Below are 258,906 nucleotides of genomic sequence, written 5' to 3'. Positions count from 1 at the left end.
AAGAAGAACTAAAGAGCCTCTTGATGAAAGTGAAAGAGGAGAGTGAAAAAGTTGGCTTAAAGCTCAGAAAATGAAGATCATGGCATCTGGTCCCATCACTTCATGGCAAATAGATGGGGAAGCAGTGGAAACTGTGGCTGACTTTATCTTTTTGGGCTCCCCAAATCACTGCAGATGGTGGTTGCAGCCATGAAATTAAAAGACACTTACTCCTTGGAAAGAAAGTTATGACCAAGCTAGATAGCATATTAAAAAGCAGAAACATTACTCTGCCAACAAAAGATCCGTCTAGTCAAAGCTATGGTTTTTCCAGTGGTCATCTATGGATGTAAGAGTTGGACTACAAAGAAAATTGAGCACCCAAGAATTGATGCTTTTGAACTGTGGTGTTGGAGAAGACTTTCGAGAGTCCCTTGGACTGCAAGGAGATCCAACCAGTCCATCCTAAAGGAGATCAGTCCTGGGTGTTCATTGGAAGGACTGATGTTGAAGCTGAAACTCCAATACTCTGGCCACCTGATGTGAAGAGCTGACTCATTAGACAAGACCCTGATGCTAGGAAAAATTGAAGGCAGGAGGAGAAGGGGACGTCAGAGGATGAGATAGTTGGATGGCATCACCGACTCAATGGACATGGGTTTGGGTGAACTCTGGGAGTTGGTGATGGATAGCGAGGCCTGGCATGCTGCGGTTCATGGGATCGCATACAGTCTGACATGACTGAGCAACAGAACTGAACTGAACTCTTATGTATCCATGCACATTCTTGGAAAATGTCTGGTACAAAATACAAGACAAGGTGAGCCCAGAAAACTCTCATCAGCTCATTGCCCACTGTCAACTACAAACTGGCCCTTGCCAAGGGCATCTGCCGTCTGCCTCTGTGGAGACTGAACCCTGTCCTGATGCAACTCTTGACCTTTGACATGCCCTGGAGGGAGTTCAGGATGGAGAGTAAGGTACTCTGTGCTCCAGAGGAACTGGTGGAACAGGTCTTTCTAGATGGGTAGGTATTTTCAGAAAGTCATTTGACCCCAGTCCTTGCATCTCCTCTAGGAAAGCACTAAGTCCTTTCATGGTGACATCAGCTCCTTGTGACTCCACAAAACCTCTTGTAAAATAAATCTTGATTGTGTGAACTCCACCTTCACCAGAATCTCCTATATTGAACTTCCCCCACTGCCTCTGTGAAGCTGTCTCTCAGGCCATCCGAGGTGCCATCTCCCAGGCTGCAGTCCTCATTTTGCTCCAAGTAAAACTTAACTGGCAACTCTCACATTGTGCATCTTTTTAGTCGACATCGCCCTCTGTTTTGGGTTGAGTTTTTTTTTTTTTTCTTTTTATTACCTCTAGCTTAAATGAGATATAACTGACATAAAACACTGCACAAATTTATGAGGTAAAATGGGCTTCCCTGGTGGTTCAGTTGGTAAAGAATCCACCTGCAATGTAGGAGACCTGGGTTCTATCCCTGGCTCAGGAAGATCCCCTGGAGAAGGAAATGGCAACCCACTCCAGGATTCTTGCCTGGGAAATCCTATGGCCAGAGGAGCCTGATGGGCTATTGTCACGGGGTTGCAAGCGTTGGACACTACTTAGTGACTAAACCACCACCAAGGTGTAAAATATGGTGATTTGTTACACTTATATATTATGAAATACTTATCACAATAGAGTTAGTTAATACCTCCACCACTTAGTGTACTTTTTTTGTGTGTGGTAGGAATATTTAAGGTTTACTCTTTGGACAAATTTCAAGTTTATAACACAGTACTGTTAACTATGGCCCAGGGATCCCCAACCTAAAGCCCAGGGGTCCCCAACCTCTGGGATCTGATGCCTGCTGATCTGAGGTGGAGCTGATGCAATAATGATAGAAATAAAGAACACAATAAATGTAATGCACTTGAATCATCTCAAAACCGTCCTCCATACCTCTGACTGTGGAAAAATTGTTTTCCACAGAACTGGTCCCAGCTTCCAAAAAGGTTGGGGACCCCTGCTATGGCCAGGCTGCATGATCACGTGTTTTCATTGCAAAACTTCTCACCATGGCATGATAGCTCCAGTGCGGGATGCCGTTGAAAGCAAGAGAGCGTCTACATTCAGCACAGATGGTCAGAAGGAAGCCTCTAAGTAGGACAATGTGTGTGTACTAAGTCGCTTCAGTCATGTCTGACTCTTTGTGACCCTGTGGGCTATAGCCCTCCAGGCTCCTCTGTGCATGGGATTCTCCAGGCAAGAACACTGGAGTGGGTTGCCATGCCCTTCTCCAAGGATCTTCCCAACCCAAGGATTGAACCCACGTATCTTATGTCTCCTGCATTGGCACTAAACCATCTTTATCACTAAACCATCCAATACACGGTTTAACTTCTGACTTATTTAAATATGAAGAGAAATTTAAGCACTCTTTGAGCGTCAACAATTCCAGCCTCATCAATTAGATACAACTATAGTAAACGCATCTGATAGCATTTAAGCTATCCTTTTTTCTTTTTGCCTAATTGAAAAGCGAGGGGCTAAAATCATTCGCTTTGATTTACGCAATCTCCTACCGTCAAATGCTTGCCTGATGTGATTATGTTAATGTGCTAATTGAGTTTGATGTCCTTCATTGTACATGCTAGTTTCAGCAAAATAAGAAAGTAGTTCTGAAGTATGTTTCCTTTGACAGTGTTCTGGGATATAAATAGAACAAATGCCTTGTGAGAGCAGGAAATGTTATCTTTTGGGTTGAGCTGGCTTAGGTACAATTTAATTTAAATAATTGAACATATTTATCAGGTGCAAGAGGCAAATAAAAAAAGAGCATTTGAGCTGTGTATTGTGCTTTTCCTTCATCGTTTGAGCTGCAATAACAGTGAGCATGCTGCTATGTGGGCCACAATGTTTTAGGGGGGACACAACCCGAGAATATTCTGCTTATTTACCCCTCAAAGCCATCTTTTACTTGAATTTATATTGTGTTCTATTTTTTCCTGACTCAGCTTACACAGACATTTTTGTTAGCTTGCATGCTAATATTACTTCTGATTTTCATTTTGAAATCTCAGAAAAAGACCTGAGGCCCAGGTCTTGTCTGAGACAAGGAATATTTCTTAAAAGAGACTGAAAGAATCCATTGTTTTCATTTGCAAATAGTCTCGGGAGTAGAAAGAACTCAGGAATGCCAGGTCCCTGCTCCCAAGATCATCTCTATGGGCTTGGGGATTTCTGGTGTCGACTTAAAAAAATGTGCAATGTGAGAGTTGTGAGTTAAGCTTTATTCCAGACAAAATGAGGTCGATAGCCCAGGAGAACAGCACCTTAGAAAGCTCTGAGAAACTGGTCCAGAGAGGCAGTGGAGGAAGGTCAGTATAGATGTGATTTGGGTGAAGGGGGAGTACATGCAATCTAACATGTATTTTTTGCAGGAGGTTATTGTTAGTCACAAGGAGCAGTGGTCACCATGAAGGATTTTAGTGCTTTTCTACATGTGAGGAGATACAAGAATTTGAAATTCAGCTCCTGAAAATATATATCTAAAGACTTGTCCTGCCAGTTTTCCCAGAGCACAGAGTGCCTCATTTCTGCTCTCCAGCCTGAACTCCTTTCTGGGGGTGCTGAAGGTCAGCAGCTGCAGTAGCCCCTGATTGAATCCTTGTAGAGGTAGACGGCAAGTGCCAATTTATAGTTGACACTAGTTAACGTGTACTGCCTCAAGACAGAGCCAAACGTCTGTGTGTGAGTATTCTGTATTAGGAGACCTGTAGGGCAAAGCAGGTGGAGACCATAGCATCGAAACCAGAGCTGTGAACAGTGTGGTGCGGACTGCCTAAGAGCTGATATGTGCAGTCAGACCTTGGATCTGTCTCTTACTCGCTTGGTGAGTTACTTAATCACCCTGAGCCTCTACTTACTTATCTGAACAATGGGAACAACACTGTATTTCATTGACACCATCAATTGTAAAATATATTTATTTATTTATTTGTATATTTATAATTGATTTATGTACCACAGCAAAAATTACACACACACAAGAAACACTTGGGTTTTCACCATTTCCATAGGTGTGTGGCCTTGAGATGTTTCTATCAACATTTCAAAAACTACCCCGTGTGATACTGTAATAAGAGATGAATGTTTTTATATATTTGTTAAAACCCATAGAATACATACCACCAAGAGTGAACCATGATGTAAACTATGGACTTGGAGTGATTATGATGTATCAATGTAGGCTCATCAATTGTTTTTGCTTTAAATATTTATTTTTATTTATTTGGCTCTCCTGGGTCTTAGTTGAGGCAACGAATTCTTAGTTGCAGCATGTGGGACCCAGTTCTCTGACTAAGGATCGAACCCCAGCTCCTTGCATTGGAAGTGCAGGGTCTTAGTCACTGGACCACCAGGGCAGTCCCTAGACTCATCAGCTGTGACAAAAGTATCACTTTGGAGTATGATGTTGATAGTGGGGAGGTTGCACTTGTGTGGGCAGGGGGTATATAGGAACTCTTTGTACTTTCTGCTCAATTTTGCTGTGACTCTTAAAACTGTTCCAAAATACATACAGTCTACTAAAGAAAGAAGTGGAAACATTTCTAGATTAGAGGAAATGACAGAGACATGGCAACATGTGATCTTGCACTGGACAGAATTTTTTTTTTCTATAAGGAACACTTTTCGGGTAATTGGGGAAAAATAAGTAGGGTGTGTGGCTTAGATAATTATTTAATCAGAGATAACGTCTCGATTTGAATAATTATAATGTGCTTATATAAGACAGAGTCCTTGTTCTTAGGAAATACACACTGAAGTATTCAGCAGGGCTTCCCAGGTGGCGCTAGTGGTAAAGAACCCACCTGCCAATGCAGAAGACTTAAGAGACGTGGGTTCGATCCTTGGGTCGGGAAGATCCCCTGGAGAAGGCAATGGAAACCCACTCCAGTACTCTTGCCTGGAAAATCCTGTGGACGGAGGAGCCTGGTAGGTTGAAGTCCACGGGGTCACTAAGAATCGGACATGACTGAGTGACTTCACTTTCACTTTTCACTTTCCTGCATTGGAGAAGGAAATGGCAACCCACTCCAGTGTTCTTGCCTGGAGATTCCCAGGGACGGGGGAGCCTGGTGGGCCACAGTCCATGGGGTCACAAAGAATCGGACACGACTAAAGAGACTTAGCATGTATTCAGCAGAAAGGGCTGTCATGTCTCCAGTTATTCTCAAATGGTTCAGAAAGATAATGTGAAGATGTATACAGAGAGAGGAAGTGAGAAAGCAAGCACTGTGAAATGTTAATGATTGGGGTGAATGGCAGGTATCTCAGTGGTAAAGATTATCCACCTGCCAATGCAGGAGACATGGATTTGATCCCTGGGTCAGGAAGATCCCCTGGAGACAGGAATGGCAACCCACTCCAGTATTCTTGCCTGGAGAATTCCACGGACAGAGGAGCCTGTCGGGGCAATAGTCCATGGGGTTGAAAATGAGTCAGACACAGCTTAGTGATTAAACAACAACAACAGATACAACAAGCAGAGAGAACTGGAAAATTTCAAAGGTTCACCTCTAAATCATATACTAGATGGGTTTTCAAGTTCCCCTCTAGAAGTCTGTGACCATGATTAAAACAGGTAGATATTCAAAAGACCAAAAGCTAACCTCTCAATGAGGGAGACTAAGCATTCCCAGGAGAAGGCAATGGCACCCCACTCCACTACTCTTGCCTGGAAAATCCCATGGATGGAGGAGCCTGGTGGGCTGCAGTCCATGGGGTTGCTAAGAGTCTGACACAACTGAGCAACTTCCCTTTCACTTTTCACTTTCATGCATTGGAGAAGGAAACGGCAACCCACTCCAGTGTTCTTGACTGGAGAATCCCAGGGACGGGGGAGCCTGGTGGGCTGCCGTCTATGGGGTTGCACAGAGTCGGACACAACTGAAGAGACTTAGCAGTAAGCATTCCCAAAACAAATGTTCTTGAACAGAAACAGATTTCCCTTGAACACTGTGACCTACAGGAAAGGAAATCATTGTCACCTGCCCTTTATTTGTGGTCATTTGCATGCTAATGGTTGAACAGTCACAGACCAGTTGGCTGGATAATGAGTTTGGTCTAGACGTGTCGTATCAGAGGGACCACTGTGGATGCCAACAGAATTTCGAATATCACCCGGAAAGAGAGATTGATCATTAACTCTGTTAATTCACTGGGCATTTTTAAGCAAAAATTACCTCTGTAAATATGTAACATGTGAGAAGACCCAATGCACACAGTATTATCTGATAAAAACATCCAGAGAATCTGGTTAGGCTGAAAAAGAAAATTGTTGTCGTTTGTGAGGTGGTTTCCAAAATGGATTAACACAAACAGGAAAGTGATTATCTAACAAAATATTATTTTCACATGCTGAATTTCTTCATTTATAAGACCAAATAAAAAATGCCCTAGCTTGTGAAATAGTAGTGTCAGAGTGATGTGAGAGTCAGAAAGTGCTGTACACAGAAGAGGAGTTGTTATAATTCCTACAGGAAATGGAATTATTAAAAATCCTTCTCATGCACTGGGAAAAAAGGAAGACTTACATGGGCTTTCCTGGTGGCTCAGCTGGTAGAGAATCCGCCCACAATGTGGGAGACCTGGGTTGGATCCCTGGGTTGGGGAGATCCCCTAGTGAAGGGAAAGGCTACCCACTCCAGTATTCTGGCCTAGAGAATTCCATGGACTATACAGTCCATGGGGTCACAAAGAGTCGGACGTGACTGACTGACTTTTACTTTCACTTCACTACATGGCATAGAGCATTGAGCTTTGGGTGGAAGACCTTTTTTCATACTCATTCCCCTCTTGTTCTCCAAGAGTAACTGATGTAGCTTTTCATATGGATCAAAACTATAGCAGGAAATTAAAAATAAAAATCCAGCCTAGAGAAGTTAAAAAATAGAGGTTCTCTATCACTGGAAATGCGTGAGATGTTAAGCAACATTTCATTCTGTATATCCTATCAAGGAGGGAATAGTAGGGAGGCATGGTAGATTACAAGCTCACTCATGTCTGATAAGATACTTAACCACTCTTTCCATGAATATTAGAATACTTCATAAAAAAAGAAAAAGAAAAATAGTCACTCAGTCATGTCTGACTCTTGTTGACCCCATGGATTGTAGTCCATCAGGCTCCTCTGTCTGTGCAATTCCCCAGGCAAGAATTCTGGAGTGGGTAGCCATTCCCTTCTCCAGGGTATCTTCCCTACCCAGGGATCGAACCCAGGTCTCCTGCATTGCAGGCAGGTTCTTTACCACTTGAGCCACCAGCAAAGTCCCAGAATGCTTCCTAGGGGTCAGGATATGAACTCGGTATAAAAGGGAATAAAAGATAAAGGCAGTAGCTCACAGCTTAATGAAGCAAAACATAAAAAATCAATCCCAGTGTAGAGAGATATGTGCTGAAGGAAATGAAGGAAATGGAGGGAAATGGAGCCCCTCCACGGGAGAAATCATGAAGTCACTGCTTTTAAGTGAAGAGGCAATAATGGTAAGAAGATCATGGGTTGCTGTTGTTGTTTAGTCACTAAGTCGAGTCTGACTCTTGGCAACCCCATGGACTGTATAGCCTGCCAGACTCCTCTGCCTATGGGGTTTCCCAGGCAAGAATACTGGAGTAGGTTGCCATTTCCTTCTCCAGGGGATCTTCCCGACCTAAGGATCAAACCCATGTCTCCTGCCTTGGCAGGCAGATTCTTTACCACTGAGCCATTAGGAATGGGGGCGGGGAGGGGGGCAAAGGAAGCCTCCTGGTGTGTGTAGGAAATAACTTCACTAGTCCTGAACTTCACTAGAAAGTAATTGTTGATGGGGAATGGAGGTAAAGGTCCTTTCCAAAGGCTCAGCCCTTGGACTAATTGGTAAGTGCTTCTTTTGTCGCCTGCTATATCACTTTCTGCATTTCTCTTGTTAATTTTTTCTCCTCCTTTCATTTTCTCTCACTTTGCAGCAGCCATCTGTGCAAACGTCTTCCTAGCCATTCCATCCTTCTCTTGGAATGGAAGCCCTGTGTTCTTGAGCGCTGCTTCTTCATGGCTCCAGCCACAGGGCTTCATCAGGAGCCTCGGTCTTCTTACATGATCAGGCCTCCTATCCCAAGAAGGGACAGTCAAAGTCACCTGCCTCATGGGCACAGCTGGTGTAGAGGCAGGCATCCGAGCCAGGGCCAGCCCCAGCCTCTCTCTGTTCATGGGGGCCACAGAGAGTTTCAGAGAGTTTGAGAGCATCTCCCAAGAGACGAACATCTCCAGGGAGGAAGATTATGCCTGTCCTATATGGTCCAGTCACTGGCTGCAAACCCACTGAATCACAGCCACCCTGGGGGCCAAGTAATTCTGGCCCAAGCTAAGAGGAAGAGTTTCAGTCAGACTCAGGAGCAGAGTCTTAGGGTCCCAAGTTACAGCCAAGAGTAAATAATAAACTTCAAATCAGCATGTCTTATAGTTGCTTTTGTTGTTATTCTGTAACAACCAGAAAAATCTTAGCTAAAATCTGTACTGCCGCTGTGATTTTTGTCAGTTTCTTCTTGAATTCCATTTCATATGTATTTTTAATTGGAGTACAGTTCCCTTACAATGTTGTGTTAGTTCCTGCTGTACAACAATGTGAATCAGCTATACTTATACATATATCCCTTCCCTCTTGAGCCTCCTTCCCATCCCACCCCTCCAATTTCTTCTTGAATTTCTAGTAGCATCTGTTGTATACATTTTCATGCCATGTGTTTGCATTCCTGGCCTCTTGCCATCTTAAAGTTAAAAGAAGATAACAATTCCTGGGATGTTATGCATCATACAAAGGAAGCCCTGTCTCTCATACCAAAGGGATACAAGCAGAGTCAAGGTGCTTGCTTTCCCCCACCCAGTCTTATCAGCATTGTGTCTGGCAACCCAAGTCATTTCTGGGAATACCATACCCAGAATCACATGCTGTGGGTCCCGTGGGTCTCTGTGTGTGTGTGTGTTTTAATGCAAATCTCAGCTTCCAGACCAAGAGCTTGATTTGGAAAATAAAAGAGTTCTAGGTTGTTTAACGTTTGAGTGGAATTCCTGAGCCTGTTAACTGGTCACAGTCTACTAGCTCTCATAATTAGCAAGAGACACTGTATTATGCAAACACCACTCAGTATTCAACAATGACTAACTGCTCTGTTTCAGACTGTTTACTTAAGAGTGGGGTTTTCATCCACAATCGATGTTTCTGGGTAGTTACTTATTTAACAATGAGAGACGAGAGAGAGGATGAGCACCCAAATCACTCATTCCTCTACTACTTCTCAACAACCTCCTCATTCCACCGCCACTCCCTCGCCCCAAATCCTGGCACTGTGGGTGACTTGGCTCCAAGTCTTATCTGGCTAGAAATACAGATCAATGGAACAGGATAGAAAGTCTAGGGGTAAACCCACGCACCTACGGTCACCTAATCTATGACAAAGGGCTTCTTTGCCTGGTAGCTCAGACAGTAAAGAACCTATAATGCAGGAGACCTGGGTTTAATCCTTGGGCCGGGAAGATCCTCTGGAGGAGGGCATGGAAATTCACTCTAGTATTCTTACCTGGAGAATCCTATGGACAGAGGAGCCTGGCGGGCTACAGGTTGCAAATAGTTGGACATGACTGAAGCAACTTAGGATAGCACACACACAGCACAATCTATGACAAAGGAGGCAAATGCATACAATGGAGAAAAGACAGTCTTTTCAATAAGTGGTGCTGGGAAAATTGGACTGCTGCATGGAAAAGAATGGAATTAGAACACTCCCTAACGCCACACACAAAATTAAACTCAAAACAGATTAAAGACCTAAATGCAAGGCCAGATACTATAAAACTCGTAGAAGAAAATATAGGCAGAACACTCTGACAAAAATCATAGCAAGATCTTTTCGATCCACTGCCTAGAGTGATGGAAAAAAAAAAAAAACATAAATAAACAAATGGGGCCTAATTAAACTTAAAACCTTTTGCAGAGCAAAGAAAACCATGTAGAAAACAAAAAGACAACCCCTATAATGTGCATGGTGACTGCAACCATGAAATTAAAAGACGTTTGCTCCTTGGAGGAAAAGTTATGACAAACCTAGATGGCACATGAAAAAGCAGAGACATCACTTTGCCGACAAAGGTCCGTCTAGTCCAAGCTATGGTTTTTCCAGAAGTCACGTACGAACGTGAGAGGTGGACCATATTGAAGACCGAGTGCTGAAGAACTGATGGTTTTGAACTGTGGTATTGGAAAAGATTCTCCAGGGTCCCTCAGACAGCAAGGAGATCAAACTAGTCAGTCCTAAAGGAAATCAACTCTGAATATTCATTCGAAGGATTGTTGCTGAAGCTGAAGCTCCAACACTTTGGCCACTTGATGCAAAGAGCTGTCTCACTGGAAAAGACCCTGATGTTGGGGAAGATTGAGGGCAGGAGGAGAAGGGCAGGATGACAGAGGATGGAATGGTTGGATGGCATCACTGACTGAATGGACATGAGTTTGAGCAATTTCTGGGGGATAGTGAAGGACAGGGAAGCCTGGCACGCTACATGCAGTCCATGGGGTCTCAGAGAGCCGGATACAACTTTGCGACTGAACAACGACGACAAATTATGGGAGAAAATGTGTGCAAATGAAGCAACTGATAAGGGATTAATCTCCAAAATATACAGTTCCTGCAGCTCAACAGAAAGCAAAACAAAACACCAAATCTTATCTAGCTACTGAGCTGTGTGACCTCGGGAAAGTCAGTTCCCTGCCCTGAGTCTCAGTTCCCTCATCTGCAAACTCTGGGGGCTGAATTGGGTGATGCCAAAAGTCCCTTCCACCTGGAAGGTGTGGGGATTGGGGGAGAAGATGAAATGTCTCCTTCTTTGTTAAAATTCAAATATGTTTATTACTTACTAAAAACCACAGCACCACAGCAGATTATGGGACACAAAGAGTCCCAGTGTCCTGTAGCCGTCTACATTCTATTATTGCCATGGACAAATGCAAGAAGGACTAAAGATATTTGCAAAGTAACATTTTAGAAAAACGGGGAGAAGGCGACAGCACAATTAAGGTTTCCCCAGTGGCTCAGACGGTGAAGAATCCACCTGCAATGTAAGGTGTTCGATCTCTGGGTCGGGAAGATCCCCTGGAGAAGGGAATAGCTACCCATTCCTGAATTCTTGCCTGGAGAATTCCATGGATAGAGGAGACTATTGGGATACAGTTCGTGAGGTCGCAAAGAGTCGGACATGACTGAATGACTAACACTTTCATTTTTCACTTTTCAACAGCACAGTTGAATATATGTGTGTCTGCGAGTAAAACTGGTCATGTTCGCTACAATTTTAGTTTTTTAGGGAGACTATTAAAAATGTGTTTGGAGATAATACCAAAATGAGCCACATGGAGTGGCTGACATGTGAATGCCAAGGAGAGAAACTAGCTTACTTCTAAGGGTTGTGGGAAGTTGGAGAAGGGAAAGAGTTTGGTGGCAGCAAGGGTACAGTGACGCTGGGGGCTATGTGAAAATGCTCTTAGAGAGCAGAGCCTAAAAAAGAATCATCTGGGTAGCAGAAGCATTTAAAATGGATTTTCACCTTGCTTGAGATGGAGTGAAAATCTTCAATCAAGTATCTTTGTTGTTCTTGATTAGTCATTAGTCACGTCTGACTCTTTGTGACCCCGTGGACTGCAGCCCCCCAGACTCCTTTTTCTATGGGATTTTCCAGGCAAGAATACTGGAGTGGGTTGATAATTCCTCCTTCAGGGGATCTTCCCGACCCAGGGATCAAACCTGTGTCTTCTGCGTTGGCAGGTGGATTTTTACCACTGAGCCACCAAGGAGGCCTTGTGTATTTGTTAAGTGCATGGGGGTATTTGAGTGTGCTGCCATTTGGGAGGATGTGGAAGAGAGGCTGAGCTCTCATTTAACTGATGTTGGGAAAATCAGGGGCAGCGACTTGATACAAGGATGGGGTGGTCCCAGCTGATACCCAAACTGTTCTCTCTATATACCTCATTATCTGTCTAGGCCTGGTCCACCTTTTTTTTAAAAATTATTTTTTAATATTTATTAATTTATTTGGCTGCACCTGGTCTTATAGTTGTGGTACGTGGGATCTAGTTCCCTGACTGATCTCAGGTAACCTCGGCCTGCAGTGGTTTGAAGCGGGGCTTCAGTTCCCTACCAGAGATTGAGATGGGGTCTTGGAGATAAGAAGACCTAGCCACTAGGACAGGAGAAGGCAATGGCACCCCACTCCAGTACTCTTGCCTGGAAAATCCTATGGATGGAGGAGCCTGGTGGGCTGCAGTCCATGGGGTCGCTAAGAGTTGGACACGACTGAGCGACTTCACTTTCACTTTTCACTTTCATGCATTGGAGAAGGAAACGGCAACCCACTCCAGTGTTCTTGCCTGGAGAATCCCAGGGACAGCGGAGCCTGGTGGCCTGCCGTCCATGGGGTTGCCCAGAGTCGGACACAATTGAAGTGACTTAGCAGCAGCCACTAGGACAGTGGTTAGTGACAAGGTCCTTCGGCTTTGCAGAAAAGAGTTCCCACAGAGATAGAAAGTCGTGAAACCAGTATTTACTAGAGTACAGTTGGTATGGCTAGACACACAGGTGGGCTCAGCGAGAGAGTCATGCCCTGGTGGTAGTTTAAATCACTTTTAGGGGGTATTTCTTCCTGGTTTCCTCTGGCCAATCATTTAGATTTGCCTGATACTGAGTCTGTACTTGGTACATCTCAGGATCCCTTCAGTGTTCGCGTGGGCATCTTTTAGCTAAGATAGACTCTAGTGAAGAGGCCTATGGGTAGGTTGACACCACTTACTAGGGTGGCTGCTGCTGCTGCTGCTGCTGCTAAGTCGCTTTAGTCGTGTCCGACTCTGTGTGACCCCATAGACGGCAGCTACAAGGCTCAGCCTACGAGGCTCCCCCGTCCCTGGGATTCTCCAGGCAAGGACACTGGAGTGGGTTGCCATTTCCTTCTCCAGTGCAGGAAAGTGAAAAGTGAAGTCGCTCAGTCATGTCCAACTCTTATCGACCCCATGGACTGCAGCCTACCAGGCTCCTCTATCCATGAGATTTTCCAGGCAAGAGTACTGGAGTGGGGTGCCACTGCCTTCTCTGACTAGGGCGGAGCCACCTCCCTTTTTGACCACCATGGAGCCTTTCTGTGCATATATAGTCGGGGAGGCCTCCTTAACTTTGAGAATGAGGACTATGTGGTCTTTTACGTCTTATTCGGGCAGGGCCCAGGGTCCTCCTTGGGCTTCTCAGGTGGTGCTAGTGGTAAAGAATCCGCCTGCCATTGCAGGAGACATAAAAGACTCAGGTTCGATCCCTGCATTGGAAAGATTCCCTAGAGAAGGGCAAGGCAACCCACTCCAGTATTCTTGCCTGGAGAATCCAATGGACAGAGGAGCCTGGAGGGCTAGAGTCCATGGGGTCACAAAGAGCTGGACACGACAGAAGTGACTTAGCAAGCACAGCCTTTTCTGTCATCCTGTTTTTGTGGAATTTCTGCTATTTTTAAAAAAATAATTTTTATTTATTTATTTTTGGCTGGGCTGGGTCTTCCTTGCAGTACGTAGGCTTTCTCTAGTTGCAGTGAGCAGGGGCTACTCTCTAGCTGCAGTGCTCGAGCTTCTCATTGTGGTGGCTTCTCTTGTTGGGGAGCATGGGCTCTAGGGCATGCAAACTTCGGTGGCTAGGGCACGTAGGTTCAGTAGTTGTGGCTTCTCAGCTCTGGAACACAGACTCAATAGTTGTGGCGCTAGGGCTTAGTTGCTCCATGGCATGTGGGATCTTCCTGGATCAGGGATGGAACCCTGGGTCCCCTACATTGGCAGGTGATTCTTTACCACTGAGCCACTAGGTAAGCCCCGGGATTTCTGCTATTATGGAGTTTCTGTCTATAGGGGAGAAACTGTTCAGTGTGGGGCCCATCTATCTCCTGCCTCTTGACCAAGGATGGAACCCAGGGGCACCCTGCATTGGGAGGTCAGAGTCTTAGTCCCTGGACCACCAGGTAAGTCCCACCAGCCTGGCCCACCTTGGTGCTGGGTGCATTCATGCCCTAGTTTTCCCTTGAAGAGTCTTTCTTTCCACCTCTCCATAGTCTGCTCATTTTTTCAGAATAGTGTGAGTGTTCTTGATCACTTTGGCCTCTCTCTGTCCCCATTCATTCATTCACCAGTGACCACACTGAGCCCCAAGCAGCTGTGTGCTTCTGGAGTACAAACACCTTATTCTGCTGCCCTCATGGCCACCCAGACTAGAAGTCCAGGGAGGGCAGAGCCCCAGTGGCTCTCTTTCCATGGTCCACCCAATACATCGCCTTATCCAGGCACACAGCAGACATTCAATTTCATGGAATCGATAAACAAATGAATATCATTAAGCGCCTATTAGTCAAATCAATAGTGACAAATACTCCCCTGGAAGACAATGCTGATTTGAAAATAACATCCCAAGCATTTCTTCTCTACTCGCCCTCTCCCTCTCCACCAAGTGCTTCTTTGTAAGGATTTAAGAGAGTCTGATGTTTTTGCAAACGTGTTCACATTAACAGGCCGTCTTGCCCTTTGTGGGTCTCACCTGGGAGGGGTTCATTCTTCAGTGGAGCCTTCTCAGTGGGTGCCATCTCCTTCCTATGAGCAACCGTGCTGTCTGGCGAAGAAACAGTCCCTCCCAGCTCCCTAGAGCTAACTTCACCAGGATGTGCAAACAAAAGCTCTCAGAGACTCAAATTCTCAGGTGGTTGTGTAAAAGCTCCTGCAACAACTTTGGGTGATAACCAGTCACCGTGCAGAAAGGAAAAGAGCTGACAGCCTTTCTAAGGGCCGAATCCTGCACAGTTTCCCGGGTCTGCTGCTCGCTGGGTGCCCTCGGCAGCTGTCCTTCCGTGCCCGTGGCCTTGGAGGTGCCGGGGGCCTAAGGAGTCTCGGCCCTGGGAGCCGAGCGGCGCGGCGCCGGCATGCTAAGTGGGCAGCACTGGGGCGCCTTTGTTTCTCTCCATCTTCCCTCTGAATCTTAATGGGCGGCCCTCCACCCTCTTGGGCTCGGCCCCCTGGCCCAGGGACAGCACCCCTTCGAGCTGTGTCCGGGACCCCCGGAATGGGGGTGGGCAGGGGGAGACTCGGACCCGGAGAGCGGGGAGGGGGCGCGCCTCCAGCCCGAGCCTGGGCACCTGCGCGGCCCCGAGGGGGCGGCCCCCGACTCGGGGGTCCGGCCGCCCGCCGCCCCAAGTCTCGCGGTGCTGCGGCCCGGCCGGGGGAGCGGCGGCCGGGCGCCCCCCGCGTGTGACAAAGGCTGAGGCCGGAGAAGGAGGCCGGGGAGGGGGCGGAGGCGACAGAGGCGGGGGCGCGGGCGGCCGGGCGGCGGGAGAGCGCGGAGCAGCGCCCGCCCGCGCCGTCCTTTGTGTGGAGGCGGAGGGGCGGCGGAGGGGAGGCGGCGGTGGCGCCTGGGCCTGCGCCGGCCGCGCTTGCCCCGGGGGGCGCCCGGCTCCGCGCCGCCCCCGCTCCGCGCCCCCGCCCGGCGCGCGCCCAGCCTTCCGAGCAAGATGGCAACCCCGGCGGCCGTCAACCCTCCGGGTGAGTAGCGGCCGCGGGCCCCGCCGCAACCCGCGGGCCCTGCCGGGGGACGGAGCGGGCCGGAGGGGCTGGGCGCGCCGAGCGCCCCCGGGGACGCGGAGCAGGGGAGCTCGACACCCCCATCCCCGGGTGGGGTGAGGGGGGGGCGCTGTCATTCTGCGCGGCAGCCTCAGCCTCAGCACCAACTCCAGGATCTCCATCCCAGTCTCTGCCCATCCCGGTCTCGGGGATGCGTCCCCTCCGATCCGCGGGCGGCGCACGCCGGCCTCGCATCCCTGGGAACAAGCAGCGCCTGTCCGGGATCCCCTGAAGTTCCGAAAATACCCACCTTCGCCTTCCCTATCCAGCGCCTTTTTCTCTTCCGGCCCCGGCCCCTGTAGCATCAGGCGTCAGCCGGTCCGGACGGGTAGGAGGGTACAGCGCTGACGAAGGGAAAAGTTCGGAGCCAGGATTCAACAGGGTGGAACTCCGGGATGGTCCCCTCAAGCTCTGGTCCTTTGATCCCCTGGCGGCTAGCTACTGTGTGTCCCCATATTTAATGGACACACATGCACACAGCCTGTAGAAACAGCGTGGAGAAGCCCAGGCCAATTCAACGTCCTCTGCTTTATAAGGCTGACCAGCTCCCAGGGTGCGGTCTATGATAACTCTGCTTACTGGGCAAATTTCAAAAAAATGAGACGAGGTCCTGATCAAGTGGGAATAACGACATGGTTTGGAATAGTAGCAGAGAAATTCTATTGTGTTTGGAGAAATGCTCTACCTTGTGAATAGGACGGCCGGAAAGGTGTCCGAGAATGGAAGGGCGGACAGCTGGGCTTACTGCTACAAAGTTTTGGGTGCTGTGCAGTGACTGCTATGGCCGTGGCGTGGTGTTCGGCCCCTGTGGAGGTTGCGGGGGAGTCAGACAGAGGCCAGCCCTCGGGGAATTCCTGGTAGCCGGAGGTCGTAGGGTGGAGGCGGGGGGCGGGCCCGCGGGTGTCGGGGGCGGCGAACACACGCAGTGTCTAGCAAAGAAAAAAAAAAAGTTAGAAAGGAAGGATCCCTTCCATCTGAAGTGGTAAGACAAAGCTTTTGGAGACTGGGCACTTTAGAACTGGACTTTGAAGAGTTGGAACACAGACCCAGGTGCCAAAGCCACTTGCAGGTGGAAGGGATGGTGTGAGTCACGGCGGACTTACTCTGAGCATGCGCAGATGCAGTGAGTGTTGGGGCCGAGCGGTTTGGCAGTGACCAGATTTTAGAGTAGGAGGAGAAGGGGACAACAGAGGATGTGATGGTTGGATGACATTACCGACTCAATGGACATCAGTCTGAGCAAACTCCAGGAGATAGTGAAGGACAGGAAAGCTGGGCCTGGTGCAATTCATGGGGTCACAAAGAGTTGGACAGGACTGAACAACAACAAGGCTTTAGAGTGGACAGACTGAGGAGTATGGATTCCCTCATTGCACATTAAGAGTATTCTCTATGATATTGCCCAAGGAAGTTACATGATCACAGTGCTTCTGGAAGATTAATTTGTTAGCTCAGGTTTGAGGTAACATAGGAATGAGGGAGCAAGACTGGAAACAGAGAGGCCTGGTTGAGATGAGGCAGGTGCTGGGGAGGAGAGACTTAGTGGTCCTGGCTTGGGACACAGAGAGGAAGGACAGTACTGTTGGGAGGGTGGAGGAGCTCAGACTTGCACCTCTTAGATTAGGGGTAAGCCTAAAGGAGACACAGACACAGAGGTGAGGAGCCTGAGTAGCTCCAAGGACGGAGGTTCCGTTTGCAGAAATAGGGAGTCTAGGAAGAACAGATGAGTCTCCCGTCCAGATGCTGAGTTTGAAAACAGCTTTGCCAGTTTGCTTGTGATTGAAGCCTGCAAGTTCAACCTGTTCAGCTACTTAAAAATCAATGTTAAGTTGATGGATTTAAATGTTATATTAGGAAAAGCAAAGGATGTTAAATGAGGATATTTTAGTCCAATATAGGTTTATAATGGAAGTAGGAATAAAATCAGAGGCAATGTACATTAATATATGTAGGCTATGGGGTTTCCCCAGTGGCAACCCACTCAAGTATTCTTGCCTGGAGAATCCTGTGGACAGAGGAGCCTGGTGGGCCATGGTCCGTGGGATCCCAACGAGTCGGACACGACTGAGCAGCTGAGCATGCATGCGTATACACACACACATGCATGCATACATACATACACAGCATAACATTGCTGTTTAATACATTTTGTGTATCACATTGTTCCGTGAGCCAAATGCAATAAATACAAGGCAACTGCCAGCCTTGGCCGAGCTGAGCACATGACTGCCTGTGCCTTAGACTTTGGAACACTTGAACTGTGCAAGTGCAGGGAGTTGTTTTTATTATTTATAAACAATAGATGGGGAAACAATGGAAACAGTGTCAGACTTTATTTTTTGGGGCTCCAAAATCACTGCAGATGGTGACTTCAGCCATGAAATTAAAAGACGCTTACTCCTTAGAAGAAAAGTTATGACCAACCTAGATAGCATGTTGAAAAGCAGAGACATTACTTTGCCAACAAAGGTCCGTCTAGTCAAGGCTATGGTTTTTCCAGTGGTCATGTATGGATGTGAGAGTTGGACTGTGAAGAAGGCTGAGTGCCGAAGAATTGATGCTTTTGAACTGTGGTGTTGGAGAAGACTCTTGAGAGTCCCTTGGATTGTAAGGAGATCCAACCAGTCCATTCTGAAGGAGATCAGCCCTGGGATTTCTTTGGAAGGAATGATGCTAAAGCTGAAACTCCAGTACTCTGGCCACCTCATGCAAAGAGTTGACTCATTGGAAAAGACTCTGATACGGGGAGGGATTGGGGGCAGGAGGAGAAGGGGACTACAGAGGATGAGATGGCTGGATGGCATCACTGACTCAATGGCCGTGAGTCTGAGTGAACTCCGGGAGTTGGTGATGGACAGGGAGGCCTGGCGTGCTGCGATTCATGGGGTCGCAAAGAGTCGGACACGACTGAGCAACTGAACTGAACTGAACTGAGCTGAATTTGCTTGCTAGAGACAGTGAGTGTCTGTCTTTTCTCTCTTGGCAGTGATACCAGAGATACTGAGCATGATGAGATCTTCCCAAGGGAAAATTTCTTTAGGTGGCTAACTTTTCTCTTACTCACCCATCTTTCCTTTAAAAAAAGAAATTATTTGTTTGGCTGTGCCAGGTCTCAGTTGGGCACTGAGGATCTTAAGTCTTTTTTGCAGCATGCAGGATCTTTAGTGGCGGCATGTGGGATCTAGTTCCCTAACCAGGGGTCGAACCCTCGTCCCCTGCATGGGGAGCACAGAGTCTTAGCCACTGGACCACCAGGGAAGTCCCTCACCTGCCTTTTCTCTGAATGACCCTCCGAGATAACCCTCAGGTCTGTGGAACAAGTTGTTTTCGCAACCCTGTGAATCTTGCACTTCTCTGGGGAAAGGGTGTATTTCCTAAGGGAAACAACTAAAGGTTAGAGCCCAGAGACAGGTTGCAGATTTCTCTGGCAGTTTACAACCAAGAGAGGCAAGGTGCCTGAGCTGGGTACCCAGAGTCCACCTGTCCTAGGCACGAGTCACATGATGCTTCTTTGAATGCCCCCTCCTCCTTCCAGCTCACCTCTCTCTCCAGATGTTGTTGTTTTGCCAAGAATAAGAGCTTAGTAAACACAGACAAGTGGACTGGGAGGCACCCGGTTTTTTTCTAATGTTTATCTCTGTTCAGGGTACCAGGTGACAGGCCATCACTTCCCCACCCCACCCACTTGTTCCTTTTTTTTCCAGTTGAGCCCTGCAGACCAGCAGACCCATTTGCAGTGACACTTGTCTGTGCGTATGGTAGGGGCACTCTGGGGACCAGGTAATATAAAGTTGGAATCGTCCTAGTTTCGTGTATTCAGGAGATCTGAGCCAGGTTCACACTCTAACCATCTGCCCCTTCTAGGTGCCCTGTTTCGGTTTTGGATTCTACCAATTACTCAGAGAGGAGGAGTGGTCTTTGGAGCAGGATGGGTTTGGCCTCCCGGTCTTCTCATGGTATCTGCCACCGTAGTCCGTGGGTTTAGCTCCCATCTCCTGGGGTCCCGACCCCTCCCTGCTGCTGCTGCTTAGTTGCTTGTTTGTCTCTGACTGGTTTTGACCCCATGGACTGTAGCCCACCAGGCTCCTCTGTCCATGGGATTCTCCAGGCAAGAATAATGGAGTGGGTTGCCATGCCCTCATCCAGAGGATCTTCCCAACCCAGGAATCAAACTGTGTCTCCTGCTTTGGCAGGCAAGTGAGCCACTGGGGACCCCTCCCTACTTCTAGGTCATTTGCAGTCCCTGTCTTGGTTGCTGATACTATGGCAGTGGCTGATTTTTTAAAAATTTATTATTATTATTTTATTTTTGGCTGCACTAGGTCTTCATTGCCGGGTGGGGGCTTTCTCTAGTTGTGGCACCTGGGCTTAGTTGCTGCATGGCATGTGGGATCTTAGTTCCCCACCCAGGGATAAAACTCAGGTTCCCTGCACTGGAATTCTTAGATTCTTAACCACTGGACCGCCAGGGAAGTCCCACGTCTAGTGTCTTTACACACTGCATTTCATGGTATTTAGAAGACTGTTGATGGCAAGATCAGTTCAGTTCAATTCAGTCACTCAGTCATGTCTGACTCTTCACGACCCCATGGACTGCAGCACGCCAGGCCTCCCTGTCCATTACCAACTCCCGGAGCTTACTCAAACTCATGTCCATTGAGCCTGTGATGCAATCCAACCATCTCATCCTCTGACATCCCCTTTTCTTCCTGCCTTCAGTCCTTTCCAGCATCAGAGTCTTTTCAAATGAGTCAGCTCTTCACATCAGGTGGCCAAAGTATTGGAGTTTCAGCTTCAACATCAGTCCTTCCAATGAACACCCAGGACCGATCTCCTTTAGGATGGACTGGTTGGATCTCCTTGCAGTCCAAGGGACTCTCAAAAGTCTTCTCCAACACCACAGTTCAAAAGCATCAATTCTTGGGTGCTCAATTTTCTTTGTAGTCCAACTCTTACATCCATAGATGACCACTGGAAAAACCATAGCTTTGACTAGACGGATCTTTTGTTGGCAGAGTAATGTTTCTGCTTTTTAATATGCTATCTAGCTTGGTCATAACTTTCTTTCCAAGGAGTAAGTGTCTTTTAATTTCATGGCTGCAGTCACCATCTGCAGTGATTTTGGAGCCCAAAAAATAAAGTCAGCCACTGTTTCCATTGTTTCCCCATCTATTTGCCATGAAGTGATGGGACCAGATACCATGATCTTAGTGTTCTGAATGTTGAGTTTAAGCCAACTTTTTCACTCTCCTCTTTCACTTTCATCAAGAGGCTCTTTAGTTTTTCTTCACTTTCTGCCATAGGTGTGGTGTCATCTGCATATCTGAGGTTATTGATATTTCTCCCAACAATCTTGATTTCAGCTTGTGTTTCATCCAGCCCAGCGTTTCTCATGATATACTCTGCATATAAGTTAAATAAGCAGGGTGACAGTATACAGCCCTGATGTACTCCTTTCCCAATTTGGAACCAATCTGTTGTTCCATGTCCAGTTCTAACTGTTGCTTCCTGACCTGCATACAGATTTCTCAGGAGGCAGGTGAGGTGGTCTGGGATTCCCATCTCTTTAAGAACTTTCCACAGTTCGTTGTGATCCACATAGTCAAAAGCTTTGGCATAGTCAATAAAGCAGAAGTAAATGTTTTTTTGGAACTCTCTCACTTTTTCAGTGATCCAACGGATGTTAGCAATTTGATCTCTCGTTCCTCTGCCTTTTCTAAATCTACCTTGAACATCTGGAATTTCACGGTTCATGTACTGTTGAAGCCTGGCTTGGAGAATTTTGAGCATTACTTTGCTAGCGTGTGAGATGAGTGCAATTGTGTGGTAGTTTGAGCTTTCTTTGGCATTGCATTTCTTTGGGATGATGGCAAGATACATCATTATTTTATGAGCTGCCAAGAAAGAAAACTAGCTAATTCAGCTCTGACATACTATCAATTGTTAAATGCTCCTCCATTTCAGTGATGTTTTAGACAATTGCATTTAGAACCAGTGAAATACCATGCCTTAATAAAAAGTCAGTTTTGCTTCCTGACCACTTGTAGGCAAAACAAATGGTCTTTTTTTTTTTTCAAATAAAAAATCTATATAAAGTGTACCCTTTCAGCATCTGTCAGGGAGCCTAGTGATGAACCAATACCCTTTTAGCTTCTATCAAAAAACAGGAGTGAAATCTGAAAAAGAGATATAGTTATTTCTCCGTCATGATTTATTGAGCAACTAGTATGTGTCAGTTGCTAGGTGCTGTGCTAGCTTGAAGTTGGGAAGAGCTGGGCTGGTTTGAGGATCCAGAAGAGCCCAGGGTGGCCAGAGGACAGTGGGTGAGCAGGGGTGACGGTGATGTGGGAGGTTGGAGAAGGGGGTAGAAGCCACTCGTGGGAGGCATGGATTGGGATAAGGGGTTGAGATTTGATGCTAAGAGCAATAGAGAGCTTGGGGGGTCTTGAGCAGTGAGGGTACGTGGTACCACCTGCAGTGACTGCTGTATGGAGAGTGGACTGGACGGAGGCAAGAGGAGAAGCCAGCATCCCGTTAGAGCTTGTTGACATGGACAAGGGCGGTGGTGAGCATGGAGGGAAGGGGATGGAGTTGAGATCTATTTGGAAGCCAGACTGCTCTGCTGAGCAGCTGCAGAGACACCAGTTATATCCTTGGCCACATTGCCTGCAGCAGCCCTTCTTTTGGGTTGGCACCATATATGGTGTGGGGTTGGGAGAAAGAACAGTTGAGTTTGACTCCTAACACTTGGGTGGTAGGAGATGATGGGGATATAGTGAGGTGCATGTGGCCGTGGGGTGTCCATGAGGCTCCTGCGCTTAGCACTGGGGTGGAGGTGCCTTGGAGACACTGTGGGGGGAGCGGCTGGGAAGGCCATGGGTTTGAGCAACCAGGGCTGGAGATGTAAGTGAAAAGTGGTGTTTGCCAGCCTCTCAGCAGCTTCTCTAAGCCCTTTCCTTGAGGGATGTGAGCTCCCCGAGAGTGGAACACCTGGGCCACATCCCCTGAGCCCCCCAGTATCACTTCCATAACTGCCTCATCCGCGGCCTGTGCTGAGATCCGTGGGGAAGTCACTTCTGTATCTTTTCCAGAACTACAACTCCAGTGTGAGTGTCAGCTGAGTGCTGGGCTGTCCTTAGGAAAGGAGCATGCAGTAGACTTGCCTGGAGTGACCCACTGCATGGGGAGCCGAGGACGTCCTCATACAGGAGTAGGTAGAGCCGCTGTCATGCAGGTCAAGCTGGTGGACTAGCTGCACACACAGAACTTGTCCAGTGAAGAAAAGCAGGGTCTCCCACTTCTTGTCAAGCCCTCTCCCACTTGAGGGCTTTAGCCTGTGCTGCTGTGTTCTCTTCTGAGGATGAAGAACTGCTCACCTGTCCTTCCTGCTGTCTCCTGCCCACTCCCCACCACCTAACCATTTTCCCCCATGCCACTCCTTTTGTTTCCTTCTGGTCTCAGCTTGAATTCTTACTCCATTGGAAGAGGTTCTCCTGATCCCTTTATCAGTGGCTCAGTGATAAAGAATCCGCCTGCCAGTGCAGGAGGCCGGGGTTCGATCCCTGGGTTGGTAAGATCCCTTGGAGAAGGAAATGGAAAGAAATCCCACTCCAGCATTCTCACCTAGGAAATCCCTTGGACAGAGGAGCCTGGCGGGCTCCAGTCCATGGGGCCACAAAGAGTCAAACATGACTTAGCGACTAAACCACCACCACCACCACCACCACCGCAGAAGAACAGGTCAGACTGGTAGCAGCCTGGGGACCAACTGGTGGTCTCGAAAGACCCGTATCCCCACCAGGTTCCCTGTGGAAATCCCACAAGGTGCTCCCCTTCCCAGCCTTCTGCTCTGGGTATGAAACTGCTGCTGTGTCTTGTGTGACCACCAGCAGTCACAGATAAGGCCCCCTGGGCTGGTTCTCATTCACCTGCCTCCCCCACCCCGCCCACCTAGGGGTTGACATGGGTCTCAGGAAGGCGGCATTGAGGACTACTGGCTCTGCAGTTGGAAGCGAGGCCCTTTGCAGATAAGCAGAGCTTGCATGGTTTTCCAGACTGTGACAATTGGGCCATTTTCCGGAGAAATTCATAGAAAAGCAAAAATGTTCACCAGTAATTTTGGACATCGTGTAGGGCATTTTTTACTCCTCTGGTTATGTTGTGAGGGCCGCTGAGCAGAGCCTGGAGGGGGTCTTCTCCCTGCATCCTTCTGAGGATTTGGCTTCTTTCTTCCCCATAATCACTTTTTCCCTGAATACAACAAGAAAGATAATGCATGGATTATAAGAAATTTGGAAAATACACGAAAGTGTTAAGATAGTTCTCCTACCCACTATTAATATTTTTGCATATGTTGTTACAGACTTTAAAAAACATTAGAAATTAATACAAAATGGAGTTTTAGTGTATATTACATATTATATATTGTAAATTAATTCTATGTTGGAATAAAATACACAGTTTGCCATTTCCTTCTCCAGGGGATTTTCCCAACTCAGGGATGGAACGAATGTCTCCTGCATTGGCAGGTGGATTCTTTACTGCTGAGCCACCAGGGAAGCATTTTATTCCTAGTTATTACCAGGTGCTATTCTCTTTCTTATTTGAAGAGACTCTGACTGAGCCAAGTGGCAGAGCATCTAAGAACCCAGACACGGGGGCCCAGAGATGTGTCCATACAGTGCTTATGAGCTGCGGGGGGGCATTCCTGGTTGTCACAATACCAGGGTGGGTGGGAAGGTGGGGGGGAGGTGGCATCTTGGGAGTGGTGGCCAGGGATGCTGGCAAACATCCTCCAGAGCACAGGGCAGCTCCCATCACAAAGAATGATCCAGCCCTAAGGGTCACCAGTGGGAGGCTGGGAAACCCCGGTCTACAGGGACAGGACTTCTCCTGGGTCTCTGGGCAGTGGCCACTGGGAAAGGAACCTGAGAGTTACAAAGAGGCTGGCCCCCGAGGCCGCCACTTCAGAATAAGAAACCACGATGGCTTTAGAAACAAGACGGTGCTTTTCGGAAAATTATGATATCCACAGTGAAAGTTAATTTAAATGTGAAATAACAGAACTGCATGATTTTTTTATTATTATTTTTAGAACAGCATTGCTCTTTCTATCACATCAGCAAGTTTGAAATGAGGCCTCGTCTGGGTTCATTTGCCATAATTTGATATGCTTGATGGATTCCAAGCCCCCCAAAGAATGAAATGAATGAATGTGATCAAGGATCACAGCTGTGTTCTTTCTCTTTGAAAGCATTTCAGACCAGAAAACTTCTAATTCGGTTCAGCTAGCCTTCCCTGGGCACCCCTCTGCCCCCCTGTACTGGGTTCTGGGCGGGTAGAGAGATTCTGAGTGAAATAGGTTGGCTGCACTGTGTGTACAGCTGGTCTCCTCAACAGGCAGTATTGGGACAGTCTTATGGCAATGACCGGTGGACTTTTACGGACAGCCGAGAATGTGGACCCCCACCAGCTCCTCCTGAAGGTCAGAGAGAGAGAGAGTTACAGGAATGGCTTAGAACAGGGGCCCCCAACCTCTGGGATCTAATGCCTAATGATCTGAGGTGGAGCTGATGTAATAATAATAGAAATAAGTGAGTGAAGTGAAAGTCGCTCATCGTGTCCTACTCTTTGCGACCCCGTGGACTGTAGCCCACCAGGCTCCTCTGTCCATGGGATTCTCCAGGCAAGAATACTGGAGTGGGTTGCCATTCCCTTCTCCAGGGCATCTTCCTGACCCAGGGATTGAACCCAGGTCTCCTGCATTGCAGACGAATTATTTATTATCTGAGCCACCAAATGTAAGGCACTTGAATCATCCCCAAACCATCCCCTCTACCCCTCTCCCTGTCTGTAGAAAAATTGTCTTCCATGAATCCAGTTCCCGGTGCCAAAAAGTGTGGGGACCGCTGGCTTGAGGGTGCACAGCTCATTTTAGCACCAGAGTGTATGCTTTTTCCTAACGTCAGCCTCACAAACCACAGGTCTCTATTTTCTGCTGCCCGCCCAGCATCTCCGTCCACGTGTCCCCCTCATTTTGCAAAGCCAGTACCCCCTCCCCAGGTCCCCTGCAGCAGTGAATGGCATCACTCTCCATTTGCTGGTCCAAGCCTGACATTAATTATTTTAATTGCTTATCCACCTAATTAAGCAAATATTAATTGAATGCCAACTGTGCATGCACAGCAGTGTGCAAAGCCAGGCGTGGTCCCCACGCCCACGGAGATCCCTGCGGGGAGAACTGGTTGTTTATTAAAGAGTCATGAGCAGGAGGGTATTATTAAAGTAAGTATTAGGGGAAAAAGGTGTCTTTGTATCCAGATGCAATAGGAAGCCATTGAAGTGTTGTGAGCAGGAGGCGAATTTTGAAAAGACCTCTCTGGCTGTTGAATCAGGCCTACAGGCTGAGGGCGTCCTTCCCCATGGTCCAGGGAGGGGACTTCAGAGGCCCTCTCTAGGTGGCAGTGGACATGGAGAGAAGCAGGTGAACCCCTGAGATGAAGCCAGCAGAACCAGATCAGAACCAGATGATGCATCAGATGGAGCTGATGAGTGCGGCAGTGGCCAGGTTCCTGGTTCAGTCCCTGGAAAGGCAGGGTGCCATTTCCCAAGACAGAGGTTGTTGATGAAGTCCCATTGTTTGCGGGTATTTTGGTGGAAGGGGCAGGGAGGTGATGGATTCAGTCCTGGACCTGTTGAGTCTAAGGCATCAAGAGTTCAAGGCAGGTAGGTGGGGCTTTGCCAGAAACCCCAGGTTGCTTCATTTCGCTTAGAGCTGAGACTTTCTTTCCACTGCAGGAGCCTCCGTATTAGGGGCTTCCCACATGGTTCAGTGGTAAGGAATCTGCCTGCTAAAGCAGGCAACATGGGTCAGGAAGCTCCCTTGCAGAAGGAAATGACAACCCACTCCAGTATTCTTGCCTGGGAAATGCCATGGATAGAGTAGCCTGGTGGGCTGTAGTCCATGGGGTAGCAGAAGAGTTGGAAACAACTTAGCAATTAAACTACAACAACATCTCTAATATTATTGAATGGATGGATGGTTTGGTCACCCAGTCTCCCACATTTAAAACCAATGCAAAGCAGCGTGACCATGACAAGGTTCGTTTTTTTGTTTTTAGTAACTTTTATGCTGCAATAATCACAGGCTTACAGTAACGTCTTGAGAAGACTACAGAACTCCTGTATTCCCATCATCTAGATTCCTTAAGTGTTAACATTCAGGTTTGTTTCATCAGTTTCTTTAGTTTTTTTTTCCTCTATTTTCTGAACAGTTTAATACCTGGTAGACAAAAATGAAAATGAAAGTGTTAATAGCTCAGTCGAGTCTGACTCTTTTGTGACCCCGTGGACTGTAGCCCACCAGGCTTGTCTGTCCATGGAATTCTCCGGGCAAGAATACTAAAGTGGGTTGCCATTTCCTTCTTCAGGGGATCTTTCCAACCCAGGGATCGAACCTGGGCCTCATTTTAATTCTAAACACTTGAATGTGTGTAAACTGAAAATAAGTACATCCTTCTACAGAACTGCGACTTATGAGCAAGATCAGGAAGTTGGCATTCATATAACAGTATATTCTAAACTGCAGACCTTATTCATATTTTACCAGTTGTTCTTCATAGCCCAAACCATTTTCTTGGCTCTAGGTTTAATCTAGGGTGACAACTTATGATGCCTCTTTAGTCTCCTATATTTAACTGCTCCTTTAATAACTGCTCTGGTTCCCCAACCCTGCCCGCACCACCCCCACCACCCATAACATTTTTACTGAGTACAGGCCAGTCACTTTGTAAAATATCCCACAATCTGGTTTTGTTTGATGTTGCTGCATGATGACCTTGGGATTGTGCTTTTAAACTTGTCTGTTATCAAGGACACAACAAAAGTGATGTTATATCACAAGGCTGTTTTTAGCAGGCATTACTTAAAAAGCAAGTCTCTGGGTTGATAAGTCAAGGTCCTGTGCAGACAAGGCTAAGCAAAGGTGATCAGTGGTTCCGGATGCCCTTTCCTGTGTAGATGCAGAGAGTGTGTTAGCTGCTCAGTCGTGTCTGACTCTTTGTGACCCCATGGACCGTAGCTCGGCAGGCTCCTCTGTCCGTGGAATTCTCCAGGCAAGAATACTGGAGTGGGTAACCATTACTTTCTCCAGGGAATCTTCCTGACCCAGGGATCAAATCTGGATCTCCTGCATTGCAGGCAGGTTCTTTACCATCTGAGCCACCTGGGAAACCCTTCCCTGTGTGCTCGGCAAACTTCTGTGGGTTCTATACACCATATATAGGCAGCTTCAGGTGTTCCTTGTCAAGTACAAGTCCCAGGTTTTTTTTTTTTTTTTTCTATTTTTTAAAGACTGTAAGGGTAACATTTTCCTAAATAAGTATCGACTTCATTTGACAAATAATTATAATCTAACTGTGTAAGGATTATCATATCTCTAATAAAGTCAATAGGGAGTTGAAGGGTTTAATTACCAACTTTCCTGACATACAAATTGGAAAGCTTTTCAGGGAAGTTGCTCATGTGGAATTCCTGAAACGTGTTGCAATTAACAGATCTCCATTCAAACAGTAATTAGTGTATGATTTGACCTGTTCTTTGTGGCTGATGCTTATCTAGGGTTAGAGAGGTATTTGTGTTTATTTTAGGAAGTGAATTTGCTGCTTTTTTTTTTTTTTTTCTGGCTGCACTATGTATGGAATCCTCCACATCTTACACTGAAAGTATGGAGTGTTAACCACTGGACCATGAAGGAAGTCTGCTGCTGCTTCTACGGTCCATTTAAAAACACATTTGCATTTACTGTAACTTCCTAAAGAAAGACCCGGTAAATCAGATTTGGGGGGTGAGTAATTTGCCTGCAGAAACTTGCCGAGTTTTTCCCAAGGTCTGAGAATTCCCCCTCCTCGCTCTCTCCTCTCTGCTCCCTTCCCTCTCCTGTCTCCTTCCTTCTTTCTTCCTCCCTCTATCTCTTTCTCCTCCACCTCTTCCTTTCTTCCATTTGTTCTCCCTCCCTTATCCTTCTCTCCCTCCTCACTCCCACTTCTCTTTCATCAAAGACCGAAAAGAACCAGACAGGGTGGAAATGTTCAGATCATGTTCATGCTGGGTCATCTTGCTGCAGGTATGTAAAAACCCAGACTCTGACTGTGTGAGTGGTGACAATGTAAACACCATCTGCTGGGAGATGGTACAGGTGAGGGCCTCCGTCTTCCCATCTGTAAAATACGCTGAATTCTCCATCCAGCACTGAGTGTACTGTGTGCTCAGAATTCAGAGATGAGGACACTGCCCCCTGGGGTTGAGACAGGCCACAGCCGACCTGGTGTCCGTGGTTTGTGGGCTGGCTGGTTCCCCCCTCGTTTCCACTGCTTCCTTAACTGTATAGTGGGGCTCCTCACTGGGCTTTGATGAGGATTAGATGGTTCTACTTAAGAACTTTGGGGATGAGGCTTGGCACATGGTAAACACTGGCTCAGAAGGGCCTTTGCTCCTTGTCGGGACATGGAACACAGCACAGGGTTCAGGAGTGAAGGACAGCTTTCCAGCTGGGCAGGGAAAACTTGGGGAGCAAATAACCAAATGCGCTTATGAAAGAGATGGGGTTCTTGTGCAGTAGGCAGTCTGGGTTGCTGGGGCTCTTCTATGCACGTGGGGGTCATTAGCTGTCCGTGCTCCAGTACTCCTCCTCCCAGGCTCAGGGCAGAGAAAGCCCTGGGAAGAAGGCCATCAGCCGTGGCGGCAGTCCCCGCCCCAACCCTGCTGGACTCCGGCTTTCCCCTCCTGTTGTGCTGTGGCTGTCCTTCCTGCCATCCCTCCCTGTTTGCTAGACTTCCTGCCTCGGTCATGTCCCTGAGTGCAGACCAGTTCATAATGCCCTGTCACCCTCCTTTCTCCTCCCTCACTGGCATAGTAGGGTGGGGGGAGGGTCCCACCACCCTAAGACGAGTCTCCCTCCTGCCCCCTCCATCCTCTAGACAGACTGTGATGGGCTCCCCACCCAGGAGGGTCCCCCGTTGAATGCCCAGGGCTGCTGCAATTGCAAACATTATACCTGGATGCCTGGAAGTTGCCGCTGCAGGCAGTGGCTTGGCACTCTCTCCCACCCTGTCTCCTTCCACCTCTTAAACCTGGCTTCACTGGGCCTCAGGCTGCATCCTAAGACGTTTCAATTTCACAAACACTTTGTGGACAGAATAGGCATTAGAACGTGTGTCTTTTTAAATTTATTCATTCATCTTCATGGATTCAACCGGTATTCATTAACTCTCTGCCTTTTATTAATCATGGTGCTTAAGTGCTGGGATTATCCTGGTTAGAAAGCACAGCACACTCTGTGCTGTTGAGCATCCACAGTCGGCTCTGTTGAGCATCCACAGTCTCCATCCATAGCCTGCTAGCAGCCGCCCTTCCCTTGATCATTCAGGCTGGGTATTCTGGTCCTTTCCCAGAGCATAGGCGCTGTTGTGCCTATTGACCACTAGGTGGCGCAGCCACACAGGTAGCTCAGTAACTGGAATTAGACCTGCTAGTTAATACCCAGTGCTGGCGAGAACTAGCCTCTAGCCCAGTTCTAGAGGCTCTGCCCATAGGCGGTAGTCAAGTCCGAGGGAGGTTGGCCTGGCATTTGTATTTCTTTATTTTTAAAGAAAATTTAAAATTTATTTATTTATTTATTTATTTGGCTCTGCCAGGTCTTAGTTGCAGTGCTCAGGATCTTTAGTTGCGGTGTGCAAGCTTTTAGTTGCAGAATGTGGGATCTAGTTCCCTGACCAGGGATGGAACTTGGGCTCCTTGTTCCAGTGGCTAAGACATCTGTTAGTAAGATGCAGACCTCCTGGCTTGATTCTCTATCTCTTCTCTCATTCCCCGGCTCCTTGATTGTTTTCTGTGTAGGGGGTATATTTCTTTAGAAAACAAACCTTCAGTCTCATTCCTTGGGAGAAATGTCAGCCCGTTGGCATAAGGGGTTAGAAGTTTGTTATTATCATTAAGGGGGTGGTATTGGGAAGGTAGAGAGGATGAGGCGTATGTCATTGTGCTGCCTTTAATTGGAAAATGGTGGCTTTTCTTTTCTTTTTCTTTTTTGGACTGTGCTGCACTTCATGTGGGATCTGGCAGTTCCCCAGCCAGGGACTGAACCTGCTGCATTGGAAGCTTGGAGTCTTAACCACTGGACCACTAGGGAAGTCCCAGAACATAATGGCTTTTAAAAGAAGCATCTAGGTTCACTTTTTCTTTTAAAAGATTTTCTAATTGGGTAAAACAACAGAAGCCAAACTATACCATTATGTACTACTATTTACAATTGGGAAAAAGTGATTTAAAGGTTTGAAAATAGAAGGACCAGCCTTGGTGTATCAGGCCAGTGCAGACAGACAGAAAGCTGTGGTCACAATGTTAAAATGAAATTATTGTCAAAACATCTAACGGTAAGAAGAAATTATTACCCTGTGATTTGTTGGTTTTGATCTTAATGCACCAAACAACATTTTATAATTGATATGAATTTCTTATCACTTGCAGTGAACACCCATCTTATTGCTTTATTTTTAGCCATCCAATTAAACCTGCCTTATCCCTTCCAGCTGGCTGTTGGAACATCCAGTTTCATGTTTCCTGGGGAATACGAGCCCCATCCTTGGCCATTTGTGACACCTTTGGCCCTTACAGCACTCAGGAGATTTGGAAACAGGCTGTCTATTGTTTAGTTCAGGTGGGCCATCAGGAACTTACAGTGCCAAAAAATAAGCAAAATTAGGAAACTGGTGGATGAATTACTTATTTATTGTTAACGCGTAGTTTGATAGTCTTTGTTTCCTAATCCAGAAAACTGAGTCCCTTTATTGGGACCATTTATATGTACAGACTTATTTCTACCACTTTTTTTCCTTTTTGTCCCACTTTTTCTTTTTCTTCCTCCCTCCTTTATTTTATTGGAGATGAGGGTCATATTTACCATTCTGTTCTTTCTTGCTCTGCTAGTTTGGGGGTCATATATAGTATGCGTGTTAATTACCACTTTGGAAGCATGATTATGCACACTCAACAGACTTTAGTAATACTGAATGGCCTAGCATCACTTCAGATCACCCCATGAAGCACATGCTAGTATTATTTACTTATAGTCAATACATATTTATATTTATTCTGTGTTCATTACTCTCTTTGCTCAGTAAAGCAACGAGAGTCCTCCTTGTGCCCGAGACCTTCCATTTGGGGTTACTTTGGTTTCCTTATCTGTAAAATGGAATAATAACAAATACCTACCTTCAGGAGCAGGTGAGGTGAGCTGTTGAAATGAGACGATGGATGTAAGGTGTTTAGCGGTGTTTAGCAGTGTGCTGGACAGTGTCTGTGCTCAGTATGTGTTAGCTCTGCCTATCATTGGAGTCATTCTGGCTCCGAGGACCATTTCCACAGGGATCTGAGAAATGATTTGTAATGGATCTGAGCAATGGCAGCCTTGAGCAGTAAGCATGGAAGCACACAGCAACTCCTAACACTGGGAACACAAACCTGTCAAAGCAACGAGTCCCATGATCTTTTATGTCACATGTCCTTTTCAGTGTCTACTGAGATAAACTCAGGTTCTTTTTTTTTTTTTTTACTTATTTAAGCTATTAATAGATCTCCTAATGGTGAATTATCTGCATCTTCCTGGAATAAAAGGAACATGGTAACACTGCATGGTTCTTTTAATATTATTATTGTAAGATAATGCTGGATTTGATTTACTGAGATTTTATTTAGGGATTTTCCATCCATATTAACGAGTGAGGTGTTTTTGCAAATACAGAATTTGCAGTGTAGTCGGTGAAGTGTGCTTGTCAAATAATTCATATATACAGATTACAAATATTCATTGCGTCTGTGAGAGAAGAAGGAGAAAGAGGGGAGGGGAAAGGAGAGAAGGAGGAGGGGAAAAAAGAAAGACGGGGAAGATGAAGCAGGGGAGGAGGGGGGGCAGGGAAAAGAGGAGAGTAGGAAGAAGAGGAAGGAGAGGAGATGCAGAGAAAAGGAAGTCACGATATATTTGTCAGGATTATTTCGCTCTCAAAAGACATCCCAGAGACTTCCCCGGTGGTCCAGTGGTTAAGACTTCACCTTTTAGTTCAGGGGCTATGGGTTCGATCTCTGGTCAGGGACCTAAGATCCCACATGCCTGGCAGTCAAAGAACCAAAACTATAAAATAGAAGCAATATTGTAACAGATTCAATAAAGACATTAAAAATGATCCACATCAAAAAAAAAAAATCTAAAAAAAAAAAAAAAAAGACAGCCCAATTCAAACCAAACAGTAATTGTTCCTAAAGTTAAGATAGCCAGGTGGGCATTTGGCTTCAGGTAAAGATCCAGAGGTGCTAGCACTATACCTTTCACCCTGTGTATCTTCACTAGGTCCTGTTACTCTCCCTCCTGGTATTGGTTTTAATCTCAGGCAGAATCCCCCTAGTGCTGGTGATGTTACATCTCATCAGCGAAACTCCAGCAGAAGTCAGATGACATTGCTGAGCCAGGATCTCTTACCAGGGCATGAAGTGCTCTGAACAGACCTGGGCATTTGCCCACCTTTGGGAAGGAGAAAGAAAGACTCTCTGTCCAAAGGGAGTCTCCATCACAGCTTTCGATGTTTTATCTGGCCTCACCTTGTCTTGACTTTAACATATCTGGCTCTGTGTTTACAGGTCTTTTCTATTTTTACTTTTTGGCTGTGCTCCATCTGTATTGCAGCGCGTGGGCTTCACAGTTGTGGCACTTGGGCTCTGTAGTTGAGGTGTATGCATTTGGGTCCCACTTGAGCCACACAGACTATGAATGGAAGGGGGGACATACCTGAGATGTCACTGAATTGAAGAAGGGGACGTCGGGACAGGCAGTACCAGACATTCTGGATTATCCCTAATTGATCAGGTGCTTTTGTATGTCCCAGGTTTCAGTTACTTCATTTGGCTTGCACAAAACTCCCATGAAGTTTTTATAAAATACTGTCTAAACTATTTATTTATTTATTTTAGGCTGTGCTGGGTCTTCTTGCTGTGTGCAGGCTTTCTCTAGTTGCGGTAAGCAGGGGCTACACTTCTTGGCGGTGTGTGGGCTTCTCATTGCGGTGGCTTCTCTTGTTGCGAAGCATGGGCTCTAGGGTGATTGGGCTTCAGTAATTGCCCCACAGCATGTGGGATCTTCCCGGACCAGGGATCAAACCCACGTCCCCTCCGTTGGCAGGCAGATTCTTAACCTCTGGACCAGCAGGGAAGCTCCCATGAAGTTTTATTTGATATCATCTTCCTCCCCGTATTTATGGAGGAGATGCTCAGAAGCGTTCCCATTTCGGCAAGACGACTGAGTGGGACAGTCAGTCCTGAACGAGGACTCCTCTCCCTCAGTGGGGCTGCATCTCCAGTCAGGATGGCCCGTGCCTCCTCTTCCAGAGTATCCTCTCGGCAAGCCACCACTTGGGTCCCTCCTGGCTTTACCACAGCATCGTCTCGTCTGTAACAGTCAGGTGAAGTCTACCTGCAGGCGCAAGACAAAATGCCGGTACCCTTACTGCTTCACTGTCACCTAGAACCTTTCCTTTTCAGTTGTCTGAGTCATAATTTTCCTTTGGTCGATTGATAAAGAAACTTTTACTTTTTTCCTCCCAAACAGCCCTGAAAAAACCAAACAGGCCAACAAAGAATGGATTTGTAGAAGCTCACAAACTCAGGCTTCCAGGCACAACTGAAGCCCAGAATCTCTGCCTCAGAGATGTGAATGTGGAGCTCTCTGTTTATGGTGGCTTCCAGGAACCTGACACGAACTTTGTCAAATTCCTTGTGCAAAGCAAATCTTATTTTGCAGCACAAAGTGCTCAAGTTGGAGAGTCACATAAGACATATAGCAAATGAGTTGTTAAAGTAAAAATGTATCACAAAGGTATTTTCACAAAGTACCTGGGATTATTAATCCATATCTAGTTGCTCTTAACCAAAATTTGACACATTGGGGTTTTTTTGCTTAGTAGTCCATATCGAGTTGCTCTTAACCAAAATTTGACACATTGGGTTTTTTTGCTTAATAGTATATTCTCTAGGGGACCCAGGGATTGAACCTGGGTCTCCTGCATTGCAGGCAGATTCTTTACTGTCTGAGACACCAGGGATGCCCATTCAGGGTCTGCTTAGAGTAGCCTTGCTTCTGTCAAGATTAACATAAATGAGATAAGATGAAGATGAACAGGTACTCAGAACAGGGACTTGAGCCTTTAAATAGCTCAAGACAAACAAGAATGTCCTTCCTGGGAGCCTGAAATGCTGTGTAGTCATTGACTTTTTAAATGGATAGACTTCGTGCTTTTGCACATGTGGCTCTCTGAATGGCTGTTTTAAACTCTGAAGTCCTAATGGGCACGTTTCTTTTCCACTCTTTCCCATGAAGATGGCTAAATCAGTAGTATCTCTACAGGCTGACCCCTGAGGATCCTGATCCTTGTTGTTTATTTGCTCAGTCATGTCTGACTCTTTGTGACCCCATGGACTGTAGCCCGCCAGGCCCCTCTGTCCATGGAATTCGCCAGCCAAGAATACTGGAGTGGGTTGCCATTCTCTTCTCCAGGAAATCTTCCTGACCCAGGGATTGAACCAGGTCAAAGGTCTCCTACATTGTTCTTTACCATCTGAGCCACCAGGTAAGCCCATGATCTCTATTTCAGGTTCCCTAGTCCATCCATGAGGCTCAGTTGAACTAAGTACTTTAGAACTGGAGGTTTATCATTTTATTGGTATATGTATAAAAGAGAAAAGATGAAAATGCGATTAATTGCCTCGCTCCTTCTGTGGCCAGGAAGGTAGATTCTTGAGGTCTGTGCTTCTTCTCAAGATAAATGTTGGTTTTTTACTGGTAGCTTCTAACAGCTCCTAGGTCATGCTGGTTGCCGTATTTCCTTTTTAAAAAAAAAATTTTTTTTTTCTTGTGGACCATTTTTTAAAAGGATTCCCAGGTGGCTCATTGGTAAAGAATATGCCTGCAATATAGGCAGTACAGGAGACTCGGGTTCAATCCTTCGGTCTCAAAGATCCCCTGGAGAAATAAATGGCAACTCACTCCAGTATTCTTGCTGGGAAAATCCCATGGACAGAGGAGCCTGGCAGGCTACAGTCCATGGGATCACAAAGAGTAGAACCTGACTGAGTGACTGAGCAACTGAGCACATTTTTTTTTAAAGTTTTTATTGAATTTGTTACAATATTGTTTCTGTTTTATATTTTGAGGGTCTTTAGCTTTGAGGCATGTGGGATCTTAGCTCTCCGATCAGGGGTCAAACCTGCACCTCCTGCATTGCAAGGTGAAGTCTTAACCCCTGGACTGCCAGGAAAGTCCTCTTGTCCCCATATTTTCTACTTTGAGCATAGCTGGACAAGTAGAGTTGGGTTTTAGGATATCATTTTAGAGAAGACGTAAAACAGCGATCATAGGAGCTCCAGGCTGCCACCAGAATTTAGTTCCTCTCAATTTTCTTTCAATCAGAGCAAAACCCAACTTCTTAATGGCGCCTTTCTCCCGAGGCTACTACATAGGAGGGGCAGGGCCAAGGAAAGAAAAGATTTGGTGAACACAAGGGTGTGGTCATCAGTCGTTGGGTGATTTTCTCTCCTTCTTCACGAAGAGGAACAAAGTTGTCACTTCTCCTAACCTAGTTAAATTATCTTGTTTATTTTTTAAAAGAATATTTGTTTGGCTGTGCTGGGTCTTAGTTGTGGTTTGTGAGATCTTTAGTTGTGGCATGTGGGATCTAGTTTCCCGACCAGGGATTGAACCTGGACCCCCTGCATTGTGAGTGTTAGCCCCTGCAGCACCAGGAAAATCCCTAAATTATCTTGTTAGAACACATTTCACAAATGAAAGGCATTCTTTTTGACACAGTGCTGTTGAACAGCTATCTTCGCTTGGGCTGTGATAATGAAATACTGCAGACTGGGTGGCTTCAAGAGCAGAAATTCATTTTCTCACTATTTGGAGGCTGGGAAGCTCAAGGTCAAGATGCCGGCCTGTTTGGTTCCTGACAACAGCTCACTTCCTGGCTTGCAGATGGCCGCCTTCTTTCTGAGTCCTCACAGGGCTGGGAGCAGAGAGACAGGGAGAGGAAGCCAGCTCTCTCCTATCTCTACTTAAAAAGAAACTAATTCCACCATGAGGGCTTCATCCTTACCACCTTATGACCTCCCAAAGACCCCACCTCCAAGTACTGTTCCATTAGGTTTTAGAGTTTCAACATGACTTCCAAAGGGTCACCCTTCAATCCCTAGCATTAGCACAAAATTATTTTTAGGATATGCATGTGAGCTTCATCAAGTCCGACTCTGCAACCCCCTGGACTGTAGGCCACAAGGCTCCTCTGTCTATGGCATGTTCCAGGCAAGAATACTAGAGTGGGTTGCTATTTCCTCCTCCCGGGGATCTTCCCGACCCAGGGATCCAACCCACGTCTCCTGTGTCTCCTGCACTGGCAGGTGGATTCTTTACCTACTGAGCCATCGAGAAGCTTATTGTAGTGATCCGTGTTTGGGGTGATAAGATCCTAGACTCCGGTGGAAAAAGTGAGAAGAGGACACCTGACCTGCAAGGTGGGGCTCTGTGGCTGTGGTTGTTCTGCTGGGACCTGAGCGTGTGTGCTCTGTGTCCCTGTCCGCCTCTCTTCTGAGACATTTAAGAGTTACTTCTTGGTTCACCACTCAAATTGATTCTGCATTGAACCGTCCCACTCCATTCTCGTTTGCGGCAGTGACTGGTGGTACCTGATAGAAGACGGGTGCTCAGAAAACCCTAGCGGAAGGAAAACAGGGAGTTTTGAGCCTCAAGACTGAAAACAAGTGAGGTTCTGCTGGTGGAAAGACTGGAAATCAGCTTACCAGATGGTCTGGGAAGGAAAAACGGAGTTCCATTTTAGACTGTGGAAGTGTGAATTGAAAGTTGCTCAGTCGTGTCCTACTCTTTCCGATCCCATGGACTATAGCCCGCCAGACTCCTCTGTCTATGGAATTCTCTAGGGAAGAATACTGCTTTGGGTTGCCATGCTCTTCTCCAGGGGACCTTCATGACCCAGGGATCGGACCTGGGTTTCCTGCATTGCAGGCGGATTCTTTGTCATCTGAGGCACTGGGGAAGCCCTTAAAATACGGAGGTTGAGGTTAGCTGTGATACTGCTGCGGTGGTGGTGGTCTAGTTGCTAAGTTGTATCCAACTCTATGAGATCCCATGGACTGTAACCCGCCAGGCTCCTCTGTCCATAGGATTCCCCAGGCAAGACTACTGGAGTGGGTTGCCATTTCCTCATCCAGGGGATTTTCCCAACCCGGGATTGAACCCGCATCTCCTGCATTGCAGGCAGATTCTTTACCACTGAGCCACCTCTATACATTATTGCCAAGTAGGTGAAGATCACATAGTCATACATCTTAGGAAGATAAAAGTCCTTTGTTTTAACCCTGTAGTCATGGCAGGGATTCCCAGGATAAAAGTGTGGCCCCATAGCACCCCAAGCCCTGCTTGGCACTCTCTTGGTGACTTGATCATTTATAAGGCATTTAGACAGTCCCATCCTGTCTCATGGAACGTTCTCTGCTGCTCTTCAATTCCACTACAGTTCCCCCTTATTTGTGAATCTGTCTTCTGAGGGATTGCAGTCTGCATCTATTAATAGCTTGGGTCTTCACTGTTGCTCGCAGGCAGGAGCTACTCTCTAGTTATGGTGCATTGGCTTCTCGTTGGCGGTGGCTTCTCTTGAGCACAGACTCAAGAGCATGGGCTCAATAGTTGTGGGGCTTAGTTGCCACTTGGCATGTAGGGTCTTCCCGCAGCAGGGATCTAACATGTATTCCTTGCATTGGCAAGTGGATTCTTAACCACTGGACCACCAAGGAAGCCCCATATATCTTATATATCGGGAGATTTTCAACCTTAGCTCATCTAGAATGCCTCTGTACGTTTGAAACTGAATATTTGGTGGAGAACAATAAGTTCGTGTGGCATGCCTTGTCTTGGGATTGCTGTTACTATACTATCAATGTAGATATGATGACCCATGTGATCGTAGGGTCATTGATCACCCACAAGTTCAAGGATGCCAGAAATGATCCTGAAATAGATATTTCACTGCTTGACCATTCAAAGGTTGAGCCATTTATTCAGAAGCCAGGGCCAGATGCTAGGGCAAATATTGTAAAGCTGAATTTCATTGGATCCCTGACATCTGTGTCTGCCTCTAAGCTTTTGTATCCTGCCCTACCTACTAATGTACCCTGAGCATTTTCCTGTGGCATTATTCTTTGAAATCGTGATATTTAATGGCTGAGTGATTTTTATCTGTGTGGGTGTTCCATAATTTATTAGCTTTTGACTTTATGTCAGATGTTTTAGTTCATTTGGTTTCTGTTCAACTTCAAACTGTATTTGGACAGTCAGCATGCATCTGAGTCATTCATTTTTCCCTTATCCTTCATATCCTTGGCCACCATGTCAAGGCCTCGGCAATAATCAAGAAGTGGCCTCTTCTGCTTTATACAGGAAGGTGTCTTGCATATTTGAAGACAGTTTCATGTCTCCTTCTGCCTCAAGGACTCTTCTCCAACCTGGGTTTTAAGCGAGGCTCCCTCTAAGACCCTCTCAGCGCAACCTGTCCATTGATTGACCCCGAGCCTGCAACCCAGGTGACCTGCCCTGTATTCTGCCCGACCCATGGGACCCACTTTCCTCTGATGGTCTCCGGCTGTTGATTTGACTCAAGCATGATATGATCCATGGTGGAGGCCCCACTGGGGTTAAAGACATGGGCCTTTGTTTGTCATCTCCCAGAGGGGGCAGATTTGAGTGCTGAGTTCACACTTAACTGTCTTCCTCTAGAGTTGTTACCTTACCAGTGACCTCCTGACCTTTCTTCTGCCGTTATTGGTTACCTGTCTTCTCCCTGGGGCTCTGGGTTTTGCCCTTTTTATAAAGTTCAAGGTGGGCTTGGACAGAACAGCAACACAAGTGCTGACACCCTAGTAGACTTTGGTCAATGTCTGCATTCCAAAGGGCACAGCATGGCCCAGGCGGGCCAGGGAGCAGGGCTCTGCATAAGCAAGCATCATTAGCTGAGATGGGAGGCCATCTCCCAAGGCTGCCTTGGGACTGGTTCCAGTTCCCTAACACCAAACCTGCCTGCCAGCGAGAAGTGACTCAGGCCTGCAGCCATGGCTCTGTGTCCAGGTGGGAGGCATCAGCTGATGGAGCAGGACTGGCCTCTTCTTCTCCTGGGTCCGTTGGCCATCTCTTACCCTGTCCAGCACCTCCTGCCCTGCTGCAGAGAGCACCTTCCCCACTCCCTCCCACCCCCACCCCCCCGCCCCCCGCACTATTGCCTGTTTGTGGATGAAGGCTGCCTTACAGAGGAAGTACAAAAGGTTAAAGTCTAGAAAGGACGGAGTTAGAGTTCCTTGCCTCTCAGTCTGATGGCTTTTCTGTACATTGTTTTTTTTTTTTTTTGTTTTGTGGCCACACCTTGAGGCCTGCAGAATCATCCCGGACCAGGGATCGAACCCATGCCCCCTCCATTGGAAGTGCAGTGTCTTTAACCACTGAACCGCTAGGGAAGTAAGTCCCTTTTCTATGTTGCGCTGTGCTTAGTCACTCAGTCATGTCTGACTCTTTGTGATTCCATGTACTGTAGCCTGCCAAGCTCTTCTGACCATGGGGGTTCTCCAGGCAAGAATATTGGAGTGGGTTGCCACGCCCTCCTCTAGGGGAGCTCCCCAGCTCAGGGATCAAACACAGGTCTCCCACATTGTAGGGAAGTTCTTTACTATCTGAGCCACCAGGGAAGCCCAAGAATACTGGAGTAGATAGCCTATCCCTTCTCCAGGGGATCTTCCCAATCCAGGAATTGAACCTGGGTCTCCTGCATTGCAGGTGGATTCTTTACCAGCTGAGACACCAGGGAAGCACCCCTTTTCTATACATTGTGCTAAAAAAATCCCACCCTCCAGAGGATCTTTGGGAGTTCTGTGCCTTGCCTTCCTTCCAGAAGTGGAAGGGACCCTTTCTCCCTTGCTTGCTAGGAGGACTCCATTTTGATCTCTCGCTGAAATATTTTGATATCAATCTAGAGATTTCAATATAGACTGTGGTTGTACAAGAAATCCAAGTCACCAATTTTTCAGAACCTAAGCAGTTAACATTAGAAATTTTGCTGCAAATAAATTGATCAGTATGCAAGACAGTTGTCACGGCTGAATCATGGTCCACAGTTAAGGTAAACAGATCTGTGATGACATTTTCTGAGCGGAATACAAATGTAACTCATTTCCTCCCAGAGCTTTCTGACATTTCTTCTACACGGATAACAGATTCTCCCAAGAAGGTGTTGGTCACAAGGAAGAAAGATCTTTGTTTAATCCCTCTGTAAAGGTATGGCTGTGATATTTGATATGCTTTCTTTGAAAAAAAAAATTGTTCTAAGAGAGATGAATAGTGGGGAGAGCATTTTTCTTTGGTTAGCTGCCCCTCACTCCCTCCCAATCATGGGGGGAACCCTTTTGGGTTTTTGCTTATTTGAATGGTTATTAAAATATTACATTGTCATATTGTGAAAGTTTGCATGTCATTAATCTTTTTTTTGCAATGTGATAATCAAGGGATATTTTTCCTTATTTAGATTCATATGAAATAGTAGTGAGGGGAGACGAAACAGAATGTTTTTCCATTTTCTCACGTTCTTTTCATCTGTAATGCTCTCAAGTTTCACATTTTCCCCCAGGTTTTCGCTGCCTATACTGTGTTTTAGAAATTCTGTACACTGCCTCTGCATTTGAAATGTGAAATAGTCCTTAGCTAGATGCTGCATCGTAAGCCAGCTCTGTGTTCTGTGTTATGATGAAGCTTTCAAAAGCCTCAGCTTGTGCTGATGCTGAAATGAGCTGAAAACCTGCAACTTTGGGTAAGGGCAGGCAGAGAGTCATTCCACCCCTGTGTGTAACAGGAATCAGAGTTTCCTGGGGTGGGGGGATGGATATTGGCATTTGGGGTGGGGTTGCTCTGGATAGAGCTATGCATGTCTGTTTGTGCGTTTGTCACTGGTTACGACCAGAGATCCTGAGCAAGGAGCTATGCCAGAGGGTTGCATTTGAGGTGGGGCTTTCATTCTAGATCCTGTTGGGAGTTGCATTTGGGAGAAAATACCTGAAAAGATGTGAACAAGAGGGCATGCCCCTCAAAGCAGGGGCGTGAGTGAGTCTGCTCAGAAATTATGGGGCAATAGAAGGAATCCGTTGGGGAAAGGGCATCTCTCACACCGTGCTTCATTCCTTCCTGAAACATTTACAGTCCTTGGCCAGGATAGCGCAGGTGCAGCCTCCTCCAGGAAGCCTTCTTGGATCTCCCTGGCCATTCCCACCACCCAGGGTCCAGTCTTTTGCACAACTCACAGCTCTCAGTGTGAAATTACCCAGCTATGTGTCATCACACTCAGGACTGAACTTGTCAGCGGCAGGATGGGGTCTTTTTGTCTCCAGCTCTCCCACTTGAAGCACAGTTCCTGGCTCAAAATCAGAGCTTAGCAAATGCTGTTTGTAGTGGGTACAGGCCCTGTGTTCTTACAGCAGCTTCTGCATAAAGAAGGGATGTCCTGATTAACCCCATTTCTTAGTTGAAGAATAGATGGGGAAACTGAGTCTCATGGCAATGAAGCCAGAACTGGAAGCAGATGCCTTCTGAGTGCGGAGGAAGGTGTAGACACTCATGTCTCCACTTTTCTCCAGAGTCCCCACATATCAAGTGCATGGAGTGGTTGATGTAAATATGCGACTGAACCAACCACATTTTTCTTCCTCCTCCAGAAATTTTTTGCCCTGTGCAGTCTCAGTGTAGGAGGATCAGGTGACCAAGGCTTTTTAGAGTCTTCCTTTCTGGGCTCTGACGATGACACATCATGTATTCTGAGGCATTGACATCATCTCCTTCCTCCTGAACGCCCTCTTAGTGGCTCCATCATTCAAGCTCTGTCATCTTTCACCTGGACCATCGTGACCTTCATTCATTCACAGGAGAAGTGCAGGTACAAGAAGAATGAATCACCAGGGACCAGACCTAGAATGGGAGGGGCAGGGACTGGCCAAGGACAAGCTTCCTTGGAAAAGTGACATTTGAGCTGAATCTGAATGAGTGTTCGGAGTTAGCTTGGTGAAGAGAGAAGAGAGAACTTTCTGGCCACAGGACACAGCGCATGCAAAGGCCCTGAGGTGGGAGGAAATGTGGTGTGTTCATAAAACTGATGGGGCAGTGCGGCCAGAGCCCAAGAGGTAGGCAGGAGAGGTGGACGGCAGTCTGACCACCCAGGGCCTGGCTGGGAGCTCCACATTTGTGCTGAGAGCAGAGAGAAACTGCTGGGGGGTAGAAAGAAGCAAAGGCTGAACCGGTCAGCTCCAACTCTGCTGTGAATGATGCGGGGGAAGAATAGAAGCAGAAAGGCCAAGGGAGGAGGCTCTGCGACAGGCCAGCAGCAGAACCCAGGGACAGAGGGGCTGCGGGGACGTGGCAGCAGGCCTCGATGGCTGGGTTTGGGAATTGCCATTGAAGAGATGGTATTGATGCCGCTGCCTGCGTGAGCTCACGTAGAGAGAGAGCAGAGCAGAGGGGGCTGTGGAAGTGCCTGGAGGCCTAGAGGAGGGGCAGCTGGCTAGGAGAGGAGGAGGGGCCTGAGAGGCTGCAGGGAGAGGATGCGGCCCCTGGCAACCAGGAGAGTCTGGTGATGGAGTGGGCAGCCGCACCCCGCAGAGAAGGGCCAGGCCGGAGACGAGACCCCCATGAAGATGGCAGCTCGCTAGCAGGGTGACAGAGACACAGACCTGATGGAGGGGGATTGAAAGGGGCCTGGGGGGTGAGGAGATCCTGAGGGGGACGCGACGGGGAGCAGTGACTTTGCCCCGTGTGACAACTCCTACTCTGACGAGTTCTTCATCTGCTTTTAGGGTCGATTTGCATTTTGATATGTGGTGTTTTGGTCAGTAGGATGCATTCATGTTTCTGTGGCACTCAAGCCTCTCCGTTTTAAAATTTATTTATTTATATATTTGACTGCGCCGGGTCTTTGTTGCGGCATGCAGGATCTTTAGTGTTTTCTCCGTGTCCACGAGGAGGAGAGAAGTTTTCACTACTACCCTGGTTGCATTATCTGTTTATTTGGCTGCACCGGGTTTTAGTTGCGGCACTTGGATCTTCAGTTGTGGCGTGGGAACTCTTGGTTGCAGCACATGGGATCTAGTTCCCCAACAAGGGATGGAACCTGGGCCCCTGCGCTGGGAGTCTGGAATCTTAGCCACTACCCTGGACGTCCAGCAGGGGAGTCCCAAGCCTCTGGGTTTTTTGTTTTTTTTTTTTCAAGGTGCTGACCATGACCTCCACACACCCCTCAGTGGAGTTCCTTTGCCGGTGCCCGCTTGGGACACCCAAAGAAAACGAGAGTGGAAAGGATGTAGATGGTTCACCCAGGATTTATGGGCTCCCCTGCTGGGCTGTGTGAGCCCTCTGAAGGCCGAGTAGAGCTGTGTAGGGCCGTGGGGTCCCAGGGCTGTGATAGGGGCATGTGCACCTCTTCAGGTGAGGCTCTCATGGATGAGAGCATGGCGTCACCAGGAGGGAGTCGTGTCCACATTGGTTCAGGGTGGAGGGTACATGTGGGTGAAGTCCTGCAGGGACTTTGGGAGAGTGGAAGTTGGGGGCAGCCAGTGGACGTACTCTCGGGGCCTGTCTGCTGACCCTCCCCTGGAGTATGGGGCAGGCCAGCAAGGTTAAAGGCAGAACTCTGGGTAGGGAGCTGGTGTAAGGTCAGTGAAGGACAAGAATCCCAGCTTAGGCTCCCGGGGCTGTGGCAGCCCCTCTTGGCCTCCCTTTGCACGGGCATCACCCTGGAGACATTTTGTGTGGGGGCTGCAGAGGAGTCAGTCGTATGGCCAACTCCCTTCTGTGGCCACTGTCCCCTTTCCTGCACGCCTGTGAGACATAGCCATAAAAACCAAATTGCAGAAGTGATCTAATTCCTTACAGAAAGAAGTTATACTAAGTTTTGTTAGTGTCTATGTATATGTTACCTGGCTTCCCAAGTGGCACTAGTGATACGGAATCCGCCTGCCAGCAGAGGAGATATGGGTTTGATCCCTGGTCCGGGAAGATCCCCTGGAGAAGAAGGAAGTGGCAGCCCACTCCAGTATTCTTGCCTGGGAAATCCCATGGACAGAGGAGCCTGGTGGGCTACAGTCCATGGGGTTGCAAAGAGTCGGACACAACTGAGTAATTGAGCACGTGCACGTGTGTGTTACTCAGCAAATGCTTAGATGTTCTTTTGTGTTCCAGACATCATGCTAAGCGCTTTACAGATATTAGCTTTTTTAATCGTCATAGCAGTGTCGTGAGGAATTTACTGCTTATTATTACGGCCATTTTCCAGACAGAAGACTGAGGTATAGAGAAGCTAAGTTTTGCTCAAGGGTTCTGGAAAAGTACAGACACGCACACACAACATCTGCTTTAAAAAGCATCCTTGTCTTGGGGGGAAGTAAAAGGAGAAGAGGGATTATACCTTCTGCCAGGTATCTGGCATAAGGGATCTTCCTAATGCGCCACAGTAACTGTGGATAATGTGGGCATTTTCGTTATTTATAGATGAGGAGTCTGTTGCTTAGGGGATGATCCATAACTTGCCTGTGGCCGCAGAGTGACCCCAAAGCATGGACACTTTCTGCACGTCACACAATGTCCACCTGGATCTGTGATTTAGAGGCTGGATGTTACGATGCCTCCTGTTGCCCCCAGCCCCCCCCCCCACCCCCCGCCTACCTGGGAAAGGGTCTGCTGGCTGCCCAGCCTCTGCCTGGGCCCCTTGAGGAGGCGAGGGCCCTGCAGGGGTGGGACTGACCCATGAGAGCTCACTATCCCCCTTCACAGCCCTGTAGCTGGGGCATGGCACTGACTTCTCTCTGCCCCAACTCCCTCGTCTGTAATATGGGCTGATTTATGCCTCTCCTGTAGGCTGGATGTAAAGCTCACGTGAAGAGATTAGAACAGAGGGAGCACCTAATGTAAATCTTTTAGGTAGATCTATACCTATTAGCTATAGGTATACATTTAGCCCCTCCTTTTGGGATTTCCTTCCCATTTTGGTCACCATAGAGCACTGAGAAGTTTCTTGCGCTGTACAGTAGGTTCTCATTAGCTATTGATTTCATACATAGTGAAAGTAAAAGGGAAGTCGCTCAGTCGTGTCCAGTTCTTTGCAACCCCATGGAGTGTAGCCTACCAGGGTCCTCCGTCCATGGGATTTTCCAGGCAAGAGTACTGGAGTGGGTTGCCATTTCCTCCTCCAGGGGATCTTCCCAACCCAGGGACTGAACCCGGCTCTCCTGCATTGCAGGCAGAGGCTTTACCATCTGAGCCACCAGGGAAGCCCTTGTAAGTGTATATATGTTGATGTTTATCATCATCATTAAGCCAACCCATTCCATTGTTGGACACTCTTTTATTAAAGTCATCCTCTTCCTTTGACTCATTCGTTCAGTGCTTTTAGCTCTCCAGCTGTATAATGCTTTCGAATGTGTCTTACAGTGAAACCCTTTAAAAATATTTATTTCTCCATTTGTGGTCATTAAATTAACACATCATTTGATTAATGTTAAATTAGCACAAGTTATTTGGGAAAAAAATCCTAGTATATTCAAAAATAAAAAGAGCTTTTAGGAGAAAATAAAACCCACCTATAATTCCCACAACAAAAATAGCCAAGTTTAACACATTGGTATACTTGTATCTCCCTTCCAGTCTTTTTCTGTACATACAGCAAGTACACACACACACATACACACTGCCCTGGCATCACACACACACACACACACACTGCCCTGGCATCCTCTTGTGTATGCATGCTCAGTTGCTTCAGTCATGTCCGACTCTTTGAGATTCCATGGACTGTAGCCCACCAGGCTCCTCTGTCCGTGGGATTCTCCAGGCAAGCATACAGGAGTGGGTTGCCATGCCCTCCTGCAGGGGATCTTCCGGACCCAGAGATGGGATCCTCATACTCCTGAGGTTCCTGCATTGCAGGGGGGTTCTTTACCTCTGACCCACCAGGGAAGCCCTCGTGAGGCACGGGTAATTTGATGTCTCTTGATCCATACTGCCAAGTCCTCCTACACAGAGGCTGTGTTCATGCAGACCCGAGGGTATGACTGTGGCCAGGTCATCACCTGTTAGGTATCTGATGCTATTTCCTGTCTGCCCAGTGCTATAGTCAAGGTTCCACTTTACTTCCTTTTGAAGTGAAATTCAGAAACCCTGCACATCAATAGTGTACTCACAGGACTACTTTCCATCTAATTGAAAAGCATTTTCTATTCCACTTAAAACCATGCTCTGCCTTGGAGACCCTCACCTCTGACACCAGGTGAGTGAACTTTCTCTGCCCACTTTTCCTGGATAGATGTCCTAGGAGCTTTGCTAACTTATATTCAGATCATATGGAGAAGTTGCCAGGTTTAGGGAGCAGGTAGTCGCTTATCCAAAGAAGGCTAACAGCGGAACATTTGGTAGATATGGATGTAGGTTATAGATGAGAGAGATGTGTTTTTTATATTTTTATTTGAATGTATTGAGTGGTTTTTAAAAGACGTTAGAGAAACGTTTAACCTTTCAAGTGAATTTTGGTCTCATCGATTGCATATTTCACTTGGTTTGTTTGGTATCTAAAACACTATGTTAGTTACCACAATGATATTTGATAAAATGAGACACCCATTCCATGAATCAGTGAAGAAATAGGAACAGCAGCAGATTTCCTTGACGTCATAAAGTGTATTTGTCTTAAACCCGCAATTATATTCAAAGACCAAGCAAGTTTACTTATCATCACCATAATCATGATCATTTTAATCATTGCTGCTTGAGAGTTTTTTCCCTTCCCAGACACTGTTGGAGGCTCTTTATAAACATTATCCTTAATTTTTCAAGTGATCCTTTAAAGTAGATTATTATTAAGAAGTTTTTGGGTTGTAATTTTAAACCAGACATGTTTCACTGCTGAACCCCATGGCCTTTCTATTCCCACTTACAGGTCATTATTATCAAATATCTTGGAAACTCTGGCCAATGAAACAAGACTTGAAAAGAAATCAAACATTTAACTGTTTAAAGTGAGAAAATAGTATTATTTGTAGCCCAAAGGCTTGGTAAAATTAGAATATTCATGACTTAATGACAGATGATTAGAGCAAATGTGAAAATTTGGTGAAATGGCAGGACACACGGCAATGGCCCTAGAAACTCTTTATCCAGGAATTCAGATTTTGAAAGGACAACACATACACAGAACAGTAAGGGAGGGGAGGGCAGCACCTATCTTAGCTGCTGGTCAAATCAGTTGACATCACTTGCGAAGAGTTACTGCAGCACAATTGTCGTCATAGCTGCTAACCAATCAGAAAGTATCTGGGAAAGGTGATCTCATTCACACTAGTAGCAATGATCATAATACACAATACAGTGTCACATCATAGTAACATCATAAAGTAGAAATAAACTGAATGCTGGGACTTCCCTGGTGGGCCAGTGGCTAAGACTTTGCGCTCCCAATGCAGGGGTCCCAGGTTTGATTCCTGGTCAGGGAGCTAGACCCCACATTGCCACAAGTAAGAGTTCGCATGCTGCAACTCTAGATCCCATATGCTGCAACTAAGACCTGAAGCAGCCAAATCAATAAGGAAATAGAATGAAAGTGTTAAAGAAGTTAGTCATTATTTAAAAAAAAAAAAAAAAACCTTATGGGGAAAAGGAAGGACTAGAATAAATGAGGTTAGGACAATTGATCTTTTCTTCTGCTGTGGACTGAGTTGTATCTTCCCAAAGTTCGTTTGTTGAAGCCTTAACACCCCAGTTGACTGTTTTGAAGATAGAGCTTATGGCAGGTAGTTAAGGTTAAATGAGGTTATGAGGTCATGAGTCTAGTGCCCTAGGATTGGTGGTCTTACAAGAAGAGAAAATGTGACGACATGGAGGGAAGGTGGCAGTCTGCAATCCAGCAAGAGGGTCCTTACTGCAACCAGTTTGGCTGGCACCTTCATCTTGGACTTCCCATTCTCCAGACTGTGTGGAAATACATTTCTTTTGTTCAGGCCGCTCAGTGTATGGTATTTTGTTATGGCAACTGGAGCTGACCAATACATTTTAAACTCTACCTCTTAAGGCTTTATCTAGTGTTAAAAAATCTTTCAACCTAAAAAAGCAAGCAACAAATAGGAGAAAGATTGTTAAGTATTTTCAGAAAATTTGGCAAAGCTTCAGTATCTGTCATAAAAAGCATCTTACAACTAGATGAGAAAGAACACCTGAAACTTAGAAGAGAAATGGATATAAGATATACGAATGCAGGGGGATGGGGGGGTCCAAGAGGGAGGGGATATATGTATACCTGTGGCTGATTCACTTCACTGTACAGAAAAACTAATGCAACATTGTGAAGCAGTTATCCTTCCATCTAAAAAAATAAAGATAAAAAAAAAACAAATGCAATTTACAAGAGAAAAGTAGAACTAGAATGAGCCACATTTTCTTAGAAATGTTTCTTGAAAATGAGAAAGAAATCTAAAACAGAGGGGATACGTGTATACATATAAGTGATTCGGTTTGCTCTACAGTAGAAATTTAACAATATTGTAAAGCAACTACATTCCAATAAAAACTAATTAAAAAAGAAATGCTTCTTGAGTTGGGGAGGGGGTAGTTTTGGCCATTGTGGCTGGTGAGCCGACATCCGTCTGTATTGTTTGGGTAGCCCTCTTTGCTGGGGATGCGTTTGTGCCTCTCAGTCTTCAAATTCTGTTAATGTATTTGCTCCCTTGCTCCTCTCCCCCTAAAGCCACCATGCTCTGGCTTTATGACACACTCATGTCACATGTAAAGGTTGCAGCCGGCTCAGCCTGTCAGGTGACCTTCATGAAGCATACGCTTTCTCCCTGGTAGAAACTACTTGTGTCTACCTGCCAACTTACATTTGGCATCTTGCACCACGCTGGGAGGGCACAAGAATATACCCAGTGGGTGTTGATGGAGGCAAGCTGGTTGTGGACCTGTCCTCACTGGCCCTTCTTCGGGGCCGATGAAACTTAATCATGGGAAATGGTCACTCAGAATAAGATGACAGCAAGTCTGGGCCCTCCCCGTGGCCCAGCCCCTGGTCCAGGGGGCGCACCTCGGCAAGTCACTGAAACTCTCTTTCCTTGCATCCCTCATCTCTCTGAGGAGAGGACTGGACTTTCCAAACTCCTCAACCCTTGCCCCATAGACAGGGTTTCTGGGGAGCATTACAGTCCACAACTTTGTTTTCCCCACATAAAATGGGACAAATATCATCTTCTTCCCTAACTGCACATTGTCTTCCGTTTTCCACTCCTTCCTCCTCCTTGCCAACCTCTGAGCCAGAAGGTGACTGCAGGTGGGCCTTTCCGAGTCTGCAGACACAGGTGAAGATCTCTCTCAGCTTGACATATCCTTAGTTCAAAGGCAGGAACGAGGTAGTTGACTTTAAAAAACTAGAGTCACATGAAACATTATTTGTTCAGAAAGTGCATTTTAGGAGTCTCCACATGGACTTCCCTACTGGTCCAGTGGTTAAGAATCTGCCTGCCAGTGCAGGGGATACTGCGTGTGTTCAATCCCTGATTTAGGAAGATCCCACACGCAGCAGACAGAGCAACTGAGCCCGTGCACCAGAACTCCTGAGCCCACCCGCAACAAGAGAAACCTCTGCAGTGAGAGGCCTGCACACCGCAACAGAGTAGCCCCTGCTTGCTACAGCTGGAGGAAGCCTGTGAGCAGCAATGAAGACCTGGTGTAGCCCCCCAAATTAATTAATTAATTAATTGATAAACATTAATTAGAGACCTTTATGGTATCCTGGGATAGTCACAGTTAAATAAATGTCCTCCTATTAGGACTTCTCAGTCTATTTTGGGGGAACTTTGGAATCTTGGAGAAGGGAATAAGAGTGTGGCTTTTCCCTCACCTGTTTGACCACGGAACCCTTTTCTTGGAAAATCTTAAGGGCCTGATGTTCTGTGGGACTTACTTTGGGAAGTGGTGACTTTTGTTTTTGCCTGTGTTTGCACGGCAGTGACTCAGCCTTCAGTTTGAGGCCTTAATGGACTTAACCTGGTTTAGCCTCCATTTCAGGAAAAAATACAAATTTCTTATCAGAAGCAGGCAGATGTCAGATTATGAAGTCGTTGCTGGTCGTACTGCCTAGCTGTCACAAATACAGTACAGTCACTGTCTACAGTGAGAGGATTACATTAGTTGAAAGAAAAACCTGCTAGCTCTCAAATTTTTGTGAATCTAGTGGAGTAGCTAAATTAAGATTATGTCTGTTAGTACTGTGAGATTCTTCTTCAGAAGTTTCGAGGGGACTAGTTCAAGTTGACCTTAGAATATGTTTATTAGTCACAATGTCTTTGGGCATAACTCAGGATCAGATGCCTCTGTGGTTTCTGGGAGGAGGCAGAGCTGTAATTTCTGATCATCACCAGCATTCCTTCACTAACAAGGGTCCAGATTTTCATATTTATCTGAGACTGTCTTTCTGAAATACGTTTTTGTAGACTCTTGCTTCCTTTCTGCCCTGGATAAGAGTCGGGCTGAGAAAATTGAGCCCTGTGCAAGTCATTCACAAGAGCAATAAACAGGATCAGAGAGGCCACTGGAGGATTGCTCTTGCCATTTAATGGTCTGAGGACAGGGCGTCTGAGTTCACAAGCTTGCCACAAAGTGGGAAGGAGAAATTCTTTAACTGTGGTTTCTTTGAAATGTAGAATGCTGATCATTGCCTTAACAAGCTTCCAAAAGTATCTAGCTTGTAAGAAATAATATATCATGGTAATAAAGCACAGGGAAGGCACTCTCATCTAATGACAGACCTACTTATGCTTTAAATTAAGATTTCTGCCTCGGAAGGCATGGCTGTAGAGAGCCGCCATCACTGGCTTACCATGCAGCCTGTTGTTGTTCAGTCTCTAAGCTGTGTCTGACTCTTTGCGACCCCAGGGACTGCAGCACACCAGGGTTCCCTATCCTTCACTATCTCCCGGAGCTTGCTCAAACTCATGTCCATTGAGTCGATGATGCCATCCATCCTCTGTTGCCCACTTCTCCTCCTGCCCTCAGTCTTTCTCAGCATCAGGGTCTTTCTAATGAGTTCACATCAGGTGGCCAAAGTATTGGAGCTTCAGTTTCAGCATCAGTCCTCCCAATGAATATTCAGGGTTGATTCCCTGTAGGACTAATTGGCTTGATCTCCTTGCAGTCCAAGGGACTCTCAAGAGTCTTCTCTGGCACCACAGCTCAAAACCATCAGTTCTTCAGTGCTCAGCCTTCTTTATGGTCCAGTTCTCACATCCATACATCCTTACTGGAAAAACCATCGCTTTGATGATATGGACCTTTGTCAGCAAAGAGATGTCTCTGCTTGTTAATACACTGTCTAGGTTTGTCATAGTTTTCCTTTCTTGTGGCCTGAGGGGGTGTTTTTAAGGCCCTGGGACCTCATGGTCCTCATCATAAATGGAGGGCCAGGAAGGACTCTATAGTGAGGGATTCTGAGTCCAAATTTAAGCGGGGAGCAGAGTTTCTGCTTGAACACAGATGCCCAGGGTGAGGTCGGAGCATCTGTGATGCTGCTGCAGGAGACTGGCTCTCTAGGTTTGCCCCAGTGGGCTACCAGTATTCGGGACCAGCAGTGGTTCTTTCCCTGTAAGCTTTTGCCCTGTGCCTGAACTTCTGAACATCTTACCTGCCTCCAGGTGACAGGAAACAAGAGTTCTTTATGAAGGCTGTTAGCTGTGAGAACTTTTTTTTTTTTTTAACCACCGAAACTAAATACAGGCATGCTGCCTGGCATGTTGTTTTCCAGAGGAGAAAGGCAGAGCCCGGACTAGGGAAGGGCTCAGTCAGGTCACATGACTAAGGAAGGGCCTGTACCCAGGTCCCCCGGTTCTCCCAGGTGGTGCTTTTGGTCAGCCGGACAATTTTTCTGCTCATTCCTGGACTTCTCTGTCATTAACAAAACTTCTCCTCTTTGCCGAATTACAGAAATGGCTTCAGACATCCCTGGCTCAGTGACGTTGCCCGTCGCCCCCATGGCGGCCACTGGACAGGTGAGGATGGCGGGGGCCATGCCCGCCCGAGGAGGAAAGCGGCGATCCGGGTAAGCCCCCTCGGCATTTCTGGGAACCGCGTTGGATATGCGTTGCACAACATTCTTGACCTGTTAGGAAAATATTGTCTCTCCCTGTCCCGGAGAGTAAGAGCTCAGCAGTTTGCATCCTGTTTATTAGATTCCGCGGGATTCCTAACCAGGCATGTGATCGCCTCTAAGTGTTTTTGGGCCTCGGCACCCAGCTGGGGACTTCTGTTTGCTTGTCCTTGCTGTGAGAACAGCTCTGTAGTCCTGCTGGGCCTTGCTCCAGCCATCTCTCTCAGGGAGGGGGCTCACCCATTCGTCCACCTGAGCCCACCAGCCAGAGGCAGCCCTGAGGGTCAAGCTTCAGCTCCTGTGGGCAGCAAGGATCCCTCTGGTGCTTTCTGTTCTTTGCTCTGGCTACCAGTCTTTGCCAGGTGCTGTGCAGGAATTCCTCTCAAAAAAAAAAAAAAAGAAAGAAAGAAAGAAAAAAAACCTGGCTCTAGTCCAGCATCTAAAGGCTGGGCAGCTTCCACTGTAACCTACTCTGCCCGTAATGTTGGTAAGAGTGATGAGTTCTGGTGGGACCAGAAAGACCACCACTCTTGAGCCGATGGAACCCAAAACAGCGTCTACTCATGATGTACGACATCTGTAACTGAGTTACAGCCATCACAGATCCCTGCAAGAAGAGCACAGTCTACACTGTCAGACTCTTGTTTATCAGCCAACTCCTTTTCTTCATTGAATCAACTTCATTTTCAATGAAATATTTGATATACAGAGTTTCTCACGTAGAGTCAGTTTGTCCTGTGAATGCATTTTCCCACAACACAGGTTCTCCCCAGGAAGACAAGGCTCCTAATTTGTAAAACGGTTCAGCATTTTAAACCCTAGAGTTTCCTCTTAACCACTGTAATTCTTAAAGGTGCCTGGGCTGTCCCCAGCAGGGGTGGAGGTGGGGGGCAGGTGTGTTTTGAGGATCTAGAATGGAATAGGGTAGGATGAAAAAGCGCCTTCAGTGTTATCATTTCAGATGGTGAAAAGACTGCTGCTTGTGTGCTGGTCTTCAAAAGAGGGGCTAAGATTTTGGTGATTATGGAGGGGGTTATGGAGCCTGGTTCCCCACTTTCCCTTGGTTCAGCTCCCTCCCACCCCTAAATGCAGCCAGAGTTCCATATTTATGGTGGGACTCACTGAGCTGTTGTGATCAGTGGGGTGCTTGGGGCCACACTCCTCAGATCAGCCTTTTTCTGGGGCTTACAGCAAACCCAGATATCCTCCTTTAACCAGCTCTTCTTTCTAACTAGGTGCTAAGCTCAGTGGAGTCTGGGTTGTTAAAAGAATGCACTTGCTGTCAACATATCAGCTTACTGCATGTTTTTTTTTTTTAAAGAATCCAGGTCTTTAAAAAATTATTTTAAATGCCTTTGCTCTCTCACGTCCATTCCCTGGGGACAGAGCCTCAGTGCGGGCCCAGTCCTTTTTAAGAAGCCGGCACAGGACTCCCTGATGCAGGAAGGTAGGGCTGGGCCAGGCACCAGGCAGAGGTTGGAGCCCAGTATTGCGGGGAGGGAAGTGGTCTCTGAGAGACTCTGCCAGGAGTCTGTGCCACTCCCCGCCCCCACCCCTGCAGGGTGTGTGCTAGGCTTCAGTGAACTGAGGCTACTCCCCTCCTCTGCCCCCGAGTTCCTGGCCCCACCCTGACGTCTGGACCCTGACTTCTGCTGGCTCCCTGAGCTGATGATCGGACAGTGGACTCAGGCTTCTTTGTGAAGGAGTCCTCCCAGCTGCCCCTTTCCTTCCCAGATCACGTATACTCAGTGTGACTCTGGAGGTGGAGGAGGACCTTGGTGGGGTGAGACTGAGACATAGCCTAGAGCAAGGGTCCCCAGCCTGCTGGGTCCCTCACAGTACTGGTCCATGACCCGTTAGGAACTGGGTTGCGTAGCAGGAGGCGAGCAGCAGTGAGCAATGGAGTGAAGCTTCGTCTATACTTGTAGCTGCTCCGCGTCACTCGCATCACCACCTCAACTCCACCTTCTGTTGGATCGGCGGCGGCATTAGATTATCATGGGAGCTCAAACCCTACAGTGAACTGCACATGCAAGGCTTCTGGGTTGCCTCACTCCTTATGAGAATCATCCCGAAACCTTCCCCTGGCCCCATCGGCAGAAAAATTGTCTTCCATGAAACCAATCCCCAGAAAGGTGCCAAAAAGGTTGGGGACTGCTGGCCTAGAGTTCTGCTCCACTTAGAACCAAGGAAGCCCAACGCCAACCAGAAATACCAGAGGTTCAGGGGGATGAGCAGCAATTGCTGACACACCCTCCCAAGCAGGAGGAGGAGGACACACATCCCCAGAGGCAGATCAGGGAACCAGCCGCCTCCCGGAGGCCTGTCCTTCATTTTCTTCATTCTTGGAGCCCTACAGCTGCCTCCATTTCCCGCTTCAGAGGGAGCAGCCAGAAAACCGTGCTTCCTTCTGCTAAGCCCCTGGGACTCAAGGGGGAAGCTCTGTGTCTCAGCAAAGAAACCTCCCTTTTCACAGGGAGGTTTCCAGAGTAATTCTTACCTCTGATATTGTTACACGTTTTGCTGAAATTCTGTGATGGAGGCCATCACTGTTGTAGAGTAGCCACAGCAGTGATAAGACTCTTCTGCTCTCAGCCCCCGTGCTTGTACAAAGGAGACCCCGATGGAAGTCACGTTCCTCAAATAGTGGGTCACCCCACTCGGGGTCCCCACCCGCGAACTGTGGCACATTTACACATGCCTTTCCATCTTTGCCATCTTGCCCCCCATCCTCCTTCTCTCCTAGAGTGTTTGGCACAGTTGGAGACACAGGGAGGGGGAGAAGGAGAGAGGAGAGGTGGGCTGTGTTGTTGTTCAGTCGCTCAGTCGTGTCCAACTCCTTGTGACCCCAGGGACCGCGGCATGCCAGGCTTCTCTGTCCTTCACTCTCTCCTGGAGTTGCCCAAACATGTCCAGTATTCTTGCCTGAAAAATCCCATGGACAGAGGAGCCAGGTGGGCTACCATCCATGGGGTTGCAGAAAGTTGGACATGACTGATGTGACTTAGCATATTAGCACACATGTCCATTGCGTTGGTGATGTCATCCAACCATCTCATCCTCTGTTGCCCCCTTCTCCTTTTGCCTTCAATCTTTCCCAGAATCAGGGTCTTTTCCAATAAGTTGGCTCCTCGCATCAGGTGGCCAAAGTCTTGGAGCTTCAGCTTCAGCATCAGTCCTTCCAGTGCATATTTAGGGTTGATTTCCTTTAGGACTGACTGGTTTGATCTCCTTGCTGTCCAAGAGGTGGGCTGTGGCGGGTGGAAAGGTCCTTCCTCCCACTCCTCTTCCCTACCCAGGTCTCCCCACTCTGACATGGTTATTCTGGTGGAGGAACTTGTCCCGATTCCCAGGATAACTACCCAGCCCTGGGGTTCCAGAGCCAAGTAGAACTGACCCCTAGTGGGTTTGGCTCCCCTGGCCACATGCCTGGCCGGGTGCCGAGGATCCTCTGGCCCGAATGTTCCCTCCACTTCCCTGACAGCCTCCCCAGTACACGTCTTAGCAAGCTCCGTGCTCTGCGGGCAGTGGGGACACGAGGTGAAGGTTCAGAAGTTTCAGATTCTTTGCAAAGTGATTCCACATGTGTGGGAGAAGGAAGCAGAAGCCGGTCACCTGGGCTGCATTTTTGTAGAGAACTCCCTGATCCTGGTGAGGGGGTGGGATGGGGCTGGGGGGCACCCACAGGGCACACTGGATTCTTTTCAAAAGACAGGGGAGTGGGCTGTCATCAGGTTGTGCCCGCTCCAGAGTCAGCCCCTGTTGGGAAGGGGAGGTAAGGGTGGTGGGGACCAGGAGTCCTAGCCCCTTCCTGCTGCCTTGGAGTCAGATGCTGGGCTTCTAAAGCATCATCACTGAGGAGAACGATTTCCAAATCGAGTGCAGCCAGTACACCGGCGTCTCCCTGCAGTGTAAGCCCTTGGCTGCTGGAATGTGGTGAAATAAAAGACATATTACATAAGTACATGTTTCGCTTGGTTCGGATTTATGCAGTAGTGATGCTGTCATCTGGCATTTGCTGGCACCCATGTCCCTTCTTCACCTTTTGTCAATAGCAGCTGGCCCAGGGTTGCTCCTTTGCTGAGCTCTACAACCAGCCTAGCGGGCACGGCCTGTCATCTTTTCTCATAAGAGCAAAAGTGGATTCTTTGATGACTCATAGTGGATGATGCATTATTATTATTACACAGTCGCTGTGAGGCAGATTCACATTGCTCACTCTGAACCAGATGCAAGCTCAAAAGTGCCTTTCATGACTTTTTATTGAGGGTAGAAATCATGCTCAGAACAGGAGAGTGAGGCAAAAGGCATTTTCAGCCCACCTTTGGAGGACTCTTACTTCATCCACTGATGGTACCAAATTCTTCAAAGTGAACACAATAGGACTTAAAAGTCATATTTTGATTTCTCTCCTTTATTATCCAGATGCTGTGGTATAATAGAGATACATAAAAGATATAAAACAAGGATGATTTACTTGGAGTTTTTATAGCAGGAAAAAGAAACAGAGCTATTGGAGTCCTATTTAAAGTGGAGCATTTGAATTGGTGACAGACGACCCAGAGGCAGGGTCTTGGCAAGGAGTCCTCCAAAAGATCCTTCTGTCCTCAGAAGTTGCGAGTTTTCTGTGTGGCTGATGAGCAGTGAGTCGTTTTGGGGTCACATGAGTTACCCTGAGGGTCTGAACAGTCGTTTGTGTCCTGTTTTCTCTCCTGAGTTCACCCCTACACAATACGTTTCACAATTCCTACATGTGATTGCAGCTCATATGTGATCACACACCTGCATGGGTAGAAAGGTACAGATTTGTGGTCCCTGAATTTTCATAGAGAAGTCCTGCTTCCTCAGTTTTCAGCAGGCTTCAGAAAACTGCCTCCAGAGCCTGGCACTCCGTCTCTTACACTCTGCTTAATTGGGTTGATGTGGTCCAGACTGGGACCATTTACCATAAGGCTCTCCTCTCTACCCATCTACCACTTGAGGATGGGGTAAGGAACTGAGCTGTCCTTAGTGACGAATAGTTCTGGTTGGCCTGGGGCTTCTCTGGTTTCAGCACTGAAGTCCTGTACCCCCACAGATCCCCTCCTTCTGGAAAAATCAGGATGATGGGTCACCCTCAATACCCCAAAGATCCTGCAGGCTGAGGAGGGACGGCTGACTAAAAAATTGCATCTTGCAGGAGCCAGATGATCACACTCCTATCAACTGGAGCTGAAAGGCATTTTAAAGATAACTGATCATCTCACACCCACTTGAGGTTTTTCTAAACGCTTGCATAAATCCATCGGAATTCTGAAAATGCGATTTCTTTTTCTTAACCACTGAGCTGTTTTTGACAGCCCAGGGGTGTTAAGTAACCTTTCTGTCTGCAGCAAAGTCGCTCTTACCCATGATGAACACTAGGTGACAGTGTGGTTCTGCAGCGCTGCAGAAGCCCAGAGACAGGCTTTTTGGCGCTTTCTTCTCCCAGATGTTGGAGAAGGCAGTGGCACCCCATTCCAGTACTCTTGCCTGGAAAATCCCATGGACGGAGGAGCCTGGAAGGCTGCAGTCCATCTGGTCGCTGAGGGTCGGACATGACTGAGCGACTTCACTTTCACTTTCATGCATTGGAAAAGGAAATGGCAACCCACTCCACTGTTCTTGCCTGGGGAATCCCAGGGACGAGGGAGTCTGGTGGGCTGCCATCTATGGGGTCTCCCAGATGTAATTTTCAGGAAAGGTGAGGCGAAGCCTTACTAGCTAAGCAGCGTATTGGTGACTTTCCTTCATTTAGAAAGTTGTGCATTCAGCCTTCATTTTCCCACAACGTAGACAACTCTGCTGCTGCTGTCTGGTACCCCGTTACACACTCTGCATTGTGGGGGGTCCTTGTCTCTCTCTCCCAGGGATGTTTTTATTCTATTTTTCCTTTCTTATAGTTTTTCTTCCCTGCCTCCCCTCCTCTAATTGTGCACAAGTATTTTTGTTATCGTTACCGTCATCTCTTCAGTTATATCACTCCTTTTGTTCCTTTATTCTGAATGCAAGCCCTCATGTCTGGAAATTGGGGGTTCTAAACGGGCATAAAACCCATCAGGTCATCTCAGATCAGAACTCTGGTCACACTGCTCATAAAACAAGATAAAAATAAACAAATGACTGTAAAAAAAAGACAGTGTTCCTTTGCCCTGTGTCATGCTAGTCCTTTGGTTCCCCAAGTAAACCCAAAGCCTCGAGAGTTTACCTCTTTAGGGGCCTCTCCCATGTGCTTGTGGAGTGAAAGCTCTTCCCTTGAAAGTTGGCCTGGGAGCCCCGAGTGCTCCCTACATCACCACTACCCCCTGTGCCCCAGCCTGAGAGCTGTGGGTGGGGTCATATCCCCCATGAGGCCAGCAGCCGTGGCACCTGTAGTGTGGTTCTGGAGCATACCCGCCATTCTTGTGGCAAGCTCCTGGCCACCAGGCAGGCTGGTCTCCCTTCTGCCTGGAGTCCACGGGAACTGTGTCCCACTCAATCCATCAGGCCCCCTAAGAACAAGATGGGGAGTGCAGAATGCCTGAGACGTTCTTCCCCAAGGAAGCCCACTCCCCGTGAATATCCGGGAGAGTAAAAACATCTGTACTGTTTCTATTTTGTTCCCGAAGACTCTGGATACACCTCGTACTAATTAACTGTTCTGCCCTAACATCTTTAAGGAGTAAAATTAATTGACATTAGAGAGGGCTGCTTTGTTGTTATTCTTTTTTTTGAGAAGGAGAGTTTGGGATATCAGCTAAACAAATATCAGTCAAAACTTTTCTGTTTGTTTGGAGAGACCCAGTAAAGCGGGAATCCGAGTATGTCTTGGGTGAGTTTCAGTAAGCAGACGGCCATTCTGACTAGCTCAGGCACTGAACAAGTGTATCTCCTCCCACGTCCATTTACTTGGACCCAGAGCTTATAGGGTAATGGCCTTAAATGCCTTTTTCACTTAGACTCATCGAGGCCAGCCAAGTCATCACATAGTACAACCAGCAGTGTGTCTTCTTTGCCTCTAAAGCTTCTTGTTTCCAAGCTCCCTGGAGCTTTCTCCATCTGTTAATATACCACTAGATAGTCAAAGGAGGAAGTCCAGTGTTGATACACGACGTGGAGGGGAGCAGGTGTCCCCAGAGATGGTGAGGGATACGGGGTGCTGACTTTTCCAGCACGGCAGCCTGTAAAGGGTTCTTGAAGGGTCGAGTCAGTATTTCAGCACTGTGCACAAGCCCTCAACCATGTGATTAATGACGCTGGTACCGTAGACCTTTCATTTTGCCTTTTCTTGTCCCAAACCTATTTGAGGACTATGTGGAGATACTGTTTATTGCACTCTCAAGGGCTGGGATTGTTGGAGAGCACTCTGACCAAATCAACCCCACTCTGAGCCAACAGCTCATGTGTCCAGTTAAATGTTCTACTTCTAATGAACGCTCACTTGTGAACTTGACTTTTCCAGAATGGACTTTGATGATGAAGATGGCGAAGGTCCCAGCAAGTTTTCAAGGTGAGTTTCCTTTATGTTCCCTAGATTTAAAGAAGCCCAAACAGCCAGTTATCACCTTATTGGAATGTACAGGGGTTTGAATGTCTTTTGTCATTGAAAAAAACCGTTGGCTGTCACATGGCATGGGAGGGGAGTTTGGGGGGAGAATGGATATGTGTATATGTATGGCTGAGTCCCTTCTCTGTGCACCTAAAACTCACAGCATTGTTAAACGGCTGTACTCCAATGCAAAATAGTTTTAAAGCCTTTAAAAAAAATAAGAAAAAAAGCCATTGCCTGTAGCTTGACGGCCCTGTCCTTCATTCTGTGCTTGGCTCAGGGACAGGTAACTCTTAGCAAAAGCTGCCTAGATTTTCAAGAGTTAAGTATTAACAAGTGATTGACTCTGTTGGCTTTTTAAATGAAACAGACTGCCAGTTTTAATGGATCCCTTTTTAAAAGACAGGCCTAGAGTTCAAGTTTAGAAAAACAATCAAGATAAAGCCTCTTTTTCTACCATGGGAAATAAAGAGAAATATGAGAAACCTGGGTGGCCCTGTTCTGGATGCAGAAAACTGGACCTTAAGTTCCTAGGAGCTACGTCACTCACTGGCCACGTGACAGCATCTCTAACTAGGCTCTGCAGGGCTGTCTGGAGTGCAGACTGCCTTCCAGAAGGATGCTAGCCCGTGGGTGCTGTGACGGTAGGTGCATCACTTACATGAAGGGTGAGGTGTGCCCTGTCCCATGGCTCTTTATTATTATTATTATTATCTTGTTTTAAGTTATGGGAGAAAGTTTGGCAATGTTGAGAAAAAGAGCAAAGATCATTCCATCAATCTTAGCAAACTTCCCATCTACATCTGTTTACTTATGAAAGGACCTGCCTTGACATTCCTCCCCCCGCCCCCCCCCACCCCCACCACTGCCCAAGAATTCCTAATTCTTGGTTGCTGATGAAACTGAAAACCTACCCCTGGTGATGGGTACCTTTCTCTAGTATGCACAGCCCACAGTTTGGACTGACAGCCTCAGTTATTTTATAAAAGTTTTTGAGGACTTCCCTGGTGGTCCAGAGGCTAAAACTTCACCTTCCAATGCAGGGGTGTGGGTTCGATCCCTGTTCAGGGAGCTAAGATGCCGCATGCCTCATGGTCAAAAAACCAAAACATAAAACAGAAGCAGGATTAGCAGTATTGTAACAAATTCAATAAAGGCTTTAAAAATGGCCCACATTAAAAAAAATTAAAAAAATTGTTTAGAAGAATGATGTTTGTATTGAACTCTGTACCCATGGCCTCCCCGTTTGCTCATTCTCATGGAAGTCACTTTTGGTCGGGTTCCTTTTACCCGTATTATAGGTGTGAATTGAGCATCCTTTCCCCAAACCCAAGAGGAACAAGGCACCTGGTTCCTATTCCTGGGCTTCTCCGGACTCTCCAGGTCCATTGAAAGTCTGGACCTTGATTCACTTTCCTCCCTGAAAACTGAGTTCCATCCTCCACTCAGTTCCGGTGAGACAGGAGCGAGGAAGTGGAACCCTCTTTGATCTCTGATGACCCTTCTAATCAAATCAAGACACAGGTTTCAACAACAAGAGAATGTATTATTTTCCCCTGGGTGCAGACAGAACCCAAGCTTGGAAGACCACCTCTTTCGTAGGATACATATGAATAGCAGGGAGCACTGTGTTCCTGAAAGGAAGCTGGCCTGGGATGTAAGGGCACATGTCACCCCAGCTTGGTTTGTGCCAGCCTTACACAGCCTCCCTTTGTGAGGAAACAAAGCCTTGTGATTCCTCTGGATCAGTATTCCCTTGGAGATAACGTTCCATAGCGTGTTGACCTCAGGAAGCGACGGTTCCTGGGTCTTAGAACAGAAGGAGGAAAAGAGAGATGAGGAGTGACATTTGCTTGACATGGAAGATCAGTGTCAGTGATGAAATAACAGTGCAGGGACACAGAGAACTCATTGTCCGGGGTCCCACCAGGAAGAAACAGAAATCCTAGACTCTGCTGTAAGCCTGCCCTTGAGTCAGGCTGTACATAAGTCAGGGTTCAAACCTGGACTTCTGTGAACCACATCCTTCCCCCTCCCCACTCATGAAAAATAAGAGGGAAAGATGAGGTGAGCTTACAACATATGCTGGTGCCAGTGGGAGCCCGGGGCTCCTTCAGTCTGACAGCAGAAGGGTTGATGGACCCGTCAGCTGCTGGGGACATCTGAGCTGCTCCCAGCTGGGGAGACCACTGAGTCCACCCCTGCCTTCGCTTTGCCAGCTGCACTGGCCACCATCCAGAGGCAGGCCAGAGAGACTGCTGCAGGCTGTCTCCCTCGGGGGCAGGCATGGCATGCCTTGGGGCAGCTTCTGTTTCCTCCTCCTGTGTTCATAGTTAGCCGAGGGAGCCCTCAGGCCAGGTGTCGGAAGAGAGAGGGGCTGAGAGGCAGGGGTCTCGCCAGCAGAGTTTGCTGTCTCAGAACCCAGGCAGCACGCTAGGCCATGGTTTGTGTCACCCTGAGCTACCCTGGTGGCTCAGACGGTAAAGATACCCCCTGCAGTGCACAAGACATAGGAGATATGGGTTTGATCCCTGGGTCCAGAAGATCCCCTATAGGAGGACATAGTAACCCACTCTAGTGTTCTTGCCTGGAGAATCCCCTGGACAGAGGGGCCTGGTGGGCTACAGTCCATGGGATCACAAAGAGCCGGACATGACTGTGCAACTAACACTTTCACTTAAATGGCAACCCAGAACAGTATTCTTGCCTGGAGAATCCCACGGACAGAGGAGCCTGGTGGGCTACAGTCCGCGGGGTCACAAAGAGCAGGACACGACTGAGTGAAGCAGTAGCAGTAGATGTGTGTGCAGCCAGCTTTCCCAGCTTCTCTTGAGGGTGGTCCCAAATTCAAATGTCCCACCTGCTATCAGAGGTCGTGTCTCAATTTCGGATTTGGGGAATTTGGTCACGGTCACATAGGAGGTACATTGTAGCCAATTAGGTTTGCTTCCTATGTTCTCACAGCAGGTCTCAAATGTTAAGCTGCTTACAGATCACACAGAGGTACACACACGCATTTTTAAATAGATAAAAGAGGATTTATTTATATATATGTGTGTGTGCTAAGTCTCTTCAGTCATGTCTGACTCTTCGACCCCACGGCTATAGCCCTTAAGGTATGGGATTCTCCAGGCAAGAATACTGGAGTGGGTTGCCATTTCCTCCCCCATGGGATCTTCGCAACCCGGGGACTGAACCCATGTCTCTTGTCTCTTGCGTTGGTAGGTAGGTTCTTTACCACTAGCGCCACCTGAGAAGTCTATATATGTGTGTATATATATATATATATATCTATATCCCCTGCCTTGATCCAAAAAATACTGATGGTGGCTTAAAAAGGGATTGCAAAATGTTTTTTAAAAGCTTTATTTATTTTATTTGGCTGTGATGGGTTTCACTGCTGTGGGCAGGCTTTTCTAGTTGCAGCCAGCAGGGACTACTCTGTAGTCGTGATGCGTGGGCTTCTCATTGTGGTGGTTTCTCTTGTTGCCACCACCACGAGAGAAGCGCTTGTGGGCTCTAGTCATGCAGGCTTCAGTAGTTGTGGTGCATGGGTTTAGTTGCTCCGAGGCATGTGGGATCTCCCCAGACCAGGGATTGAACTGGTGTCCCCTGTGTTGGCAGGCAGATTCTTAACCACTAGGGCAACCCCAAGTAAGTTTTTGAAAAATGTTCAAAGTCTTAAAAAAATTACTCTTCCCCTAGAGCTAGCTGCTTCCAAACTTAATATTTTGCATGTTTTCTCTCTATTGCTTGGTGACTATATTTGCTTCTCCTTTCTGCAGTTGTCGTCTTATAGCTGATCTTTGCTGATTTGTCAACAGATGTTTTACTTTCGGTTTCACCAGTTCTGAAGGAACTGTGTAGGGGTACTCAGCTGCTGGGCACATGTACACACCTGTGCACACGCAAGGGTGCACACACAATGCCAGGGCCAGAAATGCCCCGAGACTCGCTTCATCGTCCCTGTCTCAGACTTCCCTCCCACATGCAGTTGATGCTGCTCTGGGGGCTGTGACATGCAGGACAGGGCTCTGCTGACCAAGGTGCTCCCCTCCCCACACACAAAGTTAGGGGGACCCTGGGGGGCAGAAGCCAGTCTGCCGGGGCCAAGGAGTAGACTGGGGATGAGGAACCGAAGACCAAGGGGGACAGTTTATTGAGCAGTGTGTTGTTCAGTCACTGAGTGGCGTCCGATTCTTTATGACCCCATGCACTATAGCCTGCCAGGCTCCTCTGTCCGTAGGATTTCCCAGGCAAGTATACTAGAGTGGGTTGGCATTTCCTCCTCCAGGGGATCTTCCCGACACAGGGATCGAACCTGGGTTTCCTGTGGCTCCTGCATCAGCAACCAGATTGTTTACTGCCGAGCCACACGTATTGTGTAGTGGTCATTAAAACAGAAGAGTGGACACATGAAATAGAGACATTCTCAAATGTTGGGTTTACTTTTTCTTTAATCTTTGGCCGTGCTGGGTCTTCCTTGTGGTACTCAGGCTTCTCTAGTTGTGTCACATGGGCTTTAGTTGCCCCCATGGCATGAGGGATCTTAGTTCCCCGACCAGGGCTCAAACCCCAGGCCCCTGCATTGGAAGGCGGATTCTCAACCACTGCACCACCAGGGAAGTCTCTAAATTTGGAGTTTATATCTTAGGAACACCCAAGTGCTCACTCCCAAACCTTTCATTTTTGTTGCTATGTGCTATCACCCTGATTTTTTGCTGAGTTCTCACTCATTCTTCATCCTTTCTCAGAAGACTCAGAAGGTCTTGGAAGGAGTTCTCATACCTGTTGCTCTGAATTCAGCTCTAGTACATGGGGCCGTCTACAAACCTGGAATCAAAAGACCTGGATGGGTTTTATTAGCCTCTCTTCCACCCCTTCCTTCACTCTTCACCTTTTGAGGACCGTCTCTGACCTTCCCGGGGTTCCACCTTTATTTAATCTGTGTGACCTTCAACTGTTCCCTTGGACATGGTCGAACCCAGCTGCATTAATCCATAAGGGGTCGTGATATTTTGCAGGGTTTCGCCAGTGAACTGCTAACATTATCTAAAAGTAAAGCTATCCACGGTAGGAAGGTTTCCACAGGATTTTTTCCTTTTTTATCACACCCATTTTGACATTTTACTCTTGGTTTTATGCAGTATTTATGCTTGTGGACATTTTTTTTTCCTGTCTCTCTGGGTTATGATGGTATTTTCATCTTTCCCCCTGAATTTATCACCCTGTTTTACAATTTAGAGCGTTGACCATCAAAACCCCATTGATAAGGGGGAAACATGCAATGTGGGTGTGTCCTTCATTTCCTTCCTGGCAGAAAAAAGAACAAGATGGTCATTTCACAGAATTCTCAGTGTGCGTCTTAGCTTAGAGAGCCAGGCATTTTGTTTCAAGGTGGAGGGTGTTCAGAGTACTTCTGATGCAGAGAGGATGGCCAGGAGGGAGCAAGGATCACCCTCATTTCATCAGTCGCCTTGTGGGGGACATCCTGACTTGACCATGTGGATTCTGTTTAGAGTAAGGAGAATTTCAGCTGAGCCTTCTGACATTGCCGAATGAGCACGCTCAGCCTTTCCAGACACTCTCCCTGCCTCGGCAGCCTTTGTTCCCTTTTTTTAAACTGTGATTTTTTTCTTTCCTTTTTTAAATTGGAATATAGTTGCTGCACAATGTTGTGTTAGTTTCCGCTATACAGCAAAGTGACTCACTATACGTCTATCCCTTCTCTTTTGGATTTCCTTCCCATTTCAGTCACCACAGAGCACTGAATAGAGGTCCCTGAGCTATGCAGTAGGTTCTCACTGCTGCTGCTGCTAAGTCACTTCAGTAGTGTCTGACTCTATGTTTTATACACAGTATCAATAGTGTATATGTGTCAATCCCAATTTCCCAGTTCATCCCGCTCCCCTCCTCCCTTGGTAATTAACAAACTTGGTAAGTTTGTTCTCTGCATCTGTGACTTGAATTCTGCTTTGCAAGTAAGTCCATCGCTACCATTTTTCTAGATTTCACTTGTAAGCGGTATTAGAGAGCCTGCCTGTCAGTGCAGGAGATGTAGATGTGGGTTTGATCTCCGGGTTGGGACAGTCCCCTGGAGGAGGGCACAGCAGCCCACTCCAGCATTCTTGCCTGGAGAATCCCCATGGACAGAGGAGCCTGGCTGGCTGCAGTCCGTAGGGTCACAGAGAATTGAACATGACTGAGCGACTTTGCAAGCACATACAACGTTTGTTTTTCTCTTTCTGACTGTCTTCACTCCGTAGGACAATCTCTAGGCCCATCCATGTCTCTGCAAAGAGTACAGTTCTGTTCCTTTTTATGGCTGAGTAGTATTCCACTGTATGTATGTACCACATCTTTATCCGTTCCTCTGTTGATGGACATTTAGGTTGCTTCCATGTCCTGGCTATTGTAAATAGTGTTGCAATGAACATCAGGGTGCATATGTCCTTTAGAATTATGGTTTTCTCCAGGTATATGTCCAGGAGTGGTACTGCTGGGTCATATATAGCTCTGTTGTTAGTTTTTTAAGGAACCTCCCCAGTGTTCTCCATAGTGGCTTTGTCAGCCTTAGTTCCTATGAACCAGAGAAGTCTGGCAGAGAACCTGGGTGTTCTCTGAGGAACAGTGTAGCCTGTGAGGAACCAAATTACCAGGGGAGATAGCTTGAGACAGTCTTGTCGTTTCGGTGGGTTGGAGCTGAGATTAGGGCTGGAAGCTGTGGGATTAATGCTGTGTCGAGTGGAGACAGTCCTCTGCCATCAGGCCTGTCTGAATCAGTGACCTCTTCATAGCTGTTTGACTCTCATGTCGTCAGCTTCAATTCTGATGTCCTTCTCTCCTTGTTCAGTGACCCCAGTTCCTTCTGTTCTCCTGCAGAGGTTAACCTTGATGTGAAGTGACCCGCATCTCCTGCACTGCAGGCGGATTCTTTACCCGCTGAGCCATTGGGGATGCCAGCAGTCCTGGATAACCTCAGGCTTTGTGGGGAAGAGGGGATCGTTTCTGGAGGCATAAGTAGCCCCAAGCTGTGTCTGTAGAAGCTACCAGGCTTATCTTCCCCGTCGAGCCTTAGGTGTCTCTGCCTGTCTGTCTCCCCAGTGTTCCAGCTCTGACTCTGGGACCAGACAACGCTCTGCTGGGGAGCTGAGTTCAAGTCCTGGTAAACCAGTCCCTCTCTGAGCCCCAGGGTCATCCTCCACAAAGGACATTCCTGAAGACAGTGTGGGATGGACTTGGATCCCGCTCTCTGGTTTCCCTTTGCAGACCTGCAGGCGCTGAGTTGGCAGAGAAGCCCGAGGCAGCGTGCAGCTGCAGCTCCTCCTCCTTGCCCTTGGCTCCCGCAGCTGTGTTCCCGGGCCAGGCGGTGGGCCCTCTGGTCCCAGCGGAGGGGGCACGGCTGATGCTGTGCTGTGTTCCCAGCAGTCACTGCTGCAGGGCCCCCGCCCTGGCGCCCACGTGCAGAGGGGCTCATTGCTTTATTGATGCTGCATGTGGGGCCCGTGGAATTCAAATGCTAAGTTCACAGGCTGCCCCTGCAGCTCCTCCAAGCAGACCCCCATCGCTCTGCACCCTGTGGAGGAGGTGGCTTTGGTCCTGGAGACACTTCCTTCTCTTTTCACAAGATGGCATTGTTCCTGTTTCTTGCCTCCATGACCCTTCAAAATGGAACTATATGTATATACATATTTCATTCAAAATGAAACCATATATATACATATTTTACATATATTTTAATAGATTCAATAGCTATACTCACTTGTTTATCAGATCCTGTTGCTAGGTAATTTGTAGCTCTTCCTCATTTTGACCTTCTGTTGGTAACTCTTTCAGTCTCATTTCATGAAGTAGAGCATTTTCTGCACTAGCCAGTCAATACTGTTTTAAACAGTTGTCCTCGTGTCTCCCTCAAGCACCTGTTCTCGTGAGTTGGGTTGAATCAGCATGGTGATGAAATTGCTTTAGATCCATTTTAAGAACGTCACAAAGACTCTTCTCAGATGTTTTACAAAACAAGTTGGTCTGTGGGTCTTTTGCAAATGGGATCAGAAGTAGGCATGCCCTAGTCCTGCCTTGGGGTGGTCGCCGTGGTAACTAGCAGGAAGCGGGGAGGGAGGGGGCTTGGACTCTACCCTGTATATTTGGGGCATGCCTGAAGGAATGGAGAGGAAGGTCTGGGTCTGCATTTTTAGGAATATCCGCAGGATCACAGCACACAGACTGAACTGAGGGCCTGTCTGCTCCTGCCTGAAGGCTTCACCCCAGTTCCAGCCGTTTCTTTGATCCCACTGATGCTCTTCCCATAGTGCACCCCCTTTACCTACTGCCAGGTCAGGGCCAACTGCCTCTCAGCTCCTCCTCCACCCTCTCAGCCCCTGTCGCCCCCAGGACCGCTTCCTTCCCTCCTCCCTTACTCTCTCCTGTGGGCTTTACTTTCCATGTGCCTCTCAGAGCATTTGATCACTTCTGCCTTCATTTCCACTCTTCATGTTTTACTGTCCTGACCAAACGCTTCACTCCTATAGGACAGGAGCGGGACATTCCTTGGTTCCTTTGGCCCGTCCTCTCTGGGCACCTGGCTCAGTGCTTTCCGTACAGAGGTACTCACCAGGCCTACCCAGGTCCACTCACTTCAGGCTTTTTTTTTTTTTAACATTTATTTACTTATATTTATTTATTTGGCTGCACAGAGTTTTGGTTGTGGCACACAGGATTTTTAGTTGAGGCATGTGGGCTCTAGTTCCCGGACCAGGGATGGAACCTGGGCCCCCAACATTGGGAATGCCGAGTCTTAGTCACTGGACCACCGGGGAAATTCCCTCACCATAGTCTCACTTCCGCCGTTTTGTCTGTGTGTTCACGTGAGACCTGCCCGCAATCAGGCCCACTTGGCCTCTGCTCCTGGCCTGGAGGGCAGTGTGTGCAAAGTCCCATGAATGCCAGCGGCATGTGAGGCAGTCTTGGTCAGGGCTCTTCCTTCCTTGCTCTCACCGTCACCCTCATGCTATGAGCACCCTTGAAGCCCTAAATCCCGCCGCAGGCAAGTGCTGTGTTTTTAGACAATTCTTTTACCCCACGTGACAGCCTTGTCTCCCTGTCATGGAACTGGGTTGGCTGTTACTCCCTGTCAAGCCTAGAGGTGATCATTTTGAGACAGAAACACTTTCCTATCCTTTCTGTTCGTTTTTCATCTTAAACACGCCCCTGAGTGTCTCTTTCAGAATTCCTGGCAGTGCTGGGAGTTTTTAGTTGACTCCGTTGTTGGAGAGCAGGTCCACATACTCTGTTACTAGGCTGTAGAAAATGCGCTGCTAAGCAGGGGCTTGTTCACAACGTGATGGGATGTGGGTCTGTGGCATGGCTGTCTGCTTAGGGATGCCAGGAATGGCGAGGAGGCTAGATGTGTTTCTCATTGTGGGTCAAAGTAAACCATTTGTTCAAGTCGGTGGTAACTATTAGGTTCAATGTGTGTGTGGATATTTGTGCAAGCCTAGCATTCGTGGGTGCACTTGGAAAGTGTGTTTGGTTCACTTTGGACACCTGAAGGGTCATGTCTTCATTCTTTATGCTTATTAAAAAGTATTAATACCTAGGTACATGGGAACAGTGAAAGCTTTGAGAACTTATTTAGAGATGAGACTGAGCTATCTGTGGAAGTCTGTTCCCACCCCATGCCCTGAGACAGAAGCTTGCTAAAGTATCCAGAAGCTGCTCTAAGATGTCTTCAAAGCATGAAGATTTCTTTAAAAAAAGTAAAAATAGAACTGCCATATGACCCAGCAATCCCACTACTGGACATATACCCAGAGAAAACCATAATTCAAAAATCCGTACACTCCCCAGTGTTCGTTGCAGCACTATTTACAATAGCCAGGAGGTGGAAACAAGCTAGATGTCCGTTCACAGAGGAATGGATAAAGAAGATTGGTACATATATACAGTGGAATATTACTTAGTCATAAAAAGGAACGAAATTGGGTCATTTATAGAGATGTGGATGGATCTAGCCTGTATACAGAGTGAAGTCAGAAAAACAAATATGTATGTATGGAATATATATTAACACATGTATGTGGAATCTAGAAAAATGGTACAGATGAGCCTATTTGCAGGGAAGGAATAGAGATGCAAACACAGAGAATGGACATGTGGGGCGGTGGGACGAACTGAGAGAGTAGGATTGACATATATACGTTACATGTGTGAAACAAATAGCTAGTGGGAAGCTGCTGTATAGCACAGGGAGCTCAACTTGGTGCTCTGTGATGACCTAGAGGGGTGAGATGGGGGATGGGTTGGGAGGGAGGTCCAAGAAGGAGGGACATATGTATACATATGGCTGATTCACATGGTTGTACAGCAGAAACTTGTAAAGCAACTATATACCCCACCGACACACACAGATAAGGCATTGAATGAGCCATCACGAGTTCGTCTTTTGGCGACTTTGTGTTAGGGATGTGCTGTTTTACCCCATTTGACAGTAAGCCCTGGTCTGATCCATCTCTCTTCCCCCACCCTGATCTCGTGCTTTCGGGAAGAGAGAACCACAGTGAGATCGAGAGGCGGCGGCGGAACAAGATGACTCAGTACATCACCGAGCTCTCGGACATGGTCCCCACGTGCAGCGCGCTGGCCCGGAAGCCTGACAAGCTCACCATCCTGCGCATGGCCGTCTCTCACATGAAGTCCATGCGGGGCACCGGGAACAAGTCCACGGACGGCGCCTACAAGCCTTCGTTCCTGACGGAACAGGTACCCATTCACTCCTCGTCTGTGGTCCTTGCTCCCCTGGTAACCACATTGCTCGGAGGGCAGAGAGTGGTGGGAATGACAGTGTCACCAAGATGAGATAAACTACGTGGGGTGAAAGGCTGAGGTGGGGACGAAAGCAGGAAATTTTATTCCTATGCTTCTCTAGGAAACTCTCTTCTGGGGACTTTCTGATTTTGCATCCTCTGCTTTTTTTTCCCCACCATGTACCTTAATAAGACAGGCTTCCCTGATGGCTCAGTGGTAAAGAACCTGCCTGCTAGTGCAGGAGATGCAGGTTTGATCCCTCAGTTGGGAAGATCCCCTGGAGGAGAAAATGGCTACCCACTCCAGTATCCTTACCTGAAGAATCCCATGGTCAGTGGAGCCTGGCTGGCTACAGTCCATGGTATCACAAAAGAGTCAGACACAACTGAGTGACTGAACAACCACCTTGATAAGACATCACTCAAAACAAAGCAAAAAGAGATATTGTGCTTAGCACATGCTAACCCAGGAAAAAGCCAGCAAACCCAGTTCTTCTGTGCTAGACTAGCAGTGACGGTCGTCATCATGATGAAGGTTTTGGTAGATGTCACAGCAATCATAGTGACAAGGACTTAACAGGCAGCACGTAGCCGGCCTCTGCCCTGAGCCCAGTTGAAGTCATGTCCTTTCTGTGCAGGATTTCACTGAGTCCTTATTCTGGCTCAAGCAGGAAGCTGCTGTTATTCATCCCTGCTTTAGAGATGAAGAAGTGGAGGCTTCGAAAGTGTCTACTGCTCAGTGCAGACCAGGAGTTGACACAGGGTGGTCAGACCCCAGAACCATGTATTTTAACAGCTATCCTGGTCTTTGCAGAGTTGGGAACAGTGAACCCGAGAGGTGGCCTGTGGGAAGTATTGATATATTGTAATTTGACCATTCCACGCCCTGGAAGGCCTGTGTTCTGTGTCCTTGTTCTTCCCCATGCTGGTCAGACATTGTCAGCTTGTGTTCACTCATCTGTAGACAAACAGGAGCTTTCTGCCCTCCTGACCCTGAGGGCTTCTGCAGGATAAAGGGGACAATGGACTTGGTGCCGGCAGGGGGACGGGGAAGTGTTGTTGTGTCGTCAGGGACACAGGCAGGAAGAAGTGTTCAGGCTCGTCAGCGGCTGCCCGGGACAGAGTCAGCGCTGGCCTGCTGGAAGGGGGCCCCACATATGCACAGAAAGAGAGCAGAGGAAGGGGTTCCACATGGGGAGACTTGGGAAACCAGTAAGAACAGAGCCTTGGAAGAAGGGGTGAGAAGGTGTGTCCAAAGACAGAATCGTGTGTTTTGCTGGAGTGAGGAATCTAAGCATTAGGTTTAGAAAAAGAGCAAGGAAAGAGGAGCTCACATGAATTCCTGTGTGGCAGTCTTTTTAGCAAGGGACTTTTGTCATCCCAGTGCCCATGTGCTCTTCACCTCAAGATGTGAAGAGGTGTGGCAGTGGGGTGACCCTCTCTGGGAGCCATGGAACACGGTAGTCCAGGGCAGAATGCCCAATCCATTTCCACCTCTGTAAAAGGGTTAAGGATAACACAGTGATGGCTGCCACCTGGCAGGGTTGTGGAGACAGGTAAGGGAGGAAGCAGAGTAGAGTGTTTAACACGGGGCTGAAGTGGAATGAAGGATGACTAGCTGGTGGATAGTGTGCAAGTAGTGTTAATCGTTTAGTCACGTCGGACTCTCTGTGACCCCATGGACTATAGCCTACCAGACTCCTCTGTCCATGGAATTCTCCAGGAAAGAATGCTGGAGTGGGTTGCCATGCTCTCCTCTAGGGGATCTTCTCGACCCAGGGATTGAACCCATGGTCTCCTGCATTGGCAGGCGGGTTCTTTACCATCTGAACCACCAGGGGAGCCTAGCTGGCAGGTAAGCAGACAGAAATGCATTACGCAAGTCCTGACCACTAGGGTTAGTAAAAGGCTTTTCCTCTACATTTCTTTAATCCTTATAACAAACCCTGTTGGGGTCCATATTTGACATTAATCTCTTTAAGTGACTAGGGATTAAAAACGTGGAGGGACTTTCCTGGTGGTCCAGTGGCTAAAGACTCTGTGCCCCCAATGCAGGGGGCCCAGATTTGATCCCTGGTCAGGGAACTAGATCCCACATGCCCTAAAAGAGTTTGTGTGCTATAACTGAAGATCCCACATGCCACAACTAAGACCTGGTGCAGCCAAATTAATAAATATATTTTTTAAATGCTTTTTCAAAAAGAAAATGGAGAGAAGAGAGAAGGCAGTTATGCAGGTCACATGCATCCTCTCCCCCCATTCATCTCTCGGTTCCTTGGTAGGCTGTTGATAATGACAACAGCCACATATGGTAAGTACCTACTGTTCGCCAAGCCCTTACTGAGTCCTTCACATTCAAGATCTCATTTAACCTCACAAAATCCGCCCCCCACCCACCCCAAGAAAAAGGCGTGAAAAAAAGCAGAAGCCAAAGATATTACATCTGGAGCCCAGACTTGTGCAGTGAAGTGGAAGAGCTGGAGTTGGTGGTCTCCTTTGACTCCACCATCTGTGCTTTTAGACCTTCCTGTTGGCTTAACTGGTGGATAGGGGCAAGGTTGCTTCTGGATTCAGGGCACAAGACCTTGGTCATGAGTGGGGTGCTCCCAGAAGATGAAAACCAGAGGGGAGGGTGTAGAAAGAGGGGCTCGTGAGGAGGGTGAGCTCTGGCCCATAAGCCCTTCCCACAGTCCCTAAAAAGGGCTGAAACTGTGAAAACATAAATGGAGTCAACTTGTCCACTTCCTCTCCTTCGGAGACACAGAATTCTCTACTTTCCCAGATAACCTGTTTTATGTGTTACTGTCCTTCCTGTTGGGAAGACCATCTCAACACTGAAAATAAAACTGCTGACCCAGTCTTCTGAACTAAGTCATCATCAAGAGGGATGGCACAGCGGAAGTGCGAAGCAAGACAAAGGGGGAAAATAAACGTTTCTTTAAAAAATGATTGTATAGACCGCTTCCGCACCCAATTCCCAGGCAAAGGATGTTAGAGTTCTGACTCAGCCGAGGGCTCGGAGACCTCCCTGGGTTCTGCTCACCAGCTGACTCACGTTTCCTAGTCTTTGAGCTTTTGGGCGCCCTCAGGTCGGGCACCAAGGGCGGGGCCGGATGCTCCAGGCTCCACACAGGTGGCCCGTACTCTGTTACAGCAGGGCTCCCACCTGCAATTTTTGTTGTTGCTGTTTAGTCACCCAGTCGTTTCCAACTCTTTGTGACCCTATGGACTCCTCTGTGTCTGCCAGTCTCCTCTGTCCTTGGGGATTCTCCAGGCAAGAATACTAGAGCGGGTTGCCATTTCCTACTCCAGGGGATCTTCCCAACTCAGGGATCGAACCCGAGTCTCCTGCTTTGGCAGATGAATTCTTTACCACTTGAGCCACCAGGGAAGCCCACCTGCAGTTACACGGAAGCAAGGAATTTGGGGCTTCCCAGGTGGCTCAGTGGTGAAGAATCCGCCTGCCAATGCAGGAGATGCAAGAGCTGTGGATTCAGTCTGTGGACAGTCCATGGACAGAGGAGGCTGGCGGGCTACAATCCACGGGGTCACAAAAGAGTAGGACACAATTTAGCAACTAAACAACAAAACAGCAAAGAATTCCCAGCAAGAATTGTTTGCCAACCGCTGACCAGAAGAATCCGATTTTTCTTTGGGGCCTGAGCAGTGTGTGAGGTGGATGAGAGCTGGCTCTGGACTCCGGCACACGTGGAAGAGTTGGTCCCCAAGTCCTGCAAGGACGGAGCCCCTTGCATTCAGCAGGAAAGGGGCCCTGAGCCTGACATGAGACTGACGGGGGAGATAGCTACGCCTAGGCTGCCTGCAGGCACTGCAAAGAAAAGGCATCTCATTTGGACAAAGTTGACCCTGCCCACTCTGCATCCCTCTCGGGATGTTGAGGGCTTCCTGCCGCCCATTCATCCTTCCTGCCGGCACCAACAGTCATGAGCTCTGTGAGTCAGTGTGACTCCAGGGCTGGCACAGCTAAATACTCTTCTCCCTGCCAAGGGACACGGACAATGTTGGTATTCCTGCCACCTCCTGGGATTACCCTGGGATTCTGTTGAGATGTCGGCTGTCACAGAGTTCTGGGAGTTTGGCAGACAATGTAAAGTGGTGCCCTCATATCCACTGCCAGCATTCAGCTCAGACAGGAAGAGAAGAGGAGTGAGAGCGCTGGCAGCATGGCAGGGGATGGCTGGGGAGACGCCTGGTGCCTTTCCTTCTCTCTCCCCACTTTGCCGTGGGCCTCCCCTCCCTTCCCGGACGATCTTGTGCTCCAGTGACATGACTGCAGTTTGAAAATGTAGGAGAGGCCATTCGCACCTCTGTGACCCAATACCTTCTGATTCCATTGGGCTGGGAATTTCCTCTTTCCTTAAGAGAGAGCAAGTTAAGGGACTTCCTTGGTGGTCCAGTGATAAAGACTTCGCCTTCTAATGCAGGGGGTGAGAGTTTGATCCCTGGGCAGGGAGCTAAGATGCCACATGCCTCATGGCCAAATAAAAGCATATTTTAAGAAATTCAGTGAAGACTTTAAAAATGATCCACATTTTTTTTTTTTTTTGAGAATCCCATTTTTTAAAAGTCATAAAGAAGAGGACTAGTTAAAGACAGTTAACTGTGTTTGGAGCAGCTGTATCTTAGGGCTTAGTATGAGCTTTCTGAACTTCTTTTAAAAAAATAACTTATTCATTTTTTTTTAGCTACACTGGGTCTTCGTTGCTGAGTGGACTTTCTCTAGTTGTGAACAGCAGGGAGTACTCTTCCTTGTGGTGTGGGGGCTTCTCACTGCAGTGGCTTCTCTTGTTAATGGAGCACGGGCTCTAGGTGCATGGACTTCAGAGTTATGGCACACAAGCTTAGTCGCTCCTTGGCATGTGAAACCTTCCTGGGCCAGGGATTGAACCCGTGTCCCCTGCATTGGCAGGCAGATTCTTATCCTCTGTACCACCAGGGAAGTCTGCTTTGTGCACTTTTAAAGCTCATTTTCCGGAAAAAAAAGAGTTCCCCAAAGCACTTGTGTATCAGAATGAGCTTCTGAATGAAAGTTGAAGGTTGCTAACAAGACTGTGTACCTGGTTTGTCCATGTCGGGTCCTCATCGTGATCCTCTCTTCCCAGGAACTGAAGCATCTCATCCTTGAAGCGGCTGATGGGTTTCTGTTTGTAGTGGCAGCAGAGACTGGCAGAGTGATTTACGTGTCCGACTCTGTCACCCCTGTGCTGAATCAACCCCAGTCAGAGTGGTTCGGGAGCACCCTCTATGAGCAGGTGCATCCTGACGACGTGGAGAAGCTGAGAGAGCAGCTGTGCACCTCAGAAAACTCAATGACAGGTCAGTGTCGCTCTCTCCGTGGAGCTTTCTCCCTAGAGAAAACCTTCTTTCCTTAAACATACCAAGGAATAACACTGGAACAGATATATTACCATATGTGAAATAGATAGCCTGTGGGAGTTTGATGATGACGAAGGGCACCCGAAGCTGGTGCTCTGTGACAGCCTGGAGGAATGGGGTGGGGAGGGAGGTGGGGGGGTGTACAGAATAGAGGGGACGCAGGTATGCCTACGGCCGATTCACCCTGATGTATGGCAGAAACTATCACAATATTGTAAAGTAATTATCCTCCAGTTAAAATAAGTAAATTTTAAAAGTACTGGGAAGTTTGAGGTCAGAAAAAGTTGCCTACAGGTGAAGGATATTTTGACTTAGCTTGTTTAATTTATCCTGTAACATGTTAAAATTTCATTTTTAATGCATGATTTTTTCCTATATTTTACCTCCAATTATGGGATGTTGCCACTAGGAGGCATTGTTGACACGTTAGCCACAACCCACTCAAGTGTGTGATTATTTGTGAACCTAATCATAGGTGTTGATTTTCCAGGCCTTACTTATGGGAAGTGAAATTTCCTATTGAGACATTTAAATACAGTTAGCTTTGCTATACCACAAAATAATGTGTCATAAAAATCACTGTAAGAAACAAAATCATGAAATAAAAACCACAGGGCTTGGGAGGGGAAAGTGGGCTAGCCATGACACTAAAAATTTGTCAGGGACAAAATGTTTAGATAAGAACAAAACTAGGAGCCTAATAAAAATGAGAGCATTGCTTGACACATTAAGTGGTTAAGAAATTTATGGCACTTGACCTTGAAACCCGACTTGGAGTTGACTTGTGTAGTAAGTGAGCATCAGAAGTTGGGTGTTGGGGTGAAAATGGTCCAAGGACCATCGTATAAAATCAGGCAGAAATCAAGAACTGTAACATAATATGTGGATAGTTGTGGCTCATAACACATGTGGTAAATCAAGGCAGCTTCTGTGTGTCAGAGTGTGTATATTTTGTGAATTCCTGTGTGGCTCTATTCAGCTGGGTGCAGTTTCTGTGTTCATGTAGTACTTCTTACAGATAAAATCAAGCATAAGCAAACACAAAATTCGCATTCTGATCAAACTGTCACCCAATGTATCAGTGGCACTGGAGCAGAATTGCATTTTTAATTATTTTGTTTATTTATTGGGCTGTGTTGTGTCTTAGTTGCAGCGTGCAGGTTCTTTGCTGTGTCATGCGGAATCTTCTGTTGCAGTGCACAGACTCTCTAGTTGTGGCTTGAAGGCTCAATAGTTGCAGCCCATGGGCTTAGTTGCTCTTTGGCCTGTGGGGTTTCAACTCCCCGACTAGGGAATGAACTTGTGTCCCCCTGCATTGCAAGGCGGACTCTTCACTGCTGGACCACCTGGGAAGTCCCAAGATTTGCTTTTTCAAAAAAGCATTATAGTAGAGCTGAGTATACCATGATAGGGCTTCCCTGGTGGCTCAGACAGTAAAGAATCTGCCTGCAATGCAGAAGACCCAGGTTTGATCCCTGGGTCTGGAAGATACTCTGGAGAAGAGAATGGCTACCCACTCCAGGGTTCTTGCCTGGAGAATTCCATGGACAGCGGAGCCTGGGGGGCTCTAGTCCATGAGGTTGCAAAGAGTTGGACGTGATTGAGCAACTAACACTTCATACCATGATCCCTCCATTCCGCTTTATGGCAGATCTGTTTGGGCAGCGTGTTCTTCTTACCACACCGAGAGCCACTGGAGTCTCATTTTCTTCTGTGTCTGCCTAAAGTACCTCCTTCAATGCTCAGCACACAGTAGGTGTTCAGCAGAAGCCTGGTGAACAGTGAGGCAGTGCTTTTGTACTGTAGTAATCTGCTAGGGTTGACATAACGAAACACCACAGACTGGGTGGCTTAAACCACTGTCATTTATTTTCTCACAGTTTTGGAGGCTGGAAGTCCAAGATCAAGGTGTTGACAGGTTTGGTTTCTGGTAAGAGCTCTCTCCTGGGCTGCAGACAGCCACTGTCTCACTCTGTGTTAGGGTTAGTTTCTCAGTTGCGTCTGACTCTCTGCAGCCCCATGGCCTAGAGCCCACCAGGCTCCTCTGTCTATGAGATTCTCCAGTGAGACAGTGGGTTGCCATTCCCTTCTCCAAGGGATCTTCCCGACCCAAGGATCAAACCTGGGTCTCCTACCTTGCAGGTGGGTTTTTTACCGTTAGAGCCACCGGGGAAGCCTCTCCCTCCAAAGGGCCCAAATCTCTGGATAAGAGTCCCATGTCCAATCTTCTCACCACTCAGGATGATCTGGGTCTACACTATACTCCAATAAACCAAACTATACCCCAATAAAATTAATTTTTAAAATGTTTTTAAAAAGTGGCAGGAGTACTGCTGTTCCTGAACAATAATAGTAATTTTCTCAGTGTTGGTTATCAGTGACACACACAAAGGAGGAAGATAATGAAGGATTAAGGTATGTGGACAGTCTACGATGTACGGGGATGAGCTCTCCGTATGCGTAAAACAACGGTGCTGAAACAGACTCAGAGAAAGACATGGTCTGCCATCGCACAGCTGGGACTGAATAAGAGAACGCCCTACAGACATCGTAGGGGACATGCCTTGGGGAGTTAACGATCTTGGAAGGGATGCGAAAGGGAGAATACATCAGCCAGGAAGTGTTGGTTTGACAGCTGAAATCACCTTCCCTGAAAAGAGCTGCCTTTTTCTTCCCCGACTCCAGTATGTGAACACAGGATGTGGCTTTATGAAAGCAGTCAGGAGACCCAGCTGGGGCAGTCAGTGGGTGGGGGAAGTGATGGTCAAAGGCAGGTCAGTTTCCGGATCAAGGGTTTAACAAACCAGCTCGCCAGAGTTGGGTGGAAACTTCTGTCTGTGGGAAGTCTTAATGTGTGTGGCAGTGTTGAAAGGGGCAGCATGAACCACATTTGGAAAGAAAGGTCCCTGGAGTGGACATTGGATGGTGGCCTTGGCAGCCAGAGCTGGTGTAGTGGAGTGAGTCCTCTAAGACGCCAGAGAAGAGCCAGTGAACCCTGAGTGGCTGGGCTCCATGAGGTCGGGTGGAGAAGGGTGGTGAAGAGGACTGGGTCTCTTCTGGAACCAGAGAGCGTGCAATGCGAATCTCCCAGGACACACAACGTAAAAGCGTATTGATCCAGTGCAGGAAGCTTGGGATAGCTCACTGCAGCCAGGCTGCCGCTGGCCTCAGGGTTTTGCAGGACCAAGGACTGGGAGGGAGCTGGGCTTCATAGCCAACCAAAGTGCAGATGTAATGAAAACTAGTAATAAAAAGCCACAGGGACGATATGATGCCTTCAGTGATTGGACTAGGGTTTCTCAACCCTCCTGTCCTTAGGCATGGTGGGTTTCAGGCCCGGAGAGAGATGACATGGCCCATTGGATGGGGCATCAGGGTGGGAGGCAGGGTGTGGGGGCAGGGAGCCAGGCAAGGACTGCTGGGGTGGGGCTGGTTTAATCAGGGCAGCCTGGCACACTTGACCCAATGAAGTTTCCCTTCTCTGAGCCTCCCAGTCAGTAAAGAGTCCCTGTTCCATGCATAGGTTTTGCAGGGTGGCCTGGACTGAGCATGTGGGGCCTTGCATGTGCGTGGTGACAGGGGGACAAGACACCGAATGACAGTGAGGCCTGCAGACACCCATGCTGATTTGAGGATCCCAGAAAAACAATGCTTGCACAGAATTGCAGTCCTGGGGGTGGTGGAGATGAGGGAGTTCTTCTTTGTGGAATTAAAATTTTCCCCCTGGCTGGAGGAGTGGTGACAAAGAGTGGGAGGAAGATTCACAGAGTCTCCTTAGAATGGAAACCAGGCGTCATGGAATTGTTCAGTTGCTAAGTGGTGTCAGACTCTTTTGTGATCCCATGGACTGTAGCACGCCAGCCTTCCCTGTCCTCCAGTATCTCGGAGTTTGCTCAGATTCATGTCCATTGAATTGGTGATGCCATCCAACCATCTCATGGAGTGGTATGGACCAATGCAATGATGTGACTTGTCTGTGAATAAAAGCTGGGGTTTATCAATGTGAGGAGGGGCTGGGGGAACCCTCACCTAGCAGCAGCAACACTGCTCATAGAGAAAGTGCTGGGAGGGCCTTGGGAGCCCCTTGCTGGTTTGCACTCTGCGATCTTGGCTAGTTCCTTTCTTCTCTGCCTCTTGTTCTCCTTATCTCAGCCTAGGACATTGCTAGGCCCCTTCTAGCTCTATTCTACCCTCTTGCCCAAGGCCCCGGTATAGAATCTAATCCACTGATTGGAGAAATGGTAGGAGGTTGGAGAAGAGGAACTAAAAGCTGCCACCAGGTTCCTGGCCCAGGGCCACACCCACAGGCCCCTCTGGGCCCCATTCCCATGAATGCCTCCTTGTGGGCTGTCACAGCCTGGTGGGCAGGGTGGCAGCATTGGCCCTGGAAACCCAAGAGCTATGCAGAACCCAGGACCTCAAAAGTAAGTGGGGAAGTGTTTTCAGATATCAAAGAAAAGTTAATTGAATCTTAGCTTTCCATGAAAATTAAAATTATACTTTAAGTATTATTTTTAAATATTGTTTTAAAAATGCTACACAGAGGCATGCATCGTGTAATAAGGGTGGATTTTCTGTCTCTGAACAGTTATATAAGTGGGTTTTGAGTAGAAGGAAAAGAGGTCAAGAAATGACTGAAACTGTGTGCATGCCGAGTCTCTCAGTCATGTGTGACTCTTTCTGACCCTGTGGACTGCAGCCTGCCAGGTTCCTCTTTCCATGGGATTCTCCAGGAGAGGGTTGCCATGACTTCCTCCAAGGGATCTTCCCGAGTCAGGGATTGAACCCACATCTGTTATGTCTCCTGCATTGGCGGGTGGGTTCTTTACCACTAGCGCCGCCTGGGAAGCCTGACTGAAACTATAAAGGAATTCTCAATGGCCAGATTCCAATCAATTGAACTTGGATAGCCAGTGACCAGGAGATTTGGCACATCCAGCTTCTTAGGTTCGAATCAATAAAGTGCCCAAAGGGAAGAAGAAGAGCCATAGAGAAAGCATATTCATTCTCCAGGACTCGGATTGGCCGTAGCTTGAGGGGGATCCTGCTGAGGAGTGTTTACTCACAAGAAGAACCCAGCTCCTTGTGAGAACTTGCCTTGGTAGGAGGGTCAAAGGGATCTGTCATCTCATGCTGAGTGACTCTGGATGTAAACCTGGGAAATCTCTTGGCAAACAATGCCTGGGGGCTGGGGGTGGGCAGTGCTGAACTTTCCCTTTGCAGGGGTCATGGGGATGTTGAGGGTTCTAAGGCTAAAGAGAGGGAACCAGTGCCTTTCTCCCAGAGACCTGCATGCCAATAGGAAAGAGCAGCCATGAAACCGGCCTGGTTCAAGTGACAGAAGATCAGCTCCAGGGGATTGAGTGAAGAAGGAAATTCATTGGCTCGTGGAACTGAAGGGGATGTATTAGCTTCAGGCTCAGAAGGATCCAGGTGATTTGAACCCTGCTAGCGAAAGCACAGTCAGTCACTGTTATTCTCACATTCGGTGTTGATGAATTTGAGAGTAGCAAAATTTACTTGTAACCCCAACATCAGTACCCACGAAGTGTTAGAGGTCATTTGAGGACTGGCACAGAGGCCAGGGTCACACGGGATGACATCCTGCCTTCTGGTCTCAGCCCTCATAACTAGAAACAGGTGCTCTTCTCGTGTTTTGTGCTGTGATGTTTGGTCTCTTTATGCTTTCTGTCAGTAATTTTGCTGTTTAACGTGACCCTCTAGAGCAGTGCTGAAGTCTCTCTAGTGTCCTTAAGCACAGGGCTGTAATGTGCCCTCCGGAGAGAAGACGTGTTGGATAAACCTTGTTCAGGCATGAGTCATAAGTGCTGTTGACTGTGAGTTCAGTGTTATGAATCAAAATACGTTAAAGAAAGTGTCTTTAAATAGCAACACAGAAAATAAGACTCTGTGTCCATTGATTAATAAGAGTGTTGTGACCAGAGGCTGGCGGGAACATAACCCTCAACTTCCCTTAGGAGCAATGGTTCAGTGTTTGCTCATTTACTATTTGCAGTGACTTCACAGAACTACTGTGAATGATGAGAATCAGCTGTGTGTCTTTTCTCCTAGCTTTGTTTCTTTTTAAAGCTTTATTGAGGTGCAATTGATATACCAAAGATTGCACATATTAAATGTATACAATTTGGTGAGTTTGGACTTAGGCCCACACCCATGATACCATTACCAGCTTCAAGGTATTAAACATACCCTTCACCTCCAAAACTGGAGAAGAGAATGGCTACCCACTCCAGTATTCTTGCCTGAAAAATCACATGGACAGAGTAGCCTAAAAGGCGACAGTCCACAGGGTCGCAAAGTCAGTCAGACACAACTTAGTAACTGAACAACAAAGCTTTATAACACCAGCAGAAATAGGTTGCCTTTTCAATACTTCCAGCAGAAATCCTAGGACTGGCTCTCCTGGATCAGCTTGGGCCACCTGCCTTGCCCAGTTTCAGTGGCCAGGGAGGCTGAGCTGGCCTATGAGGCCAGCATCTCCACCCAAGAGTAGGGGACCCAAGAGTAGGGGAGATGTGATTCCCTGGAGGAAGTTAGTGCAGTCTCTCAAAGGAAGAGGGGAATGCCGAGCAGGCAGACCGCAAGTTGGTGCTGGCTGGGAGAGCCAGGCTCAGGCTGACGCTCCTGGGGAGGAGTGCGTTCTCCCAGAGAACGGGGAGCACCTCCTCCTACTGGGAATGCTGGGGACATGGGGGTGACAGGATTCTGAGCTGAAGACGCAGCCAGTGTCAGGTATGAAGGAGGGCATACTTGGTCAGGTAGACGTCTGATGGAGGGAGGGCCCTCATCAGTGTGGAGGGGCCCTCAGTGTGTGGAGGGAGAGCAACCAAGGAGAGGTCCCAGTGGTACCAGAGTCTGTGACTGTAACAGGATGTGCCCGAGGCGGGGGCTCAGAGGGCCAGCAGTGCAGCCAGCTGCCCAGGAGAGCACAGAGGGGGCAAGCCCTTCTCTGTGTCTTACACGATGTAGCCCAAGACCCCTCCCATCCCCCAACCCTGTCCCTGTGGGTACTGAATTCTGGACAGCCCTGGTCCTGGCTAGCAGACACTGGAGACTCCTGTTCAGTGACCTCGAGCACTGCGCTGTGGAGGAAGTGCCTGGATCCATGGACTTGTCAGACTAGGTTTATCGGTCCCTTTCCCCACTTTGACTTTCTGTGGCTCTGTTTCTGCTTGGCTCTTCCTTCATTCAGAGAACTGGGTCAGCCTTTTGGTTCAATATAATAAAAAACTTTGCAGTTGTTAAAAGTGTCCAAAGGCAGAGAGTATAAGCAAGGCTGGATTATCTTTCTTCTGCCCTCCTTCCTTCTCTCTTTTTCTGCCCTCCCTTCTTTCCTTCCTCCTCTCCCTCCCTTCTTCCCTTTCTGTCTCTCTTCCTCCTCCTTCCCTTCCTTTCCTTCCCTTGTCTTCCTTCCTTCTGTCCTCTCTCCCTCTCTTTCTTTATCCAGTCATTACTTTTTTTTTTTTTTTTTTACTTTACAATTCTGTATTGGTTTTGCCATACATTGACATGAATCCACCACGGGTGTGCATGCGTTCCCGAACATGAACCCCCCTCCCACCCCCCTCCCCACAACATCTCTCTGGGTCATCCCCGCGTACCAGCCCCAAGCGTGCCATATCCTGCATCGGACATAGACTGGCAATTCGATTCTTACATGATATTATACATGTTTCAATGCCATTCTCCCCAGTCATTACTTTTTAAAAGTCATGTATGTGGGACTTCCCTGGTGGTCCAGTGGTTAAGACTTCGCCTTCCAATGCAGGGAGTGCAGGTTCGGTCCCTGGTCAGGGAGCCAAGATCCCACATGCCTTGTGGTCAAAAAATCAAAACATAAAACAGAAACAGTATTGTAACAAATTCAGTAAAGGCTTTAAAATTTAAATCAAGTATTCATTCATTCATTCATTCAACAAATACTTGTTCTGCACGGCCGTAGAAAGCTCATCTGGGACACAGCCTCTCCTCGTCACCGACAGGGTTTCCAGCTGTTGTTGGATGAATGGACCCCCATTTCCTAACTGTTCCAAATGATTTGTGATAATCTGGGGTGAGCCCCCGCAGGGTTGCTCCCCAAAGGCGTTAGCCGGAAAGCTCCCGTGTGTGATTCACATGTCCCAATCAGCTGTGATTAAGCTTCCCTATCCTCCTGAGAGCTTTGCCGAAGTCCAGAGATGCTTTCAGTCTTGGATCACCAGGTTTGGCTGGGCCGCGGTCGGGCCACAGGGAGCAGCTCCCCGGGAAGCCTGCTTAGCCAGCTCAGCTTGAGGACCTGTCATCACATCGCTCCTGGGAGGGGTTAGGATGCTAAGGTTCTGCAGTCTCCCTGCTCGTCTGCGAGAGGGGCCGACGCCTGCGGGACTCAGTGCTTGTTTCACTTTTCTTTTCTCACCCAACCCCAACAGTGAACTATTCATGCTGCTGCTGCTGCTAAGTCGCTTTAGTCGTGGCCGACTCTGTGCGACCCCATAGACGGCAGCTCACCAGGCTCCCCCGTCCCTGGGATTCTTCAGGCAAGAACACTGGAATGGGTTGCCATTTCCTTCTCCAATGCATGAAAGTGAAAGTGAAGTTGCTATAGCAAACTCTTTTACCTTTTTAAATTAATTAATTAGCTAATTGATGTATTGTTTTTGGTTGTGCTGGGTCTTCGTTTCTAAGCACGGGGTTTTCTCTAGTTGAGACGATTGGGGGATACTCCCTAGTTGTGGTGGCTTCTCTTTGTGGAGCACGGGCTCTAGAGCACGCAGTCTCTAGAATGTTGCGGCACACAGGCTTAGTTGCTTCAGGGTGTGTGGAATCTTCCCGGACCAGAAGTCAAACGTGTCCCTGCATTGGCAGGCGGGTTCCTAACCACTGGACCACCGGGAAAGCCCCTGTCTTACATTCATATAGCACGTTTCTACCCTATGTTAGTAGAAACGCACTGCAGATTAGACCCAATCATGTGAGGAGAGGTGACCAATACACCTGCCCAGCACTGGGGGAAGGTGTTGGCACTGGTACTTTATAAAAGCTTTCTGGTGACTCTGATGCACAGGTGGGCTTCAGAACCCTCACTCCTCTGGGCCTGAGTGCAGTTCTGTTCATGGAGCGAGGGCAGGGGGTCGTGGTGTTGAACTTATTTCACAGGTGAGGAGCATGGTGCTTGATGTCACTGGGAGCTTCCCAGGACCACACAGCTGAGGCCCAGCAGCTCCTACAGATGGAGCTCGTCCTCAGTGTAGACAAAGCGTCTGTTTCTTCGGAGGCATTGAGATACAAAGAGGCCTGGAAAGCCTTGGCCTGGCCTGATGTAGCACATGCAGAGCAGTCCAACCCTGGACTCTGGGGGCCCTGCTCAGAGGGAAGACAGGGCAGCAGTCCAGTTCAGGGTCACATGAGTTATAGACGGTGTCAGAGCTTTGAGACCACAATCAGATTCCCCAGAGGTCTCCACGGTCCCCTGGTCTAGCATGGTGGTTCTCAAAGTGTGGTCGCTGGTCCAACTGTGTGAGCATCACTTGTGAACTTGTTAGAGATGTCAATTGTGGGCTGAACCCCAGACCTACTGAATCAGAGGCTCCAGGGGCCCAATAATCTGTATTTTTTCCCACCTTCCACATCATTCTGATGCACGCTGAAATCTGAGAATCACTGGTTTCCGGAAACCATCCTGGAACTTGAGTTCAAATCACCCGGATTGAGTCCACCTCTATTTTGACCTTGTCAAGCTCTTTGATGTCTTGAGTTTAGCATTCCTCCTCAGAAAGATGGGGATACATGGTTTTATAAAGTGTCTTATGAACAACGAAGCTGAAGGCACATGTGTATTTGACCTTGGAAGGTAGACCCTAGTAAGATGTAGTAAGTGTGCTCTGTGAACCAGCAGCACCTTTGTCTCCTGGGAGTTTCTTAGAAATGCAGTCCTAGGCCCCACCCTGAGCCTGCCGACTCAGAGTCTGTTGGGTTGGTCAAAAAGTTCATCTGGGTTTTTCTGTATGATGTTATGGAAAAACACGAACAAACCTTTTGGCCAACCTACATTTTAATGAAATGTCCAGGGGATTTATGTGCCCAGTCTAGACTGAGAAGCCCTGAACTAAAGAATTCACCAAGTTGTGGTTGGGGGCTTGCAGCAGCTGGAGTCAGGGGCATCCTCTGACTGCTAGGCATGGCTGGGTGCTGGCAGGAAGTGGTGGAATTGGCCCCAGCAACTTTTTTTTTTTTTAAGGCTTTTTTGATGTGGACCATTTTTAAAGTCTTTATTGAATTTGTTACAGCATTGTTTCTGTTTTATGTTTCGGTTTTTTGGTCCTGAGGCATGTGGGATCTTAGCTCCCTGAGCAGGGATTGAACTCACACCCCCTGCATTGGAATGCAGAGTCTTAACCATTGAACCACCAGGGAAGTCCTGGCCCCAGCAATTTCTGCTGACCAGCTTGGATTTGCCCAGCTCTTGGGTCCAAGGCCAAGCCTTCAGGGAGAGCAGTTGGAGGAGCAGCCTTTGGAGGTTTGCAGCCCTGGGGCCTCACTCAGTAATCCACACATGGCAGACTCTCCATCAGAGTGGGGAGGAGGTTTGCAGGGTCGGTGGTTAGCATCCTTCACTGGGGAAGAGGAGGGGAACAAGGAGATGAGAATGGCCTGTGAGGACCCGGGCTAGAGCAGAAGCAAACCCAGTTATGAATGACGCCACAGATGACAGCAGGCACGCCTGGGAAAAGAGCCAATGGTTGTCAGCATTGAGCCTCACCCACCGAGCCAGCTGGGCCTCCTTCATGACACTTTGCACAGGAGGGCGAGGACAAAATTGTGTCAGACTCAGCCACACAGTTGGGTCCTTCAGGGAAGGATGTCAGGCTGATAATTGGTCCCACAGGGGTCCCTGAACTAGGAAGTCCACCCTGGTGGTATCAGTTCTGGAGAAAGATGGTCTGTTTCCAAATGCCAATCATAAAGGTAACTTCATGAAAACCAGACTTGAAAATCTATAGCTTATTTTCCTTGGAATACCCAAACTTCATCTTTGGACTGATGCCAGACCCTGAAATCCTAAACATCTTCAGCAGTCTATCTGTTTGTTGCCATATTAGGTAACGTCAATACATGTGCCCCCTGCCAAGAAAAAAAAATCCCCACTTTATCCAAGTCAACTATGAGCACTGTTACAGCATTTCGGTTGTTTGAAATCAAAATAAAGTGTGTTAGTGGCAAGGAAATCATGTTTATTTGATTCCGGCTCCTTAGGAATTGCCCAATTGTGTAATAAACACTTAGGCCACTGGAAAAAGCATTCCGAGTTGAGTCGCCAGAGGTGCTTGGTGAGTGCACGTGAGAGTGAAATCTGAACCTCACGGGCTGGCTGTTTTCAGGTCTTTCTAGTGCCTTTCCCACTGGAAACCACAGCCTGCTTAGATGTGTCACCCCAGATGTCTCTCTGGCGCCTGTTCAGTTCTTTCTCATTGTTAATATTTATACAGCCTGCCTTGTTTTGCTTTCCTGTGTCCATAGCGTGCTGATGCTCCTCAAACATTGGTGTTTTTCTCTCCTGTTTATGGTGAAAGTTATTTCATGAATCTGGACAGGTTTCCAACTGGGGCTGCTGGGTTCATTATCACTGTGGTGTCACAGCAGATAAAGGGCTCGGGCAGTGTTTGCACATACATCCACATATTGTGGCTGGAGAGTCAACTTCTCCGCCAGCAGGGAGAGCAGAGAGAGCTCCCCCAGCCCGCGTGTGTGTGCTCACCAGGGTGGCTGAAGGATGACGGGGGTGGGCATGGGGATGAGGCGAGGCCACTGGGGCTCATGGAAGGCTCCCTGCATGTGGAGTTGGATGCACCTGGAGACAGTCATGGTTCACGAGCCTTTATTTTTGGTGAGTAACTTAACCCTCCTGGGCTCAGTTCCTCACCTGTAGATACAGACCTAAAGGACTGTGGTGAGGTTTGCACGACATGACACACGCATGCGTGCTAAGTCACTTCAGTCATGTCTGACTGTGACACTATGGACTGTAGCCCGCCAGGCTCCTCTGTATGTGGGATTCTCCAGGCAAGAATATTGGAGTGGGCTGTCATTCCCTTCTCCAGGGAATCTTCCTGACCCAGGGATCGAACCCACATCTCTTATATTGCCTCCATGAACAGGTCGGTTCTTGACTACTGGAACCACCTGGGAAGCCTGACATGACACGTGGGATAGCATTAATGATTGCATTTGAGAACTGGGGAGATTTCGTTCACTTTTTACAAATTATTTATTTATTTATTTTTGGCTGTGCTGGGTCTTTGCTGCTGCAGGTGGGCTTTTTCTGGTTGTGGCACGCAGGGGCTGTTCTCTGGTTGCGGTGCTCTGGCTTCTCATTACAGTGGCTACTCTTGCTGCAGAGTAACAACTCTAGAGCACAGGCTCAGTAGTCGTGGCACAGGGATTTAATTGCCCTGAGCCATGTGGAATCTTCCCAGACCAGGGATTGAACCCACGTCCCCTGCATTGGCAAGTGGGTTCTTAACCACTGGACCACCGTGGAAGTCCTCATTCACTTTTAAATAATTGAAAATTCGATTCAAACGTCTATCTGAATCCGTGGTTTTCCAGACTGTCTTGCTTGCTTTATTCCTCTTCTTGCCCCAATAAAGTGTCACTTAGGATTTTGGCACTGTTGACAAGGGAAGGCAGGGAGACTGACCTTTCTGAGTTTTGTCCAGCTGTGAAAGGATGGCTTCCTCCCCGCACCCGGTGCTCGAGATCATCTATTGCGCGTTCAGGAGGAGGGGGTGTGAAGATGTGCATGCTCTCTTTCTCTCTTTGTTCTGCTGATTAATTTGTTCATCCAGCACGTATTTATTGAGTACCTACTCACTTTGTGCAAGACGCTGTGCTGAGTGTTGGGGATACATGTGTGATCTGTTGCTTCAGTCGTGTCCCACTCCTTGCGACCCCAAGGTCTGTAGCCCACCAGGCTCCTCTGTCCATGGGATTCTCTGGGCAAGTATACTGGAATGGGTTGCCATGCTTTCCTCCAGGGAATCTTCCCAACCCAGGGATTGAGCTCGTGTCTCTTACATCTCCTTCAGTGGCAGGCGGGTTCTTTACCAATAGCACCATCTGGGAAGCCCCACGAAACTGATGCAGTCTGTACCAGACTGATGCTCTCATGGGGGTTACAGTTCAGTGGGGAAGAGAAACAGCAAAGAAATGATCACTCGCAACACACTGTGACAAGTGTTAAGAAGGCAGAGGCCGGGGGTCAGGGAGAATGAATAATACAGGATCTGGATCATCGGGGCAGGCTGGAGTGGGCTTCTGTGAGCGTGTGAGGCTTTGGGAGACCTGGCAAGGAAGCTGAAGGCTACCCACGGAGAGGGTGGTGGAGGATGAGGAGCGTGGGTACTTATTCCCAGAGCAGTACATACCCAGGTCACGGTAGGTCTTTAACCAGAAGAGTCCTGGCTTCCATATTGCTTCTGAGAAGCTCATTGCAGCTACAGAGTGGAGAACATGTAGGGAAGCCAGCCTGGGGTGTGGGAGGAGTCACGGTAACGAGGGTGTTGGAATTGTCCAGGGGAGGTGATGGAGGCAGGGGTTAGGATGGTGTCCTTGAGCTGCAGTCACAAATCACCACAAACTGAGCAGCTTAAAAAACAGAAATTTACTGTCTCCCAGTTCTGGAGGTCAGGAGTCCAGAATCAGGATGTCAACAGGGCTGAGTCCTTCTGTAAGCTATGAGGAGACTGTACCAGGCCTCTCTGCTGCTTCTGGTGGTGGCCAGCAATCCTGACATTCCTTGACTTGCAGACACGTCACTCCCATCTCTGCCTCCACCATCAAATGCTTGTATGTCTCCACGTCCACATTTCTTCTTCCTATAAGGATGCCGATTGTATTGAATTAGGAGTCTCCATGATAAGAGGAGGACCTCATTTTAACTTGGTTATAGCTTGATTGGGCTTCCCCAGTGGCTCAGGCAGTAAAGAATCTGCCTGCGATGCAGGAGACCTGGGTTCGATCCCTGGGTCTGGAAGATCCCCTGGAGAAGGAAGTGGCAACCTACTCCAGTCTTCTTGCCTGGAGAATTCCATGGCAGAGGAGCCTGGTGGGCTACAGTCCATGGAGTCACAAAGAGTTGGACACGACTGAGCAACTAAACAACAACAACACAACAATACGTTTTCCGTCCCATTATAAAAGCATGTGAATTAGACTTGAGAACTCTGAATCTTGCTTCAAATTCACTCTGAGATTTCACCACATAAAAGAACCACTGGTGCATTTCTTTGAAACTAAGATCACCTCCTAAAGATCTGTTTTCTACAGGCCCATTTTTGTATCCTGGCTTTTCTTGAACCGAGGAACATCCAAGAAGTACTTGAAACACAACCACTTGGTAAATACGTTTTTAAAATTCCCAGCTCCTGAAACAGTGGTTCTCAAATCTCCATGCACATCAGAATTTCACTGGATATTTCAACAATTGTGATATCAGGTCTTCACCCCATTTCTCTGGATTCCACTGTGTCAAGCCCCGCATCTGTTTGTAAAAGCAATCCTGGTGATTTCAGCATGAACTAGATGCTGCACCCTGGGGCATCTCCTGCCGGATAAAACCCTGTCCAATCAAATAATACAGCCTCATCTGCTTTACACCAGGAGAGAGAGTTCAGCAAGATCAAACCCACAAGGAAACAAAATATTAAAAATGTAAGCAGTTAGCAATACCATTGAAAAATGAGCAACTTCAGCATTTTTGAACCTCTTTGCAAGAGTCTTGATTTCCTTTTATTTTTTAATGATTTTTTTTTTTTTTTTTGGCTGCGCTAGGTCTTCATTGCTGAGCTCGGGCTGTATCTCACTGTGGCAAGCAGGGTCTGCTCTGTGTTTGTGGTATGTGGGCTTCTCAGTGCAGTGGCGTCTCTTCTCATGGAGCACAGACTCTAGGGGAGCAGGCTTCAGTAGTTGCAGCACACGGGCTCAGTAGTTGTGGCACGTGGACTTAGTTGCTCCAAGGCATGTGGGATCTTCCCAGACCAGGGATGGAACCTGGGTCCCCTGCATTGGCAGGTGGATTCATATCCACTGGACCACCACAGAAGTATTTCTTAATGAAGTATTTTTGTCCTAACTTTGTGTCTTTTTTCTTAAATGTATTTATTTGGCTGTAGGAGGTGTTAGTTGCATCATGCAGGATCTTTAGCTTTGGCATGTGAACTCTGAGTTGCCGCATGTGGGACCTAGTTCCCTGACCAGGGATTGAAACCAGGCCCCCAGCACTGGGAGAATGGAGTCCTAACCACTGGACCATCTGGGGAGTCCCTTTTGTCCTAACTTTGATGCTCAAGAAATACAGACAAGGACCCTTTTCCCCCTCCATTGTATCAGTATAAGAGGTAAATATATAAAAAATAACCCAGAGTAGCATTGTTTTTGGACAGATGAAATTATCTGGACTCATCGCTTCCTGCTGGTATGATTTCAGTTTCAGTAATATTCTCACGTGATGGTCATATTTTGTAATGCTTTGGTTAAAAATAACTCAATTGCAAAAACCCCAGTGTGATCAAGAAAATTAAAATAGTTTCCTTTCACTTCAGTAAAAAAAAGAGACACATTCCCCTCTGAAAGGTTGTGACTCACGCCTAACGGTTAAAGAAAAATGCACATTTAGCACTGATCTTTCCTGTTTATTGCTTGCTCAGGAGATGTTAATTGAGGAAAACATCTGCATACGGTTTTCCCGTTATTTTTGTAGATTCTTTTCTTATCCTCCAGTTTTCTCAGGCAGCCATCCGGGTTTCAGTTCTCTGCTCTCTGGTGATGACATGAATTACTCTCCAGTGAGTAGCTGACAGTGTCATTCTTTAACCTTGAGTTGAAGGCTTGTATGCTGGGGACCTAGAGTCACCAGAGCAGTGTGCTGTGTGGACCCCAGAAGTCACAAGGCTGACATTTCTCTGGGTCACACTGCGCCTTCCAGAACACCCCTGACTCTTTGAGGAACGTCCACAGGGGCAGAGCTGATGGCCTCGGCAGTCAGTCCCATCTGCTTTGGAATAATATTCTTGTGCTCAGTCAGTTTGGTCACCCCTGTGGTGGTGGTTTAGTTGCTACATCGTGTCTGACTCTTTGTGACCCCACGGACAATAGCCTGCCAGGTTCCTCTATCCATGGGATTCTCCAGGCAAGCATACTGGAGTGAGTAGCCATTTCCTTCTCCAGGGGATTTTTCCCAACCCAGGGATTGAACCTACGTCTCCTGTGTTGACAGGTGGGTTCTTTGCCACTGAGTCATCTGGGAAGCCCTAGGCCTGGAGTGGCAAGCATTTCCCCAGCCATAGGACTGACATGTGCAAAGGCCCTGTGGCACGAAGGCTGCTGTAGGGTTTGGGGAGGTGAATAAGGCCATGCAGTGTGATGAGGGAAAGACCAGGCCACGGTAGCCCTGGAGGACAGTTATGCACTAGAATTCAAACCATGTGCAAGAAATGGTCCCTGAAAGCACATTCACATAATCTGCTCTTCATTTTTGTGCCTTTTTTGCTCCAGGGAAGGAAATGGTTTCATTTGGAATCCAAGAATGAAGGGAACTAATATGTAGAGAGATGCTCTGTGAAGTAACTTCACAAATATTTCTCATTTAATCCTCATGACAAGATGTGGGTTTTGGAGTTTTGTTTTCTTTTTTTTTTGCATATGGATATCCAGCTGTACTTTGGTCACCCGATGTGAAGAGCTGACTCATTGGAAAAGACCTTGATGCTGGGAAAGATTAAAGGCATGAGGAGAAGAGGGTAACAGAGGATGAGATGGTTGGATGGCATCAGCAGCTCAATGGATATGAGTTTGAGCAAACTCCAAAAGATAGAGGAGGACGGGGAAGCCTGGCGTGCTATAGCCCACAGGGTCGCAAGATTGGGCTTGACAGTGACTGAACAACAGCAATCCATTTGTTCTAGCCCCTTTGTTGAGAAGACTGTCCCTTTTCTACTGAATTTTCATATAGTTGTTTTTTTTAATGTGGGCCATTTTTAGTCTTTATTTAACTTGTCACTGTCTTGTTTCTATTCTGTGTTGGTCTTCTCTGTCAGCTCTCTTTTGCAGTTCCTGTGATGATCTCCTGATGATTCCCGCAGAATGTTAGATGTTTGCTTGTCACACTCACCTCCTTTTTCTTGTTTTCCTATAACTTCTGGGAAAACTTCTCAGTGGGTCCTTCTAATTCATCAGTTGAGCTTTCAGCAAGGTCACTTTGTACTGCCTCCACTTGAGTTTTCAATGCCGAAATCGTGTTTTTCATCTAAAACTAATCTTTTCTGGTCTCAGGTTGTTCCCTTTTTTATTTACAGAAGATCTCCTCAAATATCACTGAGATTTGGTATTCTGAAATATTGTTTTCTTTCTCAGAATTGTTTCTTGGAATGGCATGGTATCCTTCTAACTTTTCAGATCAACTTCCTTCCTTTTGGAGTAGAATTTTTTCATCTTTTAATGATTTTCGTCTATTAAGCTAACCTTGCCCACTCCCTCACCTTTTTATTCCTGGGTTCCTAATATTTATTAAGACTTGAAATGATTCAAGTCACTGTATATTTCTTTGAAACTTTATTTGTTTAGTTTGAGGGCCTGGCTGTCTGGGAAGGGCTGAGGTTTTGCAGGCAGCGGCAGCTATGTGCACTGGGCAGCCGCAAGCTGGCAAGAGCGTCGCCCACTGCTCTAAACAAAATGCTGCCCCTTGGAAGTAGCCTCTCCTCTTTATGGGGCAGGTGGCTGCTGTAAGTCAAGGTAGTGTGAGAGCTCTGCCCCTGGCCTTTCTGGGTCCAGACCCTGGGTGACCTCTCTCTGCTTTCTGACTCCCTGTCCCTTTCCTGCTTGCAGAATTTGTTGTTGGTCAGTCACTAAGTCATGTCTGACTCTTTGCAACCCCATGGACTGCAGCACGCCAGGCTTCCCTGTCCTTCACTATCTCCCACAGTATGCTCAAACTCATGTCCATTGAATTGGTGATGTCATCCAACCATCTCATCCTGTCACCCCCTTCTCTTTCTGCCCTCAATCTTTCCAAGCATCAGGGTCTTTTCCATAGAGGCTTCTTTTAGGGAACTCTTTCACATCCTTCTCAGGCAGCCCATTCCTTTGCAATTGTTGGGCTACAAGACTGCTCATATCCATTCCCATCACATCCTTAGATGTACAGTTTCTTGCAGAAATCTCTCCATGTTTCTGATCCCTCCATGTTTCAAGGCCTCTTCCACTGTTTTTCTACATAGGTGCAATTTTCCCCTGCTACTTTTTTTTTTTTTTTTAGTTTTTTTTTTTTTTAATTTTTGTTGGTGTATAATTGCTTTACAATGTTATTTTGGTTTCTGCTGTACAGCAAAGTGAATCGGTTATATGTATACATATACATTCATGCATGCATGCTCAGTTGCCTCAGTTGTGTCCGACTCTTTTGAGACCCCATAGACGGTAGCCCACCAGGCTTCTTTGTTTTGGGGATTCTCCAGGCAAGAATACTGGAGTGGCTTGCCATTTCCTCCTCCAGGGGATTTTCCGGACCCAGGAATCGAACCCAGCATCTGATGTATTGCAGGCAGATTCTTTATTACTGAAGCCCATACATATACACATATGCCCTCTCTTTAGATTTCCTTCTTAAGTCACCACAGATCGCTGAGTAGACTTCCCTGTGCTGTACAGTAAGTTCTCTTCAGTTATCTATTTTATACATAGTGATGCATATATGTCAATCCCAATCTCCCAATTCCTCCCACCACCACCCCCTTCCCCCTTGGTGTCCATACCTTTGTACCCTGCATCTGTGTCTCTATTTCTGCTTTGCAAATAAGATCATCTGTACTAGATTTCTAGATTCCACATAAAAGTGACAGTTGTTTTTTTCTGACTTACTTCAATATGTATGACAGCCTCTGGGTCCGTCCATGCTCCTTTTGTACTTCTCTCATCATTTCAGGAGCAAGTTTCAGGGCAGGCGATGCATGACCTGCATTTGCCTTCTTGAACTGCGTGTCAGCCTGGGCTCTGTTCACACCCCAGGCAGCCCTTCTCCAGCCGAGGACAGAGAGTAGGGTTAATCATTCCCCCTTGGGCTTGCATTTCTGGCATTTTTGTAGCATGATACCCTGAGAGGAATGTATTTCTTTAAATCACACTCCAGCATATTCCAAACAGGATGAGGAATTTGTACTTTGTCTGCAGATTAAATAGCAGAAGAGGTTCTGGCTGCAGGGGGGCTGAGGGGTGACGATTTTATAATGAATAGCAGAGCCTGGGCTGAGCACGAGGCACTCATGTGATTCATGTTTGGAATGCAAGCGCTGGAGAAAGTGGTCAGGCTCTTGGTCTTTTCAGGGACTTCTGAGAACTGTTATTCGGGTGATTGAGGTTGATGTGGCTAGTCACCGGTGTGGAGCTCTGTGCTTTGGATTTACCCCAGATGTTCTGGTCTTGGGCTTGTTGTTGTTGTTGTTCAGTAGCTAAGTCGTGTCCAACTCTTTGAGACCCCATGGACTGCAGCATGCCAGGCTTCCCTGTCCTTCACTATCTCCGGGAGCTTGCTCAAACTCTTGTCCATTGAGTCAATGATGCCATCCAACCATCTTATCTGCTGTTGCTTCCTTTTCTTCCTGCCTTCGTTTTTTCCCAGCATCAGGGTCTTTTCCTATGAGTCAGCTCTTCACATCAGGTAGCCAAAATATTGGAGCTTCAGCTTCAGCATCAATCCTTCCAATGAGTATTCAGGGTTGATTTCCTTTAGGATTGACTGGTTTGATCTTCTTGTTGTCCAAAGGATTCTCAAGAGTCATCTCCAGCTCCACAGTTCAAAGGCATCAATTCTTCAGCACTCAGCCTTCTTTATGATCCAACTCTCACATCTGTACATGACTACGGGAAAAACCATAGCTTTGACTATGTGGACCTTTGTTGGAAAAATGATGTCTCTGCTTTTTAATATGCTGTCTAGGTTTTTCATAGCTTTTCTTCCAAGGAGTCTTAATTTCATGGCTGCAGTCACCATCTGCAGTGATTTTGGAGCCCAAGAAAATAAAGTCTGTCACTGTTTCCATTGTTTCCCCATCTATTTGCCATGAAGTGATGGGACCAGATGCCGTGATCTTAGTTTTTTGAATGTTCAATTTTAAGCCAGCTTTTTTACTTTCCTCATTGCACACAGTGATTATCCCTTTGATGCCCTCCTTTTGCAGAGATGTCACCTACTCCCGCCTAGTTAGTGGCTCATTAGCACCTTCCCCAGATGGTGGGGTTGGGGGAAACAGAAAGACTGACATGAAAACCAGACTGCCTGGCAGGGAGGCTCCTTCTCAGTGTCTGCTCGGAGCCTCTTAGTTACTGTGCTCAGTCCTTTTTGCCAGCTCTAGTCAAGGGTTCCCATGAGCCCTTTTTTTAATCTTCCTGTTTCATAGCTACAGGCTAGAGTTATAACCCAAACTCAGTCACTAGTTCCCTCAGTCCAGAAAAGCTAGAGGGCTCAGAGGATCGATGTTACCCCTCAAAACTATCTCTGCTCCTGAAAGCAGTCCACTCTGGGCCTGCCCAGGAGATGGTTCTGCTCGGTGGACATTGTTCCTGTTGCCAGTTCTTCTCAATGTTGATTTAGGGGGAAAAAAAAAGCACAACTTAAAGGTGAGAGTTATGTTTTATCCAAGGACCTTACTGAGGACTATGGCCTGGGAATCAGCCACTCAGATTGCTCTGAGGAACTCCTCCAAAGATGTAAGGGGAGAGGCAAGATACACAGGTGCTCCTGTGCTCAGGCACTAACTTGTGTCTGACTCTCTGTAACCCCATGGGCTGTAGCTCGCCAGGCTCCTCTGTCCGTGGGATTCTCCAAGCAAGAATACTGGAGTGGGTAGCCATTTCCTTCTCCAGGGGATCTTCTCAACCCAGGGATAGAACTTGCATCTCCTGCGTTGGTAGATGGATTCTTTACCACTGAGCCACCAGGGAAGCCCCAGATATATAGGAGTTTTTGCTAAAAACAAAAACAAATGCAGCCAGATAGTTGAACACGCAAACATTTTCATTAATCACAAAAAATAGACATCTCAAAGATGTTAGTCCTTTCTTTGTATGGGAAGATGCAAGAGTCTTGGCTTAATGAAATCATTACCTCTGATCACATCTCCACTATCTGGGGCCAGTATCCTGTTTTTCTCCATCCTGAATCCCCTCAGGGCACACCATCAGGCAGCTGCAGATGCTGACGGCTTGATGGCAGGCAACATTTGCTGTTTATCTGAAAGACAGGCGACAATTTTCTGTCTACACCAGCCAGCTTTTTCACTGCAGACTGAATGCTGTCTGTGGAGAGCTGGGGCCATGAATCCCCAAGTCTGGCAACTCTTTCCCTGAGTGGCAGAGGTGGGCAACATTAGAGAGTCATGCTCGCCTTACAAGTTTTTTGCTTCTGAAATCGAAATGATTGTTATTCTTGCACTTAAAGTACAAATCATATGAGTTTCCCCCAGCAGTTCTGGGGCAGTTAGAAGGTTTGCTTTTTCAAATGATGTGTCCTTTGCAAAGCATGTTCAGTATCTGTTGCCAGCAACATCAGAGCATGGGTGGGTCTGTACGAAGCACATTTCCTAAAATCTGGCAACTCTGGCTCCTCTGCCTCTGTGTGAGAGATGGCGGAACAGCCCTGAAGGCTGGGCTTCTCTGTTCGCTCCTGTTCATGCCTTCCTGGCCCCTATGGCTGGGCCTCAGCCTCTCACATTGAGGTCCATCCGGACAGGACTGCAACCCTTTTGCAGCCCCTCAGTCCACTATCCCTGGGCTTGGGGCATCCCGCCTCTCCAGCTCCACCTCTCTGGACCTCCAGGGCTCCTCTTCACACCGCCTCTTCCAGGAAGCTTCCCTTGATACCCCTTGGTGCTCTCTAACATGGAGCACTCTCTGCTCTGTGCTGCCCTTGCATTGTCTGTCTGTGCCTTGTCTGGACTGCTCCTCCTCAGTTGAGTTGGTTGAGTAGCTGGATGAGAATGGTGTCTTGTCTCCCCTCTAACTGTGAGCCTGCTGAAACCTGCACTTGGAAGTTTCCATCAAGTGGAGCCGATTCATAGATTCCTGCTCGCTGTGAGCTTCAAGGTGTTCATGCACTTCCATGCACCTTCTGTTGACAATATTATTTTGACAAAAAACTACTGTGTGGTTTATTTCCACTTTGGGGTAATTGAGCTGCATTTTGTAGTCCATTCCTGTCTCAAACTCATCGGATGGCTACCGCCCTCCTCTCCTCTCCTTCTGTGAGTTGTGAACACTGGATGTGATGTGGGAGAGCCTGCCCAGCACATGGTCTCGATGGGCAGCGTGTAACTCTAGCTGGGTAGAATGGCCTCCCTTGGTTGCTGCCATTAAACCACGTGTCCTTTCTCATAAAACACCTTCCAGAGTCAAGTGGCAGTGTTCCCAGCAGATAAATAGCTCTGAATGGGCTAGTGTGACACTCATAGCTTGCTGTTTACTGGAGAAGCAGGTTTGAAGGAGATACAGCTTTGATCCCTGGGTCAGGAAGATTCCCTGTAGGAGGAAATGGCAACCTATTCCAGTATTCTTGCCTGGGAAATGTGGACTTCCCTGGTGGTTCAAAAGGTAAAGAATCTACCTGCAGTGCAGGAGATGCAAGAGACAGGGCTCTATCCCTGTGTTGGGAAAATCCCCTGGAGAAGGAAATGGCAACCCACTCCAGTATTCTTACCTGGAGAATGCTACAGACAGAGGAGCCTGGTGGGCTACAGTCCATGGGGTCTCAAAGAGTCAGATATGACTGAGCACCCACACATACAAAGCTTTGTTCTCAAAGCATTCCCTGAGCTGTAGGGAATTCCTAGAGGAATAAGACAGTGTCCCTTGTGACTTCCCTGGTGGTCCAGTGGTTAGGACTTCTCCTGCCAAAGCAGGGGGTGATCCCTGTTCTGGGAGCTGAGTCGGACATGACTGAGCACACATACACACGGAAGCTAAGATTCTCCACATGCCTTGCAGTCAAAAAACCAAAACATAAAACAGAAGCTATATTGGAGCAAATTCAATAAAGACTTTAAAAATGATCCACATTAAAAAAAAAAGTCCCTGTCCTGAGAAGCCTGAAGGCTGTCATCACTAGTAAATGATTGCATGTGGATTTGAAAGAGTAGAGCAGTGTCACAGACGAGATAATTATGAATGTACTCTTGATGAGAAAAAAAAAATGTGGAAAAGAAAAGTCTTCTTTCCAGAGCAAGAATTTGAGAGATGAGGAGAAAGGGAAGCACTTTCTGATACATTTCATCTCGTAGCTTCAGTTTCACGTTCATCTCCAAGCATCTGCAACATCAGACCCCCGAGTGTGACTCGGGCATGCTTCTGGGTGGCGTTAACCTGGCACAGCTCGGAGCAGAGCAGCAGGAACCCAGTCAGCCACTCCTCCCAGGCCCCCAGAGGCTCCTCTAAAGAGAGCTTTCTCACTCTCTTTCCCAAACCCGAATGAGCTTTTGCTCTTTGTGAACGTGTCCCACTGAACCGTGAACTGCATGCTAGCCCACCCTATTCTCTGAGAGGCTCTTGGAGAACTGCCCTCTGTCCCTAAAGACAAATGGAAACCTAGTTTTTAAAGGAATCTCCACATTGTTCTCCATAGTGGCCATTTACATTCTCACCAACAGTGCAGGAGGGTTCCCTTTTCTCCATATCCTCTCCAGCATTTATTGTTTGTAGACTTTTGGATGATGGCTATTCTAGCTGGTGTGAAGTGATACCTCATTGTAGTTTTGATTTGCATTTCTCTAAAAATGGGCAAGTTGAGCATCTTTTCATGTGTTTATTGACCATCTCTACCATATGACCCAGCAATCCCACTGTTGGGCATATACCCTGAGATCACAATTCTAAAAGACACATGTACCCCAATGTTCACTGCAGCACTATTTATAATAGCCAGGACATGGAAGCAACTAGATGTCCATTGGCAGATGAATGGATAAAGAAGCTGTAGTGCATATATACAGTGGATTATTACTCAGCCATAAAAAGAAACAAATTTGAATCAGTTTAGTGAGGTAGATGAACCTAGAGCCTTATAAGAGGCAAAGTAGTCAGAAAGAAAAAAACAAATATCATATATTAAAGCATGTATATGGAATCTGGAAAAATGGTACTGATAAACCTAGTAGAGAAGAGACTTGTGGATACAGTGGGGAAGGTAAGGGCAGGACAAACTGAGAGAGTAGCATTGACATATACACTATCATGTGTGAAACAGATAGCTAGTGGGAAGTTTCTAAATAATAGAGGGAGCCCAGCCCAGTGCTCTGTGATGACCTAAGGGGTATGGTGAGGGGAGGAGAGGGAGGCTCAGGAGGGAAGGGATATATGGATATATATATATATATATAATATGACTGATTCATGTTGCTGTCAGGAAGAAACCAACACAAAATGGTAAAGCAATTTTCCACCAATAAAAAAAAAAGGGAAACCTGTCCAGGAGCAGAGGAGCTAGAGCGTGGGACCGGAGGGCTAGGTAGCCTCAAATGTAGCCAAGTTTCTCCATCTTCCTAGGTAGGGTAGGATCCATCTCTCACCCTGATTTCTTCTGAGGTCACCTGTAAAGAGAGACCATATGTAGAGTCTGTCATCCAAACATGGACACTTTGAGAGTGAAAAGAGACCCCACTAATAACCATGCTGAGTCATTAGGCAAAAGCTGGTATGTGCAGGTATGGTCATTCTAACCACACCTGCCCTGCAGGGTGCTGCCCCTTCCAGAACTCCATCCAAATACAGATGTAAATCTATTCCAGTGGTGTCCTTGGGATGACTGAGATGGGCTAGCATGATCTACAGGTCTCTAAAACCAGAAGGAAGAACTGAAAAGCAGTAAACACATGATAAGAATTACAAGGGGGAAAAAAACCTGGCATTTTCCCAGTCTACGTTTCTGATCCTGAAACAGCTACTGGCTGGCTACCACCCCCTGCAGGTGCCTGACCTCCTGTCCCCTCACTGCCCATCTGCTTCTGCTTGGTGGGTGCTATCTTGTTTTCTGCTGAGGGAAGTATGCTGTGAAGAGCACAGACTTTAGATCAGATCCTGACTCCCTACTCCCCTGTGATGAGGCCCATCTTGGCTGGGTTTTTCAGTATCTTTGGGCTTCAGTTTCCCCATGGAAACGATGCAGTCCACCCAGGGGCTAGCAAGAAGAGGATGTTGTTGTGGGTCTCTGCCCAGGGTGCCAGGAATAAAGGGCTGCATTGTTTATAGAGAATTACAAAACACGTGTAGAGAATGGACTTGTGGACTCAAGGCAGGAAGGAGAGGGTGGGATGAATTGAGAGAGTAGCATTGACATATATACACCGCCAGGTATAAAATAGCTAGCTAGTGGCAAGCTGTGCTGTAACACAGGGAGCTCAGCTCGGTGCTCTGTGATGACCTGGAGGAATGGGATGGCATGGCTCAAGAGGAAGGGGATACATGTATGCATATAGCTGATTCATGTTGTTTCATAGCAGAAACTATAGCAACATTGTAAAGAAATTTTATTGGGGGGGGCAATAAAGCCTTAGTAAAAGTTAATGGCTGTTTGTGATCACCCTGTACCAGCAGTTCTTGACAATATCAGTGATAAAATATTTCTCCACTCCAAGGCTGATGGCTCCCAACACCCTTCTCCCCAGTCTAACTTGGTACACCACTATGACCTAATTCTTCAGGTTGTGATGTAGATCAAACAGATAATGCACAGAAAATGCTTAATAATATTTTATGATGATAACTGGCCCTTAGTAAAATCCTCTAAAAGTTAATCCTTTGTCCTTCCTTTTCTGTCCAAAGTCAGAGATTGTTGTATTGATCTGGACTATTTGGTTGCACGCTTTAGTTGTGTCCGACTTTTTGCGACTCTATGGACTGTAGCCCTCCAGGCTACTCTGTCCATGGGATTCTCCAGGCCAGTGACAGAAATTAAAATTGAACTAGTTTAAGCATTAAAAGAGGGAACTTTCTGGCACCAATGATTTAAACACTGAGAGGGTACTCTTTCACTGGTTTATGTTTTCATCACTTTCTTAGAATCAGCTTCATTGTCTTAGATCCAATTCTCCATGAAGTTGGACTCATTACTGCTGAAAAAACCATAATCAGATTCCTAAAGAAAAAGAGAGGAGTGGTAGAAGTGGTCATATTTTGCCTTTGGAGGATTCTGATTGACGTGGCTGGATCATGTCCTAGTCTTCCGGCCAATCACTAAGGAAGGAGAAGTGAGGTATGGTGATTGGTCCAGCTTGTGTCAGGTTGCCCCACCCTCACCCAATCACTATGGGCATAAGGTAGATGAGGTGCTAGGATTGGCCTAGCTTGTGTCATTTGCTCAGTCCTCAGCCAGTCACCATGGACATAGGGTGGATGAGGTACTATGATTGGTTCAACTTGTGTTAGGTACCCAACACTCAACCCAATCACTGTAGCCTGGGAGATGGGATCTTATAAGATGACCACTTCTTGTTTGACTTTCATAATAATGGAATATAATACTTGTTAGTTGCTCAGTCATGTCCAACTCTTTGCAATGCCATAGACAGTAGCCCGCCAGGCTCCTCTGTCCATGGAATTCTCCAGGCAAGAATACTGGAGTGGGTTGTCTTTCCCTTCTCCAGGAGATCTTTCCAACCTAGGGATTGAACCCAGGTCTCTCGCACTGCAGGCCGATTCTTAACCATCTGAGCTACCAGGGAAGCCGATAATGGAACAGCACAAGGTAACCAACAAGGACCTACTGTAGAGCATAGGGAACTCGACCCAATATTCTGTGGTAAAACCTATATGAGGCAAGAGTGTTAAGAAGAATGAATATATGTGTATGTGTATGTATAACTGATGGACTTCCCAGGGGGTGCTAGTGGTAAAGAACACACCTGCCAGTACAGGAGATGTAAGAGGCCTGGGTTTGATCCCTGAGACAGAAAGACCCCCTGGAGAAGGAAATGGCAACCCACTCCAGTATTCTTGCCTGGAAAATCCCATGGACAGAGGAGCCTAGCGGGCTGTATATAGTCCATGGGGTCACAAAGAATTGGATACAACTGAGGAGACCGCACATGTATGACTGAATCTCTTTGCTGTACACCTGAAACGAACACAACGTTGTAAATCAACTACAATAAAATAAAACTTTTTTTTTTAAAGAGAATAGTACAAAAACATTGTGGTGGAGGAGGTTCTGGGTAGGCGGAGAAACAGATGTCCCTAGTAACTCTGCTGCCCAGAGACCCCCCTCTTCTAGTTAAGAGGAAAATAGTTTGGCTACAACTTGAGTACTGAAGAAGAATCTTGAGGGTTCCTTGGAAAACAAGGAGATCAAACCAGTCAATCCTAAAGGAAATCAATCTTGACTATTCATTGGAAAGACCTGAAGCTGAAGTACCAATACTTTGGCCACCTAATGTGAAGAGCTGACTCATTGGAAAAGATCCTGATGCTGGGAAAGATTGAAGGCAGGTGGAGAAGGGGGTGGCAGAGGATGAATGGGGGTTGGATGGCATCACCGATTCAATGCACATAAGTTTGAGCAAACTCCAGGAGATGGTGAAGGACAGCGAAGCCTGGTGTGCTGCAGTCCAAGGGGCCGCAAAGAGTCGGACGTGATATGACTGAATGACTGAACAACAATAGCAACAAGTTGAGAATTGGTATATTTGTACCCTTTAGCTGTGTCAATACCTGGTAGAGATAGTGAACTATGAAGAAGATGTATCCACCTCAGTGGCATAAGGGCGGCTCTCTCCCAGGCTCCAGAGATGCAGTTCATGGTCTGGAGCAGGCCTCGGTGCACACTGCTTAGATTCCTGTGTTGTGGAGGTGGGGTGGGGGGTGGTGTTTGTTCCTGTGTGCACAGCTGCTCTCGTGGCTGGGCTCAGCCTCTTGAGAATGAGGACACATTGTCACTGGAACAGTAACCAAAGTCTCTTCCAGCCCCTGGGCTCCCCTTTCAGGGGCCACAGATTTTTGGAACAACATCAAATGTTGTCCATCATGGAGCCATCACTGTGCTTTGGTTGCTAATCATTTTCTCTTGTTTTCCTCCCTTTTAAACCAAGATAAGATGTTTCCAGTTTTCTTAAGGATTCTTTTGATGAAATAATTCTAATTTATATTTGTATTTCTGTGATAGCCTGGGGAGCTGTTTTATGAGCACAAAGCCTTCTTTTGTGATCTTATCCAAGACAAACTTAGGATCCTTCTTTGTTTCAAAAAGTTACTACCGACCAAAATAGTACTTAAAAAATCAGCTTACTGAAAACAATTATAGAAGGGCCCTCTGCCCATAGAAAAGGCTACTTACTCTCTTGTTGGAATTGTTATAATCATTGCTCTTCTAATGTAGGAGTCAGCAAATGTTTTTTTGTAAAGGGTCAGATAGGAAATATTTTTGGCTTTGTGAGCCATGTATTTATTCTCTTTCACAATTAATTACTCAATTCTGCCTTCATAACGTGGAAGCAACCATAGGCAGTAAATAAGTGAATGGCCAGGGCTGTGTTCCAATAAATATTTAAAAACCAGAGACTGAGCCAGCAGTGGGTCATAGGTCAGAGTTTGCCAACTCTTGTTTTAAAGCATCTTTTCTTTTTAACAGTCTTTGAAAAATTGTAGTTAAAATCTGAGATGCGTCATAATTCTTTCCATTCCATGGAATGGAAACACTGAGTATTGGTCGATGTGTTCACCACAGGGTCCACTAGGAGCTGGTATTAAGAGCCTTAAAATTTTTTTCATTTGATGCAGTAATTCCATTTTCAGGAACCTGTCCTAGATGATATGGCTGTTTTTTCCTATATAGTTATTTACCACTGCATATTTGCTGTGGAAAACCTAGGAATGACTTAATGTCCAATAATAAATTCTCTACTCAAAATAATACCACAGAGCCTTTCAAATAACATTGATTATTAAATCCGTATGAGTTTATATTGTAATATAAAGTGGAAAAATATACACCATGAAACCTCATTTAGTTAAAAGAAATGAGCAGACACGCATAGAAAAAAGATTGACAGAAAATATGCCTAAGTGTTGATATTGGATTGGTCAAAAACGTGCTTCGGGTTTTCCTGTACAATGTGATGGAAAAATCTGAACGAACTTTCTTGTAACTCAATAGTTTATAGAGAGGAAGATTATCTGGGCTTTTACTGTATGTATGGTTGCTTGATTTTTTTTTTTTTTTTTAAAGATCACTTTAGTTTTAGAGGCTTTCCTGGTAGCTCAGACAGTAAAGCATATGCCTGCAATGCAGGAGACTCAGGTTCAATCCCTGGGTCAGGAAGACCCCCTGGAGAAGGGAAAGGCAACCCACTCCAGTATTCTTGCCTGAAGAATTCCATGGACAGAGGAGCCTGATAGGCTACAGTTCAAGGGGTCGCAAAGAGTGACTAACACTTTAGTTTTATAATTTAAAACAATTTAATTTTAAGGAAAAAAGTAAGGAGTTCTTCAACCTTTTAGCCTGAGACAGTGTTGTGTGCATTATTCTAGAACCTTCCTTAGAGAAGCCAAGAGGCAGGGGCTGGGCCAGCTCTAAGAGAGCTTCTCAGACCTTTGCTCTGTATTTCAACACAGTTATCTTAAAGCTCACAAAGTGGCTGCCTGGAGCCTGCCAGTCACTTATATTCTAATTCTCAAAGGAGGTTATTGAGCTCCTCTGTTTAGGTCTTTGAATCCCCACAGAACCATCAAAGCAGGCAAATCTGATGCTATTTCCAGTGAAGAAGACCAAACACAGAGAAAGGAGGTGACCTGCTCCTCTCCCACACTTGCACACACAGGAGCTGTGACTCCTGTCATTGCTGCCCTGTTCACTTTGAAGCACCAAACCCAGACAGTGTGTTAAAAAGCAAAGACATCGCTTTGCTGACAAAGGTTCATATAGTCAAGTCTATAGTCTTTCCAGTAGTCATGCATGGATGTGATAACTGGGCCGTAAAGAAGGCTGAGTGCTGAAGAATTGGTGCTTTTGAACTGTGGGGCTGGAGAAGACTCTTGAGAGTCCCTTGGACAGCAAGGAGATCAAACTAGTCAATCTTAAGTGAAATAAACCCTGACTACTCATTGGATGGACTAATGCTAAAGCTGAAACTCCAGTATTTTGGCTACCTGATGTGAAGAGCTGACTCATAGGAAAAGATCCTGATGCTGGGAAAGATTGAAGGCAGAAAGAGAAGAGGGCAACAGAGGACGAGATGGTTGGATGGCATCACCAACTCAACTGACGTGAGTTTGAGCAAGTTCCAGGAGATGATGAGGGACAGGGAAGCCTGGTGTGCTGCAGTCCATGGAATCGCAAAGAATTGGACATGACTGAGTGACTGAACAACAACTTCAGATTTGGGCTCTGTCATCAAATCTCTCCCAGATTTGGGCTGTATCATCAACAGTTCTCCTTCGTACATTGAATTCAGACAAAATACCTGCTTCCATAGCTGCCTGTTATGTGGAACATTTCTGGGCTTCTTTGGCAAAGGGGCCATTGTGTAATGTGAGCCCTCTACCCTCGTGACCAGCTTAGAGAAAAGCTTGTGGCTTTTGTCCTAAAAGAAGGAAGCTGATTGGGTGGGAGGCTTTGGGCACTGGACTGACTGCGTTCAAAGAACGATGAAGCCAGAGGGCCAGAGTGAAGAGGCTACTGGATGTGGGAGCTGTGGTCCAGAAGGGGATATCTGAGTGTAAAGCCTCAGAGGGAGCAGCTGTGGATGCCTGTGAGTTCCACAGAGTGGTGGTGGGTGTACTGTCTGCCATGGAGTGGGGGGAGCATGCTCAGAGTTGAGGAGGGCAAGGGCAGAGGCAGGGAGGTTGGGTGGATCCTTCACATGAATGCTGAGCCCATCCATGGTGGTAGCAGGTCTTGGGGGCAAACAGAAAGAGTATGAGTGGTGTGCTGATGTCTAAAATGAAAGAAGAGAGTGACCCTGAGGTTGGAAGACTACAGAGACCACGAGGGCTTGTGGGTGGATAAGGCTGACCTGGTGCATCTGGGAGGAGCCAGGGTTATGTGAGAGGAGTGCTGACTTGGAAGGGCTCTGGATGCCCAGGAAGATGGCAGACCTGCCTCTGAGCCTGTAACACACAGGATATGGGAGAACAGGTTTCTTCTGAGTAGTGATGCCACCAAGGAAGGAGAAGGTCAGGCTTTCTGAAAGGAGTTGAGGATGTAACAGTTGTTTATTTCATAGTGGACGTTCCAGAGGGCACTCTGGAGGAGATTAGGGAGGAGAGGAGCAGGGGGCTGGGATGGTGGGAATGAGGACAGAGAGGAGAAGTGACCGGAGTGGCCGGGAGCCTAGGCACTGGCTGCAGGAAAGCAGGATGAGATTCATGGTGGGATCAGCCAGTGATGGCATTGACAAGGAGGGAGTCCTCCTGACCCAGTGGATGAGGTTGGGGGTGGGAAGAGATTCTGGAAGGGGTGGCCTGGTTGATGGTGCTTCTGGGGACCTGCCCTAGAAATCCAGACCCCTGGTTCAAGGCAGAACCGAGGTTCCTGTGGGTCAGGAAAGAAGTAAAAGCAGTGTGTGTGTGTGTGTGTGTGTGTGTGTGTGTGCATGTGTGCGTGCACACATGTGTGTGCTCAGTCATATCTCTTTGTGATCTCATGGACAGTAGCCCACCAGGCTTCTCTGTCCATGGGATTCTCCAGGCAAAAATACTGGAGTGGGTTGCCATTTCCTACTCCAGGAATCTTTCCAACCCAGGGATCAAACCTGTGTCTCTTGTGTCTCCTGCCTTGGCAGCTGGGTTCTTTACCACTTGTGCCACCTGGGAAGAGCAGTATAAATACTAGCTATGTCTCCATATTCTGGGGAACCCTATCATAAGTAAACCCAATTCCCAGGTGTCCATGGGATAGGGAGTGATTCTCAGTCTATCATGCTGGGACTCACTGCCCAGGGCCAGGGGTTGGTCTCATACCTCCATACATCTTCCCTGCTATTAAATCTGTCAAAAATCTAGTTTCCATAAGCCCTTCAGGAACACACCTAGTGCAGAAAGTAGGCATGCTTTCCATTCCTAAGGAGCCTGGAAAGGGGGTTCATTGTGCCAGAGGAAATTGTAGAAGCTCACAGAGAAATAAACTCCGAAGGAGTCATCCCTCAGGGTCACAACAGCAGACCGTGGAAGTGTGTGTTCTCATTTCCTCATGTTCCAGGGCTCATATGCTTCACAGCTGTGATTTATTTTCAGAGCACACTTTGGAATTTGACAGACTCTCAAGCTGACCTTCTTCTCAGCTGAAGCCGTTTGCCATTTGGTAGATGACAAGGCCAGTGACAATTTCCACTAAAACAGCCATGAAAAGAAGACATCTGATAGACAGGTGTCAAACCTGGGATGCAGATAGCACTGAATCGCTGACAGACACCGAGGGTCTCCACTGCATGGGAAGTGCCAGAGTCTCTCCCACCCCCGACCAGCAGACTGAGAGCTGGGCCCCTGATGGGCTTGAATTTTGGGGTACATATCCTGCTTAAAGATGTGTGGCTTTGTAGTGGGCATGATATAGTGGGCTGGTGTTTAGAGAGCTGAGTGCCCCACACCCTACAGAGCCCTGGTCCACATGGGGTCTGAAGGCTGTAGGATCCCAGCTGCTGCAGCAGAAGGTAATGGGGATAGAGAGCTGATCCCGCCATTCAAAGCCCCTGCTGCCTCTTCTCTGCTTGGGACAGTGCGAGCCATTTTGGCTAGGGGGTGCCTTCTTCAAGGACCTTTTGATTTCAAGTGATAGAAACCCATTCAGGGACTTCCCTGGCGGTCCAATGGCTGGGACTTTGACTTCCACTGAGGTAGAGGGTGGTGTGGGGTGGTATGGGTTTGATCCCTGGTTGGGGAGCTGGGATTTCACATGTCTCATGGCCAAAGGACCAAAAAGCTTGGAGCAGAAGGGTTATCATGGTAGATTCAATGAAAGAAAAAAATGTTAGTTGCTTGGTCGTGTGCGACTCTGTGTGACCCCATGCACTGTAGCCCACCAGGCTCCTCTGTCCATGGGATTCTCTAGGCAGGAACGCTGGAGTGGGTAGCCGTTCCTCCTCCAGGGGATCTTCCCGACCCAGGGGTTGAACCCTCGTCTGCTGCAGTTCCTGCATTGTCAGGTGGATTCTTTACCACTGAACTGTCTGGGAAGGCCCCACGCTAGCATGTTACTTAATGCCAGTTGTGTTAAACAGTCCTTTTGTGGATCGGTAAAAATGACTCAGTCCAATCAGCGTATATAGTCCTGCCTCAGAGCCCATGCAGGACCTGACACAGAAAGCAAAATCCACAGAGGCTCAAATCTCTTCTATGAAATGGGGTACTGTCTCTTACATAAAATCGTATAGCATTTGTACATATCCTTGGCTGCGCCTCACATCACATAGGGTCTTAGCTCCCCAATCAGAGATCAAACCTTTGCACCCTGCACTGGAAGCTTAGAGTCTTACCCACTGGATCGCTAGAGAAGTCCCCCTCCTGTACACTTTAATTCATTTCTTGATTACTTGTAACGGCTATATGTAATAACAGTGTAAATGTACGTGCGTGTGTACTGGGTCACTTCAGTCGTCCAACTCCTTGGGAGGAAGGAAGGAAGAAAGGGAGTGAGGAAAGAAGGGAAGAAGGAAGAAACAGATATGAAGCTCTGCATGAAGAACCTAGAAAAGATTTCCCAGAGGCTGTGCCGTCTGAGGTGGGTCCTGAAGGATGAGTTCACCAGGACAACAGCTTGTGTGGAACAGGGAGAGAATTTCTGGCAGGAAGGACCACATCTGCAAATGTGAGAGGGCACAGGGCACTTACAGAAACACCTGCCTGCTAAGGGCTCTGATGAGGCCATGGTCCACAGAGCTGTTCCCTGTATCGTGTGGAAGTCTCTAACCACATCTGGTTACTGAGCACCCAAAACGGGGCTAGTCAGAATTGAAATGTGCTGCTCTTGTAAAATACACACCAGTTTCAAAGTTATAGTATGAGAAAAGGCGACATAGCCCATTAATAATTTTTGCATGAATTACGTGTTGAAAGGATAATATTTGGGGTATATTTTTAGAAGTAATTTTACCCATTTCTTTTAACTTTTAAAAAACTGCTTCTGCTAGAACATTTAAAATGACATAGGTGGCTTTTGGACAGGATACTCGGAAGTGTAGGGGAAATGAGGTTGAGTGGCAGACAGGGACCAAAGACTCTCTAAGGAGCTCCTGTAAGCAATGCAGTCTTTAAATTTTTTATTTTATATTGGAGTACAGTTGTTTTTCAGTGTTGTCTTAGTTTCAGATGTACAGCAACGTGATTTAGTTACACATGTATCTGGGCTTCTCTGGTGGTGCAACAGCAAAGACTCACCTGTCAATGCAGGAGACATAGCAGATACAGGTTCTATTCCTGGGTCGGGAAGACCCTGTAGAGGAGGAAATGGCAACCCACTCCAGTATTCTTGCCTGGAAAACTCCATGGACAGAAGAGCCTGGCGGGCTACAGTCCACGGAGTTGCAGAGTTGGTTATGAGTGAGCAGCCGAACAACAAATATGTATATCTATTCTTTTTCAGATTCTTTTCTCTATAGGTTATTACAGAGTATTGAGTAGAGCTCCCTGTGCTTTACAGTAGGGATACATGAAGAGGTCGGGATATATATACCACTATATGGACCTTCTCTGATGGCTCAGATGGTAAAGAATCGCATACAATGCAAGAGACCCGGGTTCGATCCCTGGGTTGGGAAGATCCCCTGGAGAAGGGAGTGACAGCTCACCCCAGTATTCTTGCCTGGAGAACCCTATGGACAGAGGAGCCTGGTGGGCTACAGTCCATGGGGTCTCAAAGAGTTGGACATGATGGAGTGGCTAATACACACACACACCATATAAAATAAATAATCAACAGGGACCTTCATCTAACAATGCAGTCTTAAGCCAAGAGGTACACAGTCGGATATGTATTGTCTAGACAGCCATCAGCCATGTGAAAGGTGAATCAAGGAGAAAGGATGCTGAGGGCTGGAAGTGAGACTCCCTTGAGGAATAAATGATGAGCCAAACAAGATGGCGAGACTGAGTGTGCAGGAGGTGAGGTGAAATGACATTTAGAATTCTGACTTCGATTGTTGTTGGCTGGAAATGCTTTAGCTGGTGTCTGGGTGGGGTTGATGCTGCCTTTGAGGTGTGCAGTCATCCACTGGTGGTTTAGATCTTGGTGCTGGAGGTGTAGATGTAGGTTCGTTAGGGTAGAGGTGATCCTCAAAACGGAGTGGCTAAAATCACATAGGACAGTGGTCTCCAACCTTTTTGGCAACAGGGGCCAATTTCATGGAAGACAGTTTTTCCGCAGACAGTAGGGTGGAAGGATGGTTTCGGGATGATTTAAATACATTACATTTCTTGTGCACTTTATTTCTGACCTGATGCTGCCGCTGATCTGACTGGAGGGACCAGTCCATGGCCCAGAGGTTGGGGACTCCTGGCAAAAGGGAAACATAGAACAAGAAGAGAAGATGGCTGAGGTTGGAGCCTCTGGGAGAGGGAGGAGCCTCTGGGGGAGGCGAGTGGAGAGTATTGTCAGAAGCCAAGGGGAGGGAGGATTTTCAAGAATCATTGTGCCTCAGCAAAAGCAGTCAGATAAGTCAAAGGGAAAGCATGTTTTGGATTTAGCAATAAGAATGTTGTTGGTGACCTTGGTGAACGCCGTTTCCATGAAGCCGTGGAAGACAAAGCTGAACTGGGGGGACTTGTGATGGAATTGGACAAAGCAGAGACGGCGGGTATGGACCACTCTTTGAGAAAACAAAGCGTTAGGATTGTGTGGATTTCATTGCTTTAAGAATGTTGGGAATTCCAAGAAACAATTTGCATGGCTCCATGTGTTTTCACTTGGAGAGCTCTCCCCTCACCTGCACCCCACAATCAAAGACAGAGGTTCATGCAAATGTCTTTCCTCTCTCTCTGTCTCTGTCTCAGGCCGGATCTTGGACCTGAAGACTGGGACAGTCAAGAAAGAAGGGCAGCAGTCATCCATGAGGATGTGCATGGGTTCCCGGAGGTCCTTCATCTGCAGGATGAGGTCTGTTTGGGGCAGCAATGGGCTGGGGCTCTGGTGGGGCTACTCCCTTCCCCCTGCTGCTGAGCATCCTGAGGGGCCCTTAGATCACACCTTCACCCTGGTGATGTCACCTCCTGACTGCAGCCCCATGTCACCTCCTTCTTGGTCTGTCTCACCTATAAATGGAGAAGAGGAGTCGGCAGTTGGACATAGAATTCTGGAATTCATGGGAGAGCCTGGGGCTGAAGATAGAGAGTTGAGGGTTGACAGCAGTGAGATTGGAAAAGACCCTGATGCTGAGGGCAGGAGGAGAAGGGGGCAACAAAGGATGAGATGGTTGGATGACATCACGGACTCCTTGGATGCGAGTTTGAGCAAACTCCAGGAGATGGTGAAGGACAGGGAAGCCTGGTGTGCTGCACTCCATGGGGTTACAAAGAATCAGACACAACTGAGCAACCTAACAACTGCACAGACTGTCTTCCCTCTGTTCAGCCGGCAGGGACAAGCTGAGTGGCTCAGACTCACATGCATTAGTGTCCACCTAGGGACAAAATGCATCAGTTAGTGCAGTCCAGCACAGCAAGGGCTTTCCTCAGTGCTTTGGCCAGTAGAGTAAATGCCCATCCTAGCTAGATGGACATTCAGTGTAGCACAGCAAGGTGAATTCTTCATTGTGCCATCTAAGAAGTTGCCTTGTGCATAAATTTATTGGAATCTTCAAGTATTCCATTCCTAAGTAGCCTCCAGTGCCCTTATTTAATTAATTTATTTGTCTGTGCTGGGTCTTAGTTATAGCATGCAGGATATTTGATCTTCATTGTAGCATGTGGAATCTTTAGTTGTAGCATGCAAACTATTAATTGAGGCATGTGGGATTTAGTTCCCTGACTAGGGATTGACCCCAGGCCCCCTGCATTGGAAGCACAGAGTCTTAGCCACTGGACCACCAGGGAAGTCTCTCTAATACCATTACTGTGCTGTGCTTAGTTCCTTAGTCGTCTCCAACTCTTTACAACCCCATGGACTAGAGCCTGAATTTTCCAGGCAGGAATACTGGAGTGGGTTGCCATTTCCTCCTCCATGAGATCTTCCCGACCCAGGGATCAAACCCAGGTCTCCTGCATTGGCAGGCAGATTCTTTATCACTGTGCCACCTGGGAAGCCCTCCAATACCATTATCACTGACCTATCGACCAGAACCAGGCGGTCCCACCCCTGCCCTGGTACCTCTGGGTTGCTTTTCCCAGTGCCACACCCACACTACCTGGATTTACCTGTGAGGCAAGGAGCACTGCCATCTGCTGAGAGCATGGCCTTGCCCTCCAAATAAAGCAGCTTAATTTCAGGAAGACACTGGGCACAGCCTGCCAGAGGGCAGAGGGCTGTGCCAGCATCCCTAGGCAGCTACCTCTTGGATGGATCCTGCTGTGAAAACATGCCCATTCTGGCAGCTGCCCCAGGCCTCAGAGTATAATTGGACTCTTGTCTTTGCTGCACTGAATCCCGAGGCATTGAGGACATCATCTACTGTGAAGTTGGGAAATGGAAGTGCGAACTGAGAACACAGGTCAGAGGTTGGCCAGAGTGCAGGCTGTGGATGCTTGGAGCCTGGGATGCAGAGACAGTTATGGAGAAGGGAGGCAGAAAAGATGCTGCTTGAAAGGGCAATGGGACACCTCACACCCCCTGCCTCCCAGAGAAGGACCCATAGAAAGATCCGATTCCAGACTCGTTCTCCTCCTGTCCCCAGTTTGTTGCCATCCGCAGGCTCACAGTGGTCTGCTCATTCCTAGTTCCAGAACATTGCCGGGGAGGAGGGACTTTCTACACTGTGAATCTGAAGCCTGAGAAGATGATTCTGTTTGTCAACTGGCAACATCTGTTTTGAGTTGATGCCTCTGCTCGGGCCTGAAGAGACACTAGCTGTCATCACCACCCTTCCCTTGTTCCCTGAAAGCCCCCAAATTACACTGAAATGATCTGCAGGGTGGAGCATGGCCAAGATGCTCTGAGTGTCTGTCCATAGGTCTCTGGCTTCTGGGCTGGACTGGAGACCATCTACCTGTGCACTGAAGAATGGGTCCCCTCCCTTGCCTTCAGTGATGATAGGAATTCATAGACATGCAGCCCTGCTTCTGCACTTTGGAAAGAAAGTAGCTATACGGCTCACCTGTGTAAGTGTGGTCACATTAGATAAGGTCCATATACTTGCCTTGAGAGTTGCTTGGATTGCAAGGAGGTCAAACCAGTCAGTCCTAAAGGAAATCAACCCTGAATATTTGTTGGAAGGACTGATGCTAAAGCTGAAGCTTTAGTACTTTGGTCACCTGATGCGGAGAGACAACTCATTGGGACCTGATGCTGGGAAAGACTGAGGGCAAGAGGAGAAGGGGCCAGCAGAGGATGAGGTGGTTGGATGACATCACTGACTCAATGGACATGAGTTTGATCAAACTTCAGGAGATAGTGAAGGACAGGGAGGCCTGGTGTGCTGCAGTCCAAAGAGGGTCGCAAAGAATCAGACATGACTGAGTGACCGAACAACAAATATACTTGCCTGCAGCGCTGTGGGCTTTATATGCTTGGCTGGCTCTTCACTCGTTCTAATGTGTTTCTCACATCTTAGGTGTGGAAATGCTCCTTTGGACCATCTTCCTCTAAACAGACTAACCACCATGAGGAAGAGGTTCAGGTCAGTAGGCCTTTCAGTTTTTATCTTTATTTTTAAAAATATTTATTTATTCGGCTGTGCTGGGTCTTAGATGTGGCACATGGGATCTTTAGTTGCAACATGTGGGATCTAGTTTCCTGACCAAGGATCGAATCCAGGCCCCCTGCATTAGGAGCACAGAGTACTAGTCACTGGACCACCAGGAAAGTCCCAGTAGGCATGATGGATGTTTTGGGGCTATGCCAGTAGATAGCTTCAATGCAGTAAGCTAAGGAATAGCTGAATTTAAAGACAAGCTTAGCCATAGAAAGCACCAAGAGACTCACACATCAGAGTTACTGTGGCTCAGCTGAGAAAGGTGTTGGGTGGATTTATTTTGGACATGAATACTATGAGGGAGGAGGGGAAGGGGGATGGTGGGAAGTGAAGATGCAGAAACACAAGGTCAACAGGTGGACCCAGAAGCTTAGGTACTAAAGGAGTCATGGGCATCCTTGCCTCACCCCCAGGTGCTGAAAGCCAGCTCATGATGTTCTTTCTCTAGGAATGGCCTTGGCCCTGTGAAGGAAGGAGAAGCCCAGTATGCTGTGGTCCACTGCACAGGCTACATCAAGGCTTGGCCGCCAGCAGGTAAGGAGAACCTGCATCTTCATTCCCAGGGGATTGAATGCTGGTTCATGTCACCATGGTATCCTGTTAGAAATGCATTCTTATAGAAAGAGACTGGAAAATACTCTTATTTTCCATTGCAGTTAGAATGTAATGGTCTTTGTAATGGAAAAAAGTCTTGCTACTTGAAACAAAGGTTTGTAAAAGAGCAATCCTGCAAAAGTGATTGGCGCCTCACAAATCCTTTCTGTGATCTGTCACTGAGAGCACTCTGGAAAGTCAGAGGGACATTTGAGATGATAATTGTATTCAAGTCACTAGAGAAATGCAAATCAAAACACAATGATGAAATACCTCTCACACTCACTAGTGTGGTTAAAATAGACAATAATGCATGTTGATAAGGGTTTGGAGCAACTGGAACCCTCATCCGTTGCTGGTGGGGGTGTAAAATGAAGCAGCTGCTTTGGAAAACAGTCTGGAAGCTCCTCAAAATGTTGAGCCTAGACTTGCCATATGACTCAGCAGTTTCACTCCAAGGTATATACTCAAGAGAACTGAAAGCATATGTTCACAAAGAAAATTGTACCTGAATGTTCATAGCAACATTATTCATGGTGGCCAAAATGTGGAATCAAATTACATATGTACATTTATGGATAAATAAAAAGTGGTATACCCATATGATAGCTTCAGTGCACTAAGCTAAGCTAATAATAATTCAGCAATAAAAAGCAGTGAAGGAAAAGGAAAGGGTGGAACAAATTGAGAGAGTAGCATTGATATATACATTAATACAATACCATGTGTAAAATAGCTAGCTAGTAGAAAGCTGCTATATAGCACAAGGAGCTCAATTCAGTATTCTGTGATGACCTAGAAGGGTGTGATGGTGGGAGTGGGAGGGAGGCTCAAGAGGGAGGGGGGTTATATGTAAACTTAGATCTGATTCACATTGTTTACAGAAGAAACTTACACAACACTGTAAAGAAATTGACTGGCAGATGCCAGGGGTGGAGGGGGGGGGGAAAGCAATGAAGTATAGATTCATGCTATAATATGGGTGAACCTTGAAAACATCATGCTAAGTAAAAGAAAGTTAGACACAAAAGGCCACATTACAGTTCCATGTATGTGAAACATCCAGAATAGGCAAATCCATTGAAACAAAAAGTAGATTTGTGGTCTCCAGGTTCTGGGGGGAAAGGAAAATTGGGAATGACTGCTAATGGTTTGTTTTTGTTGTTGTTCAGTTGCTAAGTCGTGTCCTACTCTGTAACCCCATGAATTGCAGTATGCCAAGCCCCTCTGTCCTCTACTATCTCCCGGAGTTTGCTCAAATTCCTGTCCATTGAGTCAGTGATGCCATCCAGTCATCTCATCCTCTGCCGCCCCCTTCTCTTTTGCCTTCAATCTTTCCCAGCACAGGGTCTTTTCCAGTGAGTAGGCTCTTCTCGTCAGGTGGCCGAAGAATTGGATCTTCAGCTTCAGCATCAGTTCTTTCAGTGAATATTCAGTGTTGTGTTTCCTTCTGAGGTGACAAAAATGTTCTAAATTTAGATAGTAGTAACAGCTGCACAACTGTGCAAATCTACTAAAACCCACTGAATTGTAATCTTTAAGATGGCAAATTTTATAGTATGTGAATATTTTATTTTGCCTTAATTATATTCCTTTTCTGATGCTCTTCCTTCCTTTGTGGAGATCTGAGTTTCTGATCTATATCATTTCCTTCTTCATGAAGATCTTGCTTTTAACATTCCTTGCAGGACAACTCTGCTGGTGATGAATTCTCACCATTTTTGTTTTTCATAGAAAGTTATTATTTCTCCTTCACACTTGGAGGACAGTTTCACTGGATATAGAATTTTAGGTTGGTGGTTATTTTCTTTCCACATTTTAAATATTCACTTCACTTTCTTGTTTGCATGGTTTCTGATGAGAAGTCTACATGATTCTTATCCTCATTTTTCTATATGTAGTGTGGGACTTTTTTTCTGGCTTCTTTCAAGATTTTTCTTTGTTTTTGCATTTTTGAAGTTTGAATATGATAGTATAATTTGTTTAGTTTTTATGGGATTTTTTGGTTATTATTGTTGTTGTTGTTTTTCTAGTCCCTGAGTTGTGTCCAACTCTTTGCGACCCCATGGACTGTAGCCCACTAGGCTCCCCTGTCCATGGGGTTCTCTAGGCAAGACTATTAGAGTGGGTTGCCATCTCCTTCTCCAGGGGATCACTCCAACTTGGGGACTGAACCCACATCACCTTCTTGGCAGATGGATTCTTTACCACTGAGCCACCAGGGAAGCCCCATTGATTATTTGTACTGGTTGGTATTTTTTCTGAGCTTGGGTCTGTGGTTTGGTGTCCGTCATTAATTTTGGAAAATTCTTGGACATTATTTCTTCAAATATTTCTTTTGTTTCATTCTCTTCTTTTGGTATTCCAATTACATGTATATCTTTTGAAACTGGACTACAGTTTGGGGGTATTCTGTTCTGGGCTTTTTATTCTTTTTTGTCTTTGCATTTCAGTTTTGGAAATGTCAGTTGCTATATCTGCAAGCTCACTGATTCTTTTCTTGACTATGTCCAGTCTACTGATGAGACTGTCAAAGGCACTGTTTTCTGTTACAGTGTTTTTTTGTTTTTCTACCATTTCCTTTTTATTCTTTCTTAGAGTTTCCATCTCTCTGTTTACATTACCCATATGTTCTTTATTTTATCTACTTCTTCCACTAGTGCTTTGAACATATTAATCATAGTTATTTTAAATTCCCAGCCTAGTCATTTCAAAATCCATGTCATATCTGAGTCTGGTTCTGATATTTAATTGTCTCTTTGAGCTATGTTTGTTCCTGCCTTTTAGCATATCTTGTAAATCTTTGTTGAAATCCAAGTGTGATATATCAGATAATAAGAACTGAGGTAAATAGGTCTGTACTGTGAGGTTTTATATTAATCTTGCAATAACTTGGCAATGTTTAATGTTTGAGATAAAGATAGACAGATATCAATATATCAGTTTTATGGTATATCTTATTTGTATATGTTTTTCTACTTAGACCATGCTCATGCCTATGCTCAGTTGCTCAGTCCTATCCTACTCTTTTCGACCCTATGGATGGTAGCCCACCAAGCCCCTCTGTCAATGGAGTTTTCCATGCAAGAGTACTAGAATGGGTTGCCATTCCCTTCTCCAGGAGATCTTCCCAGCCCAGTGATAGAATCTGCATCTCTTGTGTATCCTGTATTGGCAGGCAGATTCTTTACTACTGCACCACCTAGGAAGCCCATACTTATATCATAATGCATAAAATCATCAAAGTGTTGCTTGCCTTAAGGTTGGGCTCCAGGACAGAAACTCAGAAGGCAGTGATTCATTTACAGTGTCCAGAGCCTGGACCTTAGCTTTGTGGATCCATAGTCTTGACCATGCTGCACAACTCTTCAGACCCAGGGTTCTTAGAGAGAGTCCTCCAAAGCTGTCGTGTTAATCAGGTACAACTCTGTGATGCCCTGGGGCTTCCTCTTCACTGGCGTGGATGCCCATGGCTACTATCCTGGAAATCTATGAGGTTTGAAAGTACTTGAGGCAACAGATTTATGCTGGAAGGTTGTTTGATGAGAAGCAAAGAAGAGCAAAGGGCTGTGGGCAGCCTGGTGAAAGACTTCTAGCCATGGCTCACTGGGACACGTGATGGCCTCATCCATGCCATCTGCTGAGCAAGGCTCTGGGGCACTAGACAGAGGCCCAGCCCTTGGGGAATGCAAAGATGCGTTGGTGGGGGACAAGCAGGTACACTGATGACTCCAGGAGAGTGTGGGCAGGAAGTCAGCCCTGTGGATGGAGGCGGGGTCCTTCACCTGCCCCAGGGTCAGGAGAGGCTCCCCAAATGAGACTCTGTAGAAAGCTACCCCAGTCCTGCCAAATTCAGCCTCTGGACCAGCAGATCATCTCCTTCTTGATGCTTTCGTCATTTGAATTCATCGTCCTTATTATACCAGGCAAACTTCTCTTCCAGTTTCTGGCCTCAAAGTGCTCTTTTTCTACCATTTTATTTGACTGCCATGCCTGCCTATCACAAGAAAGGAGGCTGAGGACCAAGGTGCAGGCAGGTGACTGCATCCAGAGAGTCTGCTAGGAGGATTCACTGCAAGACTTCCCTGGTGGTCCAGTGGTTAAGATTCCACTCTTCCAATGCAGGGGACGTGGGTTCGATTCCTGGTTGGGGAGCTAAGATTCCACTTGTCATGTGGCCAAAAAGAAAAATTCTAAAAAAGTGATTCAGAGCCGGCTTTTCTGGAGTCCTTTGGAGTTCTATACATGAGAGAGCTGAAGGGTACAGGCTAATAGGGCGGAAGGAGTTGTGAGGCATTAAATCTCCAACAACTGCCCTTGAAACTTTGCCACATGAGAAACAGTTGAAGGAGCCGGGAGTGTTTATCTTGGAGAAAGCAAGACATGATTTTTGTCTTCAAGTATTTGAGGGGGTGTCATATGAAGGAGGAATTAAACTTACTTAGGATAGTTCCAGAGGGCACAATTTGGACCAAAAGGCGGATTTTCACTGAATAGGAAGAAATGAGCAAAAGCTCTGAACAGGGCGTTACATACATTTACAAATATGAATACACACACATGCTAAGCATCTGGAAGGAATTCGGCCTCCTGTTCATCAGAACTACAATAATGTTAAAATAATTTTATACCATCTTCTCTTACCTATCAAGTAGCAAAAAATTTATGACAAAATACACAGTATTGGGAAGGTTCAGGAAAATGGACACTTGTGTTCTGCTGTGCCTGTGTGCTCAGTCGATTCAGTCATGTCTGACTGTTTGCAACCTTATGGGCTGTAGCCCGCCAGGCTTCTGTGTCCATGGAATTCCCAGGCAAGAATACTGGAGTGGGTTGCCACACCCTCCCCAGGGGATCTTCCTGACCCAGGGATTGAACCTGTGTCTCATTAACTTTCCTGCATGGCAGGCAGATTCTGTACCCACCTGGAAACGTCAGTGTTCTGCTGATGGGAATTTAAATCAGTACAAACCTTCTGTAGAATAACTTGAGAGTATATATTAAATGCCTTAAAATGTGCAATCAATATATAGGAATTAATCAGAGATGTGTGTATTGTATGGTTAAACATTGTTGTGAAAACCTTGAATTGTTTTAAATTTCAAAGTCTAAATATTGTAAATATCTAAATTTCAATGATTAAGAATTGGCTAAAACTAGCATATAATGTCTATATGATAGGATACTGTGCTGTGTGCTATGCTTAGATGCTTTAGTCGTGACTAACATCCAAGTCTATGCCCCAACCAGTAACGCTGAAGAAGCTGAAGTTGAACAGTTCTATGAAGACCTACAAGACCTTTTAGAACTAACACCCAAAAAAGCTGTCCTTTTCATTATAGGGGACTGCAATGCAAAAGTAGGAGGTCAAGAAACACCTGGAGTAACAGGCAAATTTGGCCTTGGAATGCGGAATGAAGCAGGGCAAAGACTAATAGAGTTTTGCCAAGAAAATGCACTGGTCATAGCAAACATCCTCTTCCAACAACACAAGAGAAGACTCTACACATGGACATCACCAAATGGCCAACACCGAAATCAGATTGATTATATTCTTCACAGCCAAAGATGGAGAAGCTCTATACAGTCATCAGAAATAAGACCAGGAGCTGACTGTGGCTCAGATCATGAACTCCTTATTACCACATTCAGACTCAAATTGAAGAAAGTAGGGAAATCTGCTAGACCATTCAGGTATGACCTAAATCAAATACCTTATGATTATATAGTGGAAGTGAGAAATAGATTTAAGGGCCTAGATCTGATAGATAGAGTGCCTGATGAACTATGGAATGAGGTTCGTGACATTGTACAGGAGACAGGGATCAAGACCATCCCCATGGAAAAGAAATGCAAAAAAGCAAAATGGCTGTCTGGGGAGGCCTTACAAATAGCTGTGAAAAGAAGAGAGGTGAAAAGCAAAGGAGAAAAGGAAAGATATACACATCTGAATGCAGAGTTCCAGAGAATAGCAAGGAGAGATAAGAAAGCCTTCTTCAGCAATCAGTGCAAAGAAGTAGAGGAAAAGAACAGAATGGGAAAGACTAGAGATCTCTTCATGAAAATTAGAGATACCAAGGGGACATTTCATGCAAAGATGGGCTCGATAAATGACAGAAATTGTATGGACCTAACAGAAGCAGAAGATATTAAGAAGAGGTGGCAAGAATACACAGAAGAACTGTACAAAAAAGATCTTCACGGCCCAGATAATCATGATGGTGTGATCACTCATCTAGAGCCAGACATCCTGGAATGTGAAGTCAAGTGGGCCTTGGAAAGCATCGCTAGGAACAAAGCTAGTGGAGGTGATGGAATTCCAGTTGAGCTGTTTCAAATCCTGAAAGATGATGCTGTGAAAGTGCTGCACTCAATATGCCAGCAAATTTGGAAAACTCAGCAGTGGCCACAGGACTGGAAAAGGTCAGTTTTCATTCCAATCCCAAAGAAAGTCAATGCCAAAGAATGCTCAAACTACCGCACAATTGCACTCATCTCACATGCTAGTAAAGTAATGCTCAAAATTCTCCAAGCCAGGCTTCAGCAATATGTGAACCGTGAACTTCTGATGTTCAAGCTGGTTTTAGAAAAGGCAGAGGAACCAGAGATCAAATTGCCAACATCCACTGGATCATGGAAAAAGCAAGAGAGTTCCAGAAAAACATCTATTTCTGCTTTATTGACTATGCCAAAGCCTTTGAATATGTGGATCACAATAAACTGTGGAAAATTCTGAAAGAGATGGGAATACCAGACCACCTGACCTGCCTCTTGAGAAATCTGTATTCAGGTCAGGAAGCAACAGTTAGAACTGGACATGGAACAACAGACTGGTTCCAAATAGGAAAAGGAGTACGTCAAGGCTGTATATTGTCACCCTGCTTATTTAACGTATATGCAGAGTACATCATGAGAAACACTCGGCTGGAAGAAACACAAACTGGAATCAAGATTGCTGGGAGAAATATCAATAACCTCAGATATGCAGATGACACCACCCTTATGGCAGAAAGTGAAGAGGAACTAAAAAGCCTCTTGCTGAAAGTGAAAGAGGAGAGTGAAAAAGTTGGCTTAAAGCTCAACATTCAGAAAACAAAGATCATGGCATCTGGTCCCATTACTTCATGGGGAAACAGTGGAAACAGTGTCAGACTTTATTTTGGGGGGCTCCAAAATCACTGCAGATGGTGATTGCAGCCATGAAATTAAAAGACGCTTACTCCTTGGAAGAAAAGTTATGACCAACCTAGATAATATATTCAAAAGCAGAGATATTACTTTGCCGACTAAGGTCTGTCTAGTCAAGGCTATGGTTTTTCCAGTGGTCATGGATGGATGTGAGAGTTGGACTGTGAAGAAAGCTGAGCGCTGACGAATTGATGCTTTTGAACTGTGGTGTTGGAGAAGACTCTTGAGAATCCCTTGGACTGCAAGGAGATCCAACCAGTCCATTCTGAAGGAGATCAGCCCTGGGATTTCTTTGGAAGGAATGATGCTGAAGCTGAAATTCCAGTACTTTGGCCACTTCATGGGAAGAGTTGACTCATTGGAAAAGACTCTGATGCTGGGAGGGATTGGGGGCAGGAGGAGAAGGGGATGACAGAGGATGAGATGGCTGGATGGCATCATGGACTCGATGGCCGTGAGTCTGAGTGAACTCTGGGAGTTGGTGATGGACAGGGAGGCCTGGCGTGCTGCGATTCATGGGGTTGCAAAGAGTCGGACACGACTGAGAGACTGAACTGAACTGAACTGAACTGATCTGAACTCTTTGTGACTCTATGAACCGTAGCCCACCAGGCTCCTCTGTCTTGGGGATTCTCCAGGCAAGAATACTGGAGTGGGTTGCCATGCCTTGCTCCATCAGATCTTCCCAACCCAGGGATGGAACCCAGGTCTTCTGCATCTCAGGTGGGTTCTTTGCCATCTGAGCCACCAGGGAAGCCGTGATGGGATGCTAGACCACCATTGAACAGGCGTGCTTTCAGAAGGCACTTGAGAATGGAGCATGAGACTCCCCTCGTGGTCTAGAGACTAAGATCCTGCTCCCAGTGCAGGGGGCTAGGTTCCACATGATACAACTAGGAATTCACGTGCTGCAGTTAAAAGATTCTCTATGCCAAAATGATAAAGATCAAAGATCCCACATGCCATAGCCAAATAAACAAAAGTGCTAAGAAGTATTAAAAACAATGACTGACAGATTATGTAATCATGATCCCAATTTTATTTTTAGATTGAGTGAATGGTGTATCTATGTGTTGAAAATTTGTACATAGAATAGTAATCGTATTTCTGTGTAGTTGATTGTTGGTTACTTTTTTCTTCTGTCTTCGGTCTTGCATTTTCCAAATTTTTACATGACTTTCATCATCAGAGAAAATGGCATTTTTAGACAGTCAAGCAGAATTTTCTAAACAGCTTTTCATACCACTGGATTGAGTGGTTTGCTATGAATTCAGAAATTGTGTCTTTTTTTTTTTTTTTTTGGTTTGATTGTTGTATTTAGTGGCTGTGTTTCTATAAAGATGGAAGTTCTGGAAAATTTTTTTAAATTTATTTATTTTTTATTTTACCTTACAATTCTGTATTGGTTTTGCCATACATTGACATGAATCCACCACGGGTGTACATGCGTTCCCAAACATGAACCCCCCTCCCACCCCCCTCCCCACAACATCTCTCTGGGTCATCCCTGCGTACCAGCCCCAAGCGTGCCATATCCTGCATCAGACATAGACTGGCAATTCAATTCTTACATGATATTATACATGTTTCAATACCATTCTCCCAAGTCATCTCACCCTCTCCCTCTCCCACTGAGTCCAAAAGTCCGTTATACACATCTGTCTTTTTTGCTGTCCTGCATACAGGGTCATCATTGCCATCTTTCTAAATTCCATATATATGTGTTAGTATACTGTATTGGTGTTTTTCTTTCTGGCTTACTTCACTCTGTATAATTGGCTCCAGTTTCATCCATCTCATCAGAACTGATTCAAATGTAATCTTTTTAACGGCTGAGTAATACTCCATTGTGTATATGTACCACAGCTTTCTTATCCATTCATCTGCTGATGGACATCTAGGTTGTTTCCATGCCCTGGCTATTATAAACAATGCTGCGATGAACATTGGGGTACATGTGTCTCTTTCAATTCTGGTTTCCTCAGTGTGTATGCCCAGCAGTGGGATTGCTGGGTCATAAGGTAGTTCTATTTGCAATTTTTTAAGGAATCTCCACACTGTTCTCCATAGTGGCTGTACTAGTTTGCATTCCCACCAACAGTGTAGGAGGGTTCCCTTCTCTCCACACCCTCTCCAGCATTTATTGCTTGCAGATTTTTGGATCGTAGCCATTCTGACTGGTGTGAAGTGGTACCTCATTGTGGTTTTGATTTGCATTTCTCTAATAATGAGTGATGTTGAGCATCTTTTCATGTGTTTGTTAGCCATCCGTATGTCTTCTTTGGAGAAATGTCTATTTAGTTCTTTGGCCCATTTTTTGATTGGGTCGTTTATTTTTCTGGGATTGAGCTGCAGGAGTTGCTTGTATATTTTTGAGATTAGTTGTTTGTCAGTTGCTTCATTTGCTATTATTTTCTCCCATTCGGAAGGCTGTCTTTTCACTTTGCTTATATTTTTCTTTGTTGTGCAGAAGCTTTTAATTTTAATTAGGTCCCATTTGTTTATTTTTGCTTTTATTTCCAGAATTCTGGGAGGTGGATCATAGAGGATCCTACTGTGGTTTATGTTGGAGAGTGTTTTGCCTATGTTCTCCTCTAGGAGTTTTATAGTTTCTGGTCTTACATTTAGATCTTTAATCCATTTTGAGTTTATCTCCACAAGAGCGGTGTTAGAAAGTGATCTAGTTTCATTCTTTTACAAGTGGTTGACCAGTTTTCCAGCACCACTTGTTAAAGAGATTGTCTTTACTCCATTGTATATTCTTGCCTCCTTTGTCAAAGATAAGGTGTCCATATGTGTGTGGATTTATCTCTGGACTTTCTATTTTGTTCCATTGATCTATATTTCTGTCTTTGTGCCAATACCATACTGTCTTGATGACTGTGGCTTTGTAGTAGAACCTGAAGTCAGGCAGGTTGATTCCTCCAGTTCCATTCTTCTTTCTCAAGGTTGCTTTGGCTATTCATGGTTTTTTGTATTTCCATACAAATCTTGAAATTATTTGTTCTAGTTCTGTGAAAAATATCGCTGGAAGCTTGATAGGGATTGCATTGAATTTGTAAATTGCTTTGGGTAGTATACTCATTTTCACTATATTGATTCTTCCGATCCATGAGCATGGTATATTTCTCCATCTATTAGTGTCCTCTTTGATTTCTTTCATCCGTGTTTTATAGTTTTCTATATATAGGTCTTTAGTTTCTTTAGGTAGATATATTCCTAAGTATTTTATTCTTTTTGTTGCAATGGTGAATGGAATTGTTTCCTTAATTTCTTTTTCTACTTTCTCATTATTAGTGTATAGGACTGCAAGGGATTTCTGTGTGTTGATTTTATATCCTGCAACTTTACTATATTCATTAATTAGCTCTAGTAATTTTCTGGTAGAGTCTTTAGGGTTTTCTATGTAGAGGATCATGTCATCTGCAACCGCAAACATTATCCTCAATGGTGAAAAGTTGAAAGCATTTCCCCTAAAGTCAGGAACAAGACAAGCGTGCCCACTTTCACCACTACTATTCAACATAGTTCTGGAAGTTTTAGCCACAGCAATCAGAGCAGAAAAAGAAATAAAAGGAATCCAGATTGGAAAAGAAGAAGGAAGTTCTGGAAATTAAGCTTATATGCACACATGATGATTCAGTCATGCCTCCAGCATCCTGAATTGATATTTATGTTGTTCCATGGCTGTTAATACTGTTTCTTGATTAATAACTCCATTCTTTTTTCTATTTAAACTTTTTTTTAATATATTGGAGTATAGCCAATTAACAATGTTGCGATAGTTTCAGGTACATAGCAGAGTAACTCAGCTGTTTTTATACTTGTACCCATTCTCCCCCAATCTCCTCTCCCATCCAGGCTGCCACATAACATTTTACAGAATTCTCTGTGCTATACTACTCTAGGTCCTTGTTGGTTATCCATTTTAGACATAGCGTGGATTATATTTACTTGATTCATAACTCCATTCATTACATGTATCACACACTATTTTGCACTTACATTTCGAGCTCTCAAGACCAAATGCATGCTTCATTTTCTCAACCCCGTGGTGAGCTCAGACCTGGCACGTAAAATATATTACACTTCACACAGTCTCCAGGAGGTTGTGATGGACAGGGAAGCCTGGTGTCCTGCAGTCCATGGGGTCGCAAAGAGTCGGACATGACTGTGTAACTGAACAACAACAGACCAGATGGGTGTATGGATGTGTGAAAGGAAAGAAGAAAAGAGTCTGCCTCAGTTAAAAAAAAATAGTTGTTAACCTAAGGGGAATGGGTTTTGAAAGAATTCTTTGCCAGAATTTCCAAAGATGTTTATAGAATCCACTTTCCCAGAAATCTTCTGAGAGGGCACAGACAGTCATCTGACATAGATGAGGTGGCTGGAATGAAGTCATTGGCACACTTACTCTATAATAAGGTCATGGTACCGGAGCACTGGAACAGCCACTCATTTGATGCTTGAATGATGCCTTGTAAATGTCCACGAGGAATGCTGTCCCTACTTGCTCACGGGCTCAAACTCCTTAATTATAAACAGTGACTTGGTCAGGAGGTATGAAGGTGCCTAAGCACCAAAGTTGCTCAGAATACCTACAGGCGACCTTAGCAGTCTCTAAAGGTAAGTAGAAGCAGTAGAGTTGGTGAGGCAAGCAAGGACCTTGTGAATAATTCTTTGATAGCCCGCTGGCAACACTTGTGCTTATTTCTGCACCAACAAATTGTGCAGGCAAACTTTTACCTGGTACCTGTTGACTCCCATCGAAAACACAAACGTCCCCCAAAATTCTGCTGTATTCCAGAAACCCTTTCTATTACACAGTGACTTTCCCAATTAGCCTCACAGCATTGCATACCCTGTGCAAGTGAAATGTTTGTTGCTCAGACATGTCCGACTCTTTTCAACCCCATGGACTATAGCCCACCAGGCTCCTCTGTCCATGGAATTCTCCAGGCAAGAATTCTGGAGTGGGTTGTCATTGCCTTCTCCAGGGGATCTTCTGACTCAGGGATTGAACCCGGGTGTCCCACACTTCAGGCAGATTCTTTACCATCTGAACCACCAAGTATACTGTATAAGCTTCATTTAAAATATTTGAGCTAGGGACTTCCCTGGTGGTCCAGTGGTTAAGAATCTGTGCTTCCACTGCAGGGGGCACAGGTTCTATCCCTAGTTGGGGAACTAAGATTCTGGCATGCTACATGGTGCAGCTAAAAAAAAAAAAAAAAGTCTAGTGTATGACTAAAGAAAAAACAGAGTTCTACAGCTGCTCTGTCTAATCCTTCCTTCTAAAGAAGTCGGTATTCTGTGTTCAACATAGCAAAGGAGACATCACCCTCGGTGCAGAAGAGATCACCCACGGCAGGTTGCGTTTTCCAGTTTGTGAGGTATGCTCAGAGTCCAGGGGTAGCTTTGAAATTCTGAAGATGGGAATTGCCTCCACCCCATGGTCACTGCCCCAGCGCCTTGAATTTTTCAGACTGGCATTCTGCTTGAGCCAAACTCCATGTCTATCGCAGGGACCTCTTCTCTACTCATCATCATCTGATGTGCTTGTTCATCACCACAGAATAATCCGTGGAAAATGTCTGATTAACTGGCTGTGTGTCTGCACAGGAGAGCCAGGATCTGCCCTGGTGGAGGGGTTGTGCTTGACAGAGATCAGGTTACCTCCCTCTGGGACCATCCTGATCAGGAAGAGGCTTGGTTCTTGGCAGCCTCTGTTGCTTTCTCAACGGCGAGGCTGATGCTTTCCTTCACGATGCTGCTGGACTTTCAGTAAGCCTCGGCCACAGCATGCCAGAGGCCTGAGGTTATTTCGGGGTTTTGGCTAGAATCTGCAGTGGTCAGACCAGTCTTGCCACTTCGCCAGACAGCTCAGCCCCACCATGAGCTCATCCACAACAGCCCCACGCTTCTCACAGTTTGCCGGTTGAACACTGTGTGGTTTTTTTCCCTTCATTTGAAAGTCTCCAAAGGCTGCTCTTCTGCGTGGAAGCCATGCACTCACAAGGCTGGATTCCCTCTTCTCACCAACGCTCAGCCATTCTGTCCTGCCCAAGCTGGACATATTGATGTTTGATATTCTGGTTGGACATCAGAGCCATGACCTTACATTGTGAGATGGATCACTGGCCACCTCTTCTGTCCTCCTCATTCTCAGGCAGGGCAAAGCCACTCTTCCATTTCTTTTAGTGGATACTTTCTGAGCACCAGCCATGGGCCAGTTACTTTCCTAGTTCCTGGGGACCCTAGGGGGAGTCTGATATAGCACCTGTCCTTTAGGAGCTCACAGTGTGGACTTCCCTTGTGGTCCATTGCTTAAGAATCCGCCTGCCAATGCAAGGGACACTGGTTCGATCCCTGGTCTGGGAAGGTCCCACATGTCTTGGGGTAATTAGGCCTGTGCACCACAACTACTGAAGCCTGTGCTCTACAACAAGAGAAACCACTGCAATGAGAAGCCTATGCTCCACAAGAGCGTGACCCCACCTCACAGCTATTCTAGAAAGCCTGCACACAGCAATGAAGACCCAGCACAGCCAAAATAAGTAAACAAGTTAATATTTAATTAAACTAAAAGAAGTCACAGCACAGTGGAGGAGACAGTTAGGCATGTAGGTCATTGCAAAGCCCTAGATCAAGGGTCACACAGAGGATTCATGCGAGAAGCACATGGACAAGAGATCCCATCTACTGGGAGTGTCAAGGTTGTCTGCTCTCTCCTACGCTCTGTGGCCAAGCCTCGCTGAAAGCCTAATAGGTGGAGAGTAACGTTTGAGCTGAAACATGAACATAAAGGAGTTTTCTAGGTGGAAAAGTTGCTTTCTAGGCATACAGAGTTGAGTTGGTGAGTGTAGAGGAGGTATGTAATGATCACAGTCTTCAGAGTGCTCACAATGTGCGAATCACTGTGCCAAGGACTCTGTGCATTGTGCTTCAGTGTTTGTGAAAGTGTTTGGTCGCTCAGTTGCGTCTGACTCTTTGCGACCCAACGGACTATAACCTGCTTCTGTAGGCTCCTCTGGCCGTGGGATTTTCCAGGAAAGAATACTGAAGTGGGTTGCCTTGCCCTTCTCCAGGGCATCTTGCCAAACTGGGGATTGAACCCAGGTCTCCTGCATTGCAGGCAGATTCTTTAACATCTGAGCCACCAGGGAAGCCCACTTCAGTGTTCACAACAACTCTCATGAGGTCCAGGCATTGTAATTACCTCCATCCTGCAGGTGACATGCTGGAGGGTCAGCATAGCAACTTAATCAGCCCAGTTCACACCGTTAGTAAGCAGCCAAGTCTGGGAATGAATCTAGGCCTTACTGATGCTCTGATGTCGGGGAGAAGAGAGGTTGCTGCCTTGGGAATCGTGTGTGATTGACTGTGGCTGGAGGGAGTGTGGCCGGACAGGTGGGTAGAATCAGATCCTGGAGGTGAGGCCTTGTATGCTAAGCCTGGGGGTTTGGACCCTCCTCTGCTCTCTATGGAGTGTTACTAAAAGCCACTGAAAGTTCTTAAAGAACATTCTAGAAGTTGGATTGAAGTGAGAGGAGGGGCAAAGATAGGCTTGACGGTGGGGGGCCCAGAGAGGACTGACTCAGGAGAAACTGTGAGGCCTGAACAAAGGCAGTGGCCGTGCAGATGGAGAGGTGCATGTTGAGTGTACAGACAGTGGGGAGATGTGAGCTGATGGGAGAAAACAGGTAAGGGCTGGGCCATGCTGGGTACACAGCTGGTGGGTAAGGAGGCTGGAGTTCAACCCCTTGGAGGCCGTACTGCAGAGTCCATGTGTTTTAAGAATTATGAGAGATGGCCTACCCCACCCCTGCCAATTAATGTGTAAATAACATGGGACTTTGGATCTGCAATTTAGATTTTAGATATGTTGTTGTTGTTGTTCATGTCTGACTCTTTGTACCCCATGGACCGCAGCATGTGGTCATTATTTTATATTATTCATCTGTCTTTCAAGAAACAGGTTTGCCATTTGCAGTCAAATCCAGGACTCTTACTGACAATTTTTCCATCTTCCTGGTTTACTTGCTCACCTCTGCTGGCTTCTGGACTATGTTTCCTCCATATCTGATATCACGTCTCAGTGCCAGGTGGGCCCTTTCAGTTTGCAGACTTAAACCCTTCCTGTGTGCATGCTCAGTTGCTGAGTGCATCTGATTCTTTGCAAACCCTTGGACTATAGCCTGCCAGGTTCCTCTGTCCATGGGATTCTCCAGGCAAGAATACTCGAGTGGGTTGCCATTTCCTCCTCCAGGGGATTTTCGTGACCCAGGGATCAAACCCACGTCTCCTGCATTGGCAGGCAGATTCTTTACCACTGAGCACCTGGAAGGGTCGTTCCCTCAAGACTTGTCCCTGTTCTTGCCACTGTCAAGCCAAAGCAGTTCTGAGCTTGTAGTTTGGTCTTGCTGGGGACCCTTTCACAGCCTCCCTTTTCCTTCATGTGTAGCTTCCTCAGCACTTCCCTTCACCCCATCTTGCCCAAACAATCCCCCCTGGTTTCTGGTATTGAGACGTTTGTCTCTCATCTCAGACTCTGGGAGTTTCCACAGTAACTTGGGAGGGACAGGTAGTTACTCATGTGGTCTCAGGTTGCTCTTTCGACCTCAAAGCACCTGTTGTACTTCTAAGCTCTCCTTTGTAAAGTGGGAGAGCCAGGTCTTTAAGGTCACCAGCAGGAACCCTGAAATGCAAAACACCTATTGAGTCAGCATTTCCTAAAGTGTGTCCTGAGATCTCAGTCTCAGAGATACTCCATAAAGAAAGGAGTCCCTGGTCAATAATTAGGGTACCTTTCTCTCTCTTAGAGACTCATACTCCGAAGTTCTATGTTTCCTGAGCATGCCTACAATGATGACACTTTTTTGTCTTTGTTTAAACGATGTTTCCCAAATGTATTTGGCCAGAGAATCATTCTTTTCCCCTAAAACTTTTTACTGTCTCCCAGAGAATACTTTGGAAACATGCTATGAACAAGTGGCTGTTTTTTTCCCCTGTGTTTGGTGGAATGCAAAAAAAAAATTCTTAATTTTCATGTGAAGATGTGAGTCCCAGAATAGACTCCACCCAGCATTATTGAAAAACAACCCAACTTTCCATGAGTCTTTGCACAGGGTTAATGCAACCCTTTAGTTAAACATGAAGAAGCCTTTCTGGCCAACAACTCTAAGCTTCATCTGAGACAGCAGTCTCCAGTTACATTTCACTTGTGTGTTGTTTGTATGACTTAGGGGTTTATTTAGACCTGGCGTTAGTGGAGCGTGTTTCCAAAGAAAAGGTAATTGAATGTGGGACAAAATGGGCTTGTGAAACCAATTAGGAAATCATTGAGATCTGTTTAAATGGCTGGAATTATTCCGTTCCTATTAAAAACCACTTTGAGAAATGCTGAGGTTCCTGCCAGGAAGCATTCCCTCCTGACACCGTCCCTGCCAGCCCTGGCATCCAGCCTTGGCCACCCGCCCTTCCTCAAAGCAGCCTGTTCTTTTCTCTGTTGTAACACTAACCACCTGGCGTTGTAATGCTCTGGTTCTCTGCTTCCCCCACCTGCTGGCAACTCCTTGAGAGCAGGAGCTGGTGGCATGCATGCTGAATCCCTTACTGTCAGGCACTTAACAGGTGATCAACAGGTATGTCAAACTGATCCCATGGCCAAACTCTGAGCTGGTGTCGGGCCAAGAAAGTCAGAGTCAAAAAGAACCTTCAGCGTTACCCCAGGCCAGCCCCTCCTCTCCATAGAGGGGGAATCTAAAATCCTGTAAGACTCCACATCTCAGCTGACCCCAGGACTTCTCCCCTCCCCTTGACTACAGCCTAGACCCTGCAGGGGAAACCTGCAGCCAGGCAGAGTTCAGATGCCAAGAGGCCAGCTCAGGAATGGGATGATTCTGTGTCTATTGACTAGTGCCGGGGAAGCCATCACCAGCATCATAACAAAAACTAGAGCTGGACATACTGAGCCCCATCTGCCAGGTGTTATTGTTCAGTTGCTAAGTCATGTCTGACTCTGCGACCCCACCGGCCCTGAAATTGGTGACCAGTGGGGAGCCTTTGAGGTTTTTTGGAAAAGGAGCTTGAAATATGGTCAAGGCTGTGCTTTGGCAAAATGAAAAGTAGCAATAGCATAGGGAGAGGTGGGGCCAAGGAGGGAAGATGGTTGGAGTACATGCTAGAAGAGGAGATTTTTGAGCACCTGTAACAGGAGGGTCAGGCTTACCTGGTGGTTCAGGAAGAATCCGCCTGTACAGGAGTGCAGGAGATGCTGGTTCAATCCCTGGGTTGGAAAGATCCCCTGAAGGCAGGCATGGCAACTCATTCCAGTATTCTTGCCTAGAGAATGCCACGGACAGAGGAGCCTGGCAGGCTACAGTGCATAGTGTCACAAAGAGTCGGACACGACTGAAGCAACTGAGTGTGCACGCAACAGGAGGGTTGTGTGAAGGCAGTGTCTGGAAGGGTCCAGTGTCTGTGACAGGGGGCTGTTGGAGAAAGGAACATCCTCTCCTGGGGAGGGAGCCACAGTCAGGGAGATGGAAGCACCCAGATCGCAGAGCCCATGAGATGCAGACAGCCAAGGATGCCGGTCTTCGACTACAAAGGATGAAGTTCCCAAGGATCACGTAGAAGGAGGTTATTTGGGAGCTGGTTACTTTGAGACAAGTTACTTTGAGCAAGGCCAGGTGGAGGCTGGTCTTCATTGGAAAGGAATGTGGAGCAGAAAGCAGCAAGACACTAATGGTGGTGAGAAATGACAGCAAAACCAGGATGTGAGTATTACTGGGGGACTGGCTACAATGAGTGGTGAGTTGTCATCATGGCAGAACTCTTGGTGCTAGCCAGTGCCCAGCCTGCCCAAGACAGAAGTATTGTGACCAGAAGCTGGAGAGACAGTGTAGCCCCAGAGCAGGGATGGGTGACAGGTGGGCTGTTGGACACAGCCCTACCTTTTAGATGCAAGTTCTGCACCAGTGAGGATTTATAGCTTCCAGGAGCTAGAAATGGGGGAGAAGTCAATCAGTGAAGCATGTCATTTATTTCTGAACTTTGTATGTGCCTGCATGCGAAGTCCCTTCAGTCATGTCTGACTCTGTGTGATGCCATGGAGTGTAGCCCACCAGGCAACTCTGTTTGTGGGGATTCTCCAGGCAAGAATACTGCAGTGGGTTGCCATGCCCTTCTCCAGGGCATCTTTCTGACCCAGGGATTGAATCTGAGTCTCCTACTTTGTCAGGCAGATTCTTTACCGCCTGAGCCTGAACTTCCTATAACTGAAAGCTAAAGATAGCAGGGAAGAGCCACAGCTAAGCCACCAAGAGAATGAGAGGGTCAGTCTTCTGAGCTTCCTTTGGAAAACAGTCCACTGCTTTCCAATGACATCCCTCTTCTGTCAGGGGGAGATAACAGGGACTCAAGAGTCTCAAGGTGGGCAGGAAAACTAGGGGAGCCTTGTGGCCCATTCCTCTCTATACCCCTGGTGGGACTCAGGCTTGGAAAGGGCAGGCCTTGTGCCCCCTAATTCCTTTTTTCCTGACATCCTGCTGGACCCCAGTGTGGCTTTATTGTTACAGGCCCTTAGCCCTTTGTTTATAGATGACGCCTTTCTGGAAATGAAGGTCTATCTTCTGAGTCCAAGTTTATACAAGAAATACTCATTTACAGCCTTCCCTTTAGGCACAAGAAGATGGCGTGTTAATTTTCATGATTCAATGGCAGTTAATTTGGAAATAAATGTTGCATCTCTGCCAAATATTTGACAATTAAACATCCAACATCATCATGTGCATTTTCCCTCAATTTGGTAATCAGGAGCAGGATTCTAAAGGCTGGATTTAAGTACAACATGTTCATGTTTCTGACATGGTTGGAGAATGAGGTGTGAACTGGGAAAATTCGCCAGGTGTATGAAGCCCACCTTTTTAAATACAAACATCACAGGCCAGCCTTTTTCCTTAATCATTTTTTATTATTATTACTATGAAACAGCCCATCTTATTAAATTTAGAAGTCTATAAAACCTTAAAAAATAAAATTCACCTAAAACCCATTTTTTAACAGATTTTTTTGATGCAGACCTTTTTTAAAGTCTTTATTGAATTTGTTACAATATTGCTTCTGTTTTTATGTTTTGGATTTTTGGCCATGAGGCATATGGGATCTTAGTTTTCCAACCAGGGAATCAAAGCCACACCCCCTTGAATTGGAAATCAAAGTCTTAACCACTGGACTGCTGGGGAAGTCCACTGAAAACCCATTTGAAAAAAATTTTAATGTATTCTGAAGTAAAAAAGAAGTCTCCCTTTCCACCCTGGTTCTATTCTGCTGCTGCTGCTGCTGAGTCGCTTCAGTCGTGTCCAACTCTGTGCGACCGCATAGACAGGGGCCCACTGTCTCTGGGATTCTCCAGGCAAGAACACTGGAGTGGGTTCTATTCTAGACATTTTAAATTTTTCATGGGCATCATAAATGTTTCCAAGTTAGTACTTAAATGGCGCAATCCCTGGTAGCTCAGACGGTAAAGCGTCTGCCTACAATGCCGAAGACCCAGGTTTGATCCCTGGATCAGGAAGATCCCCTGGAGAAGGAAATGACAACCCACTCCAGTGTTCTTGCCTGGAAAATCCCATAGACTGAGGAGCCTGGTAGGCTACAGTCTATGGGGTCGCAAAGAGTCAGACACGACTGAGTGACTTTATTTTCACCTACTTAATTCTTTTAAGTGACTGCATAGTATTCCATCAGCTGCTCCCCAGATTGGAATGTTAAGATGGTTTTCAGGGACTTCTCTGACAGTCCAATTGTTGAGACCACCTTCTAATGCAAGGGGCACAGCTTCAATCCCTAGTCAGGGAACTAAGATCCTACATACTGAAAGGTATGGCCAAAAATTAAAAATAAATCAAAAAAATTTTTTGAAGATTGTTTTCAGTTTGGGGCTCTTGCAAAGAGTACCATAGTGGATGTCCTTGCACATGATTCTTTTCCCATGAGCACTTCCGTTTCTGCAGGATGGTCTCAGAAGTGGAATGAGATGATGTAAGTACATTTTAATAGATGTTATCAAATTACCTTACAAGGCAGATTGCAGATGGGTCCATTTTCCCCCTCTCCTCCCAACTCTGAATGTTTTCATTCTTTTGTAAGTTTTGCCAATCTGATAAGTATTTTGGGGGGGTAAGGGGAGATGATGTATTTTAAACTGGATTGTCTTCATTAGTGAAATTGAGCATCTTTTCTGGATACATCAACTATCTGTACTTTACTGTGAGTTGCTTGTCCATGGTATATATGCACATTTTCCTGTGGAGTGATTTGTGCTTTCCTTATTTACTTGTCCAGATGTTAGTTGCTCAGTCATAACCGACTCTCTGTGACCCCATGGGCTGTAGTCCTCCAGACTCCCCTGTCCTTGGGATTCTGCAGGCAAGAATACTGCAGTGGGTTACCATTACTTGTAGGATGCCTTTATAATATTATGAATATTATACCTTTGTCTACTGTATGTTGCAAATCTTTTCTTCCAGGCTGTTGTTTCTCTTCTCGTTTTGTTTGTATTATCTTTCATCACAGAATTTCTCATCTGCTTACATAAGGGGCCCAGAACATGCTCTTGTCTTTTCCCCTAATAATTCAGAGTTGGCTTGACGAAAGTCTAGAGCTGGATGGGAATTGAAAAGATAATTCAAAGGTGTCCTCAAGGTTTTTCAGCTCACTGCTGTCTCCCCTGTGGCTATTGTTTTGTGTGTGGGGGTTGTTGTTTGTTCCTTTTTATGCTCCGTAAGGATTCCCTGTCTTCAAATTCACCTGCTGGTAAATAACTTCATTCTTTCCAGGTGTCTCTTTTTATGCTGTGCTGTCCAATCACAGATTTCTGGTTCTCATCCTTTCTGTTCTAAACCAGGGGTCTCCACCCTCTGGGATCTAAAGCCTGATCTGAGGTGGAGCTGATTGATGTCCCAGGTGGCGTAGTGGTGAAGAATCCACCTGCAAACACAGGAGATGCAGGTTCAATCCCTGGGTTGGGAAGATCCTTGGAGGAAGAAATGACAACCCACTCCAGTATTCTTGCCTGGGAAATCCCATGGACAGAGGAGCCTGGCGGGCCACAGTCCATGGGATCACAAACAGTTGGACATAACTGAGCACGCATGCCACGCCATCCTTCATGGTATAGACCAGGGGTCCCTAACCTCTGGAATCTAATGCTTGATGATCTGAGGTATAGCTGATGTAATACTAATAGACATAAAGTGCACAATGGGCTTGAATCGTCCTGAAACCATCCCCACTGCCTTCCATGAAAAAATTGTCTTCCACAAAACTGATCCCCATTGCCAAAAAGATTGAGGACTACTGGTCTAGACCAGTAGTAACTTGTTGGTACCATGGGCAGAAGGAATGAAATAGACTGTGAGTGGGGCTGACAGCCTTTCCTGAGAGCGAAGTGCCCAGACTGTAGTGAATGACCTTTGAGATCTCTGTTAGGGCTAGTAGAGACCTTGTTCTGGTTTGCTGAGACTGATAAATATAAATTTGTTGATGGAGGAGGTGGTTTTTGTAGGCTTTTTTCTTAGTTATTTGGTGCCTTGGCCTTGACTGCATGGGACTCAGAACTGTGATGCTGTAAAGGAACTGTGCTAGACTTGTTAAGACACCTCCTTCCCCTGACACATCCCCAGAGACATCTTACTCTGGCCAACGCTGGTCCCACCAGACACAGAGACACACCCGACTCTGATGAACCCTTGTCTATAAAGCCTTCAGGAGTATTCTGCCAACAACTTCCCAGCCAAGAGGTGTGTCACATGGTACTTCTTGTTATAGATATTTTGCATCTGTTTGTCTCCGCTGCTTATGACAGGACCAGATCATATGCATTGCTGTATTATTTAAGCTACTGAGCACAGGGCTTAGATCATAGAGGGGCGCCAGTGAGTGTTTGGTGACTGAGTTTCTCTTTCATCTCCTGCTCATGCACCCTGCAGAACCTACCTAGAAGGAACCCAGGTTTACTAATACCACTATTTAACACTGTTATTTGCTATGGAAAGAATTTGTGAACGTTTATAATAAAACACTAAGCTAAGAAAACAGAAGCAGCAAACAGGTTTTATTTTATGGCCTGCTTTGATGAACTGTTTTGTGTCTGCTTCAGTAACTGGTGGGAGGGACGTCCCTGGTGGTTCAGTGGTACAAGATCCACCTTGCAAATCAGAGGGCAAGGGTTTGATCCCTGGTCAGGGAACTAAGATCCCACATGTCTCAGAGCAACTAAGCCCACACACAGCAAGTACTGAGCTACCTGCTCTGGAGCCCACTTGCCACAACTAGAGAGGTTGTGCATCACATCAAAAGATCCCACATGTGACTAAGACCTGATGCAGCCAAATGAATGAATGAATGGATGGATAAAATAACTTGGAGGGGGGAAATATGGCATTATATATTAGTGATTAGTGATGCTTGTCTTGGGCACAGAAAGGGGGTGTCTCAGTTCACATGTTAGATCTGTGTCATGGCTAACCTATATGTTAAAAAATGAACACGTAGAACATTCACAGAGGTGTTATGGGTTGGAATGAGCTCCCTACAGAATTCATGGGTTGAAGCCCAGTATTTCAGAATGTGACCTTATTTGGCAGTAGAGCCCTTGCAGATGTAATTAAGTTAAGATGAGATCATACTGGTGTTGTGTGGGCCCCTAATCCAGTACGACTTGTGTCCTTATGAAAGGGTAAACCAGCTACTACCTTTGTGCAAAGAAACCTATCTTTGAAGGGTGGAAATCAAAATTAAACTCTCATTACAGACTATTTTGTAATTAACAACTATGGCCCCATTCCATATCAAGACTTCATGGATGTGACCAAAATACTGCTTATAGGAAAGCTGTGGTTTGAAGTGCTTTTCTTATTAAATGTGGGAAAACTAGGATTTGCCTTATGAATTAGGAATTTAACTTATGAAAATAGAATTTATTTAACTTACAAACATAGAATAACAAAATAACATGAGCAAACTAAAAGGATAGAATTAATGAAAAATATAAATGAAAAATATTAAATTAGAAACCAAAATTATTATCCTGTTGATAATAGTTTTTCATCAAGATTGGTAAAAGAAAACCTATAGGGATGGGATGGGATGGAGAAGATGGGAAGGAGGCTCAGGAGGGAGGGGATATATGTGTACATATATGGCTGATGCATGCTGTTATACAGCAGAAACTAACACAACATTGTAAAGTAATTATACTTCAACTGTAAATAAATCAGTTCAGTTCAGTTCAGTTCAGTTGCTCACTCAACTCTGACTCTTTGCACCTCATGGACTGGAGCACGCCTGTCCATCACCAACTCCTGGAGTTTACTCAAACTCACGTCTATCAAGTCGGTGATGCCATCCAACCATCTCATCCTCTGTCATCCCCTTCTCCTCTTGCCCTCAATCTTTCCCAGCATCAGGGTCTTTTCAAATGAGTCAGCTCTTTGCATCAGGTGGCCAAAGTATTGGAGTTTCAGCATCAGTCCTTCCAATGAACACCCAGGACTGATCTCCTTTAGGATGGACTGGTTGGATCTCCTTGCAGTCCAAGGGACTCTCAAGAGTCTTCTCCAACACCACAGTTCAAAAGCATCAATTCTTCAGCACTCAGCTTTCTTTATAGTCCAACTCATATCCATACATGACTACTGGAAAAAACATAGCTTTGACTAGACGGATCTTTGTTGGCAAAGTCATGTCTCTGCTTTTTAATATGCTGTCTAGGTTGATCATAACTTTCCTCCCAAGTAGTAAGCATCTTTTAATTTCATGGCTGCAATCACCATCTGCAGTGATTTTGGAGCCCCCCAAAATAAAGTCAGCCATTGTTTCCACTGTTTCCCCATCTATTTGCCATGAAGTGATGGGACCGGATGCCATGATCTTAGTTTTCTGAATAGTTGAGCTTTAAGCCAACTTTTCACTCTCCTCTTTCACTTTCATCAAAAGGCTCTTTAGTTCTTCTTCACGTTCTGCCAGAAGAGTGGTGTCATCTTGTTAAAGAGATTCTCTTTTCTCCACTGTATATTCTCGCCTCCTTTGACAAAGATAAGGTGTCCACAGGGGTGTGGATTTATATCTGGGCTTTTTATTTTGATCCACTGATCTATATTTCTGTCTTTGTGCCAGCACCATACTGTCTTGATGACTGTTTCTTTGTAGTATAGTCTGAAGTCAGGCAGGTTGATTCCTCCAGTTCCATTCTTCTTTCTTAAGATTGCTTTGGTTATTCGAGGTGTTTTGTATTTCCATACAAACTGTGAAATAATTTGTTCTAGTTCTGTGAAAAATACCGTTGGTAGCTTGATAGGGATTGCATTGAATCTATAGATTGCTTTGAGTAGTATACTCATTTTCACTATATTGATTCTTCCGATCCATGAACATGATATATTTCTCCTTCTATTATGTCATCTTTGATTTCTTTCATCAGTGTTTTATAGTTTTTTGTATATAAAGTATTGCTATTTTTATAGATGAGTATTCTTTTCACATTTTATTTTCCAATGTGTTACTGATTTTATTAGTATTTTATAAATGGCTTTGTACCCAATTCTCTAAAATATTTTTAGTAGATTTGATTTATATTTTAGGTAATCATATTATCTGCAAGTAATGTTAATTCTATAATTTTCTTTCTTTTCTCCCTTTCAAGTAATTATGCTTTATTTCCTTTTCTTATTTTAGTGCCTGGAGTAAAAATTCCAACACAAATGCTGATTAATAGAGGTAGTAGTGAACATCCCTCTTATATTCTTCATTTTGATAAAAACCCTTCTAATATTTTACCAGTCTGTAAGATATTGATTGTTGTTTCAGATATTTGTATTGTGTGCACTAAGAAAACATATTTCTATTATTGGTTTATAAATCCTTATTTAAAAACATTAATAGATAAAATTAATTCACTCCCCTCCATTAATTATATTAAAAGATCTCTTAATATTAAACCATCCAAGTAGTCTTGTAATTAATAAATATATAATTTGATATGCTAATGTTGTATTTAGCACCTGTGTGTTCATAAATGAAGTTGGGTTCATTGTTTTCCTTTTTGAAGTGCCCTTGTCAGGTTTTGTATTAAAGTTTTGGGAACTTTAAGAAACAAAGCCAAACACTTGCTGTCTTCCTATGCTTTGTAAGTGTTTAAATAATTTGCTCATAAAATCTTGAGGCCTGGCACTACTGGGAGAGCTGTTCTTTGTTCTTGAAAAAATAGCTTTTTCAAGTTATTGCCTAGTTTTGATTTCCTCTCATTAAAAAAAAAGACCTTTCTTTGATTCAATTTTCCCAGAAATTAACTTTCTTCCCAAAGATTTTAACAAGTATAAATTTAAATTATGCACACTGTGTTTATAAGATTTTAAACTTTCTTTGATAAATCTCTTTACCATTAACATGTATTTATTTTCTTTTTTAAAAAATAAGGATTAGACTTATTAGAAGTTTTCTCTTTTACCAGTCTTTATTTATTTACTCATCTCACACACTAGCAAAGTAATGCTCAAAATTCTCCAAGCCAGGCTTCAACAGTAGGTGAACCGTGAAATTCCAGATGTTTAAGCTGGATTTAGAAAAGGCAGAGGAACCAGAGATCAAATTGCCAACATCCGCTGGATCATCAGAAAAGCAAGAGAGTTCAAGAAAAACATCTACTTCTGCTTTACTGACTATGCCAAAGTCTTTGACTGTGTGGACCATAACAAACTATGGAAAATTCTTAAAGAAGTGGGAACACAAGACCACTTGACCTGCCTCCTGGGAAATCTGTATACAGGTCAAAAAGCAATAGTTATAGCTGGACAAGGAACAGCAGACTAATTCAGAATCGGGAAAGGAGTACATCAAGTTTGTATATGGTAACCTTGCTTATTTAACTTACATGCAGAGTACATCATGAGAAATGCTGAACTGGATGAAGCATAAGCTAGAATCAAGATTGCCGGGAGAAATATCAATAACCTCAGATATGCAGATGACACTACCCTTATGGCAGAAAGCAAAGAAGAACCAAAGAGCCTTTTGATGAAAGTGAAAGAGGAGAGTGAAAAAGTTGGCTTAAAACTCAACATTCAGAAAACTAAGACCATGGCATCTGGTCCCATCACTTCATGGCAAATAGATGGGGAAACAGTGAAAGACTATTTTTGGGGGCTCCAAAATCACTGCAGATGGTGATTGCAGCCATGAAATTTAAAAGACGCTTGCTCCTTGGAAGCAAAGTTATGATCAACCTAGACAGCATATTAAAAAGCAGAGACATGACTTTGCCAACAAAGATCCGTCTAGTCAAAGCTATGTTTTTTCCAGTAGTCATGTATGGATATGAGTTGGACTATAAAGAAAGCTGAGTGCTGAAGAATTGATGCTTTTGAACTGTGGTGTTGGAGAAGACTCTTGAGAGTCCCTTGGACTGCAAGGAGATCCAACCAGTCCATCCTAAAGGAGATCAGTCCTGGGTGTTCATTGGAAGGACTGATGCTGAAACTCCAATACTTTGGCCACCTGATGCAAAGAGCTGACTCATTTGAAAAGACCCTGATGCTGGGAAAGATTGAGGGCAAGAGGAGAAGGGGATGACAGAGGATGAGATGGTTGGATGGCATCACCGACTTGATAGACGTGAGTTTGAGTAAACTCCGGGAGTTGGTGATGGACAGGGAGGCCTGTTGTGCTGCAGTTCATGGGGTCATAAAGAGTCAGACATGACTGAGTGACTGAGCTGAACTGAACTGAATTTAACAGGTGATGCTGGGAAAACTGGTCAAACACTTGTCAAAGAATGAAACTAGAACACTTTTTAACACCACACACAAAAAATAAACTCAAATGGATTAAAAATATAAATGTAAGACCAGAAAATATAAAACTCCTAGAGGAAAACATAGGCAAAACACTCTCTGACATAAATCATAGCAGGATCCTCTATGACCCATCTCCCAGAGTAATGGAAATAAAAGCAAAATTAAACAAATGGGACCTAATTAAACTTAAAAGCTTTTGCACAATGAAGAAAACTATAAGCAAGGTGAAAAGACAGCCTTCAGAATGGGAGAAGATGAAGGCAAACAAAGCAACTGACAGAATTAATCTCAAAATTATACAAGCAGCTCATGCAGCTCAATTCCAGAAAAATAAGCAACCCAATCAAAAAATGAGCCAAAGAACTAAACAGACATTTCTCCAAAGAAGACATACAGATGGCTAACAAACACATGAAAAGATGCTCAACACCACTCATTATCAGAGAAACGCAAATCAAAACCACAATGAGGTACCATCTCACGCCGGTCAGAATCGCTGCTAACCAAAAGTCTACACAATAAATGCTGGAGGAAGGGAACCCTCTTACACTGTTGGTGGGAATGCAAACTAGTACAGCCACTATGGAGAACAGTGTGGAGATTCCTTAAAAAACTGTAAATAGAACTGCCATATGACCCAGCAATCCCATTGCTGGGCATACACACCGAGGAAACCAGAATTGAAAGAGACACATGTACCCCAATGTTCATCACAGCACTGTTTACAATAGCCAGGATGTAGAAGCAACCTAGATATCCATCGGCAGATGAATGAATAAGAAAGCTGTGGTATATACACACAATGGAATATTACTCAGCTATTAAAAACAATGCATTTGAGTCAGTTCTAATGAGATGGGTGAAACTGGCCTATTATACAGAGTGAAGTAAGTCAGGAAGAAAAACACCAATACAGTATATTAACGCATATATATGGAATTTAGAAAGATGGTAATGATGACCCTATATGTGAGACAGCAGAAGAGACACAGAGATAAAGCATAGTCTTTTGGACTCTGTGAGAGAAGGCGAGGGTGGGATGATTTGAGAGAACAGCACTGAAACACGTATATTACCATATGTGAAATAGATCACCAGTCCAGGTTCAATGCGTGAGACAGGGCTCTCAGGGCCAGGGCACTGGGATGACCCTGAGGGATGGGATTGGGAGGGAGGTGGGAGGGGGGTTCAGGATGGGGGACACATGTACACTCATGGCTGATTCATGTCAATGTATGGCAAAAACCACTACAGTATTGTAAAGTAACTAGCCTCCAATTAAAATAAATAAATAAAATTTTAAAATAGCAACACTTTAAAATGCATGTTAGTAACCTTAACAGGAAATGCAAAATGTTTCTTAAACTACAAAATAACATTGAGGGATATGAATGTAACTAATATGTGAATTATGTATGAATATAGCTAAGTGGAGAGACATGTATTCTTTGATATAAGGACTTAGTATTACACAGATTTCAGCTTTTTCTAAACCAATCTATATGTTTAATACAATTTTAATAACTGCCCCAGTGGAATTTCTTTTAAAAGAAAGTTAATTCTGAAATTTGTATAGTCCACTAAATATAAAAGTGGCTAATAAAATTTTCATTAACAGTACTTGGGAGTAATTGCCTTATGATATGTGAAAATATCTTTTAAAGCCTAAATAATTAAGATGTGATCAATGAACTTTCTAAATCCAATTATTGAACAAACATAAAAGACCTAAAACAGACCCAAGTATCTTTAGAAATGTGATGTTTGCCAGTCAGAATGGCTGCGATCCAAAAGTCTTCAAGCAATAAATACTGGAGAAGGTGTGGAGAAAAGGGAACCCTCTTACACTGTTGGTGGGAATGCAAACTAGTACAGCCACTACGGAGAACAGTGTGGAGATTCCTTAAAAAACTGGAAGTAGAACTGCCTTATGACCCAGCAATCCCACTGTTGGGCATACATACTGAGGAAACCAGAATTGAAAGAGAAACGTGTACCCCAGTGTTCATTGCAGCACTGTTTATAATAGCTAGGACATGGAAGCAACCTAGATGTCCATCAGCAGACGAATGGATAAGAAAGCTGTGGTACATATACACAATGGAGTATTACTCAGCCATTAAAAAGAATACATTTGAATCAGTTCTAATGAGGTGGATGAAACTGGAGCCTATTATACAGAGTGAAGTAAGCCAGAAAGAAAAACACCAATACAGTATACTAACACATATATATGGAATTTAGAAAGATGGTAATGATAACCCTCTATGCGAGACAGCAAAAGAGACACAGATGTATAGAACGGACTTTTGGACTCTGTGGGAGAGGGAGAGGGTGGGATGATTTGGGAGAATGGCATTGAAACATGTATACTATCATGTAAGAAACGAATCGCCAGTCTAGGTTTGATACAGGATACAGGATGTTTGGGGCTGGTGCACGGGGAAGATCCAGAGAGATGATATGGGGTGGGAGGTGGGAGGGGGGTTCAGGATTGGGAACTCATGTACACCCGTGGCGGATTCATGTCAATGTATGGCAAAACCAATACAGTATTGTAAAGCAAAATAAAGTAAAAATAAAAATTAAAAAAAAAAGAAATGTGGTGTTTGATGAGGGAAGCATTTTCAAAAGGAAAAAGTAGTGCACAGTTTGAGGACAACTGACTGATCATTTGTAAAACTATGAGATACAGTATATCAAAAATTTCAGATTTATTAAAGGTAAATGTGAAACTATAAAGTGCTATATGAAAATATGAGTGAATATTTTACATGATCTTGGGGTAGAGATTGTACTTTTCAAAGAATGACCCCCAAAGGCAAAAACTAGAGTAAAAACTGACAGTTCTGATCTATACTTTAATAATACTGTAGAAATAAATGAAGACAACACTTTAAAGGAAAGAAAAACATAAAAAATAACTTAAATGAGACCCACATATATTCTTTAAAAAAAAAAAAACTATTTTGTATTGAGTATAGCCAGTTAACAGTGTATTGATAGTTTCAGATGGACTGCAGAGGGACTCAGCCATACATATACATGTATTCATTGTCCCCCAAACTTTCCTCCCATCCAGACTGCCATATACCACTGAGCAGAGTTCCCTGTGCTGTACACAGTTCCCTGTGCTGTACACAGTAGTTCTTGTTGGTTATCCATTTTAAATATGGCAGTGTGCACATGTCCATTCCAAACTCCCTGTCTCTTCCCCCATCCTTCCCCCTGCCCCAGCCACCATAAGCTCATTCTTTAAGTCTGTGAGAGACCCACCTATATTCTTAATACATCACAAAGCTTTTTAAATAAATGAGGAAAAAAACCACAAACAGAACTTTTGTATGGCAAAATTGTGTGCAGGCTGTTCATAAAAGACCAAATGGAAAACAAATATAGGTTCAAAGAAAAGCAAATATAACTAATAATAAAATACCATGTATACTCTCTGAGATGGGAGTTTCATTCCAAGGATTTATATGCTAAAGAAATCATTGATATGCTCTAAGATTCTGTATAGAAGGATGCATGGGATTGTATTTCTTGTGCGTGTGAAAAACTGGGGAAAAATAAAATGCACTAGTATCAGAGAGATGGGGTTACAGAAATCACAGCACAGCCATACAGAGGAAAGATGAAAACACGTAAATGTTTCTCAATAAGCTGAAAAGTTTCCAAAGCAGGTTATAAAACAATATAAGAAAAAAAAAGATATTTTATTACACACATATACACACAGTAAAGGACATAAGGATTATACTGTAATCAAGGTTAATTTTAATGTTTATCTTTTTATTTATCTATAGTTTTCTAGGGTCTTTCCTGAGATCCAGTGGTTTAGACTCTATGTGTCCACTGCAGGGGACATGGGTTCTGTCCCTTGTCAGGGAACTAAGATGCTTCATGGTGTAGCCAAAATAAAAAATGGTATCATATAGTCTTCTAAATTTGCTTCAAAAGACTGGCCAGAAATATACCAAGACATCATTTTTTTTTTATCCTTTTGGTAGGTAGCTTTTTACTCCCCTTATTTATACCCACCTTTTTTTCCCCAAAATATTGTTTATATACCAGCTGCATTGAAATATAATTCATGTATCATAAAGTGTACAAATTAAAATGTACCATTCAGTGGTTTGGAGTGTATTCACATAGTTTTACAACTATATCATTGCAGTTAGTTTTAAAATATATTCGTTATCCCAGAAAGAAATTGCACACCTATTAGCAGTTAGCAGTTAGCAGTTACTCCTGTTTCCCCCCAAATCCTAGACAACCACTAATCTACTTGTTTGATTTTATGGAATCACCTGTTCTGGACATTTCACATAAAATAGACTCATGTAATATGTGACTTTCTGTGATGGACTTCTTTCACTTAGCATGATATTGTCAAGATTTATCCATATTGTAACAGGTGTCAGTATTTTCTTTTTTATTGCCCAATAATATACTAGTATCTGGATCTGCCACCTTTTGTTTATCCATTCATCCCTTAACAGATATCATGTTTGTTTCCACTTTGGGGCTGTTGTTGCTGTGAACATCTATGTACACATGGACATATGTTAGTGGACATATGTTTTCATTTCTCTCGGGTGCACATCTAGGGGTGGAATTTCCGGGGTATATGGTAGCTCAATGTTTAGCCCTTTGAGGAACTGCCAGATTGTTTTCCAAACCGACTGCTCCATTTTACATTCCCACCAGCAGTATATGATGGTTCGTTTCTCCACATCTTCACCAGCACTGTTATTGCAATAACTGTTGTTATTGCATTTTTTAAAAATTGTAGCCCATCCTAATGGATATGAAGTACTCTCATTATGGTAGTGACTTGCATTTCCCTGATGACTAACGATGTTGAGTATCTTTCCATATGCTTACTAACCATTTGTATACTTCCTTTGGAGTAATGTTCACATCCTTTGCCCTTTTGTTAATTGGGGCTATATTTGTCTTTTTATTGATGAGTACTAACCGTCAAAACCATTTTAAAAGATCATCTGTTACTTGAGAGTATTCCCCAAACGTTTGGAAAATAGAGAACATCCAGATATCTGGATGATAATCTGGAGATTACACATCACTTCCCTGTCAGAGGCTTTTGGTCAGAAAAGCATGTGAGAGCTTGATCCTGAATCCTTTCCGCCAGCTGGTGCCAGAGCCCACCCCTGCCTTCCTGTGGTCACCCACAGCCTCCTCTGGACCCTGGTAGTCTGAGCAGTGATGATCACAGCTTCCTTGGCCCCGGGGTCCCTACAGCTGCTCGTGGGCCTGTGTCAGAGCCGCCTATGCAAATATTCAGCCCCAGTGTTTCAGGTGCCAGCCCTTCCATGGGAACACTGAGCCCAGCATCCTGAGGAGAACCTTGAGACAGGCACATAAATAAATTTCTTTAAGGAAGTTTGGGTTTACTGAAGAATTTTCTGGATATTTCACAAACACTTACTTGGCTCTCATTCACAACTAAAGATTACCTGCCCACATTAAGACCAAAACTATTTATTTAATAAGTTACAACTTTCCACTTCATTTCTGCAAAGCCAAATTCAGTTCAGTTCAGTTCAGTCACTCAGTCGTGTCCCGACTATTTGCAACCCCATGAATCACAGCACACCAGGCCTCCCTGTCCATCACCAACTCCCAGAGTTCACTCAGACTCACGTCCATCGAGTCAGTGATGCCATTCAGCCGTCTCATCCTCTGTCATCCCCTTCTTCTCCTGCCCCCAGTCCCTCTTGTAACATAATTTTAGCTGGTGTATTAAAATGCATTCTTACAAAGGAGCCAATTTATACACTTCAGTTCAGTTCAGTCACTCAGTCATGTCCAACTCTTTGTGACGCCATGGACTGTAGCACTTCAGGCTTCCCTGTCCATCACCAACTCCCAGAGCTTGCTCAAACTCACGTCCATCGAATTGGTGATGCCATCCAACCATCTCATCCTTTGTCATCCCCTTCTCCTCCTGCCTTCAATCTTTCCCACCATCAGAGTCTTTTCCAATGAGTCAGTTCTTCCCATCAGGTGGCCCAAGTATTGGAGCTTCAGCTTCAGAATCAGTTCTTCCAATGAATATTCAGGACTGATTTCCTTTAGGATTGACTGGTTTGATCTCCTTGCAGTCCAAGGGATTAAGGGTCTTCTCCAACACCACAGTTCAAAAGCATGAATTCTTCTGCACTAAGCCTTCTTTATAGTCCAACTCTCACATCCATACATGACTACTTGGAAAAACCATAGCTTTGACTAGATAGACCTTTGTCAACAAAGTAATGTCTCTACTTTCTAGGTTGGTCTAGATGCTGTCTAGGTCGGTCATAGTTTTTCTTCCAAGGAGCAAGCGTCTTCTCATTTCATGGCTCTGGTCACCAAATGCAGTGATTTTGGAGCCCAAGAAAATAAAGTCTGTCACTGTTTTTATTGTTTCCCCATCTATTTGCCATGAAGAGATGGGACTGGATGCCATGAACTTTGATTTTTGAATGTTAAGTTTTAAGTCAGCTTTTTCACTTTCCTCTTTCACTTTTATCAAGAGGCTATTTAGTTCCTCTTTGCTTTCTACCATAAGGGTGGTGTCATCTGCATATCTGAGGTTATTGATATTTCTCCCAGCAATCTTGATTTCAGCTTGTCCAGCCCAGCATTTAGCATAATGTATTCTCTATACACTTTATAATATAATATATATTATACATATATATATATATGATGTACTTTTTATACACTTAAAGGACTTGTATCTTTGGCTCCCGTTAAGTCTTCTCCTCTGCACATCTAGGCTGATGCACCTTCTTTCTTTTTTAATTTTTAAAATAATTACATTTATTTATTTATCAACTGCACCACGTAGCCTGTGGGATCTTGGTTCCTCGACCAGAGACTGAACACAAGCTCCCTGCACTGGAAGGCAGAGTCTTAACTGGACCACTGGAGAATTCCTGATGCAGCTTCTAATTGAGACATTTTATTTTAATGATAAAACAGGGCTTCCCAGGTGGCACTAGTGGTAAAGAACCTGCCTGCTAATGCAGGAGATGTAAGAGATGCAGATTAGATCTCTGGATTGGGGAGATGCTCTGAAGGAGGGCATGGCAACCCACTCCAGTATTCTTGCCTGGAGAATCCCATGGACAGAGGAGTCTGGTGGCCTACAGTTCATGGGGTCACAAAGAGTCGGACATGACTGAAGCGACTTAGCACACACTCATGCATTTTGTTGATAAAACCACCACCATTTTATTATACTCAGATTCTGTGGGCTAGGGGTGGAGACAGGGTGCAATATGGATGACCTGCCTCTGCTCCACAACGTCTGGGGCTCATTGTCTAGAAGCGAATAGCATCACTTCCACTTATTTCATTGATCAAAGTAGTCTCAAGGATATCTAACTTCAAGTCTTGATAGAAGGTACATAAAGAGCATTTGTGACTACTTTTTAAAATATACAAAAGCTCTCACTCAACACTGGTGGGGTGAAGAATGAATCGGCAAATGAACTGTGGTGTCTCTAGGCAGATGGTCTCAGGGATCAGCCAGTGACAGCCTCGCCCTGCAGAATCCCTCCTTCCACAGGGTAGAACAGAAAAACATGATTTTTTTCATCCTGACTGGATTCAAGGATTCTTCCCACCACTCACTGTCTCCTCTGCTTCCTGCTCTGGACTGTAGCATAGCACCCTAATCCTTAGTGTGGCAAAGGTGTATCTGAACCCACTGTTCTCTTTGTTCACAAATACACTGTGCATGCGTGCTCAGTCGCCTAATTCATGTCCAAATCTTTGCGACCCCGTGGACTGTGGCCCACCAGGCTCCTCTGTCCATGGGGTTTCCCAAGCAAGAATACTGGAGTGGGTTGCCGTGCTCTCCTCCAGGGCATTTTCCCAACTCAGGGGATCGAACCTGTGTCTCCTGCATCTCCTGAATTGGCAGGTGGATTCTTTACCACTGAGCCACTGGGGAAGCCCACAAATATACCTGCTACCAGCAGTTGGGGAGTAAAGTCGGGGAAGTGAAAAAGAAGCTGACATTTGGGTCTTGGGCTGAGGGAGGTTCCCCACCATCCTCTCATTCAAGCCTCACAGCATGCGATGGACTATATCATACCCTTTTGGACCTCAGTTTTAATGCAGGCTGAGATGGAGCTTGGCTCAGTGGTGAAGAATCTGCCTGCCAATGCAGGAGATCCAAGAGACGCAGGTTTGATCGCTAGGTCAGGAAGATCCCCTGAAGAAAAAAATGGCAACCCACTCCATAATTTGAAGTGTCCGTATATACTTCTTACCAAACTTTCCCTTATAACCAAGTGTTTTAGCCAGGTTTTGTAAATTTATACATGAATAATGTGTTTCATCTTCCTTCAGTTTTCAGCATCTTCCATAGATGCTGATGATAATGTGCCATGAAATTATCAAAAGAGGGACTTCTCTGGTGGTTCAATGGTTAAGACTTCAGCTTCCAGTGCAGAAGGTGCAGGTTCAATCTCTGGTCAGGGAGCTAGGATCGGACAGGCTCCAACGAGCAGTTCGAATGCTTCAACTAAAAAAGATCCCACGTGAAGGATCCTGCGTGCCTCAGGGCCAAAACATAAAATAAAAGCAATAATGCAACAGATTCAATAAAGACTTTAAAATGGTCCACACCAAAAAAAAAAAATCTTAGAAAAACAAATTATCAAAAGACATCAAGCAGAGAGCTGAGCAGGAAATGAGCAAGTGAAAGTGAAGTCGCTCAGTTGTGTCCAACTGTTTGTGACCCCATGGACACCAGGCTCCTCCGTCCATGGTACTTTCTAGGTAAGAGTACTGGAGTGGGTTGCCATTTCCTTCTCCAGGAAATGAGCAAAGGACTGGTTAATTCATTGACTGACTTCCTAGACCCTGCAGGGTCCACAGTGGATCTACATTTTTGATCATGTAAGTAAAATGGACACCTGTACATCTTTTCAGGTCGCCCTGGACATGTTGCTGACTCTGGCATCTTTCATTTCAGGAATGACTATACCTGAAGAAGATGCCGATGTGGGACAAGGCAGTAAATATTGCCTGGTGGCAATTGGACGACTCCAGGTAAGAAGGAGGTCACTGCCTTTTTAATCTCCAAGGAGGGCTTGCTATTGCAGCGAGCAAGAGTCTGTGGTCTGGATGACTTTTTCCATCTCCCGTGTGCTCAGCATTGTTGGGTTCTGTGTCTTACCTTATGGGAAAAGATGAGGCTGAATCTGGGAGAAGAATGGGGGGACTGTGACCTGTGAGCAGCAGAGTTCTCACTTCAATGAGAGTCTGTGTCAGCCCATCCTGATATGCACCAGTTATTGCAAAGTTGAGCTCTGCTCACATCACACCCATTTTTTTTTAATTGAAGTATAGTGAATTAACAATTTCATGTTTGTTTCTGCTATACAGCAAAGCAAATCAGCTCTATGTATAGAAATATCCCCTCTTCTTTAGGTTTCCTTCCCGTCACCACAGAGTATTGAGTAGACTTCCTTTCGCTGGACAGTAGGTTCTCATTAGTTATCTATTTTATACATAGTACTGGGCTTCCCAGGTGGTGCTAGTGGTCAAGAACCCACCTGCCAATGAGGGAGACGCAACAGATGTGGGTTTGATCCCTGGGTGGAGAAGATGATCTGGAGGAGGGCATGGCAACCCACTCCAGTATTCTTGCCTGGAGAATCTCATGGTCAGAGGAGCCTGGTGGGCTATAGTCCATAGGGTCATAAAGAGTCAGACACGACTGAAGTGATTTAGCACATCAGTAATATATATATGTCAATCCCAATTTCCCAATGCATTCCACCCCACTTGGTGTCCATAAGTTTGTTGTCTACTTCTGTCTCTATTTCTGTTTTGCAAATAAGTTCATTTGTACCCCTTTTCTGGATTCTACATATTTGTTTTTGTTTAGTCACTGAGTCGTGTCCAATTCTTTGTGATTCCATGGACTGCAGCGCACCAGGCTCCTCTGCCCTTCATTATCTCTCAGAGTTTGTTCAAATTCATATCCATTGAGTTGGTGATGTTATCCAGCCATCTCAACCTCTGTTGTCACCTTCTCCTCCTGCCCCCAATCCCTCCCAGCATCAGGGTCTTTCCAATGAGTTGACTCTTTGCATCAGGTGGCCAAAGTATTGGAGCTTCAGCATCAGTCCTTCCAATTGATATTCAGGGTTGATTTCCTTTAGGATTGACTGCTTGGATCTCCTTGCTGTCCTAGAGATTCTCAAGAGTCTTTGCCCAGCACCACAGTTTGAAAGCATCCACATATAAGTGATATTGTATATATATTTTTCTAATTCTTTTCCATTGTAGGTTATTACAGATATTGAATATAGTTCCCTGTACTATATATACCATCAGTCCTTGCTGTTTCACACCCATGTCTAGTCACTGTGAGCGTTTCCCTGTGGTCTGCAGGATAAAGCACCCACTCACCTTATAACCGCGTCTCCTCCCTCCCCTCTCTCATGCCCTATGCCCAAACCACATCATCCCCTTTCCACAAGCCTGCCATGCACATACCCACCATTGTGGACATCCACAGGCTGTTACTTCTGCCTGTTGTTAAAGGAGGCTCCTTAAACAGGAGAACTCCTTCTCCTCTTGTTTACTTCTGTTTCCTCATCTTTCAAGATCCAGTGAAACGACTCCCTTATCTGCTTAGTCAAAATGAATCACTCGCCTCCCTACTCACCCAGCATCGAGTTTACATGTCAGTTAAGTTTCTTCCCTATCTGTTTTCATATAGTTAGTTAGAAGGGTAAGGCCCTTCCTTGCAGACTCCTCAAGAACAGGAAATATGTCTTTTTCATCTTGAGAATTAGATATTCTGAATAATGTATTAATGCATAAATCCCACTGGCTTGATGTCTGGTGCACCCAGTAGCCACTAAGTCTTTCTTCCTTTGGCATTGAGGGCCTTCCAGGTTCTGATGGTGAGGCCATAGTAGATGTAGTTCAGAGAACACTGATACTGCATGTCTGTGGCTTCCTGGATCTCACCGTTTTCAGACAGATGAATAAGCTGTTTCATTAACACATGATAAGCATTGTTTATTCATTGCAAACAGGGGAAGAAAGAATACTTGAGTGAATTCAGTTCACAAATGTAGAATTTCCAAACAGTGTAATCAGTTCCTTAGACTTGTTTGGACTTCCTTGGTGGCTCAGTGGTAAGGAATCCGCCTGCCAATGCAGGAGAAGTGGGTTCAATCCCTGGTCCCTGAAGATCCCATGGAGAAGGAAATGGCTACCCGCTCCAGTATTCTTGCCTGGGAAATCCCATGGACAGAGGAGCATGGTGGACTCCAGTCCATGGGGTTGCAAAAGAACCTCAGAAGTGTAGAGAAAGTGGTCCACTGTTCCAGTTAGTCCATGGTATGACCAGGGCAGTTTCAAACAGTTTATTTATTTTTAAAATTAATTTTAAGTCCCTTGGACTGCAAGGAGATCCAACCAGTCCATCCTAAAGATCATCAGTCCTGGGTGTTCATTGGAAGGACTGATGCTAAAGCTGAAACTCCAATACTTTGGCCACCTCATGCGAAGAGTTGACTCATTGGAAAAGACCCTGATGCTTGGAGGGACTGGGGGCAGGAGGAGAAGGGGACGACAGAGGATGAGATGGCTGGATGGCATCACCAACTCGATGGACATGAGTTTGAGTGAACTCTGGGAGTTGATGATGGCCAGGGAGGCCTGGCGTGCTGCAATTCATGGGGTCACAAAGAGTCGGACATGACTGAGCGACTGGACTGAACTGAACTGATAGTTGCTTTCAGGTAATGTTGTGTTAGTTTTGCTGTACAGCAAAGTGAATCAGCTACATATATACATATATTCCCTCCTTTTTAGATTTCCTTACTGTTTAGGTCATCACAGAGCAGTGAGTATCGTTTCCTGTGCTATACAATTCTCATTAGTTATCTATTTTATACATAGTATGAATAGTGTATAAGTGTCAGTCCCAATCTCCCAGTCCATCCCACTCTCCGTTCCCCACCTTGATGTCTGTATGTTTGTTCTCTACATCTGTTTCTCTATTTCTGTTTTGCTAGAAAGCATATCCGTACCATTTTTCTAGATTCCACAGATAAGCAATATGATATAGTATTTGTTCTTTTCTTTCTGACTTACTTCACTCTGTATAACAGTCTCTAGGTCCATCCACCTCCCTAAATGGCACAATTTCATTCCTTTTTACGGCTGAGTAATATTTTGTTGTATACATGTACCATATCTTCTTTATTCATTCCTCTGTTAATGGACATTTAGCTTCCATGTCCCAGTTATCATAAATAGTGCTGCAGTGGACAGTGGGATGCATGTATCTTTTTTAAAAATTTATTTTAATTGAAGGCTGATTACTTTACAGTATTGTGGTGGTTTTTGCTATACATTCACATGAATCAGCCATGGGTGTACATGTGTTCCCCATCCTGACCCTCCCTCCCCATACCATCCCTCAGGGTCACCGCAGTGCACCAGCCCTGAGCACCCTGTCTCATGCATCAAACCTGGACTGGTTATCTATTTCACATATGATAATATACATGTTTCAGTGCTATTCTCTCAAATCATCCCACCCTTGCCTTCTCCCACAGAGTCCAAAAGTCTGTTCTTTACATCTGTGTCTCTTTGGTCTCTCGCATATAGGGTCATCATTACACCATCTTTCTAAATTCCATATATATGTGTTAGTATACTGTATTGGTGTTTTTCTTTCTGACTTACTTCACTCTGTATAATAGGCTCCAGTTTCATCCACCTCATTAGAACTGATTCAAATGCATTCTTTTTAATAGCTGAGTAATATGCCATTGTCTATATGTACCACAGCTTTCTTAGACATTCATCTGCCAGTGGATATCTAGGTTGCTTCCATGTCCTGGCTATTGTAAACAGTGCTGTGATGAACATTGGGGTACATGTGTCTCTTTCAATTCTGGTTTCCTCCGTGTGTATGCCCAGCAGTAGGATTGCTGGGTCATAAGGCAATTCTATTTGCAGTTTTTTAAGGAATCTCCACACTGTTCTCCATAGTGGCTGTACTAGTTTGCATTCCCACCAACAGCGTAAGAGGGTTCCCTTTTCTCCACACTCTCTCCAGCATTTATTGTGTGTAGACTTTTGGATAGCAGCCATTCTGACTGGCGTGAGATGGTACCTCATTGTGGTTTTGATTTGCGTTTCTCTGATAATGAGTGATGTTGAGCATCTTTTCATGTGTTTGTTAGCCATCTGTATGTCTTCTTTGGAGAAATGTCTGTTTAGTTCTTTGGCTCATTTTTTGATTGGGTCATTTATTTTTCTGGAATTGAGCTGCAGGAGTTGCTTGTATGTTTTTGATAATAATTCTTTATCAGTTGCTTCATTTGCTATTATTTTCTCCCATTCTGAAGGCTGTCTTTTCACCTTGCTTATAGTTTCCTTTGTTGTGCAGAAGCTTTTAAGTTTAATTATGTCCCATTTGTTTAATTTTGCTTTTATTTCCATTAGTCTGGGAGGTGGGTCATAGAGAATCCTGCTATGATTTATGTCAGAGAGTGTTTTGCCTATGTTTTCCTCTAGGAGTTTTATAGTTTCTGGTCTTACATTTAGTTCTGTAATCCATTTTGAGTTTATTTTTGTGTATGGTGTTAGAAAGTGTTCTAGTTTCATTCTTTGACAAGTGGTTGACCAGTTTTCCCAGCACCACTTGTTAAGAGATTGTCTTTTCTCCATTGTATATTCTTGCCTCCTTTGTCAAAGATAAACTTTCCATAGGTGCGTGGATTTACCTCTGGGCTTTCTGTCTTTGTGCCAGCACCATACTGTCTTGATGACTGTTTCTTTGTAGTATAGTCTGAAGTCAGGCAGGTTGATTCCTCCAGTTCCATTCTTCTTTCTCAAGATTGCTTTGGCTATTTGAGGTATTTTGTATTTCCATACAAACTGTGGAATTATTTGTTCTAGTTCTCTGAAAAATACTGTTGGTATCTTGATAAGTATTGCATTAAATCTATAGATCGCTATGAGTAGTATACTCATTTTCACTATATTGATTCTTCCAGTCTCTGATATTTCTTCATCTATTTGTGTCATCTTTGATATCTTTCATCAGTGTTTTATAGTTTTCTGTATATAGGTCTTTTGTTTCTTTAGGTAGATTTATTCCTAAGTATTTTACTCTTTTCGTTGCAATGGTGAATGGAATTGTTTCCTTAATTTCTCTTTCTGTTTTCTCATTGTTAGCATATAGGAATGCAAGGGGTTTCTGTGTGTTAATTTTATATCCTGAGACTTTACTGTATTCATTGATTATCTCTAGGAATTTTCTGGTGGAGTCTTTAGGGTTTTCTGTGTAGAGGATCCTGTCATCCCCAAACAGTGAGAGTTTTACTTCTTCTTTTCCAATCTGGATTCCTTTTATTTCTTTTTCTTCTCTGATTGCTGTGGCTAAAACTTCCAAAACTATGTTGAATAGTAGTGGTGAAAGTGGGCACCCTTGTCTTGTTCCTGACTTTACAGGAAATGCTTTCAGTTTTTCACCATTGAGGATAGTGTTTGCTGTGGGTTTATCACATATGGCTTTTATTATGTTGAGGTATGTTCCTTCTATGCCTGCTTTCTGGAGGATTTTTATCATAAATGGATGTTGAATTTTGTCAGAGGGTTTCTCTGCATCTGTTGAGATAATCATATGGTTTTTAATCTTTCAAATTGTGAATGCAGTATATCACATTGGTTGATTTGTGAATTTTGAAGAATCCTTGCATCCCTGGGATAAAGCCCACTTGGTCATGATGTATAATCTTTTTAATATGTTATTGGATTCTGTTTGCTAGAATTTTGTTAAGGATTTTTGCATCTGTGTTCATCAATGATATCGGCCTGTAGTTTTCTTTTTTTGTGGCATCTTTGTCTGGTTTTGATATTAGGTGATTGTGGCCTCATAGACTGAGTCTGGAAGTTTACCTTCCTCTGCAATTTTCTGCAAGAGTTTGAGTAGGATAGGTGTTAGCTCTTCTCTAAAGTTTTGGTAGAATTCATCTGTGAAGCCATCAGGTCCTGGGCTTTTGTTTGTTGGAAGATTTCTGATTTTAGTTTCGATTTCTGTGCTTGTGATGAGTCTGTTAAGATTTTCTATTTCTTCCTGGTTCAGTTTTGGAAAGTTATACTTTTCTAAGAATTTGTCCATTTCTTCCAAGTTGTCCATTTTATTGGCATATCATTGCTGATAGTAGTCTCTTATAATCCTTTGTATTTCTGCGTTGTCTGTTGTGATTTCTCCATTTTCATTTCTAATTTTGTTGATTGGATTCTTCTCCCTTTTTTTCTTGATGAGTCTGGCTAATGGTTTGTCTATTTTATTTATCTTCTCAAAGAACCAGCTTTTAGCTTTGTTGATTTTGGCTATGATCTCCGTTGTTTCTTTTGGATTTATTTCTGCCCTAATTTTTATTATTTCTTTCCTTCTACTGACCCTGGGGTGCTTCATTTCTTCCTTTTCTAGTTGCTTTACGTATAGAGTTAGGTTATTTATTTGATTTCTCTCCTGTTTCTTGAGGTAGGCTTGTATTGCTATGAACCTTCCCCTTAGCACTGCTTTTACTGAATCCCATAGGTTTGGGGTTGTTGTGTTTTCATTTTCATTAGTTTCTATGCATATTTTGATTTCTCTTTTGATTTCTTCTGTGATTTGTTGGTTATTCAGAAGTGTGTTGTTTAGCCTCCTTATGTTTGTATTTTTAATAGTTTTTTTCCTTTTCAGTTCAGTTCAGTTGCTCAGTTGTGTCCGACCCTTTGTGACCCCATGAATTGCAGCATGCCAGGCCTCCCTGGCCATCATCAACTCCCAGAGTTCACTCAAACTCATGTCCATCGAGTTGGTGATGCCATCCAGCCATCTCATCCTCTGTCGTCCCCTTCTCCTGCCCCCAATCCCTCCCAGCAACAGGGTCTTTTCCAGTGAGTCAACTCTTCGCATGAGGTGGCCAAAGTATTGGAGTTTCAGCTTTAACATCAGTCCTTCCAATGAACACCCACCCAGAACTGATGATCTTTAGGATGGACTGGTTGGATCTCCTTGCAGTCCAAGGGACTCTCAAGAGTCTTCTCCAACACCACAGTTCAAAAGCGTCAATTCTTCGGCGCTCAGCCTTCTTCACAGCCCAACTCTCACATCCATACGTGACAACTGGAAAAACCATAGCCTTGACTAGATAGACCTTTGTTGGCAAAGTAATGTCTCTGCTTTTAAATATGCTCTCTAAGTTGGTCATAACTTTTCTTCCAAGGAGTAAGTATCTTTTAATTTCATGGCTGCAATCACCATCTGCAGTGATTTTGGAGCCCCCCAAAATAAAGTCTGACACTCTTTCCACTGTTTCCCCATCTATTTGCCGTGAAGTGATGGGACCAGATGCCATGATCTTCGTTTTCTGAATGTTGAGCTTTAAGCCAACTTTTTCACTTTCCTCTTTCACTTTCAACAAGAGGTTTTTTAGTTCCTCTTCACTTTCTGCCATAAGAGTGGTGTCATCTGCATATCTGAGGTTATTGATATTTCTCCCGGCAATCTTGATTCTAGCTTGTTCTTCTTCCAGCTCAGCATTTCCTGTAGTTGACATCTAATCTTACTTCATTGTGATCAGGAAAGATTCTTGAGATGGTTTCAATTTTTCTGAATTTACCAAGGCTAGATTTATGGCCCAGGATGTGATCTATCCTGGAGAAGGTTCCGTGTGCACTTGAGAAAAAGGTGAAATTCATTGTTTTAGGGTGAAATGTCCTATAGATATCAATTAGGTCTAACTGGTCCATTGTATCATTTAAAGTTTGTGTTTCCTTGCTAATTTTCTGTTTAGTTAATCTATCCATAGGTGTGAATGGGGTATTAAAGTCTCCCACTATTATTGTGTTACTGTTAATTTCCCCTTTCATACTTGTTAGCATTTGCCTTACATATTGTGGTGCTCCTATGTTGGGTGCATATATATTTATAATTGTTATGTCTTCTTCTTGGATTTATCCTTTGATCATTATGTAGTGTCCTTCTTTGTCTCTTTTCACAGCCTTTGTTTCAAAGTCTATTTTATCTGATATGAGTATTGCTACTCCTGCTTTCTTTTGGTCTCCATTTGCATGAAATATCTTTTTCCAGCCCTTCACTTTCAGTCTATATGTGCCCCTTGGTTTGAAGTGGGTCTCTTGTAGACAGCATATATAGGGGTCTTGCTTTTGTATCCATTCAGCCAGTCTTTGTCTTTTGGTTGGGGCATTCAACCCATTTACATTAAAGGTAATTATTGATAAATATGATCCTGTTGCCATTTGCTTTGTTGTTTTGGGTTTGAGTTTATAAACCTTTCCTGGGTTTCCTGTCTAGAGAAGATCCTTTAGTATTTGTTGACAAGCTGGTTTGGTGGTGCTGAATTCTCTCAGCTTTTACTTGTCTGTAAAGCTTTTGATTTCTCCTTCACATTTGAATGAGATCCTTGCTGGGTACAGTAATCAGGGTTGTAGGTTTTCCTCTTTCATTACTTTAAGTATATCTTCCCATTCTTCTGGCCTGAAGAGTTTCTATAGAAAGATCAGCTGTTATCCTTATGGGGATCCCCTTTTGAGTTATTTGTTGTTTTCCCCTTGCTGCTTTTAATATTTTTTTCTTTGTGTTTGATCTTTGTTAATTTGATTAATATGTGTCTTGGGGTGTTTCGTCTTGGGTTTATCCTGTTTGGGACTCTCTGGGTTTCTTGGACTTGGGTGGCTATTTCCTTCCGCATTTTAGGGAAGTTTTCAACTATTATCTCCTCAAGTATATTCTCATGGACTTTCTTTTTATCTTCTTCTGGGTCTCCTATGATTCGATTGTTGGGGTGTTTAACATTGTCCCAGAGGTTTCTGAGGTTGTCCTCATTTCTTTTAATTCTTTTTTCTTTTATCCTCTCTGCTTCATTTATTTCCACCATTCTATCTTCCACCTCACTTATCCTATCTTCTGCCTCTGTTTTCTACTGTTGATTCCCTTCAGAGTGCTTTTGATCTCAGTTATTGTATTATTCATTATTGATTGACTTTTATATTTCTTCTAGGTCCTTGTTAAACTTTTTTTGCATCTTCTCAATCCTTGTCTCCAGACTATTTATCTATAACTCCATTTTGTTTTCAAGATTTGGATCATTTTTACTATCATTATTCTCAATTCTTTTTCAGGTAGACTCCCTATCTCCTCCTCTTCTGTTTGGTTTGGTGGGCTTTTATCATGTCCCTTTACCTGCTGAATATTTCTCTGCCTTTTCATCTTGTTTAGGTTGCTGTGTTTGGGGTGGCCTTTCTGTATGCTGGAAGTTTGTGGTTCCTCTTTATTGTGGAGTTTCCTCCCTGTGGGTGGGGTTGGAGGAGTGGCTTGTCAAGGCTTTCTGGTTAGGGAAGCTTGCGTTGGTGTTCTGGTGGGTGGAGCTGGATCTCTTCTCTCTGGAGTGCAGTGAAGTGTCCAGTAGTGAGTTTTGAGGTATCTATGGGTTTTGTGTGACTTTTGGCCGTCCGTATTTTTGTGCTCAGGGTTATGTTCCTGCATTGTTGGAGAGTTAGCTTGATATGTCTTGCTCTGAAATTTGTTGGCTCTTGGGTGGAACTTGGTTTCAGCGTAGGTATGGAGGCTTTTGGATGAGCTCTTGTCAATTAATGTTCCCTGGAGTCAGGAGTTTTCTGGTGTTCTCAAGTTTTGGATTTAAGCCTCCTGCCTCTGGCTTTCAGTCTTATTCTTACAGTAGCCTCAAGACTTCTCCATCCATATAGCACCAATGATAGAACATCTAGTTTAATGGTGAAAAGATTCTCCACAGTGAGGGACACCCAGAGAGGTTCACAGAGTTACATAGAGAAGAGAAGAGGGAGGAGGGAGATAGAGGTGACCAGGAGGAGAAGAGGGGGAATCAAAAGGGGAGAGAGCAATCTAGCCAGTAATCAACTCCCTATTTCCTCTCCACTGCATGTATCTTTTGAATTATGGTTTTCTCAGAGTATATGCCCAGGAGTGGGATTCCTGGGTCATACGGTAGTTTTAGTTTTTTTAAGGATCCCCCTACTGTTCTCCATATTGTTTGCACCAATTTACATTCCCACCAACAATGTAGGAGGGTTCCCTTTTCTCCACACCCTCTCCTGCATTTATTGTCAAACATTTTGAACCCATTGTACTCATGACCTGGAAGGATCTGTGAAACTAAATCCATGTGGATTGTTCTCTAACTCAGTCTCCATCACTGCCTCCCTGTGGATTTCTCCATTCCAGGTGACCAGCTCTCCTGTGTGCATGGACATGAGTGGGATGTCAGTGCCCACAGAATTCTTATCACGGCATAACTCTGATGGGATCATCACATTTGTGGACCCAAGGTGCATCAGTGTGATTGGCTACCAGCCTCAGGTAGGTGGTTTTGAGCTCATGGAGTCGGCTGGAGATTTAGTTTTATTTAAAATGTACCTGGGCTTCCCTGGTGGCTCAGATGGTAAAGAATCTGCCTGCACTGCAGGACACCTGGGTTCAATCCCTGGGTTAAGAAGATCCCCTGGAGAAGGGCATGGCAACCCAATCCAGTATTCCTCCTTGAAGAATCCCATGGAGAAGACCCTGGCAGGCTACAGATGATGGGGTCACAAAGAGTCGGACATGACTGATCGATTAACACTTTCACTTTCAAAATTCACCTACCTCATTTGTTCAAGATATAATGCAGTGATGATACAGGGAAAAACAGCATAAAAATCCATCTCCTTGCCTGGGTAATAGCCTTCCAAAGCAAAAAAGGTTATTGTATGCAACTGCACTGCTTAAAATTAACTCAATTTTTTGTGCTAACCATTTTGTTTAATCTAGCTCTAGATTTTTCTCAAACTAGAATTAAGATGTTCTATGAAAAAGAGACTCTCTTATCAATTAATTTTGATGAATACCAAATAGGAAATCTCCTTAGAAACTTTAAAAGTATATTCATGTGAAAGACCCTGAAATATCTTAAAGATGTTCCCTGAATTTTGTCTCACCATTTGTTTCTCAAATGTATATGGATCCTCTTTTTACAGGAGACACATTTTCAAGGTCTTTTTTTTTTTAAAAAAGTGAAAAACACAAAAATCACAAAAAATATCAAAAGTCAGGAGTTCAGTTCAGTTCAGTTCAGTCACTCAGTTGTGTCCGACTCTTTGCGACCCCATGAATCACAGCACACCAGGCCTCCCTGTCCATCACCAACTCCCGGAGTTCATTCAGACTCACGTCCATCGAGTCAGTGATGCCATCCAGCCATCTCATCCTCTGTCCTCCCCTTCTCCTGCCCCCAATCCCTCCCAGCATCGGAGTCTTTTCCAGTGAGTCAACTCTTCGCATGAGGTGGCCAAAGTACTGGAGTTTCAGCTTTAGCATCATTCCTTCCAAAGAAATCCCAGGGTTGATCTTCAGAATGAACTGGTTGGATCTCCTTGCAGTCCAAGGGATTCTCAAGAGTCTTCTCCAACACCACAGTTCAAACGCATCAATTCTTCGGCGCTCAGCCTTCTTCACAGTCCAGCTCTCACATCCATACATGACAACTGGAAAAACCATAGCCTTGACTAGACGGACCTTAGTCGGCAACGTAATATCTCTACTTTTGAATATGCTATCTAGGTTGGTCATAACTTTTCTTCCAAGGAGTAAGCGTCTTTTAATTTCATGGCTGCAGTCACCATCTGCAGTGATTTTGGAGCCCAGAAAAATAAAGTCTGATACTGTTTCCACTGTTTCCCCATCTATTTCCCATGAAGTGATGGGACCAGATGCCATGATCTTCATTTTCTGAATGTTGATCTTTAAGCCAACTTTTTCACTCTCCTCTTTCACTTTCATCAAGAGGCTTTTTAGCTCCTCTTCACTTTCTGCCATAAGGGTGGTGTCATCTGCATATCTGAGGTTATTGATATTTCTCCCAGCAATCTTGATTCCAGCTTGTGCTTCTTCCAGTCCAGCATTTCTCATGATGTACTTTACCTATAAGTTAAATAAGCAGGGTGACAATATACAGCCTTGACGTACTCCTTTTCCTATTTGGAACCAGTCTGTTGTTCCATGTCCAGTTCTAACTGTTGCTTCCTGACCTGCATACAGATTTCTCAAGAGGCAGGTCAGGTGGTCTGGTATTCCCATCTCTTTCAGAATTTTCCACAGTTTATTGTGATCCACACAGTCAAAGGCTTTGGCCTAGTCAAGAAAGCAGAAATAGATGTTTTTCTGGAACTCTCTTGCTTTTTCCATGATTCAGTGGATGTTGGCAATTTGATCTCTGGTTCCTCTGCCTTTTCTAAAACCAGCTTGAACATTAGGAAGTTCACGGTTCACGTATTGCTGAAGCCTGGCTTGGAGAGATTGTTCCAAATTAAGATAAACCAAAGAGATAAAATAACAGTATGCAATGTAAAAGCCTTCCTTGGGTCCTCAGCCTGAAGATGTATAGCTATAAAGGACAACGGGGAGACAAGTGAGGAAATGTTAATAGGTGATTTTATCTAATATTTATTGATTTTTTAAGGTATAATATGATACATTATGGATTTGTAAGAAAATGTCATTTATATGGGGCTTCTCTCCTAGCACAGATGCTAAAAATTCTGTCTGCAATGAAGGAGACCCTGGTTCAATTCCCTGGGTCAGGAAGATCCCCTGGAGAAGGGAATAGCAATCTACTCCACTGTTCTTGCCTAGAAAATTCCATGGACAGACCATGGGGTCGCAAAGAGACACATATTTGATATATGAGGAGCGTCGTGATTCCTGCTAATTGTTTTCAAATGATTCAACAAAAAATTAAATATATAAACATATTTTAAATGTAATTTAAAATAAGATATATATAAATATATTTTAGATATATTTGTGCATAGGTATGATATTTCATTTGTATTTACTTTTTATGTTTCTTATATATTTATAGTTGCATATATATGAAAGAAAGAGAAAAATGCAAATGTGGCAAAATACTGACAGTTGATGAGTCCAGTTAAAATGACCCACGGGTGTGAATTACACTACCCTTTCAACTTTTCTGTAGATTTAAATTTCTTCCAATATAAAAAGCATTTGAACAAACAAGAAAGAAGAAAAAGAATCTTTGTTCTGAGAAACAGAGTTTGGGTGACATTGATGGGGGGTTTTTTAATTACATGTCTATTTTATAACTAGAAACAGACTAAATTGAAATATGGGAACCATTCATTGAATTCTTCATCTCTAGACTGATGTAAACCTCAGAATTCTGGGATGGAATGAAGAGGAAAATTAATCTCTTTCCAAATTCACTGTGACCTCTGATGACTTCTCTTTCCAGCCAGATTCATTTATCTGCCGGCCACCTTCCACGGGCATCTGGATCTAGGTGTTTCTTGGCACAGATAAGAGTCCTTTCCCCTGTCAGCGTCAGCACCCACTGAGGCCATTTGCTGATTTGGGTTCTGATCGATGACTTTGTTGAAACTCTTTGCTGCTGAAGATATTTCCAACTGGACCAGTTTCCTATAACCCATTTGCTTTTGGATGGTTTCTCTCATTCCAGTTGGTTTCATTGCAAAACACTTTTGTTTGGGGTTAATGCTGGGTCCTTTGAATAAAACATAGATGAACGAAGGTAGGTAGTCAACAGACTTAACAAGTTCAGTTATTTTATGATAACTGCTTTTCTCCAGGCACAAGAGAGCTGCAGTTCCCCCCATTTAAACAATTCCAGGTTTCATAGGCTACACATCCATCTTCATGCTACCACTTATGTTCTTTTTATGATTATTAAAATGTTTATTAGAGCTCGACTGTACCGTCTGCCTTTCCAAGGCAAACAGAAATAAAATTGCATTCTGAAGCTGCTGCTCTAGTTCCTTAGCAAAATTAGAAGTCAGTACTGAACATGCCAGAGGCACTGAGGATGGGGCACCAGATGCCAGCCCCTTAATCATGCAAGGAAAACATTTCTATCCACTTTTTTCCCCCTTATGATGGTGTGCGCTAAAGGAGATGAGTTGAAGGAGATGTATGTGAACACTCTTGTCTAACAGTGATCTATAAACAATGAAACGTGGGGTTGGGGGGTATTAAAGCTTGTCTCTCTCTCTTTAGGATCTTCTAGGAAAGGACATTTTGGAGTTCTGCCACTCCGAGGATCAGAGCCATCTTCGGGAGAGTTTCCAGCAGGTACCATGAATGTTCATTTCCAGCTGATGTAGAAACTGGGTACACATGGATGTGGTCCTTCCATGTGCCAGGCAAGCAGCACGGACCCCGTCTCCAAGGCATCAGAGGGCCCCTGGAATGAAGGAGCTCGCAGTCCAGTGGGGAGGGCAGACCATCAGTAAGGAATTTCGGTGTCTTGAGAGAAGAGCAGAGGAGGACAAGGTTGACAGGGTGAGGAACAGTCTCTGAGGGGAGGCAACAATCAGGATGGGGCTTAACAGATGAGCAGAGAAGAAATGACAGAAGTTTCTAGACAAGGGGCCAGCACCAGAGATGCAAAGAAGAGCATAGCCTGTTGGGAGAGTTTTAAGTAGTTCCTCATGGCTAGAGCGACACTGGCCGCCTTGTAGGGAGGAGGTGGGCAGTGGTCAAAGAAGAGGTTGATGAGGCCAGATTCTGAAGGGCCTCATATGCCATCACTGGGAACTTAAATTCTCTCCTGAGTCGTTTAAGTGAGGATTCCCTTGAGGATTTGAAGTGGAGCGATGTTTTTGAAAAACCCAGGTATGGCAGCCCAGGTATGTGGAAGAGACAAGGATGCGAAATAAATGGAACAAAAGACAAATCAGAAGGCTGCTTCGCTTGCCCTGGTGATGAGACCAGAACTGGGGCAGGAGCAGCAGAGGAGGTGGTTGCTGGGTAGATGCTGACAGTGTGAATAGAGACAGTGAAGGAGAGGGAAGGACCGAGGGTGACAGTGGGGGTCTGAGAGAAAGGCCACTATGCTCACTGCATCCAGGGCGTCGTTAGAATCAGATGCTGTTTACTGAGCGTGTACTATGTGCCAGGCAGTGTGGAAACCCCTTTTGCACACACTGCTTTCCTGAAACTTCACAACAGTCATAGGAGTGGGTGTTATTATCCTCATGCTACAGGCGAGTCAAGTGAAGCTTCGTGAAGGAATTCCATAAGGTCACGTGGGTAGGGAGTGAGAGAAGCAGGACTGTCACTGCGGACCTGCCCCTTCTTGAGTATGGGTCCACCTGGGAGGAGAGAGAGAGCCAGTTCCTCGAAGGGTTCCAAGGACTCGCTTCAGCCCCTGCAGGGAAAAGGATGGGTGATGTTACAGAAGAAGGGCCTTTGAATTGCTTTTTAAGAGGGAATCATGGTTTGTCATTCATCTGAGAGAATAAGTCCTTGACATTCTGCTTTGCAAGTGGCTCAGAATGAGTGCCTCTGACACTGAGCTCTCCTGTGAAAGGCATGGAGCTGTCTGCATGCACAGACCTAGAGCTCCAATTACACCACACCTGTGTGTGCAGATCACATGACCCGACTTGTGCCCTGCTGCTCTGTTCTTCCCAAATAGCACCAGCTCCTGGTTACCTTTCCACCTGTTAGACTGCTTTGTTGTCCAGCCTTCGTCTCTGCCTGCATCTCCAAGCCGTGATACTCTGGGGCTCTGTTCCTGGTGCCTTCTCTCTTTCTCTCTAGTATCCAGGTGATTTTACCTACTGGATGAGTTCAGTCCATATCATCACCTGTGGATGTGCAGATACCTAGCTCACACCTGCACTTGAGTGCCCACAAACCTTCCAACACGGTGCTCCACTCTCATCTCACAGCCCCCAGTCTCCTTTGTACCACTGGTCTTCTGGATACAAAGGTCAGAAATCAAGAAAAAGTCTTCATTCTTCCCTTGATCTCCCACACCTTGCCCAGTCGGTCCTCCTGACTCCAGCCCCCCTCAAAGGATACCAGTAACCTGCCCTCTTCTCCCTCTCTTGTTCTTGCTGACCTTGCCCAGGCCACCCGTCCAAGTATTTTGAGTTTTGCAACAGCTTCCTTAGGCTTCCCAGGTGGCTCAGTGGCAAAGAATCTGCCTGCCAATGCAGGAGACATGGGTTTGATCCCTGGGTTGGAAAGATCCCCTGGAGAAGGAAATGGAAGTGCACTCCAGTTGTCTTGCCTGGGAAATCCCGTGGACAGAGGAGCCTGACAGGCTGTAGTCCACGGAATCTCACTCAGACACGACGTAGCAACTGAACAACAATGGACCCTTCGTCACACATATTTTATCCTGTATAATCCTCGACCCTTCACAATATCTTATCATTCCTACTTTTTGCAGTGAAAACCAGAACTTAGAGAGGTTCAGTCACTTGCTCCACGTCACACAGCAAGGTGATAACAGAACTGGAATCAGAGCCTGCCTCCTTCCGAGGTGTCCACCTCTGTCCCCAAACTCCCCACACAGACCTCTCCATCTGACAGGACCTCAGAGATTTTAAACTGCTGACACTATCAGAACCTGGTTAGTTTGGAAAAGAAAGAGAAGGAGAAAACATCGATCCCACCCCAGGATTCTGCTTAAGTAACCCTCGCTCTGAGAGCAGCCACCTCATTCCTGGGGCAGGAGGTGAAACCAAAGCAGCCCCACCCGATGGCTGGCGGCCAGGGTGGGTCACCTGGCTCAGCAGGCAGCAACCAGCAGCCACAGGGACGCGCTGCAGAGCCAGGCCAGGGCTCGTTGCCTGTGTTCCTTGGGTTCCAGCCACCAGCGGTCAGGGTGGAGGACAAATGTTGATAAAAGGAAGTGACTTATTTTTGCAAAAAGCACAGAGGAGGCTGTGTGAGTTCAGAGCAAGTCCTTGAACTCTGGATTTAAACAGACGTTTTGAATGACCCAGATATGAGACTTTAGAGTGGGGTCGCGAGTTTGTGAGGAATTTGTGGTTGCTGGCATGACAGCATGCCAGACGGGGCCCCGAGGGGGTGGGAATCCCGAGTCTGCTCTGGACTCTGACGCCCTCCCTGGATCCCAGGTGACCTGGATGTCAGATGAAAGAGTGGGACCCAGGGAGATTAAGGCAGGCTCCTCCTTCTCTCTGCTCAGATGTCTTCCACAGTGATGGTGGTGGTGGTGGTGGTGGTGATGAGTAAAGGTGTTTATAGGAACAGCTGGGCTGGGCTGGTTTTATACCTGGCCTTGGTGGTCTCGGGTACTAGCATCATACCTGAATAAAGCACAGGTGAATGCACCAGCCTGGTCTCCAGGCCTGGACTGTGACACCCCCACTGCCTTACATGTGTGGTCCCACCCACATAGCACCTTAGGTCTCCCCACCCCCAAACGTGTGCTCATCTGCGCTCTCTGCCCCAGGGAAACCCTCTCCAAAGCTTTGTTCTTGTTCAGTCACTCGGTCGTGTCTGACTCTTTGCAACCCCATGGACTGCAGCATGCCAGGGTTCCCTGTCCTTTACCATCTCCCAGTTTGCTCAAACTCATGTCCATGGAGTTGGTGATGCCATCCAACCATCTCATCCTCTGTCACTTACTTCTCCTGCCCTCAATCTTTCCCAGCATCAAGAGTCTTTAATAATGAGTCAGCTCTTCGCATCAGGGGCCCAGACTACTGGAGTTTCAGTTTCAGCCAGAGCTTTACCAGCCAGCGTGTCACCCAAACCCACCTCCCTCCAGGAACCCTTTCTGGATCCTGAGAAAGCCTGTCCTTGACTTCCTGGTAGCCCATGGCACCTGATCGTATGTTTATGTCATTGTGTTTGCTCTCCAAGTTACAGTTACCCACGCGCCCGCCCCTCCTGTGCTGGTGAGAGGCTCTCTGGGGACAACACGATGGTTCTGTCTCAGCTCTAGCGCGTTGGGGAAAGACAGAGGTCAGGTAGACGTGGGGTCCCATCCTGCCTCTGCTTCTCCTCAGTCATGAGGCTTTGGCAGGAGAGTTCCCTATTTTCGTTGTTGTTGTTCAGTTGCTCTGCTGCTGCTACTGCTAAGTCGCTTCAGTCGTGTCCGACTCTGTGTGACTCCATACACGGCAGCCCACTAGGCTCCCCCGTCCCTGGGATTCTCCAGGCAAGAACACTGGAGTGAGCTGCCATTTCCTTCTCCGATGCAGGAAAGTGAAAAGCGAAAGTGAAGTCGCTCAGTCATTTCCAACTCTTCGCGACCCCATGGACTGCAGCCTACCAGGCTCCTCCGTCCATGGGATTTTCCAGGCAAGAGTACTGGAGTGGGGTACCATTGCCTTCTCTGATACATGTCCAACTCCTTGTGACCCCATGAACTACATACAGCACACCAGGCTTCCCCATGCTTCACTATCTCCCTTAGTTTGCTCAGACTCATGTCCATTGAGTCAACGATGCCATTCAAGTGCCCTATGTTATATCTTTTTTAGTTCTCTAATACTTAGGAGATCCTTGGCCAGATGCAATGGAAGCTAATTGCTTCTTGGGACTTTGCTGGCGGTCCAGTGGTTAAGACTCTGAGCTTCCAATGCGTGGGACCCGGGTTTCATCCCTGGTCAGGGAACTAGATCCCACATGCCACAACTAAGACCCAGCACAGTCAAATAAATAAATAAAAAGAAACTAACCTTTCCTTTCATGGTGCCCAATGGGCAGAATCAGATTTCTATCCCATGAGAATGGGATGAATGGGGCTCTTTTCATTTCCAAGTTGAAGACAGCAGGCCTTTAATTTTGAGATTAACCTCCTCTGTCACAAGGCTTTGGCAGGAGAGTTCCCTCCTTTGTGGCTCAGCTTCCAGGTACACCAGGCACTGTTGTGAGGACCACGGGAGGTGACACGCACAAGATATTTGTAGGTCAGCCCCCAGCAGGTGCAAGGCTGGGCTCCCTCCCACCCTTGCTCTTTACCCATGGCTCCAGGGGCCAAGGGGCTTCCTTGGTGGCTCAGATGGTATAAAGAATCTGCCTGCAATGCAGAAGACGCGGGTTCAATCCCTGAGTCAGGAAGATCCCCTAGAGAAGGAAATGGCAACCCACTCCAGTATTCTTGCCTGGAGAATCTCATGGACAGAGGAACCTGGCGGGCTACAGTCCATGGGATCACAAAAAGTCGGACACGACTGAACGACTAACAGCAGGGGCTGAGCTCGCACACAGGCGGTGCCTGAGAGTGTGTGTTCCATGGAGTTAAAAAACTTCACAACATCTCAGGCATCCTGGTTAGAGGAAGCAGGAAAAGGCACCATCCTCAAGCTTCAGAGTAGACATGGTCTCACCACGGGGGCGCTGCCTGCATCCCAGGTGCTTTGTGCAGATTCAGAGAACCCCCTGGAAAACGGCCCTGAAGGGCACATGGCCTTGACCTCTGGCCGGCTTCCTGTTGAGGCTGCAGTTTTGCTAGCGGGCACCCCTGGGCGTCCTGGCCTGGCCTCACCCCGCCACGTTGATGTGTTGAGTCAGCTCAGGAAATGTGCTTGAGGCACTTAACTCTCTGCCAGGTCCTGGGCTGAGGGTCAGGCTCTCGGCGACCATGGGGTCCCTGACCCTGGCTGCTGCTGACATTCAACCAGAATAAAGTACAAGTGCCAAGGGTTAGGGGCAAGGACCCGGGTCCCAGTTCTTATCTCTGGTCACATTGTGATCCGCAGTCAGGAGGCTGGTTGCCTCCCAGCCCCAGGATCTGGGATGCGCAGACCAGGAGGGGGCGCTCCTGTTCCCCTTGCTTTGTCCTGGAGGCATCATCACACCCAGTCCTGGACCCACCAGCCGTCTGTATCCTTTCTCCTTCTTTCCTGATTCAGCTGAGAACTGCCCCTGGTGTCACCTTCTGCACCTACACCCTGCCATCCAGTCTCAGCATCTTGGGGTTTCTGCGTGTGATGGATTGTGTGTGTGCATAAAGCTGGAAAGCTAGCTGTGTGTCCCCTGAAACATACTCGTGGTTTGGAAATCAGATTTCAGTTCCTGTCCCAGCTTTTCTACCCAAGTTGTCTGATCTCGGGCAACTTATTTTATTTCTGTGACGCTCAGCATTATCTTTGTGAATAGTAAAAGCCCACCTCTTCAAGTTCCTGGGAGGGATTACATTGAGAAGTATCTTGGAAACTGTACTGCAACATAAAAGTCATAATAGAGGAGCTTCCCTGGCAGTCCAGTGGTTAAGATTCCCACTGCAGGGGGCATCCCTGGTCAGGGGACTAAAATCTCATATGCCTCATTGAGGGGGCCACAAAAATGTAATAATAGATAATGCATAGAAATTTGTTATTTTATTGTATCTCCTCCCAGAGAGTATATTTAATCCAATCTGCAATGTTAAATGGAGTTTAAGAATTTCTTAATATGAAACATGAAGAAATAAACCCACGAGTACAACATCACTACGTACCTGAGTTAACTGCATCAGGGCATGGGCACCAAGCTCAGAGTGCCCTGGTAGCCAAGGCAAAAAGGGAAACCCTCCAGCTTATAGAGTTTTCGTGATCTGATTTCTAAAAGCTAAAATGTTCTGATATAAAATGGGCTTTGAAGGGGTAGGTGGAACAAATTGGGAGAGTAGCATTGACATATATCCACTATCATGTGTAAAATAGCTAGTTAATGGGAAGGTGCTGTATAGCACAGGGAGCTCAGTGATGGCCTAAATGGGTGGGATGGGGAGTGAGAGGGAGGGAGGCTCAAGAGGGGACAGGATATATGTTTATGTACAGCTGGTTCACGTTGTTGTACAGCAGAAACTAACACAACACTGTAAAGCAATTATACGCCAGTATTTTTAAAAGGGCATTGACTAATTGGTTTCTCACAGGATGGTGGCAGAACGACCCAAGTGCAGGGTCCCGTCTCAAGGGGGAGTGGACCGAGCTTCCTCTGAGGGTGGCCGCCCTCCTGCGTGCCTGTCTGTGGCTGCGATGCCCCTGTTCTGGGCTCCCGCTGGCCCCCACCAAGCCTGCACTGCCTGCTGCCTTCCCGCTCTGTCTGGCACCTTCCTTCCTCCCGCTGACTTCCTTCTCCAAATGTTTGCTCAGGTGGTGAAGCTGAAAGGCCAAGTGCTGTCGGTCATGTATCGGTTCCGCACCAAGAACCGCGAGTGGGTGTTGATCCGCACCAGCAGCTTCACCTTCCAGAACCCATATTCTGACGAGATAGAGTACATCATCTGCACCAACACCAACGTCAAGTATGTACCCGCCCGCCCCTCCCCAGGTCCCAGCCGGCGCTAGTGTTCCGTGACGCTCTCCTCCCTGCGGGCTCTGGCTCTGCCGGCAGCTGCAGATCCCTGCAGGAGACTAAGGAGCAGGATGAGGCAACACTGGCCCCTCTTCACTATCTCCTCCCAGGTCCCCCTTCTCAAGGCCTTCCTGATAGGGAGCCCTCAGTGCTGACTGATGACCCTGGTGGTACTCCCTCTCCATCACACGGTTGGTCGGTTCAAGATGCTCTGGTTTCCATGATCTTCTCCTCCCTGAGTGCAGAGCCCAGCAGAGTGGAGCTGGGGGCTTCCTTGGGGCTCCCTGCTATGCCAGCTGAAGCCGGGAGGTGGAGGAGTGAGGCTGAGCCTCTTGGCAGTTCTGGGGCAGTGGGGGCAGGCGGCACAGGGGTGAGCACCTCAGGGTCACAGGGCTTCTTGGCTGTCCAGTCACTGACGCAGTCCTCTGAGATCCCTGCTGGCTTTGCTGCTGTACCCTACATGTGTTAACACACAGACCTGAGCTCCGGTCATGGCCCCCGATTCCCTGCTGTGTGACTTTGACTGTGTCCCTTCATCTCTCAGCCTTCATTCCTCATTGGTGGAAGGGGAGATAACAACTCTCTCAGGTTTCCCGGAGGGTTTGATGAGCTCGGGCTTCTAGATACAGGCAGGTCATGCCTCCTCTCTGGACTTATTCTTGAGGAAATATCAGCAGTCCAAAGAACCAACATGGACAAAGGCAAAATGATGTCCACATGCGGGGGAGCACGTGGAAGCCATGCCCAGTTTTGGGGGTGGGGGGTGAGCAGTCTACAGGGCATGAGACGAGCTTACATGGTGGGAACTGTGCCCATGAGTCCCCGTGTCTCCGGTCAGCGGCACTGCTGCCCTCCACTTCCCCAGGTTCCACACTAAGCTGTGGAGTCTGTCCCCACCCTGGCCACCTCCCCGTCCTCATCTATGACCGCCCCCCTCCCCAGACACCAGCACCTCCAGGCCATCACTGTGAGTGACCTCCTGGCTTGCCCAGAGCTCTCTATTGCCATCGCCGGCTCCCTGAGTTTGACGGTTCCCTCCCGGGTCCCCGGAAGCAGCCTCCTTTCTAGCACCACCCTGAGTGTCTTGGCTTTGGCCCTGCTGCTGTACCACAAGGCACAGAGCTGGACAGATGGGTCCACACAAGACCCCTCAGAGGACCAGTGACCTGGGCTTCAGTCCCAGCTCCCACCTGGGCAAGTCACCTGCTCTTTTGAAGCCTCAGTTGCTCATCTGTAAAATGGGGAGAATGACAGACCCCACCCACCCACCCACCCTTGGATCCTCAGTGTAGATGGTGCTTTTGCATCTCTCTGGTGGAGCAGCAGCCCTGGGCGGTGGGATGGGGGGTCTCCAGTGGTCATTACTGACTTAATGGAGGCAGCTACATCCCCCTTGCCACGGGGCACAGTTGCATGGCAGTTTCTTGGCTTGTTCTCTACCAGTTCCATCAGATTGGCTAAGAACGTGCTTGCTTCTAACTCTGGGCACATTGTATTGTCTTCCAGCGAACAGGGAAGCTGGGGCCGTCTGCGTGAACCCCTCCTTGTTCATGTGGGTCTGTCTAGTCCCCTCCTCTCCTGCTCTGCTGACTGCCCGCCAGGGCGAGACCACCCCTCCAGGACCAAGCCCTCCACTTTCCTTCTAGCTCCTGGTACATCTGTCTCCCATGGGCAGTACTCACCCAGTCGCGCTGCAGGTCTCCTCCAGAGGCCCTCACCTGGGGACATGCCTCCTGATCTTAGAAAACCCCTCTGTTGCCACCCTGCTTGCTTCCCTCCCTGCCCTGCCACGTGTTTGTATTGGACGCCCTCGCTTGTTCATCTCTCCTTGACCCCCGAGAACCTGGTGTGGTACCAGCTCTGCTAACTTGCTCTCCCAGAAGCCACCAGGGACCCCCATCAATAACCCGTTCTCACTGGTCATTTTTCCCTGTCAGGCCATCTCCTCTCTCTTTACATCTTACCCCTTGACTGACCTGATGCTCTGATTCTTCTTACACCTCCTTCTCCTAGTCAAGACTTTCGGTGGTAAGAACAGCAGGAGTAAATCTAGTTAAGTTGTAGACCCACTAATGCAAAAAGGTAACTTTTTTTTTTGCTGGGCCTGTGCCATGTGGGATCTTATTTCCCTGACCAGGGATTGAACCTGCAGCCCCTTGACCACAGTGGAAGCATAGGGTCTTAACCACTGGACCACCAGGCAAGTCCCATATCTTTATTATTTTTTAATATCTGACTTTGTCTAGTCACTGCTTGGTAAACTCAGTCCAGTGAAGGACTTTTTGCTTCTCCCACTCTTCCCGACGGGCAGGAGAGGGAGCAGAGTGGTGCCTGTTGGTGCTGGGCCTGTGTCCTGCCCTGGCCTTGGAGAAAATGACGAAGCTCGAGAAACAGGAGAAGAGTAAGATACGCAGGGTGTAGAATCTCGAAGCTCCTTCTTTGTTCAGCAGTGGGGGGTGTAGAGGTGAGACACAGGCCAGACCTGCAGGGGCTTTTAGGAGGAAGTAACAGGTGGGCTCATTGACGTGGAGCTGGGGTTGGGCAGCGGGAGCCCCAGGGAATAAGGCTGAATTGAACAAGAGAGTAGGTCTGCTCAGCATCTGTTCAAATTGCAGCTCATCTGCAGGCTCACCTCACTTGTCCCAGCCCCACCAGCTACCTGTGCCCAAAGCTATGGAGATGGGCCAGCCTACCACCATGCCAAGCCACAGGCGGCATCCTAGACCGTCCACTGTTTTGATGCCAGTGTATTAACCAGCTCTTAGTGATAGCTACCTCCTCGTATGATCCTGCCCCTCCTCTTTTCCGTTCACCCTGTCTGCCTTCCTCCCCACACCTGGGCTCTCTCGTGGCCCTCCCTCTGCGTGTGTGATGCCTGGTGTCCATGGCCTGATCCAGGGAACCTCGGAGGGTGTGGTGGAAACAGCCTGCCTGTCACTGAAGCCACTTACATGCAGGCCGCGCTCAGCAGTAGAGAGCAGGGTCTCAGGCTGGGGATCGGCAGAGTCCTCTGGATTTGGGGCGGAAGAACAGACTGAAGCTCCCCTTTTGGGGGGTTTTGGTTGTCTTATATTTATGACGATTCTTTTGTTTGTTTGTTTCACTGCATCTTCGTTGCTCTGCACGGGCTTTCTTTAGTTGTAGTGTGCAGGCTTCTTATTGCAGTGGCTTCTCTTGTTGCAGAGCACGAGCTCCAGAACTCAAGCTTCAGTAGTTGTGGCACACAGGCTTAGGTGCTCCGAGGCATGTGAGATCTTCCCAGACCCATGTCTGGGGATTGAAACCGTGTCCTCTGCATTGGCAGGTGGATTCTTAACCACTGGACCACCAGGGAAGTCCTCACCATGCTTCATTCACTTCCAACATGAATACAAGCTTCAGCACTCACAGTTGCATGCCTTGTTGTGACACAACACAATGGATGGTCACTGAGCACCTGTGCCAGGCATCCAGTACTCTCAGGATGCCTCTGCTCTGGTCCCTGCCACCCTAGGCGTCTCCCATCACATGGAGAGCATGAGAAGTGAGTGGCAGGAGGGAGGGAATGCAGGAGGGAGTAAAAGGCCACACGGAGGGCACAGGAGAGGCAAAGAATCAACAACTTACACCCAGGGCCTCTGAGAACGCATCCCTAGCAGGTAGCGTCACAGAGGGGCCTGGAAGGAAAGGAAAGCTCCCTCCTCCTAAAAGCAGCCACAGGCAGAGGCTCTGACCTATTTTCCTGGAAGTCAGGCATTATGGACAAAACAGAACACTCTGTCCCGGGGGTGTCCTTACATCTCTTCTCAGAACGATCACTACCCGCAGCTCACTGAGACTGGACGGAGTGAGGAGCCTCCCACACACACACGGACTCACAGCAGAGGCTGATTTAAGGGCCTCTGGGTGAGGATGTAGCAAGTGTTGCCTGTGGACAGCAGAGGGCAGTGACAGCCATCGTGTGAACAGTCCGGCTTCCAGTTTGTACCTGACTGTCCTTGCCAGCGATAGGCAGACTTGTTGTGGAAAGGTTCTTTCATGCTCTCTGCCTGTCGGGAATTGCAGTTGCATTCTGTCCAGAGCATCCAAAAGAAACATCCCAGGGAAACAGAGTGTGAATGGTTAACATTGGAAGCTGCTGAAAGGGAGGCCTCTTTGTCCCCCGCTTGCCTGTTTTCCTATCACGTCGAGGCAGGAAAAAGGAAAGTCCAGAAAACACAGGCTCCTGTTTTACATGCTGGAGGCCCAGCTTTGAAAAGTGCCCGTGTTGCTGTCGGGGATGGACACTGTCAGGGAGACACGCTGTGGGCTGCCGCTGAGCAGGAGTCATTCGCACAACCCAGGCGCTGTGCCTTCCTAAGCGCCCCCTCTCCTTAATGGGGGATGGAAAGCATTCCTGTGCATCTGCTGGGGCTGAGCACGCGCCCTCCTGTGCGACCACCCCTTACAGAGTCACTGCAGGTCTACACGACCACAGCTGCACGTTGTGCTGGTGTGTATGTGTGTCCCTGAAACTCCACGGTCCCCATGTCATCCGGGATGGCTTCCTGGTGGGCCCAGCCCACCTGGCCGCTGGTTGGCAGGATGTGCAAGCAGAGAGTAAAAGGAAGCAAAGAAAACCTACAGGGGAGGTGTCGTTCCTGGTCTGTGCAGAGTTTAGAGTCAGGAAGGAGCCAGAACACCCTGTCAAATCACCAAGCCCCGTCTTATCTTGGGTCCACCTCTCGTCCACCTGCAGCAGACAGCTGGCAGAGAGCCGGGGCCCACAGATTCTGTCTGGGGTCCTCTCGGGCCCACTTCCTCCTCCTCTCCCTCTGCCTCCATCAAGGCTTCACCATCTCCCGGGTGACCATCCATCATCCCCGCTGGCCGGTTCTCCCTGCCTTCCATCTGGCTCTGGAAGCATCTCACTAAAACCACACTCAGGCTGCTCCCTGTCCTGGATCATGCCAGTTCCGAACCCTTTCACAGGCACCCAGAGCCCTTCGCAGGGGGCATGCAGACAGTGCTCGATCCATGGGGTGAGGGGACAGGATATTATTATCCTTGCTCTGGTCAGCTGAGCTTGCCCGCCCCCTCGCCACCGCCACCCTGATGGCTGTGAGCTGGATTCCTGTTACTCCCAGGGGTACGATAGCAGGCTGCCCCCGACTGCCCCCTTAATGGCTGGTTGCTCACTTACTCTGCTGAGTAAAAACCTCTGTCCTGGGAGCATCAGAGATAATTGACAGCATCTGCCAGCATGCTGCACCTCCTGATGCAGAGAGGCCACTCCAACAGGAAGCCCATGCTTGATCTGTCTGTTTGCTGATCATTAGCCCTGGGCCCCAACTAATGGGTGGTGGGCGGGGGCGGCAGTCTGTGGAACGGGATCCAGTTCCCTCCCGTGTGCTATCGGTCAGCTTTCAGCCCAGCCACCGTGTTTCTCCCTCTCTGGAATTTGCAAGCACACCAAGGTTTATTATTCCATTGCCATGAAATGTCCAAGAAAGCTTCTCGGATCGCTTCTCAGGATGGGGCAGCCTGCAGGTCAGCACTTCTTCCCCACATGCTCAGCTGCGGAAGCGGAAACCAAAGGCCCAGATCAAGCATGTCATGTCCAGACCACAGGGACAGAGAGGTTGGCATCCTGGATCTTTGCCAGCCAGGCCTGAGACTTTGTTTTCTTTCCACATCCCAGAGAAAGTCGGTCTGTGGTCTCAGAGCCCCCAGAGCTCAACAGAGCAGAGAGCAGACACCCGTTGTAACACCTCTGGCTCTGATCACGTCTGGTCATGCTTCTGTGCTAACTAAAGCCCTCGCCCTCCTCCATGCATCACAGACACACCCCAGGGCGCAGAGCTGGGCAAGTGGAAAGGGCCGGGTTTCTGCCCTGTTCACCCCACGCACCAGGCCCCCCGGCACAGCAGCACAGCTGCCCACTCATCAAGATTCTGTGCTTGGCCTGGACACCAGGGCTGCACCACGAGGTAGGAGTGGTCCTTATTTCCTGAAAAACCTCTTCTGTGTTCAAGGTTGAGCGGCTGAAAGCTTATGAAAGGAAGAAGGGTGTGGTCCATGGATTCCTGCCCTGGAGGGGAGCTCACTGCTACAAAAATTCCACAAAAATCCCAAAGCACAGGGTTTTGTTTTCTCCTACCTGGTGGCTCAGGATGGTGTCTTGGGCTCACAGCCCTTGGAATGGGACATGTGGAAAGTTGGTTCCTGTACACCTTTCGGATGAAGTTCAGGGGCTGATGCCAGACACACTTGGTTTTGAATCCGGGGTTTGCCGTACTGACCAGTGTCACCCTGGGCACGTCACCGAACTCTCTGAGCTTCAGTTTCTTTATCTGTAAAATGGGTCGTTTTTCAGAGATGTGAAAATGTTAATGAGGTTCTGGCTCTGAGTACCACACTTGGATTTTAGAGGGCATGCCAATGAGAGATGAGGGTGCCCACAGGATGTAAATCAAAGTAAAACAGCAAAGCTGTTGAGTCAGAATCAGAAAATACAGAAAGTTGTCATTTTTCAATAGACAATTATATCAATTCTTTAAAATGTTTTTGAAATGTCCACTTTTTGGAAAATTATTTTTAGTGCTCCTGTTTCCTGGTGTTGCTGGGCTTAGGCTGCCTGGTGGGCAGTCACATGGTGCTGGTTTTATTGTTAAGCTTTTCTCCAGGCTCTGATGCCAAGGTTGGGAGACATACTGTGGGCTTCCATGATGGCTCAGCGGTGAAGAATCCACCTGCCAGTGCAGGGGACACTGGTTCCATCCCTGGGTAGGGAAGATCCCCTGGAGAAGGAAATGGGAACCCACTCCAGTATTCTTGCCTGGAGAATCCCATGGACATAGGAGCCTGGCAGGCTACAGTCTGCGGGGTCACAAAGACTCAGACACGACTGAGAGACTAACACTTTCACACTTTTCACTTTCAGATAGAAAGTCCTCCCTTCTTCCTGTGTTGTGATCCCTAACTCAGCATAGCGCCATTGTTTTTGCCAACTTACCTGTCTGCCCCTGGAGGCTGTCAACTCCCCGAGGCCAGAGACCACATAGGTTCTGGGTTATCTTTTCTCTCCAGTGCCTGGCAGACACTTGGCATAGATAGCTCAGCACACTTCACTGAAGACATGGCTCACCTGGGCTTAGTTCTTTTTTTTTTTTTTTCCTGGCTGCACTTGGAGGCATATGGGATCTTACTTCCCTGCTGCTGCTAAGTCGCTTCAGTCGTGTCTGACTCTATGCGACCCCGTAGACGGGAGCCCACCAGGCTCCCCTGTCTCTGCATTGAAAGCTCGGTGTCTTAACCACTAAGCCACCAGGGAAGTCCTGCCAGGCTTAGTTTTAAATAAACTATTCACTGGGTCTTCCAACTGGGTGGGGTCTTCTTTTAAGGTGTCTTCCCTTGTAGGGAACATACACGCTAGGGGCCCCGATTAAAAGGCGTGGCTGGAGGAGTGAACAGTGTTCAGATTGTACACCTCTGAATGCTGAGGAAAAGAGTTGAGAACCACAGTTCAGGTTATTTTGTAATTCTCCAAAGCAGAATTGGAACTCAAACTGGGAGGTGTAGGGAGGTGCGTGCGTGCTAAGTCGCCTCAGTTGTCTCCAACTCTTGCAAACCCATGGATTGTAGCCTGCAAGGCTCCTTGGTCCGTGAGATTTCCCAGGCAAGGATACTGGAGTGAGTAGCCATTCCCTCCTCCAGGGGATTTTCCCAGTCTAGCGCTTGAACCTGGGTCTCCTGCATTGGCAGGCAGATTCTTCAGCATCTAAGCCACCTGGGAGTTTTAAACATAAAGGGCGTTTTAAATATCTCTACCCCAAGGGCTGTGAGCTTACATTGTGAGGCTAACATGGTTCATATGAATGCAGACTCTGAGAAGAAAGGGCAGGGTGAACACCAGCATCTTTGCCCTCCCCAGACCCAATCACACTGCTCCCCCTGGGGAGCCCTCCAGGTCCTCAGATGCTGATTCAGGTTGTGACTGTTCAGCAGCGGCCCCTCTGCAGGGACCTGCTCCCTAACTGAGCTGGTCCACAGCTGCGCGTCCTCTCCAGGGAGGGCCTCACAGGCTCTCCTCCATACAGCTCAGGCCGCAAGTGAAGAGGGCAGGGCATCTGTGAGCCGTTGTCCTGCCTGCCACCTTCCTGTCCAGGGTGTGGCCAGGGATGACAAAGGGACACCCTAGCATCATTCACACTTTCATAGTGAAAATGAACACCGAAAGTCTTTCCAGTTAATGCAGACACTTAAGATATTTTTCTTCCCATGTTCCAAATCTCACTCACCCACACAGGACATAACGTTTGTAGCTGTAATCACAGCATCCGTAACGTTTGGTGCTGAACTTTTCCGCACACTCTTGTCACACCTTGTGATGGTTCCAGTCTTCACTGTGGTCACCGCTGCTGACCGTGTTTGCTCAGCAAATGAGTAGATGTGGTTTACAAAGCCGCTCCCTTGTCACAGCCAGCTGTGCGGGGACAGCTCTTGTTTCCTGCCCCTGATTCATTTCCTTAGCACAGCCCCTGCTGCAGGGCGACCACCTGCAAGGCTGTGACCACAGCCGCCCCTTCTGATGTGGCCACCGTCCTGTTTTCCGAGAAGACTGCGTCCACACAGGCTCCTCTTGCAGGGTGTGGGCTGGACAGTTTCAGGACCATGCCAGCACACTGAGGGTGCTTTTACCGACTTAGTAGGTGACAATTGTACTTGGGATTATTTTAATTTGTGCTTATCTTGCTTATTTTAATGGTGAAAATATTTCCCTAACTACTTGCTCATTATATATGTGTGTATATATATGTATACATATATATTTTATGTATTTTTGTTGATTAGTCATGAAGCCATGTCTGACTCTTTTGCCCATTTCCTTCTCTAGGAGATCTTCCTAACTCAGGGATCAAACCTGTGTCTCTTGCGTGTCATGTGTTAGCAGGCAGGTTCTTTACCAGCTGAGCCCCCAGGGAAACAAAAGCAACTATACTCATTAAAACTGACTTTTTGAAAAAAAAACCACTTATTTCCTAAATATTGGCAACCTAAGCTGGGTTTGATCCCTGGGTCAGGAAGCCCTACCCCACCCCAGAGGAGGAAATGGCAACACTCCAGTATTCTTGCCTGGAGAATCCCATGGACAGAGGTACCTGGCAGGCTACAGTCCACGGGGTCGCAAAGAGTCAGACACCACTGATCAACTAACACTTTCACTTTCCAACTTAAAATATAAGACTTGGAGCCTTGATTTGGAACATGAAGAAATAAAATCAATCAAAAGTGAAAACGATTTAGAGATCCAACAAGTGTTACCTGCTGTGCTACTGGGGAGCAAGGGACATTCAGGCTCTGCCCTGTCACCCCCATGTCTATTTTTCCTGACTCTCTGCTGACCCCTTGTTTCACAGGCAGCTCCAGCAGCAGCAGGCAGAGCTGGAAGTGCACCAGAGAGACGGGCTGTCATCGTACGACTTGTCGCAGGTGAATTTCTGGAAAACTCTTTCCCAGTTAGAACTGTCTCCAACCAAAGGACTGCAGACTAAATCCCCTCAGCCCAGCAGGTGCTGTTGCTCCCTCCACCCACACTGCAGAAAGCATTTTGGCCCCCATAGAGTGTGTGTGTGCAGTGGAGGTCTACTGTGACTCTCCCATGCAGAGCTGAGCCATGCCAAGTGTAGAACAGAAGCCTTGCGAGCTGCGGGCAGCCAGTATAGTAAGTCCCCCCCATACGAAGTTCAGGCTATGAGCCTTCAAAGATGCAAATGTGGCTTTGCATATCCAGTCACAGGAGTGAGTTCTCGTGTCTGGTGTACACTGTCACGTGCGTACAGCCTGTACAAATGGTTGTGCTCGTGTGCATTTTACTGTAGAGGACAGCAGTGCAGTGTCTTTTTCAAGCCCAGGGTGTCGAGAAGCAAGCATGAGAGCAGCGATGATGTAGCTGGTGCTCCTGTACTTTTTAAGGTACTGTACTTTAAGATTAAAAATGTTCTCTTAATCTTTTTGTGTTCATTTTTTTGTGCAGATATGTGTGAAAAGTATTATAAACCTATGAGAGTAAAGTACTATATAGCCGAGTGTGTTAGTTGGGCACCTAGGCTAACTTTGTCAGGCTTACAAACAAATTGGTCTTGTGAACATGCTCTCGAAATGGAACTGGTTCATATGTAAGGGACTTACTGGTACTGAAGTCCAGAGGCTATGTGGGAACTTGGAGACCACCCAGCTCTGAACCTTGTCAGCTCTGCGGCCTCCATGCTGCCCCTCCCACCTTTAATCTGCACACGATGTTCTCAGGGGACCTCTTCCTGGCCATCTCCTCAGGCCCCCCTCCTTCCCTTCTCCTTTCTTCTCTTCTCACTGCTTCTGGCCTTAGAGAAACTGAAGCTTGTGTTGGTACTTGGCATCTCTCTCCAATTAAACTTTATGTTTACTTTCCCTGATATTTAGACTAAGTTGATCATTTTTATTTCTCTCTCTCCAAGTGATCGGTGGAACTCCAGTCAGCCTTCTGTGAGCCCTTGTTCACACCCACACCTGTGTGTTCTATCTAGGCTTTCACATATACAAAAGCTCCCTGCCCTACCCAGCACCCCAGCCTGAGATGCCAGCAGTTCTGAGGGAGAGGGATCTGGTGTGTCTGTTCTGCCCCTCACACCCAGGGATGCTGTTGTGTTTTCATGTGCAAACAGGTGCCTGTCCCCAACCTACCAGCCGGAGTTCATGATGCGGGGAAGTCAGTGGAGAAGGCAGATGCGATCTTTTCCCAGGAAAGAGATCCGCGGTTTGCCGAAATGTTTGCAGGAATCAGTGCATGTAAGTTCCCAAAGAGTGCTGATGTGGTGAGATGGTGGGGTTTATAGTTGCCACCAGCCAGCTGGAGGCAGCCACCCTTGAGGGTGAATTTACAGCGACTACTGCAATGTGTAAAGGAACACCAAATTCAGGGGTCCTAATGAGTCCTCTCTATTCTCAAATTTGCCTCTCATTTACCTGTTACCTGGGGCAACCACCTGACATCTCATGGGCCTCTGACATCTCATCTTCAAAATTTGAGGACTTGGAGTAAATGAGCTCTATTCATCTTGGTACAGTTTAGTATTGTCAAGCCAAACACATGTCCCTATTTAAAAAAGAAAATCTTAATCTCTAATGTAGAGAGGACCATATTTGAAAATAAAAATATACATAAAAAGGAAAATAAAAGTGATCCAGTATCTTACCACCTAGATTTAATCTTTTTTAACTTTTTAAAGCTTTTTGTCTTTCTACACGTTGTTGTTCAGTTGCTAAGTTGTGTCTGGCTCTTTGCAATCTCATGGGCTGCAGCACACCAGACTTCCCTGTCCTTCACTATCTCCCAGAGTTTGCTCAAACTCATGTCCGTTGAGTCAGTGATGCCGTCCAACCATCTCATCCTCCATCTTCTGCTTCTCCTCCTGGCCTCAACCTTTCCCGGCATCAGGGACTTTTCCAATGTGTCGGCTCTTCATATCAGGTGGCCAAAGTATTGGAGCTTCAGTTTCAACATGAGTCCTTCCAATGGATATTCAGGGTTGCTTTTCTTTAGGATTGACTAGCTTGATCTTGATGTTCAAGGACAAACAACTAACATGGAGGGAGCACAGCCCCCCACCCCCAGGAGGAGACAACTGGGTTAAAGATTTACTGAGCATGGCCCTGCCCACTAGAACAAGACATATGAATTCTTTTTATATACAGAATTGAGCTCATACTGTTTGGTAGCTTACTTTTTCACGTGTCTGTTACGAACATCTTTCTAGGTTATTAAATGATCTTCATTGTTATTGCCTGCATAGCGTTCCATTGTATGAGTGTTCAGAAGTCATCCTTTGCGGTGGTCACCAGGGTGTCCACCTGTGTTAGTGTCACTGTTAGAGAAAGCGGTACTATTCATGGGACTTCCCTGATGTCCAGTGGTTAGGGCTCTGTGCTTGCACGACAAAGGTTGCAGGTTCAATCCCTGGTCAGGGAACTAATCCCTACTTGCCGCACGGCACAGCTAAAGAAGTAAATAAATAATAAACAATATAAGAAATTTTATAAAGAAATAAAATGGTGCTGTCCAAAGTTCAGGTGTCACATGGAACCCACTTGTGCAGCCGCCTCATTCACCCACTCAGACTGCCACAGAGATCAACAACATATAAAACTTGGAAATGATGTTGTCAGTTCCAAAATTCAGAAAAACATTCCATTTTCATGTGATCAGCGAAATACAGCACAATTGGGATCAGTTTAGGAAGATACTAGCTGACTCATGCCACAGAATTGTGGGAAATGCAGTAAAGGGACAAGACCCCCAATACCATCCTCCCAGGACCAAGGAACGGGGACAGCGTGGCCTGGGGGAGGACAGAGAGGCCTTAAGCAGATCCTAGTCCTCCTACTGTCAGCTCATGGGGTGGAAGACCCCAGCCCTATTCCCATGCAGCTGGGGACCGGATGCTAGGAAAGCAGGAAGCTACCTGAACTGGTGGCTCAGATGGTAAAGATTCCACCTGCAATACAGGAGACCTGGGTTCGATCCCTGCGTTGAAAAGATCCCCTGGAGGAGGGCATGGCAACCCACTCCAGTATTCTTGCCTGGAGAACCCCATGGACAGAGGCACCTTGGTGGTCTATAGTCCATGGGGTCACAGAGAGTCGGACACGACTGACTGACTAAGCACAGCACAGCCTGAACTGAGGGCAGCAGGTGCCAGCACAGCCCAGTGTCCGGCTCAGAGCAGAGGACAGACCTGTTGGCACGACTCGAGGGCTCCCTGCTGGTGCTCCCCCTCCTTCCCATCGGCGGTCATCCACATGTGCCAGCTGCCCACAACAGGATTTCTTCCACTTTCATAGAGAGATGTGGTTTCATCCAGCAAGAGGAAACAATTCCACATCTCACTGTTTCCTCTTCCTCTCAGATAATCCTGAAATATTTGGCCACACCCACAGCATTTCTGGGAAATCCATTTGAAATTTTAATATTATACAGATATAGACATCTTCCCATAGAGATCAAAAAATAGAAAAAAAAAGTTAACAGAAAAGGAAAAAAAAGGGGAAAGAAAATACATAATCTCAATTTTTATCCACCAACCAAGCTGGTTTCCTATATGAAAAAGCAACAGAAAGTTGGTTCAGTGGTTAAGAACCTGCCTTTCCATGCAGGGGACGTGGGTTTGATCCCTGGTCAGGGAACTAAGATCCCACACACAACAGAGCAGCTAAGCCCACGTACTAGAAATACTGAGCCCTCACACTCCAGAGTCTGTGCTCCACAATAGGAGAAGCCCTAGTCCCTCAACTAGAGAAAAAACCCACACATCACAAGGAAGACCCAGTGCAGCCAAAAAAAGAAAAAAAGGAACAGAAGGACATTCTCAGATATGTGCCATCTACTTACACTTCCTGGAAAAAATCACTTGCAGGAGAAGTCATTGTGAAATCAGTCAAAATACAGTACCCAAGATTGGAAATGATAGGTTGGAAAAGTAGTAGCATTGAAAAAGTGAAACTAGTGACATGTAGAATTAATATAAAAATTGTTAGAAGATACAGAAGATATTTAAAAATAAATAAAAACCCAAGTCAAATCAGTTCAGCAAAAGTACATACTTTGGGTGAGGGTACTAGGAACAGAAATTTCTCATCAGTCTATGCTATTTTTATCTCTGACATTTACAAAGATATATAACTTCAAGTATTAAAAACATAACTACTAATGAATGATTTTTTAAAAAAGGAAAGGAAAGAGATCTCACTTCCAAATCATTTCCAAGAAAAGACAAGGACATTTTTAGCAACTTGCAAAATACTCGGAAGAAAAATAAAGTGAAATAGAAGAAACTATGAATAGCACGAGTAGTGCAGTAAGTTGATGTCCAAGGGCTTCTGATTGCTAATTCTGGAATGGTATGCCCCCAAAATATGATATTACCATAACAAAGTGAAACTGTTTAACCTGAAAGAGCAGATGGTGATGATGCTCCAAAGCCAAGGAGGAAAGCAGAGGTGTTGACCTTGCTGCACAAAGAAAAGTCAGAGCATTCAGTGGGGAAAGAAGCTTATTTTATATAGATAAAAGGTGGAACCTAAAAATGAAGATACATCATGAACATTGAAATGTGAAATCCAAAAATAGTTTGAAACACAAGAGATCCTGATAAAGCCAAATTGCAGTGGAAGATTTCAATATGCCTTTCTTCATCTCTAACAACTCATGTAGCTCAAAGTAGTAAGAAAGATACAGAAGATTTAAAATTACACACACACATATATATATATATATAATTTTATGTGCATGCGTGCTCAGTTGTGTCTGGCTCTTTGCGACCCCATGGACGATAGCCCACTAGACTCCTCTGTCCATGGGATTTCCTAGACAAGAATACTGGAGTGGATTGTCATTTCCTCCTCCAGGGGATCTTCCCCACCCAGGGATTGAACCCACGTCTTCTTGTTGGCAGGCAGATTTTTTACCACTGAGCCACCGGAGAAGCCCTTGTGATTTTATGGACATAAGTAATTTTGTACCCCACAAACATCCTGGAGCATTGAGAAAAATAAATGTTTCTTATTTAACCAACAACCAAAAATCTGAAATACATGAGAAAAAAAGTGGCTTGTTTATAGTCAAGAGAAATTCAGAAGTCTCTCTTACTCCTGCAACTTTTAATTTTATTTATTTTTTGGCAACCCCATGTGGCTTGCAGGATCTCAGTTCCCTGACCAGGGATCAAACCTGTGCCCCCAGCAGTGGGAGCATAGAATTTAACCACTGGACCGCCAGGGAAGTCCCCCTCCTGCAACTTTTAGCCTCGTCTCTTTCTCTCCAAGATCCAAGGCCTTGTGATTAGGTTAGAAATACACACCCAAGAGTCCGATCTCTTTCCATCCTGTAGGGATTTCCCATTGAGCAACACCATCATCACAGAAAAAAGACAATGGAGCAGTAAAACTGCGCAGTGCCTCCGTGTTTTTAAAAACATCATGGAGGTTTGTTGACACGTGTGGGAGATTTAGCCATGGTCCCTTTAGCTCAATCCCTGGGCCCCAAGTCTGGGATCCTGAGTGTCCATCACTGCTCATGGTCACCCAGGGAAGGATCTGCCTGCTCTGCCCACCTCCCCACCAGCAAGCCAGAGACAGGTGCAGATGTGGGGTCTGTCCAGGCACAGAATAGCTGCCATGTAACTCATCTGCATCTCCTTTATTCTGGTATCTTACTGCAAGTGGAGATGTTAGAGATTATAGGAATAAGATGCAAGTGGGGTCTTTGAGCTTCTGGGGAAATGGGAGGGTGCTTCGAGGGAGCCCTGGGACCCTCAATTACAAGAGAGAGTGAGAGAGCTCCCATCCCCACTGCTGTTTCTCAGACTACCACCCTCTTGCTCATGTCAGATCTAAAGGCCCAGCTGGGGTTTGAGCCCATTTCTTTAGCCTCTTTGTGTGGGGGCTCGGGGCTCCCTGCCCTGGAGTCTGTAGGGCGGGAGCTCCTCCAGGGTCACCCTTGCTCTACTTTTCCCAGCGGAGAAGAAGATGATGAGCTCAGCTTCTGCGGCAGGAACACAGCAGATCTACTCCCAAGGAAGCCCGTTCTCTGCTGGACACTCGGGAAAGGCCTTCAGGTACAAGCTGGGAGTGCGGGGCATGGGGCAGGGATGGGCAAGAGGGCAGGAAGAGGCCCCTACTCAGTGAAGCCCTGGGTCTCAGAGTCAGACTCTGTGTACAGCAAATACTGCCAACCTCACTTAGTGCTTACCCATTCAAATGCCTGGGCTTCCCAGATGGCTCAGTGGTAAAGAACCCACCTGCCAGTGCAGGAGATGTGGGTTCAATCCCTGGGTCAGGTAGATCCCCTGGAGAAGGAAGTGGCAACCTGCTCCAGTATTCTTGCCTGGAGAATCCCATGGACAGAGGAGCCTGGCGGGCTACAGTCCATGGGGTCGCACAGAGTCAGAGATGACTGAGCACACACACAGACATTTATATGCCAGGGCCAGGCTGAGGGGTCCGGGAGCTCCAGTTCTGACCTGCAAGCCCTTGATGAGCCACCAGAAGTACAAAGTGTTGGTTACTCTTTCTTGGATGTGAAAGGTGCCAGCCACTGTGTTTGCAGAGGTACCTGCCATGGAGAAGGGAGTGAGGTGGCTCTAGCCACGACAGACCTAGGGACACCTGACAAGGCAGGAGAAAGTACCCTGTCCCTGGGTTTCTAGAGGCCACAGTGAACTCCAAGGGGGAGAGGACCACTCAGCCCATCATGCCTGGGGTCTCAGCCTAAAGGGCTGCTCATGGGAGGCATAAGTCGGATGTTGTGCTTCCGGGGGTTGGTTCTTAGCATCAGAGGTCTCTTGTAAGTCACTGAAGAAGCCAGCAACACCACCAGGGAGGGGGCCTGGCTCCTGGGGCTCCCAGGGCAGCAGGAGCAGGGGCTGGGGAGCTCGGCTAGGGCACAGACACCTTCAGGGAGGGTGGTGGACACTTGTGGGAGCCATCAGATACCCCCAGACCCACTAGGAGAAGCATCTCAGACCCGTGCCTGGTGGGATGGGGCTCCCCAGGCAGCCCAGCCTCTGGCTGACTCGGCCAGAGCTGAATGTCAGGTTGAGAATCAGGCTGGGACCAAGACTGGGCAGGTGGACCAGCCACCCCAGGGAGAGGTCCCAGCCGGGATGGCCCTCACCAAGTGTCAGTGGACCGACCTCAGGGGAGGCAGCAGGTGGTCAGCAGCTGCGCCATGAGACATTGACCCCTGAGGTCATGGAGTAGCTCTGGCAGCCCCGCAGCTGGGCTGTAGTAGATGGTGACTTGTTCTGAGTCTCTGGGGAACTCTGTCCTGGAGCTGCTACTCTCTGGTCTGGGGATGGGAGGACAAGATGGTGGCCCCCTGTGAGCTGCCCCTGAGACATAATCCCTGCTGCTTGCCTGGCTCTGGGGAGCACTGGCCAAGGCTCCAGGCACCCTGCTGCTGGCTACTCACCCACTCAGCACATGGTGACCTGCTGTAGTTCCATGCCAGGCCCGCCTAGGCCTGTGTTCATCGAGTCCTTGTAATACTTGCTGCTTCCCCCTCTCCCTCCCCACCCCTTGCCATCTGGACAGAGGGCAGCCAGGATGGAGCAGAGGCCAGAGGTGAGGAGGGCTAGCCAGGCACAGCTTGGTGGGGGCAGGGGTAGGGGGAGGCCCGGAAGCAAAAAATCAGATGGCCACCTGCTGCAAGGGTAGGTGCACAGGTATCAGGATTGTGCTGAGCGGAGTTCAGGGACAGGAGACACGGGGACTCCTGGAGTCTGGGAGGAAAAGAATGAAATGAATACACGAGTCTTTTCTACTGTGCTCGACTTGGGAGTTTGGACTCATCACTGGGATGACTCATGGTAGAAGAGGGGCTTGAGGAAACGAGGTCCTGGATAAAGTTTGTGATGACAGGGGTGTAAGGGTTGGAGAGGAGGAGAGAGGCTGCAGGCAGGTGCTTAGAACAGATGGTCCAGCCGGAGATGCTGAGTCTGCACCAGCTGTTGTCACTGAAACAGAAGAGGGGGGCCAGTCCCCTTGTGGAGCCTGGCATCGTGGAGGCTCTCACTAGATCACTGGTTTATAGAACGAATGGGTTAATTAGTTAAAAGAGTGCCACGAAGCTGTTAGCTTGTAGGATGGCCAGTTTCCTATACATCTGCAGGGCCTGAGCCAGACTGAGTGGGAAGGGACATGGGATGAGTGGCACTGAGCCCTTGGCAGGATGGCACAGCTGTGGCTGCACGTCCCTAAGTTTGTCCCCCACCCGAGTCCTGCTGTGGTCCCCCAGGCCCTGTGCACCACGGCACCTATCCTGGGGTCCACAGCACTCCTGCCAGCTCTCCTGTCAGTACTGTGAGGGCAGCCAGGGCCAAGGGGTGGAGGAGACCCCCGCCACCCCAATAGAGAACAGTGATCAGAAAAGGCCCCTAGGTCACTTACACACATCAAGAGGGAGACGGGAAAGGAGCCCTGTGTTAAGTGAGGAAGGCATCTCGGGAGTGTAGTTCCTCTTGATCACGGTTAGTGCAGGAATTTTTGTGTGGCTGTGCTGTGTCTTCATTGTGGTGCTCTGGTGTCTCTAGCTGTGGCACACAGGCTTAGTTGCCCCTGGGCACGTGGGATCTTAGTTCCCCGGCCAGGGATGGGAACCTGAGCGCCCTGTGTTGGAAGGTGGAGTCTTACCGCTGGATCACCAGGAAAGTCCCATGGTGCTCTTTCTTCCTTTGCAGCTCTGCCGTGGTGCATGTGCCTGGAGTGAACGACATCCAGTCCTCATCCTCAACAAGTCAGAACATGTCCCAGATCTCCAGGCAGCTCAACCAGAGTCAGGTGGCCTGGACAGGAAGCCGGCCGCCCTTTCCAGGACAGGTATGGGCGTCAGCAAGGGCGTTGCCCCAGGTCCCCAGAGGGCGCAGAGCACCTGAGCTGTGCTCTCTGGGGATCCGGGCTCTGAGAACAGGTCAGTGCATGGAGCTGGAGCTGACCGCTTCAACTACGGCCGGGCTCCTAGGAGCACGAGGCAAAGGGTACTTTGAGAACCAGGTGCCCATCAGTGGTACCAGGTCTGGTTTCACAGCCTTTTCTCCCAGCTGGAGGCAGCTATGGGGAACCCAGGGGAGGGGACAGGCACTCAGAGACCCTCCATCAGGAGCAAGCCCCTCACCACTCAGGACCTCGGTTCCCTTGGCCCAGGAGTACATGAGGACATCAACCTGGGGACGCACCTGGCTCCCTGTCTTCACTGTGGGAACATCTGTGTCCTGGCTGGTAGAGTCCTTGCCAAGGTTCCCTAAGCGGAAGGCAGAGGACTTAGATCACTGAACCCCTGGAGGGCAATTTCAACCAGACCCTGAAGATCCAGGACCTGAGTCCTGTTCCTTGGGCCAGCACATGTTGGCCTGATCCTGGGCATGGCACCCAGGAGGCCACTGGAGTCACTGTCAGCCCAGAGCAGGGCTGCCAGTGCAGACTGGACCTGCGCATGACAGTGACCGACCGGGGCTATGGAGAGTGGGGGAGGGGGCCTGCTGGTGATGCTGGCCCTCTCTTCGCTTTGTCCTGATTGTAGCAAATCCCCTCGCAGTCCAGCAAGACTCAGTCTTCTCCCTTTGGGATCGGAACGAGCCACACATATCCCGCAGACCCCTCGTCCTACAGCCCTCTCTCCAGTCCGGCTACCTCCTCGCCCAGCGGGAACGCCTACTCCAGCCTGGCCAACAGGACTCCAGGCTTCGGTAGGTGGGGATGGAGGGGAAGAATTCCTGGGAGAGCCAGTTAAGATAATTTCTGAACATTCTGGGTTTGGGGGTCTGAGCCCTAGGCTCTCAAAACCCTGGTACCAAGTCTGGAGATTTCCAAATTCTCTTCTCTCTGGCCATCAGGAGGCCAGTGGTGTCCCTAAGAGACTTGCTGCCTAGACCTTGGCTTTGTAGATTGACTTTATCATTGTCAAGGCTCTGGGTCTCCTGTGCATCTGAGTTCTATTTTAACCATTTATGGCCCTTGGCAAGGACTTTTAGATCAACCAAAAAAAACCCTACACAGTAAGTCCCCTACTTATGAATGAATTCTGTTCCAAGAGTGCATTAGTAAGTCCAACAAAGTTAGCCTAGATATCAAACAAACACAACTGGCTATATAGTACTGTACTGCCATAGATTTATAATACTTTTCACACAAATAATACATTAAAAAAAAGCAAGCATTTTTAATCTTACAGTTCCGTACCTTGAAAAGTACAGTAGTGCAGTACAATAGCTGGGCATATTCGCATCTTTGAAAGTTTTTATATAGGGAACTTACTGTGATCTTGTTTCAAAAAGCTGCAGAAGTATGGGTCATCGGGATAATGCATTGCATCAATAAATTGTGTACATGATAAACATCATAAAGTTCTCTCTCTTTTTAATATTACAAGAGAGATCCTATCCCATGGAAGAACACCTTGCTTAGCTTTGTTTGCACAACTTCGGGCCCTAAAGGGTTAACCGTCTGCTCTCTCTGGTGGACTTCCCAGGAGCCCCTGCCACTGCTAAACTTGCGGGTGTTTAAATGACCCACTCCGAGTATCTGCCAGGGTCTGAGTCCCATGTCACAGAGCAGGAACTCAGAAAGGATCCTGGTGCCGGCAAGAAGCCTGAGCTGGTGTTCAGCTGCAAGAAGCTGAACCTTCCTGCAGGGCTGTCTGTGAAGACAGTTATGTTCAGGGGACATTTCCTTTGCAGAATGGATGATTCTCAGGCAAGCGTGAAGGACAGTCCAAACACCTGAGTTTCCATTTGAGCTGCAAGTGTCCTTTTAGGGCTATGTCAGCTTTAGGAGGAAGAAGGCAATGGCACCCCACTCTAGTACTCCTGCCTGGAAAATCCCATGGACGGAGGAGCCTGGTAGGCTGCAATCCATGGGGTCGCTGATGTCAGACACGACTGAGTGACTTCACTTTCACTTTTCACTTTCATGCATTGGAGAAGGAAATGGCAACCCATTCCTGTGTTCTTGCCTGGAGAATCCCAGGGATGGGGGAGCCTGGTGGGCTGCCGTCTATGGGGTCGCACAGAGTTGGACACGACTGAAGTGACTTAGCAGCTTAGCAGCAGCTTTAGGAAGCATGCAGTGCCTTGCCCCTGGCCCACACCTGAGTTGTCAGCTGCCCCTACCCGCTGTCCAACCCCACCACTAATAGCACTTCTGGCCCCGCAGCCCCAGGTCTGGGGGTTGGGCCAGCATCTCCCAACCCTTTAGATTCAGGTATCTGTCTACGTGAATCCCATAGACTTGTAGCAAGCTCTCACACTCAGCCTTTAAATATCCTTGCCAGATGATTCGGTGAGTTTAGAAGCACAGCCCCCTGTTTCAGGAAGGAGAAGCCCTTCCTGAAAGGCAGCTGCTTTCAAGCCAGCCAGGAGCTCAACTTAGACCCACCCTGAGGTTGGAGGTCCCTGGTTCCCGGGAGAGCCCCCTGCTCGCTGCATGTGGAGAGACACCACCCCCACCACCGATCTCAGCATACTCGGCATGCAGGCACCTAGTCCTTCCTGGGAGCACAGGGCCCACGGGCACTGACCTACTCACTGGCCCTCCTGATGCTAGGCCCAGTGCTGAGCCCTGGGAGGAGACTCGGCTCTGACCGGGCAGAAGGTCACAGTGCAGACACCAGGGCAGGGGAGATAGACAGGTACAGGGAGGCGGGCAAGCCAGTGCTGGAGGTGCAGCAGCCAGGTCTGCTGGAAGCAAGTGGGGGAGTCAGAAGAGGCTCCCAGGAGAGTCAGCATTCCCCCTGGTATGGCCTAGAAGCATCTCAAGGCGGCCCTAACGAGAAATGAGGGGATGCCACCCCCTGCTCCAGCGACTAGCGCCTTTAGTTCTGTGCCTCTGTCTGGTCTCCACCTACCGAATGCTGGGCTCTGCAGTGCAAATGGAGGTGGAACAGGAAGGACAGAGCCAGGGGCTGAGGCTGCCACACAACTCGCTGACCAAGAGCAGGACTGCACAAACGGGGCTCCAGGCTGAGCAGCCACTGTTAAGCTGCCATGTAGCTAGCTTACTTCGGATGATGATAATATTGTAATAATTATGATAGCAGCTCACTCATACCACATACTTACTTTGTGCTCAACGCTTTACACACATGAATTTATTTAAAGCTCGTGGAGGGCTTCCCAGGTGGTGCTAGTGGTAAAGAACCCACCCGCCTGCCAATGCAGGAGACATAAGAGAAACAAGTTCGATCCCTGAGTTGGAAAGATCCCCTGGAGTAGGAAATGACAACCCGCTCCAGTTTTCTTGCCTGGGAAGTCCCATGGACAGAGGAGCCTGGCGGGTTACCGTCCACAGGGTCACAAAGAGTGAGGCACGACTTAGTGACTGAGCATGCACACACATACATATGCCTTCTGAGATGGCCCGCGCCCTGTCTGTGAAATGTGTCTCTCTAAAAAGGTCTACTCCTTACCTATCAGAAAAGAAAGAAATGTCTCTAGATGTTGCCAAATGTCCCTTCAGGATGGGGGGTAAGGGCAAAATCACCCATGCCTGAGAACCACTGAGCTAAACCCAACCACTTAGGACCTCTGAATGGGACTTCAGGTAAACCTTGAGTCTTAGTGCACTTTCCAGATCAAATGAATCTCACCAAAATTATTAGCTAGCAAAAGCTGAAAAGAGAACATTGAGTGCCAACAATTTTTTTAAGGAGGTTGTCATCCCCTTTGTCTGCAGTCTAGAAATTGACAAGCCCCCCAAGATTCCGACTCTTGTTGTGAAAGCCCACCCAGTCGGCCCAGATGGTAGCAACCTCCTCGTATATTTTGTTTGGAATCCCTGGGCTGGCAGGTGGCCCAGGCATCCAGCCAGGGGTTGTAGCAGCCTCGGTCTTACGCAGGCAGCCCACAGAACACGAGAAGCACGGCATGGCTGGAACCCACGGTTAAGGTTTGCAGTCACACACGTGGCTTTTGGATCAATGAGGCAACATGAGGATTTTGATTACCAATGGGGCTTTTTCCAGAAAGAGGCTTGTAGGTACATATCCTGGGAGCGGGCCACAAACATGCCGTTTATGGTCTGTGGTACTGGTCAGTCGGGACCAGGGTTTAGTCTGAGACGCCACGGGGCTGTATCATCCTACAGAGGTTATGTTGTAGTTATTACTCATTCTTTAATGAGAGAGGTCACTGATGCAACCTCAGAAAAAAAGGTCAGGAGCAGAGACTGCATGGAGGGCTTTCCCCTTTAACTGTCCCACCACATGACGGGTGAGGTCATCTTCTAGATCGTCGGTGGATATAACTTCCTCCAGGAAGATGCAGATTGAGTTAAGTCTCACAGTCCTGTCCTTCCGATTGCCTGTGCTTCCCTTATAAGCAGTCTTAACAGTTTCATTTGGGCTTCACTGCTGGCTCAGCAATACAGAATCCACCTGCCATGCAGGAGGCCTTGATTCAATCCCTGAGTTGGGAAGATCCCCTGGAGAAGGAAATGGCAGCCCACTCCAGTATTCTTGCCTGGGAAATCCCATGGACAGAGGAGACTGGTAGGCTACAGTCCATGGCGTTGCAGAGTCGGACACGACTGAGCGACTAAACAAACAACAATTCCAGTTGCCTAGTTACTCATTTGTCTTTCTCAATGAATTGGGCCATTGCAACCCACTGTATCCCCAGCCACTGCTCAGGGTCGGGTACATAGCATTCACTATGAAAACTATTTATCAAATGAATGCACATGGGCTTCAGCATCATATAGATCTCGGTTCAAACCCTGGCTCTGGTATTTATAAGCTAAATGAGGTGGGCATGTTTCTTGACATCTTTGAGCCCCAGTCCCTTCATCTGAAAAACGTGGAAGATGGACTCATCTCTTAGAGTGAAGAAAAAATTAAAGAATGTCTAAAAAGTATCCCGAAGGATGCCTAGCACCTAGTCAGTACTCCAAAAATAGCAAGCCCTCTCCCTGCTTCCTTAGCTATAGCTTATGCTGTTTCTAAAGCAAACCAGTTCTTCCCTGGTGGTCCAGTGGTTAAGACTCCACATGCCCAGTGCAGGGAGCATGGGCTTGATCCCTGATTGAGGAGCTAAGATCTCCCGTGCCACGCAGCAGGGTCATAAATAAATAGGCATACCCTATCACAGTGTTAACTGTTTAGTCATCATGTTGTACTTTATATCCCTATAAAAATAAATAAATGAATAAAGCAATCCAGTTCATTAATTTTTTTTTTCTATTGCACGCAGTTAAGAAAAGCACTTCCCTTCCCAGAAGTTTAAGAATTTTTGTTCTGAAATCTTGTCTTGTTCATGAATACAACCACCCCCAGACACAAGTTGGGGAAGCTAGTCTTCCTCTAATCCTTCCCTTCCACCCTCCTCCCCTGGCTCTGGCTGTCACCAAGGAAGACTGATGAGAGGATGGGTATTAGCTTCATTATAAGTTGGTGATATCCAGGAAGCCTCCAATGGGGATAGAAGTGATGTATAGAGTGTTCTTATTTCTTCCTCCTTTGCTCCTCTTTCCTTCCTTCATTCTTGCCTTCAGCAGATACTTTTTTTTTTTTTAATTTGGCTGTGTGGGATCTTAGCTGTGGCATGTGGGATCTAGTTCCCTGACCAGGGGTTGAACCTGGACCCCCTGCATTGGGAATGCAGACTCTCAGCCACTGGACCACCAGGGAAGACCCAGCAGATACTTCTGCTTTATTCCAGGCACTGTACTCAGTGAGGCCTGGAACAGACATTTTAATAGATAAGGTCCCTGGCCTTAAGTTATTCACATCTGGGGATGAGTTATCTTAGTGTGATGGGCACCATTCTGAGAGACAATGCAAGTGCCACAGGCCAACTGAGGAGAGAGCATGGAGTCAGTTGTTCAAGGTCACATTCAATCAGGTCTCGGAGCACGAGTAGAATCCTGCAGGCACAGAGCAGGGGGAGGATGCACACGCCAGAAAGAACACAGATACAGCGGCACCAAGCCAGTCATCCCTGAATACATGAGGACAGCCCTCATGGTCTGCACCAGCCCCACCTTCAGCAGACATGCCTGTGTCCATCTGTCCTCTGTCCCAGCAGCAGATGGCCCAGCTCGTGCTCAACCTCGGGGCCTCCCGGATGGGGTGGGTATCTGACCAGTGGGGCTCCCATCACTGCTCTAGCTGGGGCTGCTGCACATTTCATCTTTTTTAACATTTTATTCATTTATTTATTTATTGCTATGCTGTGTCTGTTGCCGCATGTGGGCTTTCTCTAGTTGGAGCAAGCAGGGGCTACTCTTTAGTTGCAATGCACAGGCTTCTCATTGCAGTGGCTTCTCTCGTTTTGGAGTACAGTCTCTAATGTGCACAGGCTTCAGTGGTTATGGGCCTGTGGCTTGGGGGATCTTCCCGGACCAGGGATCAAAGCCGGTTCCCCTCTACTAGCAGGCAGATTCTTAACCACTGGACACCCAGGGAAGTCCTACGCATTTAATATTGCTACAGTTTTGAACCAGGACTGTTCTAGATTGTTCTATTCACAAATCATGGCAACCCACTCCAGTGTTCTTGCCTGGGAGATCCTATGGACAGAGGAACCTGGCAGGCTACAGTTCATGGGATCACCAGAGTCAGACACAACTTAGCAACTAAACCACCACCATTCCCAAATCAGGCCAGGGGACATGATTCTATGAAAAAGTTGTCCCTGGCCCATGGAATATCATGAGAGAGTATTTGGGAAAGGCATTTCAGCAAAGCCAGATGCATTTGTTTAAACAACAGAATCCTGCATGCACAGTAGATTTAACTCCTTGTGTGCAATAGGGAATTGTATCCTTACCTGAGTTCCTAGATCCCTTTACCAACTGTGGTCACGCACAGCTTGAAAGGTGCCAGGGTGAACCATTCAAGGGAGTATATGTTTTATTAAAGCCCTTCATGTCTCAGGCAGTAGGTGAGATGTGAGAGAGAAAGGGATTGACTCTTCCCTTTGAACACTATCCAACCTTCCACCCGAGATGAACCCAGTGCCCACTCATCAGGCGGAAAGTGGGGTCGCCTATGGTCAGAAAAACTGTTGAAGAACAAGTAGGGCCAAGATGGGACAGTTCTGCTATCCAGAGCTGGACAGCCCATCGCCTCCAAAATGTCATTGAATGGTTTGGAACAAGGAAAAGTGCCTGCAGTTTTTAATATGCCTTAGGGTAAACCAACCCTGGTAGACTTGAAAAATATTCACAACCTGAAAGTTGAGAGTTACGTTTTATTTGATGGGACTGGGCTTCCCTGGTGGTTCAATGATAAAGAATCCTCCTGGCAATGCAGGAGACCAGGGTTGGATCCCTGGGTTGAGAAGATCCCCTAGAGTAGGAAATGGCAACGCACTCCAGTATTCTTGCCTGGAAAATTCCATGGACAGAGGAGCCTAGCAGGCTACAGTCCATGGGGTCGCAAAGAGTCAGACATGACTGAGCATGCACAGGATTTAGGACTTCAAGCCTGTGAGGCAGCATCTCAAGTAACCCTTAGAGAATTGCTCAGAGGAGGCGAGGGGAGAAGCCAGGTGATATAGAAGTTTTGCAACAAACGGCAGGTAGTCTGAACATCAAAAGATTATTGTTAAAGAAGACCAGGTTAAGGAATTTAGCACTTTTCCATGTATGGGAAGATACAAGAGTCTGGGCTCACTGAAATCATTCCTTTTATATACCCCTCACCTATCTGGGGCCAGTATCCTATGTTTTCGCATCCTGAGTTTCCTCAAGGCTCCCAGTAGGGAGTGGCTACAGACTTATGGCTGCTGGATGGCAGGTATTCTTTTCTTCCTCAGTTCCCTCAGGGCTCACCAGCTCCCCATCTGTGGTGTCTGCAATTGCTGATGACTGTGACATCCTTGTTTATTGATATGGCAGGAAATATTCCCTTTTCTTGCCCCCTTGGGTTAATCTTTAAAATGTTTTAGGCAAAATTCTGCTCTTTTTTCTAAGTTTTGTTTTTCCCCCGGGTATTTTTTGTAAATTGTGGACAGAAGCAAGGTCGCTCTTGTTCACAAATTAATCTGGCAATTCCCACAAAGAGACCTATCTCCTTGTCTAAGCTGTACCCAAATGCCTTTCCTCTCAAACTAGTGCTGAGAAACACTCTGCTAAAGAGATGGGCAGAAAGAGCCATGGCTCTTGGCCCCCATGGAAGGACCCTCATGGAATGCCATGTGTGGCTTCAGCTGAGTTACCCAGAAGGCAGTGAGGCTGGTGGAGGTCAAGTTTTGCTGAGAGAGGCTCTTCTACTGGCAGGACAGGGTTCCTTTAAAGAGCAGCCTGTGAGCTGGGGTACCTGGAGTGGCAGAGACTGCATATCCATTCTCTTGCACATCTAGGAGATGGCTTCTCTCGGCCACAGACATGCCTCCAGCAGTGATCATGAGCACTGAGGGCTGTAAGACTTTACCCTGGCAGGTGCGCTTGGGGAGAACCACCCTCACTGCACGGTACCCGCACCATCTGGCAGAGAGCTTCTGTTTCTGTTTCACCCACCCAGCTCTCGGGTGCCAAATCAGCTTCTTATCTGTCAGCCAGCATGAGGCAGAGGGAGACAGCGAGCACTGTGAGCCCGCTCTGGATGGAGTGCGGGGGTCCTCTGGGCTGTAGTCGTTCTTGGGTCTCCTGAAGTCATGGGCTGGCTTTTAAAGAAAGTGTCCTCTACGTCGGATCTTTCAGCTGAGAGCGGACAGAGTAGCGGGCAGTTCCAAGGGCGGCCCTCGGAAGTTTGGTCGCAGTGGCAAAGCCAGCACCACGGACAGCAGAGCGGTGAGCCGCACTCCCACCAGCAGCCCGGTCAGACTGAAGTGTTCCAGGTAAATCAGCGAGCACCGCCTTCTCGTAGGTACCCGCGCCTTCTCTCTGCTTCCTTTCCCCCTCTGTCTCTGCCTCCCTGCTGTAGCACCGACTGCTGATAGAGATTGTGAGTTCCGGCCCCTCCCGGGAAGGTCGTAGCCCCGACTCCTGGGGCTCCAGGAGGAGAAAGAGGCGAGGCTCCCTTCTCGAGCCCCACTCACGTATTGCTGATTGAAGCTGCCTGGGTGCCTTGCAAGTCCTCCGTTGTTTGATCCAGCTGTCCTCAACTGTTTTGGCACCAGGAACCAGTTTTGTGGAAGACGGTTTTTCCACGGATAGTGGGAGGGGATGGTTTCAGAATGATTTAAGTGCATTACATTTATCATGCATTTTATTTCTATTATTACATCAGCTCCACCTCAGATCATCAGGCTTTAGATCCCGGAGATTGGGGACGCCCGGGTTGAGCCATTCCCTAAGTGTGCAGCAGTAACAGATATCGCTGGCATACCACAGGGCAGGACTCAGCCCCCTTGGGTGTCAGAGCCCCACTTTCAGCCAGGAAAGTTCTCACTGGGAAGAGGCTCCAAATGGGAGTGTGTCCCATCCACCCCACCAGATCTTCATGAGGGAGAAACACCCAATAACAAGAGCCCCAAGTGCCTTCTGTCACATTCCAGAGCCTGCCCCGCAAGGCATAGCTGAAGCAAGGCGCACCTAGGACCCACAGGACTATAAAGCTCTCATGGGAGAGCTCTCCATTTACCCCACCCTCACCCCAAGCTGGGGCTTCCCTAGTGGCTCAGTGGAAAAGAATTCGCCTGCCAATGCAAGAGACACGAGTTTGATCCCTGGGTTGGGAAGATCTCTTGGAGGAGGAAATGGCAACCCACTCCAATATTCTTGCCTGGGAAATGCCGTGGACAGAGAGCCTGGCCGGGCCACAGTCCATGGGGTCACAAAGAGCCGGACATGACTTAGTGACTAAACAGCAGCAACACCTCAAGCTCCTTTCCCACCAGTTCAAGCAGCACCTTCACAGGCAAAGTTGTAGAACCCAGGTCCCCAAAGAGACAGAATCCTTTTATACTTGCAGAGAGGTGCCTCACCCAGGCCCTCCCCTGACCACCCGTGACCCGTGATGACTATCCCCCCTTCCTCCATCTGTCATTCTGAGAGCCCTGGCCCATCCTTGTACCTCACAGTCACCATGTAAAGCAGATTTCCCTAACCTGGCTCTTCATGGTCATGATGCTGAAAAGAATTTTTGGTCAAATACATTTGTGAGACGTGAGTAAACAGTTATTCAGTTTCTTTTTAAAAAAATTATGACATAATTGCTTTACAATGTTGTGTTAATTTCTGCTGTACAACAAAGTGAATCGCCATATGTTCACATGTATCTCCTTCTTCTTGAGCCTCGCTCCCAGCCTGCCATCCCACTGCTTTAGGTCATCACAGAGCACTGAGCTGAGCTTCCTGTGCTATGTGGCAGCTTCCCACTAGCTCTCTGTTTTACACGTGGTGGTGTATATAGGTCAACGCTCTCTCAGTTTGTCCCATCTTCTCCTTCCCCTGCTCCGCCCACACATCTGTTCTCTACATCTGCATCTCTATTCCTGCCCTGCAGATAGGCTCGTCTGTATGACTACAGGACTTAACAGAGCCTTTATGTACTAATGATGACTGAGGGTTTACAGAAGGGCAACAAAGTACACCTCGTTTCCCAAACTCATTTGTCCGCAGAATTCTTTTCTCCCAGAGTGTCTCATGGGCCAAGAATTGGACACAGCACACTTTGGGGAAATTGCCATAAAGGATTGAAATATAGCTCTGCCCATTTTCTGGATGGGTAGTCTGAGTCCCAGAGAACTTGATGGACTCGTGAAAGGTGAAGTCTAACCCCACAGGGATTTGGCCTTGTCCTTGATGTACACAGTGAAGACGGACCACTCACCTCTCCTTACACGTAGCCCTCCTGCCCTTCCCTGCACCGCAGTGCTGTTGTATCTTGATTGTCGGTTGTGTGTATAGCTTGCTTGGTACCAAACTGGTACCAGTGGGCCTCTTGTCCACCCTGTGTCCTGGTTAGGCTTTAAATAGACAGAGCTTCCTGCTGCAATGACATCTCCCAGGACAGCAAAGCTACCCACGGTCTCTGACATTGGAGGAACCCAGCAGAGCATCTGTCAGATGGTGGGGGCGGGGTGGGGAGGGTACGTGTTCCCAGGCTGCTCTGTTGGAGAGATGCCGTGAGGGTGGCGGGCAGGCTGGGCTCCTGGGACGTGCCACTGCCCGGGAGAATGAGGGATGAGCCGACTCCCCTGCGCTCTTTTCCTCTCTCCTGCAGGACATGCTGCCCATGCCCGGAGATCCAACCCAGGGGACCGGCAACTATAACATTGAAGATTTTGCCGACCTAGGCATGTTCCCGCCGTTTTCGGAGTAGCTGTGGGCAAAGCCAGGCTTCACAGAGCAGTGTCCCCCCTGCTGTGATGTCAACGCCATCGTGAACGGGGGCCCCCCTTGCCCTGCTTGTCCTGTGGCAGGATACCCCCCAGCAGAAGACACCTCATTCCCCCCTGCCTCCACCTGCCACCGGTGTTCCCCCTGCCACCATCGCATTGCTCAGCTTCTAACCCTCAGCATTGGCTGCTCTGCCACCAAACAGGAGCCTGGTAGACGTCGGGGGTGGGTTTATTTATTGTATTTTACTTGTGTGTGCTTGGGAGGCTGACCCATTGGGTTCCTAAAATCTGGTTGTGAATAATCTCCTATCGGACAGTTTGTGTCTATGAAAAGTTCTCTTACAGCCCAGAAAGCCCAAGCAGCACGCCCAGGCCTGCCCTGGAAGCTGGAATCTGGTTTCTCCTGGCTTTTAACTTCTGTGTCTGTGTGGGGCTCAGGGAGTAGTGGGGAGAGAGGGCACATGGCCTGTGTTCTCAGAGCTGGAGGTGAGCAGCCAGGGACCCCCAGGAGGACACCGGCTCCTCTGTCTCCTGGCTCAGCCGCATCCATCCGTCCATGTTGCCATGAGACGTGTACTTTGTGCCGCGTGATGTGAATCCTTGTCCTGATGGATGTGTCGTGCCTGTGTCTGTCGTGTGTGGCAAGAGCGAGTGTCTAGAATCCAGGGTGAGTGGCGGAGGTGGAGCCTGGCCAAGCTGCGGAGGACACCCTGACCAGAGGGAGCCAGGCCCAGGGCCTGGGCGCCAGGCAGACAGGCTGAACTGAGCAGGTGGGCCCTTGACAGCGACGCCAGGAGTCCCGGCCCAGAGCTGCTTGCTCTGCTAGGTCAGTTCTTCGGTCCAGGCGGGGGACAGTGGCTTCTTACGAGGGGCAGAGGGTGGGTCTTCGAGGGAGAGGACTTGGGTTCCAGTTCTGGTTTTGCCACACACCCCCCACCCCAGGGCCTTGAATCCCTCAGTTTGTCTCAAGACAGAGTGAGAGCTGACTTCTAGAAGCTTGCCTGGCTAACTTCTGAGCCCCTGGTCCCTGGCTTGCTGTCTCAGATCTGAGATGATTCCCCACTTTTACTTACCACCACTCCATCCCGTGCCCTTTACAGTAAGGAAAGAAACTCCTGTGTCCTCTTCTTTTCCCGATGGTCCCCCTCCTGTCGTGCCTCCCCATCCCATCAGCTCACCAACACCCATAGGGAATCACGCTACCTACCCGTGGCCACCTCGCGGCAGACAGAGGAGCTCATGCCCCCTGCAGGCACCTGGCTTGGAACAATCCTTGTACCCCTCCTCCCGGGGTTCTGAGGGGCCCGGCGGAGTGGAGTTGCTTCTAGGCTACCTGAGCCGGGAGTGAGCCCCATCTGCTGGAAGGAGCCATGTGGAGAGAGTTTGCTCTCATCCTCTGAAAACTCCGCATCAACCCCAGCACTGGCCAGCATCCAGAGCGGATGGGCGTTCATTCTGGCTTGGGAAGCTCCAGCTGTTAAAGTCCAGCATTGTTCATGAGCTTACCCTTGGCTGGTAGCCAGCTTTGTGTGATCCCAGGTCATGGGCTCTAAATTAAAACTGACCTGACAGTTTCTAGAGTGGCTTTTAATCTTCGTGTATACAGTGGCGATTGGATTTGGGGTTTAGATGCACAGGATGTCGTTTTTAACCTTTAGAAGCCTTTTGGTTCCTGGGAAAATGGCAGGTGGCTGAACGTCCCCCGACCCTGACAGAACCAAGACCCAGAAAGGGCCTCCCCTGGGTGTGCCCCGCCCCTGGGGTCACCTCTCCCCACCCCACCCCCATCCCCCATAGCCTTGAACTTGTCCCAGACAGTAGACTTAATTATTTCCCGAGAAGAGGCACCAAAATAGCTTTTGGATCAAAGAATGGGTTCTCGGTGAAATGAAAACAGACTTCTTGTGACTTTGAATCTATAAGTTTGAAAGTTTGAGCGGGGAGGTATGTTTGTCTCTTCTGGTTTTGGAGGGAGTTTGGGGGTTTTCTGAGGTCCACACACTGATTGGCATGCTGACTGGGAGCCTGCCAGCCACCCAGGCTTTACTGGGTGCTGAGGGGATGCAGAAGGACAGAGGAGAACAATCTTGCCCCAGGGACCTTTTATCTACTTACACAACATCTAGGATGAGGACTTCTCAGTTCTTAGTCCTAGTAGGCAAGGATTCGTGAGTGAATGAAAGCCAGATGTAATGGGAGAGCATCATAACTAAACAGCCCCAACCTGACTTCCCTGGTGGTCCAGTGGTTAAGACTCTGAGTTTCCACTTCTGGGGCCTGAGTTCGATCCCTGGTCGGGGAACTAAGATCCTACACACAGCACAGTGTGGCCAAAATAATAAATAAGCCCACCTGCCCCTCCAGCTGTGTCCCAGGAGCCCTGGAGGGGCGTGTGGCTGCAGTGTGACTGGCAGTTTGAGTTTTCTGTTTCCTATATTCCCCATTCCATGCTTTGATTGTGAGTGTTAGAAGCCACCATGTGGCTACTCAGAAAACAGGGAGCACCCAGAGGACCACATATCTGAGGGATTCTTCCCCCCCACCCCCAACACACAAGCAATTTTGAGACGAATGAGCATTAAAGTCCTAGAGAGCCTAGTAATGCCAGTTTGTAGAAGCCCCTCCCTCTGGTCCTGCCCAGCCAGGAAGCCAGGATGCCCATGGACCCTGTGTCGGTGTGGCTTTCAGCTCAACTTCCTTTCCTACTGGAGATGGATGAAAAGCTGGATTGGGAAGGGGAACGGCACTAGGACCTTGGCTCCAGGACTCTCTTCCTCATTCACACCTCATCTTGCATCTCCCAGGCCTTCCAGTGGCTTCCTTTGGCTGAGCAAGCAGAAGGCTCTCCCCCAAAAAGAGCCATGTGGTGGCTGCCTGAACTGTTGGTGAGCAGACAGACACAGCCACGCTGAGGCTTGGCCAAGGGTGGGTTAGTGACTGTGATGGTGGCTACAGGAGTTCTAGAACATTCTGCCTCTATACCCCTCCCACTGGCTTCATCTTTAGTTTTGGTTTCAGGGAGCAACAGAGCCATCACAGACACCCGCATTCTTCTCTGCATCCCAGTTGATCAAATTCACCCTTTTGTTATTTCATGAATAGCTGTTGCAATGAGAATACTGATAGTTGATGGGACTGACATTGAAGAGCATGACTCTCCTGAGTCCATAGGAGACTCTGTCCCCCAGACCAGCCACTGTCAGTGCTGTGACCAGGCTCAGTCTAGAGATGAGTCAGGCCCCAGGGAAGTGACCATGTTCCCTTCCCTCTACGTCAGCACCTGGACTAGCTGATGAGCCCTGAATCGCTACCCCCGGCACCCCCCACCAACGTACCTGCTCCCTAACATTTATGACATAAGCAGGACCATGCTGGCCACTTAACAGCCGTAGCCAGTCATGAGTCAGGGTGGAAACGCTCCTTCTTTTACTGGGAAGTACGGGTTTGATCATTAAGTCGCTGTGTCCTGACTTGCCAGAGACAACCCAACTTGTCCATTCAGCCCTCTCTCCTGGCCAGATCCTCATCTTGGGTATGAAGGGATCTGACTGTCCTTTTCCTCGCTGCCCGGGGGCTGGAGCAGCTTGAGAGGCATCATGCTGGAATACCGGCACCTCTTCATGCATAGGTAGGTGTGCCTGGGTCTTGGGGCCAAAGATCGCGGAGCGGCAACCATGGAGGTGGAAAGAGGGAGGTTTTATGGGAGCAAGGCAGCCTGCTTCCGGTTAACAATCTCGTTTTCCTCCAAAAACAAGAGAATTCCCAGATGAGCTTCAGAGGACAGTTTCAGCACTTAATTGTTTCTCTTTTAACCTTTCTTCTTATGAATGTGAACCGTGCTGTGGATAAATCATTTGTATTTCTTGAATGTTCTCTATGACTAACAGTTATTAAGTCAGTTGTGTATATGTGTAACTAATGGAACTGCCTTTTAAAATTTCATTACAATAAAAATGACTTTGCTCTGAACACTGAATAGCCCAGGCCAGCTTTGTCACTGAGCGATTCATAGAACCTGCTCTTGAAGTTGGGTAGATGCTCTCATATTACTCTTCCTAACGGCTGTGTTTTGTTGTCCCCAGGAAAGGGTATAGAAAGCATGTATGCTTAAGAGTGACTCTGTCAGGGGATCTGGCTACATAAAATTTTAAAAGAAGCTAATAATTCTCAGCTTTGTGTGTTAGGCAAGGCTCTCTGGAAGGCTCTTTGCAAATGCTATTTTTGTGACCATTATTAAACTCTGCGATGTGGATATTACTCCTGGTTTATAGATTCAGAAACTGGGACTCAGAGAAGTTAAGTGACTTATCTAAGATAACAAAAGGTTGATCTTAGGTCTCATTACAAAACCTTGTATCTGTTGTACTCTTCAGACACTCCATTTCTTTCTTAAATTCTCCCAGGGACTTTCCTGGAAGTCCAATGGTGGTCCCATGTTTAAGACTTCACCTTACAATGCAAGGGGTGCAGGTTCCATCCCTGGTTGGGGAACTAAGATCCCACATGCCTTGTGGCCAAAAATCAAAATATAAAATAGCAAGTATTGTAGCAAATTCAATAAAAACTTTTTAAAATGGCCTATATTTTTCTTTTAAAAGAAGATGTGGGATTGGCATAAAGAAAACTAGATCAGTAGAACACCGTAAAGAATCTGAAAGTACGCACATGTTCAGAAAGGAGAATATTTGGTATGTGCACCGCTGAAGCAAGCCAAAGCTGTTATTTACAAGAGTCAGCATTACAAATCACAGGACCAGACAGACTTCCAATAAATGGTGCCAGGGAAAAGCACATGGGAAAAGAAGTAACTGTACCCTTATCTTACACAATGTACAAAAGATAAATTCCCCGCAGATGAAAACATCTGAGTGTTGAAAAGCAATATATGTAAAATCATTAGAAAAAAATCTGGGAAAATATATTGATGAAATCAGTTAGGAGGGAGATTTTAAACCAGGCACAAAGACCACAAACCATATAGAAATTTTTAAAAAGTTTTGTTTGAGGTCACTAAAAAATAATCAGCTTAAAGAAATGGACAAGACAGCCAATAAACTGGTAGAAACATTTGCAATGTATGTACCTAACAAAGTAGTATTCACATCATTGAGAGAGACTATTCTGAATATAAGGATTCATTAAAATGAATGAAAAATACAACTCAATAGAGAAGTGACCAGAGGCTTCCCTGGTGGTCCAGTTGTTAAGACGTTGCCTTCCAGTGCAGGGGGTGCAGGTTCAATCCTTGGTCCGGGAGCTCACTTCCCTAGAAACCGAAACATAAAGCAGAAACAAGATTGTAACAAATTCAATAAATACTTTAAAAATGGTCCATGTCAAAAAAACAAAAAGAATTGTTTTTAATAGATAAATGATCAGAGTTTGAATTGCCAGTTCATAGAAACTCAGTGGCATTAGATGTGTGAGAAAAGACTGACCCCCCCGTAGTAACGAAGGGAAAGGCAAAATTAAAGCAAGATAAGGCCTATCACTCAGATGTACCAGGTCTGATAACTCAGTTGTTATGACCATATGGGGAAACAGGACAGACACTCTGGGAAGGCTTACACAATATCCCGACACGTCAAAGATGTACGAACCCTATGACTCAGTGAATCCCAGTGTCTGTCCTAGGAAACCTCCCACATGTGTGCAACAAGGCAGGTAAAAGGACACCTACTGCACTGCCTGTTGTAGTGAAAAACTGGGAACCTATCTAAGCATCCTTTAGTAAAGAAATGACTCAACTGATTGATGTAGGCCCACAAAATGTGTGTGCCGCACTTAAAATGATTTTGTAGAAGTGTGCGCACCTTCTAAAAATATACTATTACATTTTAAAAAATTGTACATATTTTATAACTTAAGGCAATTACATATTGTGTTTCTGCATAAATAGATATGCAGCAAACATTTTTTAAAAAGAATCTCCTGGATGGATAGGTACAACTGTGAATAGAGAGAGGAAGAGTGGACAGAGTGACTTGTGTGGTTGAATTCCTTAAAGCAGATTAAGGCAGAGGAAAGAAAGAGGTGTTGATTGAAATAAAGAGAAATATATGGTATTTGTTTTCCTCTTTTTATGTTTTTCTGTTTTCTCTTACTTCACTCTGCGTGAGAGTCTGTAAGTCCATGCATGTCTCTACAAATGATCCAATTTTGTTCCTTTTAATGGCTGAGTGATACTCCACTGTGTATATGTGCCATATCTTCTTTATCCATTCATCTGGAGAAAAAGTATCTGAAGTAGTTATGGCAAAATGTTAAACAGCTACTTCATCTTGGTGATGAGCATATGGTATACTTTTCTCAAATTTGCTGTATAGTAGAAAGAGTGTTAGTCACTCAGTCATGTCCCACTCTATGCGTCCCCATAAACTGTAGCCTACCAGGCTCCTCTGTTCATTGGATTTCCCAGGCAAGAATACTGGAGTGGGTTGCCATTTCCTTCTCCACAGATCCTCCTGACCCAGGAATGTTCCGTTGCGTTGATATAAAATTCTGTGTGCATTTATATTCATGAAAGATGAAACTCTAGTAACCTATCTGCACATGATAGAACCTCAGGTGCATTTACCTTTTATGTAATTTTAAAATATATATATTTTTTTGCTTACTTGAGTGCACCCCGTCTTAGTTACAATATCTAGTTCCCTGAAAAGGGAATTGAACCTGGGCCCCCTGCATTGGGAGCTCAGAGTCTAAGCCACTGGACCACCAGGGAAGTCCCTGTCCTTGTAATTTTTAATGTTATTTGTTTTACAAAGAATGTATATTACTTACAAAGTCTTGAAAAATAATGAAAAGCAAATCACTTGTCAGAATAAGAAAATAAATGACTTAGCCACACTACCTTGAAATCATTGGATCCCTCGTCGAGGCATTAAGATCCTGCATGCTACATAGCGAGGCCAAATAATTTGTTTGAACCTTGAAACTTTGAACTTAAAAAGGAAAAAAAGAAAGAGCCATAGCTGGACACAGCTCTGTCAGACCAGGCAGTGCAGGAATTGCCAGGTAAGTTCAGAGAAGAAATAGTGAAAAAAGCCCAAACAGTTGCCAGGACATGGCTTCACCTGCATCCTCCCTTTCATTTCTCCCCCAACAATAGACAACTAGATAAAAATACACTCTCATCATAGATAGAGCAATAGTAATTCTTTTCCTGATGTTACTAATGATGTACACTCATTATTTTTAAGAGTGTAGCATATTGAAAAGCATAAAGAATAACAGATTGTATTCTGGTTCAGGTTATTGATGAGGGGCCCAATGAACAGTGAAAGGCGATGGGGATGAAGCACAGGGGTGTGGAAGCGTGAGGCTGCTCAGGCTGGGAGGGGGGATAAAGCAAGAAGAGCATCGGCCGGGTTCTCACGGTGCTCCCTCCACTTCCAAGACCCACCTCCCAGCCTCCCCTCCCAAAGCTCCTTATCTTCCTCTGGGAGGAAAACAAGGTCATCTCCCTGTTAACCATGTTGAAGCCCAACAGTTACGAAGTTAATTCTCCCGCAAACCCTCTCAAGCGTGCTCTTTCCATAAACACTTGTGTGGCACCTGCACTTGCCGCACACAGGGCTGGAGCTACTCAGTGAAGACGCAACCCCACCCCTAGAATATGAGGTTCCTAACTTATGGCTCCCAGGGGAAGGATGGAGGAAGGGATAGTTAGGGAGTTTGGGATGCTATATTTAAACTGAATAACCAACAAGGAGCTACCGTACAGCACAGGGAACTCTGCTCAGTGTTATGCAGCAGCCTGGATGGGAAAGGGGTTTAGGGGAGAATGGATACATGTATATGTATGGCTGAGTCCCATAACTATCACATCTGTGATAATCAGCTATACCCTAGTACAAAATAAAAAGTTCTAAGAAATGCATTAGAAAATTTTTTAAAACCTTGATATGAAATATCTGAAATTATTGTCATATTTGTGATGGGATGTTTTATAATTACTGCTCTAACTTTAACTTTGTCTCATCCAGTGTTGACACGACTGACGCGACTTAGCAGTGGCAGGAGCAGCAGGCACTTGATAGGGCTTCCCAGGTGGCTCAGTGGTAAAGAATCCACCTGCAAATGCAGGGGACATGGGTTTGATCCCTGGGTTGTGACAATCCCTTGGTGAAGGAAATGGCTACCCACTCCAGTATTCTTGCCTGGAAAATCCCATGGACAGAGGAGCCTGGTATGCTACAGTCCATGGGGTCGCAAAGAGTCAGACACCACTTAGCGACTAAACAACAGCAGCAATAAGGTGCTTAATGTGTTTGAATTAACAAATGATATTATTTAGTTGTTATGATTGAATGACATTATTGAATGTCATTAATGAATGACAAATGTCATTTTAAAATGCCCATTTTGATTACTAATATGAAGTAAAAAATTCTATTGTGGTTATATTAATAAAAGGAAATCTTTACATGAAGAAATAAAGCAAAATGGATAACCGACAAGGTCGTACTGTAGAGCCCAGGGAATTCTGCTCAATGTTATGTGGCAGCCTGGATGCGAAAGGAGTTTGGGAGAGAACGGATACATGTATACGTATGGCTGAGTCCCTTTGCTGTGCACCTGAAACTGTCACAACATTGTCAATTGGTTATACTCCAATATAAAATAAAAGTGCTAAGGGTTTAGGTGGAGAGTACCCACCCTGCAGATGGACAAGGGGAGGTTGGTTGGGGGAAGAACTCAGAAGGCTGTGATTCGCATGACTTCGCCAACAGGTCCCAACAGATGGGGCCCATCAGAAGCAGAGCCTCCCCACCGGGCGCCCAGCTTGTTGGCTCAGCTTTTGCAGAAAGTGCTTAATGGGTTCCCGTCTCCAAGCCCAAGACCCTTATAAATCATGAAATAGGTACGCCGCGCCTCAGCAGGACACCGGATTAAAATGCCTGGAATGCAGCTGGCCTCTGGTTCTACAGCCCAGCTCCTAATTCTTCCCACACATTTCACTTAAGACTCAAATAAAAATGCCAAAAACAAAGAAACGTGACCTGGCGCTGATGGGGAAAAGAAAAAACACTTCATCACAGCGGTTTATCAGTGTGTGAACCCTGCCATTCCACCAGGGTCCTTGACAGCAAAAGCCATGCTGGCTCATGTTTCTCGTGGAGTCTCCACATCCCTAGAGGGCTGCCATGTCTTCATCATGGCCATGCTGGGGCGCAAGCTGGACCCACAGAACTGAGCCCCATCGTGATGACATCACACATGGGTGACTGGAAACCTTGGTGATCCGTCAGACTCCCAGCCAGTCTTCTGAGATCTGCCTTTGGAAGCCATGGAAGGTCACCTTGTCACATCAACTCAGCGAACAGCCAGGACCCCGAACACTAATAAGATGCTAGAAACCTTGGAGTTATGTTTTCTTAGGTTCACTTCCCACTGGCAGAATGACGTGTTAATGCGCTTGTTCACACACTTCCTGTGTGGCCTCTTCCAGGGGCCGACTCCCTGGAAGGTGGGACAGAAGAGAGAAATGATCCAGGGTGTGGTCCTGAGGAGGCTTTCAGTGGGGGCTTCTTCAGGCTTTCTGTTCACCAGTCTCCGTGCAATACATCGGACAGTACATGAAACTCAGTGAATGGTCTTTAAATGGTAAGCAATTCCTTTGCTGGACAGCTGAAACTAACACAACATTGTAAATCAACTCAACTCCAATATAAAATAAAAATTAATTTTCTCTGGAAAAACTATAAGAAATTCATTTTGCTCTAAGTCACAAGCATTGGACAGAGGAGGCAGAGGCAGGTTCCTCAATTGTCCAGATCCACAGTGAGTTCATCACGACTGCTGGCAGCTTGAAAGGTTTCTGGATAGGTCTCAGACCCTGAGTCCAAGCCAGGGATGGGTGTACACACTTGTATTGTCATTCCTGTCTGCCTCAGGGAGATGGAACGCATGGAGAGCAGTGGAGAGCTGGGATGAGACACGGTTAGCATTGGGTCATGATGAAAACTGGCTGAGCTCAAGTGAGAGGGATGGGCTGGGGTCGGGGGCAAAGGGAAAGAGGATCAAGATCAGGAGGACTGGGGAAGTAAGAGCTTCAACTCTGGAATCTTCGAGCTTTGCCCCTGACTTTGAGTGGGTCTCCTACAATTTTATGGGTATGTGGTCAGGGAGAAAGTGTGAGGAGGTGCAAAGAGTAGTAAGTGAGGGGTGGCATTTAGCCTTATCTGAACCAGGATCAGCAAGGATTTCTAAAAAACAACATACAGGAAACATTTGAGAACCCAAGGGTGAAGGCACTTCCTGTTGCCTGAGAAGACAGCTTCATGACGCTGGAGCCAGGTGGTAGAGAAATGGCATGTTCCAAACAGGCAGCCTGAAGATAAAGAAGAAAGGGCAGAGGTACTCTCTGGTGGTCCAGTGGCTAAGAATCCACCCTCCAATGCAGGGGGTTTGGGTTCGATCCCTGGTCTGGGAGCTAAGATCCCACATGCCTTGTGGCCAAAAAAATAAAACATTAAAAAAAAAAAAAAACAGAAGCAGTATTGTAACATGTTCAATGAAGACTTTGAAAATGGTCCCCATTAAAAAAAGAAGAAAAAGAAAAAGTTAAAGTAATGGGAGAGAGACAGAAAGTCAAGCTGTGTGGCAAGGGCCAAGATGGGAATGTTGGTTCTCAGTGTGCCCAGGGTCTTCCGATCCTGGAGATGGCCTGACGTCCAATGGAACTGAACCCCAGCATGACTTCAGACCTTCTGAGCAGACTACAGAAATCCCTGGGACTCTGTTATTCTGCTGGGGAGAAAAAAGTGGCTGCCCAGGGACCTCCATCCAGGTTCACACACCCCAGCTCTCAGCTTTCACTTTAAGGCACCAGAATCTGGGTCTCCTTATTGAAGGGCTGTCCTCAGCCTGCTGGATTCTACTTTGCAGAAGCATACAGAGCCCAAGTGCCTCAGATTTTTGCATCTGCCAAGATCAGCCCTTTACCAGTGATCAGTGACAGTTCTATAACAAGTACTACACTGGAGCAAAGAATGGGGACAGTCACACTTCATTTTTCTGTCAGAAAAACAAGCAATTCAAAAATATTTTTAAAGCTATGCCTGCAAAGAATTTCACCTTTCCTTTTCAATAAAAATAAATCTTAACTTATGCAGCTCAATTCCAGAAAAATAAATGACCCAATCAAAAACTGGGCCAAATAACTAAATAGACATTTCTCCAAAGAAGACATACAGATGGCTAACAAACACATGAAAAGATGCTCAACATCACTCATTATCAGAGAAACGCAAATCAAGACCACAATGAGGTACCATTTCACACCAGTCAGAATGGCTGCGATCCAAAAGTCTACAAGCAGTAAATGCTGGAGAAGGTGTGGAGAAAAGGGAACCCTTTACACCGTTGGTGGGAATGCAAACTAGTACAGCCACTATGGAGAACAGTGTGGAGATTCCTTAAAAAACTGCAAATAGAACTGCCTTAAGACCCAGCAATCCCACTGCTGGGCATACACACTGAGGAAACCAGAATTGAAAAAGACACATGTACCCCAATGTTCATCGCAGCACTGTTTATAATAGCCAGGACATGGAAGCAACCTAGATGTCCATCAGCAGACGAATGGAGAAGAAAGCTGTGGTACATATACACAATGGAGTATTACTCAGCCATTAAAAAGAACACATTTGAATCAGTTCTAATGAGGTGGATGAAACTGGAGCCGATTATACAGAGTGAAGTAAGCCAGAAAGAAAAACACCAATACAATATACTAACACATATATATGGAATTTAGAAAGATGGTAATGATAACCCTCTATGCAAGACAGCAAAAGAGACACAGATGTATAGAACAGACTTTTGAACTCTGTGGGAGAGGGAGAGGGTGGGATGATTTGGGAGAATGGCATTGAAACATGTATACTATCATGTAAGAAATGAATTGCCAGTCTAGGTTCGATACAGGATACAGGATGCTTGGGGCTGGTGCACTGGGATGACCCAGAGAGATGATATGGGGAGGGTGGTGGAAGAGGGGTTCAGGATTCAGAACTCATGTACACCCGTGGCAGATTCATGTCAATGTATGGCAAAACCAATACAGCATTGTAAAGTAAAAAATAAATAAATAAAGAGCAAAAAAAAAATCTTAAATTTTAGAAATATTTGATAGTGTAAATGTGGAAAGCACTTGGTCTACAAAGGAACCTGTTTTTCAGAACTTCCCTTTTGGTCTAGTGGTTGAGAATCTGCCTGCCAGTGCAGGGGACACTGGTTTGATCCCTGGTCTGGGAACTAAGATCCACATGCCGTGGCCCAGGTGCCACAACTACTGAAACCCACACACCCTAGAGCCTGTGCTCTGCAACAAGAAGCCATTGCAATGAGAAGCCGGCACACTGCAACCAGAGAGGAGCCCCTGCTCACTGCACACAGCAACAAAGACCCTACCCAGTGCAGTCAAAAATAAATTGATTAATTAATTAAAAAACAAGAATAAGGAAGAAAGTGGTCATCTAAAATAAAATAAAAAAGCCAAAAAAAGATCTATTTTTCCCAGGACTAGGGAAATCTACTCATCCTGGTTGACCTGAGACTTTCCCCTTTTTAGCAGTGAAAGTCCTATGTCCCCAAAATGAAGAAAACCAGGACATCTGGTCACCTACCCAGGACCTCAACATTTCCTGACAAAGATAGAACCCCAGAAGAGGAAGGAAGATGCTGACTGGATTTTATGGAACCACAGAAGTTTAATGCTGGAGGGAATTTCAGTAATAGATGAGGAAAAGGGAATTCCAAAGTTTATTCTGTTTATTCTGTTTCCTAGAAGCTTGGGCAATAGAGGAAACTTATCTCAGCCTGATTCTTCTAGATGAACGAGTCCAAAAATCCTACCCACAAAGAGCCCATGAGAAGCTGGTGACTAGGTGGCGCAGTGGTAAAGAACCCACCTGCCAATGCCGGAGACACGGTTCGATCCCTGGGTGGGGAAGATCCCCTGGAGGAGGGCACAGCAACCCATCCCAGTATTCTTGCCTGGAGAATCCCATGGACAGAGGAGTCTGGCAGGCTACAGTCCATGGGGTCGCAACGAGTGAGGCACAACTGAAGCAAAACATTGTTCTTCTCTCCATCACATTCAACGTGACAGGTGAATGGAGAATGACCCTTCCACTTTGACCTGACAAAGGCTGACCAGGTCATATGTGCACATTCTACCCGAGTCCGCATCATGAACGGAGTAGCTGCTGGACACAAATCTGGCTTGGCAGTTTGGCTCACAGACGAAAACCCTGAGTTTTTTAGTTTTTTTTTAAATTTTAATGTCTTTTATAACTTTTTTTTTAAGGTTCTCATCAGTTATCTATTTTACAGTAGTGTATATATGCACAGTATCAACAGTGTATATATGTCAATCCCCATCTCCCAATTCATCGCACCCAACCCTGAGTTTTTGAGGTTGAATTTCTGAGAAGGGGCTTCCCTGGTGGCTCAGATGGTAAAGAATCTGCCTGCAATGTAGAAGGCTTGGGTTCCATCGCTGGGTCAGGGACATCCCATGGAGAAGGCAATGGCAACCCACTCCTGTATTCTTGCCTGGAGAATCCCCTGGGCAGGGGAGCCTGGCTGGCTATAGTCTATGGGGTCGCGAAGAGTCGGACACGACTAAGAAACAGAGCAGGTAGGCAGGACGATCAACCCATGACATAAGGCAAAGGGTGGGCGGAGAGTTCCACTTGCCTGGTCTTCTACCAGAACACACAGGAATGCAGACTTTCTGTCTCACACATGTGATGGTTCAAACGGAATATCCAGAAGTGCCTGAAGCAACAGGGAACGTCCCTGCTACCAACACGGCAGCCAAGGAAAGCACGTCGGGTCCTGAAGAAGAACTTGGACAAGCAGAGACAACAGCTGCGTGAGCTGGAATGACTGGTGGATCTGATACAGAAACAGCAGGCCCAGGAGTGATGTCAAACAGCTTGGCATCCTCAGTGCCAGATGGTGGTCATCCTGGACCCCCACTGCCAGACAGCACTGACCAAGCGCGAGGGTTCTGCCTCTTCCCTGAGACCCTCTTTCAAGCATATCCATCTGCCACCACTGCCGCACCACAGTTGCACAGATCTAGAAGACGTGTGCTGAAGCTGAAGCTCCAATACTTTGGTCACCTGATCAGAAGAGCCAACTCATTGTGAAAGACCCTGATGCTGGGAAACATTGAAGGCAGGAGGAGAAGGGGACAACTGAGGACGAGATGGTTGGATGGCATCACCAACTCAATGGGCATGAGTTTGAGCACACTCTGGGAGATGGTGAAGGACAGGGAAGCCTGGCGTGCTGCAGTCCCTGAAGTCGGAAAAGAGTTGGACATGACTGAGCAGTTGAACAACAACAACGAAGAAGATGTAGTGCTTACAGAAGCCTCGGGACAGCTGACCCCAATCCCCAGCGCACAGACTCCTCACCCCAGCAGGAGGGAGGGAAGGGAAGGTCTCCAGCAGAGAGGTGGTTCTCAGGATGCTGAGAATTAACTGCACTCTCTCTAGGAATAGAGTGGACTCACTGAGAAATGAAAGGTGGAAGGGGAGACCATTTCTGGAGAGGCAGCTCCCAGCTCTCTAATTTTTTATTTTTATTTTTTTGTAATTTATAAAATAATTTGTTATTTATTATTTTTAAAAGTTACTACTTATTTATTATTTTTCTTCCGGTTGCGCTGGATCTTTGTCAAGCCGATGTACAGCCTTTCTCTAGTTGCGGCATGCAGGCTTCTATTGTTGCAGAGCACAGGCTTAATTGCCTCATAGTACGTGGGATCTTACCTCCCTGATCAGAATTGGAACCTGCATCCCCTGCGCTGGAAGGCAGATTCCCAAACACTGGACCAGCTCTGTAATTTGTTGGGACAAAAGGAAGGCAGAAATTATGGCGAGGTTAAAGAAACAGGGCAGTGGAGACCCCTGACAGGACAGGAGCAAATGGCACAAGCCCCTAAAACCGGGACTGTCTCTTCTTGCCCAGCCATCTCCATCAGAGAAGGTAGTGTGGGAGAAAAAAAATCATGTACCACAGAGAGGAAGACCAGCTGTTCTCAAAAATGTGAACCCACATGTTTTGATTTTCTTTCAAAATAGCACCTCTTTATTTTACTTATTTGTTTTGGCCACTCTATGGAGTATTCAGGATCTTAGTTCCCCAGCCAGGAATTGAACCTGGGCCCCCTGCACTGGGGGCACAGAGTCTTAACCTTTGGATCACCAGAGAAGTCCCTGAATCCACATGGTTTGAGACTAACAAATAGGTTCACTGACAAAGGTTAGGGATTTTTGTTCTTTTTTTCTTTGTTTTGTTTTGCATTAGAAACATTGCATTCTTATCTTTCTGAAATCTTTTTTCCTAGGAGGCCAAGACTATGCTCCAGAAATACCCTAGATTGGATAGAGGCCTAGGATGCAGTACGGGTATACTCATCTCTGTATCTCTACCTTCCAACACAATGTCTGGAAAAGTGATCAAGCATGTTTTTAGATGGATTGAATATGAGGAAATGTATCCAAGGACCATAAATTTGTCCACTGAGGTACCATACCCTCCATCTGTATTCACCTCCTTGGCCTGGAAATAATGGTGACATACTCACAAAAACACAGAGACGACAGGGGGTTGACCTAAACTTGCAATTACAACTCTGACTTTTGGGGGGGTTATCATTCATGCAAAAGGGTGGAACATATCCCAGAGAAATTCCCAGTGGACCCTGGAGATTCCTAGATGATTATGGATCAATGGCAAATGTTGAGTAGGAAGAAGTTCAAAGGAGGGGCTGGATGTCCACATGTTTATCTAATGGACAGTGTCTCATCTCCAGTTCCTTTAGCGCCTGCTGCCTGACCCAGCCTCTTTGAGTCTGATGAGATGCTCAGTCCTGGGATCTTCCAGGAGGGACCCCACACAGGAACGCCTGGGATAGGCAGGGCCTGGACCTGGAAGTGTTGTTCAGAGACTCAGTCTGTGTGTGGATCTGTAAATCACAGACTGTTGCTCCTATTTATTTACATTATGTATATTTTTTGCTTCCATATGGGCCTATCTGATTTGTGTTGGGATCTGAAGACTACAAGAAGAGAGGAGCACAGTTTTGGGAGGAACAGTCAGATGGTGAGTCTGATTGAGCTTAGAAAGAGGGGAATCCACTCAGATTTCAGAGATAAAGTCCTTTGTCCTTTATCTGGGTTTTCCTGGTGGCTCAGACAGTAAAGAATCTGCTGCATTGCAGGAGGCCAGGCTTTGATCCCTGGGTGGGAAAGATCCCCTGGAGAAGGGAATGGCTACCCACTCCAGTATTCCTGACTGGAGAACCCCATGGACAGAGTAGCATGGTAAGCTACAGTCCTTGGTGTCAATGGTCCTTTATCAATAGTAGAGGATATTTGGGGAAAGCTAGGTCACAGCTACCATGCTGAGTCTGAGGCTCAGAGCATCTGTGGAGATGAGATCAGCGTGGTGGGGTAGAGTGTGATGTGCGTGTGGACAGGGTTCAGCTCCGGTTCAGATACACACAATCTCCAGCTGCTATGTTTGCGTTTCTCAGCATCAGTGATGTCTGTGAAGGTGCTTCTATCATGGGGTGAACGAAGGGTGGAAAATGGTATTTCCAACTCAAACAAGATGAAGATGGAGGTATTCTGGAGCAACATAGGAGATATCCATGCTGACATAAGATACCAAGAGGACCCAAGATAGCAAGACCCATACCCATTCCAGGCATGGGTCAAAGGCAAAAGCAACTGTGCAAGAAGCATGGAGCTAGAGAACACTGCCTTTTCTGAATGGGTACACCAGCCAATGCTATCTTACCTCTTTTTCTGTTCATAAAGAAATACAAAAATACAGGAGGGAGTGTGTTTTAGGAGGAGGATTATTCTGGAAAGAGGATGGTGATTACATTTGTTGAAATTCTTCCAGTGACACGTGTTGCATTTTTCAAGTGGAGATAAAATTCACATAGCATGTTCCATTGTCCAATGTGGTGGTTTCAGCCTATAAACAAGGTTGTGCAACCATCGTGACTAAGTCCAGAACATTTCATCACCCCATAAGGAAACCCCATACCCCTCCTCTTCCCCTCCTCCCTTCAACCCCTGCAGCCACTAATCTCCTTTCTGTCTGGATGGATTTGCTTGTTCTGTACATTTCATATAAATGGAATCCTACTGAATGCGGCCTTTCGTGTCTGGCTTCTGTCATTTAGCCATAAGGGTTTCAAAGTTCACCCATGTTGTGGCATGTATCAGTACTTTAATCCCTTTTATTGCCAAATAACATTCCTTTGTATTAACATGCCACTTCATTCTCTTAACAGCCTTTCGAAAAGCAAACTTCTTTAATTTTACCCAAGTCCCAATGATTAATCTTTGTTTTTGTGGACGTGCTTTTGGTGTTCCTAAGCTAAGAAATCTCTCACTCAGGATCACCATGGCTACCTCTATGTTTTTCTACTAGATATTTTATCATGTTTTAAAGATACTTTAAACCAAGATTTACTTTTTAATTTTTAAAATGTATTTATTTCCAGCTGAGCTGGGTCCTCGTTACTGCGGGGGCTACTCTCTATTTTCTGCGTGGGCCTCTCACTGGGGTAGCTTCTCTCGTTGCAGAGCACAGGCTCTAGGGCGTGTGGGCCAGTAGCTGTGGCTCCTGGGCTCTAGAGCACAGGCTCAGGAGTTGTTGGTCCGCAGCGCGTGGGATCTTCCCAGATCAGGGATGGAACACATGTCTCCTGCACTGGCAGGTGAATTCTTTACCACTGAGCCACCTGGGAAGCCCTGATGTTTTATCATTTTAAGTTTTATCTTATTCTTGGGTACTCTCTATTCATATGTGTTGCTTCAAGGGGTTTATTTCATCTTTTTGTTTGTTTCATTTTTCTAATTTTGGAGGATGGCAGTGTCCTCAGCTCCGTGAGACTGGGGATCTCTGTTAGTTCACTGATCTCCCCTACAGCTGGGAACGTTACCTGTCACACAGTGGACACATGATGTTCGATAAATGAATTAATTATTCCTAAATTTCCCTCTCCCGTTTGCTAGAAGCACCTCTGCTTCCTCGTCCTACTGGGTGAGAACTTCTACTTCACATTCTTCTTCCTACACAATGGACTGCATTGTCCTAGGTGTGAGCCACCCTCTCGTTCCTCGAGTTTGTAATGACAGAAAGGCCTACAGAAGGAACATATCCAGGGACCTCCCCAGTGGTCCAGTGATTAAGAACCCGCCTTCCAATGCAGAAGATATGAGTGCAGTCCCTGGTCAGGGAACTAAGATCTCACATGCCACCGGGCTACTGATTCCTTACCCTGTAGAGCCTGTGCTCTGCAACAAGAGAAGCCCATGTGCCACAGCAAGGACCCGGTGTGGCCAAAATTTAAAAAGAAGAAAGAACCTATCCAAATTACTAAGAGAGAAAAGACATCAGAATGCATATCAAAAATGCTTTCCACACTACTTTAGGCATTGTGGTTGTTGCAACAGAAGATTTATTTGATTCAGATTATTTTAGAGTTATAAGGGAAGCCTTTCCTATCAACAACATGAAGCCTTTACATATCGGGGAATTAGCTAAAGTAAAACTACAGTGAGACATCATTGCCATACATCAGAATGGCTGAAATGAAAAACAGTGACAACACCAGACGCTGGCGAGGATGTGGAGAAGACAGATGGCTCAGACATTGCTGGTGAGGATGCAAAAGAGTACAGCCACTCTGAAAAGTAGTTTGGCAACTCCTTTCAAAACTAAAGAAGTGGACTTACCATACAACTTGGTAATGGCCTTCTTGGGGATTTATCTTAGGAAAAGGGAGACTTATTTTTCACTCAGGAAATTGTAAACATTTTAAAAAATTGTCAGTGAATGTTCATAACAGCTTGTAGCACAGGGGGAAAAAGAAGCTAAAGTTAACTTAAAGTTAACCTTCAAAATGCATTTCAATATGCAGTACATGCTAAGTTGCTTTAGTCGTGTCTGATTTTTGTGACCCTGTATGCAGTACATAAGACAAATACTACTTGATTCTACTTATACGAGGTACCTAGAACCGTCAAATTCATAGAGTCAGAAAATACATTGGCAGATGCCAGGGACCAGGGGAAGAGGGGGAGGGGGGAAAAGGGAGTTAGGGCTTAATGGGGACAGAGTTTCAGTTCAGGAAGGTGGAAAATTCAGGAGATGGATGATGGTGAGAGCTGCACAACAGTGGAATGGACTCAGTGCTACTGAACTGTGCAGTTAAATATGGTTAAAATAGTGTGCTTTACATTATGTGACTTTTACCACAATAAAAAGATATTTTAAAAAAATAACAGACTATTGATTCATGTAATAGCTTGGGTGAGCCTTGAGAAAAGCCATTCCCAAAAGGATACAGGCTACTTGATTCCATTAATGTGAAAGTCGTCATGAAATAACATCATTACAGAGACAGAGAGGGGATTAGTGGTTGCCAGGGGTTAAGGAGGGACAGATGGGTGTGGGTAGAGAAGGTAACATGAGAGGGCCTTGTGGAGATGTTACAATATCTGCACTGTGGTGGTGGTTCTGCAAGGCTACACACACACACCACACACACACACCCCCCCACACACACACACCCACACACACACCCACACACACACATACATGTCTTGCATAAAGCTACACACACATGCACACACATACAAGTGAATATAGAACCAGTAACATCTGAATAATCTCTGTGGATAGCACCAATGTCACTTTCATGGGTTTGCAGTCATCTAAGCTATGAAAGGGGCTTCCCTGGTGGCTCAACAGTAAATAATCCACTTGCCAACGCAGGAGACATGGGAGACCTGGGTCCAATCCCTGGGTCAGGAAGATCCTCTGGAAGAGGGCGTGGCAACCCACTCCAGTGTTCTTGCCTGGAGAATCCCATGGACAGAGGAGGCTGATGGGCTACAGTCCATGAAGTCACAAAGAGCTGGACACGACTGAAGTGAAGGAACTGCACATGCAAGCTATGAAAGAGGGAAACACTGGGGTAGAGAAGATAGGAAAAGGATGCCTGGGACTTCCCTGCACATTTCTCCACAGCCTCCTATGAAGCTATCATTATTTCAAAATAATTTTTTAAAATGAGTCTTTCAGTTCAGTTCAGTCGCTCAGTCATGTCCGACTCCTTGCGACCCCATGAATCACAGCACGCCAGGCCTCCCCGTCCATCACCAACTCCCGGAGTTCACCCAAACTCATGTGCATTGAGTCAGTGATGCCATCCAGCCATCTCATCCTTGGTCGTCCCCTTCTCCTCCTGCCCCCAATCTCTCCCAGCATCAGAGTCTTTTCCAATGAGTCAACTCTTTGCATGAGGTGGCCAAAGGACTGGAGTTTCAGCTTAAGCATGAGTCCTTCCAATGAAAACCCAGGCCTGATCTCCTTTAGAATGGACTGGTTGGATCTCCTTGCAGTCCAAGGGACTCTCAAGAGTCTTCCCCAACACCACAGTTCAAAAGCATCAATTCTTCGGCACTCAGCCTTCTTCACAGCCCAACTCTCACCTCCATACATGACCATAGCCTTGACTAGATGGACCTTTCTTGGCAAAGTAATATCTCTACTTTTGAATATGCTATCTAGGTTGGTCATAACTTTTCTTCCAAGGAGTAAGCGTCTTTTAATTTCATGGCTGCAGTTACCATCTGCAGTGATTTTGGAGCCCCAAAAATAAAGTCTGACACTGTTTCCGCTGTTTCCCCATCTATTTGCCATGAAGTGATGGGACCGGATGCCATGATCTTCATTTTCTGAATGTTGAGCTTTAAGCCAACTTTTTCACTCTCCTCGTTCACTTTCATCAAGAGGCTTTTAAGTTCCTCTTCACTTTCTGCCATAAGGGTGGTGTCATCTGCATATCTGAGGTTATTGATATTTCTCCCAGCAATCTTGATTCCAGTTTGTGCTTCTTCCAGCCCAGTGTTTCTCATGATGTACTCTGCATATTTAAATACAGTATATTTCTAAATTACAAAAAGCTATTCCAGTTATGCTGATACGAACTTGTGTCCAACCTTCAAGAAAGCCAAAAGGGAACCCTAATTTTTTTTAACAGACATGTATTAAGGAAGTACCATCAGTAGTGTCAAATGACACAGCTGTCAAGTAATATCCAGCCTGGAAAGTGTTCATTGACCTTGGAGCTTAGGAGTCACTCGGGACCCGGCCAGAGCAAGGCCAGTGGTGTAGCCAAGTCAGGATCCAGGTGCCCTTTCTGTGAAGATAGCCCCCAAGGGCAAAGACTCCAGGGAAAAAGAGGTCCCCAGACCTCAATCACAAGGCAACACCCAGCTTTCAGAAAAACTCAGTGAATGAAACAAGCACCTAGTTGACCTGATGGTTTTGGGCAGAGCTGGCAGGTGAGGTCGTGAGGTCCAGAGGTCCCAGGAACACACAGAGAGCCAGGGGCAGGGAGATTGGAGTCCCTGATGGACACTTTTTATTGTACAAGCACATGTTCAAGGTCATCTAAGGATTGTAATTGGAGTACTCACCCAGGCTGCACTCGTGCCGGCTGTACGTGCCGTTCTTAGACGACAGTCTTAAGAATAAAAGATGGGACCTATGTGCACTGTCCTTCCTCCACTAAGTGGTCATTATTGATCTCAGGGATACAGCGTTGGTCTCATGAGGCTGGAAAAGACAGATGCGAGTTCCTGTCATTCAGTCATAGACCCTCAGCCACACACAGCCATGTGCAGACCTTCTGATCCATTCTCTCAGAAGCTGGGAATTTATTACATCAAATTTACTCAACATAAGGAAAAGTTAAACCCACAGAATTCTTCATTTCAGTTATATTTGTGTAATAAGTAATGATTTAATATTAAACTATGAATATTTCATTCCCTTTGTCCTCTCCTGCTCTTCCCAGCCTCCACTCAGGGAGCAGGAAGAGCCCCTATCTTGGGAACAGAAAGCACCTTTTTAAAAAGTATTTATTTATTTGGCTGTGTTGCATCTTAGCTGCGTCATGCAGAGTCTTCCAGTTGCAGTGTGTGGGCCCAGTAGTTTCAGTGGGTGGGCTTAGATGCTCTGTGGCACATGGGGTCTTCAATCTACAACCTGGGATCTCCTGCTTTGCAAGGTGGATTCTTAATCATTGGAACAACAGGAAACTCCCAGAAAGCACCTTTAAAAAGAGAGATTATATATAGATGCAGAGAACATGCTGAAAAGACTTTGCAAGATTCGGCCTGTACTAAAAGTTTGAAAGCATTTTCTAGGCATCCTAGGATCTAGACACAAAAACGCAAAGCCAAGATTGGAGAGCTGAGGGGAGTTTTTACTTCCCTTTGGGTACAGATGACTCATGATGGCCTAATAATGATCTTTTTGCCTGTAAGGGTTCAGAATATGTCACCTCCAAATATGCCATTTTGGCATAGTGATTATTTTTAATTAAAGATATTTGAGAAACAGCCAGTGCAGGATGCACAATCTGACCCTCTTTTGCCCCCTGAAAGCAGAAGATAAATCTCCCATGAAATTGCCCTCCAATTCCTGTCTGGGAAATCCCCTGGACAGAGGAGCCTGGCGGGCTCCAGTCTATGAGGTCTCGAAAGAGTCGGACATGACTTAGCCACTCAACAACAACAACCAGGAGGGTAGAAGGCAACCTTATCACCAGAGACAGGGAGTTAAGGGCTGAAAAGGCTGTAGAAAAATATCTTGTTACTTTTTTATCATCTTACTATACTGAGCCCCCGTTATTTTTCTGTCAATTCTTCACAAATGGTTTCTGCAATATATCAACATGAATCAGCCATAGGTAAACATGTTTTTTTTTATCTGAAAGGGATAGACCTGTTCTGCTCACTTCTTTGAGTTTCATATTTAGTGGGACTCCTGTTTATACAGCCTTAATCCAACTTGTTTGTCTTATATTAATCTGTCCTTTTACTACAAGTTTGGGAGCCACGTGCTCATTTAAAACAGGAAAGTGAAAGTGCTAGTCACTTCTGTTTTGTCCAACTCTTTGCAACCCCATGGACTGTAGCCCACCAGGCTCCTCTGTCTATGGGATTTCCCAGGCAACAATACTGGAGTGGGTTGCCTTTTCCTCCTCCAGGGGATCTTCCAGACCCAGGGATTGAATCTACATCTCCTAAGGCTCCTGCATTGCAGATGGATTCTTTACCACTGAGCAACCAGAGAAGTCCATCCTGGTCAATATCAGCACCCAGTGTCTAATCCTGAATCAATACAACACACGGTATCTGATCCCGGGTCAATACTAACCCCCAGTGTCCAATCCTGGGTTTGCCCACAACAGAAAGTGGCAAGGTCAGAGGATGTCACCAACAAGAGAAGCAGCCCTTGCTAATGCCTAGGGATCAAGACTTCTCTTAATCCCCTAGAAATTAGACCACCTTCGGGGAGCTGAAAAGTGGAGCAAAAGTGAAAGGAGAGTCCCAGATTTAATTCCAAAGATACTAACTTTTAAAGCAGAGTTGAGTGAAAGAAAAAGTTTCCTACCATCTACAGAACTAACCTGAGTCCAGTCACAGAAAAATAAAGTTGTATTGACACACAAGAGAGGTGTGGCTATACCTTGTTGCCATGCCTCCAGGACAGCAGGGGAAACTTGAACACGAGGGACTGTTTGGCAGCCACAGAAATCATCTCCGTGAAAAGGCTGGAGCAGCCTGACTGAATGTGGGCATAGCCTTGACAGAAGCAAAGAACTTAAAATGTGTCTGTTTGTTTCGGAAGCAGTGCTGTGTGGCTTTGTGTGGATGGGGAATTAACGAATTTGGTGATAAAGAATCCACCTGCTAATGCAGATCTGGGTTCAAGCCCTAGTCCGGGAAGATCCCACATGCATCAGAGCAACTAAGCCTGTGTGCCACAGTTACTGAGCCTGTGCTCTGAAGCCCAGAAGCTGCAGCTACTCAGTCCACATGGAGCACCTACTTAAACCCAGAGCCCTAGAGCCCATGCTCCTCAGCAAGAGAAGCCACTGCAAAGAGAAACTCAAGCACTGCAACTAGAGAACAGCTCCCGCTCACTGCGACTAGGGAAAAGCCCGCAGAGCAACGAAGATCCAGCACAGCCAAAAATAATGAAATTAGAAAAAGAAAAAGGAACACTAGCTTTCTGGGATTTCCTAGAAGGGAGATGCTAAGCTCAAAGTGTGTCTTTAGGGAAAAGAGATGTGCTGTGTTAGTCAGTCATGTCCCACTATTTGCGACCCCATGGACTATAGCTCGACAGGCTCCTCTGTCCATGGGATTCTCCAGGCAAGAATACTGGAGTAGGTTGCCATTCCCTTCTCCAGGGGATCTTCCTGACCCAGGGATCAAACCTGGGTCTCTCGCATTGCAGGCAGACCCTTTACTGTGTGAGCCACCAGGGGAACCCAGGGAAAAGAGGCAGGGTGTCCTAAACCGACTGTGGGAGTGTCTCTCTCTTTCAAGCAGCCCCATTACTGAACAGACTGCTGGATACCCCCTCAGATGCACAGCCTTTGAGGAAATCTGTCTCAGTGTTGGACCACCAAGCCAGAGCGATGCAGGTGTCCCCCAGGAGCCCCCGCAGACCTGTCCCGGGTGTGAGGTCCCATCCGGGAGGTAGGGAAAGCAAGACTGGACTGAGACACCTGCTTATCCCACTGTGTTTCACAACCAGATGAACAGCACAGCATCCTCGGCCAGATGGCTGATGGAAAGGCGTATCCTCCTCCAGGGATGTGTGTGTGTGTGTCTGTGTGTGTGTGTGTGCATGCGGCAAGGGGCTGGAGCTTGTGAAGCAGAGAACCACTGCCTTCCACCCCCCCAACCCCATTTTGTAGACTGCTCCCCTTCTTCTAAAGCCAACCCAGCGATGAGCAGGAGCTTGCTGACCCCTATGGCTCCATTGCTGGAAAGAGAAAAGAGGAGCATTCTTGTCACCGTATTCAGCAAGACCAGACTTGCCTCTCAGCCCATGTTGACTAGATAAATCATACCATCAGAATGGTCACCCCTCCGGGCCGACCTGAGATCCTCTCATCCAACCCCTAACTCATATTCATCACTAGATCAACCTCTGAAAGACTCTGGATTTTCTCTGAAGTCCCAGGGACATATTGTAGCTGCTATGCAGTGTGGCCCTACTTGTTTGGTTTATTATTCTTTGAGAGTCCTGGAGGTCAAAAATCCAAACCTAGTCTCACTATGCTCTAAAACTAAGGTGTCTGCAACTGGCTCTCTTCAGGTGGTTCCGGGAGAAACTCCTTTCCTTTCCTTTTCCAGCTTCCTCGGGCTGCCTGCACTCCTTCACTCAAGACCCCTCCCTCCAATAACTCCAACCTTTTCTTTTCACAGTCAAGCATCTTCAACTACCAATTCCAGTCCTCCCGCCTCCCTTATATAGGGTTCGTGATTCCCTTGGTCCACCCAGATAATCCAGGGTCATCTCCCATCTCAAGATTCTTCATGTCATCAACTCCGTAAGGTCTCTGTTACCATATAAAGTGACATGGTTCCAGGATGCAGGCATAAGCATGTGGACCTCTTTGGTAGGACCTCTTTGGCATTGTTCAGCCTACCACACCTCCCAAGGGTACTAGAGTCTCATTCAATCAGAAGTGCCGTGGTTCTAAAAAAGCAGCCGTGTTGGGACTTCCCTGGTGGTCCAGGGGTTAGGACTTCTCCTTCCAATGCAGGAGGTGCAGATTTAATCCCTGGTCAGGGAGCTAAGATGCCACATGCCTCCTGGTCAAAAAACAGAAACAATATATAGTGAATTCAATAAAGACTATAAAAATGGTCCACACCAAAAAAACTTTAAGAAAAAAGCAGTCATGTTACAATATGGTCTGTTCTCAAGAGTTGCCTCGCAACACACCAAGAGCCCTGGACAGTCAGGAGCCCTGCATTTGAGCCTTTAGGGTGTTGACTACTCCACATTCTCATCCTCTGGTGTTCCTGGGTATTAATATAAAAGGCAGTAACATGGGACTTCCCTAATGGTTCCATGGTGAAGAACCCGTCTGCCAATGCAGGAGACACAAGAGACACGGATTCCATCCTGGAATCAGGAAGATCCCCTGGAGGAGGAAATGGCAACCCACTCCAGCATCTTGCCTGGAGAATTCTATGGACAGAGGAGCCTGGTGGGCTACAGTTCATGGGTCACAAAGGGTTGGACACGACTTACTGACTCAACAACAACAACAACCATCCAAGGCTGCTGTGCAGATGCATGGAGATGACACACGCAGGCAACGCTCCCCGTGCACCTGGAGATCTGCCTCCTGCCATTTGTGTGCCCCTCCCGACTTAACACGTCCTGCTCTCGCGTACCTGTGACACCTACAAATGCTGAATTTGACCATGATGAAGTCGGCTCCGTGACAGGAACCATTTTTCCTCTGCTGGCAGACTTCAGTGAGGGCCTCTGTGATTCAAAATGCAAACGGCTCACATCTGATGGATGTGCAGCATAATTCAAGCATGTCTGGGTTCCCTGTCACTGTCAAGGTCAGTGGAAACTCCCTTTTAACAGATATACACACACACTCACGTACATTCACCACCCAGGACACTAGGGTCTACTGATACAACTTCCTGCTAAGTCAGCAAACATTGAGTGACCCTGGTCCCCACCATGAGGACATGACCCGGGCAGATAGATGGTGGGGACCCAGGAGGAAAGGAGAAGTGGTCACCGCTGTCCCGGCGCCTCTGCAGCCTCAGCACCTCCCAGCCCAGGCTCCCTCCCTCTAGCTGGTCTTCCACACTGTGGCTCACAAAGTATCTGTTTAAAAGTATGAATCTGGGGCTTCCTTGGTAGTCCAGTGGTTAAGAATCCTCCTGCCAACACAGGGGATGCAGGTTCAATGCCTGGTCTGGGAAAATCCCACGTGCCACAGAGCAGCTAATCCCATGTGCCACAACTACTGAGCCTGTGCTCTAGATCCCTAAAGGTGCAACTACTACAGCCCGCACACCCTGGAGCCCATGCTCCACAACAAGAGAAGCCCCCGCTCGTCATATCCTGAGAAAGCCCATGTTCAGCAACGGAGCACCAGCACTGTCAAACAAATAATAAAAATTAATTAATTTAGAAAAGATGAACATCCAAATCTGATTGACGCTTCTCTTCCTAAAACCCTTTATGGTTCCCCCCGGCAGAATCCCTGCTTTGGCACATGGCCTTCAAGCTCTGCCTTAAGGCCCAGCCTACCCGTCACTCCAGCTTCACTGTCTGCTGTCGCTTCCCTCATCCACTGGCCTCCACTTGGCTGTTCCTGCAGCCTGTCTCTGGCCCCCTTGCCTTTGACTTTGCAGCAACTTTGTTTTTGATGCCCAAGTCCTTAACTAACATTCCTTCCAAATTTAGCTCAGGCCTGACCCCTCCAGGAAGCCTTCTCTGGGCCCCTGGCCTGATGAGGCATTCCTACCCGCAGGCTCATATCTGCGGCAGGGGCCACTTTGCATGGAACAGCTGTGGGTATTTCTCAACAGATGGTCCTCTTAAGGACAGTGGCTGCCCTGCTCACTTCTGTATCTCCAAAGCCTCATGCAGTGCCCAGCACCCAGTAGGAGAAGAGGATTAGAGTGTATTCAACTGGGACTTCCATGGTGGTCCCACGGTTAAGACTCCCAGTGCAGGGGGCCAGGGTCAACCCCTGGCCAGGAAACTAGATCCCACATGCGACAACTACCGAAACCAAAAAGATCCTTCATGCCACAATTAAAAATGCTTCATGCATGCCACAAGGAAGACGGAAGCTCCTGAGTGCTGCAACTATCACTCGGCACAGCTGAATAAATAAGGGACTTCCCAGGTGGCTCAGTGGCTAAAGAATCCACCTGTAATGCAGGAGACCCAGGAGACCCAGGTTTGATCCCTGGGTCAGGAAGATCCCCTGGAAGAGGGCATGGCAACCCACTCCAACATTCTTGCCTGGGAAATCCCATGGACAGAGGAGCCTAGTGGGCTACAGTCTATGGGGTCACAGTCAGACACGACTGAGCGACTGAGCAAACACACACTGGTGGTCCAGTGGTTAAGACTTCCCCTTCCAACGAAGAGGGTTTGGATTCGATCCCCGGTCAGGGAGCAAAAATCCCATACCCCTGTGGCCAAATAACCAAAGCATAAAGTAGAGGCAATATTGTAACAAATTCAATAAAGACTTTAAAAATGGTCCACATTAAAAAAACTTTAAAATAGACTAATTAAATAATTTATGAATAAGCAAACAAATAAAATGAATTCAAGAAATGTTCATCCCAGCCGAAGATGTTAAGCTACCCTGTTTTGTGCTCTCTTCAAAGTGGCTCAGCTCCCAGTGTCGGTAAATCTGCCCGTTGATGCTGCAGTTTATAAAAATCTCCCTTGGTGGCAGTAAACCATTAAACCAGCAAGTCCAGCACTTTAGAAACTCCCAGAAAAGGACAAATGTGACGGAAGCTGGCATTCATTACTCACCACCAACATTTGTTTTTCCACCAGATGTGATTCTTGATTAACGCTTTTGTAAAACATTTGGGAAAAATAGAAGAAAACGATTAATGTGATGTTCTCTGGTTCCCATATCCCTGTCTACCATCATCAGCAATATATTACCCTCAGGCATCTGGTGAGCGTCTCTCCTCCTGCTCAACCCTTTGGAGTCACGGGGAGAGATTCAACAACCCCAGTTGAAGCAACCGTGTTGATGAGTGACACATTAATGTCACTGACCCCAGGAAGACGGTGACACAGAACAGTCACCATCTCCTGCTTGAAGGCTGACGTGTGATCCAAGAGAGCTATTTTATTTATTTCTTCATTTCCTCCATTCGCTGCCCTCACATGATTTTGGGGAAAAAAATTTTTTTCCACCAGGATTTGGACTCCACTGATATAGAAGGCAATCAGCAACTGACGAAGATTTCTTGTAATAATTGTTCAACAACAGTTACCTCTTGTTGACACTAACTGTGCTGTCATTTTTCCCTAACAGGATCTCGGTTTCATAATGACCAACCTCACACTTTACAGATGTGGGAGCTGAGTGAGACTCATCTTAACTTTTTATTTATTTATTTTTGGTTGTGCTGGGTCTCTGTTGCTATTCAGAGGCTTTTCTCTAGTTGTGGTGCAAGGCCTTCTCATTGCAATGGTTTCTCTTGTTGCAGAGCACAGACTCTAGGGTATGCCGGCTCAGTAATTGCTGGGCACTGGCTTAGCTGCCCCATGGCTTGTGGGATCTTCCCACCTGTGCCCCTTGCTTAGGCAGGCGAATTCTTAACTACTGGACCACCAGGAAAGTCCCTCATCTTAATCATTGACCAGAGACATATTAGTATGTGTTTTGTTATTCAAACATTTCTGGCCAGAGACTTATCAATCAGCCAGAGAGAGACACAACTAATATCACTACAGGAAGTTGTTAGAGCTTCAGATTGATCTAGTGTTCATTATGCAACATATGATTGTCATAATCACTCACATTTTGTTACATTAGGTTTTTGTTCCAACCTTGTGTATATCATCAATGTAAAATTTCAAAAATGATGCATCCTGAAATTTTGAGTGAAGTTTTTCGTGAATTTTATACTTTCTCTGATTGTCCGAGTGATATATATACTAGCATCTCAGAAGATGATGGTTCTTCAGAACATAGTTCTAATTCAGATGATGTGAATATTAGACCAACAAAAAGACAAAAAACCTTAGTGATTGATTCTGATACAGAAAGTAAACGTGACACTCATGTACTGGAGAAGGCTCCTTTGCGTCAATCCTTTGCTTTGGGTTGAAGACAACTTTCATGAAAATTAAAAGGCTTTACAGGAGTGTCAGGTATAACTATTGAATGTAATAACCTGCAAATTGCTAGTGAAATAACAGAATTAATTTGGGGGCCAGCCAAAATAAAAACCACCATAGGCGTTAGTTTCTGCAAAAATCCCCCAGTCAACAATGAGTTTAACTTTACCAAATGACTCAGTCAGTAAGTGACTGAGCCTGAGGCTTGACCTTAGGACAGCTCTGACACCAAAGCCCATGCTCTGAGCTCCTGCATTCTGTGTGTGTGTGTGTGTGTGTGTGTGTGTGTGTGCGCGCGCACACGTGCATGCGCTCAGTCACTAAGTGGAGTCTGACTCTTTTCAACCCCATGGACTGTAGCCCACCAGGCTCCTCTGTCCTTGGAATTCTCCAGACAAGAATGTTGGAATGGGTTGCCATTTCCTACTCCAGGAGATCTTCCTGACCCAGGGATCGAATCCACATCTCATGCATTGGCAGGCAGATCCTTTACTGCTGTGTCACCTGGGAAACATTCAGTGTCTGAGGTGTCAAACTCTGCCCCCAAATCCATGAGTTCTGATTCAGACAATCCTAGCAGCCAGAGGTCATCGGACCCACCACTCTCTTATCACTCACATAATTTCTGCTAAAGCAGTGAACTCATTGCCTCCCAAGGTGGTCGGTTGGGTTCTGCTCAGCAAACATTGTGAGGTGAGCCTTCCCCGTGCAAGTTCAAAGCTATTATCCCACCACCCATTCACACTAGTTTGACTCTGGGACCTCATAGAACCATCTTTTGCAGGACGGCCTGTGGGATATCTGGAGACATTAATCTCTTTCTTAGGGTCTATCAGGACACAGAATGGAGCCCAAGGACTGGCCAAGGGGCCAGCACAGAAGTCCTCTCTTAAGAGGGGACTGATCTTGAGGAGGTTATTGGCACTCAGAATTGCTGGAATGACACGTAAGGTCCTCCCAAATTCTCCATCTGCCAAATGGAGCCGAACTTAGACTTCTCCTGCCCTGGAGATGAGGACAGCAATGGCTGCTCCCGTAAGAGTGGTCCAGAGGCACACCGAGTGACAAGGAAGGGCTGTAGTAGGGTGAGATGACGCAGCAGCAGGGGCAGTCACTAGGCCTGGCCCATCCCTCACTGCATCCAAGGGCCCCCTTGTGGAAACACAGTGGCCAGATCTAAGTAGTGATTCCCAAGCTCTAATCCTGTCTGACCGGCTGGACTCCCCATCTTAGAGGGGATGGTTGTGACTTGCCTCTCCTCTGTTCCTTTCTCTTCTTTTGCTACTGCAGTCTCTGAAAAAGAGTGGAATACTGGGGCTTCCCTGGTGGCTCAGTGGTAAAGAATCCACCTGCCAATGCAGGAGACACCATTTCAATCCCTGATCCAGGAAGATCCCACATGCTGTGGGGCAACTGAGCCTGTGCACCACGACAGCTGAGCCTGTGCTCTAGAGGCTAGGAGCCCCAACTCCTGAGCCACGAGCCATAGCTACTGAAGCCTGCCCACCCTCAACAAGAGAGGCCACCAAAATGAGGTTACCCCGAACACCACAGTCAACAGTAGGCCCCCATTACCACAACTAGAGAAAGCTCCCAAAGTCGACGAGGAACGGCATCAATGACTCAATGGACATGAGTCTGAGCAAACTCCAGGAGATGAAGGACAGGGAAGCCTGGCATGCTGCAGTCCATGGCATCTCGAGGAGTTGGACATGACTGAGGGGCTGAACAGCAAAAACGGAGAAACCCCCTTCAGCAATGAAGACCAAGCAGAGCCTTAATATATAAATAAATAAAATCATTTTCAAAAACAACTGGATATGAGGATAGCAGACTTTCTCTGCAGAGGGCCAGAGAGTAAATATTTTAGGCTCCTGTGGGCCATATAAGTCTCTGTTACTACTCAGCTCTTCTAACACAATAAGAAAGCAGCCACAGACATAGGCACAGGTCAGTGGATATGGTGGTATGCAGCAAAACTTTAATTTTAGACACTGAAACTTTAATTGTATACCATTTTAATGTCAAGAATACTACTTAATTTTTTTTCAAATATTTAAAAATCACTTGAAGCTTGCCAGTCATACAAAAATAGGCAGGGGTCTTATTTGGCCCAGAGCCCATAGTTTTCTGACCCTTGGTCTAGAATGTTTACTGATGCCAGGTGTCAACTGGGGTGAGAGACTCCGGACCATAGGATTTCCCAAGGGCTTTGACCCAGGACTCTGACCTTGAGCCATGTGCAGTTCCATCCCGATGACTCTTCTGGAAATAATGTGGATCCTGGCTCCGCGTGGATCCTCCCCTGCAGCTTCTCTGCCCAGGGCTGTGCCAAGTCCAACACCAAGTGCCTCGTCACATCCGTTTGCGTCTTCACTCTGCGGTGTCACTCCTTGGAAGGCTTGGCCTGCACAAGAGGAATACTTGACAACTGCCTGGAGCTTTGGCTCATTGCTGAAAAGGGGCCTGAGGGAAGAAATATGGTCAAGAGGAAACGTGAAGGCTTCGGGACAGTAGCAGTTTGACAGGAAACCAGGCACTTGGGGAAGCAGGAATGAACAAAGATTTGGGGTAGGCCACTGAGTGGATCAGCTGAGTTGCTTCGTTCATGTCCAACTCTTTGCCTCCCCATGAAGTGTTACCCTCCAGGCTCCTCTGTCCATGGGATTCTCCAGGCAAGAATACTGGAGTGGGTTGCCATACCCTCCTCCCGCGGGATCTTTTTAACCCAGAGATCGAACCCGGGTCTCATTATGTCTCCTTCATTGGCAGGCAAGTTCTTTACCACTAGCGACACTGGGGAAGTTCCAGTCAGTGGAGGATTCAGTACTTATTCTTCCTGGAGCTGAAAATTTCTATTTTCCCATCATAAAAACATTTCTTAAACTTGATGTACCTTTTTTTGGGTGCTGTGATGAGAGAGTTTCTAGTAAAAAAAAAAATACAGCTAATTTTAGTATCTTCCGTTGTTTGTAGCAAGTTGTTTTCTTAATCTGAACTTGGGGGTTTTGAGTTCTGTTAAATATTGTTATTTCTTTTAAATCCTTTGTTTGTCTTAGGAAAGTCCCAGGGCTCTTATTCCCGTTTGCGTGTTGACTTGCTCGCCAAAACCACTGTGTTCAGTTCTGTTCTATCCTGTTTTCTGTGCCACCTGGGGAAATGAAGACCACATAGTTAGAATGGAAGTAGCAGGACCAGAGTCAGAAGACAGAGGCTATCACTAACCAACAGGTCAAAGGACTCACCTTCTCTGTTCATTGCTCCTTGCCCCAGGAAAGGGCATAAAACTCCCCAGGCACTGTGTTGTGAAGGTGGGTGAGAGGTACAGAGTAGACACAAGAGTCAGGTCTTACTGCTCACAGGATAAGTCCAAGGTAGAGTAAGTCTCCTACATACAAACCTTCAAGCTGCAAATTTTCAAAGATGCTAATATGCATCATTGGATCATTTTTTCAAGAGGGTAGATAGAATTGAATCCAGCAAGGAACCAAAACCCATGCCATCAATGTCAGGCATGAGTGACATCTCAGCTTGCCCTCCATCTCCTGTTGCTGACGACCCTTCCGCTCTCCCATCTCCCACCTCCTCTCCCTCCTCCAGTCAGTAACTCTTCTTGTCTGTTCACTCGATGCCAGCCTCTGTGTGCCAGCTGTTGTACTGTACTTCTGTACTTCTCAAGGTTCTGTACTGTAAGATTAAAAATATTTCCTTTATTTGTTGTGTTTGGTTTTATATGTATTATTTGTGTGAAAAGTATTATAAACTTATTACAGTATGGTACTATATAGCAGATTGTGTTATTGGGATAACTTGGCTGGCTTTGTTGGACTTAGAAACAAATTGGACTTATGAACACGCTCCCAGAATGGAACTTGTTTGTATGTAGGGAACTTACTGTACTTTTGCCAGTCGAGTTCTGACCCACTCCCCAAGGAAGGAAATGAGACATTTCCAAGTTGTCAGCAGAGTGATTACGCGAACCACATGTTGAAGCCATTGTAAATATCTATTAGTTTACAGATTATGGGACATGTTGATGGGTTCTGAGAACATATGATTTCACTTATGTGATGTATCAAGTGTAATCAAATTAATAAAGACAGAAAGTAAGGTAGAGGTGACTAGGGGCTGGAGGAAGAGGAGACCAGGCAGTCAGTGTTTATTGGAGACATAGTTTCACTTTGGGAAGATGAAGTTCTGAATATGGATGCTGATGACAGCAAAGTGAATGTACTTAATGCCACTTAAAAATGAATAAAATGGTAAATTTTATGTCTATTTTACCACAATGAAAAAGTTACCTATTCACAAAAGAAATACAGGGTTTCCCTGGTGGCTCAGTGGTAAAGAATCTGCCTACCAGTGCAGGAGACACAGGTTCAATCCCCTGTCTGGGAAGATCCCACAGGCCAAGGAACAACTACACCCATGCGCCAAAACTACTGAGTCTGTGCTCTAGAGCCCAGCAGCCACAAGTACGGAAGCCAGCATGCCCTAGAGCCCATGCTCCACAACAAGAGAAGCCACTACAATGAGGAGCCCGCGCGCGGAAATAGAGAGTAGCTCCCGCTCTACTGCAAGTAGAGAAAAACCCCCACAGCAATGAAGACTTAGCACAGCCAAAAATAAATAAGATTATTTTTTTAAAAATGCAAAACATACACTCCAAAACCTATAAAACATTGTTCAAAGAAATTCTAGAAGATCTAATAAGTGGAAAGACATCCCATGTTCTCGGATTGTAGGATTCAGTTCTGTTAAGCTGCTGCTAAGCTGTGTCTAACTCTTTGCGACCCCATAGACAGCAGCCCACCAGGCTCCTCTGTCCATGGGATTCTCCAGGCAAGAATACGGGAGTGAGTTGCCATTTCCTTCTCCCAGTTCTGTTTAGATGGCAATACAAATACAGCCACAGATTCAATGCAATCCCTCTCAGAATTCCTCTTAGTTTCTTTGCAGACATTGACAAGCTGATTCTAAAATATATATGGAAGGCAGTTCCCTGGTGTTCTAGTGGTTAGGATTCTGGGCTTTCACTGCTAGAGCCCAGGTTCAATCCCTGGTCAGGGAACTGAGATCTTAGAAGTCTTGCTGCATGGATATATATATATATATATATATGGAAATTCAAGGGACTCAAATTAGTTAAAATTTCTTTAAAAGAAAACACAAAATTGGAGGACTCATATTTTCTAATTTCAAACTTACTGCAAAAATGTAATTAAAGAGACTTTCCTGAGGGTCCAGTGGCTAAGACTCTGCACTATCAATGCAGGGGGCGTGGGTGCTATACCTGGTCTAGGAACTAGATCCTGCACACCACAACTAAGACCCAGACGCAGTCAAAGAAGTAGATATAAACATATAGTTTTATATATATATAAAGCTGCAATTATAGAGAAGCCAATGTGATAGCAGTATAAGGTTAGACGTATAGATCAATAGGATTGAGCTGAAAGCTCAGAAATAAACCTCACATTTAAAGTCAATTGATTTTCCACAAGAGTGCCAAGACCATTCAATGGAGAATGAATAGTCTTTTCAACAAAATAGTTGTGGACAACTGTATATCCATGTGCAAAAGAAAAACGTTGGACGCACTACCTCGTATGGGGTATGAGTTAGGGGGCCCAACTTCATGTGCAAAATCTAACTTCAGTTCAGTTCAGTCCCTCAGTTGTGTCTGACTCCTTGCAACCCCATGAATCGCAGCATGCCAGGCCTCCCTGTCCATCACCAACTCCTGGAGTTCACTCAGAGTCACATCCATCGAGTCAGTGATGCCATCCAGCCATCCCATCCTCTGTCGTCCCCTTCTCCTCCTGCCCCCAATCCCTCCCAGCATCAGAGTCTTTTCCAATGAGTCAACCCTTCGCATGAGGTGGCCAAAGTACTGGAGTTTCAGCTTTAGCATCATTCCATCCAAAGAAATCCCAGGGTTGATCTCCTTCAGAATGATCTCCTTGCAGTCCAAGGGACTCTCAAGAGTCTTCTCCAACACCACAGTTCAAAAGCATCAATTCTTCAGTGCTCAGCTTTCTTCACAGTCCAACTCTCACATCCATACATGACCACTGGAAAAACCATAGCCTTGACTAGATGGACCTTTGTTGGCAAAGTAATGTCTCTGCTTTTAAATATGCTATCTAGGTTGGTCATAACTTTTCTTCCAAGAAGTAAGTGTCTTTTAATTTCATGGCTGCAATCACCATCTGCAGTGATTTTGGAGTCCCCCAAAATAAAGTCTGACACTGTTTCCACTGTTCCCCCATCTATTTCCCATGATGTGATGGGACCGGATGCCATGATCTTCATTTTCTGAATGTTGAGCTTTAAGCCAACTTTTTTGCTCTCCTCTTTCAGTTTCATCAAGAGGCTTTTGGGTTCCTCTTCACTTTCTGCCATAAGGGTGGTGTCATCTGCATATCTGAGGTTATTGATATTTCTCCCAGCAATCTTGATTCCAGCTTGTGTTTCTTCCAGCCCAGCGTTTCTCATGATGTACTCTGCATATAAGTTAAATAAGCAGGGTGACAATATACAGCCTTGATGTACTCCTTTTCCTATTTAGAACCATAACTTAACATGGATCAAAAGATTAAATGTAAGAGCTAAAATAAATCCCCAGACACTGCTGGTGGGATTATAAAATGGTGCAAACACTTAGGAAAACTGCTGGGAGCTCCTCAAAAGACAGACAGCAATTCCACTCTTATGAATATACTCAAGAGAAACACAAAGATGTATTCACACAGAAACTTGTACAATAATATTCATAGCTGTGCTATTCTTAGTCACTCAGTTGTGTCCGACTGCTTGTGACCCCATGGACTGTAGCCCGCCAGGCTCCTCTGTCCATGGGGATTCTTGAGGCAAGAATACTAGAATGGGTAGCCTACCCTTTCTCCAGGGGATCTTCCCAACCCAGGAATCGAACCAGGGTCTCCTGTATTGCAGGCGGATTCTTTACCAGCTGAGCTACCAGGGAAGCCTAATATTCATAGCAGCATTATAGCCAAAAGTGGAAACAACTCAACTATCAAGCAACCGATGAATGAATAAGGAAAATCATGTGATATATCTATATGATAGAATATTGAAAGTGAAAGTTGCTTAATCATGTCCGACTCTTTGTGACCCCGTGGACTATACAGTCCATGGAATTCTCCAGGCCAGAATACAGGAATGGGTAGCCTTTCCCTTCTCCAGGGGATCATCCCAACCCAGGGATCAAACCCAGGTCTCCCACATTGCAAGCAGATTCTTTACCAGCTGAGCCACAAGAGAAGCCCAAGAATACTGGAGTGGGTAGCCTATCCCTTCTTCAGCAGATCTTCCCAACCCAGGAATCACATCGGGATCTCCTGCATTACAGGCAGATTCTTTACCAACTAAGCTATTAGGGAAGCCCGATAGAATATTATTCAATCATAAATAAAAGAGGAAGGACTACAAGGAGATCAAACTGGTCAATTCTAAAGGAAATCAGTCCTGAATATTCATTGGAAGGACTGAAGCTGCAACTCCAATACTTTGGTCACCTGATGTGAAGAACTGACTCATTGGAAAAGACCCTGATGCTGGGAAACATTGAAGGCAGGAAGAGAAGAACACGGCAGAGGATGAGATGGTTGGATGGCTTCACCGACTCAATGGAAGTGAATTTGAGCAAGCTCCAGGAATTGGTGATGGACAGAGAGGCCTGGTGTGCTGCATTCCATGGGGTTGCAAACAGTCGGACACAACTGAGAGACTAAACTGAACTGAACTGATTCAAGTTACAGCATGGATAAAACTAAAAAAACATTATTTTAACTCTATTGTATTCTAAATAAAAAGGACCACATATGTTTTATTTCAGTTGCATAAAATACATTAAATAGACAAGTTCAGAGAGACAAAGGTAATCTGTGGTTGGCTAAGGCTGAGGGGCAGTGCCTGCTAATTGCTACCATTTCTTTTTAGGGGGATAAAAAAGTTGCAAAATTGATTGTGGTGATGACTGCACAACTTTATGAATATACTAAAACCATTGAATTGTGTATTCTAAATGGATGACTTTTATAGTATATGAATGGTATCTCAAAAAAGCCATTCCAAAAAAATAATCCATAATCATCATTATTAGTCTTTATGGCCTTTCCCCCACATATTTTATTAAACACATTTATTTATTTATTTTTGGCCACACCCTGTGTATTATGTGGAATCCTAGCTCATACCATAAGGTGTAAAGGGTATAGTGCCCATCACAGGGGTCCTTGGGAGGCTGGGGTTCTCTGTTCCTCCCACACAGCTCCCAAGATGCTCTACTAGTCTCCCCAGACTACTGGTTTTTCCAGTAAGTCACATACAGATATGAGAGGTGGACCATGAAGAAGGTTGAGCACCAAAGAATTGATGCTTTTGAATTGTGGTGCTAGAGAAGACTCTTGAAAGTCCCCTTGGATGGCAAGGAGATCAAATCAGTCCATTCTAAAGAAAATCAACCCTGAATATTCATTGAAAGGACTGATGTTGAAGCTGAAGCTCCAATTCTTTGTCTACCTGATGCAAAGAGCCAACTCATTGGAAAATACCTTGATGCTGGTAGATCGAAGACAAAGGAGAAGGGCATGGCAGAGAATGAGATGGTTGGATGGCATCACCGACTCAATGGACATGAATTTGGGCAAACTCTGGGAGATAGTGAAGGACAGGGAAGCCTAGTGTGCTGCAGTCCATGGGGTCCCAGAAACGGAACATGACTGAGCAACTGAACAAGATGCTCCACAGATGCCTCAGAAGCAATGGGGATAGGGTAGCAGGTGCCAGCTTCAGTCCATTTTTGCTTCTCTGAGTCACACAACAGTGAATGTTTGTTACTCACTGTCACTGAGCTCAGTACTTTATGGTGAACCAGGTCACTTACATCTTCATCAGTCCCACATGATAGACACGGTCTTTGCTTTACAGATGAGAAAACGGAGGAAGTTTACGTCTTTGTCTGAGGATACAGAGAAATATGTCACCAACCCCTGCCTTCTCAGATCACACTGTGAAATGTGGGAAACCCAGAGATAAGGCTCCATCTGATTTTGAGATTCTGTGGTGTATATCCTTCATCTTGTGGGCAAACATCTATTGAAATCCTGCTTTGCTCACAGCAGGTCCTGTGTATGGCTGTTGTAGGCAGATGGGTAATATTGAATACAAGATCCCTGTCTTTAGGAAGGTCACTGCTTGCTTAGTCCCTTAGAGAATAAATGCAGCTTCATTTTGCCTATTTCTATTTTTTTTTGATTGCACAGCATATGGGATCCTAGTTCCCTGACCAGAGATCAAACTCATGCCTTTGCTTTAGAAGCACAGAGTCTTTAACCACTGGACCTCCGAAGAAGTCTCTTGCCTATCTCTCACCTGATGAAACCTCCTTGTCCTTTTTTAATCTATTGTAGCAGAAACCTTGATAAGCTTTTCTTACACCTCTTCACAGGCCAACAGTAAAATGCCTCTGACTTCCTGAGTCTTTGGACAAGAAGGGCTAAGGGAGCCATCTACCTATGTCTAGGTTCAGTCTTCATTCCTTTGGATCCCAGCCCCTCCCCACCGACGGTCAGTCTCCATGGTGATGGGGTAGGCACTTGAAACTGCCCCCAGGGAGCTGGTAATGGCTTTGCAGCTTGCTCCCCGCCCCCTACCCACTTACCCTTGGCCCTGGGAGCAGGAGGGTGAGTGGTGATGGGGGAGGGGCTGTAAGGATTCACAGTCTGCTCCTGGGGCTGCAGAACTCCCAGGGCATATTCAAGGTTGAAGCTCTATACTGAAGCATCAGACATTCACTGTGCTTGCTGTCCTCTGGGTGGGAACTGCTGTCTGTAAGAAATTAAGACAGACTGGCTTCAACCAAACCCAGCCCATTCTGAGGAAGGAAGTTAACCAGGAACTGACACTGGTGTATTTTTAATCAAAGTGTGGTTCTCTGACCAGCAACATTAGTGTCTTCCGGCAACTTGTAAGAGGGGCAAGTTCTTTCCCCCCAACACCCTCCTCCCAAGGTAGACCTACTAAGTCATAAGGTGAGGGTGGGGCAGACACAGTGAAATCATTTGGTGTCATTTCAGGGGGCCTCCAGAGAGCTCTGGTACCATCGTCATCATTTGTGTCTCAGCACAGAAAAGAATTCAGTAAGAGACAAAATGATAGATAAAAAGTGGTTTATTAGAATAGGACACTTGTGAGGTATATAGGCAGACAGATGAGAAATGCCACACCCTGGGAACATACTGGACTGGGCCAGTTTTATAATGAAAGGAAAAGTGGAGCAGATGAAGAGAACTCCCTTGTCTTTCTTGAGTAGACGCCATGCTTCCATCATCACTCCTCCTCCAGGTTGGGCAGGCAAGTTTTCTTGTCCCTACAGATCAAGCTAGGTCCACAAATTACTGTTTTTCATGTGTGCAAAGAGCATGTCCTAGGGATCATTAACTTGCTGAGCTCACTGGGCAGGATGTGGGGCTCACGCCACCACTGTTTTACTGTTTGGGGGCGTGTCTCCTGCTTCTGCTGCATGGTTTTGTTGCTAAGCAAGCCTGCTTGGTCCCATGGTTAAGCAAACCTGCTTTCTTGAGTAATCATTAACTTACAGGTATCCCATATTTATTCTACTTATAATCCCCTGTGCTAAGTCCATTCTGAAGGAGATCAGCCCTGGGAGTTCTTTGGGAGGAGTGATGCTAAAGCTGAAACTCCAGTACTTTGGCCACCTCATGCGAAGATTGACTCATTGGAAAAGACTCTGATGCTGGGAGGGATTGGGGGCAGGAGGAGAAGGGGATGAGATGGCTGGATGGCATCACTGACTCGATGAATGCAAGTCTGAGTGAACTCTAGGAGTTGGTGATGGACAGGGAGGCTTGGCGTGCTGCAATTCATGGGGTCGCAAAGAGTCGGACACGACTGAGCAACTGAACTGAACTGTATTGAACTGAAGTCACTTCAGTCATGTCTGACTCTTCGACTTGATGGACTGTAGCCTACCAGGCTCCTCTGTCCATGGGTTTCTCCAGGCAAGAATACTGGAGTGAGTTGCCATTCCCTTCTCTACTGACCCAGGGATCCAGCCCAGGTCTACCTGCATTGCAGGCAGGTTCTTTACCCCTGACAGGGGAAGTCCCCATAAACCCCTGGTGGGGTTAACTATTTAATCACCTACTTTGTCCCTTTATTCTGTCCCTATCACAGTAGTCTGTGTTTCATCAAGCCCCCCCACGTGATCCCAAAGTATGTTAAAATTTGAGAGCTGTTGTTCTAAAGCAGTGGAATTCAAATTTATCTGCACTTTGGACTCAACTGGAAGCTTCAAAGGGGGCTTCCCAGGCTGCCTGTAGTGCAAGAGATGAAGTAAACAAGGGTTCGATCCTAGAGGAGAAAATGGCAACCCACTCCAGGATTCTTGCCTGCAGAATCCCGTGGGCAAAAGAACCTGGTGGGCTACAGTCCATGGGGTCACAAGAGTCAGACATGACTGAGCATGCAGCATGCAGACACGCCCGTCCCCGTAGAGGGCTGCAGCCAGCTTGTACCAGCTTGCAGGATCTGGAAACAGGGAGTTGATTACAAAAGCACTGAAAAGGCCAGAGAAGCAGAAAAATAAATGGAATGAGCTCTACAGGAGAGAGCTGACAGGGAGCAGGTGCTGAAGTCTGGGATCTAGACAGTCCTGAGTGGCAGCTTGCACCCCTACCACTGCCAACACTTTGGTGTTCCAGGAAGTCAATGCCTACATTCCTGCCACATCACGGCAACCTGAACTGGAATGCAGGAGTCCAGCCTCCCCACTGCTGCTGCAGGAACAACAGCTAGGAAAGCCTCCTAATGTCCCCCAGGCCAGCATCTAAATGCATTGTGCAGGGCCCAGCCTCCCTTCACAGAAGGGAGTGCACGGAGGAATGGAAAGGGGGCTGAGGGCCAAAATGACCAGCACAGAATGAATGGGGGAGACTCTCATGACCTGAGGTACTTAAACAGGAAAATACAGTAAGTTCCTTATACACAAACCTTCAAGCTGCAAACTCTCAAAGATTTGAAAGTGAATTCACATGTCCAATCATGTAAGTTAGTTCACGTGTCTGACATACATTGCCATGTGCTTGCATCCTCTACAAGTGGTTGTGATGTAGGAGATAGGTGGACTCCAGGTTAGACAATGACAACTAGCCTCCTGTTTGTATTTTATGGGGCACGAAGAAGTGGGCTTCAGGCTGGACACTTAGAACTGTTAGCATTTCTTGAGACAAGAGATAGGTGGGCTCCAGTTAAGGCATTTACAATCAGCCTCCTGTTTGCCCTCTGAAATGAAAGTAGCAGAAACAAGGTAAATAGCCAATGTTTGTCTCTTGTAAACACCTTAAGGAAATAGTCATGGTAAGAGTCAAGGTAATAGTCAAGGTTAATAGTCGTGGTAAGGACAAAGAGGCAAATCCTGTTTGAGTAAAGGATTAAGGGATCTCCGTTCCTCCATTTTGGAGACAAGGAAGACATTATACATGCGCAGAAAATGGCTCCTTGTGGATCAAAAGTCAGGGGACAATGCCAGGCTGTAATGAGTCTTTTTTCCTCCCAGAAACCTTCACTTCAAATCCATCTTGGCTGAGGGGTGCATATGTGCCCAGGGGAGGATCCCAGGGTAGGTCAGGTGTAGAAAAGAAACCGGACAATTGGTCTGCAGGAAGACAAAGACCCAAAGAACAGACGTATCAGATGACTTGACCACCTCTTTACTGTGCTCCTCTTCACTAGGGGGACACCCCATACCCTTCTCTCCACCTGTGCCAGCTGCCTTGCTTCTGTCTTAACTAAACAAACCATTTCTCTGTGTATTATCCTACTTGTTCTTGTGCTATGTCTGTAATAATAAACTTTGTACCTGCATTTATAGTTTCTGCCTCTGTGATAAGTGCATTATGCACTGGAGGCAAAATCTAGGGGAAAATAGCTTCTAGCCTCTAACTATTGCAGGCCTGGTAGCTAGGATTCCTGGCTCTTTGGGCTATCCAGCTTCAACTCCCAGACAGGGAATTAACATCTCACTTCATGCCACCTCTCACTACTGCCTCGCTGAGATCAGTTGTGTTTGTGTGTACTTTACTGTACAGTCGTGCATAGTACACAACAGCATAGCATCTTTATTTCAAGCCCAGAATGTCTGGAGGCAAACACAAAAGCAGCACTGATGTAACCAGTCCTGCTGTACTTCTCAAGGTGCTATACTGTAAGATTAAAAAGGTTTGCTTGGGACTTCCCTGGCAATTCAGTGGTTCAGTTCAGTTCAGTTGCTCAGTCATGTCTGACTCTGTGACCCCATGAATTGCAGCACGCCAGGCATCCCTGTCCATCACCAACTCCTGGAGTTCACCCAAAATCATGTGTATCGAGTCGATGATACCATCCAGCCATCTCATTCTCTGTCATCACTTTCTCCTCCTGCACCCAATCCGTCCCAGCATCAGAGTCTTTTCCAATATGTCAACTCTTCGCATGAGGTGGCCAAAGTACTGGAGTTTCACCTCCAACGTCAGTCCTTCCAATGAACACCCAGGACTGATCTCCTTTAGGATGGACTTGGTTCTTTTTGCAGTCCAAGGGACTCTCAAGAGTCTTCTCCAACACCACAGTTCAAAAGCATCAATTCTTCAGCGCTCAGCTTTCTTCACAGTCCAATTCTCACATCCATACATGACCACTGGAAAAACTATAGCCTTGACTAGATGGACCTTTGTTGGCAAAGTAATGTCTCTGCTTTTTAATATGCTATCTAGGTTGGTCATAACTTTCCTTCCAAGGAGTAAGCATCTTTTAAATTCATGGCTGCAATCACCATCTGCAGTGATTTTGGAGTCCCCCAAAATAAAGTCTGACACTGTTTCCACTGTTCCCCCATCTATTTCCCATGACATGATGGGACCAGATGCCATGATCTTCATTTTCTGAATCTTGAGCTTTAAGCCAACTTTTCCACTCTCCTCTTTCACTTTCATCAAGAGGCTTTTGAGTTCCTCTTCACTTTCTGCCATAAGGATGGTGTCATCTGTATATCTGAAGTTATTGTTATTTCTCCCGGCAATCTTGATTCCAGCTTGTGTTTCTTCCAGCCCAGCATTTCTCATGATGTACTCTGCATATAAGTTAAATAAGCAGGGTGACAATATACAGCCTTGATGTACTCCTTTTCCTATTTGGAACCAGTCTGTTGTTCCATGTCCAGTTCTAACTGTTGCTTCCTGGCCTGCATACAGGTTTCTCAAGAGACAGGTCAGATGGTCTGGTAGTCCCATCTCTTTCAGAATTTTCCAGTTTATTGTGATCCACACAGTCAAAGGCTTTGGCATAGTCAATAAAGCAGAAATAGATGTTTTCTGGAACTCTCTTGCTTTTTCCATGATCCAGTGGATGTTGGCAATTTTATCTCTGGTTCCTCTGCCTTTTCTAAAACCAGCTTGAACTTTTGGAAGTTCACGGTTCACGTATTGCTTGGAGAATTTTGAGCATTACCTTATTAGTGTGTGAGATGAGTGCAATTGTGCAGTAGTTTGAGCATTCTTTGGCATTGCCTTTCTTTGAGATTGGAATGAAAACTGACCTTTTCCAGTCCTGTGGCCACTGTTGAGTTTTCCAAATTTGCTGACATATTGAGTGCAGCACTTTCACAGCATCATCTTTCAGGATTTGAAATAGCTCAACTGGAATTCTGGAGAAGGCAATGGCAACCCACTCCAGTACTCTTGCCTGGAAAATCCCATGGATAGAGGAGCCTGGAAGGCTGAAGTCCATGGGGTCAGAGAGTTGGACACGACTGAAGTGACTTAGCAGCAGCAGCAACTGGAATTCCATCACCTCCACTAGCTTTGTTCAGAGTGATGCTTTCTAAGGCCTACTTGACTTTATATTCCAGGACGTCTGGCTCTAGGTGAGTAATCACACCATCATGATTATCTGGGTCATGAAGATCTTTTTTGTACAGTTCTTCTGTGTATTCTTGCCACCTCTTCTTAATATCTTCTGCTTCTGTTAGGTCCATACCATTGCTGTCCTTTATCGAGCCCATCTTTGCATGAAATGTTCCCTTGGTATCTCTAATTTTCTTGAAGAGATCTCTAGTCTTTCCCATTCTGTTCTTTTCGTCTATTTCTTTGCACTGATCACTGAAGAAGGCTTTGGGAGTGGTGGCCGAGAGCAGCTACCCCACGTCCAAGGAGCGGCAGCTGCATGGCGCAGGAGGGCCGAGAGGAGCTACTCCAAGTTCAAGGTCAGGAGGGGCGGCCGTGAAGAGATACCCCTCGTCCAAGGTAAGGAGCAGAGGCTGCGCTTTGCTGGAGCAGCTGTGAAGAGATACCCCATGTCCAAGGTAAGAGAAACCCAAGTAAGATGGTAGGTGTTGCGAGAGGGCGTCAGAGGGCAGACACACTGAAACCATAATCACAGAAAACTAGCCAATCTGATCACATAGACCACAGCCTTGTCTAACTCAATGAAACTAAGCCATGTCGTGTGGGACCACCCAAGACAGAGAGGTCATGGTGGAGAGGTCTGACAGAATGTGGTCCACTGGAGAAGGGAATGGCAAACCACTTCAGTATTCTTGCCTTGAGAACCCCATGAACAGTATGAAAAGGCAAAATGGTAGGAAACTGAAAGAGGAACTCCCCAGGTTGGTAGGTGCCCAATATGCTACTGGAGATCAGTGGAGAAATAACTCCAGAAAGAATGAAGGGATGGAGCCAAAGCAAAAACAATACTCAGCTGTGGATGTGACTGGTGATAGAAGCAAGATCTGATGCTGTAAAGAGCAATATTGCATAGGAACCTGGAATGTCAGGTCCATGAATCAGGGCAAATTGGAAGTGGTCAAACAAGAGATGGCAAGAGTGAACGCAACATTCCAGGAATCAGTGAACTAAAATGGACTGGAATGGGTGAATTTAACTCAGATGACCATTATATCTACTACTGTGGGCAGGAATCCCTTAGAAGAAATGGAGTAACCATCATGGTCAACAAAAGAGTCCAAAATGCAGTACTTGGATGCAATCTCAAAAATGACAGAATGATCTCTGTTCATTTCCAAGGCAAACCATTCAATATCACAGTTATCCAGGTCTATGCCCCAACCAGTAACGCTGAAGAAGCTGATGTTGAATGGTTCTATGAAGACCTACAAGACCTTTTAGAATTAACACTGCAAATAGATGTCCTTTTCATTATAGGGGACTGGAATGAAAAAGTAGGAAGTCAAGAAACACCTGGAGTAACAGGCAAATTTGGCCTTGGAGTACAGAATGAAGCAGGACAAATGCTAATAGAGTTTTGTCAAGAGAACGCACTGGTCATATAGCAAACACCCTCTTCCAACAACACAAGAGAAGACTCTACACATGGACATCACCAGATGGTCAACACCGAAATCAGATTGATTATATTCTTTGCAGCCAAAGATGGAGAAGCTCTATACAGTCAGCAGAAACAAGACCAGGAGCTGACTGTGGCTCAGATCATGAACTCCTTATTGCCAAATTCAGACTTAAATTGAAGAAAGTGGGGGAAACCACTAGACCATTCAGGTATGACCTAAATCAAACCCCTTATGATTATACGGTGGAAGTGAGAAATAGATTTAAGGGACTGGATCTGATAGACAGAGTGCCTGATGAACTATAGATGGAGGTTCATGACATTGTACAGGAGACAGAGATCAAGACCATCCCCATGGAAAAGAAATGCAAAAAAGCAAAATGGCTGTCTGAAGAGGCCTTGGAAATAGTTGTGAAAAGAAGGGAAGCAAAAAGCAAAGGAGAAAAGGAAAGATATTCCCATCTGAATGCAGAGTTCCAAAGAATTCAGTGGTTAGGACTCTTCATTCCCAACGTAGGGGTCATGGGTTCAATCCCTGGTCAGGGAACTAAGATCCCCGAATGCCACATGGTGTGACCAAATAAAAAATTAATTTAGAAAAGAGTTTTCTTCAGTTTTTGTGTTGGTTTTTCATGTGTTATTTGTGTGAAAAGTATTATAAGCCTATGGCAGTACAGTACTATTAATATATAGCTGACTGTGTTAGTTGGGTACCGAGGCTAAGTTTGTTGGACTTAACAAACAAATTGGACTTATGATCTCTCTCTCAGAATGAGACTTGTTTGTATGTAGGGGACTGACTGTATCTCAATGGCACCCCAGGCGGAGTATCAGCTCGCAGGGAATTTGTCTCACAAAAACAGATTTGTTTGTTCATTCTCTTATTCACTCATGCATTCACAAGCATGTTCATTTAGTTATTCATTAATCCAGCAAAAATCCAGCCAACAGTGAGTGATGGAAGCGTCCCTCCTTCCCTCTTTTACACCCTACTGACTCCAAGTTTCTGTGTGGGCTTTGAGGATTCCCTGTTACCATTTGTCCTGCACAGAAAGTGGAGCCAAGAGCAACAGGGGAACGGGTGAGGACACCCTGCCAGGCACCACTCACAAGCTCACAAAGCTGGCACTGTGATTCCTCCTGTTTTGCCACTGCTCTTGGTTCAGTGTGTTAGCGCAAGTATGTGCCTGAGACACAGTGATGCCAAGCACACCAGAACATCAGAGTTTGGAGCAGGGAAAGGTTTATTGCAGGGCCATGCAAGGAGATGGATGCTTGCATGCTCAGTCCTTCACGCGCTAAAAAGCCCCAAGCTCTCTGAAGGGTTTCCACAAAGCACTTTTAAAATCCACTGAGGCAGGGGGTCGAAGGGTCTGTGATCAGGTTATGCACAATTCTCTGATTGATGGTGAGCTAACATGGGGGTCACAGGAGTGAACTTAGGCTCCAAGAGGCCTGGGGCTGTGTGCTCAGGGTCTTCAAGTAGTTAGCATTTTCCGTTTGGTTGAGGGGTTTCACATCTGCAGAACATCTCAGGAAATTTGCATCAAATACCATCTGTATCCCTGGAAAAGGGCAAGGCAACCTACTCCAGTATTCTTGCCTGGAGAATACCCACAGACAGAGGAACCTAATGGGCTACAGTCCTTGGGGTCTCAAAGAGTCAGATATAACTGAGTGACTGAGGGACTAAACACTATATGTGTCAAATACTATTCAGAGAGGAGCTAAAGCAGAGGATGTGGGGAAAGGCCTGTCCTGGGAAGGCCCCAGAGGGTCCTGCTTGGTTACAAGTTTACCCCCAGGAGAGCAAAGAGAGCTTTCACATCAGTCTTTCTATTAAAGAGGCAGAAGCACACCTTCTCCTTGAGGAAGCGGGTCTTTCTCTGGCACTGAATTCTAAATAGAATCTGTTGAGTGGAGCTTTCTAAGACAAACTGGCCAGGCAAAGTCCATTTGACCACTTCCAGTGCGGGCATCAGAGAGAAGCCGAGGGACCAACTGGAGTCCTCTGTGTCGAGAATACCGGCTCCCACAGGCACTTGGGAGTTTGGGGGAAGAGCATGTATTCTGGGGGGTGGGTATCTGTGATGAGACGAGGCCCCCTGGTGCCCTCCAACCTCAGCTTTTGCTGATCACAATCACCTAGCAGAGCCACCCTTGGGTTGGTATAAGCAGAGGGTGCATCCACCGGGGTGGGTCACTGTCCTGCTGAGTTGTCTCCTGCTTCCCATTGAAGCCTGCTGGGGGAGGGGAAGCTGATGATGGTGGGAAATGGCCCTCACCCTCACCCAAGCCAATCCCCCCTTTTAAAAATCACCCTTCCAGCTCCTCTGGCAAGAGCCTTACAGAGAATCAGGGAAGTCTCTGTGTGAGTTGATCAGGGACAGTCTGAGGGGAGGAACGAAAGTACCTGAGGACAAGGATGCCCTGCAGGCCAGAGCGTTGCTGTTGTTCAGTTGCTCAGTTGTGTCTGACCCTTTGTGACCCCATGGACTGCAGCATGCCAGGCTTCCCTGTCCTTCACTATCTATCTCCTGGAGTTTGCTCAAACTTACATCCATCGAGTCAGTGATGTCATCCAACTATCTCGTCCTCTGTCATCCCCTTCTCCTCCTGTCCTCAATCTCTCCCAGCATCTGGGTCTTTTCCACCAACTCTTTGCATCAGGTGGCCAAAGGATTAAAGCTTTATCTTCAGCATCAGTCCTTCCAGTGAATATTCAGGCTTGATTTCCTTTAGGATTTATCTCCTTGCATTCGAAAGGACTCTCAAGAATCTTCTCCAGCACAATTTGAAATAATCAGTTCTTTGGTGCTCAGTTTTCTTTACAGTCCAACTCTCACATCCATCTGTGACTACTGGAAAAGCCATAGCTTTGACTATACAGACCTTTGTTGGCAAAGTGATGTCTCTGCTTTTTAATACACTGTCTGGGCTTGTCATAGCTTTTCTTCCAAGGAGCAGGTCATGGTGGCCCCAGTGAATAGATGTGGCAGTTCCAGAGAGGAGATTCTGGTACAGCTGAACGGGTCTTAGTGAGCCACCCTGGGTGGGGTGGGCATGGAAACAAGAGGAAATGTGAGGCTGAGTCTCAAGGAGAAAGCAAAAGACAGAAAAAGGAATTTGACATGAAGGATAAACAAAGTGAATAAGCAATACATAGAGTCAGAGGTGACAGATAAAAATTGGCACTTGAAACGGGCATGTGCCATCTACTTCTACAAGGGTTAAATCACATGATGCTGTGGCTTCTGACTTTTAACACCCCTTGGAAGGAGTTCTGGGTGGAGAGCAGGAAGAGGAACTCTGTGCTTTGGGAAAAATGGGCAGAACAGGCCTTTGAATAGTTGAATATTTTCAGAAGCTGATTTTTATGAGCCTTAGGTAGGAGTTAGAAGGGCTTCAGTTTAGGTGTTTACAAGAGACAAACACTGGCTGTTTACCGTTTTAGCTGTTATTTCCATTTTGGAGGGCAAAGAGGAGGCTGATTGTAAATTCCTCAACTGGAGCCCACCTATCTCTTTTTTCAGGAAATGCAAACCGGAAACAAGTTGTAAGTGTCCAGCCTGAAGCCCACTTCTTCGTGTCCCATGACATGCAAACAGAAGGGCAGTTGTAAATGTCTAAACTAGAGCCCATCTGACTCCTACCTCAAGCCCAATTTATGTATCTTCTCAGATCTAAAATCCTTCATGGTGATGACTGCTCTTCAGGACTAGCAGAAACCTTCTATAAATATATGTGATTGATTGCATGTATTCCCACTTCACCAAAGGGCTTCCCAGGTGGCGCATTGGTAAAGAATCCACCTGCTAATGCAGAAGGTACAAGAGATGCAGGCTCGATCCCTGGCTCAGGAAGCTCCCCTGGAGAAGGAAATGGCTACCCACTCCAGCATTCTTGCTTGGGAAATCCCATGGGCAGAGGAGCCTGGTGGGCTACAGTCTATGGTGTTGCAGTCAGACATGATTTAGCAACTAAACAGCAGCAGCCTGTAGGAGAAACCATGGTGTCTCCACCCAGAGGGACGAAAGGCTGGTCAGCACATTTCTACTGTTCTTGGCTATGACGTTCTGTGGCCAGAGAGACCCGGATGCAGAGGCTCAGCAGGAAGAGGAAAGCCATCATCGCATGCAACTTGACGTTCTCATGGCAGGAAGTCAGTGAGTTATATGAGAATTCTCTAGAGGTCAAGTTGACAGTCTCATTGTGTTTTGTAGAGATAGCAAGAGAAATATTTCATTTCCTGTTTGGTATGTGTCATTTTGCCATCTGGAGCTGACATCGACTTAGTGGAATCGACCTTGATGGAGTCGTCTTCCAAACCCAAGAGGTCAACAGCCTATCAGAAGGCACCTGGTGATCAGCCCGTGAAAGGAAGAGCATCTCCGTGACCATGGAGCTGATCATACATGGAGGCACCTGTCGGCACTAGGAATGACCCGAACCGTTCTCATGGTGGGAACTACCAGAGGGCCGTAAACATGTAGAGATAGATGGGTGATAAAATCCAGGTGAGCTGTGTCTCAAGGACACTGGGCCCTTGGGTCTTACCCTTCTGTATGCTACTTATTAATATTATTATTATTATTTTTGGCCAAGTAGCGTGTGGGATCTTAGCTTCCCAACCAGGGACTGAACCCCTGCCCCCTGCTTTGGAAGCTTGGAGTTTTAACTTTTAGACTATCATGTAAGTCCCTGTGTGCTATTTATTGATCCATCCTTCTATTTGCTGCTTAACAGAGCTGGAGCAGAGACTCTGCCAACTCCATTTCTTGGATGCACTTGCCAGAGGGAGTCCTTTTAGAATTTGCCAAAAAAGAAGCATTAGAGAGAAACTGAAGAGAGGGAAGGGGAAGAGGGACACCCCGCCCCCTGTTTTCCCCTGTTCTTGGCCAAATTGCTCCAGCACAGCATCTCTGGGTGTCCCCCAGGACCAGACACCTGTGGAATGCCAGGTCTGGAGTGAATATAAAGGTATTTCTTTAAGAAGGTCTAGAATGTCATCCAAAATGTGTTCAGCAGCTTCTGAAAGAAAACGAGGGCAAATACTATCATAGTGGGCAAGAACAAGTCCAGAAAGCCAGGTTCCTCCCTGGTTATGGAGGATGAAGCATTCGGAGACAATTCAAGGAGAAAAAGCTACAAGCTGTTAAAATAAAACATAATACAACCATGCACATACACAAATGTTCAACTCCACCAGTAATTTTTTTTAAAAAATGGAACAAAGAATCAATAGTGAAATGCCATCTTCTACTTGTGTAGACAGTTTAATGTAGATGATAAACATGATTCTCAGGAAATAATTATTGTTAGGCATAAAATAAATTATGTAGTGGCTTCTTTACTGATATGTTATTTACAACAGTGAAAAAGTTAAGACTATATACCTAATAGAATGATGTTAGTTAATTATTGTAACGACAATATGAAATACTATTTTGACATTTAAAGGTCTAAATCATACATTTAGAGTATATGAAATGTACTATATAGGCTAAGTCTACTATATAGAATAGTACCTTTAAAATGTCTAAGTTAAAATAATCCTCTAAACAAGAATCTATTGACATATACAAATGCTTGCTGAATAACATTACTTAATAAAATAGAAAAAGCAAAGTTAATAACAAGTAGTATAGGGATTTCTCTGTCAGTCCAGTTGTTAAGACTTCGCCTTCCAATGCAGGGGGTTTAGGTTTGATCCCTGGTCAGAGAGCTACGATCCCACATGCCTTATGGCCAAAGAACCAGAATATAAACACCAGAACCAACGTTGTAAAAATTAAATAAAGACTTTAAAAATGGTCCACATCAAAAAAACAAACGTTCACTATGATCCCATTGAGCTAAATACATGCGTGTATGTGTATGCATGTAAAAGAAATTTCTTTAGAGGGAAATTTTTCAAAGTCCTCTTGCCCAAGTCCCACCCCGAACCAATTAAATCATGATAATAATTTACTGGGGGACTTCCCTGGTGGCCAATGCAGGGGACATGGATTCGATCCCTGGTCTTGGAACTAGATCCCATAAGCCACGGTCCAACTAAGCCCATGCACCACAACTACTGAGCCTGAGCCCTGGAGCCCACAAGCTGCAACTCCTGGAGCCCACTTGCCTAAAGCCGTGCTCTGCAACTGCAGAGTAGCCTGGCCCACCGCAACTAGAAAAAGCCCTAGTGCAGCCACGAAGACCCAGTGCAGCCAAAAATAAAAACAGCAAATTTTTTTTTAAGTACTTAGTGGTACTCAGGCCTCAGTAACACCTCAGGAGATTACCACGTACAGTCAGGATTGCAAAACAGTGCTGTAAACACACCTTGTCTTAATATATGCACTCTTCTCTATACCTCTAAAATTAAAGTGCTATTTCAATTTTTTATTAAATTGGTTTGATTTAATTAATTTCATCAAAATTTGGTTCCTTCTTATTGAATTTATTCTTTTCTAATTTAATTTTTGATGAATTCCATTGGATCCCAATTGATTTTTTTTCTGTGTGTGAACATTTGGTCTTTAGGAAAACAGACAGTTCTCATGGGACAGGCTTATGGCAGAGAAGTTTGGAGCACTTTGCTGGGTCAAGGTGTCTGGAATGTCTCCGTAGCCATCCTGACCTCACCTGGGTAAGCCATCTTCCCCACTCCCCATCTGAAGAACAAACTGTCTATCTCTGTTTATTCCACCATGCTTTTTTTTATTATTTTTATTTTATGTTTTGGCAGTGTCACACAGCACCCAGGATCTTAGAGTCCCAACTAGGGACCGAATCTGTGCCCCCTGCATTAAAAGCGTAGAGTCTTAACTTTTGGACCAGCAGGGAAATTCCCACCACCAAGCTTTTTTTAAAGGAGTAAGGAGTCAGGTGGATCACAGCATAGCCAAGGGGACTGAGTTGTCTAGTGGACTCTCACCTTTGCAAGGAGGTGGATCCAAATGTTTTCAAACACAAAAAATGGCATTGAACACCTCATCAAATTCAACATGTAGGGCCAACAGTAGGGTGGAAGCCTCCTGAAGAGCCCATCCGCCTCCACCCTGCTTGGTCCAACTTCCAGGAACCCTCCCATCACTCAGGGTCTGTCTGGACTTACCACCTGCTGCCTGTCTGTGTTTCCATGGAGACTCTGTTGCTAAAGGGGAGGAAAAAGAATTTTCTCTCTACTCTTCTAAGTTCTGTGGCTGACATCCTGTATGCAGTAAAATATTAACAAGGGAAAAGAAATTTAATAACATAAATATACACCTTGTGTATGGGTTTCCCTGGTGGCTCAGCGGTAAAAAATCCTCTTGCCAGTGAGGGTTCCCTCTCTAGGTCAGGAAGATCCCCTGGAGAAGGAAATGGCAACCCACTCTAGTATTCTTGCCTGGAGAATTCCATGGACAGAGGAGCCTGATGGGCTGCAGTCTATGGGGTCAAAAAAAGTCGGACACGACTGAGCGACTAAACAACAACAATAATATGAGCCCCACATTCTGTCCAATGAGCTCAGTAAGTTAATGATCCCTGGGACATGCTTTCTGCACATATGAAAAACAATAATTTGTGGACTCAGCTTGACCATGTAGGGACAAGAAAACTCTCCTGCTCATCCTGGAGGAGGAGCTGATGACGAAAACATGATGTCTACTCCAGAAAGACAAAGGAGTTCTTTTCCCCCTCTCCATTTTTTTCTCTGATTATAAATCTGTAGCCCAATAAATTCTCAGGGCATGGCATTTCTCACCCAACTGCCTGTAAACCTCACAAGCGTCTTATTCTAATAAATCACTTCTTATCCATCACCTTTCTCTTGCTGAATTCTTTTCTGTGCTTAGACATAAAGGACTAGGGTACCAGAGCTCTTTGGAACCCCCAAAAGGACACCTAATGGTTTCTGAGTTTGAGAAACACTTGTCCTTCCTGGGAACTTGTTAGAAGTAGCAACTACTGAGTCTCATTTCAGGCTTAGGAATTAGTGACTCAAATATTTTTTAACATGCTCTCCAGATGATTCTTGGAGTGAAAAAAATGGGAGAACTGCTGTTTCTTTTTTTTTTTTTTTAATCAAGCACATAGCAGTTCTTTTTTATTAGAGTGTAGTTGTTTTACAATGTTATGCTAGTGTCTTCTGCACAGCAATGTGAATCAGCTATATGCATCCGTATATCCCATCCTTTTTGGATTTCCTTCCCCTGTTGTTTGAAAACAACGATCTTAAAACCTTACTGTTCAGTAGAACTGGGAAGGGAGACTTAGTTTGAAAACAGTACTGAAGCTTAAGCCTCAGAAGGTGATCCCCATTCAGTCACTCGAAGTGAGGTCCAGTCATTGGTTATTTTTGTTTTTTTTTTTTTTTTTTTAAGTTTTCCTGGTGATTCTAACGCCACCAGGTCAGAAAATCTTGGTTTTTAAATTTTTTAATTGAAGGATAATTACAATATTGTGTTGGTTTCTGCCACATATCATCGTGGATCAGCCATGGGTATGTACACGTATGTCCCTTCCCTCCAGAGCCTCCCTCCCACCACTCACCCCATCCCACCCCTCTAGATTGTCACAGAGCCTTGGTTTGGGTTCCCTGAGACATATGAAAACCTTAGTTTAAAAAGAAAGGTGGTCTTGAGCAGAATCCTCTAGGAGAAGCATGGACACACACACACAGATACACACACACACACACACACACACACACACACACAGCAGGAGCTCCAGCTGGCCCAGCAGAGTTGCAGCATCTCTAATGTTTATAACGCAATTAAATTCATGTCTTTCGTTAGTGACCTTTGGTTAGGTTGAATCACTTCCTTTGGAAATAAGAGAAAATGCCTCCATTGTTTTTGACAAGTTCTCTTCATCTTTGAAAACATTTTACGAAACGACTTTTCTCCGATTTGGAAGCCTCCAACTTCCTCTAGATTTTGTCTCTACTGACCTAAGCAGACAACCACATAATGTCGTTGGGAAAATGCTTGCTTTAATGGGGGTATTTTTTACATCAGAGTTGGAAGTCCTCTTCAACTTCAGCCACTGTGATCCACCCACCCTGCCCCCACCGCATTTTATGGCGGGGATGCTGAGACCCAGAGAGCCTCCAGATATCTCGTTGGGAGTGAACAGAAGATTTACAGCTGAGCTGGGAGCAGGGCCAAGCCCTTGCCACCCACCCCAGGTTTATTTTTTCCAGATGACACTATATGGGCAGTAAACATTTCACTGGAACTTTCCCTGGTGCAATCGGAAAGTGCAGGGCCTCTAGGCATCAGCATGCCCAGGTTCGAATCCTAGCTCAACTAGATGCCAGCTGTGAGAATTTTAACAAGTGACTTCCTCTCTCTGTGCCTCAGTTTCCTCATCTGTAAAATGGGATTGGGACTTCCCTGGTGGTCCAGTGGTTGAGAATCTGCCTGCCATTGCAGGGGGACATGAGTTTGATCCCCCATCTGGGAAGATCCCACATGCTGTGGAGCAACTAAGCCTGTGAGCCACAACTATTGAGCATGTGTTTAGAGCCTGGGAGCAGCAGCTACTGCCCCTGCCCTAGAGC

The 258,906-nt window shown here is 46.3% G+C and overlaps 1 protein-coding gene across 4 annotated transcripts; it reads left to right on the top strand.

Moving 5' to 3' along the window:
* Positions 1 to 15,553: 15,553 nt before the first annotated feature.
* ARNT2 (aryl hydrocarbon receptor nuclear translocator 2) lies at positions 15,554 to 207,710 on the top strand. Of its 4 annotated transcripts, none has more exons than XM_040257409.1 (19): positions 15,554 to 15,611; positions 52,828 to 52,942; positions 60,450 to 60,497; positions 71,081 to 71,294; positions 76,462 to 76,675; positions 112,745 to 112,847; positions 115,456 to 115,521; positions 116,045 to 116,130; positions 152,233 to 152,309; positions 162,520 to 162,654; positions 166,366 to 166,440; positions 173,220 to 173,371; positions 182,799 to 182,871; positions 184,083 to 184,206; positions 188,930 to 189,029; positions 191,652 to 191,790; positions 192,506 to 192,656; positions 200,608 to 200,744; positions 203,075 to 207,710. In XM_040257409.1, exons 1-19 carry the CDS (start codon positions 15,581 to 15,583, stop codon positions 203,171 to 203,173), a joined length of 2,139 nt encoding a protein of 712 aa, XP_040113343.1. In that variant the 5' UTR covers positions 15,554 to 15,580; the 3' UTR covers positions 203,174 to 207,710. The 4 variants fall into 4 exon arrangements, with proteins under 4 accessions (XP_040113343.1, XP_040113342.1, XP_040113345.1 ...); XM_040257408.1 differs by having other exon boundaries at positions 192,491 to 192,656; XM_040257411.1 differs by lacking the exon at positions 15,554 to 15,611 and adding an exon at positions 28,448 to 28,533 and having other exon boundaries at positions 192,491 to 192,656.
* The last annotated feature ends 51,196 nt before the right edge of the window (positions 207,711 to 258,906 follow it).

This window comes from Oryx dammah, unplaced genomic scaffold, assembly GCF_014754425.2.
Source record: "Oryx dammah isolate SB20612 unplaced genomic scaffold, SCBI_Odam_1.1 HiC_scaffold_16, whole genome shotgun sequence".
In the NCBI taxonomy this organism is placed as follows: domain Eukaryota; kingdom Metazoa; phylum Chordata; class Mammalia; order Artiodactyla; family Bovidae; genus Oryx; species Oryx dammah.
Note: the sequence above shows the minus strand (reverse complement) of the source record. Positions and strands in the feature narration are given on the sequence as shown.

Excerpts from the sequence above, each read along its gene's own strand:
- ARNT2 (XM_040257408.1), top strand. The coding sequence starts at position 15,581 with ATGGCAACCCCGGCGGCCGTCAACCCTCCGG. Across the intron at positions 60,498-71,080 it reads GGTCCCAGCAAGTTTTCAAG|AGAGAACCACAGTGAGATCG; the intron begins GTGAGTTTCCTT and ends GCTTTCGGGAAG. Across the intron at positions 71,295-76,461 it reads CTTCGTTCCTGACGGAACAG|GAACTGAAGCATCTCATCCT; the intron begins GTACCCATTCAC and ends CTCTCTTCCCAG.